At 37.3% G+C, this 288,358-nt stretch overlaps 2 protein-coding genes, 1 non-coding gene and 3 pseudogenes across 9 annotated transcripts; 2 read left to right on the forward strand and 4 right to left on the reverse strand.

Annotated features, from left to right (window-relative positions):
* Positions 1 to 27,994: 27,994 nt before the first annotated feature.
* OCRL (OCRL inositol polyphosphate-5-phosphatase) lies at positions 27,995 to 82,080 on the reverse strand. Of its 4 annotated transcripts, XM_077144857.1 has the most exons (25): positions 81,839 to 82,080; positions 81,503 to 81,582; positions 77,041 to 77,120; positions 74,196 to 74,234; positions 62,703 to 62,813; positions 62,202 to 62,291; positions 61,467 to 61,584; positions 61,221 to 61,382; positions 58,479 to 58,580; positions 57,818 to 57,932; positions 56,092 to 56,208; positions 55,800 to 55,987; positions 53,780 to 53,891; positions 52,356 to 52,465; positions 51,437 to 51,572; positions 46,613 to 46,723; positions 45,818 to 45,983; positions 45,328 to 45,563; positions 37,475 to 37,498; positions 33,419 to 33,535; positions 32,409 to 32,493; positions 31,624 to 31,751; positions 30,693 to 30,804; positions 30,323 to 30,481; positions 27,995 to 29,550 (listed from the first exon to the last, which is right to left on the reverse strand). In XM_077144857.1, the coding sequence occupies exons 1-24, from the start codon at positions 81,875 to 81,877 to the stop codon at positions 30,357 to 30,359; spliced, it is 2,703 nt and encodes a 900-aa protein (XP_077000972.1). In that variant the 5' UTR covers positions 81,878 to 82,080; the 3' UTR covers positions 27,995 to 29,550; positions 30,323 to 30,356. The 4 variants fall into 4 exon arrangements, with proteins under 4 accessions (XP_077000972.1, XP_077000975.1, XP_077000971.1 ...); XM_077144860.1 differs by having other exon boundaries at positions 27,995 to 30,481; positions 81,503 to 81,573; XM_077144856.1 differs by having other exon boundaries at positions 27,995 to 30,481.
* LOC143671501 (uncharacterized) lies at positions 68,491 to 69,363 on the forward strand (annotated as a pseudogene).
* Positions 82,081 to 105,245: 23,165 nt separating the features above from the next.
* LOC143671769 (large ribosomal subunit protein eL21 pseudogene) lies at positions 105,246 to 105,860 on the reverse strand (annotated as a pseudogene).
* Positions 105,861 to 111,645: 5,785 nt separating this feature from the next.
* On the forward strand, positions 111,646 to 218,396 carry SMARCA1 (SNF2 related chromatin remodeling ATPase 1). 4 transcript variants are annotated; one of them, XM_077144853.1, is made up of 24 exons: positions 111,646 to 112,013; positions 118,188 to 118,274; positions 120,318 to 120,484; positions 120,818 to 120,918; positions 121,023 to 121,123; positions 132,217 to 132,396; positions 136,497 to 136,652; positions 137,771 to 137,902; positions 139,041 to 139,109; positions 142,195 to 142,304; positions 143,584 to 143,810; positions 144,891 to 145,012; positions 148,565 to 148,717; positions 151,695 to 151,827; positions 152,392 to 152,540; positions 171,032 to 171,151; positions 175,873 to 175,983; positions 176,244 to 176,357; positions 183,858 to 183,980; positions 187,651 to 187,783; positions 190,463 to 190,581; positions 190,694 to 190,906; positions 216,709 to 216,850; positions 217,920 to 218,396. In XM_077144853.1, exons 1-23 carry the CDS (start codon positions 111,840 to 111,842, stop codon positions 216,841 to 216,843), a joined length of 3,129 nt encoding a protein of 1,042 aa, XP_077000968.1. In that variant the 5' UTR covers positions 111,646 to 111,839; the 3' UTR covers positions 216,844 to 216,850; positions 217,920 to 218,396. The 4 variants fall into 4 exon arrangements, with proteins under 4 accessions (XP_077000968.1, XP_077000967.1, XP_077000970.1 ...); XM_077144852.1 differs by having other exon boundaries at positions 216,709 to 216,819; XM_077144855.1 differs by having other exon boundaries at positions 216,709 to 216,819; positions 217,851 to 217,964.
* TRNAG-UCC (transfer RNA glycine (anticodon UCC)) lies at positions 181,237 to 181,308 on the reverse strand. Its single transcript has one exon. It is a non-coding gene; the product is annotated as a tRNA-Gly (tRNA).
* Positions 218,397 to 259,426: 41,030 nt separating the features above from the next.
* Positions 259,427 to 262,740, reverse strand: LOC143671770 (phosphatase and actin regulator 4 pseudogene; annotated as a pseudogene).
* Between the last annotated feature and the right edge of the window lie 25,618 nt (positions 262,741 to 288,358).

Consider the following 288,358-nt stretch of genomic DNA (forward strand, 5'->3'; position numbering starts at 1 on the left):
GGCATGGTCTGTTCTAAGGCAAAATTATCCTCTGGCTTTGGACGTTTGAAAACTCATAACAAGTTATTTGCTGCCAACATACAAAGGAGGAACATTCATAGGATACATATACAGGTTTCAATAGGGAGGGAGGAACACAAGGGTCACTGGATCCATACAATTTTGAAAACCCGCAGGGCAAAGTCCGTTAGATTTCAAAGTTTGAGAATCACTTACCTTCAGGGTTTCTGAAAGTGGCAGTCCCACCCTTTCCAAAGGCTTACGCAGAGGCCTGCCTCTCTCCAAATACAACCTTGAGGGACTTTGGTGAGACCACCTTTTACTCGGTTCCACCCTCTCCAAGCATTGGGGCTGCGTCTGGGCTGTCTGCCATCTCCAGGGCACACACTCAACCCCTCCATATTGTGGCAGCCAGGCTCTCCCCAAACCCCAAGTAATGTGCTTCACCCTCTCCAGGGCCTGAGGCGCCATGACTCTCCCACTGCAACGAAGTGGAAGGCCCATGCCTCTGCCTGTGGGGCAAACTCACTCTCTTTATGGGCTTGGGCAGGTCTGCTCTCCTGGCCTGAAGCTTCTTGACTTCAGACCTTGGCCTCCACGGTTTTGCCTCTGAAGTTATTTTTCCTCCAATGTGTCCTTTCTCTGAACCCCCCAGTCCAGACTGGTAGTGGCTCTGTTTATACAGGTCCCACAGCACTCTCGTTGGCTTTCTATTCAGTAGCCTTGGATCATGCCCATCAAACATGAGGAGTTTCCACAAATCCTTCCTGGATAACTCCATGTCCAAGCCTGGTTTTCTCTGAAATGGCTGACTGGTTCCACATTTGGTTAAATCCTCACACAGGGCACTATTCTCTGCAGTCTCCCTTTCTGGAGGCCCAGAATTTTCCAAGACATCAGTTTCTGGTTTCTTTGTACTCAAGAGTTCAGTTTTCAGCTTTTCTCTCTCATGTCGCATTTCACTATAAGCTGTGAAGAGAAACCAGGCTGCACTTTCAATGTTTAATTTGGAGATCTCTTCTGGTAAATATCCAAGTTCATAGCTTTTAAAATCTGCCTTCCAGCTAAAGCCACTAGTCAATTTTGTCAGATTATCTGCCATTTTAAAACAAGGATCACCTTCCTTCCAGTGTGCAATAATGCATGCCTTATTTCTGTCTAAGCCTTTATCAGAAGTGTCCTTAGAGTCCACATTTCTACCAACAGTCTCTTCAAAGCATTATAAGCCTTCTCTATCAAGCTTCTCATAACTCTTTCAGAATTTTCCCTTTATCCATTTAAAAAGCTGTTCCAATATATTTGGTAATTGCAAACTGCAGCAGCAGCACCCCACTCTCTGGTACCAAAATCTGTTCTTGTTTGCTAGCTGCCAGAATGCAACATACATCCTTTCAAATGAGCACAAGGACTTAACAGCAAACCTGAAGGAACTTCAGAAAGAACAGCAAATGAACCCCAAAGCAAATAGGAGAAGAGAAATAACAAAGACTAAAGTAGAGGTAAATGAATGAGAGAACAAAAGAACAATAGAAAGAATCAATAAAATCAAAAGTTGGTTCTTTGAGAAAATCAATAAAATTGATGGGCCACTAGCAAGACTGACAAAGAAAAGGTGAGAGAGGATGCAAATAAACAAAATCAGAAACAAGAAGGGGTGTATTACCACAGACCTTGAAGAAATAAAAGAAATCATAAGAGGATACTATGAACAACTCTACACACACAAACTAGACAACTTGGATGAAATGGACAAATTCCTGGAGACACACAAACAAGCTACACTGACTCTGGAAGAAATAGAAGATCTCAACAAACCAATCACAAGTAAAGAGATTCAATCAGTCATTAAAAATCTTCCTACAAGTAAAACCCAGGCCAGATGCTTCACAGGGGAATTTAATCAAACATTCCAGAAAGAACTAACATCAATCCTGCTCAAACTTTTCCAAAAAATTGAGGAAAAAGGAACTCTAACTCATTTTATGAAGCTAATATCATTTTGATACCAAAACGGGTAAAGATGCTATAAGAAAGGAAAAGTACAGGCCAATGTCCCTAACGAACATAAATACAAAAAGTCTCAATAAAATATTAGTAAATCGAATCCATCAATACATTAAAAGAATTATACAGCATGACCAAGTGGGGTTTATACCAGAAATGCAAGGATGGTTCAACAGAAGAAAATCAATTAATGTAATACAGCACATTAACAAATCAGAAGGGAAAAATCACATGATCACATTAATTGATGCTGAAAAAGCATTCGACAAAATTCAGCATCTTTTTCTGATAAAAACACTCCAAAAGATAGGAATGAAAGGGAACTACTACCTCAATATGATAAAGGGAATATATGAAAAACCTAGCCAGCATTGTACTCAATGGAGAGAGACTGAAAGCTTTCCCCCTAAGATCAGGTACAAGAAAAGAATGCCCACTATCACCACTATTATTCAATATTGTGCTAGAAGTTCTAGCTAAAGCAATCAGGGAGGACAAAGAAATAAAAGGCATCTGAATTGGAAAGGAAGAAGTAAAACTCTCATTATTTGCAGGTACTATACTTGGAAGATCCTGAGAAATCTACAACAAAATTACTTGAGCTAATAAACAAATTTGGCAAGGTGACAGGATATAAAATTGTTGTGCAAAAATCAGTAACATTGCTCTATTACACGAGCAATGAGCTAGCTGAGGAGTCAGTTAAGGAAAAATTGCATCCAAAATAGCAACTAAAAGAATCAAATACCTAGGAATGAACTTAATTAGGGACATAAAGGACTTGTACACAGAAAACTACATAACATTGCTAAAAGAAATCAAAGGATATCTAAATAGGTGGAAAGATATTCCCTGCTCATGGATAGAAAGGCTAAATATAGTTAAGGTGTCAATTAAATTGATTTACAGGTCCAACATAGTACCAATCAAAATTCCAACAACCTACTCTGAAGATTTGGAAAAGCTAACTACCAGATTCATCTGGAAGGGAAAGAGACCCCGGATAGCTAAAAGCATTCTAAAAAAGAAGAATGAAGTTGGAGGATTAACACTCCTTGACTTTAAAAAACTATTATAAAGCCACAGTGGTCAAAACAGCATGGTACTGGCACAAAGACGGAAGCATTGACCGATGGAATTGAATCGTGAGTGCCAAAATAGACCACTAAATCTACAGTCAACTGATTTTTTACAAGGCCCCCAAGTCCCCTGAACTGGGACAAAATAGTCTTTTCAACAATTGGGCATAGAAGAACTGGGTATCAATAGCCAAGAGAATGAAAGAGGACCCCAATCTTACACCCAACACAAAAATTAACTCAAAGTGGATCAAACACCTAAATATAAGAACTAGCTCAATAAAGTTTCTAGAAGAAAATGTAGGGAAACATCGTCTAGACTTAGTAATAGAAGGTAGCTTTCTAAACTTTACATGCAAAGCACAAGCAAAAAAAGAAAGAATAGATAAATGGGGACTCCTCAAAAGCAATTGCTTCTCCACCTCAAAAGACTTTGTCAAAAAGGTGAAGAGGTAGCCAACTCAATGGGAGAAAATATTTGGAAATCACATATCAGACAAAGGCTTGATTTACTGTATATACAAAGAAATCATACAACTTAACAACAAAAGAACAAACATCCAATTATAAAATGGGCTAAAGAGATGAATAGGCATTTTTCTGAAGCACAAATACAGGTGGCTCAAAAAACACATGAAGAGATGCTCATTTTCACTGGCTAAAAGGGAAATGAAGATCAAGACTACAATGAGATACCACCTTACACCTATAAGAATGGCTGCTACTAAACAATCAGGAAACTATAAATGTTGGAGAGGATGTGGAGAAACTGGGATGCTTATGTACTGCTGGTGGGAATGTACAATGGTGCAGCCACTATGGAAGACTGGTGGTTCTTAAGAAACTAAATATTGAGCTTCCCCATGACCCAGCAATAGCACTAGTTGGTATATATCCAGAAGAGCTGAAAGCAATGACACAAATAGACATTTGCACACTGATGTTCATAGCAGCATTATTCACAATCGCCAAAAGATGAAAACAAACCAAATGCCCATCAACATTCGAGTGGATCAACAAAATGTGGTATATACATATGATGGAATATTATGCAGCAGTAAGCAAAATGACCTCCTGAAGCACATGACAAGATGGATGAGCCTTGAGGATATAATGCTGAGTGAAATCAGCCAGACACAAGAGGACAAATACTGTATAACTCCACTTTTATAACCAGCATAAAGGTACAATCAGAGACTTATAATATAGAATACAGGGGACTTAGAGATACACAGAAGCTAGAGATGGGTAAATCCTTAGCTAATGAGGTTGAACTCCAATGTAAGGGAATAGATAGGAGCAAAGGTAATTCTCTAATGGGTCTAACAGTAATAATACCATATTGAAGATGAATAAGGTTGAAAGGGGTTATATAGACCCAGTGTCCAACTGACTTACACTAGAAATATGAATGAGTTCTTGTAGGAATTACTTCAAAGATATGATTCTTGTATAAAGAGTGTTTAAGTCCAGGGTACGGGGGAAAACTGCTATTGCATGCTATGAGCTGTGCTCAAAAGGAAACCATCAACACTACCACAGCAACAACAGAGGTAAATAATGGGGGGAGGGAGAAGAGTTAAGAGAAGGTTTAGATCTCCTATATGGTGAGGGTGTTTATTGGTTTTCTATCTCTTGGGAAGAATAAAATTATCTAAAATTGAGAATATTGATGGACTTTGGGCTTTGGGTCCTCTACATGATGCCTGATGAATGCAGGTGGCTGAAGGATGCACTGACGGAGAAGTAGAATGGTGAGCGATGGTGTACACTTATGAACAAAGGTTGTGCTGCTACAAAAAGGAACAGTGTCGTGAGGCAAGCAATGATGCAAATGAATGTTTGGGATATTTGGTGAGACAAAATAAGCCAGAAACAAAAAAAAACAACAATGGTATGGTTGCCTTTAGAAAATGCTTATAAGAAAACAGGGCCTAGATTGTAAGCTTTTAGAACAGACATATTAAGTCTGGAGTGGTGATTATTATTTCTGGATTTTGAGAGGCTGTTATACATATATAACTTGATATTTAGAGATAAGAACGAAGCCAACATGTTGGGGTTAAAGTAAATCAGAATGTAGAGGTAAGGAAGACAGTGTCTATATTTTAGAACCACACATACTCTTTGAGACTAATGGAAGAAAGTTTTATTCAATCTGGAACTGAAATTTTTGTAGTGCATAATCTAATTCAACCTATCTGTATAGCTCATTTGAACAACTGAAACACAGAGAACACAGAAGGAGAAAGACATAATTTAATCCTGTATAGATTATCTTAATTTCTGGAAACATCCTAGAGTATATTAAGCAGATAATCAAAAAGTATTGGCAAAGTCCCCTGAGGAAGGGGAGAAAGACTATGGAACTATTAAACCTTACCACCAGGGAATCCTCTGATACTGTGTCAAACTTTAGGGAAACCCAAATCAATAGGCCATGCCCTCAATCGTGAGGCTTACTCTTGTGAAGTTTATGTAGGTAGCATAGGACCTTAGACTACCTATAGGCGTGCCTAAGAGTTACTTCTGGTGGACCCCTGTTGTTCCTCAGATGTGACCTCAGTCTCTCTAAACCCAACTCTGCATTGCCCTCCCCCCTAAGTGGGACATGACATCCAGGGTTGAAAGTCTCCCTGGTGATGTGGGAGATGACTCCCAGGGATGAGTCCAGACTTGGCACTATGGGATCAACAATTCCATCCTGACCAAATGGGAGAAAAGAAGTGTAATTAATAAAGTATCAGTGGCAGAGAGAGTTCAAATAGAGTTGAGAGCAACCTGGAGGTTGCTCTTATGCAAGCTTCAGGTAGACCTTGCTACCTATCTGTGGTAGTTAGATTCAGTTGTCAACTTGGTCAGGTGAAGGCACCTAGTTCTGTTGCTGTGGACATGAGCCAATGGTACGTGACCCTCATCTGTTGCTGATTTACATCTGCAGTTGGCTAGGAGGTGTGCCTGCTGCAATGAATGATGTTTGACTTAATTGGCTGGTGCTTAAATGAGAGACCGCAATGTAGCACAGCCCAAGCAGCTCAGCATTCCTCATCTGAGCACTCACAGCTCAGCCCAGGCCTTTGGAGATGCAGAAAGAAGTCACCTCAGGGAAAGTTGTTGGAACCCAGAGGCCTGGAGAGAAGGCCAGCAGAGACCATCCCGTGCCTTCCCACGTAACATAGAACCTCAGTGGAAAGTTAGCTGCCTTTCCTCTGAAGAACTAACAGAATAAATCCCCTTTTATTAAAAGCCAATCCGTCTCTGGTGTGTTGCATTCTGGCAGCTAGCAAACTAGAACACTATCATAACCTGCCAACCCCTGACCAGGACCATTCCAGCCAATCCTAAAGAACACCTAGGGCAACATATAAGATTCCACAAGAGTTCCAGGCACTAGAGTAACTTTTCAGAAACCTACAACCTCCACGTGGTTCCTGGTTCAGATAAGTCCTGAAACCTAGCGCAGCCTCTCTAGAACAGCAGATAGTTCCATCTCCCTACCCCATATTAATTACAGAACCTTCCAATATCAAAAATTTAGAATTGCCATAGCCCAAACAACCCCAATGAGAGATATGGAAAGATCAAATGTGATGATGGAATTATACATAGAAGATAGGCCTTAACAAATAAATATGAATACTGAATCATTAAATTAATATCTCTTTTAGTCTCCAGTATTTTGGAGCAGCTAGAAGTGAAAACCTAAAATTGTGAAATTGTAACCCATGTCAAAGTCTAAAAATATGTTCTACAACTAATTGTGGTGCTGTGCTCTGAAATTTGTAGCTTTTTGTATGTATGTCATTATTCACAAAAAAGAAGGAAAAAAAGTCGATTGTGATGATAAAAAAGTATTTAAGCCTGTTAGCCTCTTATATTCTGGAGCAGCTAGAAGGAAAAATATGAGAGGATTGTATGGTAGTCCATGACAAACTCTGGGATCTATCCTATAACCAGTTTTTGAAGAGTGCTTTGCACTTATCTGTACACTTGATTGTGTCCCACAGATTTCTTAGGCTCTGTTCTTTTTAATTCTTTTTTCTTTCTGTTCCTCAACCTGAATCATTTTAATTGTATTGTGTTTGAGACCACTGATTCTTTCTTTCACCATCTCTAATCTGCTCTTGAAACCCGCTAAGGAATTTTTCATTTCAGTTATCGTGTTCTTCAACTCCAGTATTTCTGTTTGGTTACTATTTGAGAATTTCACATTGATTTTTATATTGTTCATTCATTGTTTATCTCATTTCCTTTACTCTTCAAGCATATTGAGGATCATATTTTTTAAAGTCTCTGTCTGGTAAGTCCAAAGTCTCGTCTTCTTCATTGATGGTTTCTGGATTTTCGTTTTGTTCCTTTGAATAGGCCATCACTTCTTGTTTCTTTGTTTGCCTTGTAATCTTTTGTTGTACATTTTAATATTTTAACATGTTACCTCTGGGATTTAGTCCCCCAGAGTTAAGCTGTCTGTTCCTTAAGCTTGTGTCTAGATAGTTATATGACAGATTTTCTTGAATGCCAGGAGGTAGTCAAAACAACAAACCAAAGCAAAAAGCACCTTTCACTCTCTTTGCATGTTGCCTCTCCTTTGGTTGTTGGTCTCCTTCAGAGTTTAGCCCTCCTATCAGGAAGATCAGCCTGAGGCAAATACAAATTTAAGGGCCTGTCTGGGCCTGGGTGGAGCCACAGAGTCTGCTTCTTTCCCTGGGCTTGGGCTTGCTAGAGGCTTAGGAATTTCCCTGTTTAAGTTTAGAGGTGTTTGAGTGAACACCCTCTCTACTCCTTTTGAAATAGACTTTCACCATCTGGGTGCTTTCTTGAGTAACTTAATATCATTTGCCCCAGGCTGCATCAACTTGTTTCTTACACTCTCCCAGCTGTCTGCAAACTGCTTTTCTGCCCTCAGTACAAAATCTGGAAGGCAAGCCTGAAACAATTTCACTGGTTCAGTCTCTCAGACATCTACCTGATAGATTAGCAATATTATACATGCACCCCAGTATGCACACAGGGGCCACTCTGCCCCCTCGGGAACCAGGCCACACAATGGGGTTGCATATTGGCTCCACTCCCTGTTGTCGTGGGGTGGCAAAGGGGCCATCAGGGTGCCAGGAACATCTTCTATGGCTTCTGAAGTTGCATTTTATTAATTCAGCCCTTGCCTAGCAAATTCAGCCTTTAAACCAAAGGTCACTGTCTTTAAGATTTTTCTGCTGCCTTTGCTTGAGGGGGTTGGAACAATGGCTGCACTCAGAGCTAGACCCCAGCAATCTGGAGTAGCTTATCAAAGGCAGGGATCAGTGACTACCAGCTTTCTGGAGTTTGGAGGACTAGGTCTTTATGTCTCAGTTGGGAACCAGCAAGCTGTGCCAGGAGTCTGAGCTCCAGTCCCCATTGCTGTCTGCCTTGAAACTGGGGGAAGGAGGTTGGTAGTCACTGTAGGTGTTCTACCTACAGTGTTGCTAGCTGCCAGAATGCAACACACCAGAGACAGATTGCCTTTCAATAAAAGGTGATTTATTTAGTTAATACATAGTTCTTCAGAGGAAAGGCAGCTAATTTTCGACTGACATTCTTTCTTACATGGGAAGGCACAGGGCGATCTCTGCTGGCTTTCTCTCCAAGCCTCTAGGTTCCAATGTCTTTCCCCAGGGTGATTAATTGCTGCATCTCCAAAGGCCTGGGCTGAGCTGTGAGTGCAGAGATGAGGTATGTTGAGCTGCTTGGGCTGTGCTACATTGAGCTCTCTCATTTAAGCTTCCAGCCAATTAAATCAAACATCATTCATTGTAGCAGGCATGCCTCGTAGCTGACTGCAGATGTAATCAATAACAGATGAGGTTCAAATGCCATTGGTTCATGTCTACAGCAATAGAACTAGGCACCTTCACCTGGCCAAGTTGACATCTGAACCTAACTACCACAGTAGGGGAGGTAAAACTCACCAGTATTTATGACAATTTAGCAGCCTCGTTCTCCTGCTCCTCCATGGAGGCTGACAGTGTTCCACTAGACTCCAGAGTTTCAAAATATTTGATCCAGACAATTACTGCCAGTTCAATAGTCATTTTGGTGGAGGGCCTGATTCCTGGAGCCTCTTACTCTGCCATCTTCCCACAATTCTTTCTGGCCTCATCTTAACAAATCACATCTTCAAAGACCCTATTTCAAAATAGGGTCACACTTACAGAATTGAAGGTTAAGACATCAACATATCTTTCAGAAAGACACAATTCGATGCATAACAAGCAGTGTAAGAGGGATAGGGCAGAGAGAAGCAGTCCACAGTGACTTGAGGAGTGAAGGGGAGGTGAATAAGTGAGAACAGCAAGTGACTCTTTCAAGAAGTGTGGTTGTGGAGCGGGGGTGACAGATTGGTAGAGCAGAAAGTTTTCTGTCTCTCAGCCATCACTCCCTGGTTTCAGTTCAGATAGTCCTTGGGGTGAGTGAAGGAATTCAACCCATTTTCTGGAATCATTTAATTTGCCCCAAAGAGCCTCATTCCCTTTTTTTCCATTTCCTTCTATCGACTGACTGGGAGCCATTCAGTTTTTTCCCAGTTCACATCTGCGCTTCCCCTTCCTCCTCCAACCACCTCAATTCCCAGCTGGCCCCTTTCCAGAGAAAGGTTTGGTTTTCAGTGTTGAGATTACCTCCCCAACACTCGTGGAGGCTTTCTAAATAATTTGAAACATTGAGAGGATGTAATGAAGACAAAAAAGGAGTATGTTTTTCTAATTCTGCCTTATTTTAAGCAAAAGATAGGGCTGAACCTCCTGTGGTCTTTAGTTGACTAGTCCTAAAAAATGTATTTATTTACTTTTCATGCCATAAGTAATAGACTATAAGGAGAATAGTCTACCAAGTTTTTTTTTATTAATTAAAGAAAAAAAGAAATAAACACAACATTTAGAAATCATTCCATTCTACATATGCAATCAGTAATTCTTAACATCATCACATAGATGCATGATCATCATTTCTTAGTACATTTGCATCGATTTACGAAAAGAACTAGCAAAACAACAGAAAAAGATATAGAATGTTAACATAGAGAAAAAAATAAAAAAATAATAATAGTAAAAAAAAAGACAAACAAACCAACAGACAGACAAAAAAAAAACCTATAGCTCAGATGCAGCTTCATTCAGTGTTTTTTTTTTATTAACGTAAAAAAAAAGAAATTAACACAACATTTAGAAATCGTACTATTCTACATATGCACTCAGTAATTCTTAACATCATCACATAGATGCATGATCATCGTTTCTTAGTACATTTGCATCGGTTTAGAGGAACTAGCAACACAACAGAAAAAGATATAAAATGTTAATATAGAGAAAAGAAATAAAAGTAGTAATAATAGTTAAAAAACAAACAAACAAACAAACAAAAAAACCCTATAGCTCAGATGCAGCTTCATTCAGTGTTTTAACATGATTACTTTACAATTAGGTATTATTGTGCTGTCCATTTTTGAGTTTTTGTATCTAGTCCTGCTGCACAGTCTGTATCCCTTCAGGTCCAATTACCCATTATCTTACCCTGTTTCTAACTCCTGCTGGACTCTGTTACCAATGACATATTCCAAGTTTATTCTCGAATGTCGGTTCACATTAGTGGGACCATACAGTATTTGTCCTTTAGTTTTTGGCTAGACTCACTCAGAATAATGTTCTCTAGGTCCATCCATGTTATTACATGCTTCATAAGTTTATTCTGTCTTAAAGCTGCATAATATTCCATCGTATGTATATACCACAGTTTGTTTAGCCACTCGTCTGTTGATGGACATTTTGGCTGTTTCCACCTCTTTGCAGTTGTAAATAACGGTGGTATAAACTTTGGTGTGCAAATGTCCGTTTCTGTCTTTGCCCTTAAGTCCTTTGAGTAGATACCTAGCAATGGTATTGCTGGGTTGTATGGCAATTCTATATTCAGCTTTTTGAGGAACCGCCAAACTGCCTTCCACAGTGGTTGCACCCTTTGACATTCCCACCAACAGTGGATAAGTGTGCCTCTTTCTCCGCATCCTCTCCAGCACTTGTCATTTTCTGTTTTGTTGATAATGGCCATTCTGGTGGGTGTGAGATGATATCTCATTGTGGTTTTGATTTGCATTTCTCTAATGGCCAGGGACATTGAGCATCTCTTCATGTGCCTTTTGGCCATTTGTATTTCCTCTTCTGAGAGGTGTCTGTTCAAGTCTTTTTCCCATTTTGTAATTGGGTTGGCTGTCTTTTTGTTGTTGAGTTGGACAATCTCTTTATAAATTCTGGATACTAGACCTTTATCTGATATGTCATTTCCAAAATTGTCTCCCATTGTGTAGGCTGTCTTTCTACTTTCTTGATGAAGTTCTTTGATGCACAAAAGTGTTTAATTTTGAGGAGCTCCCATTTATTTATTTCCTTCTTCAGTGCTCATGCTTTAGGTTTAAGGTCCATAAAACCACCTCCAATTGTAAGTTTCATAAGATATCTCCCTACATTTTCCTCTAACTGTTTTATGGTCTTAGACCTAATGTTTAGATCTTTGATCCATTTTGAGTTAACTTTTGTGTAGGGTGTGAGATACGGGTCTTCTTTCATTCTTTTGCATGTGGATATCCAGTTCTCTAGGCACCATTTATTGAAGAGACTGTTCTGTCCCAGGTGAGTTGGCTTGACGGCCTTATCAAAGATCAAATGTCCATAGATGAGAGGGTCTATATCTGAGCACTCTATTCGATTCCATTGGTCGATATATCTTATCTTTATGCCAATACCATGCTGTTTTGACCACTGTGGCTTCATAATATGCCTTAAAGTCAGGCAGCGCGAGACCTCCAGCTTCGTTTTTTTTCCTCAAGATGTTTTTAGCAATTCTGGGCACCCTGCCCTTCCAGATAAATTTGCTTATTGGTTTTTCTATTTCTGAAAAATAAGTTGTTGGGATTTTGATTGGTATTGCATTGAATCTGTAAATCAATTTAGGTAGGATTGACATCTTAACTATATTTAGTCTTCCAATCCATGAACACGGTATGCCCTTCCATCTGTTTAGGTCTTCTGTGATTTCTTTTAGCAGTTTTTTGTAGTTTTCTTTATATAGGTTTTTTGTCTCTTTAGTTAAATTTATTCCTAGGTATTTTATTCTTTTAGTTGCAATTGTAAATGGGATTCGTTTCTTGATTTCCCCCTCAGCTTGTTCATTGCTAGTGTATAGAAATGCTACAGATTTTTGAATGTTGATCTTGTAACCTGCTACTTTGCTGTACTCATTTATTAGCTCTAGTAGTTTTGTTGTGGATTTTTCCGGGTTTTCGACGTATAGTATCATATCGTCTGCAAACAGTGATAGTTTTACTTCTTCCTTTCCAATTTTGATGCCTTGTATTTCTTTTTCTTGTCTAATTGCTCTGGTTAGAACCTCCAACACAATGTTGAATAATAGTGGTGATAATGGACATCCTTGTCTTGTTCCTGATCTTAGGGGGAAAGTTTTCAATTTTTCCCCATTGAGGATGATATTAGCTGTGGGTTTTTCATATATTCCCTCTATCATTTTAAGGAAGTTCCCTTGTATTCCTATCCTTTGAATTCCTATCCTTTGAAGTGTTTTCAACAGGAAAGGATGTTGAATCTTGTCAAATGCCTTCTCTGCATCAATTGAGATGATCATGTGATTTTTCTGCTTTGATTTGTTGATATGGTGTATTACATTAATTGATTTTCTTATGTTGAAATATCCTTGCATACCTGGGATGAATCCTACTTGGTCATGATGTATAATTCTTTTAATGTGTTGTTGGATACGATTTGCTAGAATTTTACTGAGGATTTTTGCATCTATATTCATTAGAGAGATTGGTCTGTAGTTTTCTTTTTTTGTAATATCTTTGCCTGGTTTTGGTATGAGGGTGATGTTGGCTTCATAGAATGAATTAGGTAGTTTTCCCTCCACTTCGATTTTTTTGAAGAGTTTGAGGAGAGTTGGTACTAATTCTTTCTGGAATGTTTGATAGAATTCACATGTGAAGCCGTCTGGTCCTGGACTTTTCTTTTTAGGAAGCTTTTGAATGACTGATTCAATTTCTTTACTTGTGATTGGTCTGTTGAGGTCATCTATTTCTTCTTGAGTCAAAGTTGGTTGTTCATGTCTTTCCAGGAACCCGTCCATTTCATCTAAATTGTTGTATTTATTAGCGTAAAGTTGTTCATAGTATCCTGTTATTACCTCCTTTATTTCTGTGAGGTCAGTAGTTATGTCTCCTCTTCCATTTCTGATCTTATTTATTTGCATCCTCTCTCTTCTTCTTTTTGTCAATCTTGCTAAGGGCCCATCAATCTTATTGATTTTCTCTATTGTTTTCATGTTTTCAATTTCATTTATTTCTGCTCTAATCTTTGTTATTTCTTTCCTTTTGCTTGCTTTGGGATTAGTTTGCTGTTCTTTCTCCAGTTCTTCCAAGTGGACAGTTAATTCCTGAATTTTTGCCTTTTCTTCTTTTCTGATATAGGCATTTAGGGCAATAAATTTCCCTCTTAGCACTGCCTTTGCTGCGTCCCATAAGTTTTGATATGTTGTGTTTTCGTTTTCATTCGCCTTCAGGTATTTACTAATTTCTCTAGCAATTTATTCTTTGACCCACTCGTTGTTTAAGAGTGTGTTGTTGAGCCTCCACGTATTTGTGAATTTTCTGGCACTCTGCCTATTATTGATTTCCAACTTCATTCCTTTATGATCCGAGAAAGTGTTGTGTATGATTTCAATCTTTTTAAATTTGTTAAGACTTGCTTTGTGACCCAGCATATGGTCTATCTTTGAGAATGATCCATGAGCACTTGAGAAAAAGGTGTATCCTGCTGTTGTGGGATGTAATGTCCTATAAATGTCTGTTAAGTCTAGCTCATTTATAGTAATATTCAGATTCTCTATTTCTTTATTGATCCTCTGTCTAGATGTTCTGTCCATTGATGAGAGTGGTGAATTGAAGTCTCCAACTATTATGGTATATGTGTCTATTTCCCTTTTCAGTGTTTGCAGTGTATTCCTCACGTATTTAGGGGCATTCCGGTTCGGTGCATAAATATTTATGATTGTTATGTCTTCTTGTTTAATTGTTCCTTTTATTAGTAGATAGTGTCCTTCTTTGTCTCTTTTAACTGTTTTACATTTCAAGTCTAATTTGTTGGATATTAGTATAGCCACTCCTGCTCTTTTCTGGTTGTTATTTGCATGAATTATCTTTTCCCAACCTTTCACTTTCAACCTATGTTTATCTTTGGGTCTAAGATGTGTTTCCTGTAGACAGCATATAGAAGGATCCTGTTTTTTAATCCATTCTGCCAGTCTATGTCTTTTGATTGGGGAATTCAGTCCATTAACATTTAGAGTTATTACTGTTTGGGTAATATTTTCCTCTACCATTTTGTCTTTTGTATTATGTACATCATATCTGATTTTCCTTCTTTCTACACTCTTCTCCATACTTCTCTCTTCTGTCTTTTCGTATCTTACTCTAGTGCTCCCTTTAGTATTTCTTGCAGAGCTGGTCTCTTGGTCACAAATTCTCTCAGTGACTTTTTGTCTGAGAATGTTTTAATTTCTCCCTCATTTTTGAAGGACAATTTTGCTGGATATAGAAGTCTTGGTTGGCAGTTTTTCTCTTTTAGTAATTTAAATATATCATCCCACTGTCTTCTAGCTTCCATGGTTTCTGCTGAGAAATCTACACATAGTCTTATTTGGTTTCCCTTGTATGTGATGGATTGTTTTTCTCTTGCTGCTTTCAAGATCCTCTCTTTCTCTTTGACCTCTGACATTCTAACTAGTAAGTGTCTTGGAGAACGTCTACTTGGGTCTATTCTCTTTGGGGTGCGCTGCACTTCTTGGATCTGTAATTTTAGGTCTTTCATAAGAGTTGGGAAATTTTCAGTGATAATTTCTTCCATTAGTTTTTCTCCTCCTTTTCCCTTCTCTTCTCCTTCTGGGACACCCACAATATGTATATTTGTGTGCTTCATATTGTCCTTCAGTTCCATGATCCCCTGTTCAAATTTTTCCATTCTTTTCCTGATAGTTTCTGTTTCTTTTTGGAATTCAGATGTTCCATCCTCCAAATCACTAATTCTATCTTCTGTCTCTTTAAATCTATCATTGTAGGTATCCATTGTTTTTTCCAGCTTTTCTGCTTTGTCCTTCACTTCCATAAGTTCTGTGATTTGTTTTTTCAGATTTTCTATTTCTTCTTTATGTTCAGCCCATGTCTTCTTCATGTCCTCCCTCAATTTATCGATTTCGTTTTTGAAGAGTTTTTCCATTTCTGTTCGTATATTCAGCATTAGTTGTCTCAGCTCCTGTATCTCATTTGAACTATTGGTTTGTTCCTTTGACTGGGCCATATTTTCAATTTTCTGAGCGTGATCCGTTATCTTCTGCTGGCGTCTGGGCATTTAGTCAGATTTCCCTGGGTGTTGGACCCAACAGGTTGAAAGATTTTTCTGTGAAATCTCTGGGTTCTGTTTTTCTTATCCTGCCCAGTAGGTGGCGCTCGTGGCACACGTTTGTCTGCGGGTCCCACCAGTAAAAGGTGCTGTGGCTCCTTTAACTTTGGAAAACTCTTGCCGTGGGGAAGGTTCGCCAGCCGAAGCGGCTTGGAAGAGTGCCAATCCTAATCTCCCAGCCGGCCCAGGGATCCAAACGCGGGGAAGGGTCGCTGGCCGCCGCAGCCCAGGAGAGCGCCCGTCTGAATCTCCTAGCCGGCTTGGGGTGCCAAGCGTGGCGGGAGGGCACCAGCCGCCGCAGCCCGGGGGAGTGCACCGTTCCCAGCTGGACCAGGAAGCCACGTGTTTGGAAGGGACCCCAGTCACCGTTCTCCGCGGCCTGGGGATCTCCGATCCAATTCTCCCAGCTGGTCTGGGGGGCCGCGCGTGGGGGTGGTGCCAGCCGCCGCGGCTTGAGGGGACCACCCGTCCAATTCTCCCAGCCGGCCTGGGAGGGAGGGAGGGACTCCGGCCGCCTGCCGCCCCGGGGAAGCCCGCGCCCCTCGGCGATCTCACCAGAGCAGGTTCTCCCAGCCAGTCAGCCATTCCAGAATCTGAATGAAAGGTTTTTAACCCCTAGCACAGCACTAAGCATTCAGCAAATGTTTGTTGTATGAACAAATGATTCAACAAGGGGAACACCTTCTCTTTCTGGCGTTCTCATCTGAGGCAGTACAGCAAAGTGGGTGAGTGGGCAGGCTCTGGAGTCAGATGGTCTGGGTTTGAATCCAACTCTTTACTTACCAGCTGGGTGACCTAGGGTGAGCAACTGAACCTCTCTGCTTCATTTTTCTCACCCGCTGGGACAATGAATGTGCACCCGCGACGGGTCTGACGGGGGCCGCGGCACGAAGGGTTAGGTCGCCAATCTTTGTCCCCTCCATTGAAGGGACTGGGCCAGAGGCCACACGTGGCTCCACACTACAGATTTTTGAGTGTTGATCTTGTAACCTGCCACTTTGCTCTACTCATTTATTAGTTCTAGTAGTTTTGCTGTGGATTTTTCAGGGTTTTCAACATATAGTATCTTATCATCTGCAAACAGTGAGAGTTTTACTTCTTCCTTTCCAATCCTGATGCCTTGTATTTCTTTTTCTCTTCTAATTCCTCTGGCTAGAACTTCCAACACACTGTTGATTAACAGTGGTGATAGTGGACACCCTTGTCTTGTTCCTGATCTTAGAGGGAAAGTTTTCAGTCTTTCCCCATTGAGGATGATGTCAGCTGTGGGTTTTTCACATATTCCCTTTATCCTGTTGAGGAAGTTCCCTTGTATTGCTATCCTTTGAAGTGTTTTTAACAAGAAAGGATGGGATATTAAATTTTGTCAAATGCCTTCTCTGCATCAATCGAGATGATCATGTGATTTTTCTGCTTTGATTTGTTGATATGGTATATTGCATTAATTGATTTTCTTATCTTGAACCATCCTTGCACACCTGGGATGAATCCTACATTGGTCATGGTGTATAATTCTCTTAATGTGCTGCTAGATACGACTTGCAAGAATTTTGTTGAGGATTTTTGCATCTATATTCATTAGAGATATTGGTCTGTAGTTTTCTCTTCTTATAGTATCTTTGTCTGGCTTTGGTATGAGGGTGATGTTGGCTTCATAGAATGAATTAGGTAGCCTTCCCTCCCCTTCAATTTTTTGAAGAGCTTAAGCAGGATTGGTACTAATTCTTTCTGGAATGTTTGGTAGAATTCACATGTGAAGCCATCTGGTCCCAGACTTTTCTTTTTGGGGAACTTCCTAATGACTGATTCAGTTTCTTTACTTGTGATTTGTTTGTTGAGGTCCTCTATTTCTTCTTGAGTTAATGTTGGTTGTTCATGCCTTTCTAGGAAGTTGTCCATTTCATCTACATTGTCGAGTTTATTAGCATAAAGTTGTTCATAGCATCTTCTCATTACCTCCTTTATTTCTGCAGGGTCAGTGGTTATGTCTCTTCTTCCATTCGTGATTTTATTTATTTGCATCCTCTCTCTTCTTCTTTTTGTCAACCTCTCTAAGGGTTCGTCAATTTTATTGATTTTCTCATTCAACCAGCCTCTGACTTGGTTGATTTTCTCTATTGTTTTCATGCTCTCAATTTCATTTATTTCTGCTCTAATACATTTGTAATCAGCTGTGGATGCAGCTGATGTGATCACAATTTAATGCTATGAAATGTCCTCATTGCAACAGATAGGCCAGTACTTGCCCAACCAGACAAACAGGTACCAACACTTGGCCAAGTTGACACATGAAGCTGACCATGACAGTGTCCCCTCCTTTCCTTGAGAGCCCAGTCCTTTTCAAATATTATGTGCTATCCGATCCAAGACACCTCTGTTTTTTTCCCCCTCTTTTCTTTTCCTGTCAGCCCTGCCCCCTCTATGCCCAGGCAAAAACCAGCAATCTCAGCTTTTGCTTGAGGTTTAGCTGAGCTGGGGTCCTATTTTTAGTAGTTAGAATATGTTCATTAATTCCACAATTGGAGCTTGGCTGTGCTCAGCCCCTGCTGCTGGTAGTCTCTTTCCTATCCCCTCTGTGAAGCAGTCTATGTGGGAGGGGTGCTGGCCACCAGGGCTTGGGGAACTCATGGTTCTGGGTGTGCTCATGGCTGTTCCAGCTTGTCCAGACTGGGGTACACTGCATGTCTGGTCACTGACATGGCCCAAGCAGTTGTTCTGTACTTTACCTGGCTATGTACTAGCTGCTCTGGAGGATGAACTAAATCCCACACCTCACTAAGCCGCCATCTTGGCCCCTCCCTACCCCAGAGAAGACTTTTGTCTTAGTATAGGCCATGCCTGTAGCTGACTTTGATGAGATTTTGTACTGTTTCTCAGTTTACATTGCATTTGTATTGTTATTGAAATGCTTTAAGGCTTTCTGATAATGTTATGGAATAAATGCATTTTGCATTTGGAAAAATATGTCCTTTTGGGGTTCAAAGTGTGGAATGTGCTGGTTTGAATCTGTGGTGGAGCCCAGAAAAGGCATGTCCTTTAATCCTCATGCAATATTACTGGCTGGGAGCTTTTTTTTTTTTTTTATCTTGAGAATATTTTATTTCCACATTCATATTTTGAGAACAATTTTGCTTCCCTAGGTTATTCTGAAGGAATTGCAGTGCCTGAATTTTTCACAGGACAAATGAACAAGGAGCCTTGAGTACACATCTTTGGTTTTGACTTAGGAACAAAGGATGGATGTAGAGGCTCAGAAGCAGAAATTTTGGTGAACGTGAATATATGGGACCCAGCACTCACATTGTAAAAGGAAATGTTTCCCATGTTCACATCCAGGAAAATCCCCACGCGGGAGGATTTGGGTCTCATGCAGAGAACAGTTTTAGGAATAGTGCTGGCAGAGAAGCAGCTCTCACTTCTTAAACTCACAGACCAGAATCCAAGTTCTGAAGACAGTTGTGCCCTACCTTTTTGATTAACAGAGTTTTTGCAAATGCCTAGAGTCCGTTCTTTGTTTGCTCCCATGTCCACCTCCCAGTAATGGCAGCTGAAGTTGAACTGAGAGGAGCCCAAGACACACAAGGCATGGGTGGATCTCTCAGCAGGCTTTTGCTGTTTCTGTTTCCTATGCCCACTTTGAACACTCCTCAGGCCATCAGAAATGATGAGGAATTCATTAGCTGTATCAACATCCATGGTCACGTCCACTTGGAACTTCAGCATCCTTGGATTCATCTGAAGAATTCCCCTCATTTGGGCTCCAGATCCTTGACCTTAGAAATCAGCCTCCCAAGGTTCCAACTGGACTTGATCTCATTCTCCCAAGAGATCTCCAAGCACTCAAGGCACAGTATGGTACCCTCATGCGGGTTTCTTGGCAGCAAAGTGATGCATTGGAAATAGCACTTGTATCTACATTTTAAGACTTTGGGTTTCTCAAGATAGGACAGGCAGATAAAACATCTGTTCACCATTAGAAACTGTTCAGCTATGGCCACTGCCTTTCATGGATTCTCCTCTGAACTCAGAGGTTACATAGGTATGTCAGTTCTGGTGGCTGGGAGATTTTTTATTGTTTCCATGGAGATGTGACTCACCTGATTGTGGGTATTAACTTTAGATCGGAGGGAGATGTGACTCCACCCATTCCAGGTGGGCATTGACAGGACTCCTTCAAAAGAGGAAACATTTTGGAGAAAGTCCCTTTTAGAACCATGAGAGCCCATGTAGCCAGAGACCTTTGGAAAACTTCCCCAGGGTAGCTTCATGAAACAAGAAGCCAGGAGAGAAAGCTAGTGGATGCTGCCATGTTCATCATGTGCCTTTCCAGTTGAAAGGGAAACCCTGAACTTCATCAGCCTTACTTGAGTGAATGCAACCTCTTATTAGTGCCTTAGATTGGACATTTCTATAGACTTGCTTTAATTGGGACATTTTTGACCTTAGAACTGTAAAGTAGCAACTTATTAAATTCCCCTTTTAAAAGCCATTCCGTTTCTGGTATCTTGCATTCCAGCAGCTGGCAAACTAGTACACATGCTATGGGCTGTGTTCAACAGGAAAACAACAACAGTACCACAGTAATACCAGGGGTAAGTAATGGGGGGAGGGACAAGAGTTAAAAGGAAGTTTAGATTTTCTATTTGGTGAAGTTTAGATTTTCTATTTGGTTATCTTTGTCCTGGGAACAATGAAATTGTCTAAAATTGAGAGTGTTGTGGACTGTGGACTTTGGACATCATACATGATGCCTAATGGATGCAGGTGGCTGAACAATGCACTGACTGAGAAGTAGATTGGCAAATGATAATGTATGCATATGATTGAATAGTGTGCTGCTACAAGAAGGAATGAAGTTGTGAGTCATGCAACATTGTGAATGAACCTGTGGGACATTTGATGAGGCAAAATAAACCAGAAACATAAGAGCAAATATTTATGATCTCATTTAGAAAATATTTATAAGAAAACTGGGTCCTAGATTGTACAATCTTATAGCAGTCACATTTAGTTCAGTTCTGGATTTTGAGAGGCTATTTCATATCTGCATAACCTGGTATTTAGAGATAAGAATGGAAGCTGATTAGGTTGGGATTAAGGTAATTCAGATATTTTAGAACCCCTCTAATCTTTGAGACCAAAGGAAGAAAGATTTATTTTGTCCAGAACCTAAATTTTCTGTAGCACATAATCTAACTCAACTTGTTGGATAGATCACTTAAACAATCCAAACACAAGGGGCCCAGAAAAAGAATGAGACCCTTTAATCCTGTATAGCTCAATGTAATGCCTGGATACATCCAAGTGTATATTAAGCAGATAATAAAAAAAAAGCATTGGCAAAGTCCCTCGAGGGATGGGAGAAAAAATATAGAACTATTAAACTTTACCACCAGGGAACACCCTGATAGTGCATCAAACATTAGGGACACCCAAATCAATAGGCCAAGCCCTTGATCTTGAGGCTTGCTCTTGTGAAGCTTATGTATGTAATGGAGAAGCTTACCCTACCTATAGGTATGCCTAAGAGTTACTTCTGGAGAACCTCTTTTGTTGCTCAAATTTAGCCTCGCTCTCTCTCTAAGCACAATTCTGCAAGCAAAATCATTGCTCTTCCCCTTATGTGGAATATGACATCCAGAGGTGAGTCTTCCTGATGACATAGGAGATGACTCCCAGGGATGAGCCTGGCCCTGGCACCATAGGATCAACAATGCCATCCTGACCAAAAGGGGGAAAAGAAGTGTAACAAATACGGTATTGGTGGTTGAGAGAGTTCAAATAGAGCTGAGAGGCTACTTTGGAGGTCACTCTTATGCAAGCTTCAATTAGACACTGCTACTTATCCATAGCTTGCCAAACCCCAACCAAAACCATTCCTGCCAATCCTAATGAACACCTTGGGCATTATATAAGATTGTACAAATGTTCCATGCACTAGGGTAACTTTCTAGAAACCTACAACCTCCAGATTGGTCCCTAGACCAGATAAGTCCTGAAATGCAGAGGGACCAGCTTCTCCAGAACATCACCTAGCTTCATCCCCCTATCCCGTATTATCCACAGCCCCTTCCAACATGAAAAAGTTAGAATGAGCATAGCCCAAATACCCTTAAAGAGTGGGAGAAAGATGGTGATGGAGTTATATAGAGAAGGTAGGGTTTAACAAATGAGTTTAATTCTTAGTCATTATATTGATATTCCTTTTAATCCCCAGTGTCTGGGAGCCGCTAGTAGTGAAAACTAAAATTGTGGAATTATAACCCATACCAAACTCTGAAATCGGTTCTACAACTAATTGTTGTGATGTGCTTGAAATTTATTGCTTTTTTGTATATATGTTTGTGCTGGTTTGAAAGAAGTATGTACCCTAGAAAAGCCATGTTTTAATACTGATCCATCTTGTGGAGGCAGCCGTTTCTTTTACTCCCTATTCTGTATTGTAGTATTGTTATCTCCATGGAAACGTGACTCACCCAATTGTGGGTATTAACCTTTGATTAGAGGGAAATGTGACTCTACCCATTCCAGGTGGTTCTTGATTAGTTTACTGGAATATTTAAAAGATTGGAGAAAGCAGGAGAGCCACAAGAACCACAAGAGTTCATGCAGCCAGAGACCTTTGGAGATGAAGAAAGAATACGCCCCCAGGAAAGCTTCATGAAATAAGAAGCCAGGAGAGAAAGCTAGCAGATGTCGCCATGTTCACCATGTGCCTTTCTGCTAGCAGATGTCATCATATTTGCCATGTGCCTTTCCAGTTGAGAGAGAAACCCTGAACTTCATCATCCTTTCTTGAATGAAGGTAACCTCTTGCTGGTGCCTTAATTTGAACATTTTTATAGACTTGTTTTATTTGGGACATTTTCATGGCCTTAGAACTGCAAAGTTGCAATTTAATACATTCCTCCTTTTAAAAGTTTTATTTCTGGTATATCGCATTCTGGCAGCTAACAAACTAGAACAATGTTATATTTCACAAAAAAGAAAAAAACTTTGTGATGATAAAAGCAAACACATAAACAGGCCAGTCCCTCCTCTTCTCCCAGTGACCTTGGGGAGGGGGAGTAGTCTCTATAGGAGAGACAAAGGAGGAAGTAGGTGTTGGTATGAATCATGATCCCCACTATGGTGGCTTGCAGCTATGTATCCCAGAAAAACATGTTCTTAAACAATAGATTCCTGTGGGTATGAACCCATTTTAAACAGGACACTCTGATGAGGTTTTACTTCATGTAAGGTATGACACAAGTGAAGTAGGATGAGCCTTAATCCAATTGCCAAAGGCCTTGTAGGGAAGGCCACAGAGAGAAAGCCATAGGGAGCAGCAAGAAGATGAAAGCTGAGGGAATCCAGAAGAGATGGGAAGCTAGGAGAGGCTGCCATGTGCACTGCTATGTGACTAAAAAAGCCAAGGATCAGTATTAAAACATGGCTGGCAGCTAGCCACAGAATGCCTCATTTTTCTGGGAGAAAGCATCATCTTAATGGCACCTTGATTTTTGACTTCTAGCTACAAAATTGTGAGCAAACATTTCCATTGTTTTCCATTGTTTAAGACAATTGTTTAAGACAATGGAAAACTATGCATATTTCCTTTAGCAGTGAGGAAAATAAAACAGGTTTTGGTACTGAAAAGTGGACTATTGCAAATAAATAAAAATGTGGAAACAGCTTTGAAACTGAGTAATGGGTAAAAGCTGGAACACTTGCGAAGTGCTTGATAGAAAAGTTTAGTTTTGAAAAGACTGTGGTAGAAATATGGATGCTAAAGGCACTTCTGATGACATCTGTGCTGGTTTGAATCTTTTGTGGACCTCAGAAAAGCTAATATTGCTAGGTGGGAGCTTTTTTATTGTTTCCATGGAGATGTGACTCCACCAATTGTGGGTGATAAAATTTTTAAATCATTTATTTATTCATTTATTTGGGTGGTAACTTTTGATTAGATGGTTTCTATGGAGATGTGTCTACACCTATTTAAGGTGGGGTTGCTTACTGGAGCCCTTTAAGAGGGAACCATTTTGGAAAATGCTTCAGAGCCATAAGAGCCATGAGAACCCATGCAGCCAGAGACCTTTGGAGATGAAGAAGGAAAACGTCTGCAGGGGTGCTTCATGAAACAAGAAACTGGGAGAGAAAGCTAGCAGACATTGCCATGTTCACCATGTACCTTTACAGCTGAGAGAGAAACCCTGAAATTCACCAGCATTTCTTTTTATTTCTTTTATTTATTTTTTCAGGGGGTCTGAAGATCAGCGATAACAGACAACAGACACCTTTATTCTTAACCAGATCCTGCTTATATACTGCAGTCACCAGCCTTTCTGGAGTGAGGGTAACCTCTTCTTGGTGCCTTAATTTGGATATTTTCATAGTCTTGCCTTAATTTGGACATTTTCATAGCCTTAGAACTGTAAACTTCCAACTTAATAAATTTCCCTTTTCAAAAGCCACTCCATTTCTGGTATATTGCATTCTGGCAGCTTGCAAACGAGAACAAGGCCTTAGAAGGAAATGATGAATATGTTATTGGAAATTTTGGACGAAAGGTGATCCTTGTTTTAAAGTGGCAGAGGACTTTGCAAAACTGAGTTCTGATGTCAAATGGAAGGTGGAATTTGAGAACAGTGAACTTGAATATTTAGCTGAGGAGATCTGCAAGCTAAATGTGAAGGGTGCAGCCTGGTTTCCTCTTGCAGTTTATAGTGAAATGAGAGAGGAAAGAGATAAGCTGAGAACTGAACTCCTGGGCACAAAAGAAACCAGACATCGATGGTTTTGAAAGTTCTGAAACTATCCAGATAGTGTGCTCTGAGACTAGAGCTGAAGTGACTCTATTAAGGCCCAACTTGAGCTTTTGGAAAGCAAGTCCCTAGAGAATAGGGCTCCAAATGAGGGTTAAGGTAAACCTAGATCCAGTCAGCCATTTCAGTGAAAGTCAGGATTTGAAATGCAGTTATACAGGAAGAATCTGCAGAAGGTTCTATGGCCTGACCATTTGGACCCCTATGAACTGCACACAAAGCCAACAAGGTTTTTGTGAAATTTGTATGAGCAGAACCATTGCCAGCTTGGGCTGAAAGGGAAAGAGAAGGGACAGATTGAAGGAAGACTGACTTCAAGGGTAGAACCATGGAAGCCAAAGCCTGAACCAAAGAGGTCTTCTTGGGCCAAGAGAGTGGACCCACTCATGTGAAAGGGCGGGTTCACCCCTGCATTTAGAGGGGGCAGGTCAACTGCTGTGGTGCTTGGAGAGGCTGAGTTTTGTGCCCCATTGTTCAGGGAGTGTTGCCACCATAATGCTTAGAGATGGTGGGGACTGTGCCCTGGCATTCACTGAGAGCCTGGCCACCATTTGAGTGCTCAGAGAGGGTGGGGTTTGTGTCCCAGCATTCACTGAAAAGCCTGGTTGATACCCCAATGCTTGGAGAGGGTAGGGCCTATACCTCAGTGTTTGGAGAGAGCATGGCCTCTGTGCAAACACTTGGAAGTGGTGGTACTATCACTCCATCAGGCCTGGAGGACAATACATTGGACCATAGATGACTTTCAGAGCTGGAAATCTAATGGTATTCCTGCTGGGTTTTGGAATTGTTTGGAATTGGTGACACCTGTTTTCCTTCCAATTTCTCCTTTCTAGAATGGAAATGTTTATCCTATGCCTGTCCCTCCATTGTATATTTGAAGCAGATAAGTTGTTTTATAGGTTTCACAGATCCACAGACAGAGGGGAATCGCGTCTAGGACAGACCACTCCCATAATTGATTTTGATGAGACTTTTTACTTAGCATTGTTACTGAACTGACTTAAGGCTTTTGGGATGTTGTGATGGAATGAATGTATTTTGCATGTGGGATGAACATGTTTAGGGGGTTGAGAGGGCAAATTATGACATCTTAAGAGTTACATACCCTAGAATAACATGTTTCTAAACTTAACCCATTCCTGTGGGTGCAAACCCATCGTAAGTAGAAACTATTGAGGTAACTTCAGTTAGGGTATGGCCCAAAAAACTCAGGATGGGTTTCAATCCTGTTACTGAAAGCCTTATAAGACAGGCCAGAGAGAGAGAGAAAGCCAGAGGAAGCAACCAGAAGCTGAAAGTTGACAGAATCTGGAAGGGAAGAGAGAGGCCAGGAGAGGTCACCATATGCATTGCCATGTGACAGAGAAGCCAAGGACCAAGGATTGCTAGCAGCCCACCCCAGAATCCCACAGTCTTCTGGGAGAAAGCATTGCCATGATAAGACCTTTGATTTTGGACTTCAAGCCTGAAAACTGTGAGCCAATAAATTCCTGTCTTTAAGCCAAACCATTTTATGACATTTGTTTAAGCAGCTGAGAAACTTAAACAGTAGGATTGGTTGGGTAAAGATCAATTTCCGTGAGGAGTTAGAAAAGCACAAGTAGCAAATATCATAAATGGAGGGGTTTATATCCACGAGAAAGAGTAAAAAAAGAGAGAAACAAGGTACCCAGAAAAGAACAAAGCTTTAGGAATGAGCTAAAGGAGTTTAGCAGGGAGGAATAGGTGAGGGGCTTACCCACAGGTGGCAGGTGTGGTTCCTGAGGGTTCCAAAAGCCAGGTGTCACATGTTGGTGATGGTAGCTTGCCATTCATTAATTTATGCCTCACCCCCAGTCCCCAAAAGATTTAATATTCTTAATACAGAAGAATGGAAGGTGGTAGGGTGTATATCTGGTGATGTGGAAGAGGAGAGAAGTTGAGTAGGCTGAGCATTGGTTCCACTGTTACCTACTTGACAAGGTTATTAACATTAAATGAGATATAAAGTGGTACAGTCAGTATAATATAGTGAAAAGCTGGGAGGGGGTGGAAATGGGGAAGAGAATATTTATAAAACACTGACTAGCATACTTCATTTCTCATTTTATAATGCAGGGACTTGTGCGAAAGTCTGGATTTTATTGTAAATACACTGGAAAGTCACTAAAGGTTTTTAAATAGGGAAGTGAAGAGACTAATGTAGTTAAGGTATGCTTATGAGATAGGTATTTTGCCCATTTCATTTTATAGGAAAATAGAAGTTAGCTAGGCCAAGGTGACACACAGGGAGGAAGCAGCAAAACCTAGACTAAAAACTAGGTCTCTCTGAGATAAAGCAAATGTGGGAAAATGTTAATTAGTGAATTTAGGTTAGGAGCATAGGGTGTTCATTATATCCTTCTTTCAACTTTTGTGTATGCTTGACTAATTTCATAATAAAAATCTGAAGAAAATAACCAGGTCTAACTCCAAAGCTTAAGCTGTTTTTGTCCACCATGGTATATTGTGTCACTAACCTAAGTGACCTTAACTCAGTCAGTAATCTCCAGATCTATCTTTACATATTAAAATAAGGAGACTGGATTAGCTCATCACTAAGGTTCTCTCAACATTTTGTGATTCCAGTCACAATGTGTAGCTTTAGGCTACATCAAGAGCTAGATGTTCAGCTTGGCCTGTATTCAGAAAGGCCTTAATGGTTCTCCTATAATGGATGCCCAGCAACCAGGGACACAGTTTCCTTTCCAGCCTCTGGAAAGGAAGTCCACCGGGGCTGCTAAGCTACACTGCCTGCTGCAGTGTGAAAAGTTGGGTGTCACGTCTCCATCCATGCTGGGGGAGGGTACCACTTTCAAAAGGAAACACCTTCTTCTGCCAAGGCTTTGGGTGGGACTAGAAAAACTGTTCATGACAACACTGAATCAGCACACTCACCAGGGCCAAGTTCACAGTTGGAGGGAACTGGAAGAGGGCCCTAGTTGAGATGAAACCTCCAGCTGGGGCCTCTTCAATCACAAAGGAAACAGACTCAGAATCCACAGTTCATGGTGGAGAACGGCAGAACACAATGGCACCATGCTCAAATTAGGTGTTTCCTCTTGAAGAGCTAGAGCTCCCCCCCCCCCCCCCATAAAAAAGAAAGCAGTGAATTCATGGACCTCATCACTCCAAGAGGTAATAGAAATTCAAAATTGGTTTTCAAAAGTTGAAAAATGGATCATGTAAAAACAGGCTCCTGGGGGTGGGGGTGGGGTATGTCCAAATTACTGAGGCTGTTATCAACAAGAACAACTGGGTTATTCCAAAATGTGTATATTGGCACTTATCAGTTTCTGGGGCCAGAGGGATCAAGGCTCTGACCCAATGTGGCATTTATGTACATTAAGAATAAACATATTTTCCTCTAACTGGGTCAGTTTTTGCCTGAATCCTTAGGAGTAAAATAAGGATACTTAGCTATCCTCTGAAAATATATTACTTCTGTATTAGTGTCTGAAAATTCATGGCTGTTTCTCAACTCTAAGGGCAAATGCACTGAGAAGTCTCAGAAATTCTTACAATGGACTGGCAATTACAGTATAGGCAAGAAGAACCCAGTGACATAAGCCTCCCTCCTCAGTTCCTCCTCGTGAAGATCACACTTTAACTTTTCACGCAACATATATTTATTGAGAAAAAAATTTGCAATAAATTATAATAAAAAAGATGACATGAAATACAGAATCCCACTAGCAGCTTTGCTTAGTGACCATGACATTTTTGGGAATATAACAATTACAGAACAAGAATCAGAAAACAGTGAAAGGGAGACTAATGCAAGTTTACCAGATAGGTTTCAACCATCTCTTCCCTAAAATCAATAAAGGCAGAGTTCCTTCCCTACCAGTTGGATGTGAAATCCTACTTTAGAGGAACTACAAAATAGTACATTAGAGGTACTTAGGAATTAGAGGTTAGGGTCCTGGAATAGGCACAGTAGGGAAGTGGGTTTCTTATGTCTGGTCTACTTCTTGTCTCCCCTACCTAGAGATTGTCTAAAACCTCCAACCTTGTACACATCTCATGATCAGAGCTAGAAAAAAGGTTGAAGTGGCAAACCAACTTAGTGCTTTTACCTTACGAAGAAATACATAGGACGGCTGCAATGTGCTGCACATGGCCTCCACTAAGCAGATCTTTGATCACATAAAGATCTCAGGTTGGCAAGATACTAGAGAGCTTGCCCAGGAAAGGAATTTCCCTGTCTCTGTTACCACCGTGCTCCAGCCTCTATGATCTGCCTGTTCTGTGACCACTTCCTGATCTCATTTTTTCTTTAACTAGGTTAGATGTCCATCTTCCGTTTAATCAGATCGTCAGCTATTTGGCACCAGTACTTGGGCTCCTACTTTTATGACTCCCATTCAGGAAAGGGTTTAACCAGTATATCACAAGATCTGAAGCTTTCCTTCCCCAAAGAAGAGTTGGGGGAATCGGAGAACCATTCAATGGTGGTGTTTCCCACACTCCTCTCCTTAGATGCACTGAGAGTCCTGGAGTCAAGGCCCAAGATCATACACAGAGCCTGTACATCATGCTCCTTGGATTTAATGTTATCAGGCAAGAATGCATCAAGTCAGAGTGGTTTTAATGAAAGAAAACCAGAAGGAAGCCAATTATATCAGGCAGTTTTGCGCAGTCAGTGGCTAGTTGTGGAGTATTTGCCAACCAACATAGATTTATTAAAGAAAAAAAAAAGGCTGCCCCACAGAGCTTGAAAAAATGAAAAGCTCAGAGGGTTGTCTTGTGTGGGAGATTTGGTTGTGAGAGTTAAGGTGCTTGGTTGGTCCCATTGTCCAGTCTCTCTTACACAGCACTGATGACTGGGGGAGCCCAGGGGAAGGCTCTAAATCCTTTACTTGCAGGAGCTGGTTGTAGAGCCCAGAGTCAGCTCTACTGAGGGAGGATGCTACGTTTGCCGCTTGGTACTTCAGGAAACTGGAGGGGCTATCCCCAATACTCTTCCTGTGGAAAGGAGCTATATCCCTAGACAGGCCAGCTTGAGGTGCACAGACTCCTTTTTTCACTGTGGTGCAAGTATAGCTCTGGAGATGGATTTCTAAGTGGGGGATGGGTCCACAGACACCCAGGATCAGTCCTCACTTATAATCTGAAGAATAACAGCAAGGAGATGGCAGAAAACAGGACCTGTCAAATGTGAATACATGCACTCGTGAAATGTTCCAAATGCTTCCATTTTGATTGTGATTCTCTAACATAAATGGGAGGTTATCTCCTGTAGTCCCTAAAATTCTGCTACTAAATATGTTCTGAAACAAGAGAATATGGTTCCACCCAGTGCAGATCCATGACAAGGCCAATGGTACAGAGACACAGAGATGCCACTGTAGAAATACACAAATGCATGTAACAACCACATGTACACAGTTAACTTATTGTTTAAGACACCCAAAGAGTCACTAGCCCAACTCAGACTTTCTTCAAGGTGATACTAGTGGAGTGGAGTGCAAAGGGGTGATATGGGGAGGGGATAGATCAAGACTGCTTTAGATGAAAGACTGCAGACAGGTCTGAGCTATAGTGAGCAGCGCTTGTATGCCTAGAATGGGAATATTTCAGAACCTAGGCTTCAGGTGCTAGGGACAATTATGACAATTGAGTGGGAGGGCAACAAACACCTTCCTAGGTGGAGGAGTGTAAATACAGATCTCTTTGCCTTCTAAAGAGAAAACACAAAAACACCCAAATATGGCAACTTTGGCTTGGCAATATAAGTCTAGAAATACTTTGTGATGTAGGATATGGTAAAGGGGTAGAGGAGGGGTTAGGAAACTCTCTTCCTTTTTGCATTATAAATGGAACTTTCTCATGCCAATAGTCATGAAACTTTGCAATAGACCCTTTCTGTGGCTCGACTCTGCAAACCATTCTGAAATACTTTGAGCCTGAGATTGTCCACCTGTAGAAACTGGAGAGTTGTAAGAAGAAAATAATTAGTCTTCGTCACTCCCAAGCAGAAAACCCAGGAGGAACTGGATAGCACGCTGGCGGTCACTTGGCGTCTGTCTTGTCATAAGGTTGGGTGGAGGCCTGAGGAGAAGACTAGTGAAGAGAGTAGCTAGAGGGTGAGAGAAAGAAAAGGGAAAAACTCTTTGTCAGACATAACCTAAGCAAAACCTTAAGTCTGGGGGTTGGGGTTCCAGGGATAAGGACAGCGGGATCAATATGACTGTCATATGTCTGTATATTAAGTAAGGTACACACTGTATTATACACAAGTTGTTCTCAACAAACACCTCGAAACACTCATCATTATTAAGTACTCTTACCAATCATGTTGGCACTGACGTTGTTGTATTCAGAGAATTTTAAGAGTTCTCGAAGGAAAGCCATCAAGTAACGGAAAACATTTCTATGGCATCTTGGAAGCTGTGAAATTACCTGTTTTTTTTTAAGGGGGTGGGCAGTTGGGAAAACAGGTAGAAGAAGGGAGTAAGAGAAACTTAAGAACTGCCATAAAAGTAGTCCATAAACCAACCCTTACAGGATCCCATTCATCTGCCATAATCCTCCATTATTTACTCAGGACCAATATGGTATGTGTCAAAATTCTAACTTCAAGGTCAGAACAGTCATACCGTTTTGGCTCCCCTTTACTCAGTAAGTAGGTCATGCGTTTGTCATATATTTACACACACACCCTGCCTCACAAGCAGGTTGTGTGAATTTGCTCTTTTCCCAAACGGGTAGCCATGGCATCTGTCAAGCTGAATGATTTTCTCCACAATGCCATTTAGCATGGATGGGGAACATACTCCCAATATTCACTTAGTCTGATTCAGAGATGATCTCAGCTGTTGTGCATCAAATTCCTATCAGGATTAAAAACATATACCAACAAGCAAGAAAGAACAAAGGCTCCTTGGTCCCCCCACCCCATGCCCACCATATTCTGGTAGTGTAAGCTGGAATTCCATGCACAATTAGCTTCGCCAATCTTATTCTACGGTAGAGGTATTCACCCATCTATGTTTTCTATAAACAGAAATGAGCCACCTGAGAAAAGGAAGCAAATATAAAAGGAAATGACACAACCTAAAATTTAAGTGTCCCAGCTTGCAAGGTTGGTTTGAGTCTGCCAAGAATAGCCAATCCAGACCCATCCCACCACATAGCTGGCTGTCTATTCAGCTTTGTAAAATTCATCATTTCTGTCTGTGGGGAACCTGCCCCAAACACAGCCTCAGATCAATAACTCACCTGTCGACAGACGCGGGGATCATGGGCAGAGTCAAGGCATCGCTGATACAGCTCATAGCAGATGACTGGCTCTGGCAAGGCTTCCAGGCAAATGAGTAATGCTTCAGCCACAGAGTGATTACTGCCAGCTGAATCAACTGAAGTCAAGGGAAAGGGGCTCCAGTAAAAGGGCAACACAGAGACTTCCTTCCTCAAGCTCCCTCACAGACTTTTTCCCTCCTCTTATGCAGGGCAACACTGGTCCTAACTGGGATTTGATGTTTTATTGGCCCAGGTATCTTGCAGCGGAGTTATCATAGTTGATCAGAGACTCTTAGAAGATTTGGCCCAGATTCAGAGTCAGAGAAGAGAGTGTGCAGAATAGTAGATCACACTGGGCCAGCCCTAAAAACTAGTCACCAATGTTATGCATCCTTTTCCCTGTCCTAGTAACAGTACATGTGTTGGCAGGAGTGATCAATCACCTGAGGGAGAACAGTACCGGTGCTCTGGGTCCTATGTTCCAGGCCTATTAAAAGTCTTTGTCACCTAGGCTGGATTCCTTTCAGTAAGTCAGATACAGAGAGAGGTAAAAAAACTCCTGAAAGGAACTGAGAAACGATGATATAGTCAAGTACCTTATAATAAAAGACAACTATGAAGAAAGTAAATATGGAAATTTACTTTTTTCCATATGGAAATTTACTATTTCCATATTTTTCGTGTGGAAAATCAAATGTAGGTGGAAAGAACAGTTTGGCCAAAATATCCCATTCAGCTTCTTGAGCTTTTATAGGAAAGGATACGGATTGTCTCAGGAATGCTGGTATCCAGACAATCAATAATCTGCTGTAGCTCTTCTTGCATTCCAGGGGTTTGGAACAGGTCTTCCTACCAAAGAAGTCAGAATGAAGGGAACAAGGCAAGACAATCACCCCTAAGTTTCTGATGATCACTCAGGGATTGGAGGAGCAGGAGCTCTCTCAAGCAAAAGGGAAGGGTGGTATGCATATTAGTAATTAGGAATGGAGGTGTGAAAAGTAGCATTTTTTCCTGTAGAATCTCTATAATTTGTGTGAAATTTGATTTCAAACAAGAAAATTATCTCCAAAGGTTTTAGCCTATACCAGATATGGCAGAGGAATAGATCTTTAGACCAGGAAGCCAGATGTTTCAACTTTTATCCTCTTGAAAAAAAAAAAAAAAGAAGGCAGAGTCCTTCAATAGTATAACCACACTCAAATATTGATAGTACTGAATGCTGGGGTAAAAGTAACTGGCATGTTTATACTAAACCTTGCTTTCAAGTTATATTATTCTTCAATGGATAAGAAAATATCATCCCTCAATTTGGTTCCAAGAAATTTCTCTTTTTTTGGGGGGGGATGGGTTGGAAGGAGGGGGTGACTGGTACTTGAGCTAGGATTTAAAAGAAAAATTAGGACCAAGTTAAAGAAACAGGCTTGAAGTTTGCTTTGGACTTTAAAATCCATAATGCCTTCATGAAAGCGCAAGTAGGCATTAAAGACTCAGGGAAAAGAGTGTATGACCAGAAGGCACGTATTCTCAGTTCTAGCCTGGACTCCCCACTATACTTATGCTAAGATCTTAGGTAAACCTCTTAGCTTGCAGCCTTCAGCTTCAACATCTGTAAAGAGGGATACTACCTACCACCTGCCCACATGATGTGACAATGCTGTGGGGTGGAGGCAGCTTAGAAAAGCTGAAAGCACCATACTGACACTAGGTAGTATAATTTCACACAGTACTCACATATCTTCCAAAGCTGCCAGGCAAGCCTACTGCAGTCACTTACCTGGTGGCAGGCATATCTAAATAAGTGATCTACTAGAAGCCAGATCTCCTTGGGGACCTGAAGGGGTCTCTCACTGGTACCTTCATCCAAGGGAACCATCTGCAGAAGGGATTTCTCCTAATAGACAAAAAGAGATGAGATTCAAAGGGGTCTCAAAATAGTCTTCTGTGTATAATTTAATCACCTAGAAATTCTGCTTATGCAGGTATAATGTGATCTTCATTGCTTCATCTCTTGAGATTTTTCATTTTTTCTCACTGGGGACACCCCTGATCAGAAGATACTTGATACTGATTCCCATAGTTAAAGGATCTCCTTTCCTAAATGCTTCACTCAACGGTTAAACTTTCATTGGGTTTATTATGCGATGCCTTCTGGGTTAAAGATCCTTTCAAAAACCAGTTCTCATGAATAGTTTATTTGAACACCATAATTACATAGAACCTTGAATAGGGAGTGAGATCTTATTGGTTCGTACAGGTTAATATGATGCCCCAATATATCCCCAGAGTAATCTGGGCAGAAGATAAAAAAGGTATTTGCAACGTCCCCTTGAGAGACTGGGGAAAATGTAGAAATATTAAACCTCCCCACTTGGGGAAGACATGATACTCTCTCAAGCATTGGGGATTACCAATTTTATAAGTCAGGCCCTCAATCTTCAAGCTTTCCCTTTTGAACTTATTCCTGCAAAGGAGAAGCTAAGCCTACTTATAATTATGCCCAAGAGTCAACCCCAGAGAATCTCTTTTGTAGCGCAGATGTGGTCTCTCTAAGCCAACTCCACAGGTAAACTCACTGCCCTCCCCTCTATGTGGGACATGATTCACAGGGGTTTAAATCTGCCTGGTAACATGGGACCAGACTCCTGGGGATAAGCCTGGCCCTAGCATTGTGGGATTGAGAAAGGCTTTTTGACCAAAAGGGGGAAGAGAAATGAAATAAATTAAAGCTTCAGTGGTGGAGAGATTTCAAATAGTCAAGAGGTTATTCTGGAGGTTATTCTTATGCATTATAAAGATATCCCTTTTCAATTTTTGATATATTGGAGAAGCTAGAGGGAAATGCCTGAAACTGCTGAACTGTATTCCAGTAGCCTTGATTCTTGAAGATGAATGCATAACTATATAGTTTTTATGGTATGACCATGTGGTTGTGAAAACTTTGTGACTGATACTCTCTTTATTCGGTGTATGGACAGATGAGTATGAAAAGAAAGACAATAAGTAAGTAATAGGGGGATAAGGGGTATGGGATGTTTGGGGTATTCTTTTTTATTTTTATTCTTATTTTGATTGTTTTTGGAGTAATAAAAATGTTCAAACATCATTTGTGATGATGAATGTACAAGCATATGATGATATTGTGAATCACTGATTGTTTATTTTAGACGATTATACGGTATGTGAATATATCTCAATAAAACTGCATTGAAAAAAAGAAGAACCAGTGCTCTAGTGAGACAGTCACACTACCAGTGACTTGTGGAGTATTAATTTATACTTGTCAATGCAGTACTTTGAGAGACCAGTGTCTACACTTAGGCTTTTGCTTACTTTAATTTATTCTTTTTTCAGATCTTACCATGAGTACTACTATTTTCATTGTTGATTTAAATGAGGTTCTGTGATTCTCAGGAATTAACAACTTCTCCACATTAGACCCACATGAATACTTCAGGCTTGATAGAAGTTCTAAAGAACTAGTTCTAACTCATAAGCCTTAAGATCCAAAAATAGCAAATGGAATTTATCAAACCAAGAGCCAGAAATCCATAAAAAGTCTAGGGTCTGAGTCCAGAAGTTATTCTTTATATATATAGCTGTGCAAAGATGTCTAAGGGCTTCCACTCCTTTCACCTATCTTTTTATTTTCCATTAGATTCTCCTGAAAGAATGTAAGAGAAAAGGCCAGAAGTGACATAAATTGGATCAATAACTAAATGTGAGATTGAAAATGGCTGGAGAATAAACTTAATTATCGTATGTTTATGTAGTAAATAGGAATTATATAAAAACGACATCTGAAATAGGTTAAAAGGCATCTGGAGGTAGCCTTTAGTAAAATCCCAGTGAGAAAACTGTGACCAACATCCTACATCCTCCCTCGTCCACCACCTAGGGCTTAAGGTCACATATTATGTATGTTCATCTTCACCTATAATTATAATTTATAATTGTTACATAAATTCCATCTGCTACCCCCAGCCATGTAGCTTTAAGAGAAAGAAAATGAGCAGTTTACAACTTCCACAGAGACCATGTAGACTAAAGCATACCAGAGGTCTCTTAAACATTATGTTCTTTAATAAGCACTGATGACCTTTTAAAGCCTGCCGAGCCTTTCTGAGGAAAGGCAGCATGACAGCTGGTTATTATTTAAGATCTATTTTCTTTAAACTCATTTTGCTTCCTTTCTTTCTTTCCCTGGAATTTTATCATTTGATAGATTCATGCTCCCTATAGTTGCCAGAACATCTATCAATGGTCCATCTACTAACTTCTTTCAAGTTGCAAGTACTAAATCCAGACATTTACATGTCTGAGCCAAAATGCTGTCCACAATGCACTCTGCTAATTTTCTGGACCAGATACAACACACGGAGATTCTTTAGCATATGCCTCCAAACTTCTCACATAAATTATTCAGCAATGATTCATGTACTTTTTAAAAAAACTGACATCCAATTGGAGCTTTTCCTGTATTTAGTCATGAAGGTAACACAAAGTACTATCCAGGAAAGATGAAAAGACATAACATGGCCTGTTATTAACAGGGAAGTGCTAGAAAGTAGAGCTGTCTTGAACCTTAGTGGTTTAAAAAGGTTAATAATGTCAGTAGGTTATACACACCATTCACTATCCATTTTAAAACCCATGAGTGAAAACACAATATATCATACTTGTGTCTCTGAAGTCTAGAGAAAGATCATGCACAAGAGATAATACCTTCAAAAAATTCTAAAAAATTATCCTACTTTTCACTGTCTTCTCTCAACAAAACACATTCAGTACCTGACAAGCCCATGCTTTGTAAACTTATTGATAATAACTAAAGTAAAAAACAGTATGCCATCCACACCATCAAAATATATTAAACTCCACCAAATGGGGATGTCATGTTAGATACTATATGAAAGTACTTTAAGAATTGTTTATCAATTCTATGTGGAGCCAGGCAGCTCTCCAGGTCACGAATGGAAAGGCAGTGAGATGCTGCAGGAGCGCTTCACTAGGCATCCCAGAGACCTGGGTTCTAGTACCCTCCACCCCACACCCCTGTTGAGAGGAGCAGTATGACTTCAGCAAGTTTCTCAGTTTTCCTGGGCTTTAGCTGTCTTGTCTATTAGAATGGAGAAAATACCTTACCCTGTCTGAAGAACTGGCCCAGATGATTCCATCTTGTTCACCTCTGTGACTCTAACCTATGCTCTATTTCTGGACTGTATCTGTGTATTCTTTTGGTGATAATTCACTATTATCATGAACCCCAACCAACTCACTTTTTTTTTTTAACATGGGCAGGCACCAGGAATTGAACCCAGGTCTCCAGCACGGCAGTGTATTCTTTTGGTGATAATTCACTATTATCATGAACCCCAACCAACTCACTTTTTTTTTTTTAACATGGGCAGGCACCAGGAATTGAACCCAGGTCTCCAGCACGGCAGGCGAGAACTCTGCCACTGCACCACCAGTGCCTGCCCCAACTAACTCTTAATGCAACAGAAAATGGAGGTGAGCTAAGCAATACCTTCCTCTACCTCATAAGCTTTCAGATAAATCAAGACAGCTCTCTATTTCATAATTTGAAAATATAATTGTAGAATCCTGAGCCCTACTGTTTTTCTGTACTGAGTCTCAATGACTTGACCTGTGCACTATATATCTTTCTTGTACTTCAGACACACTCAAAGACAGCTGGCAGAACTTTGGGGGATTGTCACCAAGTCAGAGGTCTCTGACATGGGAAAGCCTAGGGACAAATTCCAGAGAATACAGTTAACTGTTAATCACATACAGGGAAACTGTCATAATCACCAGCAGATTTCATTACCTTTTCTAGGAAGCTGTCTTCTTCCTGAGAGCAGAGCAGGAAAAGAAAGTCATTCACAGATAGAAAATGATTAGAATCAGAAACAGATCAGTATTATTAGAACTCACTAGCTTATTTGACACATACACTTTAAAAAACTTTGAATTCTTCACATAATTCATTGTAGAAAATGGACACTTTCTCCACATGCAAAGTTGTCTAAAAGACATAGGACATTTTTTGTGCAGTTTATTGACAGAATTGCTCAAGAAACACACACACGTACAGTCCTGCACTTTGATGCCCTTTGGGAGCTGCCAGCTGACCCAGCCAAATGTCCAGATGCTTCCTCCTTTTAGTCTGCTGCTTGGAGGCAGGCCCTGCTGTGACACTGTGCTGCCTCTCACTTACGCTAAAGCCACTTCAGTGGAAGGACTTGCTTGTGGGCCCAACAGTGGTCACAGAGAAAGAGATGGCAAGCTTCTATTCCCCCCATTGACATTCCTCTCATCCTCAATAACCTGAGCAGTATCCTAGACTCCTTCCCATTTCCCCAAACCCACACCCCTCCTCAAAGGCCCCTAGAATTCCTAAATTTGGAGGTTCCTCTGAAATATAACTGAATTTCATTTCAGACCTTTATGGGCCAGAAGATCCATCATTATCCCTTATTGTGTTCTCCTATAGGTTATAAGAGAAAAAAGAAGGGGGGTGGGGGGGAGGTAACTTTTTAACTTCTCAGTCTTGTAAGAGCAATGATAACTATCACTACCACTGAGGGAGCATGTACCATGAACTGAACAAACAGTTCATACACAATGTCATTTAATCTGCACATACGTGCAAAGCAGAAATTATCCTCATTTTACAGAAGAAGAAACTGCGGTTCTCAGAGTTTAAATTATTTGTCCAAAGTCATACTTAATATTAGGTAGTAAGCAAGTGGCAGAATCAGGATGAGAACCCAGATTTGTCTGACTCCACAGCCATATACTCCTTTAGACAACACAAAAAAGACACTGGGATTGCTTCCTAGACAGAGAGGCAGGCAAAAGCTGTGGGAATGTATTCCATTCCATAATGGGCTAATCACAGTGAGAAACTCTAGTTACAAGGCAGCATTGTTAATGGAAAGAGTAGAAGCATTAGTATTAGACAGATCTAGGTGCAAATTTTGGTTCTGCTGCTTATTAATTTTGTATAGACCTTAGGTGAGTTACTAAATTTCATAGAGCCTCAGCTTCATCTCTAAAACAGGGATAATATTTACTTCATTGGAACAAAGCAGCCTAAAACCAAGAGGTGGTAGGGTTGTGGTGGTGTAGTCTGCGAGCAGAAGGCCTGGGTCTCAAAGCTCCTCAATCCTCCCAATCCTGCTAGAGGCCACTAATAACTAGAGTATAACTCTCATGTCTCATGCCTGATAGGGTAAAAGGAGAAATTCCAGAGATGCATGGGGTAGAGGGGGAAGGAAGCACGCATTCCCAAAAGTTGTAATGTTGAATCCATTTCCCCCAAACTACTGCTATAAATGGTGATTAGGTTTTTAGTATGACTAGATACATTATGAATTGAACAAGCTTTTGTGAGCTTACCTAGACTATTGCTGTCACATATAAGACCAGATAAATACAATCAATATATTAGTGCTTTACAGAATATAAAATATTTATAGTATTGTAATTATAAAGTGTTTTAGCATGAAAACTATTTGTGATCACTAAACATCTAATTTAACTCAATTCTGGAGCACAACTTTTTTTTTTATTTAGGACTACTTGTTATCAAATAGAGAAATCTGCCTGTCTGGCAGATTTCTCTATTTTTTTCCCATGAATGCATGACACATGATAAGTAAAACTAGGAAGTATTTTTGCATACTAACCAGTGAAACAAGGCTATCAAAGAAATTTTCTTTGAGCAGGAAAGGGTGATAAAGGGGTGGGCACAGAGATGAAGATACATAAAGGAAAAAGACATGATCCCTGACCCTGGCATACAACCAAGTTGGGGTGAGTTCCAGAATCTTTGGCCTGATATTGTTCTAATTCAGAATATGAGTTCTCAATAAATGCTCACAAATAAAAACAAAAAAAAGCAGAACAAGGGTTTCAAAGGAAGGAGAGATGGCTTTCAGCTGGGGTTGTCAGGGGACTTTTCACAATGAGATGGGACCTAACTAGCCCTCAAGATTCTCAGGAGGGGATAGCATAAGTGGAAGGGGCAGAAATAAGCAAAGGAGCAGAGAAGGCAAATCATAAAATGAGATTAGGGATTATCAATCATCTAGTTTGTGGGGAGCAGAAGGTATGTTGAGAAAATAATGGGAAATAAATCTAAAAAGGGATGTTGATGACAGACTATGGGGGACCTTGAATGAAAGCTTAAGGAATCTGGATTGTATTCAGCAGGCATTAGGGAACCACTGGCTACTTTTAAGCAAGGAAGTGATGAGCCCCAAAGCAGTATTATAGAAAAATCATTCTGGCAGCCCTGGATAGGAAGAACTGAAGGGTAACAAAACAGAGGCACAGGGAATTGTTCAAAGGCTATGAAGGGAGGTCAAGCATCAGAGAATACAAACCTAACTAATAATGGGAAAAGAATATATTTTCAGAAGTGAATGGATATAAAAGAAAATGCTGAAAGAAGACTCAGAAAGACTTTATTTAGACAGGTGGAGGGATAACAGGTTTGCATTGAGAGTCTACTTCTCTGGGAACAGGCATACAGCAAGTAAGTGCAAATTACATTTATTTCAATACTAGGATCAATTCTGAAACTAGAAACAGATTATGCGGTCCACTCATGAACAGCCTATTCCTAAGGAAGTCTGGGTAGTTCAACCGACCTGACCACTCCGTAAAACACTACATGTTGATCACGTTAAAAAAGTGAACTTAGTTCAGGATTTCCTCAGTTGGGCAACAATGACACACAACACAAGCAATGCAACTCATCCTTTACCCCATCACTGAGGGATTTTCTCAGTAGTAAATGCATACTTAAATAGCATAAAAGAATTACTAGGGGTAGAAGATTCAAATTTTAAAATAAAGAGCAGAAAACGGAACAGAAAACGAAGTTCTGAAAAAGATTAGTTCAATGTGGAATAAAGAGAGAAGAAACACTACCTATATACCTAAAGGATTAAGGAATGGCTGGTTAGATAAATATGAAAAAATAAACATTTAGTGAAGAGATCACTGGGGAAAATTAATCCTGAAATTGTTATTCTTGTTATTTCAAATGTTTGGTATTCATTCTCCTAATAGGCATGACCCCAAGTGAATATGCTTCCACCACCCATCCCCCAACCATTTTCATCTCTGTATTTACAACCCTTTGCCAGTACTGGCTATTTCAAGCCCGGCCTCCTTTCCATTACTTCATTCTACAAACATTCGACATGCTCCTTTAAACATGTCAATTTACAACCTCATATTAATCATCAAAACTTTTGGGTAGTTCTGGATGCCCTCTGGCCCAAGCATAAACTCATCTATCGGTTTCAAGGCTATCTGTTATTGCCCCCATCCTACCTAAATAGCTTTACACATTCCTATCCTTTATTTTCACTCTTTCCAATTTTTCATTCATGGTCTTTTCACTTTCATCCTTCTAACCTTTATTCAAAATGTCCTTTATGACTAATAGAGCCTATTCACCCAACATATTAATACATATTCCTTAAGCCCTTGGACTTGACTCAAAATACTTCTATGACTAAGCCCAAATCATTTTCATAGTCCACTTTATTCTTATGTACTGAATTTATCATTTCTAGTGATGTTAAATGTTACATGCATCCTATATTCATTAAAGCCAAACTAGGCTGATTTTGAGACTGATTTTTATAGAGAATGGCTGGTCAATCAATAAACTTCTATAGTGTATAAAGGCTCAAATAAACAGCACAGGAATCTATTGTTCATATAAATTATAATGTAACATTCAATTTATATGACTTTCCAAAATATTGACTTACCAAACATACTGGACATTAACCAATAAAGGAATATTTAGAATACCTCTAACCAAACACCTTATTAATCTTGATTTAGAATTTTGCTTTATTGTACAAGTATACCTTCATCATCACTAAACTATAGGAATCTGTATAAATTCCATAATATTTGACATCCAGTGTGTAATGAATAAATGTTGATTATATGCTACTTGATTAATAAAACAGAAAAATACATCTTAACCCTAGAAAAATATAAAGATAATCACAAACAGATTCTCATCTATTTGCCACTTGTGGTAATTTAGACAGTGGTAAAAGTCACTGTCATAAGGGCAGTTGTAACGTATGTCAGTTATTTCCTTCTGCATTTGGTGGGGGAGGATGTGGCAGAAGATTCTTTCTGAAACAGTACATAGAGATTTGATAGATGCACTGAACTCATTTCCAGCCTCACCAATATTTTAGAGTGAATAATACAATAGAGGCCAGGTACCATTAAATTAATTGCTTCATCTTATAAGATTTGAAATACCATCTTGGGGCTTAGAACAAACATGAACAAACATTAGACCTAAAAAAAGCATTTCAAAAGGTCAAAGTAAAAACAGGATTGGAAGGTATTAAGAGGAGGGTCAAAATAATCTAAAGTTTTTTGTTTATGGCCCCAAACTAAAATGAATTTCTTATCAATGAAATACAGGAATTTAATAACACTGAAATACAGCAGACTGAAGAGTTAGAACCATAAATCCTACAAAATAAAAGCTTGAAAAGATCATGCACAAAATTTTAAAAATGTTTTTGCATGAGGAAGAACAAAGGAATGTCATTACTGCAGGGTGCTGAAAATAGATGGTAATTAATATTTTAAAATTTCACCTTATGTGTGAGACTAAAGCAAAAAATGTTTATTTGGTACAAAATTTATATTTTGACTAGTGCAGTTTCCAATATAACTTATGTAGATAGCTTGACTGAACAACATAAGTACTTGGAATCTTGGGTAGGACATGAGAATTTTGTTGGTTTGTCCAGAGTGATGCCTCGATGAATCCCAGAGTGATTCGATCAGTGAGTGGAAAAGTATTTGCAAAGTCCCCTTCGGGGAATGGTGAGAATGGGGAGAAATTCAACTTCCCCAAGTTGAATTCTTGATATTCTCACAAGCAGTGTGGACAACCAAAGCTATAGGCTGAGCCCCCAATCTTGGGGTTTGTTCATATGAAACTTAACCCAACAAAGGATAGGTCGAGTCTACTTAAAATTTAGGCCTAAGAGTCACCCCCAAGAGAGCCTCTTTTGTTGATCAGATGTGGCCTCTCTCTCCAGCCAACACAACAATCAAACTCAGCACCCTCCCCCTGTCTACGTGGAACATGACTCCCAGGGGTGTGGACCTTCCTGGCAATGTGGGACAGAAATCCTAGAATGAGCTGAGATTCAGCATCAAGGGATTGAGAAAAACCCTAGAATGAGCTGAGACTCAGCATCAAGGGATTGAGAAAACCTTCTTGACCAAAAGGGGGAAGAGTGAAATGAGACACAGTGTCAATGGCTGAGAGATTCCAAACAGAGTCCAGAGGTTATACTGGAGGTTATTCTTATGCATTAAAGAGATAGCATCTTGTTATTCAAGATGTAATGGAGAGGCTGGAGGGAACTGCCTGAAAATGTAGAGCTGTGTTCCAGTAGCCATGTTTCCTGACGATGATTGTATGATATATCTTTCACAATGTGACTGTGTGATTGTGAAAACCTTGTGTCTGACACTCCTTTTATCTACCTTGTCAATAGATGAGTAGAACATATGGAATAAAAATAAATAATAGGGGGAACAAATGTTAAAATAAAAAAAAATCATGTACAATTAAATAAGAACTCAGCAATTTTGTAATTAAAAAATTATCAGGGTTCTAGTTTCACCTTAAATCACTTGTACACAAAAAGAAGGAAAAGGGTTTGCTACAGAGTTATTAATTCATGATTTTGGCTTCTTTATATTCATGGGTAAATATGATTGACAACACCTGTTTACTCTGACATTATTTTAACTAAAATAAAAACTTTTCATGCTAGTTGAGCCTTGTTCTAGAGGTAATATGGGAAAATTATGGTAAAGGGTGTTTTAATACCTCCCCCAACTTTAACAAGGAAATATGGGGGAAAGAAGGATGAAGAGTATAAAGGAATAAGTTTAAAAATACCAAGAGGAAACAATCAGATAAATTCAGAAAATGGAGGCCCTTTATTGCACAACCGAAGTAAACTCTTTCAAAAGGTAACATCATTAGAGAAAAAAGTACACAACTGTTGTATTCTAAAAGACTAACCTAACCAAATGTAATACAATATTTTCATTTAGAAGAAAAATTCTTAATAGGATGGACTTGTTACTAAATCAATTTATGTTACTGAAGATAATAGGAATTTCCTTCATAAGAACACTATGATATTACAGCTTGGCTAGGGATGGGGTGGGGAAATTATCCTCCTTTCCTATCTTAAGTGATACATATTAAATAAGTATCAAACTCCAATGTACATTATAATAATCCAGTATGCGATACAACGCAGATGTTTGGGCTCCACACCCTGAGATTCTGACTTAGGCATATAAATTGGATTTTTGTTTTTAAAAATATAAAATAAATTCTTGGGGAAATCTAAATATGGACTAGATACTATGAATTACTGTTTTCTTAGGTGTAATAATGGTGTTGTGCTTGTGTAGAAGTTTGTCCTTTTTCTTAAAGAGATGCAGGCTGAACCGTTCAGTGATGAAGTAACATGAAATTTCAACTTAATTTTAAATGGTACAGCAAAAAAAGATGTATGTATATGTAAGGCTTATGGGTATTCATTGTAGTAGTTTATCAATCTTTCTGTATTTTGAACATTTTCATGATAAAAAATCTGGAAAAAAAGCTAGAAATCGCGTTTGTGACAGAGGGAAGGGAGTAGGGAAAAAAACCAACTTCACTATGTAGAATGATCTGTATTCTAAAAATATGAAAGTCAAGAATATGATGGTATACTAATGTTAATGATAACATCAGGCAGAAACTCAATTTACTTTGGTAAAAAAAACCAAGATTATGCTTTTGTAACCCAAAGAGGTCTACACACAGATTTCACCAACATTTTCATTTAGAGGACAAGTTCTTAATAGGATGAACTTGTTACTAAATCAACTTGGCTGGGGTGTGGAGGTGAATCACCCCCCATTTCTTTCTTAAGTGAGTCACACTAAATAAGCATCAAACTTCAATGTACATTATAATCACCAGGGATGCTAATAAAATGAGATTCCGAGACCCATACCCTGAGATTCTGATTTCACTGCTAGAAGGTAGCAGGGAGACAGGAATAAGCATTTATAGTGATTCCGATACCGAAACTCCAAAGTCCACCTGTGGGTCTGTGCTTTAATAAGCAAAGAAGTTTTACTTTGATTAGACATAATGCAGTACAGTGAGAGCAATGGACTAGGAATCATAAGTGATAGTTTTGTCACTAAGTCATTTGTCTTTGGGCAAGGGAAAATGGTACCTCAATTTTCTCATATGTTTAGTGGGGATAATACACATATACATGCCAATATATACAAAAGTGACTTGAAAGTATGAAGACTTTAAAAATAAGCATTATATCTTTGAGCAGAGACTCTTTAACCTTATTCACTAAGCTTAAGATTATTATATTCCTGACAAAAACCAGCTAGAGACTGTCCTCCTTTTCTCCTAGGCTTAATCTAATCAAAGTAGTGCTAGCATAAACTGACACTTTTATTTATCAGTTGACAGTTCCAAAGAAAAGAGAAAGCAGAGATAATGAGAACATCACATAAAAATGTTGTGAAAATTATATCTAAAGGAGGCTTATTATGTCTTAGGATGTTTCTTACCAAGTCTATGAGTTTGGTAACAGGTACTTCCCGGATTGGTCTTTTCATTCGGCACAAAGCCTCTAAGGATGTACCAAAGCAACTCGGTAGGTAATTTCCACTGATAGTTAAAAAGTAATCTTTGCCTCGGTCCAGATGAAGGACAAGAATATCTTCAATTTTATCTTCTCCTGAGTTCAAGATGGTCACAGAGTCTTTGCTGACATACACATCAAGGGAAATGTCCACAGTCTCATCTGAAATATAAGAAATGATACAATGTAATAGAGAAACTTCCACTGGAAAAGCAAAAAGGCATGAGAACCACAAAAGAAGTGTTCTCTAAAAAATCATAAAGTAACTAAGGGGAAGATACTGGACACATAACAGAGGTATCACAATTATAATGAAGGTAAGAGACCTGTGGTTAGAAAACAGGAAGTTAAAAAAGGGAGGGGATGGGAGGAGATGGTACTTAGCAAGCAAAATACATGGTAAAGGGAAAACTCACTTGGCTCCAAGTAGCCCTCAAAAGGTTCAGCTCGAAGCCATGGCTTGCAGTACTGAGTATCATTAAGTTTAGGGATGAAAGAAAAATGGCAGGGAACCTGTCCATTGTTGCTGATCTGGAACTTCTCCTTTTGTAGTTGACGAAACTTCACATTCTCAAACACAAACTGGGGAATAACAGACAGACACAAACATGCATCACTAGTAGGGGAAGTCAGTCAGTTGGATTATTCCATATAGAGTATGAATAAAGGATAAGGTAATTATTAATCAGGTGTGCAATTGCCATATGCATTCACCAACTGGGTCAGCTTCACACCATCCACTTTCATATATTATTATATCCATATTGGCAGAGGAGTTATGTGGCTCTTGTTATTTTTCTAGGTCACAATCATTGTTCTTGTGATCTTAGGGTAACAGGCATGCACCCTGTGACCAAGTCCTGGTTCCTGAGATATGAATCAACCATCAACTTTGAAATATTAAATAAAAGTGGCTAATAGCAGAGGGCTTACTATGTGCCAGGCACTGTTCTAAGAGTTTTACATGTATTAACTCACGTAATCCTCACAACCATTCCTTTTTCCAGAAAAGAAAACTGCAGCTCTGAGAGGGTAAGACACTTGCCTGTGGTCACACATCTATTAAATGGCAGTTCTGGGATTTGAATGGAGCTTGACTGCAGTGCACCTGCTCTTAACCACTTTGCTGTGTGGCCTTCTCCAAGTAATATGGTTTCCTCTGTGCTAACCACAATGGGCAGTAGACAGGGAGGTCATGTATTTTTACTCACCTCCCTTCTGCTGAGTTCTAAGGAAGGAAGGAAGTCATTTTCCATTCTGTCCATGATGCGTACAATATCTTCAAAGACTTTTCGATATCTCCGTTCATCCACAACCTTCACCTGAAAGAAAACAAACCTTTTCAGTCTTACATTATTCTAGCTCATCTCCCTTTGAAATTATCCAACAATTTACAACTGGTCATTACAGCAATCACTTAAACTGTGGTGCGAACAACTCTCAAACACTTTGATATCTCAGTTCAAATACAACTTTTACCTGAAAAAAATAGATTCTCATTTTAGTCTTATGTATTTCCAACACATTTAATTTATGTGTTCTAACAATTTTTAAAAGGCCAAACAAAAATTAAACTAAGTATTAAAGAAGCATACACATAAGGAAAAAGTAGGTAAGGTTTAATGGCTAACTTCTTGGAAAAGTTAAACCTCTATGTCGAGAAGTTTGACAATAGTAAATATTAGAGAAGAATGTTTTCTTGTTTCATTAAGTTATTTGGTGGCAAACAAAATATGATCATGGTAAAAATGATTTCTTGCACTCTACAAAATGGCAGTGTCAAAACCTACCTGCTACTGTTTCTATCAATCATCACAATGTGGTCAAATAGCAGAAATAGGATGAAAGGATTGAACTATATTAGTTTCTAAGCCCAATGCCAAGAATCACATCAGCGCTCAGATTATATAATGGCAAAGGTATGCTAACAAATAGAACTTACAGTCATTTTATAAAACAACTGACACAAAATGTCCTAGACTACAGTAAAAACCAGGACAACAGACAAATAATCTTGACTAATAAATCAAAAAGTGTGCTACCACGCGGGTGGGCCACAGTGGCTCAGCAGGCAGAATTCTCGCCTGCCATGCCAGAGACCTGGGTTCGATTCCCGGTGCCTGCCCATGCAACAAACAAACAAACAAAAAGTGTGCTACCGGGAGGGCAACGGTGGCTCAGTGGCAGAGTTCTCGCCTGCCAGGCCAGAGACCCGGGTTTGTTTCCAGGTGCCTGCCCATGAAAAAAAAAAGTGTGCTACCTGACACAGCACTTTAAGCTTCTTGATATTAAAACTTTGTACAAATCAATGCCAAAAGTAACATAATTAACATAGCTTTTTAATTTACTGAGATACCAGTTTCTTTTTAGAATAGATAAGTCTATAAAAGTCCATGTTAAACAAAAAAAGAAAAAAGAAACAAAGATTGATATATCCAGGAGAGGTTCTAAATCAAATATGGAAAGTAAGAATATCAAATTCCTCAAAGCCAAATACCTCAAAGACTAGGGAAGATTTTACATGTTTAAATCATAACTCATAGAGAACTGAGGGTCAAGTAGCCACTTTGGTGTCACCAGGGGCCATTCCATAGTGTCAGGCTAAAATGAGACACAAAAAGATCAACTAACTTGCTCACTACCAGAGTTGATATTAATAGTAAAGGTGAGAGCTGCTTCTCTAGTACAATTGTGCAAGACCCTTTCCAACATATGAGTATGGCCTGTGCACCACTCACAACAGAATCATCTCTGGTATGTCTTAAAAATGCAGATTCCTGGGCCTATGAATCACAACTGCAGAGATGGGGTTTATGCATTTGCATGTTTTAAAACTCCCTAGACAATTCTTTTTTTTTTAAAATATTTTTATTGACAAGTCTTCACACACATACAGTCCATATATGGTGTACAATCAATGGCTCTCAGTATCATCACATAATTGTGTATTCATCACAGTGATTATTTTTTAGAACATTTGCATCCCTCCAGAAAAAGGAAAAAACTCATATATCCCATACCCCTTACCCCTTTTATTTTTATACAAACTTTTTTACTCATATGTCCATACCCTGGATAGAAGCACCAGACACAAGGTTTTCACAATCACAGTCACACTGCAAAAGTTACATCTTTATACAATCATCTTCAAGAATCAAGGCTACTGGAACACAGCTAAACAGTTTCAGGTACTTCCCTCCAGTCCCTAGGCAATTTTTCTGTCCACCAAAGTCTTAGAGCCAATAAAACAAACCACATTACTAAGTGCAGGGGTGGGGACTCTATCTCAGCTAGCTCAGAGCAAGTCATCTGAAATGAATTAGCCATTGAACACTTTGCCCCTTTGTTAACAGTCACTGATGCCAATGGTAGTGAAATGTTAAGTGGTTTTTAAAGCCTCTAATCATAGTATGCCCAAGAGTCCAAAATATGGGGTGTTGGTCAATAAAATCAAATCTTTTTTTCAATTGGTAGCACTTAATGGCACATCAAGGATAATGAGGGGGTGAAACACCATAGAATTTCACCAGCAGATACATCCATTTTAGATAAAGAAATCACCACAAAATTAGGAATTAAGAAAAAAGTACACAGATAAGGAAATCACAACAAAATTAGGGATTAAGAAAAAAGTACATTGCTCTCCAAGACACACTGCTGAATTAAAAAAAAGCAAGTTGCAGACCAATGCATAAAGTATGAGATGATATATGATATACACACCCATAACACAGAACAATAAGCAATACTGTACTGTCTATGGGTAAACAGAAAAGCATAAGCAAAAGTCGAAACTCAGCTGTCCAATACGATAGCCACTTAGCCATATATGGACATTTAAGTTTAAATTACTTCAAATAAATAAAGTGAGAAATTTGGTTCCTCAGTCACACTAGCCATACTTCATGCACTCAAAAGCACATGCAGCTGGTGGCTATTGTACTGGACAGCATAAATATAGAATATTTCCATCACCACAAAAAGCTCTATTGGGTAGCACTGGTCTAAAAAGATACACCCCAAACTCATAAGGGTAGTTGGCCTGGCTGGAGAGTGGGGCTTTAGGCAAAGGTGGGAATAGGGAACAGAACAGGGATTGAAGAACTTCAGTCTTACCTGTAAGTTTTAGTTTAAAAATAATTTTTATTTTAAAAAGAAAGCCCTTTTGGATTCTGGTGCAATTTAAAAATCATGACAATTTTAAAAGGTTGATAATGACATTTTTTCCCCAAATATTTATTAATGTCAAGCTCCTTTACATAGAGGTTTAACTTTTCCAGGAGTTAAAAAAAGGTAAACAAAAATTACAAAAAAAAAAAAAAATGCCCAGAAAATCTGAAAATATTTTACTGGAATCTTTGGATTAATAGGCATGGGCTATTAAAAATATTCCAAGGTTCTTAAAATAAATTTAAAAGCCAAGTGTAGCTGATAAAATCAAAGAAGTCAGTGTTTAGGGAAGATACCCTCTTAAAAATGGATTAAGAAAATCCAAGTAAAGAAAACAGAGCAGCCCACTGGTACAAACTAGAAGTTAGATGGGTAAAAAAAATACTGTCTTAAAGGTATAGTTAGTCAATAAGTTCTTTAGAACTACTGAAGCATTGTGGGATAGTGGAAAGAGCATAGGGTTGGGAGTTAGACTTAAGATATGAATTTCAGCTCTCCTTCTAGCTGAATGTGCTGAAAGAAGTTATTTAAACTTGTTCATTCTTCATTTGCTCATTTGTTAAATGGGAAATATTTAACTCAAAATTGCCGTGAGGAGTAAATGAGATTTGTATAAACTGCCTAGCACAGTCTCCGGCACAAAGCTACTAGTTACTATCTGAGAACACCTACTACTATTATTCATTATTGTTTATTTCAGAACCAAGTAAAAATAAAGTCGTGACTATCTTGATATTTAAAATCTATTCTTTGTGGGAGGGCCATGGTGGCTCAGCAGGCAGAGTTCTCGTTCGATTCCCAGTGCCTGCCCACATTAAAAAAAAAATCTATTGTAAGACTAAGAACTAATTTTATACTTAAAAGAAAAGCCCCAAAGTCATTGCTCTTAAAAACACAAGCAGGACAAGCCCTATGGGTGACACCTATCTCAGAAGCCAAACCTCGACACAGCCATAGAGGAAAGATGGCTACCCTACTGCACTCTTTGCCTGTCTAAATTCATTCATCCTCATAAGTAGGTACACTGTTATCCTCATTTTATAGAGGAGGAAACTGAGGCACAGACAGGTAACATAAATTGACCATAGCTACACAATCAGAGAGTGGTTGAGCTGAGATTCAAATCTGAGCAGTCCAGCTATAAAGACCATTCTATTAAGCACTATGCTATTCCAAATCTCACAGATTACATGACTGTAGGTCTGGAAAATCCAAAAGAAATAATGTAAATATACTAGCTATAATAAATTTAATCAGCAAGATTGCAGGATATAACTTGCATACCAGTAAAACACAGCTGGAAAATACAATGAGTAAAAAACTGTACTCACAGGAGAGACAAAAATTAAGTAACCAGCCACTAATCCAGCTCAGCATGCAAGAGAGCTAAAGAAAAATTTAAAACCTATGCTCCTGGACAGGAAGACCTAACTATAGTAGGGATGATACTATACCTCTTAAGGTAATAAACAGATTTAGTTGCATTCTGACCAGTCTGTGCCTTTGCACCTGCTGCCCCCTCCACACACATGGAACCTCTCTTATGCCTCTCCCTCCTTACTATTTGTCTGATGAAAAGCTTCTCAACCTCTAAAACACTTTAAGCACAATGACTTTAAAAGGCTAAGATTTACTACCCAACCATAAAGTAGCATAAGAAACACCTGGGTCATACAAAGGCCTGGAGCGTTAAGAGCTATGTGGGCAGCATTTAGGAGGGTTAAGGGCACTAATTTCTCATTGCCGCAAATGAGTATTTGGTTATGGAAACATCTGTGCTCACTGAATTACTGATGTGTTCTGAGTAAGTAATGCTCTAAGAACAGATTCTTAGCATACAAACAAATGAACAAACAAAAGCTTACCCCAATATGGAAGAGGGCACTAACAGGCTTGTGGTCACTGGTTTTCAGTTCCATGTGACTCCGGTAATGAAGCTGATTAACATTTGTTCCTCTCCAAAGAATTCGATCACACCAGGCTGGAACCCGGCATTTCCCACTGCATATAAAGAGAAGAATTATAAAGGGAACATAGACCATACCACACAAGAACGTAATACCCACTATACAGGTTCAGAACTGGTTAGTCCCTTCTGTTATATATGCTCCCAAAGAACCATGAACATTTCTTTCTCCAACAACCCTAATCATTATTGTCCCTACTATGCAGCTAGTTCTGTGAAGGGGCTGTGTCTGCTTGTTTGTCACTCAACTTCCAGCACATAGCACGGTACCTAGTGCAAAACAGGTGATCAGTGAATAGTTATCTAATGAATGAATAAATGGTTCTCCTAAGATTGAGGTTTTGTCTTTAGCAATGTCACCACAAGGGAAAGTTGAATAGCACCCTCTTAAAATACTCTCAGAAGGTCAGGATTATACTCTGACTATTCCATTCTCCTTTGAACTATCAAATGCAGTGACATTTCATTCAAGGCAGATAACTAATAAAGTTTAAAAAAACCCATCTCATGCTCTCAGACTGGGCCTAATCTCTGGAGATGAATAATAGTAAAGATTTCTCTTTTAAACTTGGACATCTATACACAAATGTAGCTTTTTCAACAGAGATGAACTAACATATAAATATGCCAATCTGAACATCTAACAATCCATAGAATAATGAGGGTAGGGGGAAAAAACCCTATTCATCCTTCTATTCACCCTATTCTATGTATCTGCTTATGGTTCAACCTAAAAAATTCCTAGCCTTTTACCAATGGAAGTGACAGAAATAAGGTCAGGCCTTAAGCTATCCCATAAGAAGGTTTTATTACTTTACCTGGAATCCCATCGGTCTGTTTTAGAGTCATACTTATAAGTGGGAATAAACTTGATATCCCCTTCTGTGAAGTCAGCAAAAGCTTTCTTCTGTGTACGCTGAATATTCAGCTAACAACAGAAAGAAGTATCACATAAACAGGGTAACACTATTTTAAAATAAGTGATGATGAGGCAGATCAGCCACCATTCCCGTCTCTAACTATCTAGTCTACAGCTTTTACAACTGAATGATTTTTTTACCTTGTAAATTAAATCTTAGCATTCTCACAGCATCTAAACTCAACCTCAGATAGGATGCTTATTATTAGCACATCACTAATTTTTATTGCTAATAGTGGTCAGGGATAGACTGGAAAAATGAAATCTGAATAATCTTAAATTTCCTGAAGACAGGAAGGAACCAGCTAGTATAATATTTTTTTAAAGCACACCAATGTTGAACATTTGTCTTGAAAGTTCTCCTCATTCAATTATTTTACCAGAGTTATGAAAGAATCAGAATTTATTCCAACTGTACCTCTTTTGGAGGCAGTAAGGAGGATGAATTTCAAAGAAATTAGCTAGCCAACCTCAATGTGAAGGTTGACAAGCCAAGAAAGGCTCACTACAAAACCCATTCTACTACAAAATACCTGAATTTTTACTATGTCTAAAGCTAAAAAGGCTCACAGAGGGATTCAAAGACATTCACATCAAGTCAAACATTGTCTTCACTCACTAAGAAATATTTACTTTTAGCAGCCCAGTATCCATATGCTGAAGTAAAAATTCAAGTCACAAGCCAGATTCTGAGACAAACTTATTACCTCAAATACATGGAGAATTAGGTTCCCAAATATCCAGTTCTATTTAAACATTACAGAATCAATACAATATTTTTCCCACAGATTTTAACATCTATATGCCAGCTAGCTCCAACTTCTCAGTTCCCATTAGATCACACAGCCTGTGCTATTTCTCCCAGACAAACATCTTTTCTGTGCTTTCTAATCCCCTGCACAGGCCTCCCTCTTTTACCTCCAAGCTATTGCTTAACCTGCCAAGTAATCATAGAACAGTATTCCCTCTTCCATGTGCCAAACCACACCAACATAGCTGAAGGCCCACTTCCTCCAGAAGTGTTCTCCAATTAACCCCACCCTTCTCTAATTCATTTATACAAATCTTTGAAATCTCTTCTTGATAAAGACTTATTGAATAACTACTGGAATTACCTTTTATCACTATTATCTCCCCTCCTCCCTTCCAATTACCTAATAAAAACATTACATACCTTGTATTCAACGCGTGTTGTATCACTAGTCACAACTTTTACAAGACAGTAAGATCTTTCTAACTATTCCTAGAGTAAGACACATTTTATAAACCTAACAATCTTATCTGCTCTTTAGGAAAGTACTTCTAAAACGGAAATTTACTCACTTGGTCGAATTTCAAGAGTCTTGGAAGGTCATTCTTATTAATAAGACTTTTCACCTCATTGGCATCAGGCATGCAGAGTCTATAGTTCAAATCTCCCAACCAAATGACAACACTGAAGATCAAGAAATAAATGAACAGAAGTAGCAATAATTAGCATAAAAATCAACCAGAGAAGAAAAATGGGTAGATTGTTGAAAAGGATTCATTTATCACTATCTGACAAAGGGTTTAAAATTGTAACTGATCCTTTCGGGGTAAGTATTAGCAAAACCTGAGAGAGATTACAGATTACAAACTAGGTGGGAAAATAGGCACTCCATACATGAAGAACAAAACGGGGGGAAATACAGTACATGTAAGGGATTCAGAACACAAGGCGTTAACTGACTGAGAAACATGAAGTTTATTTGCTGGACTAAGCTTCCAAATTTTGCCTGGCTGCTTGCCAGGTCTCTAGGGGAAGAGAATCTGAATGTTTTCTGCCTCTCAGAGCACTGAGGCTTTTTTTTATTTTTATTTTTTACATGGGCAGGCACTGGGAATCGAACCCGGGTCCTCGGGCATGGCAGGCAAGCACTCTTACCTGCTGAGCCACCGTGGCCCGCCCAGCACTGAGGTTTTGCAGACTCTCCATTAATGTCTGCATGGTCTCGATAAACTCTACCAGGCAGGGCCCACTAGGAAAAGTATCTCTGGGGTTCACCAATGTAGCCAACCCGTCTACCCCTGCCCAAGATCAGCAGTCCAAGTGTTCTAGGCAGGGAGGAGACTACATGCCACACCTGGCTCTCAATCACAGTTAAAAGGCTCCTAGATGTGCTGAGGGCCCCATAAAGGGAGACCCTGACAAAATTACCATGCTAAAGTGAATTCTCCTGTGAGCTATCCTCTGCTCAACTGCAACATAAAACTTATGGAAACCTGGGGAAATTTTTATGGAATTACAGGGCAACTTTATGACCACAAATTTCAAGGCCTTGACTTTGCCTTGTGAAAGAGAATTCCATATGATCCTAATTGTTGGCATAATATGGAAAGAATCCAATATCACTATCCCTAAATTATCTTCTGCTTTCCTATTAATGCCCATCTCAAACCACTTATTCCAAATTACCTTCTCAGAATTTCAATCACCAGTGTTAATTTCTTTATATCCAATCCATTCCTCAACTGATTATTGCTTTTAGTCTTATTAAGTTCCATTCTTTGCTGACCTCACTAGCATATTATCCTACTGACCCAGTGGTGTCTTTAAATCTCCCCTGCCCCTACTATTAATGATTCACAGCCATTAAAAATAAAAAAAGTAGATCTATATATACTGGGTTGGAAAGGGGTCCACTATAAAGAAGATAATATAGTCCTATATAACAAGCGTGTGTGGGTGTGTATGTGCACAGAGGGAAATCTAGAACAGCACTGTTCAAAAGCAATATAATGCAAGTCACAAAATTTTTAGTATTTTATTTAACCCAGTATATCCAAAATATTATCTCAACCTGTAAAATCATTATAAAAATAGAGATTATTTTACATTCTCCCCCCAAGTCTTTGAAATCCAGTGTGTAGTTATTCTTACAGCACATCTCAATTTGAACCAGCCACATCTCAAGTGCCGAACTGCCACATGTGGCTACTGGCTATTGTACTGGACAGCACAGATCCAGAAGGACACTCGCAGAACCATTAATGGTGGTTTACTGTTTAGAGAGGGACTGCTTGGGGAGGGTGAAGGAGAAATGAGGGAATTTTACTTTTATTACATTTATGATGAACATTTCTATTTTATAATTAAAAGAAAAACTGACTCCAACTGAAAACCCTCTCCAGCATTACTTTAGATGCCCCACTAATATAACAAACCTTCCTTGGATGTCAAAACTAATTTTTCTGCCTCGATGATTATGGCCCCAGTCCTTAAATGGTAACTCCTCACTCTTCACAGCTCTACAGCTTCTCACCACATTTAATCTCTTCTTATCCCCACTATTCAAGGATTAAAGGAGATTTATCCACTCACTCATGTTTCATGATGTTTAGTTGAGGGACGGTCTGATTCGGGACCACAAAACTCATTCGTGCACAGATGTCCTTATAATCTTGATTCCTTCTCTCAAAGTCCTCCACATGGGCAGCCAGATGGGAATTGACAATGCAAAATGTAGTGTTGTGAAATACAAATCTCACAGCCACACCACCTTTGTTTCCCTGTTACCAAGAGTAATCATTCACAGTTAGTACAAATATACAATTAGCAACTGAACTTCACATAGACATAAAGAACAGTCAACCTCATTTCCAGAGTAACTCACCATTTTCCCCATGATTCCAGTTCCAACTGTTTCTGTAGCAACATCACGGATATGTCGCCATTGGTCCTTTCTGACAAATATAAGGAGCATCATCCCAACAAGGCGGACTAGTTGAACCTATGAGTCCCCAGGAGTTATAAAAGGTTACTATTAATTCCACTTTTTGCCATGTATTTAACTAACTTCCTACAAATAATTTTCTACCAAGAAGACATAATAATGCCAAATCTGAATCCACATCCTCTAATTTCCCAGTGGATCCCATAAAAGGGGAAACAAAATTTCTCTGGGGAAGCTCTAATCTGCCTCTGACCAATAAGAGTTAAAAGTTTTCAGAGACAAGTACACTCAGCTCTAGATCCATTATTTTAATCATTTTTCAGCTTACCAGGAGTAGGCAGCATTAAATGTTTAAATAATAAAGATAAAGCCTCAATTCCAGCTTGTTCCCACCACTTTTCTTCCTAGTTTTTCATTTTCAATTTTCTGTCTAAGCAATTTAAATCTATAAAGTAGCAATCCTTTTTACTTTGATTATTTTTAATTTGTGAACTAAAGCTAGAAATATATCTGAAATATGTATTAATCAGGGACCTATATGGGAGGAATATCATTTTCGGGAGTCTTATTACCTACATAAACTCTTAGAAGATATAGACAAAAATTACTCAGACAGATTACTCCTTTTATAGGCTTTTAGCATGGAAGCCCCCTAATTAAAATAACTCTCCTGGTGCTAAACACCTCTAACACATGCCTTCTAAAGACTTACAAATTAGCCCACCTTGCTAAAGTCAACTCTTCTTTTCTTGACTTATAACCAATTTTAGAACTCATTTAAATTCCACACACTTCTATTCTTGCTTTGATTCCAAAGCATATCCTATGCCCCATATGCTTTGTACTGCTTATCTGCAAAGTATCCAGTTTCGATCATTTCAGTGAACAATCTCAATCTTAAACTTTTATTGCCCAAATCAGTTCCCTAATATACAATGCTTCTGAGTTAATTATTTTCACAAGAACAGTAAACTTCTTTTCTCTTAAAAGCTACTGTGATGGTTAGGTTCATGTGTCAACCTGGCCAGGTGATGGTGCCCAGTTGTCTGGACAAGCAAGAACTGGCCTAACCATTACTGCAAGGATATATCGTGGCTGGTTAATAAACCAGAAGACTGGTTTATTACATCATCAGTCAGTTGATTGCATCTGTGGCTGAGTACAACTACAATCAACTAACAGAGCGTCTTTCTCAATGAGAGAATCCAATCAGCCAGATTTAATCCAATCAGGTGAAGACTTTAAAGGGAAAAGAGAGAACTTTCAGTTTTCTTTAACCAGTCAGCCTCTCCTGGACAGTTCATCATCGACCTTCATCATAGTTGCCAGCTAGCGGCTTGACCTATGGAATTTGAACTTGTGCATTCTCACAGTTGCATGAGACACTTTTTAAAAATCTCATATTTACAGATTTCCTGCTGGTTCTGTTTCTCTAGAGAAGCCTGATTAATACAGTACCCAACACACACACAAAAAAAGATCAGAAAGCTTAGGGAATTTTTTTTTGTAGGAAGTGGGTATAAAGGATTAGTTTGCCCTAACCCAGCATTACACATGGGGTAGCATTCAATTAAACTGTTCTGTTGGAACAAGTTATAAATAACGGAATAACCGCTAGTAGTTCTAGTGAGTCATGTTCTAAAGAAGACAATTAAATGCAGCTTACTTTCTTATACGTGGCTTTGGAATGCAAACCTCTCTCCACGGCCATAGACCACTCCTGTTCCTTCATGGATTCAAAGTAGAAAAAGGCTTCTGTGCTTAAGTCCAGTTCTTGGAATCTGAGAAAATGAGGATTTGAGATCCATATATAATTCAGTTATCTCTGACTACTTCCTGTACCATATTCTCAAAAATTAAGACTAAAAAAATAAAAAAGAATGAGTGGTAGGGAAGACAAATTTTATAGGACTGCTCTGTTCACCCAAGTGATCAGTAAGGACAAGTAACTCTCTCTTCTAAAGACTCCCCACCAGTATATTCACTGACTAGGAAAAAAAAAAACAAGTAAAAACCTCCAGAAGGGATAACAGTACAGCTCTGTGCTTATGTCCTAGGAATAGTCACTGTTAGAACTGACTTCAGGTCTCAATTTTCATGAAGAATATAGCTATCTATGGATTTTGAGAGAAGGAGATGCTTTCTTAATATCATTTTAGCTATCTGTTCCTTTTTGATCTCACAAATTTGACCCACAAGTTAACTCTCACATATGGTCTACAGTAGGGTTTTACCAAATAGTTTTTTAAAAAAAGGAAGGCAGGCAAAAACGTCATGCAAACTAACACCAAACATACCCCCCCCCAAATTCTGTAAGTCTTCTTTACCCAATGCAGTAGATATCAGGAGGATTCAGATCACAGTTCAGCCATGGTTTTAATCCACTATCTGGAGACTGACCATTCACGTTCCAAGTTCCAACAAAAAATCTAATGCATAAGACCAAAACATAATTTGAAACAAAGTCCAAGTATCAAATAACATTAGTTTTCTCTTGCTGCTTCTATACAAGGGTATGTTCACAAGAAGCTAACATAATTTCTCAAAATGCTTTGCCACACATAAAAAATTCTTGCATCTTCAACACAAAGGCAGTAGGCTTATTTTCTCTAGATTTTACAATAAATGAACCTACTGAAAGGAAACATCTCTATAAATACAAAATTAATTGCTCTACCACCTTTCCTTTCTATTAATCTCTAACCAAATTCATATTTAAAGTGAGAGCTTGCATATGGGAGTTTTCATGCTGGCAGCTAGTGTAAAATGGATAACTATTCTTTATGGAGCTGTAGTAGAATCCAAAAACTCACTTTCCAAAGGATTAGAAGGATATCTGCGTAGGAAATTCCAATGAGGCAGATATAGTATGAAGGGGGCAAACAAAAGGTAAAACTCATGACTATCTTAATTGTTCAAACACAATTTATGTCCTCAGAAGCAATATAGAGAACATGAGGAACTAGAGGTTTTAGCATAGGGATATTGTTATGAGTGAATTGGAATAATTAAGCATAATGGGATAGTCAGAATCTTAGACTAGAGGGGCACATGCTATGAATAACAAAGAAAGGTGGCCTTGATTTGCACATCAGGGACACACGGTACACCATACCGCTTGTTTTAGTTCCCTAGCTGCTATATAAAAAATCTTATTGGCTCAAGATTTCAGGAGCTAGCAGGCTTACTTCCTCCTGGGGTATATTCTGAATGACCAGCAATCTTTGGGGTTCTGTTACTTTTCTGTCACATGACAATACAAATGGTAGTGTCTTCACCTTTCTCTACTGGGTTCTGTTGACTTGCAGCTTCTGGCTGCTCCCCATGGTTTATCTTGCCATTTCAGCAAGTTTCAGTGGGTTCAAACCATCGGAAAATAGAACTTCCCAAAGAGTCTTCATGGGTAACTGCATTTCCAATCTTGACTTCCACTGAAATGGCTGACTGAATCCATGCTCAGCCACACCCTCTTTAGCAGAGTTTAGTTAAATCCTCACAGGTAGCCCTGTCCTCTGGTGTGTCACTTTCCAAAGGGAGGTCCTTAATAGAGCTGCTTTTGGCCCTAGTCTCAGAGCACACCATTTGGATAGGTTGAGAATTTTCAGAATCATCAACTGCTGTTTCTTTGTGTGTGTGTGCTTAAGAGTTTAATTCTCAGCTTATCCCTTTCCTTGTATTTTACCATAAGCTGCCAAGGAGAAGCCAGGATGTCTCTTCTACCATTAGCGAGAAAATCTCTTCAGCTAAATATCCAAGCTTATTGCCTGTAAGTTCCAGTTTCAATCTGACACCTGAACACAATTTTAGCAACTTCTTTGCTATTTTATAACAAGGATCACCTTTCCCCCAGTTTCCTATAATAGTCATCATTTCCACCTTCAGTCTCATGGAAGTACCTTTAGCATCATTTTTTCTACCTACAGTCTCTTTGAAGCAGTCTAGACTTTTTCTATCAAGCATCTCACAATTCTTCCAGTCTCTGCCCATTACCCAATTCTAAAGCTGTTTCCACATTTTAATGTGTTTGTAATAGCAGCAATCCACTTTTTGGTACCAAGAACTGTTTTAGTTTTCTAGCTGCTATTACAAATACCATACAATAGGGTGGCTTAATGATAGGAATTTATTAGCTCACAGTTTCAGAGGCTAGCAGGCTTGCTTTCTCCCAGAGCTAGTATCTACTGGCTGGCCAGCAATCTTTGGGATTCTGTGGCTTTTCTGTCACTTGGCCATACAAATAGCTTCTCCTTTCCGTTCTGGAGTTCCACTGACTTCCAGCTTCTGGCTGCTCCCCATAGCATTTCTTCCATGAGCAACTACCTTTGTTTCTAAGGACTTCAGCCATATTGGACTAAGGACCACACTCATTCAGTTTGGTATACCTTGACTAACAGAACCTTATAAACTTTGAAGATGTTACATTAAAAATTAACAAATGGGTTCACATCCATTGGACCAGAAGTTGGAAAACTGAGTATTTCTTTTAAAGGGGGCATGATCCAATCACCAACACCACATTACAGTATACTACCCCCACACCCCAGACATGCACACACAGATACAAGGTCCAGGAAGGAGGACATCAACATTAAAAGGAGAAATGAAAAAAATAATAAAGAAAACAGCATCGGAAAGAGTGCAGCACAGACTTTTCAATCAAAAGAAGAGAGTAGGTGGAACTTTTAGTTAACTTATAAAAGTAAGCTAAGATCTAGTGGTGACGGTACACTTTAATTTTCCAATATTAGCTGGAGAAAAATTCAGCAGGTCAGACAGATAAACATGTTTGCTTATGGACTGAGCTATGGGACAATTCTCTAGCACAGTGAATTTGATTTGGTTCTCTAAGTGTAGACAGAAACAGTAGAAATGGCAGTTAGAAAACCCAAGGGCAACTGTTGTATCTCCGTTATTCTGGATACGATATTGACTAGACAGGGGCCTGAATCAGATGATCATTCCTTTTTATCATGCTTTGATTCTTAATTAAGCTAATAACTTACATATTAAAAGGCCATTTTCTATTATACTTACTGACTTCTTAGATTCAGGAAATAGAGGAGACTAACCTGAAACTCTGAATGTTGACATATTCTTTCTCCCGCTTTGCCAGGATATGTTTGATGAGACCCTCCCGCTGCCCACTCTGAGTATTTGGTACAAAGAGCTTCCTCATGGTGTTGGTCACTTTGGGTGGCTCCTTGTTAGTAGCTTCTTTTTCACGTGGAAGCCTGACAAATGAGGAATTCAAAAGTAAAACGGTATAAAATATAAAAGTCTCCTAATCAGAAATATATTTCTGACATAGAACTTACATTCTGTTCACAGAAGGGGGTGGGGGTGGGGGTTCTCGATGAGTCCCCACAGGCTGGTTTTGTGAATTTACTTTCTTGTCCAAATTCATAGATGAAAAATTATCCTCAAATCCAAGACCTGAAGGACAAAGAACCCAAAATCAATGGGGGGGGGGGGGAGGCTAACCCCCAAGATATCCAGGGTAGATGAGGCTGACCATTTGGTCAGTGGCATTACTAAACAGAAAGGAACCAGAAGAGTAGTAAGAACTTAGACTAGGGGAAGAAGCACATCTGTTCCTGAAGCACTGACAAACTAACTAGAACAATAGTAGGTTACATTAATCTGGAACTTGAATAAAATACCTAACATTTATTGAAGACTTAGTACAATGCTGGCTGATAGAAAAGGGTTATATTCTTATCTCGCTTCATGAGGTAGGTACTATAAAAAATCTCTCCATTTCATAAATGAGCAAATGGAAGCTCAGAGTTGTTAACTTCATGGAGGTCATATCATAAGTAAGTTAAAGATTTGGGATTCAAACCCAGGCAGTCTGGCTCTCGAGTCTGCACTTTTAATGACTCTACTAAGTTAGATCCTGAAGAGTTAACCTGCCACAGAAAGGTTTAGGAAAGAATATTAGTCAGTAGGCAAGGACTAGCTAATTTTGCAGAATGTATATGACGTTGACATTACTCCACCTCATCTCAGTTGTCCAGATAAAGACCAGGGAAAAAGAATCCTTTCAATACCTGAAAAAACAGAAGGTTTGTCCTTAGTGTCTAATTTCTGGTACCAGCTGGATGAGTCCTTTTGCTCTGGAACAAGAAGTTGTGACTGAGCTGGAAAGAGAAGGGCTGTGGTCAGAAACTGGGGAGCCCTTTAATAAGTAGAATTTATCATAACAAAAAAGCATTCCCCCAATACTCCTTAAATGAATGGGCCAGTACCACTCTTGAATATGTGAATGCAAAGAAAGAGCTTAGAAAAATAAGGACAGCTCTGGGGTCATTTGGGGAAAATAGAGGATTGCAGTCTGGGGTAAGCTGAAGAGTCTGGCAATTGGGGCAGGGTCTTTAAAGCTGTATAGACTTGTTCCCTAAAGTATCCCAGGGATCAACCCTGAAAAAAAATCAGTCATTAAGGCCAAAGGGGTGAGGTACTGTGCTAATGGATACTTCGCTCTGTATCAGCATGCCAGAATCTCACTCCCATTCAAATGGTAGAAAGAAAGTTGCTGAGTGTTGAGTTACCTTCCTGGGCAGCAAGGACTTCTGAGAGAAACTTCAAGCAGTGTTCCTCGTCAGGGATTTCAAAGCGGCGTTCTCTGGTCCAGTCCCCCTGAACCCGAATTTTACAGCCACCTAAAAAGAATTGATATCCATATACACATAGCTATGGAATACAATGTTTTATTGTGATCATATTCTCAACTCATCAGGTTAATAGGACAAACAGTGCCAATGAGTAACCTGATAAAGTGATATAACACATACTAAAATAATAATTTCCTCTGTTTTAACATCTGTCAGATGTCAAAGCAGGCATCTCTAAACTCTAGTCAAAGATAAGAAGACCCAGATTGGAATGATTTCTAATTGTTTTGTTAATTCTTTTTTTAATTAATAAAAAAATAAAAAATAAAAAATAAAAAAAATTAAAAAAAAAAAAAAGATAAGAAGACCCAACAATCCCTCTCCATCCCCTAGTTAGAAATTCCTACCATTACAAATCCAGATCATTTGTATTGAGTATCTGAAGCATGAAGAGAATAAAGGAATGAGGATGGTTTGTTTACAGCTACAGATTTTACCTGGGGGATTAAATTTACAAACTAATTTAAAAAAGAAAAAGAATAGTGGGTTTGTTTTGAATTATTCTAAAAACAAACACAGACCCCACATTATCTTAAATGAAAACTGTATGTCTCAAATAAACTTACGAAAGCAATTGATGACCTATGTTCAATAGTAGTTTGGTTCAAGTTTAGCCAACTGGAAAACACTATAATTACAAGCAAAGTTATATAGGATTTTAGTTCCTTATGTATATAATATACTCTCTTCCCCTTTCTGATACCCTATAGTTATTGCGTGTTTCAATTGTTTGGATATGGTGATCTAAGAAACCGATGTACTTGCTCATATTATTATGTAAACTGATTTATTACATATAGTGTTTTCTCATGCCCTACAAAACTATAAGCTCTTTGACAGCAAGAGGCAGGCTTCCATACACAGGTTACCCAAAGCAACACTTTTGATGGTCTAGGGTGACCAACTGTCCCAGTTTGCCTGGGATTGAAGGGTTTCCCAGGACACAGGACTTTCAGGGCAAAGACCAGGAAAGTCCCAGGCAAACTTGGATGGTTGCTCATTCTGTTGGTGACAATGATACAAGACTTCACAAACAGAAAGTATATAATAAATGCTTGTTGAACTGGACTCTTTCATACTTATAAACAACAAAGAGATGAAAAAATAAAATGAAAATCCCAGTTTCTTATGGTGGAAATCCATGTCTATTCCTTTGGCTCTTATTTATTTTTTTGTATTTCCTGATGTTTTTATATTCGAAGTTTGGGTTAAAAAAAAGAGAGAGAGATTAAAATTAGTAATCACAGAAGAAAAGATACAAAAAATGGAGAAAAAATGAATACAGAAGGCACACAAGAGGACCAGAGATAAGAAAATTGATGAGGTGTCACTGTAACAAGATAAAAAAGGAGAGGGAATGAATACAAACTGCCATTCAGTAGCAGCCTTGAAGATACAGGGAAAACCTCCTTCAGGGCATAACAAGTCCTTTCTTTCTCAGATAATTTATATTAAAAGGGATAAAACAAAGAAAAGTAGTTTCTATCTGATAGAAATGAAGAACAAGAACACATATTCTTCCTCTCCCATAATCCTTGAAAGATATGTTTTAGCAAATAAAAAATACACTGACCCATTTAATGGCCAGATTACAGAAACTGCTTGCAAAATAACTGCATGCTATCACACAATGTTTTGTGGAAAGAAGACAATGCACTCTTCTCCCTTCCAAATGCCTTAGGACTTCCACTCTTAGCAATCAGCAAATTCTCCTACAACCTCAACTTCTCCAAGCATTCATTCCCTACACCTGTCAGTGGTTCTTAACTAAGGATGCATTAGAATTACCAGAGGTGTTTTTTTTTGGGGGGGGGGGGGGTTGCATAGTCCAGGAATTGAACCCTGGTCTCCCGCATGAAAGGCAAGCATTCTACCACTGAATCACCTGTGCACCCCAGAGGTGCTTTTAGAAAATACTGACACTGGCCACTCTACCAACATGGTAGCGTAAAATTTTCCAAGGAGCTATTCCCCCATAGAATCTTTGAAAAATTAGCAAAATAACCCAGCCAAGTTCCTCAAAACTCCAGAAAACAATTAAAGGGTTTCAGTAACTGGGCAAGTGCCTAGCTAAGGAAAAAAAACCCTACAGCTTTAAAAATGGGAGAAGCTCAAGGTACTCTTGCCTGCCCCTCTCCCACCCCTGGCTTGGTGTGAAGCTAGGCTGCACTCCCACTGTGGGTCCCCGACCCTGTTCTGGAGGGAAGAGTAACATCTATGCACACACTTGGGTGCCAGTATGTTGATGCTAATATATAAGGTGGCAGCTTGAAAGACTGAACTAGGAAACACATCTTTGGCTCAGGTAGCAACCTGAAAGACTGAACTAGGAAACATCTCTGGCTTACTCTCTCAGAACTTGCCCTGAGGCAGAAGCAGCTTGTGGACATCTAAAGCAATGTAAGAAATGATTGGGTCAAAAGTACTGGGGAAGAGGATTACTGACAGATTCTTGTACACGGGAATACTAAAGGCCATGGGTAAGCAGAAGCCCAGGACAAGACTAAGACTCAAAAAAGACAGAGAATTCTGCACTTCCTTTGGCCTCATGTTGAGGCCAAAGATCTAGCTGAACTTCTTGATAGGAGGGCTGAACTGTGAAGGATAGCACCAGCCAATGCAGAATCAATTTGCAGAAAAAAAGGTGTTTTTTTGTGTTTGTTGGCCTGTCTGTTTTTGTTAGCTTCTGGCATGCAAGGACATCTCTGTTTTATCACTACCTGTATACTAGCTCAGGACTGAGTCCCAGAATTAATGTTAAAATATACATTGTACTCAGAGAACCTAAGGCTCCCTACAATTATGCCTTAGAGTTACTTCCAGAAAATCTCTTTTGTTGCTCAGATGTGGCCTCTCTCTCTCTCTAAGTCCAACTCTGCAAGGAAAATCCATTACCCTCCCCACCACGTGGGACATGACATGTGGGGTGAAAGTCACCCTGGCAATGTGGGATGTGACTCGTAGGGATAGTCTGACCTTGGAACCATGGGTTTACAATGCCTGCCTGACTAAAAGAGGGAAAGGAAATGTAACAAAATAAGGTATCAGTGGCTAACAAAGTTCAAATAGAGTCAAGAGGATATTCTGGAGGCTACTCTTAGGCAAGCTTTAGCTAGATATTGCTAATTACCACAGTTCGCCAAATCCCAACCAAAGCCATTCCTGTTAATCCTAAACAACACCTAGGGCTCTATCTGAGATCTTACAAAAGTTTCACATACTAAGATTACTTTCCAGAAATCTACAATCTCCAGATGGGTTCCTAGGCCATTAAGTTCTGAAGCTCAAAGGGGCCAGCGTTTCCAGGAACATCAACTAGTTCCATCCCCCATCCCCCCTTTCCAACATGAAAAAGTCTGAAAGGGTATAATTGAAATACCCCTAAAGATTGGGAGAGGGATCAAAGGAGAAGGAAGAGTTATAGAAGAGAAGATAGAATTTAACAAATGAGTACAACTGCTGAATCCGTAAATTGATATTTCTTTTAGTCTCCAGTGTCTTAGAGCAGCAAGAAGGAAAAACCTAAAATTGTGGAATAGTAACCCATAACAAACTCTGAAATCTGTTTCAAACTACTTCCTGCGATGTGCTTTGAGATTTATTGCTTTTTTTTGTATAAATGTTATATTTCATATTTAAAAATGTTAAAAGCATTTTTAAAAAATGTGTGCCGTACAAGATCATAAGATGAACAGAGAAACAGGAAATGATGACTCATCCAAAGGAAGAAGGTAACAATTAAGAAACCATCAACGAAGAAAGAATACCAAACTTTCGATATACTGGACAACAACTTTAAAATCATGATGTTCAATATATTCAAGCACATAAAGGAACACACAAAGAAACAACTGAAGAATATGAGGAAAATGATGACTGAACAATGCAGAAATCTCAAAAAAGAAACAGAAAGTATGGAAAAGAACCAAAGAGAATTGCTGCAGTTGATGACCAAAATAACTGAAATGAAAAATTCCCTAGAGGGTGTCAACAGCACACTGAAGCTAGAAGAAGAAAGAATTAGTGAACTAGAAGACAAGACACTTGAAAGGATTCAGGCTTAGAGCAGGAAGGAAAAAAGTGAACAGAACCTAAGTGACCTGTGGGACACTATCAAGCATACCAATATAAACATTATGGGAGTACCAGAGGGAGAAGAAAGAGAGAACGGGGCAGAAAGTATAGTTAAAGATATAATAGCAGAAAACTTCCAAATTTTAATGAAGGCCGTGGATTTTTACATGTAAGAATCCCAATGAACCCCAAACAGGATAAAATAAAAGAGAACTATGGCCAGACACATATTAATCAAACTGCCAATGCCAATGACAAAGAGTTCTGAAAGCTACAAGAGAAAACCAACAAGTATGTACAAGGAAAACTCAGTAACATTAAGCGTCAATTTCTCATGGAGGCAAAAAGGCAATGGGTCAAAATATTTAAAGTGCTGAAAGAAAACAACTGACAAGCAAGAATTTTATATCTGGCAAGACTGTCTTCAAAAACGAGGGAGAGAGTGGACATTTTGGTTTTTGTCTGGGGTGCGTCCTTGCCCTGGGTCCATTTGGTGTGAAATTAGGAGGAGTATCCTTAAAGTAGATTCCTACAAATGGATTTGCCCAAGAGTGCTCACTTCTGGTCTTTATGCCAAGGCTTCTTTAAGTCATTCCTAATTGTCCAAAGCTTATCCTTTCATGAATGCCTCAGGGAGGGCTCATGAGACCAGTAAGGCCTGAGTTCTTCTTCATGCCCTCTGTTCAAAAATAGTTGGTTTTAAGTTACTTCTTCAGAGAGACCTTCCCTGATCACTCCAACAGGTTATAAAGTGACCAAACCCTGGAAAGACAACCTGGATGGTGGAGAAAGAAGTGGAAAGAAAGTCTGTCCAGAAGAAGCCTAAGAAGATAGAGAGGCTTTGAGGAATGGGTTGCATCCATCTTCAGTAAAGAATAGACTGGGGGGAAAGGCAATGAAAATAAGAAAATTGGAAAAATATTTCCTCTGAACTCAGAACAGTTTTTTTAAAACAGCCCCTCTTTGAACTCACCCAGTAAGAGTTTGAAATGTGATTTAGACTTATATCATCATGAAGGAAGCTGCTTGGGGAAGAATCAACAGTTTGTTAATTCCTTCTGTCACAGCTTACTCCTGGTGACAATAATCCCCATAAAGTGCAAATCAGTGTGAAAATGTCCTGTGTTTAAAAATTTGAACCACACTGATAACAGAGCATTCATACTAGAGAGACACCATATGAATGTACTGAATTTGGGAAAACTTCTTTCATTCACATGTCATATTTCATTAAATGTACAAGTCATCCTGGAGAGAAATCCTGTGCTTCTAAGGAATATTGAAATGCCTTTAGCTAGATGACAAATCTCATTGAGCAGAAGAAAATTCATACTGGAGAGAAATCCGTGAATGTAACAGAACTTCATTGAACATTAGAAAATTTATACAGGAAAGAAACCTTTGAATATACTGAATATGATAAAGTTTTCTCTGGAATCTCATTTCTTACTCTATGTTTGAAAGGCAATACGGGGAAAAGCCATATAAACGTAAGAAATGTTGAAAAATCTTAAGCCAAAAGTAAATCCTCATTCATCAAAAAATTCATATTGGAGAGAAACCTTGTGAATGTGGGCAAGCTTCCATACAGATGTCAAACCTCAGTCAGCAGAGACTTTATAGTGTGGAAACCCCCTTTGCCTGTAAGGTATGAGGGAAAGTCTTCAACCACAAATCAAACCTCACTGAGCATGAACATTTTCATACTAGAGAGAAACCTTTTGAATATAATGAATGTGGAAAAGCCTTCAGCCAAAAGCAGTATGTTATTAAACATCAAAACACTCATACTGAGAGAAGCTTTTTGAATGCAACGGGTGTGGAAATCAGCCAGAAGGGAAACCTCCTTACCCATCAGAAGATTCACATTGGTGAGAAACCATTTGAGTATAAGGATTATGGAAAAGCTTTCATACAGAAGTCAAACCTCATTAGACACTAGAGAACTCACAAGAGAGAGAAATCCTTTGTATGTAAGGAGTGTGGGAAAACCTTCAGTGGCAAATCAAACCTTACTGAGCATGAGAAAATTCATATTGGAGAAAAACACTTTAAATGTAGTGAATGTGGCACAGCTTTTGGCCAGAAGAAGTACCTCATAAAACATCAAAACTTTCACACTGGAGAGAAACCTTATGAATGTAATGAATGTGGAAAAGCCTTCTCTCAATGAACATCACTGATCGTCTATGTGAGAATTCATTCAGGTGATAGACCTTATGAATGCAATGTATGTGGAAAAGCCTTCTCTCAAAGCTCATCTCTTACTGTGCATGTGAGAAGCCATACAGGTGAGAAACCCTATGGTTGTAACGAATGTGGGAAAGCCTTCTCTCAGTTTTCAACTCTTGCTCTACATTTGAGAATACACACAGGTAAGAAGCTTCATCAATGTAGTGAATGTGGGAAAGCTTTCAGCCAGAAGTCACACTACATTAGACACCAGAAAATTCATACTCATTAAAAACCATAAGAATACCTTGAAGATGTGAAGTTTTTTTTAATCAGGAATTTATATTTCATAGCACATCAGAAATCACTGTTCTAAAGCAGCACCATGGATGAGGGAAAGAAGAACTGAAAACTTATGGGATACCAGAAATTAAATATTGACAAGACAGACATTCATATGATATAAAGCCTGTGGCCAACAAAAAACCTACCACAAAGGTTATACTGAAACTTTTAGAAGCATTCCCAGTAAAATTGCGAAGAAACAGATGCCTACTGTCATCATTGCTTTCATAGATCTGGAGATCCTAACCAAGCTGTAGGTGTTGGAAAGCAAGAGACAATACTAGATATCATCTACAAATAATATAAAACTCCTGTGGTGTTGATGCAGCAGAAGTGAGCCCAGAAACAGACTCACACACTTATAAGAATTTGGAATATGATAGAAATGGCATCAAGAAGTGATGAAATAATGGGACTATTTAAAAAATAATTTGGAGGTATTTGTTGTGCAAGAAGGGATAAACCATATACAAAATGAAATGCAAAGGGGTTAAAACAGTAACATGAAAAAGCTATATTCTTAAGTCATCTTGAGAATAGGAGAGTATTTCTTAAAATAAAATTTTAAAATACCTAGCAATTCTCTGAGTATGTATACCAGGAAATACCAAGAGGATACCTGCTGTGGCATGATCTGTCATAGTCAAAAATTGATGACAACGTAAATGTCCACCAGGAACGAAATGGAAAATTCTTATGGTGGAATACTATGTCTGTAAAATGCAACATGCATTAACAGAGAAAGATCTCAAAAATCATGTTGAGAGGGAAGAATCAAGTTGTACAATGATGCATATATAGTACAATGAAATCTTTGTAAATTTGAATAAAGATTTCCCTCATAAATTTCAGTAGTATATATTGGCAATGGATGCATATTATATGTAAATATTTCTGAAAAGAATTGCAAGGATACATACCAAACTCTTGATAGTGATTGGCTGTGAAGAGTGGAGGAGAGAAAGGAATAAACGTGGGAGGTGGAGTGGGGATTGGTAAAAGGGGATTGCAGTTTTATATATAAATAACCATTTCTCTTAAAAAAGACTCCAAGTAAATATAACAAGATATTGGTTAGTTCTGGATTGTGGTATATGGAAATTTTCTCTTATTTTTTTGTACTTTTCTTTATTTTTTAAAATTTCTCAATAATAGGGATAGGGATGGGAACACTCTACCTTTAGAAACTATCATAATGTGTTCATTCCAATCAAATGCTAAATTTTTTATAGAAAATACGTCTAAAATGTTATCAATGGTGAGTGGATGGATTTGTTCTCTGTGTAATTTGGAATTATATATTTTATTAAGATTAAAATGACAGCACAAAAATGAGGGAGAGATTAAGACATTCCTAGATAAACAAAAGGAGAGGGAGTTCATCATCACTAGACACACCCTACAAGCAATATTAAAGGGAATGCTTCACATTGAAATGAAAGGACTCTAGAAAGTGGACTGAAGTAGTATACAATTATAAAGATATCCAGTAAAGGTAACAACATGGGTAATTAGAGATGCTTGTAATATTGTGTTGTATTTTTTGTACATAAATCCACTTCTTTCTTGTTCCCAGTTCTAAAATACAAATGATAAATCTACGGTTTTGGATATACAATGTATAAAGGTATAATTTTTTTAAAGTCCAAAGAAAGGTGGGGGGAAGGTGAAGTGGTAAAGGAACAGTGTTTGTGTGTGCTACCAAGTTTAAGTTAGTATCAAATCAAAAAGACTGCTATAGATTTATTATCTTAAATTTAAGCCCCTTGGTAACTTCCAAGAAAATATCTGAAAAATATAAACAGAAGGAAATGAGAAGGGACTAAAATGATACACTACAAAACCCCAAATAAATATGAAAGAAGGTATTGGTGGAAGAATTAAAGGACAACAAGGGTATAAGATTTATAAAACCCATATATAAAATGGCAGAAGAAAGTCCTGTATTTAAATGTTACTTTAAATGTAAATGAATTAAACTTTATGGTCAAAAGACAGAGATTGTCAGATGGATAAAAAAGCATAACCCAACTATATGCAGTTTACTAGCGATTCACCTTAATTTCAAAGTTACAAGTAGGTTGAAAGTCAAAGGATGGACAAGAACAGACTGCAAATAGTAACTGAAAGAGAGCTAGGGTAGCTATACTAATCAGATAAAATGGACAGTAAGTAAAAAACTGTTTCAAAGGACAAAGAGGATAACTTTATACTGATAAAGGACAAATTCAACAAGAAGAAATAACAATTACAAATATTTATGCACCCAACGGCAGAGCCCCCAAATATATGAAGCAAATATGAACAGATTTGAAAGAAATAGACGGTTCTACATCAATAGTAAGAGACTTTAATATACCAACTTCAATAATGGATAGAATACCTGGACAGAAGATCAATAAGGAAACAGACTTGAATAATTCTATAAACCAACTACACCTAACAGACATATATAGGACTTAATCAACAGCAGCCATATGAGGATTTGAATTATGTAAAATAAAAATAAAAGACTGGAAGGAAATACATCAAAATGTTAACCAAATTGGTGATCTATGGATTGAAGAAGCATCATTTTTATTTGATACTTAAAACATTTGAATTTTCTAAACTATATATAATCAAGATATATTACCTTTACCAGAACAAATTATTTGAAAAGCATTTAATACCAATATCCTGACAATGGAAAAATGGAAAAAAATCTATTTACAGTGAAATCAGGCCTGACAGATATATGCAGGGTCCCCCTGCTACAACACAGTGTGTGCTCTGAAGTTTTATGTATGAAGCCCAAGGATCAAAATAAAATCTAGTTTCAGTGCAGACTTTACTAAATGGGCAGAAAAAGGATTTTATTCAAGCAATCACTTAACTATTCTTCCCCTGTGACCCAGTATCTTGAACTCTGGACACGGCTAATTTCAATAACATAAGGTGAGGTTACAATAAAATTAATGCTGCAAATTAGATGCTTATAAGAGAAAAGGCAAAGTTTAGTTCAACTTCTCAGCTTTGGATCAAATATCTCTTGCCACCTCAAGAACAAGGCGTTTTGACCTTGACCGAAAGGGGGAAGAGAGAAATGAGACAAAATAAAGTTTCAGTGACGGAGAGATTTCAAACAGAGTTGAGAGGTTATCCTGGAGGTTATTCTTATCCATTATATAGATATCCCTTTTTAGTTTATGGTGTATTGGAGTGGCCGGAGAGAAGTACCTGAAACTGCTGAGCTGTGTTCCAGTAGCCTTGATTCTTGAAGACTGTATAAAGATATAATTTTTACAATGTGACTGTGTGATTGTGAAAACCTTGTGTCTGATGCTCCTTTTATCCAGGGTATGGACACATGAGTAAAAAAATTTGGATAAAAATAAATAAACAATAGGGGGGATAAGGGGCAAAATAAATTGGGTAGCTGGAAATACTAGTGGTTAATGAGAGGTAGGTAAGGGGTATGGTATGTATGAGTTTTTTGCCTTTATTTCTTTTTCTAGAGTGATTACAAGTGTTCTAAAAATGATTATGATGATTAATACACAACTATGCGATGATATTCTGAGCTACTATTGTATACTATGTGTGGACTGAATGTGTGTGAAGATTTGTCAATAAAAATATTAAAAAAAAAAGAATAAGGCATTTTGGCTGCATTGCTGATGAACAACCTCTGCTCTAGTTTTGCTTTCTTAGTGTTGTTTTTGCCTTCTCCTCTCAAAGGAGAATAAGACATAGGTATTAAGTTATTTTCTTTCTCAGATACCTGCAATAGAATCCAGAAGCTGGGTTTACTTAGTCTTTCAGAATCAGCCCTTAAGGTTTCTAAGATTCATGACAAAAGAAAAGAATAATAAACCAGAACCAGAAAAAGCCAACTTAAACCATTCAACTCAAACTGATGGTGTCAAGGGCAGGGACTGTGTCTAAACAAAGTTATGTATAATCCATAGCTCTTAAGTGCCAAGTCCCACGCATCCAACAACTCAACCACGTGTTAACTATAAGGCAATTGGTTTGATTTAGATTCATGTGGTTCAGAGACTCTCTTTTTTTCTATAGCAACTTCAGAGTAACCACAGTAGCAGTGGAGTGCCCATTTTCTCCTCCCCCTAACAATATTACGTGACAATCAAAAAACATCATGCACAGAAAGTGAATGAGGATTTTATTCAAACAGATAAAAACGAGAGAACAGAGACATGGAGAAGGAAGACCATGTTCCCTCTGATAAAGAATCAGATGCACTGAGGGGACGGAACTTTAAAAAAAAAAAGACCAAAAGCTATGCCTGGGACAAGTAATTTAAGGGACTCCGTAGCTTCCCAAAATATTATAACAAAAAAGGAAAACATCATGCGTTAACATACATACATAAAAATAGGGTGGAAAAAACTTAAAACGTAATAGCAGTATAAAAATAACCAAAAAAAAATCACAACCAATAATCTTCATGTGTTTTAAACATTTTACCCTACAATTATCAACTCCACAACAATGATTTTACCAAGAATAACAATACTGGTAGCTCTAAGAAGTTCAGAATGTATTTTCAATATGTACAAAAATTTTTGCCAGCCACTGCTTTTTTTCTTAAGCTTAGCCTAATTTTTTTTTTTAGCATTCCTCCCAATGCTGTTTCATATGGCTGCCTTAAGAAAATGGAAAATACAGGATAAAATGATAAAAATAAAAGATGTGCAAAAAGGTGCTTTAAATATAGCAGGTATTCAAGTAAATATTTGTTGAATGGAAACCAATTCCATTCAGAAAAATACTCACTGTTTGATGCTATATCAATCAAAAGAGTCTCTTCTGCCTCTGAGGGGGGGAAAAAAAAAAAGAATAGGATCAGGGAAGAAAAAACCATTCATTACAATCAAAAGAATTATATGCCTAACTAAATGAATGCTTCTCTTAGCCAATACTCCTAGATCTTAGAACACATTCAGAAAAAAATCCTTTGCTTTTTTGTCTAGTTTTTTTTTTATAATACATGGGCAGGTACCGGGAAATGAACCCAGATCTCTGGCATGGCAGGTGAGAACTCTGCCTGCTGAGCCACTGTGGCCCGCCCTGTTTAGTAGTTTTAAAAAAAAGATCTTAACAGCACTAGGCTTGAACAATTATGAGCCAATTCAACTAAAAGAAAAATGAATTAAGTAACCAAATAGCAAAGAAAATCAATGGAATGACAAACAGTAGGGAAAAAAACATGTTAATTCAAGTTTAATTCCTCTCAACTGTAACTTATTGACTTAATATAACCTAGTGTCATTAAGATACTTCTAACAGTAAACCAAGGAAATGACCTCAAAGGCCCCAAAGTGAATTACTTTCTTAACTCAGATTTATTCTCTGAAAATTTCCCAGTCATCTCATTATCTCTGTCCCTGCCCCACATAGGGGCAGAACATACCTGAAGTTCAGACTTCAATGAACAGTTATGGGCCCAAGGCCCACCACACCCAAAAGTATAAGACAGGCACAGTTCAGAACTCTGAACTCCAAGTTCAGAGGTCTCTTTCATCTCAATGGCTCTCCTGGGCTTCCTTCATTAGCTAAAATGTCTAGACCCAATCTACCTGTTCCTCTCTGACTTCTCTCGATTTGACATTAGCACCTTCCCGACCCTTCTGGCTAAACTCTGGACATTGGCTCCTTTGGATTAGCTTAGATCTACCCCGGCCTGATGGAGCGGTTTCAACCTTTCCTAGCTCACTCATTAGACTGTATATATTTATAATGTATATATCACTCATTGTTCAGGTACAATAAGAGAATTAGTAAGGAACTGAGTTGTCTAATATTAGACAGAAAATAGTCTCAATACTATTGCTATCATGATGAACAAAGGAAAGAGGGCCTCACTGTTGTTCATCAGTAACTTTTAGTTTCATAAAACATGAGCATTTATAGAATGTTTTCAAAACAGTCTAATCAAGTCAGGAAATTGAAAGGATGTGAAAACTCAAGGAGGTAAGTGCCTTTCATCATGGGAAAACACTGCGTGCCTGTGCACATATTTTCCCAGATGTCAAGAAGCACTGCAATCTAACAATCTGTTGTCTATTTCTTATTAAAAACAATATTAAGAGGAACAAGGAAAGAAAACCTAGTACAAAAAAGTACAGAGCTAATAGGACACTAGTCTGAAGTCATGCTCTTTGTCTTTTCTCCTTGTTAAAGGCCTGGGTAAGTAACAAAGGGTGTTTACAAATTGAAAAGTTAGGTGACCACAGCAACTTACTAAGACATGTAGGTGTCTTGCTTAAAATGCCTCACAAGGCTAAACAGCTATGATTTCATTTTTCTACACAATGTAGATACTATTCTTCTGCAGGTATTTTAAATTGTTAATACATGTTGCCTTCAAAAAAACATATTCTATGACTTAGTAATTCCAATTATAGGAATAAACCCTAAGGAAATAAGATATTTGCAGGAAGATTTATATACAGAGATGTTCATTATATAATTTATACTAGGGAAAAATAAGAAAAAACCCAAAGTCAAACACAGGGGAATAATTATAGTATGGGCTATTCAAAAAATGGAATAGCAGACAGCTGTTAACATTATGGAAAAGCACTCATAATATAATGGCATGTGAAACAGAAAGAAAAACTGAATACACAGTACGAGCCCCACCCACCGTGAGAGTTACATGTGGTAGCAAAAAGAAGAACGTTGTATTTTATCTCTGAACCATAGGAATTTGGTGACTTATTTTCTTTAGACTTTTCTGTACTTTATATATATATATATATGTATATACCCATATATATGTGTAATATATATGTATATATACACAAATAGTATGTGTTGTAATATATATATACACACAAATAGTATGTGTTTGTGTGTATATATATACACACACACATAACTTTTGTAATTAGAAAAAAAATTAAATGTAGTTTAAGAAAGAATCAATGACAGTCAAGATTCAATTACATTTTTTCTAAGGCTCTCCTCAAATTTCCCTAGAAGTTATATTCAATACAGAATACATAATGCATTTGTTCTCTAGTAATCAATTTCCTTTCTAGAGCAATTTGACATGACACCTTCTACACAAAGCTCCCAATGTTTGAGTTGCTGTTCCCAACCCCTAAATCTGAGAGTAGGACATCAAATATTTCCTCCCTGGAGTCAATTTTCTTATGATTCACCAATGTCAAGATTTGAACCCAGCACAGTGAATGTAAGGTTTACTGCCAAATGTTTTCATTTTAAATAGTGTGGGGAGAAAGTGCTGAATGTGTGTGAATACGGGCAACCTTGAGGCTTTACAACGAGCAGTGTGTCAGTTAAGCCCCCACATGTCATTTAAATCCACATAGAGGTCAGTCAGTACAAAAGACTATACACACAGATAACAGACTATATACCCTGGCCAGGGAAGCAGGTGAGACAATATATAGTTCAGTATAACTGTTAAGGCCTCTTCAGACAAAGCATTTATCTTCCTCTCATGGTAGGTTAGTGATGTTATCTTTTTATGCAAAGAGTAATACATTTCATTTCACTTGCAGTGATAAATTTTACACACGTATGGTTTTATACAATGCAATAATGACCAAGGAAAAACATTATAAACTAGCTAAGCAATTAAAGCTAGTACCTTGAACACATCTAAAGTGGCTATTTATAGGAATGATATCTTGAACATGCTGTTCCTTCTTATGCAACTGGATTATTAACCTAGGAAACAGAAGAATGCATCAATGAATAGCTACTGCAAAACCCAGACATTTAACAACAAAATACAATGCTGTCTTGTTATACGAATTTAGTCTGTATCTATTAGACTACTACATCTAGTTCCTTGGAGCTGAGTATTATGATAGCTAGATATTGCTCCAGGTCTAAGAGGATGTTAGTGGTGATCAATGCCCAAATACCCACTTGGTCTCATATGCTATAAAAAACATATACCAGTCTATGTTCCAGAAACTGCTTACAATCTTAAAAGCATGAATTAGAATTTACACCCTTAGAGTATGCACACTAGAGTAAAGAACTAATAGCTAGATGTGAACTCCATGAAGACAAAATTATCCCTGTCTTTTCATTATAGTATTTCAAGCACCTTGCACAATTCCTGGCACATACAATTCGCTCATGTTTGTTGAATGAATGCATTAGAAAATTTAAAAATTAGTTTTTTGATTATAATCCCATGATTTTGACCAAAGAATAGTTCTACCTCTTCAAACAAGCATACAGGTCTATGGAGAAGTAAGAGGAGGCCAGCCAGATCACCCAAAACCCCAGCGACCAAAGGTAGCCAGATTGTCTTCACATCCCTTGTGTTGTTGCTTTGGCTTCCAACTTCACGGTGGTATTCTTAAAATAAGCATTACTGAACTTAGTCCCCCAGCATGAAATGCAAGACTTTTAAAATTCTTATGCACTCCAGAAACATTAACTTTCATTTATTATTTTCAGTGGCCCAGAATGTCTCCGAGCTTCTCCAAAGTCATCAGGTGGTTCTTTTTGCAAGGAATGCTCCTCTCTTTTCTTCCTGAAGAATGTCTACCTATGCTTTAAGACCCAGCTTAAATATCACAGAGTGATATTTGAGAGTGATAATACTCTCTTATAGTTATTATAATCCACCCCCCCCCATTGATTCGAGCTCCTTGAAAGGACACAATCAGTTTTGTCTCTTGACTAGTAAGTGTTCAATTAAACATTTGCTGAATAAATGAACTAGCTTAATTAACATATAAAGGGATTCATTTCTAAGTATAACTATTCAGTTTCTGACAATAAAAATGTCATTGCTCTGAAAGGTTTGATTTCTATTTTGTGGTCTTTGGGGGTGCTTAAAGTTTTAGCTTTTTGGGTTTTTTGTTCAAATGTGTTAAGTTTGAAGGGGATAACCTGGGGAAAGAAATTGTTTAGATAGAACTAAGGGAAATAAAATAGTAATACTGTCTTTTTGCTCTGGTCCTCCTTGCTTAATTTGCAGGGGTTTATATTTTAAGGTTATTAGAGAACTACTGTGTAGGCCCCTTCCAACCTAGAAAGTTCATGATTCAAGCAGAGTTTATAAATCCAGTCAAAGCCTAAAAGACTTATAAAGGTTTAAGAGGTGAGGGCTTACTTTGAGGAAAGTTAATACAAACCAATATAATCTCAAAATAAATAATATATACTAGAGATGGTATTGAACATTAGCAGAGAAAACTTCAACTAGACTGCATTGTTAAAAACTACCAAAAAACAAAGATAATTGAATAAATACTGCATTTAATGAATATCTGTGTTAGTCAATAAATTGCAGCAAGACAGTAGAGCTAAGAGTAAAGCATTAAAATTCTACTGAACTGTAAACCTAAAATTGTGGAATTGTAACCCATACCAAACCCTGAAATCTGTTCTACAACTAATTGTCATACTGTGCTTTGAAACTTATTTCATTTTTTGTATAAATATTATTTTTCACAAAAAGAAAAAACAAGTTTATTGTGATGATAAAAAAATTATTTATTCCTTCCAGCCTCCTATATTCCAGAGCAGCTAGAAGGAAAAAGCTAAGAGGATGGTATTGTAGCCCATGACAAACTCTGGGATCTGTCCTTTAACTACTTGTTGAAGAGTGCTTGAAAACTATTGACTTTTTCTTTCTTTGTTTTGTATATATGTTATACTATACAATTTAAAAAGTAAAAAAAAATTCTACTGAAATGTAATAATTCGTTTCAGAACAAAAAAGATTTGTTAAAAAGGCATATGGCAAAACAATGGAATCAGAATTTGATAGATGTCAAACAGAAATCAGTATTTGACATATTGTCAATGCTGACTCAGCATTATTCCTAGGAAACACATATTTTGATTTAAGGTGAACTAACAGGTACTATCATAATCTATTATCCTTGAGAAAAAGAAATGAACCCTAGTGTTTTGATGTCTCATTTCCAAAATATTTAGTTTTAATTGTAACATTGGTCTGTCAAGCAAATTTCTCCTGTGGTTGATTGGAAAAGCTCCAGATGTAAAGATTAAGATAGGCTTCAAGTTCTAGGATAAAAAGGTCAAAGGTAAAAAAAGTTCTGGACACCAAAGACAGAGAAGGTACCCAAGAAACAAGAATTTAAGGATCATAGATGGCATTAGGGTATTAGGGGATTCTAAGAAATTATTTCAAAAAGCAGACCACATAATTCTGAGATAGGTTACTGAAATGGTAGCCTCCGTACACAGCTGGGAGACAGCATAGAGTAATTAAGAGCTGGAGTAGCTGAGCTATGTTGCATAGATTCAAATCTCAAGTATGCTACTTCCTAACTGTGACCAAGTGACAAACTTGTGCCTCAATTTCTACATTGATAAAAGGGGAACAATGATGATATTATTACTTTTTCATATTAACCCTCATATGAAAAGTGCTTTGAATAGTACCTGGCACATATTAAAACCATTAAATGTTAGTTATTATACTCGTAACTTGCACAGAATTCTAATACAAGAATTTGATTTCTCTATGGGGAGGATTCAAATAGAACAGCCACTGCTGCAAGTTTAAAAGTACTTCTAGTACAAGAGCCCAGACAGGATGAAGTGCTCATGTCAAGGCCAGTCATTCACTCCCTTATTAGCCAAGTAAGCTGCAAACCTACTAAACCAAGGAACCAGATCCTGGGCTGTGATCACCTCAACAAAGCAGTTATTTTAACTAATCCTCATAATCATATTTGGCATAAAAGGAAAATAAGAGATAAAAATTTCATTGGTTTGCCCAAGAGTCACATCTCAAAAATAGCAGAAATGAGATTTCAACCTAGGCTCTGCATTCCAAATCCATTCTCTCTGCCCTATCCTAGCCTTGGAAGTGTCAGTTTGTTTCAGTTTTCAATTCACTTGTCTATTGAATTTAGTTTTATTAAACCAGTCTTCCAGGGATTGAGGAAACCTGGGAAAAACAATATGAATTTCCGACATCAACAGAACTGACTAAGCAGGACCTAGGGAAGAACTACTTTTATAGAATCAGGTGATGCTAAATTAAAGTGGCACCAACAGTGCAAGAAGTGGGCAGCCTAGGCTAGTGGGAATTTCTTTTAGGTTTAGACAGCACAGACACAAATCCAGTCTAGAGTCTGAAAGCAGGAATTCAGAGATACTGTTTTTAGGCAGAATCCAATGATGGGAGATGGTAGGATTTAAGTGGTCAACAACTTTTAAACTCAGAAGAAATCAAGAAATGCAGTGGACGCCCAAGAGAGGAGGCTTGGGCACATGTGGATGGGATAAGATGGTCACTATGGGAAATTTTTGAGATGAGGCTTTAGTGGCAAGGGAGTGAGATTAGCAGCTATATAATGACAGCTTATGAAAACAATCTTTTGCTCAATCAGTCAGCAGTCTTACTGAGCTCCTATGTGCAAGGCAGAAATAGAGTGGAAGGTGATACACTGATAAAATGTCAAATGTTTATACTTTTTCACATTTCATCACCTTTTCTCTACCAATGTGTGAGGCCAATGTGTGAGGCAGTTACTGGCTTCCACTAAACCATTACTGAATTAATGACCCTGCCTTGGGGCAAGTTGCAGGTCTTTGAATTTTATGGAATAGGGGGGTGGGGAGACTGGAGGAACCAGTTGAATGGGGTTAAGAAAAGGCAAGCCTGTAAGTTTAACAATGAAGCCTTTCTACAGGGCTTTTACTTTTCCTAAAACACTTCTGCATTTATGATTCCCCCAGTTACAACTCCAAAGAATGGCTATAAGGTAAGGTAGTTAATATTTTTATTTAACCGGTGACAAAACTAAGGCCCAGAAAGCTTTATTAACTTGCCCAAGGTTACACAACACACGTCAATTGCAGGGGCAGGAACTAAGAACCCAGGCTTCCTCCCTGTTCACGGAGTCCTCCCACTGAGCGATATAGACGCAATCTACCACTTAACGCAGGGGGAGAGCCCCGCCGTTGGAGAGCACTCTCGCACTTCACACCTGGGTCTGAACCTGTTGCCCGCAAAACCCCAGAGGGAAGAGGGTGGATGGTCGTGGTTTGGGGTTGGGAGGTAAGGGGAGGCTCCTCTCTTCTGTGGGAATCAGGTGGTTACTTACTCATATTGTCCGTTCCTCTGGGCTAGGGTCAGAGCGCAGGGTTCCCGGAGGGGCCCTTTCATCTCCATACCCTCGATAGTATGCGGACGCTAGTCAAGGGTCTCTGGAATCACGGCCGGAGAGGGGTGGCGTGGTGCGGTGCCGAGGCAGCCTGTCGCCCCTCCGCCCGCCCTCCCTGGCCCCCAGGCATCGCCTCCCGCGCCAGCGCCCCCTCCCCCTGCTCTGCTCGGCGGTTTCTCCAACTAGCCGACACCCTCCCCGGTGTTCCACAGTTCCCCCCCGATCCCCATCCCCGGGCCGATACGGCTCCCCCTCCCCCTTATCTCAGGCGGATACGGCAAGGGGCTGGGCTCCGACCGGGAACGGCGGCTCCATTGGGGAGGCCTCCGGGATCAGCGGGACTGCAGACTGCGGGCGGATCCAACGACGCTGCCTCCCTTGCCCTCACACCCACCTGCCTGCGCTACGCTTACTTTGCAGAACGGCTCAGCGCCGCCAGCCTCGACCCGGGAGCCCAGAGCCCGGAGCCGGGAGCTGAGAGCTTGATCCGAGAGAGAGCGGCGCCTCGCGCCCCCGCCAGTTTCCCAGGCCGCCGCAGATTCCGCCCTCTGCGGCCAAGCTGTGGAACTGCAGTGACAGACACGACGGACTGGGGGCGTCTTTACCATGTCCAGCAAGGAATGCATCTTAAATACTACCTGTGACGCCAGCATTGTTCTGGGGACTTTGAACAAAATGCAGTCATAACTATCAGGGGGCTCAAAAGGTGTTGGGCTAATCGGACTCATATCAAATCTAGTCGAAAAATCCTTATTACTGTTATAATGCACTATGCGGGTTATCCTATCTCTCAGATGTTCTTCTACCCTTCCTCTTCTTTCCACCCCCTAAACCAGAAAATTCCTCAAAGCTCAGACTCTTGCTCCTCCTCTGTCCCCTCTCAAGGTGATCTCTAGGCAGGGAACGTCCAAATATATATCCCTGGCACAGACCTCATATTTAATATACCCCATTGTTAACAAAATACACAAAACCGTATAACAAATCAAACTCATCATTTCACACAGGGGTCTAGGCTTGAAACTTCAAAGCCATATGCTTTCCTCTCTCTCCTGCTTTCTCTGTATCCATTCAACTTTGTTAATATTTTGGGGGGAATTACTTTTAGATTCCTTGTTTTCTCTCCATTTGTTTTATTTTCAGCCTTTGTGATATCCTATCTGGGTTACTGCATTTCCCCCCAAATGAATCTCGTTGTCTTTAATCACTGTTTTAACTATTTTATTCTCTTTACAGTGATAAGAATATTTTTCCCAGAGCAGTGTTTTAATTACTTTTATTCATTTGCTCAAGAATCTCTAGTGGACGAGATACCAAGAGTGATTCTAAAACTATAGTAATTAAGACAGTATGGTTTGGAGATAGATGGATCAATGGAACAATATATAGAACAGACCCACACATATATGGAAAGTTGATATTCAGCAACTGTGCTCGTTTGAAAGGATTATGTACCCTAGAAAAGCCATGTTTTAATGCCGACCCATCATGTGGAGGCAGCTGTTTCTTTTAATCCCTATTCAGTACTGTAGGTTGGAAACTTGATTAGATCATCTCCACGGAGATGTGACTCATCCATTGTGAGTATTAAGCTTTGATTAGAGGGAGATGTGACTCCACCCATTCCAGGTGGGTCTTGATTAGTTTACTGGAATCCTTTAAAAGAGGAAACATTTTGGAAAAAGCTTCAGAACCAAGAGAACCATGAGAGCCCATGCAGCCAGAGACCTTCGGAGATGAAGAAGAAAAATGCCCCCTCGGGGAGCTTCATGAAACAAGAAGCCAGGAGAGAAAGCTAGCAGATGTCACCATGTTCACCATGTGCTTTTCCAGTTGAGAGAGAAACCCTGAACGTCATTGGACTTCTTGAACCAAGGTATCTTTCCCTGGATGCCTTAGATTGGACATTTCTATATCCATGCTTTAATTTGGACATTTTCATGGCTTTAGAACTGTAAACTTGCAACTAAATAAATCCCCCCCCCCCTTGTTTTTGAATGCTGTATGGTGGGATCACATTTCATTTAAATTCCCCTTTTTAAAAGCTGTTCTGTTTCTCGTATATCACATTCCGGCAGCTAGCAAACTAGAACAGAATATATGACATTTTAAAACAGCAGGGAAAGACCAGATTATCCACTAAATGGTGCTGGGGCTATTGAGTATGCATATGGAAAATTATAAAATTTTCCTACCTCGCACCATATAGGAAAAACATTATTTTAGGTGGATTAAAGATATAAATGTGAAAAGCAAGATTTTACAACTTTCAGAAGAAAATAGGAGAATATCTGTACAACCTTGGAATAGGGAATGAGAGTGATTACTTAAGACACTGGAAAGTATAAAGAATTAAGTGCAATGATTGATAAGTGTGACCATGTTAAATTTCAAAATATATGGCTTCAAGTCAACTTAACCTAGTTAAAAGACAAGCCACAGACTGGGAGAAGATATTCCCAAGGCATGTGACCAAGAAAGGATGACTTCACGACTTCTGGCTATCATCACCTTTCTGACTTCCTCTCCTGCCACGTTCTCCAACTCACTCTGTTTAGTCACATGGATTCCTTGCTGACCTTAGGACTAATCAGGCCTTTGCACGTGCTGTGCATTCTGCCTGTTCCCTCACACCCTTCAGGTCTTTGCTCAAATGTCACTTTCTCAGTGAGACCTTCCCAGATCACTTTATTTAAAATTGTAATTTGATAATCCCCTTCCCACACATGCTCCCTATCCCTCTTCTCTGTTTATTTTCTCTCTGTAGGATTGACCAGTATCTGTTGTATCTTTATTTTATTTATCAATCTAAATTATTGTTTACTTTCCTCCATACAATGTAAGCTCCTTTAGGGCAGGTGTTTTTGTCTGTTTTGTTTATAGCTGTATTCTTTTTTTTTTTAATTTTTATTGTCAAACCTTAACAAACATACTAACATTCCTAATATAAAAACATTCCTGACATACATTCTATAAATGGTGTACAATCAATGGCTCACAATATCATAGTTGTGTATTCATCACCATCATAATTTTTTGAACATTTGCATCTCTCCAGCAAAAGAAAGAAGAAAAAGCTCATATATCTCATACCCCTTACCCCTCCCTCTCATTGACCACTAGTATTTCAGTCTACTCAATTTATTTTAACCTTTGTTTGCCCTATTGTTTGTTTATTTTTTATCCATACTTTTTACTCATCTGTCCATACCCTAGATAAAAGGAGCATCAGACACATGGTTTTCACAAATCACACATCCACATTGTAAAAGCTATATCATTATACAATCATCTTTAAGAAACATGGCTACTGGAACACAGCTCTACAATTTCAGGTACTCCCCTATAGCCATTCCAATACACCATAAACTAAAAAGGGGATATCTATATAGTGCATAAGAATAACCTCCAGATTAACCTCTCGGCTCTGTTTGAAATCTCTCAGCCACTGACGCTTTATTTTGTCTCATTTCTCTTTCCCCTCTTTTGGTTGAGAAGGTTGTCTCAGTCTCTTGATGCCAAGTCCCAGCTATCCCAGGATTCCTGTCCCATATTGCCAGGGAAGTTTACACCCCTGGGAGTCACGTCCCACGTAGAGGGGGAGGGCAGTGAGTTCACTTCCCATGTCGGTTTAGAGAAAGGCCACACCTGAGCAACAAACGAGGCTCTCTGAGGGTGACTCTTAGGCCTAATTTTAAGTAGGTTTAGCCTGTCCTTTGCAGGCATAAGTTTCATAGGGGCAAACCCCAAGATCGAGGGCTCAGCCTATTGATTTGGTTGTCCCCACTATTTGCAAGAATATCAGGAATTCTCCAAATGGGGAAGTTGAATACTTCCTCCTTTCTTCCCATTCCCCCAAGGGGACTTTGCAAATACTTCTTTATTCACTGTTCAAATCACTCTGGGATTTATCGGGGCATCACATATAGCTGTATTCTTAGTACTTAGAACTGTTCCTGAGATAAAGGAGATGCACAAAAAATACTGATTAAATGTATGAATGTATAGAGAACTAAAAATCAGTAAGAAAAAAGCCAGATAGAAAAGTTGACAAAATATATGAATCAGCTATTCACAGTCAAGGAAACCCAACTGGCCAATAAAGATATGAAAGAATGCTCAGTTTTATTACTATTCAGGAAAATGCAAATGTAAACCATGAGATACCATGACTGCTAAAAGGAGGATAAATTGGTAGAACTGCTTTGAAGTGCAATCTGACAACGTCTAATAAAATTGAATATGTAATACCCTTCAAACCAGAAACTTCATTTCTATGTATAAACCCTGACAAAACTCTAACCTTTAAGCACAAGGAGACATGTAAAAGAACATTCATTGCAGCATTATTTGTAATCTCAAAAAAAACTTGGAAGCACCTTAAATGTTCATTGGTAAGTGAATGGATGAATAAATCATTGTATTCATGAAGTTAATACTATCTTGAAATGAAAAAGAATTAATTAGTGCTAAATGTATGACATGTTTAAATCTCAAAAATATAATGCTTAGCAAAAAGAGCAAATTGCAATACATATATATAGTATGCCAGTTATATAAAGCTTGAAAATATCTGTTGTTTATGGCTATCTAGATCTGTAGTGATAGTATATAAAACATCATCACCAAATTTTTTTTTGTTTTTTAATTTTTTTACATGGGCAGGCACCAGGAATAGAACCCGAGTCCTCAGGCATGGCAGGCAAGCACTCTTACCTGCTGAGCCACTGTGGCCTGCCCATCACCACCAAATTTAAGGAAGGAAGATGATTGCGATTGGTGAGGGGTACACTGAGAATACAGACTGTATCTGTAATATGTATTTTCTTAAACACAACCTGAAAGTTAGTGTTGTAAGATTTGATATAACTGGGTGGTGGGTACCTACATTGATTATGTTACTCTATGTATTTTCCTGCATTTGGAATCGTTTGCAATATTTGAAAATGAAAAATAAAGAAAAATGTGTAGGGGAGGTTAGCGGTGTCAAATGCTAAAAGTAGGAGAAAGAAAATGAAGATTGAAAGACTTTCTTTGAATGTGTCAAGGATGTGTCATTACAGACCACTAGATGTATGGTTTCAGTAAGTGGTGAGGGTAGAAATGAGATTACAGGAAATTCAAGAGGGACCATATCATGAGGAAATAGAGACGAGAGACCACATATTGAAGGGGTTTGAAAATAAAGAGGAGTGAAATACAATTTTAGTTAAATTAGTTGGAAGGGTCAAACAGAGGTTACTATGGAGGCTCTTTAAAGCAAAGTGGCAGGGGTGGGCCACAATGGCTCAGCAGGCAGAGTTCTTGCCTGCCACGCTGGAGACCCAGGTTTGATTCCCGCTGTCTGCTCATGCAAAATACTACTAAGAATAATGATAACAAAGCAAAGCGGCAGGAGCCAGTGAAGAGAGGACATATAAGATTCTAGAAGAGAGTGGCAAAAAGATTGGAAGCATGGAAGAATTCTCTTCCTCTGAGTCTACAGTAGCCCCAAGAATGTAGAACAGTGCCTAGCATATACATAGCTAAGTACTCAATAAATATTTCTTAAGTAAAGAATAAGAACTTGTGTAGATATTGATATATGTTGAGGTGAGGGCACTAAAGAATATGGTCTCTCATAAGGAAAATGATGATTTTTCTAAAACAAATAAAAGAATAAGTGGATGCTGCAATATTAACAACAACAATAACAATCCTGGTAGTTAACATTGAACACTCATCACGTGACATTCATTCAACTGAGGGTTTTACATACATACTTTCATTTAATTCTCATTAAAGCCCTGTGAGAGAACAATATTATTATCTCCATTTTTAAGGATAGAAAACTGAGACTCAGCACGATTTAGCAACTTGCCCATTAAGTTAATGGGCAGACTCAGGATTCAAACTTAGGTTTGTCTGACTCCAAAGCACAGCTTTGAGCCAACACATTATGCTGTTCATTCAATATAAACAGTAATAAAAATAAGTGTGTATTTTAGACTCTTCTGTGCCCAGCGTTATACTAACTGCTTTACCTGAATCATCGCATTTAATCTGATGAAATTGAAGGAGAGAATAGGGGGTTTGGGGACTTGAATAAGGCATAGAGGAGGGAAGAGTCACTGTTGAGAGAGTGATAGAGAATCCAGAAGAATTAATAAAGGTTTTTGGAGAGCAGCTGAGAGAGACCTATTGGAGGCAGATTCCATGAATTCCCATGGTGGGTCAAATCAGCACGGGTCTGTAACTTTCTCTGGCAATGCTTGGCTGATGAGAAGCAGGAGTAGAGAAAATAGTTCAACTAGGTTCATTAAGCTTGTGAGTTAATATAGCAGGCACAGCAGAAGGTCATGGGGTTAGGGAATCTAAAGTGGTGTTCAGGGTGAAAATCAATATATACACAAAAATCTGAAAATACATGCAATAATTAGTAACATTTGTTTCTAAGTAGTCAGATTAATGGTGATTCTTTATTTCTTTTTTTATATGTGTATTTTCTACACAAGAATTTCCTAATTGGGTAACAAAAATAAAGATATTTATACTGTAAAATGGAAAGACCAAATTGCAATCGTATTACCAGGTCTTCAAAATAAATGAAAATTTCTTCTACTTTACTCATTCCTGAAGTCTCAACTAAAGCATCAATTCCTCTGAGAAACCCTTGTTGACTTTTTTTTTGGATCTAATTTATTTAAAAATTTTTTTTATTGTATAGTATAACATATATACAAAGCAAAGAAATAAAAAAGCAATAGTTTTCAAAGCACTCTTCAAAAAGTGGTTACAGGATAGATCCCAGAGTTTGTCATGGGCTACCATACAATCCTCTCATATTTTTCCTTCTAGCTGCTCCAGAGTATAAGAGGCAAGAGGGCTTAAATACTTTTTTATCATCACAGTTGACTTTTTTTTCCTTCTTTTTTGTGAACGATAACACATACAAAAAAGTTACAAATTTCAAAGCACAGCACAACAATTAGTTGTAGAACAGATTTCAGACTTTGACATCAGTTACAATTTCACAATTTTAGGTTTTTACTTCTAGTTGCTCTAAAATACTGGAGACTAAAAGAGATATAAATTTAATGATTCAGCATTCATATTCATTTTTAAGTCCTATCTTCTATGTATAATTCCACCATCACCTTTGTTCTTTCCATATCTCTCATTGGGGTTGTTTGGGCTATGGCAATTCTAAATTTTTGCTATTGGAAGGGTCTGTCCCTAATATGGGGTAGGGAGATGGAACTATCTGATGTTCTAGAGAGGCTGGGCTAGGTTTCAGGACTTATCTGACAAGGACACATCTGGAGGTTGTAGGCTTCTGGAAAGTTACTCTAGTGCCTGGAACCGTTGCGGAACTTATATATTTTCCTAGGTGTTCTTTAGGATTGGCTGGAATGGTCCTGGTTGGGGGTGGGCAGGTTATGATTTGTAGTAACGTCTACCTGAAGCTTGTGTAAGAGCAACCTCCAGAGTAGCCACTCGACTCTATTTGAACTCTCTCTGCCACTGATACTTTATTAATTACACTTCTTTTCCTCCTTTTGGTAAGGATAGAATTGTTGATCCCACGGTGCCATGTCTGGATTCATCCCTGGGAGTCCTCTCCCATGTCACCAGGGAGACTTTCACCCCTGGATGTCATGTCCCACGTAGAGGGGAGGGAAATGATTTCATGTGCACAGTTGGGCTTAGAGAGACTGAGGCCACATCTGAGCAACAACAGAGGTCCTCCAGAAGTAACTCTTAGGCATGCCTATAGGTAGTATAAGCTTCTATGCTACCTACATCATCTTCACAAGAGTAAGCCTCATGATTGACGGCATGTTTGCCTCTCTTTTATCCAGTAAGTCAAAACTTTAGTCAATTCTATACTGAATTCCTTAATGCATACCTCTGATCATTCTCATGTGTCATCAAATATGTGATGCCTAATCGAATAAAAATCATACAACCCAATGCTTACATTTACTTACAAGAGGCAACCAATACAAAGAGTTAAATGGCCACTGAACAAAAATCAAATAAATGAATCTCTAGCTTCAAGGAAACCCAAGTCCTACCACCACCACTACATACATAACACACACACACACACATAATTAAACGGGCAGTCTGTGCATGTCTTTTATCCATTATGCAACTATAACCAAGCTCCTAGAACTTTTGGTTTTTGAGAATATGAAAAATAAAAATAAAAAGCTGATATCTTAAAGAATGGCTATAAAATAGTAAAAGAAAATAGCAAACTCAAAACTAGTAATGATTTAATTAAATGGCTACAAACATAATATTACACCAAGTTTATTAATTGTTAAATTTGCTATTTATAAAAAAATCCATTATATTTGAAAACCATTTTTAGATTCTTGGAAATTCTTGGGATGATTATGGAGAAATCACAGCTATTATACATTAAATTAGTTATGCACAGACAATTTCAAAAGCAAAATGACCAAAATACCTTTCAAAACTTTATAGCAAAAATGTAAATATTTAATGCAGGATGTGGATGTACTTTAATATGTTTACTATGATGCCAGCTGAAGTCTCCATGAGCTAGAGTACTTAAGGCTTGCAAAGGCCTTAAAATTAAAACCGTCCTGCCTCATATAGATGAGGCTGGGAAGGAAGATTTCACGCAGGTGAGTCAGCAACCAGAGGCTAGAAGGCAGGCCCAGCAGAAGCATAAATGATTCATTGATTTTTAAATCACCACTAGTTGAAAAGCCTTGCTTTTCATATATAAAAATCCAATACTGATACTGCTTTCCATACAGGGCAGCATAAAGAAGAGCTCATTTTTTTATTTAGGCATTTCTATTTATAGTTTTCATTCCTTATAAATTTGAGGTGAGAAAGGCTCATTATCTGTGGCTACAGGCTATCTAATTACACTGCTGGTGAGATGGTGAGAAGCACAGCAGGCAGGGGAAGGTGGCCTCCTTTAGCACACCCGGCCTTCCAGACTTCCTTCTCCCCTATTAAAGCTCACCTTCCCTTTGCTAATTTATTCCTACCCTGGGTAGTTTCTTGATTCCCTTCACCCTCCACTGCCTTCACGATCCTAGGCTAGGCTTTCCTTTGTGTTTAGTGAACCCCATAGCCAGGTGTGGCATTGCCCTGGCCTACTCTTCTCCCTCCCTCAGAAACGGAAGATACTGCACTGAAAGAATATGTAGGTAGTGTGGCATTTAAGGCCCCAAGGATCTGTCCTGATCTGAACAGATCTTTCCAGAGATACCTCTCAAGACTACTCCACATAAACTTTATGCCCCGCCCAGCATTTCTTTCAGGAATTCAACATGTGAGTAGTTACAGGCAATCAGATGGGTGTGCTCATGACTCAGGTACTTGGTTGAACATCTGTGAACATAGCTAGTTTGCCATATTGGTCTAGACTGTTGTAGAGTGTTAAAGTAGAAACAATTGGTCATCACTAATACATCAACTGGAACAAAGGTACCACATTAATGCAGTGTCAACAATAAGAGGTATATGGGAACATCGTAGGCTTTACATGACTTTTCTGTAATTAAATTCTTTAATTAATAATTAAAAAACCATGATGCTAAGTGAAAGAAACTAGACACAAAGTGCTACATATTGTATGGTTCCATTTATATAAATATACCTAGAGAGACAGAAATAGATTAGTGGTTATGTAGGGCTGGGGAAGGATAGAGGGATTGAGAGGGGATTGCTGAGGGGTATGGGGTTTTTCTTTTTGGATTAATGAAAATGTTCTAAAATTGACTGTGGTGACAGATGCACCATTCTGTGAATATACCAAAAGCCAATGATTGGACTGTATGGCACGTGCATATATCTCAATAAAACTACTTTTAAAACCCCAAATCAAACAAAAAAAATAATTGGTCATATACTGTTTAACATATAGTCACAGAAAAAGGAAGCAAAGAGATGCTAATATTCAATTACAAGGCATAAAATGATAAAAATTCTATATTCTTATATTGCATGTAAAGATTTTTCTAGTACTTCAAAAACCCTCAAAAAGAAAATACAGTTATGGCTAAACTCAATTTGGTTTTTCACTTATTGGGAATAAAAATTATCCACGTGTGCAAAGTAAAACCATTTCTTCTAATGTCATCATTTAAAGACAAAACACATAAATTGTTAAAAGTAAACAAGCTGAGGGCGGGCAATGGTGGCTCAGAGGCACAGTTCTTGCCTGCCATGCCCGAGCCCCCGGGTTCAATTTCCGAAGCCTGCCCATACCAAAAAAAAAAAAAAAAAAAAAAAAAAGAAAAGTAAACAAGTTGGTATTTTCTAAAGCACAAAATTCAAGAACTCCAAGAATCAGGTCTTCAATGTAGTGTGTGTCTATCTGTGAATGATGTAATTCCCAGCAATATTTTATCTACACTGTGATGGATAAGATGGAATGTTTTATGATGATTATCTGAGCTCCCCTTTATGCTGAATCCTGTGATCCTCCCCAATGCAGATAGTGAGACGTGAGGTTGATACCAGCAACAACATAGGTGTCATTAAGGAATCGTAGAAGACATTCTTGGTTTTTAGGTTGGGTATTTTAAGCCTCAATTCAAAATGTAAGACATGGATTTGGGAAGAATACCTACTGAGCATGACTGTGTTATGTTCCTCACCCCTCCCTCCACTCCTAGTAGATCAGAGCCTCAGAACTGAGAAAAGGATGGCGAGTAGGAAAGGAAGAAAATTTAGAAACTGGGGTCTGTGGTCATGATGAGAGCAAGCAGTGTTGGGTGGCAGTTGGGACTATGAGATGCTTGATGGGGAGTTGGTTACCTTAATGGATGGCAGCCGGGATGAATGATAGAATGACTGTAACATCTCAGGGAAGGCCTAGGCAGAATATATTAAGAGCACAAGAAGTAGGTGCTTCCTCCCCACCACTACTATTTTAGTCTTGCATAAACCATGGGGTTTAACATCAACATGAAGGAAAGTCATGAAGGAGGGAGGGGTGAGTCCTAAATCTGATTGAATTTAAACATGAAATGACTAAAGAAAATAAATCATTGAATTAACTGAGTTTACACGGATGAGTTTAGATTGTATTCTGATCTCAGGAAGAGTTGTGTTTCAACAAAGAAATTAAGTTCAGATATAGGAAGCATAAGTTCCAGAACCTTGTCTGTCTTGCTTATAGATATACACCTAGCCCTAGCAAATAGCTGTTCAATAAATACCTGTGGAATGTTTGTCTTGGAAAAAAAATGAGTGATTTGAAATTTTCCTAAGGGTGTTAAGCATCAAAACAAGTTAGGAAATGCTGCCCTAATCAATTAGACAATTTAAGTTCTTGATCACACGCTACTATTTTTTACTTCCATCTCATTGTTAATGCTATGTCTTCCCCCAACCCAACCTCCTCTGCAACCGTACCTGCTGGAATCTTTTCTATTCTTCAATGCTCACCTCAAATGTTCTTTCTTCTTTGAAACTTTCCTCTTGCCAGCTCTTAGCTGGAAAAGAATGCTCCCTCTTCTGAACAACAGTGCCTCTGTGTACCTCTTATAGAACTTCTTGGAACATCTCAAGGTCTGTTTTGTATCAAATTGTTTCAGAATGAATAATCACATGATGAGCTCTCATTATTCTTTTTTTATTTTTATTATTTTTTTTTATTATTATTTTTTTTATATGGGCAGGCACCGGGAATCGAACCCGGGTCCTCTGGCATGGCAGGTGAGCATTCTTGCCTGCTGAGCCACCGTGGCCCACCCTCTCATTATTCTTATCTCCACTTGCCCACCATCTCCTCAGCACTTTATAGTTATAATTTAAGAAACAAATATTTCTAAAACATTTATTTATATATTCTTATGGTATGTCTATTTTTCCTTTTTAAAATATGCATACAATATATATGCACAGTTTAACAAATAAGTATAAAGCAAATGCCCATGTACTTTGGAAGATACTCTCCAACCAGGTGCCCCTCTCCGATCACCCCTTTTTCCCCTACCCAGAATTAAACCAGGGCTGGTATTGAATGAGCAAACACTGGTGAGGCCTAAAGGCTCTTTTCTGTTTGGATTGGTCAAAGTTTAACTGGCTGTTAAAATTTTTTGAAGACCATCCCTAGATTTAACCACCATCTTGACTTCTGTGATAATCATTTCCTTGCTTTTCTTTATAGTTTTATCACCTATGAATGCAGCCATAAACATATAGCTTATATTTGCTCAGTTTTGAATTTTATCTGAATGGTATCATACATTGTCACTATTTTATACCTTGCTTATTTCATTCAATATTATGCCATGCATGCTGCTGCATATAGTTGTTATTCATTTTCATTGTTGTATAGTATTCCATTGTATGAATGGATCATAAATCATTCTCCTGCTGACAGAATTTAGGTAATTTCTAGAATTTGCTTATTTCAAACAAAAGATGCCATGAACATTCCCATACACGCCTCTTGGTGTTCATGTGAATGATTTTCTATAGGGTATATTTATCCTAGTGGAATTGCTGAGTCAAAGGTGTTGCATGTCGGGTTCTCCACAAGCAGAAGCTCAGAACTGAGTATTGGGTGCAAGATGTTTATTAGGGATCAACATCCTTGGAAGAAAAGAGGAGGAAGTAGGATTTGGCAGAAGGAAAAGGTGAACTGCAATACAAGTCTGACAAAGCTTGAGCTAAGCTGGCATGAAGCTTTGGAACGAGTAGTGCCCATCGCTGTGTTCTGTATCAAGTTGAAATAATCGTTTACCCCATCCCCCTACCTTGATCAATCACCCTAGGAAGGCCTAACCTCTGGTAAATCAGTTCTCTGCAGCTAAGGCAGATTGAAAAGGAGCTGACAATTGGAGGCTGTCTGCTGATTGTATTCCTGCAGTACGTGGGCAGATTGTCCTTCCTTGAAAGGAAACTGGTTGGCACATCTCTATAACTGTTACAACAGGGCACATATGTGTTCAGCTCTAGTAAAAATAATGTCAAGCTGGTTTCCAAAGTGGTTATATTATTTACACTGTCACCTGCATTGTATGTGAGTTCCCACTGCTCCCCATCCTCACTAACTCTTGGTATTTTCAGTCTTTTAAAATGTTTAGCTATTCCAGTGGATGTGTAGTAGTATCTTATTGTGGTTTTAATTTGCATTTACCTAATGACTATTAAGGCTAAACACCTTTTTGAATGCCTATTGCTTTATGTCCTTTCCCCCCTCTCCGTTTGTTTTTTATTTGTCTTCTTAGATAATGAGTCTGTTTCAGGCAGAGGTAGGCAAACATATCTCCTCCTCCCATCCACTTTTTTATGACACTCCAGCTAAGAATGGGTTTCTTCATTTTTAAATTGTTGGAAAAAAATCCAAGGAAGAATATTTTATTATATGAAATTTAAATTTCAATGTTCATAATAAAGTTTTATTGAAACCCAGCCATGCTCATATGTTTATCCATTGTCTGTTTATCCATAGTCTGTTCATGCTACAACAGCAAAATTGCATAGTTGTGACAGGGACCTTCAGCTCACAAACCCTCAAATAATTGGTATCTGGCTGTTCTAGTTTGCAAGCTGCCGAAATGCGATATACTAGAAATGGAACAGCTTTGAAAAGGGGGAATTTATTAAGTTGCAAGTTTACATGTTCTAAGGCCATGAAAATGTCCAAATTAAAGCAAGGCTATAGAAATGTCCAATCTTAGGCATCCAAGGAAAGGTACCTTGATTCAAGAAGGCCAATGATGCTCAGGGTTTCTCTCTCAACTGGAAAGGTACATGGCGAACATGGTGATGTCTGCTAGCTTTCTCTCCAAGCTTCTTGTTTCATGAAGCTCTCCCAGGGGCATTTTCCTTCTTCTCCAAAGGTCTCTGGCTGAGTGGGCTCTGTAGTTTTTTTCCAAAATGTTTCCCTTTTAAAGGGCTCAGGTAAGCAACCCCATCCTGAATGGGTGGAGAGACATCTCCATGGAAACAATCAAAAAGCTCCCACCCAGCAATATTGAATGAGGATTAAAGGACATGGCTTTTCTGGGCCAAAAAACATATTCAAACTGGCACACTGGCCCTTTACAAAGAAAGCTTGCTGCCCCCTGTTCGAAGGCACTGCTTCTCAAAAAGTGGCTTTTGCAAATGAAACCATTGTCCTCCCTCCTACATGGGACCTGACATCCAGGGATGAAAGTCTCCCTGGTAGTGTGAGAGATGACTCCTAGTGATAAGCCTGGCCCTGGCACTGTGGGATCAACAATGCCATCCTGACCGAAAGAGGGAAAAGAAGTGTAACAAATAAGGTATCAGTGACTGAAAGAGTTCAAATAGAGTCAAGAGGCTACTCTGGAGGTCACTCTTACTCAAGCTTCACTTAGACATAGCTACCTATCATAACTTGCTAAAGCCCAACCAAAACCATTCCAGCCAATCCTAAAGAACATCTAGGGGTTTATCTGAGATTCTATAAAGGTTCCGTGCATTATGATTATTTTCCAGAAATCTACGACCTCCAGATGGGTCCCTAGATCAGATAAGTCCTGAAATGCAGAAGGGCCAGCCACTCTAGAACATCAACTAGTTCCATCCCCCATCCCAAATCATTGACAGTCCCTTCCAACATTAAATAGTTAAAATAGGCATAGCCCAAATACCCATAAAGAGTGGGAGAAAGATCAAAGGTGGATGGTGGAGTTATACAGAGAAGGTAGGGTTTAACAAATGACTATGAATGCTGAATCATTATATCGATATTTCTTTTGGTCTCCAGTATCTTGGAGCAGCTAGAAGTAAAAGCTTAAAATTGTGGAATTTGTAACCCATGCTAAACTCTGAATCTACAACTAATTGTTGCAATGTACTTTGAAATTTATTGCTTTTTTATATATATGTTATTTTTCACAAAAAAGAGAAGTATAATAGAGAAGATAGGACTTAACAAATGAGTATAACTGCTGAGTCATTGTATTGATATTTCTTTTGGTCTCCAGTGTCTTGGAGCAGCCAGGAGAAAAAAAAAAGAAAAATCGTGGAAGTGTAACCTATGCCAAATTTAAAAATCTGATCTATAATTACTTGTTGAAATGTACTTGGAAATTTATTGCTTGTTTGTATATATGTTATATTTCACAATAAAAAATAAAAAAAACCGTGGCCTTTGGATGGCAGCATCAGTAGGACCTAGTTAGAAATGCAAATTCTGAGGTCGGCCCCAAACCTACCAACTAGAAACTTGGGCAGGTTTTAACATGCCTCCGGGGGATGCTGATGTACTACTTAAAGTTTGAGAACCACTGATCTAGATCCTGGGCGAGGACCTAATCCGTTTTCTTTGTGATTCCTCGTGGTCCATGGCAGACTGATCTCTACATAGTGGATAAGCTGTAAAAGAGCCTTGAAAAGTATTATTAAATATATTATTTTGCATGTGAAATCTGACAAAAAAAGGACACTTAGAGCAAAACTGCAGGAGGGTAATATGGAATCTGAAGGGTACACATGGAGGATGTAGGATACAATGTGGTTGGGGAGCCATCCCCTGGACTCCCTTCCCTTCTTACCTCCTTTCATTTAGCTTTTTAACACAGATAAAACAGAGCCTGGTCCCTGTCTTCAAGGAGGTCACAGTGTAAGTAGGGGAGGGTCCTGACCCTCTTCTCCCTCATTCACTGCCGTTCTTCGGAACTTTACATTTGGGGAAGTGCGACTGTGCGCAATTGAGGACCTTAATTAATATTAATGAACAACACAGAAAAATTGACTTAGCAAACAACAGTTCTGCCTTATTTCTACTTTAGCTTTGGGCCAACTTCAAGACTTACTTTCTCATATCCTAACTTCTTGTCTCAGTCTAAAGCTCGAAGAATCACTTTGTTCTTTTCTTTGTTTTTTTTATTAATTAAAAAAAATAAACTAACACAACATTTAGAAATCATTCCATTCTACATATGCAATCAGTAATTCTTAATATCATCACATAGATGTATGATCATCATTTCTTAGTACATATGCATCGATTTAGAAAAAGAAATAGCAAGACAACAGAAAAAGAAATAAAATGATAATATAGAGAAAAAATAAAAATGAAAAATACAAAAATATATAAGAAAAAAAACTACAGCTCAGATGCAGCTTCAGTGTTTTAACATAATTACATTACAATTAGGTAGTATTGTGCTGTCCATTTTTTTTTTTTTTAGAAATCATACCATTCTACATATGCAATCAGTAATTCTTAACATCATCACATAGATGCATGATCATCGTTTCTTAGTACATTTGCATTGGTTTAGAAGAACTAGCAATACAACCGAAAAAGATATAGAATGTTAATATAGAGAAAAAAAATAAAAGTAATAATAGTAAGAACAAAACAAAACAAAACAAAACAAAAACCTATAGCTCGGATGCAGCTTCATTCAGTGTTTTAACATGATTACTTTACAATTAGGTATTATTGTGCTGTCCATTTTTGAGTTTTTGTATCTAGTCCTATTGCACAGTCTGTATTCCATCAGCTCCAATTACCCATTATCTTACCCTGTTTCTAACTCCTGCTGAACTCTGTTACCAATGACATATTCCAAGTTTATTCTTGAGTGTCGATTCACATCATTGGGACCATACAGTATTTGTCTTTTAGTTTTTGGCTAGACTCACTCAGCATAATGCTCTCTAGGTCCATCCATGTTATTACATGCTTCATAAGTTTATCCTGCCTTAAAGCTGCATAATATTCCATCGTATGTATATACCACAGTTTGTTTAGCCACTCGTCTGTTGATGGACATTTTGGCTGTTTCCATCTCTTTGCAATTGTAAATAACGCTGCTATAAACATTGGTGTGCAAATGTCCGTTTGAGTTTTTGCCCTTAATTCCTTTGAGTAGATTCCCAGCAATGGTATTGCTGGGTCGTATGGCAATTCTATATTCAGCTTTTTGAGGAACCGCCAAACTGCCTTCCACAGTGGTTGCACCATTTGACATTCCCACCAACAGTGGATAAGTGTGCCTCTTTCACCGCATCCTCTCCAGCACTTGTCATTTTCTGTTTTCTTGATAATGGCCATTCTGGTGGGTGTGAGATGATATCTCATTGTGGTTTTCATTTGCATTTCTCTAATGGCCAGGGACATTGAGCATCTCTTCATGTGCCTTTTGGCCATTTGTATTTCCTCCTCTGAGAGGTGTCTATTCAAGTCTTTTTCCCATTTTGTAATTGGGTTGGCTGTCTTTTTGTTGTTGAGTTGAACAATCTCATTATAAATTCTGGATACTAGACCTTTATCTGATATGTCGTTTCCAAATATTGTCTCCCATTGTGTAGGCTGCCTTTCTACTTTCTTGATGAAGTTCTTTGATGCACAAAAGTGTTTAATTTTGAGGAGTTCCCATTTATTTATTTCCTTCTTGCTTTAGGTTTAAGGTCCATAAAACTGCCTCCAATTGTAAGATTCATAAGATATCTCCCTACATTTTCCTCTAACTGTTTTATGGTCTTAGACCTAATGTTTAGATCTTTGATCCATTATGAGTTAACTTTTGTGTAGGGTGTGAGATATGGGTATTCTTTCATTCTTTTGCATATGGATATCCAGTTCTCTAGGCACCATTTATTGAAGAGACTGCTCTGTCCCAGGTGAGCTGGCTTCACTGCCTTATCAAAGATCAAATGTCCATAGATGAGAGGGTCTATATCTGAGCACTCTATTCGATTCCATTGGTCGATATATCTATCTTTATGCCAATACCATGCTGTTTTGACCACTGTGGCTTCATAATATGCCTTAAAGTCAGGCAGTGCAAGACCTCCAGCTTCGTTTTTTTTTCCTCAAGATGTTTTTAGCAATTCTGGGCACCCTGCCCTTCCAGATAAATTTGCTTATTGGTTTTTCTATTTCTGAAAAATAAGTTGTTGGGATTTTGATTGGTATTGCATTGAATCTGTAAATCAATTTAGGTAGGATTGACATCTTAACTATATTTAGTCTTCCAATCCATGAACACGGTATGCCCTTCCATCTGTTTAGGTCTTCTGTGATTTCTTTTAGCAGTTTTTTGTAGTTTTCTTTATATAGGTTTTTTCTCTTTAGTTAAATTTATTCCTAGGTATTTTATTCTTTTAGTTGCAATTGTAAATGGGATTCGTTTCTTGATTTCCCCCTCAGCTTGTTCATTGCTAGTGTATAGAAATGCTACAGATTTTTGAATGTTGATCTTGTAACCTGCTACTTTGCTGTACTCATTTATTAGCTCTAGTAGTTTTGTTGTGGATTTTTCCGGGTTTTCGACGTATAGTATCATATCGTCTGCAAACAGTGATAGTTTTACTTCTTCCTTTCCAATTTTGATGCCTTGTATTTCTTTTTCTTGTCTAATTGCTCTGGCTAGAACCTCCAACACAATGTTGAGTAATAGTGGTGATAGTGGACATCCTTGTCTTGTTCCTGATCTTAGGGGGAAAGTTTTCAATTTTTCCCCATTGAGGATGATATTAGCTGTGGGTTTTTCATATATTCCCTCTATCATTTTAAGGAAGTTCCCTTGTATTCCTATCCTTTGAAGTGTTTTCAACAGGAAAGGATGTTGAATCTTATCAAATGCCTTCTCTGCATCAATTGAGATGATCATGTGATTTTTCTGCTTTGATTTGTTGATATGGTGTATTACATTAATTGATTTTCTTATGTTGAACCATCCTTGCATAGCTGGGATGAATCCTACTTGGTCATGATGTATAATTCTTTTAATGTGTTGTTAGATACGATTTGCTAGAATTTTATTGAGGATTTTTGCATCTATATTCATTAGAGAGATTGGCCTGTAGTTTTCTTTTTTTGTAATATCTTTGCCTGTTTTTGGTATGAGGGTGATGCTGGCTTCATAGAATGAATTAGGTAGTTTTCCCTCCGCTTCGATTTTTTTGAAGAGTTTGAGGAGAGTTGGTACTAATTCTTTCTGGAATGTTTGATAGAATTCAGATGTGAAGCCGTCTGGTCCTGGACTTTTCTTTTTAGGAAGCTTTTGAATGACTGATTCAATTTCTTTACTTGTGATTGGTTTGTTGAGGTCATCTATGTCTTCTTGAGTCAAAGTTGGTTGTTCATGTCTTTCCAGGAACCCGTCCATTTCCTCTCAATTGTTGTATTTATTAGCGTAAAGTTGTTCATAGTATCCTGTTATTACCTCCTTTATTTCTGTGAGGTCAGTGGTTATGTCTCCTCTTCCATTTCTGATCTTATTTATTTGCATCCTCTCTCTTCTTCTTCTTGTCAATCTTGCTAAGGGCCCATCAATCTTGTTGATTTTCTCATAGAACCAACTTCTGGCCTTATTGATTTTCTCTATTGTTTTCATGTTTTCAATTTCATTTATTTCTGCTCTAATCTTTGTTATTTCTTTCCTTTTGCTTGCTTTGGGATTAGTTTGCTGTTCTTTCTCCAGTTCTTCCAAGTGGACAGTTAATTCCTGCATTTTTGCCTTTTCTTCTTTTCTGATATAGGCATTTAGGGCAATAAATTTCCCTCTTAGCACTGCCTTTGCTGCGTCCCATAAGTTTTGATATGTTGTGTTTTCATTTTCATTCGCCTCGAGGTATTTGCTAATTTCTCTAGCAATTTCTTCTTTGACCCACTCGTTGTTTAGGAGTGTGTTGTTGAGCCTCCACGTGTTTGTGAATTTTCTGGCACTCCGCCTATTATTGATTTCCAACTTCATTCCTTTATGATCCGAGAAAGTGTTGTGTATGATTTCAATCTTTTTAAATTTGTTAAGACTTGCTTTGTGACCCAGCATATGGTCTATCTTTGAGAATGATCCATGAGCACTTGAGAAAAAGGTGTATCCTGCTGTTGTGGGATGTAATGTCCTATAAAGGTCTGTTAAGTCTAGCTCATTTATAGTAATATTCAGATTCTCTATTTCTTTATTGATCCTCTGTCTAGATGTTCCGTCCACTGATGAGAGTGGTGAATTGAAGTCTCCAACTATTATGGTATATGAGTCTATTTCCCTTTTCAGTGTTTGCAGTGTATTCCTCACGTATTTTGGGGCATTCTGGTTCGGTGCGTAAATATTTATGATTGTTATGTCTTCTTGTTTAATTGTTCCCTTTATTAGTATATAGTGTCCTTCTTTGTCTCTTTTAACTGTTTTACATTTGAAGTCTAATTTGTTGGATATTAGTATAGCCACTCCTGCTCTTTTCTGGTTGTTATTTGTATGAAATATCTTTTCCCAACCTTTCACTTTCAACCTATGTTTATCTTTGGGTCTAAGATGTGTTTCCTGTAGACAGCATATAGAAGGATCCTGTTTTTTAATCCATTCTGCCAATCTATGTCTTTTGATTGGGGAATTCAGTCCATTGACATTTAGTGTTATTACTGTTTGGATAATATTTTCCTCTAACATTTTGCCTTTTGTATTATATATATCATATCTGATTTTCCTTCTTTCTACACTCTTCTCCATACCTCTCTCTTCTGTCTTTTTGTATCTGACGCTAGTGCTCCCTTTAGTATTTCTTGCAGAGCTGGTCTCTTGGTCACAAATTCTCTCAGTGACTTTTTGTCTGAGAATGTTTTAATTTCTCCCTCATTTTTGAAGGACAATTTTGCTGGATATAGAAGTCTTGGGTGGCAGTTTTTCTCTTTTAGTAATTTAAATATATCATCCCACTGCCTTCTAGCTTCCATGGTTTCTGCTGAGAAATCTACACATAGTCTTATTAGGTTTCCCTTGTATGTGATGGATTGTTTTTCTCTTGCTGCTTTCAAGATCCTCTCTTTCTCTTTGACCTCTGACATTCTAACTAGTAAGTGTCTTGGAGAACGCCTATTTGGGTCTAATCTCTTTGGGGTGCGCTACACTTCTTGGATCTGTAATTTCAGGTCTTTCATAAGAGTTGGGAAATTTGCAGTGATAATTTCTTCTATTAGTTTTTCTCCTCCTTTTCCCTCCTCTTCTTCTTCTGGGACACCCACAACACGTATATTTGTGCGCTTCATATTGTCCTTGAGTTCCCTGATACCCTGTTCAAATTTTCCCATTCTTTTCCCGATAGTTTCTGTTTGTTTTTGGAATTCAGATGGTCCATCCTCCAAATCACTAATTCTATCTTCTGTCTCTTTGAATCTATCATTGTAGGTATCCATTGTTTTTTCCATCTTTTCTACTTTGTCCTTCACTTCCATAAGTTCTGTGATTTGTTTTTTCAGTTTTTCTATTTCTTCTTTATGTTCAGCCCATGTCTTCTTCATGTCCTCCCTCAATTTATCGATTTCGTTTTTGAAGAGGTTTTCCATTTCTGTTCGTATAGTCAGCATTAGTTGTCTCAGCTCTTGTATCTCATTTGAACTATTGGTTTGTTCCTTTGATTGGGCCATATTCTCAATCTTCTGAGCGTGGACCGTTATCTTCTGCTGCTGGCGTCTGGGCATTTAGTCAGATTTCCCTGGGTGTTGGACCCAACAAGGTCGTAAGATTTTTCTGTGAAATCTCTGGGTTCTGTTTTTCTTATCCTGCCCAGTAGGTGGTGCTCGTGGCACACGTTTGTCTCAAGTGTTTGGAATGGATCCCCCCCGTCACCGATCTCCGCGGCCTGGGGATTTCCAATCCAATTCTCTCCGTTTGTTCAGGGGCGGCGCGTGGTGGGGGCGTCAGCTGCCGCGGCTTGAGGGAACCCTGTGGCTGGTCGCCGGCCGCCGCGGCCTGGGGAATTCCTCACCAGACCAGGAAGCCGCCCGCAGGGGGGGGTTCACTGCGGCTTGGATAGCCCTCTGATCCGAGACTCGTAGCCGCGGACTCGAAGCCGAGACTCGTAGCCGCGGACTCGAAGCCGAGACTCGAAGCCGCCCGCAAAAGAGGGGTGCTGGCCGCCTCGGCTTGGGAAACTTGCCTCTCCAAGACTCTCAGCCGGCCCGGGAAGGAGGGAGGGAGTAGCTCTGACGGCCGCAGCTGCCGCTGCTCGGGAAATCGCGTGCCGCTCGGGGATCTCACCACAGCCGAGTCTCGCAGTCAGACTAGCCAGTCCAGACTGGGGTACGCTGTGTGTCCATTCCCTGCCGTAGCCCCGGGAGCTGTTCTGCACTGTTTCAGTTCACCTAGTAGTTGCTTTGGAGGAGGAGGAACTAAGACGCACGTACCTTACTAAGCCGCCATCTTGGCCCCTCCCCCACCCTATACTTTTTAATTCAATCTTCATAACACACCTTTAAGTTAGGTATTATTATATCCATTTACAGGTGCAAATCTGAAGCTTAGGTTCAATAATTTGCTAGAATTTGAACTCCAAGTTTTTTGCCACCCTAAAGCCTAAGCTGGTAATTACTGTGCTACTCATCCTCTAATATTATTCAACATGGATAGTATGTGCCTTCGCAAACCCAATTTGGATTATTTAACTTCTGTTTCATGTTTTAGGGCATATATTAGTGGGGAGAATTTCAGGGTTGGGGTTTTTTTTAAAAAAAATGCTATATCTTTTTCCTGAGCTAGGTTTTGTGGAATAATTTCTAAAAACAGAAAAATTCTTTTGCATACAACTTAAAAAGATAACATCTAAAACAGTTCCTCAGAAGTGGCTTATTGTACAACAGTATAATAATTTATATTGCTTCTGTTACATTACACATTAAATAACTGCATTGTCTCTTCAGTACAAAATTGGCCTGTTTCTTCTTTTGACTTACCCTGTTTACCAGCTCATACTCTGTTAGGGATTATTTCAACTTGTCCAGTTTTGAGTAATATTTTTTGATTCATTATTCTAGTTTTTTAGGTGCCAGAATGAGATATATCAGAAATGGAACAGCTTTTAAAAAGGGAAATTTATTAAGCTGCAAGTTTACAGTTCTAAAGCCATGAATATGTCCAAATGAAAGCAAGGACACAGAAATGTCCAATCTAAACCATCTAGGAAAAGATGCCTTGGTTCAAGGAGGCCAGTGAAATTCAGGGTTTCTCTCTTGACTGGAAAGGCACATGGCAAACATGGCAACATTTGTTAGCTTTCTCTTTAGACTTCTTGTTTCATGAAGCTCCCCCTGGGGGCATTTTCCTTCTTCATCTCCAGATGGCTCCAGCTGTCTGGGCTCTTGAGGCTCTCCTGCATCTCATGCCTCTGAAGCTTTTTCAAAAAAGTTTCCTTTTTTAAAGGATTCCAGCAAACTAATCAAGACCCACCTGGAATGGGTGGAGTCATATCTCCATCTAATCAAAGGTTAATACCCACAATTGGGTGAGTCACATCTCTATGGAGGTAATCTAATCAAATTTCCAACCTACAGTGCTGAATAGGGATTAAAAAAAGGGCTGCCTCCCCCAAATGGATCAGGATTAAAACATGGCTTTTCTAGGGTACATAATCCTTTCAAACTGGCACATTTATCATCCTTTAAAAGTTATTTATTTATTATATAAGTAATATACCTGCAGTGAGAAAAAGTAGTACTAATAGAGAAGCAAAAATATGAAAAAAATCACCTATAATGCTACCAGCTTGCTGTAACTATTGTTTCTCTTTGGAGTATCCAGCCCTTTTCCTTTATGGAAGTATATTTATGTGAATAGTTTCTTTTCTCTTTTTTTTTTGGCAAAAATGAGATTATCCTATTTTGTTCCCTGCCTTTTAAAATTCAATAATAAATTCCATGTCAATGGACATACATTTACATAACCATTCCTTTTTTTTTTTTTTACAATCCACAAGTATTTTATTTTTAACCCTCTTAAACCATGAATTCATAGGGAATAGGCTCCAGAATCTCAGGCTCCTTTCTATTGGTTCTCACAAAGGGTGCTTCTCTGGGTGGAGCAGACTGGCGCTTCAGTTGAACCCAGGTACCTTTCTCTTTGTCTTCCTTTTTTTTCTGATCATTTTCCTTTATGTACTTCAGGAAGCTATCTCAGCTCTTCGAGTGCTTAATATGCTCAATACGCACATTAATTCTCTTGGCAAGAATCTTACCTTTTACTTGTTTGTTTACAACATATGAACAGCCAGCTGGGTAACATTATAGACCTTTCCAGTTTTGCCATGCTAACACTTGTGGGGCATTCCTTTTTGAACAGTACCCATTACCTTGATGTCTACAATATCACTTTTCTTATAGATTCACATGTATGTGGCCAGAGGAACAACTCCATATTTTCTGAAAGGCTTAGAAAACATATTGCAGGTGCCTCTCCTCTTTCCCTTGGTGTTTGTCATTTTGGAGAATTACTGCAAGATAGTGGTTTTGGCCAAAAGGCCATAATCATTCTTAATGGCTGCATAGTATGAGTATACTATGTGATATTCTGCTAATCCACTATTAGCACATTCAAATTATTTTCTTTAGGTTTTCCCCCTTCCTGCACTCTAACTGTCCAGAGTCCTATTACTGTTCTGAGAATTTGCTTTGTGTACATGCAAGAATTCCAAATTATTCTACAACTTCCAACTCCCAAAAACTTCTACGTAGAGCTAAAAAAAATTTATCTGGATCTGTACATACTACCAGAACCTTAAGAGTGAGAGTATCTCTCGTGGGATCAACAATGCTGTTCTGACCAAAAGAAGGAAAAGAAATGTAACAAATGAAGTATCAGTGGCTGAGAGAGTTCAAGGAAAGTCGAGAGGCTACTCTGGAGGTCATTCTTACACAAACTTCAGTTAGACATTGCTACCTATCATAGTTTGCCAAACTCCAACCAAAAGCATTCCTGCCAACCCTGTAGAACACTTAGGGCTTTATCTAAGATTCTGTAAAGGTTCCATGCAGTATGATTATTTTCTAGAAACCTACAACCTCTAGATGGGGCCCTAGGTCAGATAAGTCCTGAAACCCAGAGGGGCCAGCCTCTCCAGAACATCAACTAGTTCCATCCCCCATCTCATATTATCGACAGCCCCTTCCAACATGAAAAAGTTAGAATGGGCATAGCCCAAATACCCCTAAAGAGTCGGAGAAAGTTCAGTTGTGATGGTGGCGTTATACAGAGAACGTAGGGTTTAACAAATGAGTATGACTGCTGAATCAGCATATTGATATTTCTTTTAGTCTCCAGTGTCTTAGAGTAGCTAGAAGTAAAAACTTAAAACTGTGGAATTGTAATTGTAATTTATACCAAACTTTGAAATCTGTTCTACAAGTAATTGTAGAGGTATGCTTTGAAATTTATTGGTTTTTGCATATATGTTATTTTTCACAATTAAAATAAAAAAAGAGTGAGAGTGTCTTTTCATAAACCTGGTGGGAAAAAATGAAGACAGATGGCAGAAAAATTTTCAGTCATTTTCTCAATATGAATTCTGCAGTTAAGGAGGAAGCCCTGTGAAGAACCAAGAACTTATTAAAGGTAAAGTGGAAAGATGAGGTATGCAGCTGGACAGTCTGAAATTTGAATTTGGTTTCAGTTACTCACTAGCTGTGGAACCTTAGACGTGTCATTTAGCCACTCCAAGCCTTAGTTTTCTCTTGTGTAAAATGGGGACAATAATATATATTTCATGGAATTATCATGAAGATTAACAAAATCATATGTAGAGACCCTAACACAGTGTCCTACACAATAGTGGGTGCTCAGAAAACAGTAGACGTGTTCTAGCCATTACCTTTTCCTTAGCATATAGAGCACCAAGGAAATTCCACATTTTTAGAATTCCACTATCATAAGTGTCTTCTATTTTGTGGGTGAGAAAGCTTACTGATAGGAACAGAACAGTTACTATCATTGTAAGCAAGATACTGTGACCACAATACTTTGAACAAGCCACTGAAGAACACTGATCAGTGGGATCACAATGTAGTTTTATGTAATACTGTGGTTTGGATGATAAATTTCAGATACAAGATAAGAGCAGGAACACTAAACCCTTGACCTTTCTTTTATGAACTTTATAAAAATATTCAATACCACCAGTGGATATATCCTCTGGTAGATATTAAACAAGTTTGGCTCCGTGAAAATGACAGTTTAACAATCTCTACAATGTTCCCAAATTGTCAAAATGGATATATTGTCCACTAGACCATGATTAATTTTGAGGTTCCAAAATATGGCCTCAAGGCTCTTTATAAAAGTTTGCTTTGTTGTGGTGATTATTATTTCTGGATTTTGAGAGGCTGTTGTATATATATAATCTGATATTTAGAGAAAAGAACAAAGCCGAACAGGTTGGGGTTAAAGTAATTCAGAACATAGGGGTAAGGAAGACCGTCTATATTTTAGAACCACACATACTCTTTGAGATCAGTGGAAGAAAGGTTTATTAGATCTGGAACTGAAATTTTCTGTAGTGCATAATCTAATTCAACCTATCTGTACAGCTCATATGAGCAACTGAAACACAGGGAGCCCAGAATAAGAGGTCCTTTCATCCTGTATAGATTATTATAATGTCTGGAAACATCCTAGAGTGTATTAATCAGATAATCAAAAAGTATTGGCAGAGTCCTCTGAGGGAGGGAGAAAAAGACTACGGAATTATTAAATCTTACAATCAGGGAATCCCCTGATACTGTGTCAAACTTTAGGGACACCCAAATCAATAGGCCATGCCCTCGATTTTGAGGCTTACTCTTGTGAAGCTTATGTAGGTAGTGGAGAAGCTTAGATGACCTATAGGCATGCCTAAGAGTTACTTCTGGAGGACCCCTATTGTTGCTCAGATGTGGCCTCAGTCTCTCTAAGCCCAACACTGCACGTGAAATCATTTCCCTCCCCTCTACGTGGGACCTGGCATCCAGGGATGAAAGTCTCCCTGGTGACATGGGAGAGGACTCCCAGGGATGAATCCAGACCTGGCACTGTGGGATCAACAATTCTATCCTTACCAAAAGGGGGAAAAGAAGTGTAATTAATAAAGTATCAGTGGCAGAGAGAGTTCAAATAGAGTCGAGAGGTAACTTGCCACTGAAATCTAGCCCAGCCTCTCCAGAACATCAGATAGTTCCATCTTCCTACCCCATATGAGTGACAGACCCTTCCAATAGCAAAATTGCCATAGCCCAAACAACCCCAATGAGAGGTATGGAAAGATCAAAGGTGATGGTGGAATTATACATAGAAGATAGGACTTAACAAATGAATATGAATGCTGAATCATTAAATTGATATCTCTTTTAGTCTCTAGTATTTTAGAGCAGCTAGAAGTAAAAACCTAAAATTGTGAAATTGTAACCCATGTCAAAGTCTGAAATCTGTTCTACAACTAATTGTTGTACTGCTTTGAAATTTATAGCTTTTTTGTATATATGTTATTGTTCACAAAAAAAGAAGAAAAAAAAGTTGATTGCGATGATAAAAAAGTATTTAAGCCTGTAGCCTCCTATATTCTGGAGCAGCTAGAAGGAAAAATATGAGAGGATTGTATAGTAGCCCATGACAAACTCTGGGATCTATCCTGTAACCACTTTTTGAAGAGTGCTTTAAAAACTATTGCTTTTTTATTTCTTTGCTTTGTATATATGTTATACTATGCATTAAAAAAAGTTTTAAAAAAAGGAAAAGTTTGCTTTGTTCAACCTCAACGGAGTAGAGCAAAGACCATTTTCATCGAAGAGACATAATTGGGTAAAGTAGTAACAGATAGAGCAAGGTGTTGAGTAGGATCAGAAACAAGTTGCCTCTTGTTGAACAAAGTCTGCAGATCATGAATTTTAGGCAGATTTGCAAATAAGGATAGCACATGCTCTGTAAATAATAGCTGTTGCCACAAGCCAAAGGGCAGTATTTACATGAGTCCTGTGGCAAGGACTATTGACTAAGCATCGACCTTTACAGCCAAATTCGTATACTTGGAAACACTTTCAGCGGTGTCATCTTGAAAAGGAAGAATCACATTATACATAAGTGGAAAATCTCCAAGACAGAAATATGTTCTGGTACCCAAATAAACTTCCAAATTCTTCTTTTGAACTTGGAACACATGTTCCCATAGAAAAGTATTATGAGGAGATGTAAGTTTCTCAGATTTCCTCACAAAAGATCATTTAACCCATGATGTCACGGAAGTACTGTATATTTGCAATGAGAAATAAGTGGAACAAAGTACCCTTGCAAGCAGGAACACATCAATACTTCAGCAAATGTTTCTTGAGTCTTTCTCCTTTGAAGCCCCAGGCAATGGAAGTAGAATTCTATCCTCCCCAGGGCTACAGTTTGGTGAAAAAGAAATCGTCCCCTGCTGTCGTGTGGAAGGGTCCTTCTTAAATGAGATGGATGAATGTATCACAGCATCTGTTTCAGCGCTTCTTGAACTTTTTCAGCAAACAACCCTTATTGACTGAGGAGATAGAATTGGTAAAGGGAAAAGGGTAGGATGCCTAACTGGAAGTCTCAAGCTTTTCTTTGGAGACACTTCCAACTCTGCAGACCACTCCTTAATATAGCTGCACATCGTAATAGAAAGAATCATGCTCTAATCATCAGTCAAGCAACTTAATTCCGTTTCATTTTTAATAAAGTTCATAGTGCAGAAATATGAGCCATTTTTATACTGAGGGTCCCTATACCCATTGGATAGTCCACGTGTGCACTCACTGCTGAAACACGTGGTGGTGGGGTCATCTAAAGTGAATGAGAGGAACGTAATGAAAGCAAAATTAGAGCAAAGTTAGCACCCCAGCCTCCCCTTTTCTCTTAATGGCACACCCCTTCAGTCACCAGTATCTTGCTCTTTGATTTTTTTTCTCTGTTCAAAACCAGTTCCTGAACAGTATCTCACACTCATGAACACTAAGGTGTAAATGAAAAATAATAGCTAAGCAGTCACAGGTGTTGTTTTTTTTTTTGTAATAGAAAGGGTGCCTTTATAAGAGCCGATTAAGTCCGAGTGGCTAACAACATTGCTCTTGGGTTCAGCTGAGTTCTTAAACTCTGTAAATCACTAGCAGGGTGATCTAGGGCAAGTCACTTAAATCTCTGAAACTGAAGAAGGGCGAAGTCATAGGTTTTTGCATATTAGGGATGCACAATTGTAAAGCAAAAAAGGAATTTAGGGTATTACCCCTAGGGAAAAAGGGATACATTTGGGGGGCAGTTGTGTGATTTCTTGCTGTTTGCAGCAATCACACATCATTTCAGACTGGTAATTTAGGGAAGTATGTTGAGGGAGTTTAATCATGGTTTTTTTTCACTTTGGAAAGTATTTGCTTCATTGTGGAAGTTGTGGATTTTGTAGTGATTGATTGGCATACTGTTTACTATATGTTTTATTATCTTTTGTCCTTAATGTCTGAAATTTGAAAGCTAGGATGTAAGTTTTCCCATTACAGATCAAAATAAATGGCAAGGAGATATAGTAATAATAATATTTAAAGCTATGTTCATGTAGTGTTGCACCTTTTACAAAATGCTTTCATATCTATGATCATATATATTATTGTTGAATTCCTACTAAATAATTACGGTGGTGCACATAGAACACGCAACCCTTCCAAAAGAATTACAGTAATTCAATCCAAATACAAGTTTTAGGTACTTATCATGTGCTATCCCAGATTCTGTGGGACTTTGCTCTTGGCCCCTAGGAGTTTTAAAATTCAGTGGTGAAGGCAAAAAAAAGGGCTTCTGCACCCTGGCCGTCCGAGGATACCAGAGTTTAAAATAAAACATACATACACACACACCCGCCCCCGACAGACGTCGCCTTGTAAGTGAATATTTGTAGCTGCAATCAAAAGATTCAAGGAATGGTTCTTTTGCAGAATTTAGGAAGGTGGGAATTGCACCACTCATCTCCGTTTAGGGACTAGGGAAAAGTCAGCCTCCAGAGGGGCTCTGAGTTTTGCAACTGGTGAGAAAACCTTTCACAGTACAGTTATAAGCAGAGGAAAAGTTCTTGGTAGCAGGGAGGGAGAACGCCTGGAGGTACAAAGAGCAGATTTGAGGGAAAGAGGATTCCTTTTGCATACATGTGCGAGGGGAGTTCAGCTGTCTGTTGGGGGCGTTTGGGAAAGAAGATTTTTAGGGGGTGGTGGGCTCTCGGTTCCCGCCTCCAACCCTGTCAGCGCAGCACACCACGCTCAGGCAACAGTTGGTTGAGCGGGGCCTGCCCGGGCTCTGGGTGGGGAGGGGGAGTCTCGCGATCGTTGAGGGGGGTGTGTGTGGAGGAAGGGGGGAGGGTGACGGGGGGGGGTAGGGCATGACGTATGGTGGGTGGACGGAAGTGGGGCAGGGTTGAGGGTTATTTAAAGAAGGGGGGTCGAGCAAAGGGGTTGGAAGCCGAGTGATTTGCCCAGTCCTGCTTCGTCTAGCGCTTTCCAGAGCAGCCACTGCCGCCGCCCAGGAGCCCTCGTCCCCTTCGCCGCCCCCCTCCCCGTCCCTGCTCCAGCGCCATGGAGCCGGACACCGCTGCTGTAGCAGCCACCGTGGCAACCGCTGATGCGACCGCCACAGTCGTGGGCAATGAGGACGAGCAGCCGAGGCCATCCACTTCTAAGGACGAGGGAGCGGTCGCCGCGGCCACCGAAGCCACCGCGTCCACTGAGAAGGGCGTGAAGAAGAAGGAGGTAAATAGGAAGGGGTGTGTGTTTGGTGAACAAATCCTGTGCCTGCCGCCTCCAAGGGGCCCAAATCCTGACCTTTCGGTGCCGACAGGTACCCGTGGAGCTCTCCCGGCCGGGGCCCGCGGGCCGGGTGGGCGCCGCGGCGGAACAGACTAGCGTTCGCTCCCTTCCCCCTTCCCTTCTCGCCGCTGGAGGGCGGGGGCGGGGTGCAGCGCCCGGTGGAGGGGCGCCCGTTATCCCGGGGCTTGGGGACTTGGGAGCCCCTGGACAGCCCCCAGACCCCTTCACATTCCCGCAACTGGGGTAACAGAGTGGGGGGGGATGGGGCTGTGCAGAAAAAAGCCTCCGCCTCCGCCTCGCCCTCTCAACTCGCTCGCTCCTTCTCCCCCCACCTTCCCGTCGGCCTCTGCCTGGGAAATCTCGGCCCTTCAATCCCACACTCGTGCAAAAAAAAAAAGGGGGGGGGGTGGTTTGCTGGGTCTTAATTTTTATTTGAATTTGAAGGTGTTGGTGGTTGGGGGAGGGGCGGAGGATAATAGGGAAGAAATGTATTTCTCGGATTGGCAATGTCGGCCCTTTGGATGGCAGAAAAAGAAAAAGAAAAAAAATCATCCCTTGTTCGTTCGGTCCCCGACGGCTGAGGCAGGGGTGTCACCCCAAGAAAACGAGTTCTCCGCGTTGTACTCTCCAAGCCAACCCCCAAACGGAGGAACCGTGGACGCTGGTTTAGGAAAATTTCCAATGTCTGCACCCCCACCCCCTCCTGCTCCGCCCCCAACGGTATAGTGTTTCACTCCAGGGCCACCCAAATGGTCTCCCAGTCGGGCCCCAAGTCTTCCAGGCCTCCGCCTCTCTCTCCTAGTGGGCGATGCTGGCTCGTGGACACACGCAGGACCCCCCCTCACCCCCTTTTTTTAACCAGGCGTCGCCAGGATGAGCTGCTGCTAACATAACTGGAGACCGCTCTGGCGCCTATTTAAAGCCAGATTCAGAAAACATGTATTATCTCTGTAATGTATATTCATATGAAATGCGTTGAAAATTGAGATTAAAAGAAAAAACATAGGATGGGGGCATATGGATTTTTGATGTATAAGTAGATTGTAGAATGGATCGTTTACGGGTGGATTTGTTTTCTATTTATGAGTTTGTTTTCCATTTATGAGTATATTGCAATAAAAATGGTAGGTAATTAAAATTATGCCTTAGAGATCGCAAGTGGCTTTGTCTGAATCATTAAATGCTATACAACCAAATGAAAAGCTTTTGAGGGAAATTAACACCTTTAGCCTTGAATTAGAAGAGTAATTTTAAATTCGGCGGTTGCTGAAGTGATATTTTTTACTGTTACAGGGTTGAGTAAACAGAAAAACAGTCGTGGTGCTAAGTGAACAACGTAGAAAACGTGCGTTTTTAGATTTGTGCGGTACTTCTATCAATAAGACAATGTTGATGATTGAAGCTGGGCCAGATACCACACATCAGTATAGATCAAATGTTGGGAAATTCAGAAATGCCTTTATTCTAAAGATGTCTTTTATTCATTCCCCAAACTGAACAAATGTCAAGTGCTAAGCTGTCTTTTCTGTGGTAGTAGAGGTTGTCGAATCTTCAGGTTGTATGCACATTTTCGAATTGTGAAAAGACTGGGAATCAATAAAAAAACTACTATATATATAATAAGCACTGAGATAATACAGATATTCATGAACTCTTGCAGCCTTCATCAGAAATTACCCTGATGGTACTTCATTTATCTACTCAGCATAGAGGAATGAGGTGTTGGAAGTTTACTATTTTAGGCCCAATATCTTTTTATTTTTAACTTTCTCCTTGAAAATCTAAATATATTGTATATTTCCTTGACTCCTTAAGTAGTGTACTAAAAGTACAGATTAACCTTTCCCTCATGACCATAAGTTGTTGCATTCGGACAATGATAAAAAGTTAACTGAGGACTAGGAGGTTTTTCCCCCTAAATTAACTAACCACCTCCCACACCGTTCTAGTATGGTATTGATTTTTAAATCGTTTTTCTGTCCCCTCCTTCAATTGTCAGGTTGTTGCTTTTGAAACACCTCACCTACTTTTATCAGAAATAATTTGTTAATATATGATAAGGGACATAGATGAAGCAAAACCATAAAATCATTTGAAACAGCAGAGAAATACATGAATTCAAAAGATGAAGCAGGAGAGGGAAATAATCAACACCTGAACCTGAACACTGAGGATTAGGGGATGCTATTATAGTGGAACACAGATTTCAGTACTGAGCTTTTGCCATTCCTTTTTCCCATTGACAAAGTGTGCCTTCTAGTAATCTCACCCACATAATTTGCTGTTGCTTTTATTCTCTGTGGTATGGGAAGCCAGATTATCAAATTTGCTAGAATTTTATGTCAAATAGGCTCTGAATGAGAGCACTTTTATTGTGAATAAAGTAGGTGAAATTTAGTAAATTGACTTGTGACATTTTGGTATTTAAAGGTAATTTCTTTACCTTCTGGTTCTGGAATTTACTGGGTTTAAGTGATGGTTGGATAACCTAACATTTAGACGTTGGAGACGGTATTTTTGGTAATGAAAACATCAACAAAAAGGTCATGATGGCCTTTAAGACAAGGCATTTTAATGACCTTGTTCTGCTCATTCTCATGGTATCTAGGATATCAGATGATAAGATCCATAAGGAATTCATTAGAATATCTTAGTCACTTTTCATCTTTTTTTTGTATGAGAAATGGAGTTTTGAAAAACACATCTGTACATTTACAAGTGAAAAGGTTTAGAAAGTATTTAAAAATTTGTTGTGGAAGATAGTGCCAATGAAATAATTACCCACATCCTTTAATAACACTTTAAAATTAGGAATTTTAATTAGCATATAATTAAATTTTATGGTATTCTAGTGCAAGGTAAGCAAAAAAGTAAGGAGTAAAATGTTTTCCTGACATTAAAGCTTTAATTTTGTATAAATGAAATTTACTTCCCACATTGTTGTATAATTGTATATATAAGGGGAAGTAATTTTTGCTTTTTTGACATTTGAAACCTCGATTTCATATAGCTTTTCAAGGAATGATAAGGGTGTGGGTTTTGTTACCTAACTTTTCTTAATTTATTGCTTTGAAAATAAAATACAGTTTATTGTACATGGGGTAGTTTGAAAGTGTGGGTATGGAGGGAATCTTTAGCAGTCTTGTATCCTATTCACCCAGGATTACATTTAAAGCATCCCAGATAGATGATAAATACATATTAGTTGCTATAAATCAAGGTGATTGCTATTTGGTTTAGAGTAACTGAACAATATCTCATCAGTGCCCCAAAGTAAGACCCTGGCCAGGTTCAAATTCTATAATCTTAGTTTGGATTTCCTCAAAATAAACATTTTAATACACGTTGAAAGGTAGCTATTCATTACCTTTTGGAACTATATTTTTCTTAAGTTTAAAGTCACATCCTGGGGGTGTACTAGTAGTCCAGTGGTAGAATTCTCGCTCTCCATGTGGGAGAGACTAGGTTTGATTCCCAGCCCATGTACTCCAGAATACAACAAAAACAACAACAACAAAAAAACATTCAACAAATGGTGCTGCCATAATGGAATATTCACATGGAAAAGAATGAAATATGACCCCCACCGCATAGCATATAAAAAAAAAGTCACATTCTGTTGCTGATTTTTGAAGGAAGTTTTCAGGAACAAGTTAAAAGCCATAATAAAATTAAGATATTTTCTTTACCTTTTGCCAGTCAAAGCACATTTGTGTTTTGTCTTGTGCAAAATCTGTGTTAAAACTGAAATACTATTGGCTTTGATCATCATGGGCAGATTTGTGTGTTTTTATTATTTTATTTCTTGATTTCTTACAGGGAAGGAGGTATATTCTATATGCCTACATATATTTACAAATATAAGCTTGTTTTTGCAAGGAGTATGGTACATGAGATAGCCCCCAGATAATTTCAATATTTTTGAGTAACTGAGTGATAGATTTTGCTAAATTATAACCTTTTAAATATCAAAGGTTTATTAACTGTAAATACAATTATGTTAGAACACTGAATGAAGTTGAATGTGAGAATTATAGAGGGAGGAGGGCTGAGGGCACAAATGAAATCATAAAGAAAGATAGATAATCAAGACTGAGATGGTATAATCTAGGAATGCCTAGAGTGTATAATGATAGTAACTAAATGTACAAATTTAAACATGTTTTTGCATGAAGAAGAACAAAGGAATGTCATTACTGCAGGGTGTTGAAAATAGATGGTAATTAATGTTTTAAAATTTTAACTTATATGTGAGACTAAAGCAAAAAAATGTTTATTTGGTACAAAATTTATATTTTGACTAGTGCAGTTCCTAATATAACTTACGTGGACAGCTTAATTGAACACCATAAGTACATGGAACCTTGAGTAAGGCATAAGATTTTGTAGTTTTGTCCAGAGTAATGCCCCAATAAATCCCAGAGTGATATGAACAGTGAGTAAAAAAGTATTTGCAAAGTCCCCTTGGGGAAATGGTGAGAAAGGGGGAAAATTCAGACTTCCCCAAGTGGAGAATTCTTGATATTCTCACAAGCAGTGGAGACAACCAAAGCAATAGGGTGAGCCCACAATCTTGGGGTTTGTTCATATGAAACTTACCCCCACAAAGGATAGGTCAAGCCTACTTAAAATTAGGCCTAAGAGTCGCCCCCAACAGAACCTCTTTTGTTGCTCAGATATGGCCTCTCTCTCCAGGCAACACAACAAACAAACTCACTGCCCTCCCCCTGTCTATGTGGGACATGACTCCCAGGGGTGTGGACCTTCCTGACAACGTGGGACAGAAATCCTAGAATGAGATGGGACTCAGCATCAAGGAATTGAGAAAACCTTTTCGACCAAAAGGGGGAAGAGCGGAATGAGACAAAATAAAGTATCAGTGGTTGAGAGATTCCAAACAGAGTCGAGGGGTTATCCTGTAGGTTATTCTTAGGCATTAAATAGGTATCACCTTGTTAGTCAAGATGTAATGGAGAGGCTGGAGGGGACTGCCTGAAAATGTAGAGCTGTGTACCAGTAGCCATGTTTCTTGAAGATGATTGTATAATGATACAGCTTTCGTAATGTGACTGTGTGATTGTGAAAACCTTGTGTCTGATGCTCCTTTTATCTACCTTATCAACAGATGAGTAAAACATATGGAATTAAAATAAATAATAGGGGGAACAAATGTTAAAATAAATTTAGTAGATTGAAATGCTAGTGATCAATGAAAGGGAGGGGTAAGGGTAAGGGGTATGGTATGTATGAATTTTTTTCTGTTGCCTTTTTATTTCTTTTTCTGAATTAATACAAATGTTCTAAGAAATGATCATGATGAATATGCAACTATGTGATGATATTGTGAATTACTGATTATATATGTAGAACTGGGTGATCATATGTTAAGAATGTTTGTCTGTTATATTTTTAAAAAAAATTTTTAAAATTAAAAGAAATCAAAGTTTATAGTTAATACCCCTTATAAAATGCCTCTTTAAATATTAATGTAATATAGTTTAAAGCAGTTATTTTTCCATTTTGGAGAAAGTAAGCATAAGGCAAATGTTTGAAGCTGTACTGTTTCATTATTGTAAATATATATGATCACATTGTGTTAAATAAAATAAGTCTATTCTGATTAAAATATAAAAACAATAAAAATAATGCTTTTTTAGGAACAGAAGCCACACTCTTTTCTTTTGAGAATATGGCTTTTTTTCGTCATATTTAAGAAATGTTTCTGACAATTAATATTTACTTTTCTTGAATTCTTTGGTTTCTTGTTGATATTAGCAGTTTCTAGATTTTTAAATCTCCTATTTAATGGTTAAATGCTTTCTTACACTTTAAATTAAAAATAGTGAAAAGGCTCACTATTCAACCTTTTCAAAATTTTAATTAATTGCTATTATTTCTCTGATTATTATGACTTCTTTCAATTTTATTTTTAATTGGACCCCAGGTGTACAGAACTAGATTAATCATAAGAGCTGTTTAATATCATGCTCTTATCATTGGTCCATGCATTTATTTCTTTAGTTCCTTAATTACTTTTTGTTTTCAACAAATGAGAACATTGACCAAGTTTTAGACCTTGCTTTGCAATTTCATCATTTATTTTCTTTGAAATTCTAGAAAAGCATTTCTTCATTTCAACTGAAACTTGCTGCTAAAGCTTCTAAATCTGAAAAGGAAATGGACCCAGAATATGAAGAAAAAATGGTAAATATACTTTTGGGTAGTATAATGAATATCATAGTTAATTCTTGTAGAGAAGATGTGAAAGATTAAGAAATACATGTATATATACAAGGTAATAGAGAATCATAGATTTCAGAATTGGAAAGTAATGTAATATATAATCTATCAAAATAGATTTTTGTTGAATAAATGAATCTCCTTCATTTTCAGATGAGGAAATAAAGGATGAGAGAAGCTATATGGAATAGTTGGTATTAGAAGTCCACATATTCTTGCTTTTAGCTCAGTGTTTTTTACCCCATAATAAGGTGCTTTATGCTAGAGATAATTTATCCAACAAATGAAAATATCTGTGGCAGTATCAATCTGCCTTTGTGACTTGTTCTCTCTCTCCTTGCTTTAAATATGTGAATACTACACATGATGAGACATGTAATATGGTAGTAAATTTTCTTGAGAAGGATATTTTCCCTACGCATGAAAATATCACCTATTTGAGCAATATAATCTTAGTTATGCCCACATACTATACATTTAATTATTTAAATTTTAACCACTAAAATCCATTTTTAGCCTTAATTTTGACTCATCTTTATGCCTTGGGTTCTTTCAAAACCATTTGTCTTGGTTAAATCATAAGAGAAGTTACAGGTAGTTGGAGATGATACTTTCTTCCCTGAGGTTGTTTTTGCAGTAATATGATAAAAAAAAGTAGAGATGAAGTACATTTTTGGTTGTCTATAACTATTTTACAAAACTGCATGCTATAATGTTAAAGCTACATGTAGAATGTAGATAGTTAATGTTTTAACAACTTGAAAACAACATTCCAGTGAGGATAGCATAAAATGGAAAGTTTTTGGCTTCCTTCCAGCTACTGGTCTGAATATATTTATCTTACTCTTAGATTTATGTTAATGAACTCTTCTGTAATCTGATATTATTAATTATGCATTCTTCATTAGCAATCAAATATTCTCTACCCTTTGGTTAAAAAGTGACTGGAACTGGGGTGGTGCAGTGGTGGCTCAGTGGCAGAATTCTCACCTGCCATGCTGGAGACCCGGGTTTGATTCCCAGTGCCTGCCCATGCCCCGCCCCCCCAAAAGAAAAGTGACTGGAATTGAAAAATCATCTTCATTTTTCCCTTTATCTAGAATGATGTGTGTTTTTTGATCTTCTAAGATTTTTTTTAATGCAAACGTTTTGTTGCATTTATATGGTATGGACTATATGATATTTTAGAATTTATTGAGAAATTATGGTGTAAACGTTTTTAATAGTTTAAATAGTTACAATAACTATTTCATTATTAACTATATATATGCACACAGGTGTGCATGTGTGTTTGTATATGTGTGTATTTCCCCCAAATTATTCTCACTCTGGAGAGAAACTATATACTATTAGCATAAAATACAGTTTTCTAAATCATTGCAATTGCAGGGAGAAATGTTTTATTACATTATTGTGTAAGGACGTTGAAAATATTTTGAGAAAAGATGATATTATATTCTAAGATTTCAATTATTTCCAGATTTAGCTTGAAAATTCTTGAGTTCAGTTTATGATTGATATATATATATATGTATATCATAGTTAATAATTTACATTTCTAATTTTAAGATACATTATTCTGATGCTTAATTGGGTTACTATTTAGGAGAAGAAAGCAATTACAGTTTGGAAAGAGGATTTAGTTTTTGACCGTGACTCTTTAGGAAGAGTACTTCTTATTGAGGAATTTACTAATTCTGTCAGATCATTGGATTTATTTTTAATCTATTTGAAAATGCTAGTTTGAAATTCTGCTACTTACTAGCTGTGGGAACTTGGGCAAGTTACTTAGCATCCCCATGCCTCAGTTTTATCATCTGTAAAATGGAGGATGATACTAGTACCTACCTTGTAGGTTTAAGAGAATTTAGATGTTAGTATATTTAAAGTGCTCAGAACAGTGGATTGTACAAAATAAGCACAATATAAGTGTGGTGTATTAAGTAAATAAACTTTAAGCAAATAACGGAGGAAAATTTTTACTTTTTCTTTTGTTTCATAAATTAGAAAGCAGACCGAGCTAAGAGATTTGAGTTTCTGCTGAAGCAGACAGAACTCTTTGCACATTTCATTCAGCCTGCAGCCCAGAAATCTCCAACATCTCCTCTGAACATGAAACTGGGACGTCCTCGAATAAAGAAAGATGAAAAGCAGACCTTAATTTGTGCTGGAGAGTATGTTGACATCTCTCTCCTTTCCTCCCTTTTTCCTATCCCTTTCTCACTGTCCCCCACCCCCACCCCGTATATACTCCTTCTCCCTTCACTTATTCCATATAACTTTATGTTTAAAAAGCAGCATCATTGTCAGTATAAATATATTTTGGAGGTAAATATATATATTTTTTCATTAGAAGTCAACTGGTAAAAACATAGGCTGGTTCTACTCAATTCTAAGCAAGAACCTAGACAGCTTAGTTTTTCCCCTAGAAGGTAATAGCAATGTATACTGACTTAATTAACGCCTTAATGTCTGGGTTGAATATGAAGATTTTTTTTTCATTTCAGCTACCGCCATAGGCGCACAGAACAAGAGGAAGATGAAGAGCTGCTGTCAGAAAGTCGGAAAACATCTAATGTGTGTATTAGATTTGAAGTGTCACCGTCATGTAAGTACTTCATGACATTTGTGATTTTTTTTTTCAATTTTGTTTTAAAATTTTACTTGATTGTATTAACAGTGGTATGAGACTTCCTTGATTTTTTTTTCCAGATGTGAAAGGAGGACCACTGAGAGATTATCAGATTCGAGGACTTAACTGGTTGATCTCATTGTATGAAAATGGAGTTAATGGTATTTTAGCTGATGAAATGGTAAGGAGTTGGAAGCTAAAAACACGTTATGGGTTATCTGTAATTTTTAATGTAAATTTGAACTACCTGAGCTTGCCTCCTACCCTACTGCCTAGAGGATAGTTGCTTCATTTAGTCATTAAGATGTGAAAAGTCTTTGTAATGTCTAGAGTTGTTTCTTTAAGTAACCTCTAGAACATATAGTTCCACAGGTCACAGAATTCTCATTGAGGTTTCCTTAAATGGTACAAGAAAACTCCCTTTACTTGTACTTTGTGCTTTGTTTTTGTTTGTACTTTGACTTCGAGAAGCTCAGAGCCAAATTGAATGCCAAAATGGAGCATCTTTGTAACCTTTACTGGTCTGCCCATTGTGTCTTTTCCCCTTCTTTACCTTCTAGCCTTATTTTCCTTAGTCCCTCTTTATTTCTGTTTTACCATTAATTCATGTCCATGGTTTCTTTGTAGGCCACCTGAAATCGTTTTGGGAGAGGTGGGGGGAGTGCTATATAACCCAAAAATGAATGAATGAATGTAAGTACCTGGATTTGCGAGTCATCAGAAAGTGAATAAGTGAAATAAGGACCCAGAATTCCAGAATAGGTGGAATTCACCCAGTGAATAGGTGGAATAAGGGGGGTGGAATCCCCCCACCCTGCAGATACTCACATCCACCAATTTTAACTTTTTGCAACATCTGCCATATGATTCTATATATTCATCTATCTACCTCAATCTGACCATCTATTTGGTGATTTATCAGTCCATTTTCTAAACACTTGAGTGTAGGTTGAATACATTATGGTCCTTGAACACTTAATACTGCCATGTACATTTCCTAAGGATAAGGATATTCACTTATGTAACCACCCTAAGTGCAGTTATCAAGTTCAAGAAATTTAACATTGATATAAAAGTCTATATTCTAATTTTTCATATGTTCCAATAATGTCCCTTTGAACCTTTTTTCCCTCCTTGCTAGATCCCATTCAGGATCATGCATTGCATGTAATTGTTACTGTCTCTTTAGTTTTTATTTTAATTGTGGGAACAAATAGACAACTTAAAATTACCCATCTCAGCCATCACCAAGCATACCATTCAATGGGATTAATCACATTCACAATATTGTGGTATCCTCATACCACCTTCGATTATGGAAATCGTATACTCATTATGCATTAACTCCCCATTCCCTGCAGCCTGTACTCTACTTTTTGTCTCTGAGCCTGCATATTCTCCAGTATTTTCTCTGTACCATGGGACTTACATTTAACATCCTAAATCTATAACAATCTCTACTTTGATAACAACTTAACTTCTATAGTTCATACAAACTATGTTTTGATACCTTTCTGTACCCCCAGCTTTATGTAGTTCTTGTCACAAATTACATGTATATGTATTATAATTCCAAAACCACTGATTTATCATATTTTATGCATTTGCCTTTTAGGTCCTGTAGGGAGTAAAAAATTGAGGTTACAAACCAAAAATATAATAGTACTGACATTTATATTTACCCATAATATTACCCTCGTTGGAGATCTTTATTTCTTTATGCTTTGGTCTATTATGTATTATCCTTTCCTTTCAACCTGCTCTCTTTAGCATCACTTGTAGGGTTGGTCTAGTGATAATGAACCCTCTCAGCTTTTGTTTATCTGAGAATGTCTTAATCTCTCAGTTTGGTTGGATATAGAACTCTAGAGTGGCAGTTTTTTGCTTTTATCATTTTAAATATGTCATCCTATTGCCTTCTTGCCTTCGTGGTTTCCAATGAGAAGTTAGCACTTAATCTTACTGAAGCTCCCTTATATGTGACATGTTGCTTTTTTCTTGCAGTTTTCGAAAATCCCTCTTTATTTTTGATATTTGACAGTCTACTTGGCATGGTATGGTTGTATTTGGATTTATCCCATTTGGAGTTTGTTGAGTGTCTTGGATGTACATATTCATGACTTTTGTTAAATTTTGGAACTTTTCACAGATAGGTCCCTGGACCAGATAAGTCTTGAAATGCAGAGGGGACAGCCTTTCCAGAACATCAGCTAATTCTATTCCCCACTCCATATTATTGACAGCTCTTTCCAATGTGAAAAGTTAGAATGGGCATAGCCCAAATACCCCTAAAGAGTGGGATAAGGATCAAAGGTGATGGTGGAGTTATACAGAGAATATAGGGTTTAACAAATGACTATGAATGCTGAGTCATTATATTGATATTTCTTTTAGTCTCCAGTATCTTAGAGCAGCTAGAAGTAAAGACCTAGAATTGTGGAATTGTAACCCATACCAAACTCTGAAATCTGTTCTGCAACTAATTGTTGTGATGTACTTTGAAGTTTATTGCTTTTATGTGTATATGTTATTTTTCACAAAAAAGGAAAAAAAAGAGAAGGAGGAATATAACAGAGAATGTAGGATTTAACAAATAAGTATGACTGCTGAATCATTATATTGATATTTATTTTGGTCTCCAGTGTCTTGGAGCAGCTAGAAGAAGAAACGAAAAATCATGAAACTTTAACCTATACCAAACTTTAAAGTCTGTTCTATAATGACTTGTTAAAATTTACTTGGAAATTTATTGCTTTTTTGTATATATATTTCACAATAAAACGATAATAGGGAGTACTTAAAGCAATGGGTAGCATGTATTTGGAGCTCCATAAATGTCAGTTGATCGTTATTAAAAAAAATTTGGTAAGTTTTCAACCATTGTTTTCTTTAATATTCTCTGTGTCCATATCTTTCTTTTTTTCTCCTTCTGAGACTTGCACAATGCATATATTGGTACACTTGATGGTGTCTCACAGGTTTCTTGGGCTGTTTTCTTCATTCTTCTTTCTGTGCTTCAGATTGAATGATTTCACGTCTTTGAGTTGACTGATTGTTTCTTCTGCAGGTTCACTGATTCTTTTTTTTTTCTGCCAACTCCAGTCTCTTGTTAGAACCCTCTAAGGAATTTTAAATTTCTGTTACACTTTTGGTCTTCAGCTGTGTTTGGTTCCTTTTCATAATTTCCATCTCTCTGTTGATATCCTCTTTGTGTTCATCTGTTGTTTTCCTGACTTCCTTTAGTTTTTTGTCCATGTTTTCCTTTAGCTCTTTTGAGTATATTTAGGACCATTTTCAAAAGTCTTGGGTGTGTCCCAGGTCTGGTCATCCTTATTGTTGGATTCTGATGCTTTAATCTTCTCCTTTGCCTGGGCCACAACTTTCTGTTTCTTTGTATGTTTTGTAACCTTCTGTTGAAATCTAGACATTTTGTTATTCTAATGTATTTATTGCTGAAATTTAGACTCTGAGGTGTCTTACTTAAGCTTGTTACTAGCTAACCTTATCACAGAGCTTTTAGTAAATGCCAGGAGCTAACAAAAAAAAAAAAAAGAAAAAAAAGGAGAAAAAGAAAACAATTTCCCAAGTCTTTGCAGATTGACTTGTGCAAGTACTTTCCTTCAGATATTGTCCATACAATGCGTTATGTGAGATTAGCTGCAAGCCAAAGCATAGGGATCCTTACTGCACATGCTTCTAGTCTGGGGCATGCACATGCGGCCCTCAGAATTCCCCCCATTTACAAGGGTACAGATATCCCTTCATCCCTAGGAAACATTTTCCTCACAGTTGTGGGTATTGCACTATATGTCCTGTAGCTAGGATTGGGGGAATGGCCAGCCAGGGAACCATTAGATCCTTTCACTTTCTTTTTCTTTTTTCTTTTTTTTTTTTCACATGGGCAGGCACCAGGAATTGAACCTGGGTCTCCAGCATGGCAGGAATTCTGCCACTGAGCTACCATCGCACCACCCTAGATCTTACCACTTTTAAGTTGCCTTTTTCTTTTTTCTTCTTTTTTTTTAAAAATAAAGAAATTGTAGGTTTAAAAAAAGATCATGCAGAAAATACAGAGTTCCCGTATACCTGCCACCCTTTTTTAACATTTTTGCTTTAGTGTAGTACCTTTATTATACTTGGTGAGAGAATATTGTTATGATTACATTATTAGTTATAATCCATAGTTTTCACTATTTGTATTGTACGGGGCTATGGTTGCTTTTTGTTTCTTGTTTTTAATTTTTGTTCTATCAACATATATGCCACCTAAAATTTCTCCTTTAACCACATTCAGATATATAATCCAGAGGTGTTAATTTACATGCACAATGTTATGCATCATCCATTACCAAAACTTTTCCATTAACTCAAACAGAAACTCTGCACCAATTAAGAATTAACCCTATCCCCACTCTGGCTCCTAGTAAACTGTGTTCTATTTTCTGACTCTATGAATTTGCTTATTTTAATTATTTCGTGTTAGTGAAATCATACAGTATTTGTCCTTTTCTGTCTGGTTTATTTCACTTAACATGATGTCTACAGGGTTCACAGTATTATTTGCTTGTATCAAAACTTCATTCCCTTTCATAGTTGAAAAACATTCCATTGTATGTATATACTACATTTTGTTATCCATCCGTGGGTTGATGGACACTTGGATTGCTTCCATCTTTTGGCAATTATGAATAATGCTACTAAGAACATCGGTGTGAAAATATCTGTTCAAGTCTCTCTTTTCAATTTTGGGTATATACCTAGAAGTGGAATTCCTGGGTCATATTAAGTCTATACTTAGTTTGGCAGTTTCATGGAAAATTATCATCCATAGTGCCTGCACCACGTTTTTTTTTTTTTTTTTGGTGTTCAAAAACATGAATTAAACAGTTTTTTTTACTAGATAAGTTGTGGGTTTACAGAACAATCATGCATAAAATACAGGATTCTCATTGCCACCCCACCACCAACCCTTGCTTTGGTGTGGAAAATTTGTTACAGTTGATGATAATATTTTTGTGTAATTCTTGTGTTTTTTTGTGATTTTTAACAGTAGTTATATTTGTTACAATTGATGAAAGATTATAAAAGTAGTACTATAGCTATTGTCCATAGCTTACATAGGGTATTTTTCCCTATATTCCCAACCTTCTATCATTATTTTTTCATGCATGTCTTTATTACTCATCTGGATAAAGGGAATGTCTGTCACAAGGTTTTAAAATCACATGTTCACACGATAAAAGCTATATAGTTATATATTCATTTTCGAAGATCAGGGCTACTGGATTACAGTTCAGCTATATCAGATATTCCCTTCTGGCTATTCCAAATACACTAGAATCTAAAAAGAAACATCCATATAATGAGTCAGTAGTTATAATCATTTACTAAATCCTAATTTCTCAGTTACACCTCCTTCCTCTCATTTGATTGTTCTCTCAATATTCAGGGATATCTGAGCAATGGCCATTTTAATTTCTTCATGCTGGAAAGGGATGTTGACCTTATGGTATAGAGGAATGAACCTGGTTGATGTTCTTGGAGAGACTGGTACCTCTGGGTTTCGGGGCTTATCTGGCATGGGATCAATCTGGAGACCTTAAGTTTCTGAAAAAATGAACTTACTAGGTAAGTCTATAAAAGACTCTGTAGAGTCTTAGAGCCCAGGGTGTTCTTTAGTGTTCTCAGGAATAGTGTTGCTTGGGGCTTGGCATACTTTGTCTATTTGCAATATTTGGCTGAAGGTTGCATAAAAGTAACTTCCAGAATGACTTCTTGACTCTGTTTGAAATCTCCAGTCCCTCAAGGGACTTTGCAAATACTTTTTCATTTTCTGCCCAAGATGCTCTGGAATTTATCAGCATAGTACAATGACCTGTAAGAATAACAAGATCTCTTTTCCTATTCTAGGTTCCATGTAATTATGTTGTTTAAGTAAACTGACTAACCAGTTAAATTAGATAGTGTGCTACAGAAAATTCAAGTTTTGGACAAAATAAACATCTCTTCCATTGGTCTCATATGGAAGTTGAAGTTTTAAAATACAGACAATATCATCCTTTACCCTGTATTCCAATTTACCTTATTCCTAACCAGTTCAGCTTCATTCATATCTCTAATTGAAGTCTGATCTCTTTTTCAGCTTCTTTAACTATTGCTATAAGGAGCAATGCTGGTTTTCAGAGATGCAGAACTAACTCTCAGTCTCAGGTGTCACAGGTACTGAAAGTTCCAGAGAATTACCAGGTTATACACAAAGATCATAGCATCTTAGAATTTAGAAATAACAGTTAAAACTCAGGAATAAATGTGACTGCTGTAAGAGCTTGCAATCTAGGAAACTTTACATTGAGCCTTATATGTTATGTACTCCCTAATCATCAATTGCCCAATCCCTGCCCACTTCTATCTCCTGATAACCTATGCTTTTGAATTTAATTCTCAGAGTTTGTTTATTATAGTTAGTTTATATTAGTGAGACCATACAATATTTGCCCATTTGTTTCTGGTTTATTTTGCTCAGAATATTGTCCTCAAGGTTCATTTACCTCACTGCATTCCTCACGACCTCGTTCCTTTATGTGTGGCTGTACCATTTTACTTTCCCACCAGTAATGATGAGTGCTCCTAATTCTCTACATTTTCTCCAATACTTTTTTTTTTTAATAGTAGCCTTTTTAGGGGTGTGAAATAGTATCTCATTGTGGTTTTGATTTGCATTTCTCTAATGGCTAATGATGTTGAGCATCTTTTCATGTGTCTTTTGGCCATTTGTATATCTTTTTTGAAGAAGTGTCTATTTATTCAAGTCTTTTGCTCATTTTTTAATTGGGTAGTTTGTCTTTTTGTTGTTGTGTTGTAGGATTTCTTTATAAATTATGTTTATTAATCCCTTGTCAGAAATATAGTTTCCAAATATTTTCTCCAATTCTCTAGGTTATCTTTTTATTTTCATGAAGAAATCTTTGCCCAAAAGTTTTTAGTGTTGATGTAGTCCCTTTAATCTATGTTTTTCTTTCGTTGATTGTGCTTTGGGTGTAAAGTCTAAAGTCACTGCCTAAGGTAAGATCCTGAATAGGCTTCCCTATATTTTCGTCTAGGAGTTTTATGCTCCTGATTCTTTTATATAGGTCTCTGATCCATTTTGAGTTAATTTTTGTATGTGGTGCTAGGTAGGAATCCACCTTCATTCTTTTACTTATGGACATCTAGTTTTCCCAGCACTGCTTGCTGAAGAGATTGTTCTTTCCCCATTAAGTGGAATTATCAGTATTGTCAAAAAATCAATTGGCCATAGATGTGAGGGTTTATTTCTGAACTCTCAGTTCGATTCCATTGTTCTATAAGTCTGTCCTTGTGTTAATAACATGTTGCTTATACCACTGTAGCTTTGTAGTAAGTTTTTTTTTTTTTTTTAACATGGGCAGGCACCGGGAATCGAACCCGGGTCCTCTGGCATGGCAGGCGAGCATTTTTGCCTGCTGAGCCACCATGGCCCGCCCTGTAGTAAGTTTTAAAATTAGAAGAATGAGTCTGCCAACTTTGTTTTTTTTCTGAGATGGTTTTGGCTATTTGGGACCCCTTACTCTTCCATATAAATTTGATTATTGACTTTTACATTTCTGCAAAGAAGGTGTTGAAATTTTGTTTGGGGTTTGTGTTGGAACTGTAAACACATTGGGTGTAACTGACATGTTGACAATATTTAATGTTCCAATCCCTGAGCATGGAATGTTCTTCCCATTTATTTAGATCTTTGATTTCTTTCAGGAATATTTTGTAGTTTTCTGTGTGCTAAGTCCTTTATATCCTACTTAAATTTATTCCTAGACATCTTATTTTTTTAATTGCTATTATAATTGGAAATTTTAATTAATTTCTTAAGATTTTTTGTTACTAGTGTATAGAAATACTATTGATTTTTGGGTGTTGGTTTTGTTTCCTGCCATATTGCTGAATTCATTTATTAGCTCTAGTAGCATTGTTGTGGATCTTTTTTTTTTGGTATATATATATATATATATATATATATATATATATAGGCTTGTCATGTATAAATAGGAGAAGTTTTATCTCTTTCTTCCAAATTGGATGGTTTTTATTTCTTTTTCTTAACTAACTGCTCTGGATAGAACTTCCAATACAGTGTTGAATAAGTGGTGGCAGTGGGCATCCTTGTCTTGTTCCTGATCTTAGAGGCAGAGCTTTCAGTCTTTCACCATTGAGTATGATTTAGCTGTGGGTTTTTCATATATGTCTTTTATGATGTTGTGTAAGTTTCCTTTTATTCCTATATTTCAAAGTGCTCTTATCAAGTAGGGCTGCTGGATTTTGTAAAATGCCCTTTTCTACATCAATTGAGATGATCATGTGGTTTATTCCCTCCATTCTATTGTATATTCACATACCATATAATCATCCAAATTGTACAGTCAGTGGTTCACAGTATCATCATATAGCTGTGCATTTGTCATCACGATTGATATTTGAACATTTTCTTTACTCCCCAAAAAGATAAAAATAAGAATTTAAAAGTAAAAATCACACCAAAGACACCCCATACCCCTTTCCCCCCTATTTTTACTAATTTTTTGTCTTTTTTTCTTGCTCATCTGTCCATGTATTGGATAAAGGAAGTACAGACACAAGGTTTTCACAATCACACCTTAAAAGTGCTGTAGTTATTCAGTCATCTTCAAGAATCAAGGTTATTGGATTGCAGTTCAACAGATGGGGTATTTCCCTCTGGCTACTCCAATACACTAAAAATTGAAAAGGGTTATCTATATACTGCATAAGAATAACTCCAGAATGACCTCTCTATTTTAAATTTCTCTGCCACTGAAACTTAACTTCATTTCATTTCTCTTCCCCCTTTTGGTCAAGAAGTCTTTCTCAGTCCCACAATACCAGGGCCAGGCTCATCTCTGGGAGTCATGACCCACATTGCCAGGGACATTTACATCCCTGGGAGTCACATCCCATGTAGTGGGGAGGGCAGTGTGTTCACCTGTAGAATTGGCTTAGAGAGGCCACATCTGAGCAACAAAAGAGGTTCTCTGAGGGTGACTCTTAGGCATAATCATAAATATATTTAGGTTCTTCTTTGCAGGAATCAGTTTCTTGAGGGCAACCTCCAAGATTGAGGGCCTGGCCCATCAAGTTGGCAGTCGCCAATGATTGTGAGACTATCAGGTTTTCCCCAGGTGGGGAACTTGAATATTTCTATCTTTTTCCCCCAGTGCCTCAAGGGGATTTTACAAATACTTCTTAACTTTCTGCCCAGATTACTCTGGGATGCATCGGAGCATCACACCAACTTACCTTGTAACTGTTTTTGACTCTTTTGTCTGCTATTATCACAGCTACCCCAGCTCTCTTTTGGTCACTGTTTGCATGGTATATTTTTTTCAGCCTTTCACTTTCAGGCTACCTTTGTTTTTTAATTAAGGTGAGTCTTTTATTAGCAACATATAGTTGGGTCATGCTTTCTTATCTGTTCTGCCAATCTGTGCCTTTAGACTGAAGAGTTTAATCCATTTACATTTAAAGTAACTACTCATAATGCAGAACTTTTTCTGCCATTTTGCTGAATGTTCTTTATAAGTTCTTTTTTGCTCCTCAATTGTCCATTAATGCCTACTTTAATATTTAGTTGATTTTTTGTTTTGTACCATTTTGAATCTTCATTTCTTTTCTGTGTATATTTTTCATCTTTTTTTGTGGTAACTATGGGGCTAAAATTTAAGATCTTAATTCTGTAACAGTTACATTTGATGTGATACCATTATGTCACCTTTTTCTTGATATGGTGCTTGCCCTTTTACTGCAGTCTCGAGTGTTTTCTGGAGCCCTGAGAAGGATGTTTCTGCCAGTTCTTTCTGTTGTTCAAACCTGCTGTGGGTGGACAAAGGCCTGAAGCATCTCACTCTGCCATCTTGATTGGAGCAGTGGGGAGGAGCGTGTTAATTGGACAGTGGAAGTTCTAGGGTCATTTGTCCTAAGCTCCTTTTGGCTGTAGCTTGTCTGAAAATGAAGGATCTTTAAATTTATGCTGTTACCAGATATGTTTTAATTACTGAAAAAGAGAAGCAACTTTAAGCAATATAGAAAATTTGGAGAAAAATGAATAAATGAAAAGGAAATTATAATTTTGGTACTGAGGACCATATTTAACATTTTGACATATTTACTTTGTTGTTTCCTTTCTATGTATACATTTTTTACGTAGATGAAGTTATTGTGCATATAATTTGGCATTCTGTGACATTATTCTTCATATGATACATATTTCCCACATAATTAATAGGTTTTTGTAAAAATAATTTTCATTTGATTTACAGTCTTTAATCCGAGGGATGTACAATAATTTTATTTAACTCCTTCCTTATAGCTGGTCATTTGGATTGCTTAATGTGTTATTTAATTAATGCTTCATGTGTTGTTCAATTAATGATGAAAATTCTTATAATTTAGTTTTTCTGCACCTCTCAGATTATTTCCATAGAATTCCTAGAAGGAAAATGACTTGCTTTAGAATATTTCAAAACTTTGATGTATAGCATTCATATAATCCATTTCATTAAGTTAAATATCAGATAGGATAAACCCAATAATAATAGCTTTAAGTTTAGATTTATAAAAGCAAATACTTAATGTGCTTAGAGATAATGCCAGAGACTGTTTAGAAGACCAAGCTTCATAAGGCATAGTTCCCTTTCCCAAGGCTTCAGGGGTAGGATTATTGGTGTTCAATATATGTGTGTCCTTTGTGGCTCAACATTTCTGTTCTTTTATGGTTCCTTTTTTTTTTTTTTTTAAGAGTGTGAGATGTAAGTATAGGACTATAAACTCCTTGAGACACGTAGTTGGAATATTTAATGCCTGGGCTGTAATAAGTATTGGGAACAATGGGAAAGAAAGACTGATCTCTAAACAGGCTGGTAAAAGCTGTCTTTTTGAAATACATGAAGAAAATTCCTGATTTTGCTACTAGTAGATCAACTTATATAGCATATTGCTTGTTCCTTTTGAAATAAAAGTATTGTTTTTGAACGGCTTTCAGAGTGGAGTAGTTCCTGTTCTTGTGCTCATGGTAAGTTCTGAATGGTTCTTCAGTTACGAAAACAAAAGGTCCTTTGACTAGTCATTGGTAGAAATATAATTCCCTATGTGAGATAGTTTGCAATTATCTTTTGTAATGTTGTTACTAACAAAATGCTTTATCAAAGAGAAAACATTTACGGCTTTTTTTACTTTGTGATGATAATGCAGGGTCTTGGTAAGACTTTACAAACGATTGCTTTGCTTGGTTACCTGAAACACTATCGAAACATTCCTGGACCTCACATGGTTTTGGTTCCAAAGTCTACTTTAAACAACTGGATGAATGAATTTAAACGGTGGGTTCCATCTCTTCGTGTTATTTGCTTCGTGGGAGACAAGGATGCGAGAGTAAGTGAGAAACAAATTAAGAAAGGCACTCAAGAATAATATTATTTCTGAAGTTGTTTATATTACATACTACTTCTATAAAGAACTTTTAAGTTGACTACTACTAAATAATAACACTTAAGTTCTGCCGACTACGCAGGTCTCTGTTGTAAGTGCTTTCCGTATATTAATGAATTTAATTGTCCTAATACTCCTATAAATAGATGTATTACCTGTTAATAACACACAAGCTATTATTATGCTTCATCTGTACTTGCTTTTTTAAATTTGTTATTTATTAGAGGAGTTGTAGATTGACAGAAAAGTATGCAGAAAATACTGAGTTCCAATATACAACCCCCTACAGTTTTCCCTATTATTAGCACTTTACATTAGTGTGGTACTTTTGTTACAATGATAAAATAATATTATAATTGTACTATTAACTATGGTCCATAGTTCACGTTAGGGTTCAACATTTGTGTTTTTAAAAAAATGTTTTTTAAATTTTCTTCTATTGACATACATATAACCTAAAATTTCTCCTTTTTACCACATTCTAATATACAATTCAGTGGTGATGATTGCATTCACCATGTTGTGCTACCATCACCACCATTTGTTATCAAAACTTGTCCATCACCCCTAAACAGAAATTTTGTACCAATTAAACATTAACTCCCTGCTCCCTACCTCCACCCCGGCCCCTGTGAACCTGTATTTTAGTTTCTGACTCTATAAGTTTGCTTATTCTAATAATTTGATATCAGTGAGAACCTACAATATTTATCCTTTTATGTCCGGTCTTATTTTACTCAACATGCTATCTTTAAGATCCCTCCATGTTGTCTCATGTATCAGAACTTCACTCCTTTTTAAGCTGAGAAATATTCCATTGTATGTATATACCACATTTACTTTTTATTTTTTTTCTTGCATGGGCAGGCACTGGGAATTGAACCCAGGTCTCTGGCATGGCAGGTGAGAATTCTGCCACTGAGCCACGGTTGTACGGCCCAACCCACATTTACTTTTAATTACCTTATTAATCTAAGTATTTTTTTAAATTGCAACAATAGTATTTATTAAAAAGAACCCAAATAACCTAAGTATTTTTAAATTACACTTTTAAATCAAAATCTTTTTATGAAAATCTTATTTTATTGACAGTATATCTTATCAGTAACTATCATCTGTGCTATTTTGAAGTCTAATGTGTAAATTTACATGGCTTAACTATTTTAGTTTTAAATTTTTGACTTTTGAGTGGGTACACACACACACACACACACACATACACATACATACACATAAATGGAACCTCTTCTGTAAGTATGGAGAGCCTTGTGTTTTGTATTTATGCATAGTCAAAGCTTTCAGTTTTGGCCTTTGAATAGAAAAATACATGTCCATCTACATTCTGAGATAATATTAGAAGCTATCGATTTTTGTTTAAATTAGCTGTTTGTCAATCTAGTAGGCTAGTTTTTTGAGGACTGTTGAATTAATCTAAAAATAATAAATTATGCAAAATTACCAAAATGAATAATCAGCTCAGCAAGCATATTATTAAACTTTGTCTTTATTTTGCCTCCAGAGAACATAAAGATTTATTCTATTTTACATATTTAGGTAGGTTATCAAAAGATAGCCTCAAAAGAATGGTAGCATAATGAACCATATAATTATGTTCTCATCATTTTGCTTGAAGGAAAATTATTTTGTTTATTTAAATTCAACTTATAAATTATTTAAATATTGAAATACTGAGCTCATAAATTTAGATTTACAGGCTTCATTCTTCCCTATGCTTAGTATTTTTCAGTAGCAAATTAGTCACCTGGTACTCTTTCTGGTCTCTTCTATTATTTAAAGTAGTATCACTACTCATTAAACTTTTCATTTCTAAAATATTACTCTTTTGCTAAAATGATTTCTTGAAGATCCCGAGCAGTAGGGAAATATCTAGGCTTGTGTTTCCTAATGCTTCAGTAAAAATGCAAATCAATGGTTTTCAAATATATGGAATCCATGGGTTTCATGAAATTTCTCTGGGAATCTTAAACAAAACAAATGTCTTTAATTTTTGATTGATCTGTACCCCATGGGTTGGGATTATGTTAGATTAAAAAATGTCTTAAGTTTGAAAACTGTCTTCAAAGTCAGTGTCTTTAAAATTATGGGTTGCCACCCATTAATGAGTTGTCAGTTCAGCTTAGTCGGTGATATCAAGAATTTGTAAAAACAGTGAAATAGAATAAAATTGAAAATGGCAATGTATTTCACATGTAGTAAGGATAAGTATTGTTTTGAGACACTTTTAAGTTACTTCTTTTCTGTATATGCACCCTCAAATGTGTGTGTATACTGATTGCAATATAAAATGTATTTTTACTGTGGGCCATGATGAAAAGAATTTGAAAACTGGTGTTATAGATAGTACCATGTTGATTTAAGTACTTAATGTATTATATTTAAGCACTCAGATTGATACAAGTATGTGTAGAGAAAATCCAGATAATTAGTTATAGACATATTTGAACCAGGTAATAGATTTATGGATCTTTTTATTTTCCTGGCCATCCATAAGCATTTTATGAGGTTAATAATTTAGTAAATAAAAATTTGATGTAGGCTAGGATAAGTAGTTAATTGAGTTGGGAAATTATGAAAGGTACTCTTGGTCCTGTTTTATACTAAGTAGTCCTGGACTATATAGAGGTGTGATTTCCAAACATGATTTTATAACCTCTTTCCATCCCAGAGGTATCAAAGATAGTGAATATGGAAACAGGAGATTGGGCTTTAGTTCTGGTTTGCTACTGACTGTAATTGAAAGTCTTCAAGGGGCTTAATTTTGTCACTTATTAAGTGACAGTTTTGTACTGTGACCTTTAGTGTTCTGTCAAGATAGTTAACTCTGACTCTATCAAGTGGCAACAAAAATTTCAAAGCAGAATTAATTTAAAATAAAAATATGCATATGTTCTATGAAACTTGTGGGAGGAACCATCAAACTGAGTGTTTCACAAAATCAAGCAAGAATAAGTTGTTATCAGAACCGAATGGAGTTTGGCACTCTGGTTCTCTTCATTTTGTCTTCAATCCTTAGTATTTTAATTAGCATTTTAGTATGACCACTTCCCAGGGTACAGACAAAATGTCCATAGAGGCTTTTTTCCTGTCCTCTACTTTAGTCCAGGTGATCCTTATACATAGTGGGTACCTAGGGAATATCTGTTGGATGATTCCATAATGTGTTTGGCAGGTACCTATGAATTTATGAAATAAAAACTTGGCAGCAAACTTTAATTTTTTGCACACTGGAATTTCAGATTTATAGTACTAATAAGTCCCTTCTCAATATAGATTTTGCTGCTTTCCATGAACTTTTGTGGTTTTATATTAACATAATATCTGAATTCAGTTTATACAAGTTAAAATACTCTCAGATAATTTGACTAACACACTGGCCACTGCCTGTGACGATCTAAAAATAGTTTAAATAGTCTCACCGGTTTTAAATAGCTTCCTGTACTCGACAGAGCAAATCCCCTTTATAAAGCTACATTTGTACCCTCATAACAATGACAGGAACTTCACAAAAACATTAATGGACTTTCACGGCCCTTAACAAAGTATATGACGCATCTTTTGTGGGAAGAGAAGGAGCATGCAAGAAATCTCAGAAGGTTGGAATCACTCGTAAATGAATTCTTTTTATTTGTTGAAACTCTATTTGTTGCTAATGTTTGGATCTTAATAAGAGTATGTTACTTAGAATGCAGTTATTTTGCCCATATCCTTTTGGATTCCCTGTGGTATGAAGACAGAGCCTAGTGATTTAAGTGGTCTCCTGGTGATATGAATACTTTTCTACTTCATTCAGTATACTAGACTTGTAAGGGAAGCTTATGCTTCTCAAACTGTTGATGGATCTATTAGTATGGCATCCAGATAGTTGATCACAAAGGTATTTTTGGATCTCAGTTTTCCTATTTCTAAAGTGGATGAGATGAATGATCCCCAGGATCTCTTATGATTCTTAATATTCTTTTGACACTAATTCTGTGATCATGTTGTCAGCATATTCTAATATAAGAAACTTTGTTTTGCATTAGGCTGCTTTTATTCGTGATGAAATGATGCCAGGAGAGTGGGATGTGTGTGTTACTTCTTATGAGATGGTAATTAAAGAAAAATCTGTATTCAAAAAGTTTCATTGGCGATACCTAGTAATTGATGAAGCTCACAGAATAAAGAATGAAAAATCTAAGGTAAGCCAGTTCTCAGTATCTTTATGATAGTTTTCTTTTAACTATCAGGTCCATTCACTTTTTCTGTATTGAGAATAAAAAAGTGATGGAAGATTGTAATATTCATGGAATATGAATAAAAATCAATTTTTAAAATGATTTATAATATAAATTATTGAATACAAGACAAAAATTGAGCAGTTGTTAATGTGATTAAAATTAGGTGTTCACTTGTTACATCTCCTGTTGTAGCCTATCTCTATTATAAGACAGTATTTTAATATTGCCAAGAATATTTGGTGTACAAATATCATTTGCACTGATTTATTTTTACTGAGGAGCTACCTTATGTGTATTCATGTAGATTAGAAAAAAGAATTTCCTGGAATTATATGACTTGTGGAATTATAGTGTGGTGTTAACTTTGAAAAATATCAATATTTCTTGCCATTCAACTCCATCAACAGTAGGAAAAGCTTCAATTATTATGATGAACCTCTCTTTGGATCACTGGGCTACTTTGGGAGAAACAGGGACAGAACTGGAGCAAAACCACCAGGTGGATCATACTAATTTCAAATTGGAACTAATACCTGATAAGAGGACGCATGTTAGAGAATAATTGTTTATTTAAGAGCACTATAAAAATGTGTATCTGTATTGATAAGATTACTGTTATTTTATACTTTTTTGTGTCTTAATTTTTTGTGGTCTTGTTTAGAAAGTTAATATAAGGCATCAGGGAAAATTGACTCAATTCTAGTACTCTAAAATTGTGACCAGGCTAATTAGAACTTGGCTAGGCATGTAGAAACACGGTTGGTGGGGAGAAGGGGATATTATTATATAAAGTGACTAGCTTGGATTCCACAAAGAAGGTCTGGACTGTTAATACAGCTTTTTAAAGGGAGGATCTCAGATATGAATATGATCTACATTATTTTAAGTATAGAAAAACCTAGAATATTTTATTCAGTTGTGATTCACTGTAGTGTCACCTGAAATAGGATGCTTTTTTCCATGTAAATTAATTTTCAAGCTTTATTTTATTTGAAAAATATTTTGGTTGGATGAAGTAGAACTAAATGTTGGCCATCCTAATATTAAGACAGTGTTAATATAGCTATTATTTTTTCTAGCTTTCAGAAATTGTTCGTGAGTTCAAGTCAACTAACCGTTTGCTCCTTACTGGAACACCTTTGCAGAATAACCTGCATGAACTCTGGGCATTACTCAACTTTTTATTGCCTGATGTCTTTAATTCTGCAGATGTAAGTTTGTGAGATGGTTTAAGTATAATTTTCTTATGTTCACAGGCTTCTGTTTTGAAAATATAGAATGTAGATTGAAATTTACAGTTCCTTTCCATTTGTAATTGTTTATCTATATCCTTTGGCTTTTTCAACAGAGAGTTTTTAAGTACAAAATTTTAAAAAGGAGGTATTAGAGAAATATTTCTTTTCTTTGAGATTAGCCTGTCTGTTAAACTTTGCCCATATAACATTGCTGTCACAGCTTATGATGTCAAATAGGCTAAGTTCAGAATGTGATATTCAACATTTTCTTTTCATTAAATTGGGAGGATTTGAAACATATTACTGTATTCTTGTTTGGCAGGTGGGGTAAATGTCTTTAAAATTATCTTTGAATGTTAAAGAGCTCATAATACATGATTTGAAAAAATTATTTTGTAAATGTACAGTGTTTTATCATTAATGTAAGATTATGCTAGGGTAGCAAACTAAATTGAATGATTTAAAAAACTCTGAAGCTTGGGGTGCAAGGGTAGTTCAGTGGTAGAATTCTCGCCTGCCATGCAGGAGACCTGGATTTAATTCCTGGCCCATGCACTTCCCAAAACAAACAAACAAGCAAAAATTCAACAAATGGTGTGCAATAACAGGATACTCACATGGAAAAAGAATGAAATGTGACCCCATCATATAGCATACAAAAACTGCAGCTTGCTTTTTCTCATTATTCATATTCATTGATAATAAAAAGTACCAAGTTCAAGTATCCATTGGTATATATACCTTTGCTTGCTTTTGTTTCTTTTTATGTTAAATAAGATTAACATTGTCTTTGCATTATATCTTCAGTTTTATATTTGTACTCCTGTTTGTCTTAACTAGATATTATTATATTATGGCATGACCAAGCCTAATAAATACCTTTTAAGAAAAAATTGTTGATGGAATTCCTGTATAATGGGGTTCAAATTTTGTTAACTGCATCAGTATTTTATCTGTTTTCAGACGTATATAATACTGGCCATCACAGTTAATATATTTTTGAAAGTGCCTCTAAAGTGAATTATGTCTATATTATGTATAAAAATGTATAGAATATGGAGTTTTTTAAAAACAACTTCACTTATTGCAGAATTTCTATTCTCCCCCCCTACAGGACTTTGATTCTTGGTTTGACACTAAAAATTGTCTTGGTGATCAAAAACTTGTGGAGAGACTTCATGTAGTAAGTAACGGTGGACAAGAAAATTCAGTAATCAAATATATGTATTTGAGCCAGAAAATAAACTGCTCTCTAGAAGGCATTTGAATTTGTGGCTTTGCCTCTTGGTTCAATCTTAGTCCTTCCTTCTCCCAGTCTTTCTGACACTATCTTTGGTAAACATATTCCACTAATCTTCAGCCTCTATAGAACAGATTTTTTTTTCTTTTTACCTTGGCTCTTTCCCTGTGGATAATGTAATCCTCTTCAGTAGAGGCTCCGCATCCCATGGGTCCTTGAGATGGGGTCAGTATTCACCCAGTTCCCCAGTGCCACTTCTAATCTACTAATCCACTGCTTCTTCACCATCATCTTTAAATCTCTTTCTCTCTTTTTTTTTTTTTTTTTTTTAGGCCCAACGATCTTGCAGATCTAACCTCTGTTCTCTTCACTATCATCTACTCATCTCTGGGTCACTCCCTCGCATTCACTGAACACTGATACTTTATCTTGGATAAAATCTCTTATATCCTTCTAGCTCTTTTACTCACTCACATATTTTTTGTACCTTTATCTTACAGAACCCACCAGTCCTTGGACCTCTGATTTTTCTCCACATCTATCAGCTCATTTCTGTTGTTACTTTTCCATATCCAGTCTTGAGCCTATTTTTCTATCACTTGAATCTTTCCTTTGCCAATACTCCCAAACTTCCTTGCTCCTTTATCTGCCATACCTGTCTTGAAAACTCCTAAACTAGAATAACGTAGCTGTCTTTGTCTTCTGGGTTTGAATTCTGCTTCTACAACCTACCTTCTGTGCACATAGGCTACTCAACACTGACAAAGAAGATTATATACCTGTGCAGGTTGGAACCATCAGAAATTCGTATTCTCTAACATAAGCTGGGATTTTGATGATGTTGGTGATCCTTTAACATGAACATCCTTCAGTGAGGGATTCTTTCCCTTTTTCTTTTTCTATAATAGCAATTACAAACCTTCTCCAGTCTCCACAAGACTCCTATCCTAGATACTCCCTGCCCTCCTCCTATCTCAGCAGGTAACATCATTTCTTACTCAAAGAGAAAATAGACTTTATTAGAAAGGAATTCCTTTAGCTTTCTACTTCATCTTACAAGGATATCTACATCCATGTTATGTTTTATCTCAGAAGTGGTGTCTTTTCTCCTGTCAATGGCTAATTCTTCCATGTGAACATTGGATCTCATTTCTTCCTGTTTCCTTCTGGAAGTTTTCCCCATGATTTATCCTTTTTATTGCCTAAGTTTTTTATCTCTCCCTCCCTATTGGCTTGTTTCTCTCAACATATAAACATTCTCAAGTATCTCCCTTATTAAATATAAACACACACCCATACCTACTCACTCCTACGAAATAGTGGTCCATCAACATTATGTCCTTCTCTAGCTGTGGTTGTATTTCCTTCCCATGGCAGTTAAACATGTTGAAAGAGTAGTTTATCATCCCTATCTCACTACCTAATCTTCCAGTCACTCTTGAACCCATTGACCACTGGCATCTATCTATTCCATACAAGTGAAACTCACAAGGTCATCAATGACTTTCCAGTTGCTGAATTCAGGGTATACTTTACCGTCAATATTTTGACTTCTCTGTACTATTCAGCACTACTAACCACTCCTCCTATTTGAAATTCCTACTTAGTTTCTGTCATACCATTATCTCTTGTATTTTTTTCTTGTGTCTTTGGCTACTACTGCTAGTCCTCTTTATGGGCTTCTTTTTCTCTTTGTTTTTTCATACATGCTCTTCTGGGGATTCACCCTCATGCTTCCAGCTACCACCTGTATAATGATAACTCCAAAATTTGTATATCCATATCTCTTTCCTAAGTTCTAGACTTACACTATTACAAATATTGCTCTCTGAATATTTTTACCTAAATACCTCACAGGCAGTTTAAACTCTTATGACTATCTCTTAAACAAATTTAAGAGGCCCAACCAGAAACCAGAAGTCTTTTTTTTCTCTTTCCTTTACCTTATCTCCCATATATCTCTAATAATAATAGCTGCAGTTTATTGAATGCCTGCTGTGGTTAAGCTCATTTGCTACTATGCATGTACTACCACAAATTCTCCTCAGCAGCCTTGAAAATAGGTATCATTTGCATTTAAACATGTTTGGTGTATATGTATACCATATATTTCTTTAGGGGGTGGGGAATAAGTGAATGAGGAAATGAGCTTGAAAAAATTAAGGAACATGTCAATGTTCATGACAGCTAATTAGAATTGATTAACCAGGTTGATTGGTTTTAGAATCAGCTAAGTGTGAATTCTGTTACCTCTTACGAGCCAAGTGACTTTGGTGAAGTTACTAAAATGGGAATAATTGCATTTTCCTCACGGATCTATTTTAAGAATTAAATACTGTATGTAAAGTTCATGGTGTAGAGTCTGACACATTGTAGGGACCCCATAAATCATAGCATTATTGTTTTTTTGTGATAAGAGTCTGTTTTCCAGGCAAATAGTGATTATTTCTTTTTTTTTCTCTCTTCATCCAAATCTTCCTTAACATTGAACCATTTTCTCTTCATTCATATTTTTAACCATTTTAAAATGGCCTGAATTCTTATTTCATTTTTGGAGACTTTCTGATCTATGTTTTCTGACTTAAGATTTCTTCTAGGGTTTAAAAATATTTTTGTATTGTAATGGTTTTATTATTAATTTTTAGAAAATCTTTAGCACTCAGTAGTCAATAGTATCCTTGTTCTGTCTTTGTTTTTTTAATGTATTTTGTTCCATCAAATCATCGATGGAATCCATAATATGGATTCCCTATTCTGATTTTCTAATGGGCTGTTGTTACTTGGTTCTCCTTTACCAAGAAAGTTGGCAGCGACTTTCAAATTATGCAGTGAGAAGTAAATTTCACATTAGAGTGTTAATGAATATATAATTTATAATATTAAGTGTTTTATACACTCTTATAAAAATTGTCACTTTTTACGTTATTATTTTAAGTTTGGATTTAATAAAGTAGTTTCAAAATATAGAAAGCAAAAATACAACAGAACTACAAGGATAAATTGACACACTCATAATCATACTTTTTAGGTTTTAAAACCATTTTTGTTACGTCGTATAAAAAGTGATGTCGAGAAGAGCCTACCTCCTAAAAAGGAAACAAAGATTTATTTGGGATTGAGTAAGATGCAACGAGAATGGTGAGCTGTTTTGTTTCCATTAAATTCTGTGTGTAAGGACTTACCTAATTATAAATTAGCTTTGTAGTGGTTCATTTGTACTTGTAGTTCAGAAATTCTATTTTATATTTTAAATGAGATGTTAAGTAGTTCAAATAGTACAATGGAAAATTGATACGTATTTAATTTAACCTTTGGAGTATTGTAGATCTATGTTTGAATTCCGAGCTTTGCCTCTAATAGCTATTTTAGCTTGGGTAAAGTAAATGAGGATAGTGATATTTATATTATGAAGGTGATGTCAAGGTGAAAGGGGATAATGTTACAGGCACATATATTAGTTACTCTTGCTTTTTTCATCAGTGAAAATAGTAATAACTGTAATACTAGTCATATAGTTGAAAACATCACTGATTGCAAATATTACAAAAATAGAAGCTGGAATGGTTTGATAAAACACAAGCAAAGCAGGAAATTGACAAGGGGAGTCACAAGGAATCATATGTTGGACATGTTAGTAATGTAATAATGCTGCCTAAAAGGCAAAATGTTGCATATATAAATGAAATTAGATAGCATGTAAAATATGATTCCTCTACTATAGAAATGAGTGCAGAGTAGAGGTTAATATTCTTTGGACTCAACCATAAGATCAGATCTTTGGCTTTTTCCCTTGCTGTGGCCCTGAGTAAGTTACTTAACTTCTTTTAGCTGCCTGAATTTCCATCTGTAAAATGGGAATGATAATAGTACATTCCTTAGAGATGTTATGAAGAGTGAATGAGATGAGTCATATAAAGTATTTGACGCAATATCTGACACTTGCACTCAGTGTAATTTGGGTATTATTATAATGAAATATTTTTACTGTTCAGGTGTATATATTGGTCTATTTTTGTCTGGGTGAAGATCTAGAAAGGAGAATGAAAAATGCTTACAGGATCAGAAAAAAAGTGGCCTATGAAGACAGACATAAGAAATTATGATTGTTTTAGCTCACATAAGTAAAAGATGGATGCTAGCTATCATGATGCAAATACATGAATTAGTATATACAGAATAATTATCAGCCAATGGCATTTTCTAGTAATGGAAAAAGTGGGAGGAAACAGGCTTACAAGCAGTATACAAGTTAAAATATTCAGGTCTTTGCTAGTTTCTTGTTTATGCTGATTAGATTTAGTCTCAAATCAAATCTTTTTTTCTTCAAATGGAATCTAAGCTGATCACCAAAGGGACATTTCTTTATGGCATTAAATTAACCTAATAATTGGTGATTAATTATAGTTTTAAATTTTAGGTATACAAAAATCCTGATGAAAGATATTGATGTTTTAAATTCTGCTGGCAAGATGGACAAGATGAGACTCTTAAACATTCTGATGCAGCTTCGAAAGTGTTGTAATCATCCATATTTGTTTGATGGTGCTGAACCTGGTCCACCTTATACCACCGATGAGCATATTGTCAGCAATAGTGGTAAAATGATTGTTCTGGATAAACTTTTGGCCAAACTCAAAGAACAGGGTGAGTAATACATTTTTTTTTTTTGCATGGTCAGGCACTGGGAATCGAACCTGGGTCTCCGGCACAGCAGGCGAGAGTTCTGCCACTGAGCCACCATGGCACCACCTAGTAATACATTTTTAAATTAACGTTTCATATTAATGTCTTATATATGAATAAAATTTTTCATATCATTCATTATTCATTCATTCACTTGCTCTGCAAATGTTGTTGAGTTTTTAGTATTTGCCAGGAATTGTTTTATGGGCTGGGTGTACAAAAATGAATAAGACAATAGTCTTTGCCTTGGCAAAGCTCACACAATATAGTAGGAGGACAGATCTGTAAAAATAGTTGCAGTTCGTTGTGATAAGTGCTATGATAGAGGTATAAGCAAAATGTTGAGAAACTCGGAGTTGGGGAAGTCTTCACAGAGATCACATTTGAGGTGAGCACTGGAGAATGTGGAGGAGTAAATTATGTGAAAAGGAAGGGGAAGGATTTTCCATGGCAAAGAAACAAGTGTGAAAGAGGAAATGGGGGAGCTTATGATATTTGGGGTAGAGTGGCAATTGATGAACCTGGAAGATGGGATGGGGCCAGATTATGAAAGTCCTTGAAAACATGCTTTATGAAGTTTGGACTTTATTTTGAGGGCAGAGAGAGGGCCATTGAAGATTTGGGCATAGAGAGTGACACGATCATGATGTTAGGAAGAGAACTTTGGAAGCAGTGTGGGGGATCTATTGAGGATGAGAGACTAGAAACAGGAAACAAGTTGGAAGACTAATGTAGTGGTCCAGTGAACCGATCACTCATCCTCAGGATAGAGTAAAGGCAGACTTAAAATCATCTCAGTATGTGTCAAGGATTTTGAAGATCTTTAAAACATGTGTAATTAAAAAAAATGTGTAATTCAACAAATGAATAATTCTCTATATTATCCCGTGAAGAAGAGGTGTTGTGTGTGTGTGTTGGTGTGAGTGTAGTGTGTATGTGCTGTATATTTATATGGCATGTCATGTTTGAATTCTGTTTTTGTAACTTTCAAGTTAGTTTTACACAGATCTTATAACATACTTTTTTGGTGCAATGTTTTAGGTTCAAGAGTTCTTATTTTTAGCCAAATGACTCGTTTGTTAGACATTTTGGAGGATTATTGTATGTGGCGTGGTTATGATTATTGTCGCCTGGATGGACAAACCCCACATGAGGAAAGAGAGGTAAGGGAAAATAAAATAAAACAAGCCTTCAAAAATCAGTTCAGTTAAAGCAATATTGTTCATCATTAGGTATTTTTTAACTTTTGCCTTTTCTTTAGCTAGGTGCATTGAATTTCACTCTCTCTTAGATCTTCAATATGACTTTCATTCCACTGACTCTATACACATCACCTTTTCCAAGATCTTCAAAAACATCCTCACTTATCTAAATGGCGCTACACCATTACATCCTTATCTCCTTTAACCACCCTTACCTCTGGTCCTTTTTTTTTCTGGCCTTTTTGATAACTGTTTCTCATCTTACTCTCTGACTTTTGATTCTCTGCCATTTCTAATCTTGATTTGCCTTCTTATAGTAGACACTTGCCATTCCTGGAGTTTAACAGTAGAGATTTTGCCAGTTTATGAGCAACCTTAAAGAGACATGAAGCATAGTATTTCATAAAGGGAATAATCTCAGTCTTAAAGAGTTGTTTCAAAATTAAATGAGACAATATAGGTATATAGGTACTTATGAATTTGGATCTTGGAGCGCTAAAAGGTTGTTGTGCAGGAGTAGGTCACTTAGCTAGTGACTAAGTCTCCTTAGCATCCAGATTCTTTCTCAAATTTGGAGAGTCTAATGGGTCTTTAGATTATCCCTCATGAATGTTATGGGTTTAATGCATTTTAAAGCCTTTAAAACACTTTTTTTTGAAGGCTTTGCTATTTATCATCCATTTTCTGTGATCTTTCGGGGCTCTGTCTTTGGCTTCTGTCTTAAATCTATACTCATTCTGGGCAAAGATCATGATTTTATGGTATAGTGGAAAATGCACCAAACTCGGTTTCAGCATTCTGAATTTCAGCACCAACTCTACTACTTTGTAGCATATGCAAGCCATTTAATTCTCTGAGCCTCAGTGTTTTTAAGTGTAACATGAAGATAATATTAATACCCAGGTTTACTTTCTGACAATGTTGTGAGGATCAGTGGATAGAATAGGTATGAATACAGTTTTTAAATTATATAGTGCAATACATACTGCATGTCATGAAATTGTATTCAGAGCTTCATACCACTCATCTTTAGGGCTCCTTCTCAGGCTACAAGGACTCTCAGTTTGTGTCTCTCCACTTCCATAGCTGCAACAGGAACTCTGTCACTTGCAGACCTCCTTATTGAAGCATGGCTATAGCCTAGCATAATGACCACAGCAAACACATAGGTCCTTTTCATATTAAGGGTTTTAGGCTACCCACTGTAGGGAAACAGTTGCAATAACGTAATTCCAAGTTGGGGACTTATCACTCTCTCTGAGATGTAGTTTTTCCCTCTCTCTGAGATGTTAACGTGAGGCTTTGCTGGCCTTTTGCTAATTTATTCGTAAGAGTAGGTTTCTCCCAATCCACGTTAAACATAGGCAGTGCAGTACCATTCGAGGTAGCCCTTTTTCCTGGAAGGAAGCTGATATCAAGGCAGAATAGTAATGGTGCTTTCTGACTTCAAGTAGCCAGCTTGCATTTCTGAATCATGTAGACTTTAATTATTTATGCCCAAATTCTTCTGTTCTTTAAAAATGTCAGTTACTGTTCTCTCTTCATAGACTTTGAATTAAATGTATTGACTTTAATTAAAGCAATGTCAGAGGTGGTCATTTTTTTTTAATTGTAAGTGCCTGGCTTTCCCATTTCGCCTTGTCCACATAGTCATTTCATCTGTTTCCCCTCTTATAGAGGGGAAGACTATGTTTGAATTCTTACTCTTAATTGTTTGGCAGCTGTTAACAAACAGTTCTTTCTCAATAGCTCTCAGATCTGCCCTTTTTCCAATATTACAGCTAAATTCAGCTAGTTATATCACTGGTCATCATTTGGCTCAGTTCCTGTACCTTTATTTAATTGGCCTTTGCACTTTTGTAGGGAAATGAACTAACATTCATCTACTACCTACTATGAGCTAGGTAATTTAAGGGGCAATTGAATTCTCCCAGCATCCCAGTAAAATATTGGTATAATTTTCTCCACTTAAAACTGAGTCTCAGAGTGGTTAAATTCTTGCCCAGAATCACATATGTAATGAATGGTAGAGTTGTGATTCAAGCCCAGGTTGACATTTTGCTCTTTCCTCTACACCAAATTGCCTCTCACTACATCATGCTGCTTTCTATACTGCCCACTCTACATGCTATACTGACTATTGCAGTGAGAGTCACCTTCTCTGCCTGCAACTTTTGACCATGTCATTCCATTCATTCACAAAAATAACTTTACTGTTTTTTGTGATTATAAAAGTAATATATGATTGCTGAAGGAAATTCAGAAAATACAGAAAAGTACTTCCTTTCAACCCTTTTATATATATATATATGTAATTGATATCATACTACATATACAGCTTAGCCCCTTTGTACATTTTACTCTACGTAATGTTGTATTTTCCTCTCAGTAAGAAGTGATTGTAAAAATAATTTTAATATTAAATATTTCATCTTGTGGATACACTATAGATAATTTATCCCCTCATTGTTGATCATGTAGGTTGTTTCCAATTTTTCACTATTATAAATAATGCTACAGTGAAAGTCCTCATACATAAACCTTTGTGCACATTTCTGATTATTTCCTTAGGATAAATTCCTAGAAGTGGAATTACTGGGTCAAAGGGTATGAACATTTTTAAGGCTCTTGATGCATATTGCCAAATTGCTTTCCAGAAAGGGTGTACCAATTTTCACTCCCAGCAGCAATGTATGAGAGTGCCCGTCTCACTGCCCCCTCATCAACATTGAGTATTATCATTTTTTAAAAAATCTTCAAAAACGTATTATGTTGTTTTAATTTACGTTTATTTGATTACTAGTGAGGTTACACATTTTCTTGTGTTTTTAGCCATTTGTATTCTTCTGTGGTTTGTCTGTTCACTTTTTTTGCTTGTTTTTTTTTTATCAGGGTCTTGTTCTAATTAATTTGTATGAGATCTTTATATAGTAAGGATATTAACATCCTATTGTTTTGTAAGAGTCTTTACTAAATATCCCTGAATTGTCTTCCTAATTTTCCTCATTACTTATTTATCTCTCTGCCCCTTTCACCCTACCAAAATAAACCTACTTGCCCTCCCCTTTACCTTTTTGCTCTCATTCCTGTTTCTAAATTTCTTTCTCTCTTGATTGATCTTTGAAACTATATCTTCATAAACTAATGGGAATGAAGTTGAGATTTTTGACACTACACACCCAATTAAATCAATTAAACCATTTTCAATGTTATTGTTTTGAAATAATTTAAATGATTTGTTATTTACTTAATTAAATCTATCATTGTGATTGTTCTAAGCTTATCTCTATTAAAGCTTTTTAAAGATTAGGAACTTTGTATGATATACTTTCTACAACAGTTCACACAATACAGTATTTAGGTAAATGCTTATATATTTTGAAGATAAATGAATGTTTATAAAGTGGGGTTTTGTGTATGCATGTTAAAAATTTTCATTTGTTTCTTAAGGATCCTGGTAATATAATTTGATTTTCTCTTTTTCTTCTATTCCCTTTGTTAATTAAAAAAAAGGAAGCAATAGAAGCCTTTAATTCTCCTAATAGTAGCAAATTCATCTTTATGCTGAGTACCAGGGCTGGAGGTCTTGGAATTAACTTGGCAAGTGCTGATGTGGTTATACTATACGATTCTGACTGGAATCCGCAGGTTGATCTACAAGCTATGGTTAGTAATTTTTAAAGATGTCATAAATATATCTTAGCTCAGAATACTCTTGTTATTTATACTGCACAAAAATAAATTAAGATAAAAAGGTAAGGGCAATTTGGGGGACCTTTTGTTGAAATAGATGATCCTGGAAAACACAGTTGCTGTGCGAGTTGTAAAAATAAGCAAACAAACACAAGAAATGTTAACAAACAAGAAAACTACCCTAAATCTAACATTAAAGTTTTGGCACTCAGTTTTATTTTTATCATGAAGCAGAAATGTAAACTTTTCTTTTCCTGAAGATTGAAGAAGATACATGCATTTGTCTTAATGAAAAGAATTAAAAAGTTATTCCCTCACTATTATTTTGTTTGACAACCAAATATATTAAAATGGTTAGTACCCAAATTAGGAGAGGTAGGATTTTACCTTTTATAATAAGACAGTTGGGAAGAGAAGGTACAAGGTTAGAAAGGGGTATGTTTTGGGAAAACAGTTGCTATTTAAGGGCGCCAGCAGAAACTATTCTATCTGTACCCTCCCATTAAAAAAAATTTCCAGGAAGCTATTTTTCTTACGTTCACCATGACACAAAGGTATCCCTTTGACATTTTTTCTTCCTCATGCAAAAACATTTTTTAATTTGTACATAGTTGCTATCATTGTACACGCTAGGCATTCCTAGATTATACCATCTCAGTCTTTATCGTCTATCTTTCCTTCTGATTTCATTTGTGCCTCCAAACCTCCTCCCTCTATCATTCTCACATTCAGCTTCATTCAGTGTACTAACGTTATTGTATTATAGTTAGGTAGTATTGTGCTATCCATTTCTGAATTTTTACAATTGGTCCTGTTGCACAATCTGTATCCCTTCAGCTCCAATTACCCAATATTTACCCTATTTCCATCTCTTGATGGTCTCTGTTCTTGGCTGAAATTCTCCAAGTTCATTCACTAATGTTAGTTCATATCAGTGAGACCATACAGCATTTGTCCTTTTGTTTCTGACTAATCTCACTCAGCATAATGTCCTCAAGGTCCATCCATGCTGTTACATACTTCATAACCTTATTCTGTTTTACAGCTGCATAATATTCCATTGTATGTGTATACCACAACTTGTTTAGCCACTCATCTATTGATGGACATTTGGGCTATTTCCATCTATTGGCAGTTGTAAATAATGCTGCTGTAAACATTGGTGTGCAAATGTCCATTTGTGTCCTTGCCCTTTATGTCCTCTGACTAAATACCTAGCAACAGTATTGCCGGAACATATGGCAATTAGCTTCCTGAGGAACCACCAAACTGCCTTCCACAGTGGTTGTACTATTTGACATTCCCACCAACAGTGAATAAGTGTTCCTCTTTCTCCACATCCTCTCCAGCACTTGTCGTTTTCTGTTTTGTTGATAATGGCCATTCTGGTGGGTGTGAGATGATGTCTCATTGTGGTTTTGATTTGCATTTCCCTAATAGCCAGGGAAGTTGAGCATCTTTTCATGTGCCTTTTGGCCATTTGTATTTCCTCTTCTGAGAAGTGTCTGTTCATGTGGGTTGTTTGTCTTTTTGTTGTTGAGTTGAACAATCTCTTTGTATATTCTGAATACTAGACCTTTATCTGATATATCATTTCCAAATATTGTCTCCCATTGTGTAGGCTGTCTTTTTACTTTCTTGACAAAGTTCTTTGATGCACAAAAGTGTTTAATTTTGAGGAGTTCCCATTTCTTTCTTTCTTCAGTGCTCATGCTCTGGGTATAAGAGCTAGGAAACTGCCTCCTATTGTAAGATTTATAAGATATTTCTCTACATTTTCCCCTTTGACATTTTGATATCATTTCTTGAATTAGAACTATAACTTTTCCAACTGTGACTAATATTTTAAGATAAAGGCATATAATTTCAGAAGTAAAAAGAAAAATAGCTATATATTCAAAAGCCAAGAAATAATGGGGCAATTGACAGTCATTATGGAAGGAGTGAAAAGTCGTATTCCAGTGAGGCATAATTTAGAAATGCTTCTTTTCTTTTACAACTGAGAAATGAAAAAGATTGACCACTGGGACATGTTTACAGTTATCATGCATGATAATTATTACTTCAGCATGGTATTGAACTACCTGTTTTATATGACTAAATAGGAGTCAACCCCAGTAAGTTACAGTGTTGCTGAACTGGAAAACCTATTGATGATAATTCATTTCCTTAAAAGTATTACAGTACAGCTGATGTTCCAGGATTTACTGGCTTGAGTTTGAAATTTCAAATATATGTAAGGTGTTATATTTACTTTTTACATGCTGTGTTGAAGCTTTTTCACTGGTTTCTTCTATTTTTATATTTAGTACAAGGCCTGTTTTGAACCTTATTTCTTTGATTTGTTCTCTCTCCTTCTCTCCTCCCCTCACCTATTTGCTCTAGCAGCTTCCGTGTTTTAAAAACACTCCTCCTGGGTATTTTCTATTATTAGAAGTTGTACCAGTCACCTTTACCAACTGTAAGCTATAGAAACGATTCTAGACCACTATATGTTAAAGATATTAATAGTCCATTAACTTTAGGTCCCTTTACTACATCTCTGAATTGCCTCAAGATCTGCTTGATAATGAGATAAAGCAGACTTTTGCTGTCATAGTAACCCCTGCTAGCCACTTTGTCCCTCTCAAAAAACTCCTTGCTAGTTTGGGAGAAATTTGTCTTTAGTGGCTTAAAGTTATGTAGTAACTTAATCCAGGAGGTGCCTCCTGTCCTAATCTTAAAGGGGCTTTGCTATAAGGGAGTTTATCATTAAGGGTACTGTACAGTATTTGAGATGTCTTTGTTCCCAGGGATCACTAGGTATTCCTAATATTCATCACCCTCCTTTCTAAAGTGGCAGGTCTAGAGAGATAAAGAACTAATGTTAAGAGTTTTATAGCATATGATGGCTATACTATAAATGGTATCTAGAATATCAAATATCTTATATTAGGATTATTTCTACTAGGATCGAGCACATCGTATTGGTCAGAAGAAGCCAGTACATGTGTTCCGTCTCATCACTGACAACACTGTTGAAGAAAGGATTGTAGAAAGAGCTGAGATAAAACTGAGACTTGACTCAATTGTTATACAACAAGGTATCTACGTGTATAAACTTAATCAGATGGCTTTTACAAAAAGGCAGGCAGTTTTCTTCACAGGGGGTTATTGTTAATAAAGGTTGATCAAAAATTGCTAATTTAGTAAGAGAGAAAGGTCCATTTTGAAAAATATGCTAATTATTTAAAGTTTTCTAATTTAAACTCTTACATTCAGTATATGGAGCAAATATTTGAACATCACTAGCATATGTCAGTGGCATGTTTTTTGAAGTACCCGATGTTATTTAGCAGATAAAATAGCTAGTTAAAAAAAGTAAATGTGTATTAGATGGTGCCTTTCCATACATAGGAATTTGATCTGAAAAATATTCTGTCCTTCAGGGTTTTAACTGAATTTTACAGATGGAAATTAATATTGAACTAGAAATTATGGTAGAAGTGAAATTTGTGGGGCTGTTCATAAAAGAATAACTTTAAAGCTCACTAATTTTGTGTTCTATAAAGTTTTACTTAAACTGTAGTAGTGTCTGATTAGAACTACTGTGCTATGCTTTCTTTGTAATAACTGAATATGTGTATGATTTTTATTTTTATCATTAGGAAGACTCATTGACCAGCAGTCTAACAAACTGGCAAAAGAGGAAATGTTACAAATGATACGCCATGGAGCCACTCATGTTTTTGCTTCTAAAGAAAGCGAGCTAACAGATGAAGATATTACAGTTCTTCTGGAAAGAGGACAAAAGAAGGTTAGTGAAAATGACATTTTGCTTTGATGATGAAGTGCTTTAAAATCAACATACTTTAGATACTTATAATTATGGCAATGTATTGAGCTACAATTTCAAGTGACTCATCTTTTCTCTAAGAATTTGTGGATTTATTTTCAGGGGTGGTTTAGGCTTCTTGGCTTACTTTTTAGTGAGAAAGACTAAGAACCAGGAATTTAAAACTGAGTGACCTTATAATGTCATGCTTATTGAAAATATTGTTGGTATTCACTGTACTTAAAAGCCAAATAAATAATCATTGTGTTAATAACATGTATCAGGATTGAATTTTTATGACATTTTTGCACTGGATTAGAAATTGTCTATTATACATTGTGTTTGCTGAAAACTTTTGTGGATATTGCATGAAATATTAAAGTCTAAGCATAATAAGCAGTTCAGAATTTTGTGATTTTTTTTTGTTGAGTTCACCTATTTTTAAAAAAATTTATCTGGACAATTTCAGACATAGGCAAAAGTAGATAGAATAGCATAATGAACCCTGTGTACTCATTACCCAGTTCCAACAGCCATCAACCATTCCTGCTCCCTCATATCTCCGTTTCATTTCCCCGCTTGCTGGATTATTTGAAGCAAATCTCAGACACAGCATTTCTGCTGTAAATATTTCACTGTCTTTAAAATACAAAGATTCTTTTTAAAAAAACATAATCACTATAGCATTGTCATACATGAAAAAAACAATAATTCTTTAATAACAAATATCCAATTAATAGTTAAATCTCTTATTGTCTCATAGTTAACCACTTTTTTTTTTTACAGTTTACTTGTTTTATGAATCAGGATGCAAATAAGGTCCACAGATTGCAGTTGATTGATATATCTAGAAAGATTTTATCTAAATCTTTTTTATTCTGATGTTCCTACTCTAAATTATGTATTCTTTCCTTTATGATTTATTTAGTGAAAAAATGGAATTGTTTGTGTTTAGGGTTTCCCAGAATCTGAACTTTGATGATCCCATCCCCATGGTATATTATACTAAGTTCATTTATTCACTATATTTCCTGTAAATTGGTTGAATTTATTTCTCAGAAGATTTTTATTTCTGAGGCTGTATCCTAAAATGTGGGCAATCTTGTGTTAGAATGTTTCCTATCGGTATGCAAAATGCATTGTTTTAATCCAGATTTGCATTTATTTTAGCATTGGATATTTATCCCATTAAAAATTAGGCATCATCTGGGAAGATGGCAGAACAGAATGGAGTGTGAAACAAGACAGGGGATGGGGAGAAAATGAAAGGGATTGCAGTCCCAGGGGTGGTAGGTGTCAAGGCTGGGACTCTCACGTGGTGGGCAGCCATTATGCTACTGAACTATTCCTGTACCCCAGCCTAGCTTCTAATAGACCCTTAAGTTGAATTGTATCTCCTACATGAGATCTGGATCTAGATTGGACCGAGAATAACTGGCAGAGTGCAAAGGGAAACATTCAGCAATAACCAAGTAAATACAAAATTTTAGAAGAGTGAAGGAAACAAACGTACAAAATAACCATGTCAAGATAATTAAATGCCCTGAACACAACAGAAAATCACAAAGCACATGAAGAGTCAAGCTGAAATGGCCCAGCCAAATAACCAAATCAAAATTCCAGGAGGGACACAAATTATGAAACAACTACTCAAGGATATTTACAAAGAAATAAAGGATATCAGGAAGACACTAGAAGAGCATAAAGAAGAATTTAGGAGGTTAAATAGAAAAATGGCAGATCTCACAGAAATGAAAGGTACAGTAGACCAGATAAAAAATATACTGAAGACATATGATAGCAGATTCGAAGACACAGAAAGAAGAAAAAGTGTGCTAGAAGATAGAACAATTGCACTAGAGTGCACAAAAGATCAAATGGCAAGAAGGATTGAAAAATGCAACTGGATTTTAAGGAAATGATAGATAACAAGAGGCACTCAAATATAAGAATCATTGGTGTCCCAGAAGAAGAGAAGAGTAAAAGGTTGGGAAAGTTAGTTGAAGATATAATTGGGGAAAACTTCCCAACTCTTACAAAAGACATGAACATGCAAGTAAAAGAGGCCCAGCAAATTCCAAATACAATAACCCTGAACAGGCCTACTCCAAGACATGTACTGATCAGATTGTAAGATGTTGAAGATGAACAGAAAGTCCTGAAAGCAGCATGAGAAAAGTAAACTACTACATCCAACGGAAAACACACAAGACTGACTTTAGACTACTCAACAGGAACCATGGAAGCAAGAAGACAGTTGTATAATATATTTAAGATCCTGAACGAGAAAGGCTTTCAACCAAAAATTCTTTATCCAGCTGTTATCCTTCAGAATTGAGAGAGAGATTAAAATCTTCAAAGACAAAGAAAGATTGAGAGAACTAGTCAACAAGAGACCAGCCCTACAAGAAATAGTAAAGGGAACCCTGTCAGCTGTTAAGAAAAGGAGAGGGAGGCCTGGAAGAAGGCACAGAATTGAAGAATATGAATAATGGCAATTTAAAGGAAAAAAGAGAAGGAAAATAATATATAGATCTGATAAATAAAAACTAAAATACAAGATAGTAGAGTCAAGAACCCCTTTTACAGTAATTACTTTGAATGTTAATGGATTAAACTCATCAATTAAAAGATACAGACTGACAGAAGGAATAAAAAATATAACCCATCTATGTACTGTTTACAAGAGACACATCTTAGACTCAAGGATACAGATTGAAAGTGAAAGGATGGAAAAAGATGTTCCATTAAAGCTATGAGCAAAATAAAGCAGGGGTAGCTGTAGTAATATCAGACAAAATAGACTTTAAATGTGAAGACATCATAAGAGACAAAACACTACATATTAATAAAAGGGACAATTCACCAAGAAGAAATAACAGTCATAAATGTGTATGCTCCCAATCAAGGAGCTCCAAAGTACATGACACACATATTGGGAACACTGAAGGGAGCTTTAGACATACCAACAGTGATAGTGGGGGGTTCAATACACCATTCCCCACTATAGATAGAACAATCACGCAGAAGGTCAACAAGAAAATAGAGAACCTAAGTAACGGGATAAATTAATTATATCTAATAGACATATATAGATCATTATACCCCAAAACACCCCAAAACACCAGGATAAACATTCTTCTCTAGCACACATGGAATGTTCTCCAGGGTAGATCATATGCTGGGACACAAACTGAATCTTTATGAATTTAATAAGATTGAAATTATCCAGAGCACTTTACTGATCACAACAGAATAAAGAGGGAAATTAATAATCACCAGAGATTCAAAGCTTTCACAAATATATGGAGATTAAACGACACACTCTTCAATAATCAATGGCTCAGGGAAGAAATTGCTTAGAGAAATTGGTAAATATCTGGAGACAAATGATAATGAAAATACAACATATCAAAACTTACATAATGAGGTACTTCTGGGCCAAGATGGCGGCTTAGCAATGTGCGCCTTTTAGTTCGTCCTCCAGAACAACTAGTAAATAACCAGAAACAGTAGAGAACAGCTCCTCGTGCCACGTCAGTGACCAGACACACAGCATACCCCAGTCTGGACCAGCTGCGAGCCCCCCCCAGAAACGCGAGTTCCCCAAGCCATGGCAGATGGTACCCCTCCCCCACAGGCTGCTTCCCAGAGGGGAAAGGAAAGAGAATTTAACAGCAGCGGGGGCTGAGCCCAACCAAATGCCAATTGTGGCATTAATTAACAAATTCTGACTACTAAAAATTGGCCCCCAGCTCAGGTGAACCTGGTCAAAGTAGAGGTCGCTCATTTTTGCCCCGGTGCCAAGGGGGCAGGGCTGATGGAAAAAGGAAAAAAAGAGAAGGAAACAGAGGTTTTTGTGGCTGTGTTTCTGCAAAGGCTTGACTGCCTTTGGATACAGTGGCAGGGCTCCTCAGGCTGCAACTGCCTCAGGCATAGGTAGAAACAAACTCATTTTGAGGGCTTGTCTGGAACCTGTGCCTTCCCCAGGGGAGGGGTGAAGCCCAACTCAGGTGGAATCCCTCTCTCAAGGAATTCAGACACCAGGGCTTGGAAATTTGAAGCCATTAAAACCAGCCTACAACCTCTCCTCTGTCTCTATCACGCCCCCAACCAAAGTTAAAGATACTGCATCGTCTTATGCTGGTGGGACCTGCAGGCAGACAAGCACCACATACTGGGCAGGATAAGAAAAACAGAGCCCAGAGACTTCACAGGAAAGTCTGTCAACCTGCTGGGTCTCACCCTTGGGGAAAACCGATGCAGATGAATCTTTGCTCCTCGTAGGAGACCAGTTTGGTCTGGAAAAATCCAGCTGGGGTGTATAATACCTATGTAGACCCTCCTCAGGGTGGGTGGGAAAGGCACCATACAAGCAGGGCAAGAAACAAGAAAACAAGAACTGAAAAATTCTCCTATGTTAAACAAAACCTAAGCTAGAGGTCCAGAAAAAGCTGAACTGAATGTCAAAGAACAGAGAGAGAACAAATTCATCCAGCAAGAAAACCCTAGGTAAAAGAAGTGAAAGCAATCTCCAGAATAAACTAATTAAGGTAATTAAATGCCTAGATGCCAGCAAAAAATAACAAATCACACTAGGAAAATTGAAGATATGGCCCAGTCAAAGGAACAAACCCACAATTCAAATGAGATACAGGAGCTGAAACATTTAATTCAGAATATACGAACAGACATGGAAAACCTCATCAAAAACCATTGAATTGAGGGAGGATATAAAGAAGGCAAGGAATGAACAAAAAGAAGAAATCGAAAGTCTGAAAAAACAAATCACAGAACTTTATGGGAATGAAAGGCAAGGTAGAAGAGATTAAAAAAACAATGGAAACCTACAATTGTAGATTTTGAGAGACAGAACATAGGATTTCTGAACTGGAGGATGGAACATCTGAAATCTGGCAAGAAAAAAAATATAGGGAAAAAAATGGAAAAATATAAGCAGGGATTCTGAGAATTGAAGGACAATATGAAGCGCGTGAATATACGTGTTGTATATATTTGTGAGAAGAAGGAGAAGAGAAGGGAAAAGGAGGAGAAAAACTAATGGAGGAAATTATCACTGAAAATTTCCCAACTCTTATGAAGGACTTAAAATTTCAGATCCAAGAAGTGCAGCGTACTCCAAAGACAATAGATCCAAATAGATGAACTCCAAGACATTTACTAATCAGAATGTCAGAGGTCAAAGAGAAGGAGAGAATCTTGAAAGCAGCAAGAGAAAAGCAATCCATCACATACAAGGGAAGCCCAATAAGACTATGTGTAGATTTCTCAACAGAAACCATGGAGGCAAGAAGACAGTGGGATGATATATTTAAATCATTAAAAAAGAAAAACGGGCCACGATGGCTCAGCAGGCAAGGATGCTTGCCTGCCATGCCAGAGGACCCGGGTTCAATTCCCGGTGCCTGCCCATGTAAAAAAAAAAATTAAAACAAACAAAAAAAATAAACAAACAAGCAAAAAAACTCAATTGCTTTGGGCGGGCCACAGTGGCTCAGCAGGCAAGACTGCTTGCCTGCCATGCCAGAGGACATGGGTTCGATTCCCGGTGCCTGCCCATGTTAAAAAAACAAACAAACAAACAAACAAAAAAAACTGCCAACCAAGAATTCTATATCCAGCAAAACTGTCCTTCGAAAATGAGGGAGAAATTAAAACATTTTCAGACAAAAAAATCACTGAGAGAATTTGTGACCAAGAGACCAGCTCTGCAAGAAATACTAAAGGGAACACTAGAGACAGATATGAAGGCAGAAGAGAGAGGTGTGGAGAAGAGTGTAGAAAGGAAGACCATGAGTAAAGGTAAAAAGAAGGAAAATTTGAAGGACATATAAAAGCCAAAAGGCAAAAAGCCAGGCAGTAATAACACTGATGTTGATGGATTAAGCTTCCTAATGGGGGGACATGGACTGCCAGAATGGATTAGGAAATGAGACCCATCTATAGGCTCTCTCTGCTCAAAGGACATGAGGGCAAGGACACAAACGGACATTTGCACACCAGTGTTTATAGCAGCCTTATTTACAATTACCAAGAGATGGAAACAGCCAAAATGTCCATCAACAGACGGGTGGCTAAACCAACTGTGGTATATACATACGATGGAATATTATGCAGCTGTAAGACAGAATACAGTTATGAAGTATGTAACAACATGGATGGACCCTAAGGACATTATGCTGAGTGAGGTTAGCCAGAAACAAAAGGACAAATACTGTATGGTCTCACTGATATGAACTGACATTAGTGAATAAACTTGGAGAATTTCGTTGGTAACAGAGACCATCAGGAGATAGAAATAGGGTAAGATATTGGGTAATTGGAGCTGAAGGGATACAGATTGTGCAATAGGACTGAATGTAAGAACTCATAAATGGACAGCACAATGCTACCTAACTGTAATACAAATATGTTAAAACACTGAATGAAGCTGCATGTGAGAATGATAGAGGGAGGAGGTCTGGGGGCACAAATGAAATCAGAAAGAAAGATAGATGACAAAGATTGAGATGGTATAATCTAGGATTTTCTAGAGTATATAATGATAGTGACTAAATGTCTAAATTTAAAAAATGTTTTTGTATGAGGAAGAACAAAGGAATGTCATTACTGCGGGGTGCTGAAAATAGATGGTAATTAATATTTTAAAATTTCAACTTATATGTGAGACTAAAGCAAAAAATGTTTATTTGGTACAAAATTTATATTTTAACTAGTGCATTTCCTAATATAACTTACGTAGATAGATTGGTTGAACAACATGAGTACATGGAACCTTGGGTAGGACATGAGATTTTGTTGGTTTGTCCAGAGTGATGCCCCGATGAATCCCAGAGTGATTTGATCAGTGAGCAGAAAAGTATTTGCAAAGTGCCCTTTGGGGAATGGTGCGCACGGGGAGAATTCCCCAAGTTGATTCTTGATATCCTCACAAGTAGTGTGGACAACCAGATCTATAGGCTGAGCCCCCAGTCTTGAGGTTTTTTCATATGAAACTTGACCCCACAAAGGATAGGTCAAGCCTACTTAAAATTAGGCCTAAGTGTCACCCCCAAGAGAACCTCTTTTGTTGCTCAGATGTGGCCTCTCTCTCCAGCCAACACAACAAGCAAACTCATCACCCTTTCCCTGTCTGCGTGGGAAATGACTCCCAGGGGTGTGGACCTTCCTGGCAATGTGGGACAGAAATCCGAGAATGAACTCAGACTCAGCCTCAAGAGATTGAGAAAAACCCTAGAATGAGCTGAGACCCAGCATCAAGGGATTGAGAAAATCCTCTCAACCAAAAGGGGAAAGAGTGAAATGAGACAAAGTGTCAATGGCTGAGAGATTCCAAACAGAGTCCAGAGGTTATCCTGGAGGTTATTCTTATGCATTAAGTAGATATCATCTTGTTATCTAAGAGGAAATGGAGAGGCTGGAGGGAACTTCCTGAAAATGTAGAGCTGTGTTCTAGTAGCTTTCACAGTGTGACTGTGTGATTGTGAAAACCTTGTTTTATGCTCCTTTTATCTACCTTGTCAACAAATGAGTCGAACTTTTGGAATAAAAACAAATAATGGGGGAAGAAATATTAAAATGAATTTAGTTTGAAATGCTAGTGATCAATGAAAGGGAGGAGTAAGGGGTATGGTGTGTATGTTTTTGTTTTTCTGTTTTCATTTTATTTTTTTCTGTTGTCTTTTTGTTTCTTTTTCTGAATTGATGCAAATGTTCTAAGAAATGATCAGTAGGATGAATCTGCAGCTATGTGATGATATTGTGAATTACTGATTATATATGTAGAATGGAATGATCACATATTGGGAATGTTTGTGTTTCTTTCTGTAATTTTTTTAAATTAATAAAAAAATTAAAAAAAAAACTTACATAATGTGGCAGAGGCAGTGCTGAGAGGGAAATTTATTGCCCTAAATATCTGTATTAAAAAAAGAACAAGCCACACTTCCCAGCTCTGAGAAAGAGCTGACCTGCGTTGCCAGGTCACATCTGTCCCCAATCCAAGAAGGCACAATGCTGACCTGCTCCCATAGCTCCATGCATGTGCACAAAGGTTCCTGTGTCTTAGACCAGTGCACACCAGGGTTATGCACTCCAGACCAGTGCACCTACACAGCTACATCCTCCCTGGCTGCTGGGCACCCATGTTCACACACATCAGCATAACATCCCCCAACCTGTGCCTATACCTGCCCTGAAAGAAATCACTGCACTGAGTGCCCAGCCTGTGCCCTGCTCCCTGCTGTACAACCATTCTGAACACATAAGGCCTTAGACTACTGAAATAAATCAACTCCCAAAGTAAATCAATCACGATATTTACATGCCACGAAGATAGCAGAAGATTACTAAGCACATCACGATGCAGACAGATATAGCCCTGCCTAATGACCAAATTAAAACACCAGTGGAGACACAGATGCTGGAAAAACTAATCAAAGATGTGCATATAACTCTACTTAAATAAAATAAGTGGGATATAAGTGGGATAGCAAATGACATAAAGGAAATCAAGAAGACAGTAGAAGAGCATAAAAAGGAATTTGAAAGAATAAGTAGAAAAATAGCGGATGTCACAAAGATTAAGGACTATTGACCAAATTAAAAAAAAATACTAGAGGCACACAACACCAGATTTGAAGAGATAGAAGAAAGAATAAGTGATATAGAGGATAGGATAATTGACTTCGAAGACTCAAAACTGCAGATGGGAAAAAAGATGGAAAAAATTGAATGAGAACCCAGGGAAATGATAGACAAAACAAGGCATGCAAATATAAGAATCATTTGTGTCCCAGAAGGAGAAGAGAGGAGTAAAGGACTAGGAAGAGTAGTTGAGGATATAATGGGGGAAAACTTTCCAACCCTCGTAAAGGACATAAATATGCAAGTCAAAGAAGCCCAAAGACTCCAAACAGAATAAATCAAAATAGGCCCTCCACAAGGCACATACTAATCAGTTTGTCAAATGTTGAAAAGAAGCAGAAAATCCTGAAAGCGGCAAGAGAAAAACAATCTACTACATAGAATGGAAATCAAATAAGACAGAGTTCAGACTACTCAACTAGTGCCCTGGAGGTGAGGAAGCAGTGGTATGATATATTCACGATCCTGAAAGAGAAAGACTTCCAGTGAAGAATTCTATGTCCAGCCAAATTGTCCTTCAAAATTGAGGGAGAGATTAAAGCTTTCACAGGCAAAGAAGTCCTGAAAGAATTTGTCAACAAGAGACCGGCCCTACAAGAGATACTAAAAGGAGTTCTGCCAGTTGAAAAAAAAAGACAGGAGATGGAGGTCTGGAGGAACGCACAGAATTGAAGAGCATCACTAAGGGTAATTTAAAGAATACAAAGAGAAAGAGGGAAAAGAATATATAGCTCTGACAAAATAAAAAAGATAAGATGGTGGAATCAAGAAATGCTTTTTCAGTAATAACTTTGAATGTTAATGGACTAAATTTACCAATTAAAAGATACCGATTGGCAGACTGGATTAAGAAACATAATCCAGCTATACACTGCTTACAAGAGACTCATTTTAGACACAAGGATACAAATATTTTGAAAGTGAAAGGATGGAAAAATATTTTCCATGCAAGTATAACCAAAACAAAGTAAGAGTAGCTGCACTAATATCAGACAAAATAGACTTTAAATATCAAAACATCATAAGAAACAGAGAAGGACACTATATACTAATTAAAGGATCAATTCACCAAAAAGATATAACAATCATATATGTTTATGCCCCCAGTCAAGGAGCTCCACAGTACATGAGATAAGACATTGGCAAAATTGAAGAGAGCAATAGATGTTTCAACAATAATAGTAGGAGACTTCAATACAGCACTCTCCTCTATAGAGAGCACAACCAGAGAAAAGATCAGTAAGGAAACAGAGAAGTTAAATAACTTGATAAATGAATTAGACCTAACAGACATATATAGGTCATTGTACTAAGGCACAAGGTTATATACATTCTTCTCTAGTGCTCATGGAACGTTTTCAAGGATACATCATATGCTGGGGCACAAAACAGGTCTTTATAAATAAAAAAGTTTTGAAATGATACACAGCACTTTCTCTGATCACAATGAGTTGAAGCTGGATTTTAATAACCACCAAAGAGCAAGAGCATTCAGAAATATATGGAGATTAAATAACACACTCTAATCAGTGGGTCAAAGAAGAAATTGCTAGAGAAATCAGTAGCTATCTGGAAAAGAATGAAAATGAGAATATAGCTTATCAGAAGTTATGGGATGTGGCAAAGGCTGCGCTGAGAGGGAAATTTACTGCCCTAAATGCCTATATTAGAAAACAAGAAAAAGCAAAAATCGAGGACTTATCAGCAAACCTGGAGGAACTTGAGAAAGTGCAGCAGACTAACCCCAAAGCAAATAGGAGAAGAGAAATAACAAAGATTAACATGGAGATAAATGGAGGGGAGAACGCAAGAACAATAGGAAGAATCAATAAAATGAAAACTTGGTTCTTTGAGAAAATCAATAAGATTGATGAGCCACTACCAAGACTGACAAGGAAAAAAAGAGGATGTAAATAAACAAAATCAGAAATGAGGAGTGGTGCATTACCATAGACACTGAAGAAATAAAGGAAATCATAAGAGGATACTATGAACAACTATACACCAACAAACTAGACAACTTAGATGAAATGGACAAATTCCTAGAGACACCCAAACAAGCTACACTGACTCAGGAAGAAATAGATCTAAACAAACCAATCACAAGTAAAGACATTGAATCAGTCATCAAAAATCTTCCTACAAGAAAAGCCCAGGGCCAGATGGCTTCACAGGGGAATTTTAGCAAACATTCCAAAAAGAACTAACACCAATCCTTCTCAAACTTTTCCAGAAAATTGAGGAAAAAGGAACTCTACTTAACTCATTTTATGAAGCTAATATCATTTTAATACCTAAACTGGGTAAAGATGTTATAAGAAAGGAAAATTACAGGCCAATCACCCTAATGAACATAGATGCAAAAATTCCCAATAACATTCCCAATAATATTAGCAAATCAATCCAACAGCACATTAAAAGAAATATACACCATGACCAAGTGGGATTTACATCAGGAATATAAGGATAGTTCAACACAAGAAAATCAATTAATGTAATACAGCACATTGAGAAATCGAAAGGGAAAAGTCACATAATTATCTCAATTGATGCTGAAAAAGCATTAGACAAAATTCAGCATCCTTTTCTGATAAAAACACTCCAAAAGATAGGAATGAAAGGTAACTACCTCAATATGATAAAGGGAATATATGAAAAATCGATAGCCAGCATCGTACTCAATGGAGAGGGACTGAAAGCCTTCCCCCTAAGATCACGTACAAGACAAAGATGCCCACTGTCACCACTGTTCAACATCGTGCTAGAAGTTCTTGCTAGAGCAGGCAGGCAGGGCAAAGTAATAAAAAGAATCCACATTGGGAAGGAAGAAGCAAAATTCTCATTATTTGCAGATGATATGATACTACACTTGGAAGGTCCTGAGAAATGTACAGCAAAGTTACTTGAACTAATAAACAAATTCAGCAAGGTGGCGGGATATAAAATTAATGTGCAAAAATCAGAAACATTTTCATATGCCAGCAATGACCTAGCTGAGAAGTCAGTCAAGGAAGAAATTCCATTCAAAATGGTAACTAAGAGAATCAAATATTTACAAATGAACTTAACTAAGGATATGAAGGACTTGTACACAGAAAACTACTTAACAGTGCTAAAAGAAATCAAAAGAGATCTAAATAGGTATAAAGACATTCCCTGCTCATGTATAGGAAGGCTAAATATAGTTAAGATGTCAATTCTTGACAAATTGATCTACACATTCCACATAGTACCAATCAAAATTCGAACAACCTCCTTTGAAGATTTGGAAAAGCTAACTGCCAAATTCATCTGGAAGGGAAAGAGACCCCAGATATCCAAAAGCATCCTAAAAAAGAAGAACGAAGTGGGAGGATTAACACTCCCTGACTTTAAAAACTATCATAAAGCCACAGTGGTCAAAACAGCATGGTACTGGCGTGAAGATAGAAGCATTGACCAATGGAATTGAATTGAGAGTGCGGAAGTAGACCACCAAATCTATGGTCAACTGATGTTTGACAAGATCCCCAAATCCTCTGAACTGGGACAAAATAGTCTTTTCAATAATTGGGCATGGAAGAACTGGATATCAATGGCCAAGAGAATGAAAGAGGACTTCTGTCCTACACCCTATACAAAAATTAACTCAAAAGTGGATCAAACACCTAAATATAAGAACTAGCACCATAAAACTTAAAAGAAAGCTAAAAGAAAATGTAGGGAAACATCTTCAAGACTTAGTAATAGGAGGTAGTTTCCTAAACTTTACATCCAAAGCCAAGCAACAAAAGAAAAAATAAATAAATGGAAACTCCTCAAAATCAAATGCTTCTGTACCTCAAAAGGCTTTGTCAAAAAAGGTGAAGAGGCAGCCAACTCAATGAGAGAAATAATTTGGAAATCATATATCGGACAAAGGTTTGATTTCCTGTATTTATAAAGAAATTTTACAACTCAGCAACAAAAGAACAAACAACCCAGTTATGAAATGGGCTAAATATATGAATAGGCATTTTTTCTGAAGAGTAAATATAGATGGCTCAAAAGGACATGAAGAGTTGCTCATTTTCCTTGAGTATAAGGGAAATGCAGATCAACGCTACAGTGAGATACCACCTCACACCTTTAAGAATGGCTGCTATTAAACAAACAGAAAACTAAGTATTGGAGAGGATGTGAAGAAACTAGGACACTTATGCACTGCTGGTGGGAATGTATAATGGTGCAGCCACTACAGAAGACTAGCAGTTCCTTAGGAAAATAAATATTGAGTTGCCTTATGACCCAGCAATAGTACTACTTAGTATATACCCAGAAGAGCTGAAAGCAATGACATAAACAGACATTTGCACACTGATGTTCATAGCAGCATTATTCACAATCACCAAAAGATGGAAAGAAACCAAATGCCCATCAACAGATGAGTGGATCAACAAAATGTGATATATACGTACAATGAAATATGTGCATCAACGAAATGTGATATATACATACAATGAAATATTATGCAGCAGTAAGCAAAATTACATCCTGAAGCACATGACTAGATGGATGAGCCTTGAAGACGTAACGCTGAGCGAGATTAGCCAGACACAAAAGGATAGATACTGTATGATTACACTTTTATCACTGGCATAAAGGTATAATCAGAGGCTTATAATACAAAATATAGGGGACTTAGAGATACATAGAAACTAGAGATGGGTAAACCATTAACTAATGAGGTTGAACTCCAATATTAGGGAATAGGTAGGAGCAAAGGTGATTCTGTAGTGGGTCTAGAAGTAAATTACCATATTGAAGAGGAATAAGATTGAAAGGGGTTGTATAGACTTATGTGTCCCCCTGATTCACACTAGGAATATGAATTAGTTCTCATAAGAATTGCCTACCATAACCTGCCAACCCCCAACCAGAACCCTTCCAGCCAATCCCAAAGAACACCTAGGGCAATATGTAAGATTTCACAAGGGTACCATGCACTAGAGTAACTTTCCAGAAATCTACAGCCTCCAGATGTGTCCCTGGTTGAGATAAGTCCTGAAACCTAGTCCAGCCTGTCCAAAACATCAGATAGCTCCTTTTCTGTACCCCATATTAGTGACAGACCCTTCCAGTATCAAAAATTTAGAATTGCCATAACTCAAACAACCCTAAAGAGAGGTATGGAAAGGTCAGAGGTGATGGTGGAGTTATACATAGAAGATAGGATTTAACAAATGAATATTAATCCTGAATCATTAAATTGATATCTCTTTTAATCTCCAGTATCTTAGAGCAGCTAGAAGTAAAAACCTAAAATTGTGAAATTATAACCCATTTCCAAGTCTGAAGTGTGTTCCACAACTAATTGTCATGCTGTGCTTTGAAATTTATAGCTTTTTTGGTATATATGTTAGTTCTCACAAAAAAAGAAGGAAGAACAGTCGATTGTGATGATAAAAAAAATATTTAAACCCTCTAGCCTTCTATATTCTGGAGCAGCTGGAAGTGAAAATTTGAGAGGATCATGTGGTAGCCCATGACAAACTCTGGGATCTGTCCTGTAACTCCTTGTTGAAGAGTGCTTTGAAAACTATTGCTTTTTTATTTCTTTGCTTTGCATATGTACTATACAATTTAAAAAGTTGTAAAAAAAAAAAACAAATGCAAAAACAAGAACGAGCAAAACTTGAGGATTTAACTGTTCACCTGGAGAATTTATTGAAAGGTCAGCAAACTAGCCCCAAAGCAAATAAAAGAAGAGAAATAATAAAGACCAAAGTGCAAATAATAGAAGAGAAATAATAAAGACCATAGTGCCTATAAAAGGATAGAAATAATAAAGACTACAACAGAAATAAACAACCTGTAGAACAATAAAACAGTAGAAACAATAGAAAGAATAAGCAAAACTAAAAGTTGGTTTGTTGAGAAAATGAACAAAATTGAAACCCCCCCTAGATAGAATAATGAAGAAGAGAGAGGACACAAATGAAAGAAAATGAGAAACGAGAAGGGTGTTCTTACCACAGATCATGAAGAAATTTTAAAAAAGAGAATATTATGAACAATTATATCCCAACAAACTAGTCAACTTAGATGAAATGAAAAAATTCCTAGAAACACACGACTTACCTATACAGACTTGAGAAGAAATAGAAGATCTCAACAAACCAATTACAAGTAGAGGTTCAGTCAGTCATCAGAAATCTTCCCACAAAATAAAATAAGAAAAGCCCAGGATTAGATGGCTTCACAGGAGAATTTTTTGGAAGATTTCAAAAAGAACTAGGATCAATCCTGCTTAAATTCTTCCAAAACTTTGAGGAAAAAGGAAGTCTACCTAATTCATTTTATGATACTAACATCACTCTAATACCAAAGTTGGATAAAGAAGATACAAGAAAAGAAAACCATAGACCAATCTCCTTAATGAACAGAGATGTGAACATTCTTAACAAAATACTAGCAAATTGTATCCAATGCCACATTAAAAGAATTATACATCATGACCGAGTGGGATTCATACTAGGAATGCGAGGGTGATTCAATATAAGAAAACCAATGTAATACAGCACATTAAGAAATCAAAAGGGAAAAATCACATGATCATATCAATTGATGCTGAAAAAACATTCAACAAAATCCAGCATCCTTTCCTGTTAAAAACACTTCAAAAGTTAGGAATCAAAGGAAACTTTTTCCTAAAGGGCATATATAAAAATCCCATAACCAGCATCATACTTAATGGTGAGAAATTAAAAGCATTCCCCTTAAGATTGGGAATGTGATAAGGATGCCCATTGTCAACACTGTTATTCATTATTGTATTAGAAGTACTAGCTGTAATGATTCACTGGAGAATTTTGTCCTCCAAAAGGACAAATGGCATCTGTATAGGAAAAGGAGGAGTAAAACTTTCATTATTTGCAGATGACATGATCCTATACTTAGAAAAACTTGAAAAATCTACAGCAAAGCTACTTGAGCTAATAAACAAATTCAGCAAAGTAGTAGGATACAAGATAATGTACAAAAATCAGTAATGTTTCTGTATACACACAATGACCTATCTGAGGTAATAATTACGAAAAAAATTCCTTTCAAAATAGTGACTGGAAGACTCAGGTATTTAGGAATAAGCATAAATAACCAGGGATATCAAGGACTTATACACAGAAAATTACAAAAAATTGCTAAAAGAAAAAAAGAACTTAAACAGATGGAAAGATATTCCGTGCTCATGGATAGGAAGGTTGAATGTTGTTAAGATGTCAATTCTACCCAAACTGATCTACAGATGCAATTCAATACCAATCAAAATCCGAACAACCTACTTTGAAGACTTGGAAAAGCTAGTTATAAAATTTATGTGAAAGGGAAAGTGACCCCAAATAGCTAAAGATATCCTTAAAAAGAAGACCAAAGTGGGAGGACTATATCACTTCCTGACTTTAAAGCTTACTATAAATCTACAGTGGTCAACACAGCATGGTACTGGCACAGAGATAGATGGACTGACCAGTGGAATAGAATCGAGAGTATAGAAATTGACCACCAAATTTATAGACATTTGAGCTTCGATAAGGCCCCCACATCCACTGAACTGGGACAGAATAGCCTTTTCAGTAAATGGGCATGGGAGAACTGGATTTCAATAGCCACAAGAATGAAAGCAGACCCCTACCTTACACTCTATAAAAATTAATTCAAAATGGATTAAAGACTTAAGAGCCAATACCATAAAACGTCTAAAAGAAAATGTAAGGAAACATCTTCAAGATCCAGTAATAGTAGGTAACTTCTTAAACTTTACACCTAAAGCACAAGCTGTGAAAGAAAAAATAGACAAATGGGAACTCTTTAAGAGCAGGAGCTTCTGTGCCTCAAAGGACTTTGTTAAAAAGGTGAAGAGGCAGCCACATTAATAGGAGAAAATATTTGGAAACCACATATGGGATAAAACCTTGATATCCTGTGTGCATAAAGAAAGTATACAGCTCAGCAAGAAAAGAACAAACAACCCAATTATAAAATGGGCAGAGGAAATGAATAGGCACTTTTCTGAATAGCAAGTACAGATGGCTAAAAAGCATACAAAGAGCTGCTCCTCTTCATTGGCTATAACGGAGATGTAAATTTACATGACAATGAGATATCACCTCACACCCATAAGAATGGCTACTATTAAACAAGCAGGAAACTATGAATGTTGGAGAGGATATGGAGAAATTGAAACACTTATTCACTGCTGGTGGGAATGTATAATGGTTCAGCCGCTGTGCAGGTCAGTTTGGCGATTCCTCAGAAAACTAAATATTGAGTTGCCCTATGACCTGATAATACCACTAAGTATATACGCAGAAGAGTTGAGGACAGTGACATGAATAGACATTTGCACACTGATGTGTGATGTTCATAGTGACACTATTCACAATTGCCAAGAGATGGAAACAATCCAGGTGTCCATCAACAGATGCGTGAATAAAAAAAATGTGGTATATATATATATACGATGGAATATTATGCAGCATTTAGACAAAATGATGTCCCGGAACATGTGACAACGTGGATGAACCTTGAGGACATATTGCTGAGTGAAATAATTCAGGCACAAAAGGACAGATACTGTATGATTCCATTATCATATCTGTGTAAAGCCTCCAGTGTTCTGGAGTAGCTAGAAGGATAGACCTCAGATGAGGAGATGATAGTCCATGACAAACTCTGGAACCTATTCTGTAGCTGCTTATTGAAGTGCGCTTTGAAAATTATTGCTTTTTTCTTTGTATTTATATGTTATATTTTACAACAAAAAATGATAAAAAAGAAAACTATAGGCAGCCATAGTAATAATAGGTAAAATAATTTCCTGAAGTTAAAAATTTGAAAATGTTTCTAGGTCACTACTATAGCAAAGTTGATATTTGTAATAATTTTCTACTTGATATTTTGAGAACCCACACAGTTTTGATAGTTAATCTATTAGTATTTAAGATAGTGTTTAATATTTAGAATCTAAGAAACTCTGCTATTTGTAGCTATAGATTTTTTTCTTGTTTTAATTTTAAATTGGTTTATGAAACATCCGGTACAAACAGGGTTTACAATGGTTACTTAGATATTTTATTTAAATATGCCTATGGATGAGGTAACTAAGATATCCATTTTAGGTGGTTAAGATTTTCATATGTTAATTGTAAAAGTTTTATATCTTCATATTTTCCTGAAATCAGATAAATGTTCAGTAGCGTGGGTTTCTATAGCAATGTAGATATTTAACTTTGTACTTGATATTTTGAGAACATTCACAGTTTTATAGCTGGTCAAATGGTATCTAAGTTAGTGTTTAATATTTAGAATTTAAGAACTTTACTATCTGAATTATAGATTTTTTCCTTGTGCCTTAATTCTAGATTGATTTATGAACTTACTGCGCAAGCACAGGTTTTAAAAGTGATTATTTGGATCCTTTATTTAAATATGCCTATGGTTAAGCTGACTAAGAGTTCTATTTTTGGTGGTTCTAAGTGTATTGTTTGTTTTCTTAAATAAAAATATTACAAAAAATAAGGCAGTAGAAATTATAGCTACATTTTCAATGATAAAAGATTTATAGAAATTCTAAGTAAGATTTCTTGGGAAGAAGCATTTACATATTTAAAATGCTTGGGGCAAGTTAAATTTACATTCAAGTTTGATGTTAACTTTGTATTCTTACCTTGTAAATCAACAGACTGGCTATTTCATGTCAAAACCTGACTTTTAAAAAGGTAGAGAATTGCTAGATTTTTACAAGTAATTCTAAGATAGTTTTCTAATTTCAATGCATTCCACTTTAGACTGCAGAAATGAATGAGCGCTTGCAGAAAATGGGGGAGTCTTCGCTAAGAAATTTTAGAATGGACGCTGAACAAAGTTTGTATAAGTTTGAAGGAGAAGATTATAGAGAAAAACAGAAGGTAACTTTATCCTCAACCATTAGACCCTCAAATTAGCATTTTTCCTCATAACAATTATAATATAACTTTGGTACTTAGCTATTACAGTACTCTTCTATAGAGTGAAATTTGCTATAGGTCAAAAGATCTTACGCCAAGGCCTGTCTTTAATATGTGTTTTGCTGGTTTATTATTATTGTTATTATTTCTATCACCATCATCATCATCTTCGTTTTTGCTGCCACTGCTACTACTCTTTGATATTGAGAAGCAGTATAGGATTGTGTTTGCCTTCCTGGACTCTGGAGCTGAAATCCCAGCTCTGTCACAAGGTGACCTTGGGTACTTAGTTTTCTCACCTATCAAATGGAGATTGTTATAGTTATGTCTTAGAGGTGTTCTGATGATTAAATTAGTTAATACCCATAAAATAATTAGACCAATGCCTGATACTTAGTATTAACTATATTAGTAATAGTGTTATTTTTAGTGTATAGGTACTTAAATTTCAGAAGGACTTTGTTACAGGTGGTCTCAAGTATAAAAGAGTGCCTCATCATATACTCCACAGACAACTAAGGTCCATGAAGAGATGGGGTTTTACTTACTTTATTTAAACTGAAATTAAGGTTATAATTTTAAATTATTTTGAAATGACTTAAGACAGAGAAGTTGCATATATAGAGCATTCACATAGCTCCTTTACTCTGCTTTCCTTAATGTTAATGACTGATATAATCATGGTACAGTGATCAAATTCAGGAAATTAATATTGGAATAGTACTACCAAGTAAGCTACAGAACTTATTCAAATTTTGCTAGTTTTCCTCTTAATATCTTTTTCTGTCCAGAAGATCCAATCCAGTATCCCACATTGCATGTTGTTCTGTCCCCTCAATCTCCTCTAGTCTGTGACAGTTCCTTAAACTTTTCTTGTCTTTTGTGACTTTTGAAGATAAATGGTCAGTTAATTTGTAGTTTGTCTCTCAGTCTGGGTTTGCTTGATGTTTTCTTATGGTTTCATAGAAATTATGGTTTTTTGGCAAGAAGACCACAGAAAGGGAGCTGTGTTTTTCTCAATGTATCGCATCAGAGGATATGATACTAATATGTCTTATTACTGGTGATGTTTACCAGTAAACTGCATTTCTTCAGTGCGAAGTGACCATTTTTTCCTTTGTAATTGATAAATATCTTGGGGGGAGATACTTAATATATTCCTCACACTTTCATCCATTGATTTTATCATCTGTTGGTGGAGCTTGCCTCTAATGGTTGTCATTGTGATGTTTGCATAATGCTGTTTGTATTTACCTCATTCCTGCTACTTCTATTAATTAAAACTTTTCTGTAAGAAGGTGCTGTTCCTTCTTCCCAAATGAATTGTTTACTTATTTATTTATATCAAGTTGGACTCTTGGATATTTGTTTTATTTTTTGTTATAAATAGATATACATATATATAATTATATATCTGAATAATATATATATTATTGGTATAATATATAATAATATATAATTATATCTTTATTTTGTTTAAATTATTCCATAAAGCTGTTATTTTTTGGAACTGGCCCAAATGAATTTTGTTAAAAATTAGAAGAAAAATAAAAACTCATTCTGAAATATTGATTTTACTGAAAAATGAGAGGGGAGCCATTTTAGTTTCCATTGTGATTAGTATGCTGATGATGCTTTGTTGATGTCATTGAATCTGATAGTTTTTAGTTACTTAACTTATATCTGGTTGGTCTATCTGTAACCTTAAATCAGGCTGTTTATGTTTTATCTTGATGAGATGGAGATGATGGTCTGCATGCACAGGGTGGAAATTACCTTCCTAATAAGTTTTTTAGGTCTCATTATGTGATATAAATTTTATTAATTTTACAATTATTCCTAGGGGCTTATTGGTACTAGGAGTCTTTTATACAGTGGAAAAATATTAAACAATGAAGAAACTAAATATCAGTGGGGCTGATTATCTACATTCTTAGAGGAAAATTAGACTTTGTTAAATACTTGGTTATTTTTAATGTAACAGGTTTTCCTGTGTAAAGTGCTTTTAATTCTAGAAACACAATGATGCACAGATGTAGAGGAATTTTAATAATGATTACAGTGACTTGTATTTTATACTTAAATGTTTGACAGTATTCATTCTTTACAAAATCAGAATTATTTGAGTATTTTGAGCTGAGATTGTATTTTAATCTTTCTCTTAATCTTTTGTAGTTAGGTTCTCAAAATGGGGTGAGACTATCATTTGAAGATGATTGAAAATTTGAAAGAATATTGTTTATATGTTAATCAGCAATGTGACTATACAATGAGATAGATTTTCATGTACGATTTATTGAACCAGTAGCATTGCTTTACAACCATATATCTGGTAAATTAAATCATAATGGCTGACATTGATCCTGAATAAATTAAATTAAATATTTGTATTAATGTACTCTTGTCAAAAACGAACTAATTTGGTATGATTTATTCTGTTTTCAAAAGTTCAGAAATTGGCCTTTAATATTTATTTAAAATTTGAATAACTAGACCTTCAAACAAGTATTTGTTAAAGGGCCAAATACCTTACTTTTTGAAAGTTGGTTCCAGCTATTATTCATGTTCACTATATATTTACCACTAAATATTTATCACTAGATAAAATATTGGTTATTTATAAAATAACTTTTCCATTAGTATAATCTCACATTAATCCATCTGAAAGAAAAAGCAAAAATCGTTTCACTGTTGTATTTCTCATTTTTCTTAAATATCCCATTATAGTATCCATATCTCATAGACTCTTAGAGTTAGAAGAGAACGTAAAGGTCATTTACTCTAACTTTTCTTACAATTAAAAATCCCACCTATGGCATTTAGCTGTTATCTAGTCTCTGTTTAAATACTATCATGTTGGGGCGCTTATTCCTCTCTTGATGGGTGGTTCATTTCACTGTTATCTAATCTCTGATTCTCAGAAAACTTCAGATTTAATTTATAAGCTCTTTGAGGGGAAGGAATATTTTATTCTTCTTTGTATTCCTGACACTGGCTTGCATGTACTACAGTAAATATTTAGTAAATATTTGTTAAGTTATATTATTAGCAATTTACTTTTCTGTAACTTCCCACATTGGTTTTAATCAACAAAGAACTGTGTTCTTTTCTATTTGATAATGTGAGTACCACCATTATGTCTCTCTTTAGTCTTCTTTAGATATGTGAGAGTCTGTATTGGTCATAGTTTATCATCCACTTTTTTTTTTTGTATGCTGTATGGTGGGGATCACATTTCATTCTTTTTTTCCATGTGAGTATCCCGTTATTGCAGCACCATTTGTTGAATTTTTGTTTGTTTGTTTTTTCTTTCTTTTGTTTGCTTGTTTGTTTTTGGTGCATTGGTTGGGAATCGAACCCAGATCTCCTGCATGGCAGGCGAGAATTCTACCACTGAACTACCCTTGCACCCCCTTATCATCTACTCTTAAAATATGATGCCAAAATTGCAATTCAGCCCTTAGATAAGATCAAATAGATTGGGCAATTAATGGTGGAATGCCCTGGAATCTCTGTAATATAGATAGTTAAATGGTTGAAATGACCATTTAATAATTCTATGGAATTATTTTTTCTAATTCATCTGGTCAGCCAGCCTACAGATACTTATTATGAACTCATTTTATGTAAAAGTGCTAGGCTAGGCAATGTGAAATCAAGAAAAAACATATGTCTAGAAAACTATTCCTACAGACTCCATAACTTTGTATTGTCAGTTTTGTGTCTGTTGACTGTTAAATTGTATTTTCTGGCTGACATGGGCATAAAGGTTTGTAGTATTACCAAATCATTGGTCATATTGCCCTGGATGTTTGATAAATTCTTATATTTAAGTCTTAGCAGTTTACCTAATGCTTCCACCATATGATCCTAGTTAATCCTCAAGATTGGTAGTATTATTCCCATTTTACAGATGGAGAAAATAGTTTCCCCAAAGTTATATAGCAGGATTCAAATCCAAGTCTTCTGATTCCACGGACTTTTCCCACTGTGATACTGCTGCCTTACCAAAGGTCTCATTTAAAAATTTCTCTTGATTAAAAAAAAAATTCTCTTGATTTGTAGATATGCTTAGTATGTGCCTATCATGTTGCTATTCTTCATTTACCCGCCCTTTTACCTATTTTTTTGTATGCTATGGGGTGGGGGTCACATTTCATTCTTTTCCCATGTGAATATGCCATTATTACAGCATCATTTGCTGCATTTTTTTTTTTCTTGGAGTGCTTGGGCTGGGAATCAAATCCGGGTTTCCTGCATGGCAGGTGAGAATTCTGCCACTAAACGACGCATGTACCACCCCCTTTCACCTTTTTCTGATGGACGTATTTACTGCAGTCGCCAGAATCAATGTTATTCTTCATTCTCTATTAGCTAATATTTATCCATTGAATTTGATGATAAAATACTGGCCAGATTGTACAAGTTCTTCTTAATTACTAAGGAAGAAGAACTAATTTTTTAAACCTATTTTGAAAAAGAAAAAGTAAACGATCTTTCCACCAAAAGTTGATATGCAATAAGGTTATGAAACTTTGGAGGCATAAATTGTGATTTATAAAGCCAATTTGTATTGTCTCTAATGACTTTGGTTTTTTTATGTTTCTGTAACCTTGATGTGCTTTAATTTTATAAAGCTGTTCGGAATAATCAAACCCCTTGTTCTTGTTTGTTGTGTATAGCTTGGTATGGTGGAGTGGATTGAACCTCCTAAACGAGAACGCAAAGCAAACTACGCAGTGGATGCCTACTTTAGGGAGGCTTTACGTGTCAGTGAGCCAAAGGCTCCAAAGGTAAAACAGTACAAAACCAGTTTTAATGTCCTACAGTAGAATTCTGTTGTAACATGGTCAGTGGTTCAGATTTACTTATATTATTGCCAAATCATGGTTCCTAAAATGTTTAACAATACAGAAAAATACTTTAGATGGCACAGCTGTGCAGATGGATTTCATTGTATTTATTTTTCCACATATAAAAGAAATAGTCAGTATAGATACATGCACTATGTGTACTGAAAACAAGTATGTGTAATGTGTTTTTTCCCCAACAGGCTCCACGACCTCCAAAACAGCCAAATGTTCAAGATTTTCAATTTTTCCCACCACGTTTGTTTGAACTCCTAGAAAAGGAAATTCTTTATTATCGCAAGTCAGTAGGCTATAAGGTAAGTTTAAAATTTTTTAATGAATATAATATAATCTCTTAAACTAATACAACCTAATAAGCTAGACTAGAAGCTGTTGCATTTTAATGTGAGAGAGTGTGAGAGTAAATAAAAATAGTGGTATTTTTAAAACCAAGGAGGAGGTTTAACTTAGAAACAAAGCACCTATCTACTGAATCACCAATGTGATGATCTAAAATAGATTAATAGAGAATTATACACTATTTCAAAGTAGGAATAAAGTGTATTTTGATTTAATAATATTAATGCTTTAATGATTAAATAATATGTAGAAAGAAAAATAGGTGTGTTTTATTAGAAGTTAATTTATAATATAGGATAGTAAATTTTAAATAATAATCCTTAATATTGCCAAGAAATAGTATTTTTGTGTTTATGCTCACAAGTTGATGAAAGCCCTGTTGGTAGTAGATTGGGACCATTTAGATATTAAAGATAATTACAAACAGGCAAGTTATAGGTTCAAACTTCAAAATAAAAATAGTAAAATTAATAATATTTAATAAGATTTCATGAGGTAAGCAAGTATTATTAAAAACATGATAACAAATTATATACTTTTGAAATGATCTCTTGAAAATTCAAAATTCTCATTTGTATAAAAGGTAGACAGGAACCCATTTTTGAAAATGTGAATGAAGTTTAATGTGTCACATTAAATTTATCACATTGAGAGATTAAGTATAATAGATTATTTCTATATGTTGAAATTTACTTCCTGGTGAATGGAGAGGGACAATCAAAGGTAAATTAATAGTATAAGCAAAATGATAAAAATATTAACACTGTTGTAATTTAGAAAGTTTTCTGGTTCATGAATTGGAAGCTATGGTTTTTTTGGGGGGTACATGGTCCAGCAATTGAACCCGGATCTCCCACATGAACGGCGAACATTCTACCACGGAACCACCTGTGCACGTGGAAGCTATGTTTTTTAAAAAAATATTTTGTGAAGCTTTATCACAATTGGAATTATGACTGATTATTTTAATTAGTAGCTGTAATGTGCCTGGAACAGCTCCATGTGCATGAGATATTTAATTAGCTCACTTATATTTTGAAACTAAAGTATTTGTACATTTTGTCCAGAATGGGAGCATTGCTATTTGAAACAGCAAAAAAAAGCCTTGCTTGCTACTTATTGTATCAAAGTTAAAAATATATATAAATAAGAGCAAGAAACTTAAGGTGAATATAAAGTGATTAGTTATAATCTAGTTAGGGAAATGTGATTAAGTTTGAATGTATTTAAACCAACAGAACTGGATAAAATCCTTAGGAATTTGTAGGAGAGTAAAGTAATCATGGTTGAACATTCAGACCAGGCATAAAACCATTTTCAAAGAAAGTGAAAAGAGTGTTATGCCACAAGAAACAGGCAAGTTATAGGTTCAAACTGCAAAATAGAAATAGTAAAATTAATAATAGTTAATAAGATTTCATGAGGTAAGCAAGTATTATGCTCTCATTAATATTTGTAATAATTTTAGATTTAGAACATTATTTTTTGTTACTTTTGATTGTTATTAGTGAGACTTGAAAGGAGAATTAATTGGAATGTTAGGCTTGAGATACTCATAAACCAAATATTTGTGTAGAGTATCTTATAATTTATAAAATGCTCTCACACATACTTCATTTGATTCCTAACAGCTTTGTGAGATAAGTATTATCTCCATTAATAGGTAAGGAAATTGAAGTTCAGAGATGTTAAATGACTTGTTCAAGGTCACATGGGTGACAGTGTTGCCATAGGAGCTGATTTTGAACCCAGGTTCTCGGTGTTCAAATGCAATACTCTTTCCACTCAGACATGCTTGGCTATTTCCACATGTGATATAACCCTACCTATTTCTGCAGTCTTAAATAAGGACTGTGTTTACAGTGGTGGTACATGTCATTTGGGAGGTGAGCCAAATGTTTGTCGAGTAGCAGCAATAAAATAAAAATCCCTGATGATATAACTATTTTTGCTTCCTATTTGGAGATACTGAAACTTTGTCCCCTGTGATAATTGCAGTGCCCATCACATCCTGGCCACAGCTCTGGTTTTAATGTAAACAGGGTCTTTCATTACAGGCAGGTTTTGGTTAGGGGTGAGGTCTTATGATGACTAGCTGTTTGATGGCTAACTGGAAGGAGATGGAAGAATGAGGAAACCTCAGGAGAGGGAGGAATGAAGATGCAGTTGTAAAGGGTGATAGGAAGAAGACATAAGGAGAGAGGAAAGGAATGAATGGGGAGAGGGAAAAAAGGCCTAGGATTTATGTTATTGCACTTTAACTGTTTTTTTTTTTCTCCTCATCTCTGAGAAACAAGGGATGGGAGAGGGAGAATGAGAGCAAGGAGGATATTTGTTTATTTAATACATGTTTATTGTGCCAGGTCCTGTGCCAAGCACTGGGGATATAGCGGCGAATAATACAGACAAAATCCCTCACTTCACGGAACATACATTCTGTTGGAGGAGAGAACCATTAAACAGACACCACAGTGTAATTATGTTGTTGTGTGGTTAATGCTTGCAAAGGGTGCTAAGAGGGAGTATAACATAAGTGTCCAAAGAGAAAGATCTAAGAAGTGTTCCCTAAGGAAGTATTGTTTCAGCTGAGATCAGAGAGATGAGCTTAGCCAGGTGAAGTGTGGGCGAGAAGAGCCCAGCAGGCGAAACAACATGTGCACGGGTCTTGAAGTAGGAAGGAGGATGGCCCTTTTAGGGAACTGAAAGGAGGCCGATGTTGCTAGAGAACAGGGAACTGAGGGGAGAGTGACTTAAGATGAGGTTGGTTGAATGGGTAAAGTGAGATTGTGTGGAGCCTTCATGCTTTATAGTTCAGATTAATGAAGTTGAACTTTCTCTTTAGAGGAAAGGAAAAGGAAATCATTGAGATATTTTTGAGGCAGAAGGGTGAGTGGGTGGTGAAATGATAATGGTAGCAGATACGTGTTTAGTCATTACTTGTGTCACTTGGTGTTTTAGTTTCCTAGCAGCTAAAACAAATACCATATAATAGGTTGGCTTAAAGAAGGGGAATTTATTGGCTCCATGGTCTTTGAGGCTAGCAGGCTTGCTTCTCCCTGGGTCAGTATGTTCTGGCTGGCCGGAAATCTTTGGGGTTCCTAGGCTTTTCTGTTACATGGTGATATGCATGGTGGCATCTTCTTTTTCTTTTGTGTTCTATTGATTTCTAGCTTCTGGCTGCTCCCTGTGGCTTCTCTTTTGTGTTCAATTTCTTTTGCTTATAAAGACTTCAGCCATATTAGATTAAGTCCCACCCATGTTAATAACATCTTCAAAGGTCCTACTTACAAATGAGCTTGTCCCTTGGGACCAGGGGGTTGGGACCTGAGGATGCCTTTTGTGGGGGATATGATTCAATTCGCAACACTTACTGTTCTATGTTTTATACAAATATTAATTCACTATTCTTATAACAGTCATGGGACTACATCCCTATTTTCCAGATGAGGAAACAGACACAGAGAGGTTGAGTAATTTGCCCTGAATAATTTGCTCAAGGCTGTACTACTAAGACGTGGTAGAATATAATCAGTTTCACATTTTTGAAAGGTCGTTCTGGCTTTTATGCAGAAATGGAGAGAGTTTATTCAGGAAACAAGCCAGGAGGCTATTGAAGTAATCAAAGTAAGGGGAGATGGCAGTGGTGGAAGGAGAACTGATCCCCTACCACTTTACTCCTACCCTTGTCCTCTCTTCAGCCCCCATTCTGAATGCTCTGTATCATTCCTTATGCATATTTAGCTGAGGATTTACAACACACATAAGAATACATTCTGGATGTTGGTTCTTTCTGAGCCTTGTTTCTTCCATTCCTTTCCAGGAACTACGGACCTGAGCTAAGGTGGGTTATTTAATTGAGTGGGTTTCATGTTTGAGTCCATAGTATAGACAGAGCAGCATGGCATGCTAATCATATACAAAATCTTCCTTTCAAGGGTAATGTGATACATACCTGTGAGATGGATCTTCTTGAGGTATATCTAGTGTTTCAGTTTGCTAAAGCTTCCAGAATGCAGTACACCAGAAATGGATTGGCTTTTATAAAAGGGATTTATTAAGGTGCAAGTTACAATTCTAAGGCCATAAAAATGTCCAAATTAAGGCACCAACAAGAGGATACCTTCTGGGAGGAAATACAGCATTGGGGATCCTCTGTCACCTGGGAAGGCATATGGCAACATCTGCTGGCCTTCCTGGGTTGGTTTCAGAATGGCTCTTTCAGCTCCTCTGGGTTCTTCTGGCTTCCCCTGGGGCGTCCTTCTGTATCTTCAAACATCCCTGTCTAGGCATCTGCTCTCTGTATTGGCTCTGAGCTTTCTTTCTCTGTGTGAGCTCTTTTAAAGATTCCAGTAAACTAATTAAGACCCACCTTGAATGGGAAGGGTCCCATCTCCATCTGATCAGAAGCTCCCGCCCACAATTGGGTGTGTTGCATTTCCATGGAAACAACCTAATCAAAAGGTCCCACCCAAACAATAATTCTGCCCCCACAAGATTGGATTAGGATTAGAAGAACATGGCTTTTCTGGGGTACATAACAGTTTCAGTGCAGCACATCTAAAGCTATCAAAGCTTAGATGATGGGAAGAATTGGCACATCATCACATACTGCTCTCCACACCCTGTGTTTAGGGCGAAGCAAATACTTCCCTCCATCTCTGAGGGATTTTTCCCCCCTTTACCTCCAGAATCCTCACCAAAACTTCAGAGTGGATGGAGCAGTATTTATTCTCAGATCAACAAAACTGCTATAGTTGGAGTTATCTGGTATTCTGTACACACAGCTTCTCAAAAAGGGACTCCTTTCCCCCTTTCTGGTTAAATGATTTTTTTGGGTGCATAGTCCAGGAATCGAACCTGGGTCTCCCGCATGGAAGGCGGACATTCTAACCACTGAACTACCTGTGCACCCTTCTGGTTAAATGATTTTTAGTCAACGGGGTTAGATGGGGACACTCTGGGTTCACAGTAACATTTTGTTCATTTTGACTCCCCATAAGTCATTCTGTAATGGTTTGGCTTTATTATATATTGCTAGGGATTATAATATGAGCACTTGAGAAATCTAGGTTCAGTACTATTGGTCTATAATTTGTCTACTTAATTCTTAAATAGCGCTTTGAAACCCTCCAGAAAGTTTAATGCTGATGAGAAACTCATATGGTAAAAATTCATGAGTACCTCTTTAAATGGAAAATATTGAGGAGATTAGAATTTTTTTTGTAGGAAGAGATAGAGGAATTTAGGAAATTTAATCATTTATAATTCTAAATATATGGCAGTTACATATTAGAATAATTTCTAGAATTAAAATAGTAAACATAACATTTTAAAGTTTTTCTGGATTAAAAATATGACCAGTGGATATGGAAGAAATAGGCTGTGATAGGTCCTAAAATTTAACAGTATGATACAATATTCTGGTTTTGATTTTATCAGGAGTTTAAGGGGGAGATTTCTGGGATAGAGAATATCTACATAGGAATAAACTTTTTAATAATTTATTTTTTATTGATATATATTTACATACCATGTAATCATTCAAAGTACAATAAGTGGTTCACAATAGCATCATATAGCTGCGCATTTATCATCACAATCAACTCTTTTTCTTTATTATGACAAATAACATATATGAAAAAGCAAATTAGGTCTTTATAAAATATTTCATTTTGTTAAGGAAATACCGTTTGTTGGACCTAAAACTTTGAAGGTATTTGATAGAGAAATATCTTAAGATCAAAGAGGTTTTTCTCACCTTAAATTGAAATTTGAATCCAAAATATTTTCACATACCAGAAATTTAAGGGACCTACAAATCTTGTAAAGCTGTATCTGTATTTTTTTCTAAATATTTTATTATAAAAAATTTTCAAACAAATATGTTGAAATAATGTTGAACCTGTGTAACTACCGCCTATATTCTACAGTTTACTTTTTACTGCATTTGCTTTATTACCTATTTGTCCATCTCTCCAGCCTTCTATCCATTCATTAATCCATCTTATTTTATTTTTGCATTTCAGAGTTGCAGACATAGGTACATTTTACCCCTAAACACCCTCCCCTCCTTTTCTTCTCCTCAAAGGATTTGGGTAGAAGAAGGCTTTATTAGAAGTAACTTTAGAGTCCACATTTTGACCTACAAATCTTGTCAAAGCATTCTAGGCCTTTTCTATCAAGCACCTCACAACTCTTCCAGAATCTTCCCCTTATCTGCGTAAAAAACCCTTCCAAAATTTTTGATATTTGCAAATTGCAGTATCCCATTTCTCTGGTACCAAAGACTGTTTTAGCTTGTTAAAGCTGCTGGGATGCAATGCACGTATAGATTCAAACTCTGTGAATTATTTATAATAATTAGAAAAAAGGTACTCTAATTAAAATTTATTATAATTCCATTGTATTAACCCAAGGCCATCTGACACATCTAGAGAATGCAGAATTTATGATAGGTTTGCATTCCAAATAGTGGAAAACTTACTATCAACCATTTTATTTTCATGTTTAATGGGATGCTGTAAAATATATTACACATGTATGTATATGCCTTCTTAAATGAATGTACTGTATTCTAGCTGTAGATGCACATAGAGAATTTGGACTAAGGGGCTTAGTTTTTCACTCCATTCAATGAATGCTGCCCAGTGCTGCTGAACTCTACTGGTTGTATATGTAATCTGTAATACTGAGACCCTTGGGGCTATAGTGTTAAGATACAGATGATTGCTTGCTTCCTTGGAAAGCCCAGCTTCTGTCTTCAGTCTTTTGAACCCAAGTCCTCTTCTTGGTTGTCAGTGTATTTGAAGTTCTTTACCCAAAATACCATATTGGTCACTACTGCAGTCTTTTACCCTTGACTGCTGCTTTTCCCATCCCATCATAGGTGTTTGTGTGCTCAGCTACTCAATTTTTTTTTTCTGGTTTGCCTTCTTCATTATTCTGTCACTTCTTTGAAACTTGCAAGTTTTTGTGGGAAGGTGCTGTCTCTTTACATAAAACACTCTTTTCTTTTTGCATGGTGAACTGGTCAGAGCATTGGATTTAATCTTTGGGTGCATTGCCACATCTCTATACTAGTCTGTATGTTGTTGGGTGGGTAACAGGCTCTTTTTCTTACTGCCAAACCTTTTGTTTGTTTATTTTAGACTTCATTTAGTCCTATGTGATAACAGTATTATAGGTACATACTTTGTTCCACAGTATTATCAAATCAGACTATAGTGTGGCATTTACTAATGGGGTTTAACTCTAAAATACCATGTGGCACATTTAAGAAAGGTTTTTATTTTGGAAATATCACAGTAGCAGAAATGTGGAGAAGGGAGGACAATGTGTCATTCTGGTATGACTTTATATTGTTTATGCTTGAAAGAAGTGTAAAGATCTGTGTGTGTTCATATACCCTTAATAATTTTTCACAGCAGTTTATTCATAACTTATTTATTGATTTATAGGTCCCAAGGAATCCTGATATCCCAAATCCAGTTTTGGTTCAAAGAGAAGAGCAAAAAAAAATTGATGGAGCTGAACCTCTTACACATGAAGAGACTGAAGAAAAGGAAAAACTTCTCACACAAGTAAAATATTTTAAGTGGCTGACATACTTCTAGTCAGCCAATAGAAAAGAGAAATTGTAGATAATACTTAATTTTAATTGTAAAGCCTGTTATCCTGATTTGACATGCCAACAAACTCAGGGCTAATTTCTTTTAACTTTTTTTTATTGTATAATATAACATTATATACAAAGCAAAGAAAGGAAAAAAAAAGCAATAATTTTCAAAGCACTCTTCAACAAGTAGTTATAGGACAAGTCCCAGAGTTTGTCATGGCTATGATACCATCATCTCAGAGTTTTCCTTCTAGCTACTCTAGAACATTGGAGGCTAGAAGGAATAAGTATTTTTTTTAACATCATAATCAACTTTTTTTCTTTTTGTGAAAAATAACATATACAAAAACACAATATATTTCAAAGCACATTGCAACAATTAGTTAAGCCCTACCTTCTCTATATAACTCCACTATCACCTTTGATCTTTCTGTCCCACTCTTTAGGGGTATTTGGGCTATGCCCATTCTAACTTTTTTATGTTGGATGGGGCTGTCAATAATATGGGGTAGGTAGATGGAACCAGCTGATGTTCTGGAGAGGCTGGCCCCTCTAGGTTTCAGGACTTATCTGGTCCAGGGACCCATCTGGAGGTTGTAGGTTTCTGGAAAGTTACCCTAGTGCATGGAACCTTTGTAGAATTCTATATGTTGCCCTCGGTGTTCTTTAGGATTGGTTGGAATGGTTCAGGGCTTGGCAAGTTATAATAGGTAGCAATATCTAAGTGAAGCTTGCGTAAGAGTGACCTCCAGAGTAGCCTCTTGACTCTATTTGAACTCTTTCAGCCACTGATACCTTATTTGTTACACTTCTTTTTTCCCTCTTTTGGTCAGGGTGGCATTGTTGATCCCACGGTGCCAGGGCCAGACTCATCCCTGGGAGTTATCTCCTATGCCACCAGGGAGACTTTCACCCCTGGATGACATGTCCCACGTAGGGGGCAAAGCAATGATTTCACTTGCAGAGTTGGGCTTAGAGAGAGGCCACCTCTGAGCAACAAAAGAGATCCTCTGAAAGTAACTCTTAGGTATTCCTATAGGTAAGCTAAGCTTCTCTGCTACGTACATAAGCTTCACAAGAGCAAGCTTCAAGATTAAGGGCTTGTCCTATTGGTTTGGGTGTCTGTAAAGTTTGACACAGTATCAGGAGTTTCCCTGGTGGTAAAGTTTAATGGTTCCATATTTCTTCTCCCATCCCTCAAGGGACTTTGCCAATACTTTTTGATTATCTGCTTAATATATTCTAGAATGTATCCAGGCATTATGTTAAACTATATAGGATTAAACACCCTCATTCTTATTCTGGGCTCCCTGTGTTTCAGTTGTTTAAATGAGCTACCCAGACAGGTTGAGGTAGATTATGTACTACAGATAATTTAGTTTCTGGATAAAGTAAACCTTTCTTCCCTTGGTCTCAAAGAGTAGGTGAGGTTCTAAGATATAGACAATGTCTTCCTTAACCTTGGGTTCTCAATTACTCAATCCTGACCTGATCGGCTTCATTTTTATCTCTAAATACCAAGTTATACATATATAAAAGAGCCTTACAAAATCCAGAAATAATAATTACCACTCCAGACTAATTATGACTGCTGTAAGAGCTTACAATCTAGGCCTCTGTTTTTTATAAGTATTTTCTAAAGGAGACCATGCAATAAGTACTCTCTTGTTTCTGGCTTGTTTTGCCTCACCATATGTCTCATGGGTTCATTCACAATGTTGCATGCCTCACAACTTCATTCCTTTTTGTAGCAGTACAATATTTAATCATGTTTATATGTCATGATTCGCCAATTTACTTATCAGTGCATCCTTCAGTCACCTGCATTCATTAGGCATCATGTATAATGCTCAAAGTCCACTGTCCATCATCACAATTTTAGAAATATCCCTATTTTTAATCCCTTTTATATATAGAATAAGCTCTTTTGGAAATGCTAGGAAATATGTATTCGCAAAACATATATGCATCAATTAATAAAAAATGTTCTTTTGCTAATTATAATAATGTCAATTAATCCACATTTGAATCCTGGTAGCTGATAATTACTGATATGTTCTTGAAAATTTAAATTGCTTTTGTCAATTGATGTGAATTTTCCCTTGAAATTATACTCTAATCTTTTATTTATAGAATAATTTCATAAGTCTCAAAATATCTTTTATCTTCTCTTGGAAAGAATTTTAATACAACTATGAGAGATTTCTGAAACTTAAAGGTGGTCATTGTATAATGCTTTAATGAATTTTATGAGTATCTACACTTCCAAAATAGGCTATAGAAGATACACAAGTTTTAGTGTAAAATGCCCTTCCAAAATAATAAACAAAGGTGCGTATTATATGTATGATACCTTAGTGCAGAAAGTTGCTAGGAAATTCCTAATTGCTAGCTGGGTATGTTTGATGTTAAGTATTGAAAGATAGTTTTTGCATTTTATTTGTTGTATAGTTCTTTCCTTTGTTATAACATGTAATTTTATTAAATGAATTTTTAAAGATTACATTCATAAATTTTTGAGCAAAATGCCTCGAAGTCATAAAGTCTAGTTTGAAGATACAATTGCGGTTGGCTGAATATTAAGACTTAACTGCAGAATAAAATAAAACTTTTAAATATTAATGCTTTTTTTTCAAAATTTATTTCCTAAACCCAAACACAAAGTTATGGTCTTAAAATGCTACTTGACTTGCAGTATATTGTGAATGGGCAGAATATTGTGAATGTATGTATATTATGAATATATAATCTTAACCATGAAATTGCTTTATTTGATAATTAGGAAGTATAATCTATTTTTTTTGCTCTTTCTAGTAGTTGAATTCATTTTAAATCATTTTCTCTTCCATCCTAAATAATTAATCTTTTAACGAATTATGACAATACAAAGGTACCAAATGTGGGGTCATCTGAAATCTTAAGATCACAGGTAGAATTTGGGCATGAAGGTTGGACAAATTTTTGTACTTGTGGTTTCATAGACATGCTATTAATACCAAAGACACTTAAAGCACTGATTGCTTAAACTGTTCTGTCAGTTGAGCAAAGAAGTTGAATGTGCTCAGCAACATTCTGTTTATAGAAATTCTATTTATGAATACAATTTTGTACAGAAATTATTTATTCACAGTAATTTGAAATGATATAAAGAGCTACAAAATTTTTCCATGTTGCATTCTCTATTGAGTATGCTTCAGTACTTTTTGATTTAATGCATCCCTGTCCCACTTCTGTTAATTTACATTGGAAGTAGATCTGTGAAAAAAAATTCATTAAAGTACTAGAATATCAGGACCCCAGCTTTTATATTAGCATTTTTATTTTATTGCATTTATATTTTAATGTAGTTTGTATCTATAAAATATGGAATTAAAAACTATACAGTATATTCAAACTATAAATCAGTTTTTAGTGCTTGGAGAGGAGTACATTCTCTTCATGATAGAAAAGCAGTTATATCTATACTACTCACTTAACTTTTGATTCCAACGTAAAAAAACCTGGAATTTTTATAAGGAGGGGTATTGTAAGTCTTTTAAACTGTTTGTAATGCATTATGTGTAGACATAAGAGGAAGAATAAATGGATTTATTAATTTAACCACTATTGATGATGCTTAATCTTTGTCTTAACAGGGTTTCACAAACTGGACTAAGCGTGATTTTAACCAGTTTATTAAAGCTAATGAGAAGTATGGAAGAGATGACATTGATAATATAGCTAGAGAGGTGGAGGGCAAATCCCCTGAGGAGGTCATGGAGTATTCAGGTTTGTATGTAACTTGAAATGTGGTGTTTTATTTTAACTTTATTCATTTATTTTGTGTCAATTTAATAATACTTTTGTTTAGAGAACTTTTATACTTCTATGAATAAAATTTAGGTGAAAGTATAAAATATAATTGTATTTCTCTAAAAACATTGTAAGATTTATCATCAACTGATCTCTAGTAGTTAGCTAATTAGAACCAAGTAATGTGGCATTATCTGACAAAACAAGGCTGGCTATTGGAAGAGCAATGAAAAAATTAGTTTCCTACTTTCCCCATCTCTGGAAGCTGGTCTCTTCTGATTCAGTCCTCAGATATAGATTCTTTTGAGGTCACCCTTGAAGTAAACAATTCCTGTCAGTCCCTTTTAGATCCTCCAGAGAGGTCATGCGGGTTTAATTAAGCTGGGGTGTAAATTAGAACAAATCTGGAAAGATTGCTTGAATAAACCTGTTGATTGTCCTGGAATCATCTCCCTCTCTTACTCAGCAGTGAGCAATTCAGTGGTGTTTAGTGCATTCACAATAGTGAACTTAATCTAGTTCCAAACATTTTCTTCACTTCAAAAGGAAATCCTGTACCCATTAAGCTTTTATTTTGTGTAATAAAACATCAAGTTTATGAATTTCCTTTTTCTTGATACCAGCATAACAATACTACTTTTTTTTTTAATTAGAGAAGGTCTACAGAAAAATCATGCATAAAGTGCAGAGTGTCCATTTTACCACCAACACTATTACTCTTAAGGTTAATCACATAAGTTTAGGGCATTTGAAGGCTTAGGGAAAAAGGTGGAGGAAAAAGAAACTATTAGCTGCATGAGTTGAGTAAAAGGAGTATACAACAATATGTGTGGAAAGATTTTCTGAAGTGGAATTTTGTTTAAAAAGATAAGAAGGGGAATAGGATGAGTGTGCATAAAATTCAAAGAAAAAAGGTGATTCCAAGAAATATTGTTTTGGTTCTCTAAAGCTGCTGGAATGCAATATACCAGAAATGGATTGGCTTTTACAAAGGGGATTTATTAGGTTATAGATTTACAGTTCTGAGGCCATGAAAAGGTCTTAAGTAAGGCATCAACAAGATGATACCTGGACTCTGAAGAAAGACTGCCTACATGTGGAACACTTTTGTCAGCTGGGAAGTCACGTGGCTGGCGTCTGCTGGTCTTTGCTCCGAGTTCTTTGCTTTTAGCTTCTGATTGCAGTTGTTTTATCTCTTGTGTCCTGTGGGTCTTCTCTTAGTATCTCCAGGCACTTCTTTCTCTAAATGACTGTGGGTTCTCTCTTAGCTTATCTGGGTAAAACGTGGGATTTCATCTCTTAGTTTAGTATCTCCCAGGGCATTTTTCTGTCTCTGAGTGTCTGACCTTTCCTCCAAAATGCCTCCTTCTTAAGGGACTCCAGTAAGTGGATTAAGACTCACCTTGAATGGGTAGGGTTGTATTTTCATGGAAATAACCTAATCAATAGATCCCACCCAACAATAGGTATGCCCACCCATGATTGGATTAAAAGAACATGGCTTTTCTGGGGTACATAACAGCTTCAAATCAGCATAGATATCATGTCAGATGTTCCCTCAAATTGGTGACCAGGCTAAGAGACATGACTAGCTCATGATAACTTAATTGCTGTCTGCCAGGTTGGGGAGCATGTCAGAGTTGGTAGAGGACATTGGAATGGGCTTATATAATTGATTACAGTAAGAGAAGAAACATGTACAGTTGGTTCTTTGTAACTATATAGCACGTTATATTTGCAGGCATTTAAATATATGTTGAATGAATGAGCGAAAGAATAAATGAACACAGATACTTTCAAAAATCAGGGAGTACTAAAAAACCTCTCTTGATAGGCTCTAAAAATGAAAAAATTTGAGATTATAAAATGTTTCATTAGAAGGCCTTCCATTGAAATTATAGTGTGACATTTTAATGCAACCAGATTATTTGGCTCATCTAAAAAATCTAGTTAACTTGGTAATTTGAATACTCTTCTGCATGTATCTAATTCAAACCCTGAGTTATATATATATATATATATATTTTACAGAGAAAGCTATTTCAAGTAAGTTTATAAGCAAAGTACAGGTTATTGGAAATGATTGTAAGATTAGTGAGCAGTTCCAAAAGCAAAGTAACAGTTTCAGTAGAAATTGCTGCTTCAAAGAAAATTTTGAACATAGATAATGGTTTCCTTTTTGCTTTTGCTTGCTAAGAAGCTGTGTTCTATTAAGTTTATATGCGACCCTCTATCCTGCTTCACTTTATGTTTGGTCCATTCTGAATCATGTTTAGGCACAGTAAAAGCATAGCTTAAATCCATGTATCTACCATGTATGGACTGTATGTATGTGAAGATTTATCAATAAAATATTTTTAAAAATCCATATATCTTTTGAAACCCTAGTCATTTGGGATGGATAATTAAAGATTCTTTAAGATTTAATTAAAGGAAAAAATTGCAAACTTAAAACTCTTGTTGAGATCTTATTTTTAAATGAAGCGTTAGTAGTATTTAATAATCTAACACACACATATATGCAAACATGAATCTGAATATTATTTTTTAAAAGTGTATGTTCACTATATTCTTTCCTGTTAATTCTTTATTCTACAGTTCCTTGGATTCATTTGCCTAAGATAATAATATTTTAAAGTAATAACTGTGTTTCAGCTGTATTTTGGGAACGTTGCAATGAACTACAGGACATTGAGAAAATTATGGCTCAAATTGAACGTGGAGAAGCAAGAATTCAACGAAGGATCAGTATCAAGAAAGCCCTGGATGCCAAAGTACTATATTTCATAATTATCAAATTATTATCAGATTATTTTAATTTTTATGGTGAATAGCTTTGACTTATTGCCCATTCAGTTAAAGGCGCTATTTTGTTTAAATACACAGATTGCAAGATACAAGGCCCCATTTCATCAGTTGCGTATTCAGTATGGAGCCAGCAAAGGAAAGAATTATACTGAGGAAGAAGATAGATTCTTGATTTGTATGTTACACAAAATGGGCTTTGATAGAGAAAACGTGTATGAGGAATTAAGGCAGTGTGTACGGAATGCTCCCCAGTTTAGATTTGACTGGTTTATCAAGTCTAGAACTGCCATGGTATGTATTCATTTCTTACTGATTTATTTATTTCCTCCAACTTTTTATTTTTTAAAAGTTGAAACCTAAAGAAAAATTGAAAGAACAATACAGCAAATACTATATATCCTTCACCTGGAGTCTCCAATTATTAACATTTTTCCGTATTTGCTCTCTCTCTTTATATAAGTATGCTCACACATACTTATACATATACATATACATACAGACACATACACATAGCATCTTTCTCTATATTATAAGTTATATATTCAGAAATACATATCTGTATTCATGTTCATAAACCTGTATATATCTGTTTCTGAACCATTTGAAAGTTGCAGACCTCATGAGAGTTCACCTTTAATTACTTCAGCATCATCTCCTAAGAATAAAGACATTCTCCTACATAATCACAATACCATTATCATGCCCCAAAATGTTAACATTGATTCAATAATGTCATCTAGTATATAGTCCATATACAAACTTTTCTATATTCCACAAAATTGTCTTTTATAGCTGCTGCTTTTGAATTGATGAGCCAATCAAGGTTTACACATTGCATTAGTTATTGTATCTCTTTAGTCTCTTATTTAATCCATGACTTTTTGTTTTTCATGATAATAACGATTTTTTTTTGAAGTTGCCAGGTTAGTTGTCTTGTCAGATATCCCATATTGTGGACTTATCTCATTGTTTGCTCATTGTTAGATTATGTAAAGCAAGAATGCCATGTAAATGATGATGTGTACTTCTTATTGCATCACATCAGGGGCACATTATATCAGGTTGTGACATTTGATGATGCTAAGTTTGATCACTTGGTTAAAATGGTGACCACCGGAGCTCTCCAAATTAAAGGTACATTTTCCCCTTTGTAAATTAGACAGGTGATAATTGAGACAGTGTGACTAACTTAAGCATTTATTTTCATAAGAAGCAAATTGTTGCCTAAGTTGAGTCCTTAAAAGAATGAGACAGAATAATTAAGTAGAGACATATTTTAGTTTTGTGCATTTTATGATATTTTATAATATGAACTGGTTCCTATTAAATTCTACTGCTACATAGCAGTGTTTTTAATGATATTGAAATAAATGCAGCACTTTTTAAATGTTGACAGGGCCAGTCTTTTGTCAGCCAAGGTAATTGAGACAAAAAAATAGATTTGTATCGCCTAAAAATTAAAAGTAGTAGAAAACTAGCAAAACAGTGGTGTTGTGGGTAGTCGTAAATAGGACACATTTTTCTTAAATAGTTGCTATCTATCATAAATGTATTCTTGGTCAAAAATTCATAAGGATTTGAAAGAATGCATAATATTTTGTTTGACTCATTTTATGTTTCATCTCAAGTTGAATTAAAAAAATTAAGTGTATCGAAGACGCTTAATTTTGGCGGATGCGTCAGAAGATCAGAGATTTGTTTAAATTTTAACTCAGATTTAGAGTGTTTATGGGTTATATCATTAGAATGTACCCATCTTGTTTGTGTATTAAATAATGCTGGGAGAGCTGGCGAATTCTTTGGATCAAGCCAGGATCAAGTAGGAACTAGAGCAATTGGAATAATGGATCAGTTGAGTCCAGCAACATGACATTTACTAGGGATAAATGTGAAGTGCTATACTTGGTCAAAAGAATATGAAGATATGTATATGTCAGGAAGATAGAGTAGGAAGAATTAAGAAAAGAGTAAAAAAGAAAATGAAGTTACTCTGCAGCATGAAGGACTGAGGATAGATATAGGGAAGAGTTGTTTGATAGGGATCTTTGTATCATTGAAAAATGTTATTGAATAACAATGTAGAATAGCTTTTCTATTGGCCTTTGAAAATGAGATTCTCTTTTGACTGTTTGAGGGCCTTGGTAATGAGTTTGTAGGCCTTTTAAGGTGCCTTCTAGCTCAGTGCATCTTGGACATTGTTTAACAGAGAACTCTCAAGAGCCATGCATCTAAAATTTATAGCTATTTGGTGTCTTATGCATGTAATGATGTAATTTAGAGCAGTATCAACAGCTTGTAAAAGACAAATGCCTCCTTGAATATCCTGGTGAATCATGTTTTAGATCATACATGCCCTTTTATGTGATGGAACATTGATTACATTTTGAGTTTTATTTCAGTTATATTTTGCTAATTTTTAAAAGGTTGAGTGTTTAATGTTATTTCCATTTGCTGGAATTATTATACTAAAGGAATAAGATGAGACAGATTCAGAAGTACAAGAAAAATTCCATACGGATTTGTAATATCTGTATGACTGGAGAAGTATCATAACCTTATTTCATTTTCTCAAGAAAAAATCCAATATATTATTAACAGCCACTAGGTGTCTCTGAACTCCCTTGTAAAGAATCTGTTTTACCTGCATCTTCTTTCTGCAGAACATGTACTACTGAATTCATTCTTTACCAAGAGATTTAAATCTCTAATCTGTGTTTTCCAAAGAGCAGATATTAGCTATATATATGATTGTAAATTGAAACTTTAAGTCTGTTGAAAATGAAGGCACTGGGTGGGCCACAGTGGCTCAGCAGGCAGAGTTCTCACCTGCCATGCTGGAGACCAAGTTTGATTTCCGGTGCCTCCCCATGCAAAAAAAAAAAAAAAGAAGGTACTTCATCCTTAATTACCTCTGGAAAGTGGAATTTATTACTTTTAAAGAATCTTTAAAATACATAATAATTTGTTTCACATTTAACTTTTAATTTTAATTGAAAGCATTTTTATTTGGTACTTGTTCTATTGTATTAACTTCTGATTTCTTTCCTAGTTAATGGATAATTTTTTTGCATATATTTCTGTATTTAGAATATAAGTAATATATTTAAAATAAGCATTTTTGGTCAACTTTTTTAAATATTAGAATTTCATGATAATTATTGAACAGTAGCGAATTAAAGAAATTCATTTTTAATGTTCCTAGTTGATATCTCTCTCCCCCTCATTTAAAATAATTGTTCCTGTAGTATGAATTGTATTCACAATCTAAGAAGAAACTTTCCCTTTTAAAGAAGTAGTTATGGTTTCTGAACAAAAAACAATTGCTTCAAAACAAAACAAAAAACTAATTTGCTTCATCGAAAAATCCCACATTAGAAATACAGTGGATATGATTTTTTGTAGCAAAATCTTTTTATTTGAAACCTTAGCTTTCCTCTAATTGCTAAGTATATGATAGTCTTAGTTCTATACAAAAAGTTTTCTGATATAAAACTCTTTACATACATTCCCAAGTGGTAGACTTTAAAGACTGTCTAACATGTCCTGCAAACCTGTTGTAGTCCCTGGGAGAAATTGATCCAGGGAAGAGGGAGAGAATAAAAATTTGACTTATGTTTAAAAAGTAACAGCATGGAGGACAGGTTATTCCAGGACAAATAGTACCGATAGGAATTAATTATGTCAATCTGAAATATGATTATGATCATGATTATACCTTAGAAAAAACTTTCTGTTTCTCTTCCTCTCATTGATGAGTATAGTAGTAGATATTTGATGGTCGCCTCCAAAGCATCCATTATCCCCCATCTCCTACCACCTTAGGGGAATTCAGGCTCTCCTATTCTTAGCCAGGAGGTTTTGGTGGAGGGTCAACCCCACCTGTGTATCCAGGGGAGAGCTATGCTTGGTTTAGTCTAATCAGTTTATCCTAGTCTCCCTGTCCACAAGAGAAGAAGAGCATGAAACTAATCAGGCAAATTAGAATGTGAATTCTGGAAGAGATTTTCTTTTTCCCTGTATGGTGTGGTAAGAGGGTGTGAAGCCTGAAACCCTTGCAGCCATTTTGCTACTAGGAGGAATAGCTCATATCCTGTGAAGCTGAAGCTGAATAGCTCTTTGTTCTTCAGTTTTCTCATCTTTACATTGGAGATGAAAATAGTACTCCTAGCTGTGTTGTGAAATTGAAGTCATTAACTTGGGTAAGATGATAGAATAATAATCACCAAATAAATGATCATTTTTATTAGTAGATGTAGTATATCTCTTCTGCTTAAACAAAAAAAAAATCTTTTTTTTCTTGGGCCCAATTTACTAATTGTTTTGTACCTGTGCTGACTAATTTATTTTATGTAATACATTAATTTTTCTCTATTGGCTGTAGATACAAGTGATCTCTGCAAAGGTTTTCATTGTTTTTTTTTTTTTTTTGCATGGCCAGGCACTGGGAATCGAACCCAGGTCTCCATCATGGCAGGGGTAAATTCTGCCGTTGAGCCATGATCACACTGCCCTTCATTGATTTTTAGACTTTCCACAGAATTGGTTTTGCCAGCAAATTGTCCAGGTTACTATATATTTATAAAAATGAAACTTTAGCTACTGATCACCAAAATAAATTGATTCTTTGCAGTGGATACAATTCGTTTCATTAAAATCTTAATGATGATTAAACTTAAGTCTTGGCTTACTAAAGAAGCTGTCTCATAAAAGCATAATTGTGCTGCAAGAGACTTTATTTTCTTTACCAGAGACATCAATCAATAGTGTGCAATACCTCTTAGAAAAACAAAAACCTTAATGGTTATATTTTATTCAGAGATCTCAGTGTACTAAATTCATAGCTTCTGACTCAACCAGCAGTCTTAAAGTGCCTAAAGGCGTGAACCTCCACTTCTAACTATGCCTCTCTTTGAAAAAAGCTAAAGGTTGAAGAGTTCTTTGAGGTTCTGCTCCGTTTAAAAATGCTGTCTATACAAAAGAGAAAATTAGTTTCAGTTCCATTTCTCTGTGCTAAAAAGATTGTGATTTCTTTCCCTGAGGACTTGTATGGTCTTTAAATAATCAATCTCTATTGAACTGCATAAACAGGTAGGAAAGATATGATCAACTGTTAGATTTTAATGTTTAGAACATATGAATGGCCCTACTATTTCCCCTCTAAGCAATAGCTCATAATGGGGTCTTGGTCTTAGGATATTAAAAAGCTCTCAGAATTAAAAGGACCTTTACCAGATGTCTATAAGAGGAAATGATACTACTCTGCATTACAAAGTGCCTTTTATATAACATTTGTTTCTACCAAATTTGCTTGTTAATTTTCTTATGAGCATCATAAGGATATGTTGCTTCTTCATGCACTTGAAAGACTAAAATGTCCCTTTTCAGCCTTAATTTTGAAAAGTTCCTATAATACAGCTAGGTACAGAAGGCATAGTGCTTTACTTTACCTTGAGAATAGGGTCAGAGAAATGGCTTCATAGAAGAGGTCCTTCTTAGAACCAAGTCTTAAAAGACTAGGAATTGGTCATAGAGCTACATTGTAGATTGTGGAAACAGCAAATGCATTGGTATAAACAAGCACAACATATTCAGAAATTGCAAGTAGTTTAGTATGGTAAAGTGTGAGTAGGAAGTACTCGAAAATGAGGCTGGAAAGATAGCTTGTGGCCAAATTATGAAGGGCCTTATACGCTGTATTAAAGAACTTGATCATTAGTCTATAGGAAATGGAAAGTGATTGAAAGATTTTAACAGTGGAGTGACATCATCAGATTTACATTTTAGAAATACTGTTCTGGTGGAAGTGGTTAAGTGTCTACTGCAATTATAAACTAGGCTGACAATGCCCAAATATATATCTCTATGTTTTAACTCTGTTCCTCATTTTCTTTTCATCCCTTGGCTAATTTGTGTGACCATCTGCCCCCGAGTCATTTTTACTGTTGTTTTCTTAACCTTCAAGTGCAATTGTTATATCTAGTATAAATATCACTTGGTCATGGTGTATAATTCTTTTAATGTGTGATTGGATTAATTTGCTAGTATTTTGTTGAGAATTTTTGTATCTATATTCATCAGGGAGACTGGCCTTTAGTTTCTTATAGTGTCTTTGCCAGGTTTTGGTATTAGAATGATGTTAGCTTCATAAAATGACTTAGGTAGCTTTCCTTTTCCCTCAGTTTTTTGGAAGAGTTTGGGCAGGATTGGTGTAAGTTCTTTTTGGAATGTTGAACAAAATTCCCTTGTGAAGCCATATGATGGCCCTGGGCATTTCTTTGTAGGAAGATTTTTGATGACTGATTGTGCTGGTTTGAAAGGATATGTGTCCCCTAGAAAAGCCATATTTTAATCTAAGTCCTATTTCATAAAAGTAGAATCATCCCTATTCAATACTGTATGTTTGAATCTGTAATTAGATCATCTCCCTGGAGATGTAACCAAATCAAGAGTGGTTGTTAAGAGGGATTAGGCGACGACATGTCTCTGCCCATTTGGGTGGGTCTTGATAAGTTTCTGGAGTCCTATAAAGAGGAAACATTTTGGAGAATGAAGGAGATTCAGAGAGAGAAGAGCAGAATGACATAGCCATGAGAAGCAGAGTCCACTAGCCAGCGACCTTTGGAGATGAAGGAACATACCTCCTGGGGAGCTTCATGAAACAGGAAGCCAGGAGAAGAAACTAGCAGATGATGCCGTGCTCGCCATGTGCCCTTCCAGATGAGAGGAACCCTGACCTTGTTCACCATGTGCCTTTCCAGATGAGAGAGAAACCCTAACTGTGTTCACCATGTGCCTTCTCACTTGAGAAAGAAACCCTGAACTTCATCAGCCTTCTTGAACCAAGGTATCTTTCCCTGGATGCCTTAGATTGGACGTAACTATAGACTTGTTTTAATTGGGACATTTTTTCAGCCTTAGAACTGTAAACTATCAACTTATTAAATTTCTCCAGTTGGTGTAGCTTGTTTTTGTGTTTCTAGGAATTTTCCCACTTCATCTAAGTTGTCTAGTTTGTTGGTGTATAGTTGTCCATAGTATCCTCTTATGATTTTTTTATTTCTTCAGGGTCCATGGTAAAGACCCCCCTCTAATTTCTGATTTTGTTTATTTGTATCCTGTCTCTTTTTTTCTTTGTGAGCCTAGCTAGGGTCCGTCGATTTTATTGATTTTTCTCAAAGAACTAACTTTTGGTTTTATTGATTTTTTTCTACTTTTTTTTTGTTATTGTTCTCCAATTCATTTAATTCTGCTTTAATCTTTTGTATTTCTCTTCTGTTTGTTTTGGGATTAGTTTGCTTTTCTTTCTCTAGGTGCTCCAGGTGAGTGGTTAATTCTTCGATTTTTGCTCTTATTTTTTAATATAGGCATTTAGGGCAATAGATTTCCCTCTCACCACTGCCTCTATTGCATCCCCTAAGTTGTGATGTGTCATATTCTCATTTTCATTCATCTCCAGATAGTTACTGATTGCTATATCTGTTTCCTCTTTGATCCACTGGTTAAGAGTGTGTTAATCTCCATATCTTTGTGAAAGTTCTGGTTCTTTTGTGGTTACTGATTTCCAGCTTCATTCTGTTGTGATCAGAGAAAGTGCTTTGAATAATTTATAAAGACCTGTTTTGTGCCCAGCATATGATCTATCCTGGAGAATGTTCCATGAGTATGAAATAGTTCTCTATTTCTCTGCTGATCTTTCTGTCTAGTTGTTGTATCTATAGAGGAGAGTGGTGTATTGAAGTCTCCCACTATTATTGATGAGACGTGTATTGCTCCCTTCAATTTTGCCAGTGTGTTCTAGTTTGCTAGCTGCCGGAATGCAATATACCAGAAACAGAATGGCTTTTAAAAAGGGGAATTTAATGAGTTGCTAGTTTACAGTTCTAAGGCCAAAAATGTCCCAAATAAAACAAGTCTATAGAATTGTCCAATCAAAGGCATCCATCCAGGAAAAGATACCTTGGTTCAAGAAGGCTGATAAAGTTCAGGGCTTCTCTCTCAAGTGAGAAGGCACATGGCGAACACAGTCAGGGCTTCTCTCTCAGCTGGAAGGGCACATGGCGAACACAGCATCATCTGCTAGCTTTCTCTCCTGGCTTCCGGTTTCATGAAGCTTCCCAGGAGGCATTTTCCTTCTTCATCTCCAAAGGTAGCTGGCTCACGGACTCTGTTTTGTGGTGCAGCAGCATTCTCTGCTCTCTCCGAATCTCTTTCATTCTCCAAAATGTTTCCTCTTTTATAGGACTCCAGAAATTTATCAAGAGCCACCCAAATAGGTGGAGACATGTTGTCACCTAATCCAGTTTAACAACCACTCTTGATTAAATCACATCTCCAGGGAGATGATCTGATTACAGTTTCAAACATACAGTATTGAATAGGGATTGTCCTGCCTTTATGAAATGGGATTTAGATTAAAACATGACTTTTCTAGGGAACATACATCCTTTCAAACCAGCATACAGTGTTTGCCTCATGTACTTTGGAGCTCCTTGGTTTGGACCATAAACACTTATGATTGCTATTTCTTCTTGATGAATTGTGCAATTCGTTATACCTAAAGTAACCAGTACAGTGCCTGACACAAAGTAGGCATACAGTGAATAGTGAGCATGGAACTTTTGTACTTCAGTTTGCTTATATTCCATAGACTCTTACAATTGGATCACATTTGGATAGACTGTCAAGAAATGTACCAGCGGGTTTTAGTTCACTTCATTTCTTTTCTTATTTTTCAATTTGTCTTTTTCTAATGATAAATTTCATTTGACTGTCATCCCTGCAGCTTTTATTTATTCATTAAGTTTGAATAACTAGTTGTAAACTTCATGTGTTTTATTATGCAAGCTGTTGTGTCTGATTTAAGACCCTGAACTGTTTTAACAGTCTGAAATACCATAAATGCACAAACAGGAGTCAGTTTTAGGTATTTATACTTACATGTTATTTGTGAAGAGGTGATGTAATATTTTATAAATAACAATGTTTAGGCAGCAGCAGTTAAGTAAAAGCATCATAATACTTGATACTTGTTTGAGAAACATGTGGTTACCTATATTTGAATATTAACACCTACTTAACTACCAGTATGCTTGGGTCCTGTGATTCTGGTATAGAATGGCATTACTTTTTATTAGTATAATAGAAGTTCCAGATTGACTAGAGACCTAGGAAATATACCAAAGAATGTACAGTTCTGAAGATATGGATTAAAAAGATATATTTCTAGAGGTAAAGTATAGAATGTGTATTAAAGAGCAAAGGAAGAAAAAAAACCCACCCATTTTGTTTTGCTAAGAATTGTATAAGAAAATTCTGGCTTTGTAGAATTTTACCTCCAAATTCAGATTCACAGAGGTGGAGTGCGATTTTTTTGCCCTTGTTTATTCACCTGCTTTTGACTTTCAGTCATAACTGGCTCTGACCTCCTGTCATTCAGGCTTAGGTAGGCTTATTGACTAGGATTGTCATAGACAATGTCATGTGGAGCCATTTTAATCTCTTTCAATAAGTCACTTCAAGTCTACTGATGTTTTCTGTGCCCTTTAAATTGATGCTTTGAAGCTGAATATTGGGGCAATGATATTTGATCTTAGTGCCCAGCGTGATTGATATTCACCACACTTTAAGGTGCAGCACCCCTCACTGTAAACATTGTAGAATTTATTGAAGGTAGAGATACATGTCTATGGTGGTTTGGAGCTATATACCCCAGAAAAATATGTTCTTAAATTTAACACATTGCTGTGGATGTGAACCTGTTGTAAGTAGGACCTTTTGATGAGATTACTTAGTTAAGGGACAGTCCAACACTGATGGATCTTAATCCTATTACTGGAGTCCTTTATAAGCAGAATGGAATTCAGACAGATAGAAAGCCATGGGAAGCAAGAAGGTGAAGGTTAATGGAACTTGGAAGAGAAAGGAGAGGCCAGGAGAGGCTACTATGTGAATTGCCATGTGATAAAGGAGCCCAGGACCAAGGGTCACTGGCAACCAGCCCCAGAATGCCAGTCTTTGGTAAGAAAGCATTGCCTTGATGTGGATTTTTTCCTAACCTCAAAACCATGAGCTAATAAATTCCCACTGTTTATGCTAACCCATTGCATGGTATTTGCTTGAGCAGCCAAGGAAACTGAAATGGATCTTGGTACCAGGAAAGTAGGTTGCTTCTACTGCAAATACCAAAAATTTCAAATTTTTGGTATTTGGCTATGGAATTGGGTAATGGGTAGAGGCTAGAAGAATTATGAGGTCCTTATAAGTAAAGGCCTAGACTGCTTTGAAGAAACTGTTGGTAGAAATATAAATGCTAATTGTATACCTCTGGTGAGCCTTAGAAAGAAATGACGAATGTGTTATTGGAGACTGGAAGAAAGGCAACCCTTGTTTTCAAGTGGCAGACAACTTGCTGAAATTGAGTTTTAATGTTGGATGGAAGGCAGAATTTGAAAGTGATGAATTGGTATATTTAGCTGAAGACATTCCCAAGCTAAGTGTGGAAGGTGTAGCCTGGTTTCTCCTTGCAGCTTATAGTGAAATGCAAATGGAAACTGATAAACTAAGAACTGAACTGCTGGGCACAAAAGAATCCAGAAATTGATAATTTGGAAAATTCTGAGCCTATCCAGGTAGTATGCTCTCACCTGAGTGTCTGCAAAGGAGTCCCTGGAGAATAGGGCTCCATGAGAGGGGTTTAACTGAACATGAAACTAGTCAGGCATTTCAGTTGATGTCAGGATTGGAAATGTAGTTATGCAGGAAGGATCTGTGGAAAGTCTTTCTATCTGATGGTTTGGATCCCTGTGAACTGCACTCAAAGCCAACAAGTTTTTGAGAAATTTATATGAGCAGATCTACCACTGGCCTGGACTAAAAGGGGCAGAGAAGGGACAGATTCAAAGGCAGACTCATTGAAGTCGAGGTCTGCACTAAAGACTTCTCCAAGACATTGGGTCCACCACCTGTGTGTGTGGAAAGGGCAGTCCACCCCTGTGCTTAGAGGGAACACACTTTGTGCCACATTCTTCAGGGAGAGTGCTGCCACTCCAGTACTTGGAGATGGTGGAGCCTGTGCCCAAGCATTCACTGAGAGCCTGCCCACCACCCCAATGCTCACAGAGGGAGAATCCTTTACCCCAGTGTTCAGGGAGAGCATGGCCACTGCACAAGTACTTGGAAAGGGTGGGGCTGCTGCTCCATCAGGCCTATATGACAAAAGATCGATATGTTGATTGAAATATAATGGAGTTTGTCTTGCTAGGTTTCTGAATTGTTCAGGACATTTGGCCCCTGTTTTCCTTCAATTTCTGCCTTCTGTAAGGGGAATCTCTACCTTATGTCTGTCCCTCCAGTTTATTTTGGAAGCAGATAACTTGTTCTCCAGGTTTCATAGGTTCTCTCCCGGGGAATTGTGCCTTTGGATAGTCCACACCTATAACCAGTTTTTTTTTTTTTTAACTTTTTTTTATTGTATAGTATAACATATATACCAAGCAAAAAATAAAAAATCATAGTTTTCAAAGCACTCTTCAATAAGTAGTTACAGGGCAGATCCCAGAGTTTGTCATGGGCTACCATACGATCCTCTCAGATTTTTCCTTCTGGCTGCTCCAGAATATAGGAGTCTAGAGGGCTTAAATATTTTTTTATCATTACAGTTGACTTTTTTTTTCCTTTTTTTGTGAAACATATAATCAAAAAAGCAATAAATTTCCAAGTGCAACACCACCAGTAGTTGTAGAACATAATTCAGAGTTTGACATGGGTTACAATAACACAATTTTAGATTTTTACTTCTAGTTGCTCTAAAATACTGGAGACTAAAAGATATCAATTTAATGATTCAGGATTCGAATTCATTTGTTAAATCCTATCTTCTCTGTGTAACTCCACCATCACCTTTGATCTTTCCATCCCTCTCTTTAGGGGTATTTGGGCTATGGCGAGTCTAAGTTTTTCATATTGGAAGGGGCTGTCAATAATATGGGGTAGGGAGGTGGAACTGTCTAATGTTCTGGAGAGGCTGGGCTAGGTTTCAGGGCTCATCTGGACCAGGGACCCATCTGGAGGTTGTAGTTTTTTGCAAAGTTACTCTTGTGCATGGAACCCTTGTGGAATCTTATATATTGCCATAGGTATTCTTTTGGATTGTCTGGAATGGTCCTGATTGGGGTTTGGCAGGATATGATAGGTAGCAAGATCTAACTGAAGCTTGCATAAGAGCAACCTCCAGAGTAGCCTCTCGACTCTATTTGAACTTTCTTTGCCACTGAAACAAAGCGCAATTATTAATTACACTTCTTTTCTCCCTTTTGTTCAGGATATAATTGTTGATCCCACGGTGCCAGGTGTGGATTCATCCCTGGGAGTCCTCTCCTACGTCACCAGGGAGACTTTCACCCTGGATGTCATGTCCCACGTAGTGGGGAGGGCAATGATTTCACTTGTAGAGTTGGGCTTAGAGTGAGGCCACATCTGAGCAGTATAACTGATTTTGAAGAGACTTTGTACTAAGCAATGTTTCTGAAATTATTTCAGGCTTTTGAGATACTGTGGTGGAATAAATGTATTTTTCACATAGAAAGAACATGTGTTTTGGGGGTCCAGAGTGTAAACTATGGTGGCCTGCAGCTATGTACCCCAGAAAAACATTTTCTTAAACTTAATCCATTCCTATTGTTGTGAATCCATTGTAAGTAGGATCTGTTGATGAAGTTACTTCAGATAAGGCCCAACCCAAACAGGATGGGTCTTTTTAAAAAAATATTTTTATTGAGAAAATCTTCACACACATACTGTCCATGCATGGTTTATACTCAGTGGCTCATAATATCATCACATAGGTGTATATTCATCACCATTATTATTTTTAGAACATTTGCATCACTCCAGAAAAAGAAATGAAAAGAAAAAAGAAAAAAACTCATACATCCCATACCCCTTAAACCCTCCCTCTCATTAACTACTAGTATTTCAATCTTCCCTACTTATTTTACCCCTTATCCACAAATTATTTATTTATCTTTTAATCCAAATTTTTTACTCATCTGTCCATACCCTAGATTAAAAGGAATATCAGACACAAGGTTTTTACAGTCACACAGTCACATTTTAAAAGCTATATCATTATACAGTCATCTTCAAGAATCAAGGCTACTGGAACACAGGCCAGCAGTTTCAGATACTTCCAGCCAGCCAGTCCAATATATCTAAAAGTCATATCTATATAATCATAAGAATAACCTCTAGGATAACCACTCAACACTGAAATCTCTCAGCCACTGAAACTTTATTTTGTCTCATTTCTCTCTTCCCCCTTTTGGTCAGGGAGGTTTTCTTAATCCCTTGATGCCAGGGACGTTTATCCCGGGAGTCCTGTCCCATGTTGCCAGGGAGATTTACACCCCTGGGAGCCATGCCCCATGTAGGGGGGAGGGCAGTGAATTCACCTGATGAATTGGCTTAGAGACAGAGAGACCACATCTGAACAACAAGAGATTCTCTGGGGGTGACTCTTAGGCCTTAGGTGATCGAGGGCTCAGTCTATTAAATTGGTTATCCCCAGTGCTTGCAAGAATATCAGAAATTCCCCAAATGGGGAAGTTGAATTTTTCCTCCTTTTCCCCCACTCCACCAAGGGGACTTTGCAAGTACTTTTTTTTTTTTCCATTCTACATGTACAATCAGTAATTCTTAATAACATCACATAGTTGCATATTCATCATTTCTTAGTACATTTGCATCGATTTAGAAAAAGAAATAAAAAGACAACAGAATAAGAATTAAAACATTAATAGAAAGAAAAAAAAAAAAACAACCTATACCTCACATGCAGCTTCATTCAGTGTTTTAACATAATTGCATTACAATTGGGTAGTATTGTGCTGTCCATTTCTGAGTTTTTATATCCAGTCCCGTTGTACAGTCTGTATCCCTTCAGCTCCAATTACCCCTTCTCTCTTTTTTTTTTTTAATTAACGGAAAAAAAGAAATTAACCCAACATTTAGAGATCATACCATTCTACATATGCAATCAGTAATTCTTAACATCATCACATAGATGCATGATCATCATTTCTTAGTACATTTGCATCGGTTTAGAAAAACTAGCAACATAACCGAAAAAGATATAGAATGTTAATATAGAGACAAAAATAAAAGTAATAATAGTAAAGTCAAAACAAAACAAAACAAAACAAAAACCTATAGCTCAGATGCAGCTTCATTCAGTGTTTTAACAAGATTACTTTACAATTAGGTATTATTGTGTTGTCCATTTTTGAGTTTTTGTATCTAGTCCTGTTGCACAGTCTGTATCCCTTCAACTCCAATTGCCCATTATCTTACCCTGTTTCTACCTCCTGCTGGACTCTGTTACCAATGACATATTCCAAATTTATTCTCGAATGTCTGTTCACATCAGTGGGACCATACAGTATTTGTCCTTTAGTTTTTGGCTAGACTCACTCAGCATAATGTTCTCTAGGTCCATCCATGTTATTACATGCTTCATAAGTTTATCCTGTCTTAAAGCTGCATAGTATTCCATCGTATGTATATACCACAGTTTGTTTAGCCACTCTTCTGTTGATGGAGATTTCGGCTGTTTCCATCTCTTTGCAATTGTAAATAACGCTGCTATAAACATTGGTGTGCAAATGTCTGTTTGTGTCTTTGCCCTTAAGTCCTTTGAATATATTCCCAGCAATGGTATTGCTGGGTCGTATGGCAATTCTATATTCAGCTTTTTGAGGAACCGCCAAACTGCCTTCCACAGTGGTTGCACCATTTGACATTCCCACCAACAGTGGATAAGTGTGCCTCTTTCTCCACATCCTCTCCAGCACTTGTCATTTTCTGTTTTGTTGATAATGGCCATTCTGGTGGGTGTGAGATGATATCTCATTGTGGTTTTGATTTGCATTTCTCTAATGGCCAGGGACCTTGAGCATCTCTTCATGTGCCTTTTGGCCATTTGTATTTCCTCTTCTGAGAGGTGTCTGTTCAAGTCTTTTTCCCATTTTGTAATTGGGTTGACTGTCTTTTTGTTGTTGAGATGAACAATCTCTTTATAAATTCTGGATACTAGACCTTTATCTGATATATCATTTCCAAATATTGTCTCCCATTGTGTAGGCTGTCTTTCTACTTTCTTGATGAAGTTCTTTGATGCACAAAAGTGTTTAATTTTGAGGAGCTCCCATTTATTTATTTCCTTCTTCAGTGTTCTTGCTTTAGGTTTAAGGTCCATAAAACCGCCTCCAATTGTAAGTTTCATAAGATATCTCCCTACATTTTCCTCTAACTGTTTTATGGTCTTAGACCTAATGTTTAGATCTTTGATCCATTTTGAGTTAACTTTTGTATAGGGTGTGAGAGATGGGTCTTCTTTCATTCTTTTGCATATGGATATCCAGTTCTCTAGGCACCATTTATTGAAGAGACTGTTCTGTCCCAGGTGAGTTGGCTTGACTGCCTTATCAAAGGTCAAATGTCCATAGATGAGAGGGTCTATATCTGAGCACTCTATTCGATTCCATTGGTCGATATATCTATCTTTATGCCAATACCATGCTGTTTTGACCACTGTGGCTTCATAATATGCCTTAAAGTCAGGCAGCGCAAGACCTCCAGCTTCGTTTTTTTTCCTCAAGATGTTTTTAGCAATTCGGGGCACCCTGCCCTTCCAGATAAATTTGCTTATTGGTTTTTCTATTTCTGAAAAATAAGTTGTTGGGATTTTGATTGGTATTGCATTGAATCTGTAAATCAATTTAGGTAGGATTGACATCTTAACTATATTTAGTCTTCCAATCCATGAACACGGTATGCCCTTCCATCTATTTAGGTCTTCTGTGATTTCTTTTAACAGTTTTTTGTAGTTTTCTTTATATAGGTTTTTTGTCTCTTTAGTTAAATTTATTCCTAGGTATTTTATTCTTTTAGTTGCAATTGTAAATGGGATTCGTTTCTTGATTTCCCCCTCAGCTTGTTCATTACTAGTGTATAGAAATGCTACAGATTTTTGAATGTTGATCTTGTAACCTGCTACTTTGCTGTACTCATTTATTAGCTCTAGTAGTTTTGTTGTGGATTTTTCCGGGTTTTCGACGTATAGTATCATATCGTCTGCAAACAGTGATAGTTTTACTTCTTCCTTTCCAATTTTGATGCCTTGTATTTCTTTTTCTTGTCTAATTGCTTTGGCTAGAACCTCCAACACAATGTTGAATAATAGTGGTGATAGTGGACATCCTTGTCTTGTTCCTGATCTTAGGGGGAAAGTTTTCAATTTTTCCCCATTGAGGATGATATTAGCTGTGGGTTTTTCATATATTCCCTCTATCATTTTAAGGAAGTTCCCTTGTATTCCTATCTTTTGAATTGTTTTCAACAGGAAAGGATGTTGAATCTTGTCAAATGCCTTCTCTGCATCAATTGAGATGATCATGTGATTTTTCTGCTTTGATTTGTTGATATGGTGTATTACATTAATTGATTTTCTTATGTTGAACCATCCTTGCATACCTGGGATGAATCCTACTTGGTCATGATGTATAATTCTTTTAATGTGTTGTTGGATACGATTTGCTAGAATTTTATTGAGAATTTTTGCATCTATATTCATTAGAGAGATTGGTCTGTAGTTTTCTTTTTTTGTAATATCTTTGCCTGGTTTTGGTATGAGGGTGATGTTGGCTTCATAGAATGAATTAGGTAGTTTTCCCTCCACTTCGATTTTTTTGAAGAGTTTGAGGAGAATTGGTACTAATTCTTTCTGGAACGTTTGGTAGAATTCACATGTGAAGCCATCTGGTCCTGGACTTTTCTTTTTAGGAAGCTTTTGAATGACTAATTCAATTTCTTTACTTGTGATTGGTTTGTTGAGGTCATCTATGTCTTCTTGAGTCAAAGTTGGTTGTTCATGTCTTTCCAGGAACCCGTCCATTTCATCTAAATTGTTGTATTTGTTAGTGTAAAGTTGTTCATAGTATCCTGTTATTACCTCCTTTATTTCTGTGAGGTCAGTGGTTATGTCTCCTCTTCCATTTCTGATCTTATTTATTTGTGTCCTCTCTCTTCTTCTTTTTGTCAGTCTTGCCAAAGTCCCATCAATCTTATTGATTTTCTCATAGAACCAACTTCTGCTCTTATTGATTTTCTCTATTGTTTTCATGTTTTCAATTTCATTTATTTCTGCTCTGATCTTTGTTATTTCTTTCCTTTTGCTTGCTTTGGGATTAGTTTGCTGTTCTTTCTCCAGTTCTTCCAAGTGAACAGTTAATTCCTGCATTTTTGCCTTTTCTTCTTTTCTGATATAGGCATTTAGGGCAATAAATTTCCCTCTTAGCACTGCCTTTGCTGCATCCCATAAGTTTTGATATTTTGTGTTTTCATTTTCATTTGCCTCGAGGTATTTACTAATTTCTCTTGCAATTTCTTCTTTGACCCACTCGTTGTTTAAGAGTGTGTTGTTGAGCCTCCATGTATTTGTGAATTTTCTGGCATTCCGCCTATTATTGATTTCCAACTTCATTCCTTTATGATCCGAGAAAGTGTTGTGTATGATTTCAATCTTTTTAAATTTGTTAAGACTTGCTTTGTGACCCAGCATATGGTCTATCTTTGAGAATGATCCATGAGCACTTGAGAAAAAAGGTGTATCCTGCTGTTGTGGGATGTAATGTCCTATAAAGGTCTGTTAAGTCTAGCTCATTTATAGTAATATTCAGATTCTCTATTTCTTTATTGATCCTCTGTCTAGATGTTCTGTCCATTGATGAGAGTGGGGAATTGAAGTCTCCAACTATTATGGTATTTGTGTCTATTTCCTTTTTCAGTGTTTGCAGTGTATTCCTCACGTATTTTGGGTTCGGTGCGTAAATATTTATGATTGTTATGTCTTCTTGTTTAATTGTTCCTTTTATTAGTATATAGTGTCCTTCTTTGTCTCTTTTAACTGTTTTACATTTGAAGTCTAACTTGTTGGATATTAGTATAGCCACTCCTGCTATTTTCTGGTTGTTATTTGCATGAAATATCTTTTCCCAACCTTTCACTTTCAACCTATGTTTATCTTTGGGTCTAAGATGTGTTTCCTGTAGACAGCATATAGAAGGATCCTGTTTTTTAATCCATTCTGCCATTCTATGTCTTTTGGTTGGGGAATTCAGTCCATTAACATTTAGTGTTATTACTGTTTGGATAATATTTTCCTCTACCATTTTGTCTTTTGTATTATATATATCATGTCTGACTTTCCTTCTTTCTACACTCTTCTCCATACCTCTCTCTTCTGTCTTTTTGTATCTGACTCTAGTGCTCCCTTTAGTATTTCTTGCAGAGCTGGTCTCTTGGTCACAAATTCTCTCAGTGACTTTTTGTTTGAGAATGTTTTAATTTCTCCCTCATTTTTGAAGGACAATTTTGCTGGATATAGGAGTCTTGATCGGCAGTTTTTCTATTTTAGTAATTTAAATATATCATCCCACTGTCTTCTAGCCTCCATGGTTTCTGCTGAGAAATCTACACATAGTCTTATTGGGTTTCCCTTGTATGCGATAGATTGTTTTTCTCTTGCTGCTTTCAAGATCCTCTCTTTCTCTTTGACCTCTGACATTCTAACTAGTAAGTGTCTTGGAGAATGCCTATTTGGGTCTAATCTCTTTGGGGTGCGCTGCACTTCTTGGATCTGTAATTTTAGGTCTTTCATAAGAGTTGGGAAATTTTCAGTGAAAATTTCTTCCATTAGTTTTTCTCCTCCTTTTCCCTTCTCTTCTCCTTCTGGGACACCCACAACACGTATATTTGTGCGCTTCATATTGTCCTTGAGTTCCCTGATACCCTGTTCAAATTTTTCCATTCTCTTCCCGATAGTTTCTGTTTGTTTTTGGAATTCAGATGTTCCATCCTCCAAATCACTAATTCTATCTTCTGTCTCTTTGAATCTATCATTGTAGGTATCCATTGTTTTTTCTATCTTTTCTACTTTGTCCTTCACGTCCATAAGTTCTGTGATTTGTTTTTTCAGTTTTTCTATTTCTTCTTTATGTTCAGCCCATGTCTTCTTCATGTCCTCCCTCAATTTATCGATTTCGTTTTTGAAGAGGTTTTCCATTTCTGTTCGTATATTCAGCATTAGTTGTCTCAGCTCCTGTATCTCATTTGAACTATTGGTTTGTTCCTTTGACTGGGCCATATTTTCAATTATTTGAGCGTGATCCGTTATCTTCTGTTGGCGTCTGCGCATTTAGACAGATTTCCCTGGGTATTGGATCCAAAAGTTTGGAAGATTTTTCTGTGAAATCTCTGGGTTCTGTTTTTCTTATCCTGCCCAGTAGGTGGCGCTCGTGGCACACGTTTGTCTGCGGGTCCCACCAGTAAAAGGTGCTGTGGGACCTTTAACTTTGGAAAACTCTCGCCGTCTGGGAGGTTCGCTAGCCAAAGCGGCTTGGAAGGGTTCGAGCCGGCCTGGGGTCCGAATGCGGGGAGGGTTGCTGGCCGCCGCAGCCCGGGAAAGCGCCCGTCTGAATTTCCTAGTCGCCCGGGCGACAAGCGTGGCGGGAGGGCGCCAGCGGCAGCGGCCCGCCCGGGAGAGTCCACGTTCCCGGGGAGTCACGGGTTTGGAAGGGGCCTCCCCCACCCGTCACCATTCTCCGCGGCCTGGGGAATTCCGATCCAATTCTCTCAGTTGGTCCGGAGGGCCGCGTGTGGTGTGGGCGCCAGCCACCGCGGTTTCAGGAGACCACCTCTCCAATTCTCCCAGCCGGCCCGGGGAGGGGATGGGAGTGACTCTGGCCGCTTGCCGCCCCGCCCGGTGAAGCCCGCGCCCCTCGGCGATCTCACCCGAGCGGCTTCTCTCAGCCAGCCAGCCGTTCCAGGATGGGGTACGCTGTCTTTTTTATCTCTGTCGTGGCTTTGGGAGCTGTTCTGTATCGTTTCTACTCCCCTAGTAGCTGTCCTGGAGAAGAAACTAAGATCCGCGCGTCTTACTAAGCCGCCATCTTCTCCGGAAGTCTGCAAGTACTTTTTAATTCACTGCCCGTATTACTCTGGGATATATCAGGGCATCACACTAACCTGGACAAAATAACAAGATCTCATGCCCTATTTAAGATTCTATGTACTTACGGTATTCAACTAAACTGACCGTACACGTTAAAGTAGGTATTGTGCTACCAAAAATATAAATTTTGTACCAAATAAACATCTCTCCCATTGGTCTCACATAGAAGTTGAATTTTTAAAATATGGACCTTATCATCCTTTACCCTGTATTCTGATTTACCTTAATTCTATCCAGATCAACTTCCTTCATATCTCTAGTTGAAGTTTGATCCCTTTTCAAATATTTAAACGGTTCCTGTATGGGGTACTGTTGACTTTCATAGCATCAGTGCTATAGCTCTGAGTCTCAGGTGTCACATAAGTACCTGAAGTTTCTGGGAATGACCAGGTTATATACAAACAGCTCAGTAGAAACAGGATGGGTGTTAATTTTATTAATAGAGTTCTTTATAAACAAAATGAAATTCAGACAGATAGAAAGTCATGGGAAGCAAAAAGCTGGTCAGCAGAGCCCGGAAGAGAAAAAGAATGCAATGCAGGCTACCATGTGTATTGCCATATGACATAGAAGCTTAGGACCAAGGATCAGTGGCAGTTCAGCCCCGGAATGTCAGTTTTTGAGAAGAAAACATCACCTTGATTTGAATCTTTCCTAGCCTCAAAACTGTGAACTAATAAATCCCATTATTTAAGCAAACCTTGATTGCATGATATTTGCTTGAGCAGTCAAGGAAACTAAGACAACATCCTTGAATTCAAAAGTTGAAACTTGGATGACTTTGCATTGAATAGATTCATAAACCATTAGAAAGCTATGAAAAATTCAAGGCAGAAGGACAATTTGTTTAAGGTAAATCCAAAAGTCTATAGTTTAAAATGGGGGCTGGCAAACTGTAGCCTGTGTCCCGTTTTTCTACAGCCTGTGAGCCGAGAATAATTTTTACATTTTAAATAGTTGAAAAAAACCCCTAAGTATAATATTTTGTGACATGAAAATTAGACGAAATTCAAATTTTAGTGTCTGTGAGTAAGGTTTTAATGGAACACAGATGCACTCATTCGTTTGCATATTGCCTGTGGCTACTTTTGTGCTGGCATTGTAGAGCTGAATCATTGTGACAGAGACTGTGCCCGCAAAGCTGAAAATATTTATGATCAGATCTTTTACAAAAATAGTTGTCAACCCATGGTTTAAAAATATGCATAAGAAAAAGGGAAGAAAGGCTATGACAGAACCTAGTGTTGATATAAGTATTACGCTGCCCTTTAAGAAAAGTGATAAATGAAAAATAGGTTAAAAAAAAAGGCAGAGAATATAGCCTGAAAGAACAAAAAAAATTCTCCATGTGTGTTTGGGGGTATGGTGGTAGTTGTGATGAAGGCACCAGTGCTGCCTTGAAATATTTGAAATGCTATTGTACAGAAGAAGAAACCAGCTTTTTCTCTATGACTCCAAAGGGGAGATCTAGAAGCAATTCTCGGAAACCACAGGTAGAAAATTATAGCTCTGCATAAGGAACATTTGTAACTGAGTTGTCTACATTTGGAACAGACAGCTTGGGAAGGGGATTAGGGAATACCCCATTATTGGAAGAATTCAGGCAGTCTGGACAACTATTTAGCAGAAGGGATTCAAGCATCAACTTGAATAATTTTTTTAAGTTCCTTTCTACTCCTTAGAGTCTATAATTTTATGAACTTCCACTGGTGAGAATCTGTTACAAGGGAAGATTTCCAAGTGCAAAATATGCCTCTGATTACATCACTCCTCTTGCTTGAAAACTGTTGATGAGATCCTTTTGTTATCTGAATTAAAATTTCTTAGTTCTTTGTTTTTAATTTCTAGGTTGTTTGTACTTTGATCCAAATTTAGCCTTGTCCATCACTATTCCTCTGTGCACCATTTCCCAAAGTGGTTTCTGTAAAACATTGTTCCAGGATATGCAAATACATGATATGCAGAAATAGGGTTCTGTTTTCAGATTTGGAAAATGCTGTCACTAAATCTTGTTCATGACACTTGAAATCTACAATGCTAAAAGCTCTGAGAAGTTCTGCTATGTAGAAATTTGTTTAACCTTTTTAAAATCCAGTATTTCCCATACGTTTGAACACAGAATACCCTTTTTTCTTTCGCACAGGTTATTAACACTACAGAACCGTTTTCCCTCTGTCATTTTCCTATTCACTTCTATCGTCTTTATTGCTTTGCATCTCCTTCCTTTCTATCATGTGCTGTTTTTCTCCCCCCAAGTTCATTCCTAAATCCAGTGTGGAGAATGGTAAGAGAGAAAATTAGAATATAGAATTATGGAAACATTTTTTAGAGTCTCCACAAAACATTCCCTGCAACCCCAGGGAAATTGGAAAATAAAGAGGTACAAGAATCTATGGGGGATGTGTAAAAGAAAAAATTATAAAATGAAAGTTCTTTTTGACATAAAATTTCTCATAGTCATTTCATAGTCACTTAGTTATTCAAAAAGGGAATCCCCTGTTTTATGGGTGATCTGGTCTTTTACCTTGCAATTTCTGGCTTTTGCTAGTGTTCTGCTTATGATACAATATCTTGCCTATTCCTTGGTGCCCTCCTCAGAGAGTTAGGTTATTTTTCTGTCTGGCGTACTAAGTGATAAGTTAAAAAGAATGAAGGCAAGCACTTATTTTACAGTTTATTTATAATCATTTTGAACTGTTCTACTTTCCTGCATATGAGACTTTCTAAAAAGTCTTAGTTTTTTTTTCTCCTGATTCACACATATGAACCATGAATGTGTCTAAAGATATCTGTAATCATGGGCAACTATTATTATTTATTGAGACTAATAATAGCTAGAGGGGTAGCTTAATGATTGAAGAATCAGCTTTACATAAAGTCTTTCTAGTCTCCCTAGAAACCAAGGATCAAATATGATCAGGTCAACAGCCCTTTGTATAATAGATAAATTGAATAACATGCTGTTTAATTTGTATGTATGTTATTGAATGAAGCTATGAAGAGTATTTGGTCTGCTTATTAAAGATATCACCATTGTTTTGGCATGGAAAATTCTATTGTTATTTTTCCTGAGTTATTTAACCTCAGGCGCACTGAGGATGCACAAGGAACCTGAATGCACCAGTGTATTTTAAGGTCATTTTAAATAGGTAAACAGTGCTTTGTTTAGGAGTAATTTTTTTCTGCCTAGACTGTCTTTAGTTTTCTGCTTCTTTCTGGGTTTGATTTGGAGAGTAGAAAATGCTTGGACAGTTGATAATATTTCTGCATTTAACATTTATTGTTTTATGCCATTTTTTCTGGCTTTAATTTGGAAAGATAAAATTTTATTAAAAAAAAAATTTGCCATTTCTTAAAAAACACATTGCAGATTGCCCAAGACATATATACTAACTGTAGAAAATTTGCAAAATTCAGACTAATATAAAGAAGAAAATCAAAGTTAACAGAGGTCCTTCTTCTAGTTTGCTAGCTGCCAGAATGCAATATACTGGAAATGGAATGGCTTTTAAAAAGGGGAATTTAATAAGTTGCTAGTTTACTGTTCTAAGGCAGAGAAAATGTCCCAATTAAAGCAAGTCTATAGAAAGTCCAATCAAAGGCACCCAGGGAAAGATACCTTGGTTCAAGAAGGCTGATGAAGTTCAGGGTTTCTCTTTCAAGTGAGAAGGCACATGGTGAAAACAATCACGGTTTCTCTCTCGGCTGGAAGGACACATGGCCAACAAGGCGTCATCTGCTAGCTTTCTCTCTTGGCTTCTTGTTTCATGAAGCTCCCTGGGAGGTGTTTTCCTTCTTCATCTCCAAAGTGCTTGCTAGCAGACTCTCTGCTTCGTGGTTCTGCAGCATTCTCTGTTCTCTCTGAATCTCTTTCATTCTCCAGAATGTTTCCTCTTTTACAGGACTCCAGAAACTTATCAAGACCCACCCAAATGGGTGGAGACATGTCATCACCTAATCCAGTTTAACAAGCACTCTTGATTAAATCACATCTCCAGGGAGATGATCTGATTACAGTTTCAAACATACAGTATTGAATGGGGATTATTCTGCCTTTATGAAATGAGATTTAGATTAAAACATGGCTTTTCTAGGAGACATATATCCTTTCAAACCAGCACAGTCCTATTCTTAGAGATAGCTACTATTAACCCCTAGTAACATTTTAGTCAGCATTCTTTCAGTTATTTCTGTGTACACATAAGTATACAATAAGACATATCTGTGCATCCCTTCTCCAAATTACCAGAATTTTAATTAGTTCCTAGTATTTCCGTGTGTTCTAAATATTCTTTTGTAAATCCTTGGGTACATTCCTTAGTATTTCTGTATAGTTATATTTCTGTATAGTTAATTTTCTGTGAGTGGAATTGTTGGGTCAAAGGGTACGAACGTTTTAAAAATGCTTCACTGAACTTCCAAATTGCTTTCTAGGAAGATACTGACATTCCATCATCAGTGAATGAGAATCCCATTTCCCCATCTTTTTGTCAACACTGGGCACACACATATATACATACATGCATGTGTCATTGCTGAGATTTTAAAGATGACATTGCTTTCCTTTGCATTTGTTTGATCATTTAGTTTTGAGTGAAACTTTTTAAATGTTCGGACATTTTAAATTTTTGTGGTTTTTCTGTTTCAGTACTTTAACCTTTGTTGTTGGGGCTCTTAGTGGCCAGTAAACCTACATTTTCATTTGAATTTTTAGGTATTTTGTATTTTGTCAGACTTTTTGCTTACATGGAAAAGGAATCATGTATTAATTTTTAAAATTTACCCCATGATATTAAACTATTCTTTACCTTTTAAAATACAGTATCTTGTGCAAGGTTAATAATATATGAGTTTATATATTAATGAATCGTGTTTAATGCTCACCATATGTTCATAAAAACTCTTTATAGTTTGGATGCATTGATTTGTTGCAGTGAAATGTAGGCAATAGCAAGGTTAATGCAAAATCTTTTCAGATTTTGTTTATACTGAATTAATAGTACAGAAATGTTTCTTGAAATGTTCTCCTTAGATCTCTGGTCCTATAATTTGCCCTGTAAGAGAGTTGTGTTGGTTAAACAGCTTTGGAAACTGATGTATCCTCTATCTTCCACTCAGAGATTTATAGTGCTTATTAGGAATTTAAAAGCTCTGAGAAATCCTATAGTAAAAAAAGTCTGTTTAGCTGTTATAAACCTTGTACTTCCAGAACTTATTTTGACCATAGGAAACACCCCTTATTTTATTATTTTTTGTTTACGTAACTTTGGTTCACTTTTTATTTTGCAATATTTGTTGAGTCACAGGAAGTTGCAAAGAAATGTACAGGAAGGGCCCATACACCTTTCACCAGTTTTCCCCAGTGGTGACGTCTTACGTAACTATGGTACAATGTCACAACTGGGAAATTGACATTAGTACAATCCATAGAGCTTATTCAGGTTTTGTCAGTTATGCATGCATCCATTTGTGTGCCTGTGTGTATGGGTGTGTAGTCCAGTGCAATTTTATCACATGTAAATTTGCATAATCACCAACACCATAAGTGTCCCTTGTGCTGTCCCTTTATACTGACAATTCTTTCCTTCCACTGTCCTTTTCCTAACCTCTGGCAACCACTGATCTGGTCTTTGTTTTTTATAGTTTTGCCATTTCAAGGATGTTATATGAATGATCATATAGTATGTAATCTTTTGAGATTGCTTTTTTTCACTCAACTTAATTTCATTGAGGTTCATCCAGGTTGTTGTCTGTATCGGTAGTTCATTCCTTTTTATTACCAAGTCGTAGCTCCTGTTTTGGATGTGCTGCAGTTTCTGTAATTATTCCCGCATTGAATGATATTTACCCCTTCCCTTTATCCCTTATTTTTGGTGGTATCTATGAATACCCTGTATGATTACTGTTCTGAAAATACCAGTTTTGGAAATTGTGTACCCCAGAAATGATACAGTTATGGAATTGTTGCTTTTTAAAAAAGAATATCACTGGGCTACAGAAGTTAAAGTCTTTTTACTATTTGTTTTAGGAATTCCAGAGACGCTGTAATACTCTGATTTCATTGATTGAGAAGGAAAATATGGAAATTGAGGAAAGAGAGAGAGCAGAAAAGAAGAAACGGGCAACTAAAACGCCAATGGTAAAATTTTCAGCATTTTCCTAACTTTTAGGTAGATCCCATTTTTTTTTACATAATTAAAATGCATAATTTATGTTAAAGCCATAGTGAGACATAATTTTAAAAACTGGTTTTATAAAATACTAATTTGCTTTTGACAGATAAAGAATTATGTCACAACCATTTATTTCCTGTTTATTTGTAGAACATATGGTTAGAAGCTCCTTAGTGACAGAGCTCAGTATTTAAAAATTCCTGGTGCATTTAAGCAAAAGTGCAGTGCAAGTAAAATCCTTTGAATTGAAACTAGAGATATTGTAGGGAGGGGTGAGGAGAGGGGTGGAAGTGGGAAAGGGTGGGGCTGTGGTTGATACCAGGAGTTCTGATTTGCTCAAGTAAATTTTTTGAACTTTGTGGAACCAAGAGTGCAAGTGGGAACTTTGAGTAAACAGTAAAGCTTTATTTGGTAATAAGTTAATCTGTTTAATAATAAGTTAAATTGATTTTAATCTAGTCAGGATGCCTTGTATAGCTACAATTTAAAATACTCTTTAATCATATTATTTGAGTGTGGTTAAATAAACTACCATATTTCATCAAGTTTAAGATGCCTTCCATTGTAAGGTGCAGCGTTATTTTATGTACTACTAAGAAAAAAATGCTGCCAGGTAACTATAACTTGTCATCAATTGTAAGATGCATTCTCATTTCAGAGATGTTAAAGAGTGAAAGAAATGTGCATCATAGAATTTATGAAATATGGTATGTTAAATCTGTCATAAGTTTTTAAGAAATAATATACTCGTAAATGAAATTTTGTTCAGAAAACTTTAAGTATTAAGTAATTATTTAAGATAGAGTTCATTTTTGTGTAAGTAGACACACGATAGCTGGTTTTTAGGGTATTTTATGTCTTTTCTTAAAAAAAATCTTTGAAGGTTATTTTACATTGAGTTATATAGTTTGTTGGGTTATATAGAACATTAACTGTGAGTGTAACATTTAAGTGAATATTCATGTTAAAATTATTTTTTGATGCATTTACATCCTAGATTTAACATTGTTGGGCCATTTAAAAATGTGCATATTGGAGCAGAACATTAAATCTGTTTCCATTTTAGTCACAGAAAAGAAAAGCAGAGTCAGCTACTGAGAGCTCTGGAAAGAAGGATGTCAAGAAGGTGAAATCCTAAAGCCTAGAAATAAAGTTTTAAATGGGAAACTGCTATTTTCTTGTTCCCATCTTCAAATTTAATTGCCAGTTCCAGTGTATTCATGGTACTCTTAAGAAAAATTTCTTTGGTTTTGATTTCTTGCATATTTTATATATTTTACAATGCTTTCTACCTGAAATGTGTAGCTTTATATTTTCTGCATTCTAGTATTTTTGTGTACTGTATTTTGTGCATTTCATGTCTTCATCAAAATCCTCTCAGTCCTTGTTCTTCTGAAGCTTGTGCTGAGGTTTTAGCTTTTCTATGTTTTATATGCCGCTGCTTTGAAAGAGAACCTAGATTCTATAGCTGTATTATTGTTGTTTCATACTTTAAATTTATATGGCTGTGGAAAAATGAATTAAAATGATTTGAGGAGAAAGACTTTTTACTTCTTTGTTGCTTTCTTTCCTATTGAGTATGGGCTTGTATGTGTTACTGCATACTGTGATTAGCATAATAACTGTTTCTTTGAGGTCATCTAAACATTTTTTTCCTAAAGGAATAAAGGGTGAAAAAAGGAAAATATTAAAAGAAACCTAATATTTGATACTGTGTTTGCTGTCAGTATGCATTACATTTAAATTATTCTCTAAATATCCAAGTGGGAAAATATAATAAAGAAATGTCTATAAGAAATTTAATTATTTCCTGTTTTTTGTGCAGTAGAAAATAGTTGTGTTCACTGAATTGCATTGCTCACTACTGTGTATTTGGTAGACCGTTAAAGCTGTGCTTGCTGACTTGTGCATCATCTTCTGTCCCATATAACCAGTTCATAGGAGTCTGGGGACTGCATGTAGATTTATTTGCAACAAATTTAACAGTATGAAATTAGTGCTATACATGGAGAAGAAGGGAGCTGTATTTGTTAGAAATACAATTATGCTCTGGTCCCAATCTCAGAGTATCACAGGTTTTACACACCAAAAGTTTGTTTCTCTCTCTCACACTGTATATCCCATGCAAGTTAATGGGATGTGAGGATGGGAGGGCATGTGCTATATACAGTTACTCAAAGGTCGAGGCTGCCTAAGGCTTCACCATTTTATAACTGCACCATGTGGGCCATGTGTGACAAGCTTTCCAGCTGCAAATGCAGGGAGGGGGGAAGAGGCCAGAGAATCTCAAGTAGGCTTTTCACTGCCTCAGTCCAGAAGTGATACAGGTTACATCCACTTAAATTTCATTGTCCAAAACTAGTCATGTGGTCCTAGAGACCCTGGCAAATGGAGTGGAACAAATGGTATATTTTACATTACTGCCTTTGCCGCAGGGGCCATCAGAGGAAACAAGCTGCATCTGTCACACAAAACTGTTAGTGTGGGATTAATCAGAGTCATGTTGAAAGGGAACAAGGAAAAATCGTCAGAATCTAGTGTGAAATACACAGCACGTAAGCAGAACTGTGAATGCAGGATAGTGATGTCAGTTGTCACAACAAGGTTTGGAACACAGCAGTTGCCCCCTCCCCCTACCGAGGTCTTTTTCATTTCCTATCAGATTCTTTTGTATACCACTGGCAAACCTTGCGTTATCTGCGAATCCAAAGTCGTCAATTCCACATCTTCATTCTTCTGGTAGGGATTCTGCCACATCAGAATAGATCTTCTTTAGAATGACAACCCACTGTCTGCTGGGCTCTTCCAAGTCTTCCTTCATTGTCCGGATTTTATATTTCTTAATGATATGATTCCTTTGACTGTTTCTAGCATTAGGACTCAGACTTTTATACCCTGGTGAGGTTGGTGTAAAATTGAGGTGCTATTAAGAGAAGGGGTTTGGATGATATTAGATCAGAGAACCCAGAGACTCAAGGTCAAACTTGGCTTAGCTGCCCTTTCTGTAAGGTCCACAAAAGAGGTGAAGGTAAGCAAATATTTCACTAGCTGGGGTTTTGGCTCCAAATCCCAATATAGTTCTCTTAAGCCCACAATCCAATCTTGGAATTTTTCCACCCCAAAGACTTAAAAAGACACTGTCACTTGGGCTGGAGAAAATGATACCTGAAAGTGTTTTACTGGTACTCCTAAGTCCCATGCACTAGAAAACAGCCCATTAAGGGCACTGGACTCTGATCAATCAGTTCAGTATTTCTGTTTTTAAAGAGGAGTGAAGATAGAGGACAAGGACAGGTACAGTTAGGGTTTTTTAACTCCCTTTATAGAAATCTAACATTCTCTACTTTTTGTTCTCTCTCTACTAAACCAAAGGGATTAGTAGTTAAGCCATATGGGACTGTCTACTCTAAGGAAGAAAATCTGAAGGTAAGTTCTTCTAGCCCTTTAATGGGGCTGTTTCCCTAAGCCATATAATAGCACCTGTGAGCCTTTCTTAGACTAAAGAGATGTGAATTTCAGACCCCCAAGACCTTTAATGTATGCTTCTGATATCTTCCTCAGAAACCTGTGAAATTGTTTTAATCAGAATATTAATTTAAAGACCACACTATATATTGTGTGTAAAATTCATCCACTATTCTGTTTCTTATCTTAAATTATGTGCAGCTACATTGTTGAATCCAGTTTACCAAGGAGGACCATACAATGAACATCATATGATAACATAGTCTAATAATATATTCTTGGGGATAGAAAATGCCCCAAGTCTACATTTGAAACTCCTCCTATTGCCAAATTTTCACAGAGAAATTAAAGTCCCATAGAAAATTTTAAAAGTCCCAACAAAGTAATTGTATTTCAAGATGTGATGGGATGCTAGTCCCCATGACCACACTGTCATGTCAAGGAAGCGAAAGCAGTTAGCCAGCATACCATATCAGCTGCTTGGAGGCCAGAGGAAGCAAGAGACTGCCAAATCCGTGACTGAAATCTTAGAAAAACACAGTGACCTCACCCACTTAATCCATATATTGGAATCTGATCCAAACTAATTCCTTGTTTGGAGAACATGCAAGGAAGGAAATGATTAGCCCTACAGGGACACTGAGTGTGTTATTTCCCCTCGAGGCCCCTATGATCTATAGAAGACAAGGGGTTAATAAGTTCCTTAACAATCCTAGGGTTTCCCCCAAGTCCCTCATAAAGCATGTATCCTGATCCACTGGATACTGGGGGCCCTAATTTACTTAGAACCAGACTAAAGGTGATCTCAGTCATCACATTTTCATCGTAGCCATTTGTATCTCACTCTCTGTTGCAGAGTTTTTTCTTTCTCCCTGGCTCTCTGGCTCTTGAGTGTTATGCTGTATGGAAAATTGAATATTTGTCAGATCATGCATTCTTTCATGAAATATGTCCCCAAATTTAGTACATAGTCTGAGACCTCCCATTTAACAGAAGAGTTACTGAACCCTTAGCTGCAGGGTGTTTATTTGAGAAAGCATCTACTCAACTGATGAAACTATCCACTGTTACCAGAATAAAATGCTGTTCTTTCAATTACTGGCAAAGGTCCCCACTGTGGTTTATTGATCCCCTTTGTATGGTGCAATAGCCAAAGCCAATAGCTCACATTCCTGGTCCAATTTCAAACCCCATGATTATGCTGTTGTCTATTTCTCTCCAGATATTCTAATCTTTCCAAGGCCTGAAATCTTCAAGTTGCTATTAAATTTCAAATTTTATCCTATGCTTTAGACTGTCTAAGCAACCCCTCTTCCCAATAGATTAGTAGTAGAATTTTCCTGTAGTTCAAATACACTTGTAGCTGACGCTGTCATGTCCATCCCTCAGCCGTAATGATTTCACATGTCGTTCTGATGATCTCAAGCTGTCAGCATCTCTTTGAATTTTTTTTCGGAGGCCTTGGAAGGCTTCTCTACTCCTTGGAAGGCCTTGGAAGGCCTTGGAAGAACTAGGGGGTTAACATCTCTGGGAATAGCTCTCAGCCAAAAAGTGATGAGTGTTGGTGTATAAATACCCCAAGCTATCTTACCCTTTGAGCAAGATCACTCTATGTGATAGGTATGGTTCCCCAGAGTTTACATGTGGTATTAAGCTCCAGGCACCCACAGAAGTAGCTGGCTTGAAACACACTCTGTTGACTGCCTTCCTTTCCCTGTATCAATTCACTTCCCTATGGGTATTTGTTGGGATAAATTCTTAAACTACTTGCATTAAGATCTTTGTCTCAAGAGTCTGATTCTGAGGGAACCCAAATTAAGATGCTTACCTTGTATGCAAAGCTTTTCTTAGTCCTCAGGTATTTCAAAAAAGGTCAGGTGTGGTTAAGGAGAGGTGACTAGAGAGTAGATCATCAATTTGTTCCTTTAAGATTATTCCTTTGTGTGACAATTAGTGGGTGGTATGACTGGATCAGGATATTCTACACTGGTACAAAGTACTGGGTTCTGATTTTTCTCCATTAACTGAGATTTTCTCATACCAATATTAGCTGTATTATTGGAAATTATTACTAGGCAGAGGCTAAAAGATCCTCAAATGTTTGGTAGGGTCTGGACTACTGCCCATTTTTATCTTTTTAAAAATTAAAAAAATTTTTTTAGAGAAGTTGTAGGTTTAGAGAAAAATCATGCAGAAATTACAGAGTTCTCATATTTGCCTTCCCTCCATTAATAACACTTTGTATTAATTGTGCTATCTTTGTTACAATTGATGAAAGAATATTATATAATTGTACTATTGACTGTAGTCCATAGTGTTGTACAGTACAATTTTTTAAAAAAATTTATGCTAGTAACAATCTGAAATTTATCCTTTTAACTCTATTCAAATAAATATCTCAGTGGTGATATTTACAGTCACAATGTTGTGCTACCATCATCACCATCCATTACTGAAACATGTCCATCACCCCAAACTGATACTTCTGACTTTGAATTTCCTTATTCTAATTTTTTTAGTATCAGTGAGATACACGTTTGTCCATTTGTGTGTAGCTTATTTCACTCAACATGGTCTTCAAGGTTCATCTGTGTTTTCACATGTATCAGAATTTCATCCTTTTTACAGCTGAATATTCCATTGTATGCATATTCCATACCTTGTGTATCCATTCATTTGTTGATGGACACTTGGGTTGCTTCCATCTTTGGGCAATTGTGATTAATGCTGCCATGAAAGTTGATGTGTAAATATCTGTTCAAGTCCTTGCTCTCAATTCCTTTGGGTATATACATAAAAGGGGGATTGCTGGGTCGTGTGGTAATTCTATACCTCACTTTCTGAGGAAACCCCAAGTTGTCATCCACAGTAGCTGCACCATTTTACATTCACACCAGCAATGAGTGAGTGTTCCTATTTCTGCAGCTCCTCTCCAGCATTTGTAATTTTCTGTTTATTGAGTAGTAGCAATACTAGTAGGTGTGGGGTGACAACTCATTTTGGTTTTGATTTGCATTTCCCTAATGGCTAATGATTTTGAACACCTTTGCATGTGCTTTATTATTATTATTATTATTAGTTATAGAACAGATTTCAGAGTTTGGTATGGATTACAATTCCAGAATTTTAGGTTTTTCCTTCTATCTGTTCCAAGACACTGAAGACTAAAAGAAATATCAATGTAATGATTCAGCAGTTATACTCATTTGTTAAGTCCTATGTTTTTTGCTATAACTCTACTTTCTCCTTTGATCTTTCACCCAATCTTTAGGGATATTTAGGCTATGCCCAGTCTAATTTTATCACATTCGACAGGGCTGTCGATAATATGGGATACGGGGATGGAACTTATATAAAGTCGATAAAGGGGATAAGGGGATTGGCCCCTCTGGGTTTCAGAACTTATGTGGCCTAGGAACCCATCTGGAGGTTGTAGATTTCTGGAAAGTAATCATAGTGCATGGAACCTTTGTAGAATCTCAGATAAAGCACTAAGTATTCTTTAGGGTTGGCGAGAATGATTTTGGTTGGGGTTTGGCAAACCGTGGTAATTAGCAATATCTAACTGAAGCTTGCATAAGAGTAACCTCCAGGGTAACCTCTTGACTCTATTTAAACTCTCTCAGTCACTGAACTTTATTTGTTACAATTCTTTACCCCCTTTTGGTCAGGAGGGCATTGTCGATCCCACTGTGCCAGGGCCAGGCTCATCCCTGTGAGTCATATATCCCATGTAGCTAGGGAGACATTCACCCCTGGACGTCATTTTCACGTGCTTTTGAGCTACTTGTGTATCTTCTTTGGGGAAATGTCTGTTCATTCAAGTCTTTTCCCCATTTTTTAAGTTTGTTGTTTGTCTTTTTGTTAAGTTAAAAATTTTAAAAATATACTGGATATTAACCCCCTACTTATATGTGAGTTCAAAATATTTTCTCCCATTCTGTAGGTTGTCTTTTTACTTTTATGGTGAAGTCCTTTGATGCCCAAAAGTTTTAATTTTTATGAAGTCCATTCATCTGTTTTTTCTTTTGTTGCTCATACTTTTGGTGTAAAATCTAATTGGTGTAAAATCTAAAAACCATTGCCTAACAGAAGCACTTGAAGATGCTTCCCTATATTTTCTTTTGGGAGTTTTACACTTGGTTCTTATATTTAGGTCTTTAATCCATTTTGATTTGATTTTTGTATACAGAGTGACATAAGGCCACACCTTCATTCTTTTGCATATGGATATCTGGTTTTCCCAGTACCATTTGAGAGGACAAAAGTCGTTTGGCAATAAATGTGAGGGTTCATTTCTGAACTCTCAATTGGATTGCATGGGTCCATATGTCTGTCCTTGTGCAAGACCATGCATGTAACTTTTTAATAAATCTTAAGATTTATTAAGATTTTTGACAGTGGCTTTGTAATAAGTCTTAAGATTGGGAAGAGTGAGTCCTACAACTTCATTCTTTCTCAAGATGGCTTTGGCTATTCAGAGCCCTTTATACTTCATATAAATTTGATGACTGACTTTTCCATTGCTGCAAAGAAGGCTGTTAGAATTTTGATTGGGATTTTGTTGAATTTGTAAATCTCTTTGGGTAAGATTGGCATCATAACGATATTTAGTCTTCTGATCTATGAGCACAGAGTGTCCTTCCATTTGTTTAAGTTTCCTTTGATTTATTTTAGCAGTGTATTGTAGATTACTGTATACAAGTCAATTTATATCCTTAGTTAAATTTATTCCTAGATATTTCATTCTTTTAATTGCAATTGAAATGGATTTTTAAAATTTCCTTTTCAGATTGTACAGTACTAGTCTATAGAAACACTACTGAGTTTTGAGTTTTGCATGTTGATCTTGTACTCTGCCACTTTTATGAATTTGATTTGATTATTACTTCTAGCTTTAGTTATATTTTATTTCCCCCAGGATTTTCTATGTATAGAATCATATCATCTGCAAATTGAGAAAGTTTTACTTTCACCTTACTAATTTGGATGGCTTTTATTTCTTTTTCTTTCCTAATATTTCTGGCTAGAACTTCCAGTACAAAGATGAAAAACATTGGGGGTCAGTGGGCATCTTTGTGGCATTCATAATCTTAGAGGGAAAGCATTTTAGTCTTTCACAATTGAGTATAATTTAGATGTGGATTTTTTTTCATATATGCCCTTAATCATGGTAAGGAAGTTTCTTTAATTCTTAGTTTTCTAAGTATTTTTTATCAGGAAAAGGTGTTGGATTTTGGCAAATGATTTTTTCTGCATCAATTGAGATGATCATGCAGAGTATTTCTTCTGTTAATGTGTTGTAATATGTTAATTGCTTTTCTTATGTTTAACCACCCTTGTATAGCTGGGATAAATCCTACTGGATAATGGTATATGATACTTTCGGTCCTGATGGATTTGGTTTGATAGTATTTTGTTAAGGATTTTTGTGTCTGCATTTGTAAGGTATATTGCTCTATAATTTTTTTCTTGTGGTATCTTTACCTAGCTTTGGTTTTAAGGTGATATTGGCATCATAGAGTCAATTTGTGAGTATTCTGTCCTCTTCAATGCTTTGGAAGAGTTTGAGCAGGATTGATGTTTTATTTTATTAGAATGTTTGGTATAATTCACCTGTGAATCCACCTGACCCTGTGCTTTACTTTCTTGGGATGTTTTTGATGGCTGATTCAATCTCTTTACTAGTTATTGGTCTGCTGAGATCTTCTATTTCTTCGTGAGTCAGTGTAGGTAGTTTTTGTGTTTCTAGATATTTGTGCATTTCATCTAGATTATCCATACGTTGGCATACTTTTGTTCATAGTATCCTCTTATAATCATTTTTATTTAAGTGGCATTCATAGAAATGTCCCCCCTTACATTTCTGATTTTAGTTATCTGCATCTTATTTTTTTTGTCAATATAGCTAAAGTTTTCTCAGTCTTTTAAAATAACTTTTGGTTTTGTTGATTCACTCTATTATTTTATGTTCTATAATTTATTCTGCTCTAATTGTGTTATTTCCTTCATTTTGTTCACTGTGGGTATAGTTTGCTCTTCTTTTTTAAATCCTCCAGTTGTGAGGTTTGATCTATGATTTGAAATCTTTATTTTTTTATTGTAATAATTTAGGACTATGAATTTCCCTCCTACCATTGCTTCTACTGAATACCAAAGTTTTACTATGTTTTGTTTTCATTTTAATTTGTCTCAAGCTTTCCATATTCCCTTTAATTTCTTCTTTGGCCCATTGGTTGTTTAAGAGTGCATTGTTTAACTTCCACATATTTGTGAAGTTTCCAGTTCTCTCTGTTACTGAATTTTGGCTTCATTTCATTGTGCTTGGAGAAGGTACACTGTATGATCCCAATATTTTTGAATTTACTGAGACTTTTTGTGACTGAACATATGGTCTATCTTGGAGAATGAACTATGTGCATTAGAGAATAATATATACTCTGCTACTTTTGGGTGAAGTGCTTTATATATGTCTGTTAGATCTAGCTGGTTTAGAGTATCAGTCATGGCTTCTATTTCCTTATTGATCTTCTGTCTAGATGTTCTAGTCATTATTCTAAGTGGTGAAGTGAAATCTTCTACTATTAATGCAGAACTGTCTATTTCTCCCATCAAATCTGTCAATATTTGCTTCATATACTCTGGGGCATTGCTATTAGGTACATATAATTTATAGTTGTTACGATTTCTTGTTAAATTGACCTGTTTATTAATATATGGTGACCATTTTTGTCCCTTCTTTCCATTTTTTTTCACTTCATGCATTTCTTTGATAGTCTTTATTTTAAATCTGCAGTATAACATCTTACATAGGGAAAAAGTGTCTTCCTAAAAGGTATCTATTAATGAAACCAGCTCTAATATGACTGACCTTTCAAGGTCTTGTTTTGCATTAAACAAATTAATTTTAGCAGGTATAAAGTACTTACAAAAAAGAGAAAACTGGGTACATTCTAGAAATTCAATACAGGGCTTCCCAACCAGGAGTCTGCTGGAACAGTGTTGGTGAAGAGTCTTATAGTCAGGTTTAAATGGAAAGAAAACGAGAAACCAGATAAAGCAATCCAACCAAATGAACTTCACTTTGTGCTCCTCTCTACTTTTATGAAAGTCTCTCCCAAAGGTCAGGAAGCCCTGGTTTGATAATCACTTTAGTCTTTACAAAACATACATTTATGTGCTTCAAGTTCACAGATATAAAGGCAACCTTTGTTACTCTTCCCTCTCCTAATCCCTTGAGGTTCTTATAGGCTCCAGAAAGCTTTCCAAGACTGCTGCTCAGTTATTTATATGAATCCAGGTAGACGTCTATACCAAAGCAGCTCTTCTTGGGAGAAGTTAAAAAAAGACACAGAAACATAACGATGCCAATTGTGTACTTACTCAACTTGATACCTGATCACATGGCCCTACATCTTTAAAAGCAGAACCAGGGACAAATGGGCTATCAAGAGGTAAAATCCAAACACTGTACACTTAAAACATATGCAAATTAATTAGAAGGTGCACTAAATACAGAGTTAAGGCTGGGTAGCTGGTTCAACCTTACCTCGCAGATTGGAATAATCTGCAAGATAAGGAACTGACAGAGGAACCTTGAAATAACTAGGCACAGTGATATGATGGGAGTTAACTTTTACTGCATGTCTTTAAGATATCTGTTTGTCACTCAACCCAAGTGACTATAAAGTAGCTTGTGGGTCTTAGGTAAACAAATCCTAATCAAAACCAAATATCTCACTGTAATTTTATTTGAAGGAATAGGATGGTATACCTATTTCCTTCTAAATTGAATCAAAACATCTATGTAGTCATGGAAAGAATAATAAAACTGATATAAGCTGTTCTGTTATTATCACTTCAGAGTTGTAAAACCCTGGTAACAGTTCTTTTCTATGCTGTAGACATTTAGATCCCAAACAAGTTTAAAGCAAGTGAAATTAATTACTTATTGGGAATATTTGATAATATTTTAGAAATATTCCTGTTTAAAAAAATATTCTTAATTTCAGAATGCTAAATTTTTTAAACTTTTTTTAATTGTATAATATAACATGAACAAAACAAAGAAGGAAAAAAGCAATAATTTTCAAAGCACACTTCAACAAGTAGTTGCAGAACTGCTCCCAGGGTTTGTGGTGGGCTACCATTTCATCATCTCATATTTTTCCTTCTAGCTGCTCCAAAACACTGGAGGCTAGAAGGAATATTAATATAGTAATTCAGAAGCCATACTTGTTAGTTAAGTCCCATTTTCTGTGGAATACTGCTTCCTTTTCTTTAGTCCTTCTCCCCCCAATCTATAGAGATCTTTGGGGAATGCCAGTTCTGACTTTTTCATGTTGAGAAGGTATATCCACACTGCAGGACAGGGGGATGTAATTAATTGATAAACTGGAGAGGCTGGCTGCTCTATGTTTCAGGATTTATCTGACCTGGAACCCTCTGGAAATTATATGTTCCAGGAAGGCAAACCTAGTGCATGAAACCTTTATAGAATCTCAGTTTGAGCCTAGGTATTCTTAAGAGACAACAGGAATGATGTTGATTAGGGTTTAACAAACCATGGCAATTAGCACTATCTAACTGAAGCTTCCATGCGAGTATCCTCCAGAACAGCCTCTTAACTCCATTTGATCTCTCTTGGCCACTGATGCCTTATTTTATTACACTTCTTTCCCCCCTTTTGGTCAGGAAGGTATTGTTGATTCCAAGGTGCCAGGCCCATGTAGGGGTGAGAGCAATGATTTTCATTGCAGAGTTGGGCTTAGAGAGAGAAAGGTCACATCTGAGCAACGGAGAGGCTTCCTGGAAGCAACTCTTAGGCCTCAATATGAGTAGTCTTAGCTTCTCCTCTACAGATATCAGTTTCATAAGAATAAATCTCAAAATTCAGGAGTTGGCCTATATTTTCTTGGGAGTCTCCAGTGGTTGGGAGAGTACCTGGGGTTTCCCAGATGGGACAGTTTAATAGTTTCATGTATATATTTCCCTTCAGATCCTTTTGGGACTCGGCCAATACTTCTTTTTTTAAAATTAATTTATTTTTTATTTATGATACATAACCACATACAAACACAAACATTCTTATCATGTGATCATTCCGTTCTTGTTATATAATCAATAACTCACACTATCATCACATAGTTGTATATTCATCATCATGATCATTTCTTAGAACATCTGCATCAATTCAGAAAAAGCAATAAAAAGACAGAAAAAAATTCATACACACCATACCCCTTATCCCTCCTCTTCACCAATCACCAGCATTTCAATCTAAATTTATTTTAACATTTGTTCCCCTTATTATTTATTTATTTTAATCCATATGTTTTACTTGTCCGTTGATAAGGTAGACAAAAGGAGCATCAGACACAAGGCTCTCACAACCACACAGTCACACTGTGACAACCATATCATCATACAATCATCTTCAAGAAACATGGCCACCGGAGCACAGCTCCACATTTTAAGGCAGTTCTCTCCACCCTCTCCATTACATTTTGACTGACAAGGTGATATCTACTTAATGCTTAAGAATAACCTCCAGGATAACCTTTCGACTCTGTTTGGAATCTCTCAGCCACTGACACTTCATTTTGTCTTATTTTACTCTTCCCCCTTCTGGTCAAGAAGATTTTCTCAGTCCCTTTATGCTGAGTTCCACCTCATTCTAGGATTTCTGTCCCATGTTGCCAGGAAGATCCACACCCCTGGAGTCATGTCCCACGTAGAGAGAGGAAGGCAGTGAGTTTGCTTGCTATGTCGGCCAAGAGAGAGAGGCCACATCTGAGCAACAGAAGATGTTCTCTTGAAGGTGACTCTTAGGCCTAATTTTAAGTAGGCTTAGCCTATCCTTTGTGGGATTAAGTTTCATATGAACAAATGCCAAGATTGGAGGCTTGACTTATTACTTTGTCAGCCTTAATTATCAACTTACCATAGTCTGAGATGTATCCCAGAATTATGCCAACCCATAGAGAATTCAAGGCCTTATTCCCGTTCTGAACTCTAGGAATTTGGGCTGTCTAAAAGAGCTATCCAGAGAGGCTGATTTAGACTGTGTTACAAAAAATGTAGGTTCTAGACATAATAAGTGTCTCTGCCTTTGATTTCATACAGCACCTGAAGGTCTGGAGTACATAAACTGTATCATCTTTTACCCCACATTTAATTTACCTTAGAGCAAGCCAAATTGGCTTCTGTTAAATTCTAATTGAGGCCTGATTTCTTTCTCAGTTACTTCAACTTTTATTATATATAGCTGTGCTAACTTTCAGGGCTGCAGTACTCCATTTCTGGGACTCAAGTGTCACATAGCTAATCAAAGTTCAGGGAAATACCAGCTGATACACATATAGCTCAGTGTCTCAGAATCCAGAAACATATCCATAATTTCAGACCAAACGTGGCTGCTAAAAGGGCCCACAATCCAGACTTCCATTTGTTTATAAGTATTTTCTGAGAGAGACATTAGCATATTTGCTCTTTTGTTTCTGCCCCATTCTGCATTGCTTATTATCCCCAAGGTTTATTCAGTTCGTTGTGTGCCCCTCAACCTCTCTCTTTTTTGTATCTGTACCAAATTCTATCATATAAATATATCACCGTTCACCATTGTACTTCTCAGTCATCATGTCCTTTGGCATTCTCCATCTGTTGGGCATTGTTCTAGTTTGCTAGCTGCCGGGATGCAATATACCAGAAACAGAATGGCTTTTAAAAAAGGGAATTTAATTAGTTGCTAGTTCACAGTTCTAAGGCCAAGAAAATGTCCCAATTAAAGCAAGTCTATAGAAATGTCCAATCAAAGGTATCCATCCAGGGAAAGATACCTTAGTTCAAGAAGGCCAATGAAGTTCAGGCTTTCTCTCTCAAGTGAGAAGGCACATGGTGTACACAGTCAGGGCTTCTCTCTCGGCTGGAAGGGCACATGGCAAGCACGGTGTCATCTGCTAGCTTTCTCTCCTGGCTTCCTGTTTCATGAAGCTCCCCGGGAGGTGTTTTCCTTCTTCATCTCCAAAGGTCACTGGCGTGTGGGCTCTCTGCTTCTCGTGGCTATGTTGTTCTTCTCTGTTCTCTCTGAATCTCCCATTCACTAAAATGTTTCCTCTTTTATAGGACTCTAGAAACTTATCAAGACCCACCCAAGTGGGTGGAGACATGTCATCACCGTATCCAGTTTAACAACCATTCTTGATTAAATCATGTCCCCAGGGAGATGATCTGAGTTTCAAACATACAGTATTGAATAGGGATTATTCCGCCTTTATGAAATGGGGTTTAGATTAAAACATGGCTTTTGTAGGGGACATACATCCTTTCAAGCCAGCACAGCATCATAGATAATGGCCAAAATAAACCAACCATGTCTTATAGTATCTTTGTTTGGTTGTATAATCAGCAGCACTCTCAATTTTAGACAATTTTCATTGGTCCATAATGACAGAGAGCTGACAAACATAACGTCACCAACTATTGAATCAAAACTACCCCTTATCACTTGTCCTCACTCACTAGTTAGTTGCCCCTGGTAGTGCTGTGGTACTGTTGATATCTTCCTGTTAACTATTAGCCATAGCATGCATTTTTAGTTTTCTCCCTTTATCCCACTACCATTGACTCCTTGTCCACTATTGAACCATTGAAATAGTTCATGTGAGAACTTACTTATAATCATTAATTTAATCATTGGGGTACATGACACTATACAACCCCTTTCAATCACATTCACCTTTGATATGGCAGTGTTACTTATAAACCCATTAAATAATTATCATCACCTCTATTCATTCCCTTGCATTTAGATTCGACCTCTGGGTAGCCTTTCCTCCATCTCTAGGTTTTGTATACTTCTAGGTCTGCTATATTCTACAGTGTGACCTCTGAGATTACCTTTGCCAGTGTCATTATAATGAAATCATACAGTATCTGTCCTTTTGTGACTCACTTATTTCACTCAGCATTATATCCTAAAGGTTCATCCACATTGTCATGTTCTGGGACATCATTTTGTCTTAGTGCTGCATAATACATTGTATGTATATACCACATTTTTTTATCCACTCGTCTGTTGATGGGCACCTGGATTGTTTCCATCTCTTGGCAATTGTTAGTAGTGCTGCTATGAATATCGGCATGCAAGTGCCTGTTTGTGTCACTGCCCTCAACCCTCAACTCTTCTAGGTATATATCGAGTATTGGTATTGCTGGGTCATAGGGCAACTTGATATTTAGTTTCCTAAGGAATCACCAAACTGTCTTCCATGGTGCCTGCACCATTATACATTCCCACCCACAGTGAATAAGTGTTCCAATTTTTCCACATCCTCTTCAACATTTGTAGTTGTCTGTTTAATAGCAGCCATTCTTATAGGTGTGAGGTGGTATTTTCTTAATTTGTATTTCCCTTATAGCTAATGAAAAAGAGCATCTCTTCATGTGTTTTTTTAGCCATTTGTATTTGGTCTTCAGAAAAGTGTCTATTCATATCCTCTGCCCGTTTTTTTTCTGCTAAGAAAGTTGTCTAAATTTTATTTGATATCACATTAAACCTATAAATTGCTTTAGTAGTATTAACATATTTACAACATTTAGTCTTCCAATCCATGAACACAGAATATCCTTTCACTGGTTTAGGTCTTTAATTTGTGTTACCAATATTTTCTAGTTTCTATATATAAGACCTTTTTATCAGACTAAGATTTATTCCTGGATTTTTGACACTTTTAGTTGCTATTATGAATGGAATTCTCTAATTTTATTCCTTGTTCCAATCATTCATTGCTTTTGTATAGAAACACTACAAATTTTGGTTTGTTGGTCTTGTACCCCACCACTTTACTGAATTATTAGGTCAAAGAGCTTTGTTGTGGATTTTTCAGGATTTTCTATAGATACGATCATGTCCTTTTCAAAAAGGGAAAGTTTCACTTTTTTTCTGTTTGGATGCCTTTTATTTTTTATGGTATAATTGCTCTGGCACGAACTTCAGGTATGATGTTGAAGAACAATGGTGACAGTGAGCATCCTTGAAATATTCTTGATTTTAGAGGGAAAGCTTTCAGTGTTTCACCATTTCACAAATGCCTTGTCATGTTGAGGCTTGCTTGTATTTTGCTTAGGATTTTTGAATCTATATTCATAAGATATATTGGTCTGTAGTTATCTTTGCTTATGGTGTCTATCTGACTTTGATGTTTGGGTTAGCTTGCTGCTGTAGAATGATGTATCGAGTGTTTCCTCCTCTTCAATTTTTTTGAACAGTTTTGCAGAATTGGAGCTAAGTCCTCTTGGAATATTTAGTAGTCCTCCCCCTTGAGACCATATGGCCCTGGGCTTTTCTTTATGGGGGAACTTTTTTACTACTGACTCAATCTCCTAACAAGTAATAGTGCGTTTATATTTTCTATTTCTACTTGAGTCACTCTAGGTAGTTTGTGTGTTTCTAATAATTTGTCCATTTCATCTAGGTTATCTAATTTATTGGTTTATAGGTGTTCATAGTATTCTCTTTTACTTCAATTTATTTTAGTGGGGTCACTAGTAGTGTCACCCTTTTAGTTTCTGAACTTATTTGTGTTCTCTTTTTTTCTTTGTCAGTCCAGCTAAAGGTTTGTCAGTTTCATCGATCCTTTCTAAAAGCCACTTTTGGCTTGGTTGATTCACTCTTTGTTTTGTTTGTGTTTCATTTGTCTTTGTTCTAATCTTTGTTATTCCTTCCCTTCTGCTCTCATTGGGCTTAGTTTGCTCTTCTTTTCATAGTTCTTTCAGTTTTGAGGTTAGGTGTCTGATTTGAACTCTTTATTTTGTTCTCTTGTATGAATTTAGAGCCATATATTTCCCTCTCAGGTCTGCATTTGCTGCATCCAGTAAGGTTTGATATGCTGTACTCTCATTTTCATTCACTTGAGATATATCCTAATTTTGCTTCTGATTTTACCTTTAACCCATTTGTTGTTTAAGAATTTGTTGTTTAATTTCCACATATTTTTCTACCCCCATTACTGATTTCTATCTTCATGCCATTATGGTTGGAGAATATACAGTGTATGATTTCCATATTTTAAAATTTATTAATATTTGTTTTGTGACACAACATTTGGTCTGTACTGGAGAATGACCCATGTACACTTGAGAAGAATGTATATTCTGTTTTTGTGTCTCTGCCCATTTTATGTTTGTTCCTTTGTTTTTGATCTTTATAATTTCTTTATGTACACAGGATATCAAGCTTTTATCCAATATATGGTTTCCAAATATTTTCTCCCATTAAGTTGGCTGCCTTTTCAAAAGACTTTTTGGAAAAGGCTTTTTGACCAAGACTTTTGAGGCACAGAAGCTCTTGATCCTAGGAGTTCCTATTTGTCTATATTTTCTTTTGCTGCTTGTGTTTTAGGTGTCAAGTTTAGAAAAATAGAAGCTACCTCCTATTACTAGATCTTGAAGATGTTTCCCTGAATTTTTTGCTGGAAGTTTTATGCTACTAGCTCTTACATTTAGGTCTTTAATCCATTTTGAATTAATTTTTGTATAGGGTGTAAGGTAAGGGTCCTTTTTCATTCTTTTGGGTATTAATATCCAATTCTTCCAAGCCCATTTATTGAAAAAGACTGTTCTTTCCAAGTTCGGTGGATGTGGGAGCCGCATTGAAGATCAAATGTCCATAAACTTCGTGGTCTATCTCTGCATGCTCAATTCTATTCCATTGGACAATATTTCTATCTTTGTGCCAGTTACCATGCTGTTTTGACCACTGTGGCTTTATAGTAAGCTCTAAAGCCAGGAAGTGATAGTCTTCCCACTTTGCTCTTCTTTTCTAGGATATCTTTAGATATTTGGGGTCTTTTTCTCTTCCATATAATTTTTTTTTCCTGGGAAGTGCACTGGGAATCAAACCTGGGTCTCCCGCATGGCAGGCAAGAATTCTACCATTGAAATACCCTTGTGCCCCTCTGCCATATAAACTTGATAACCATCTTTTCCAAGTGTTCAAAGTAGATTGTTGAGATTTTGATTGGTATTGCATTTAATCTGTAGATCAGTTTGGGTAAAATTGACATAATAATAGCATTCAGCCTTCCTATCCATGACCATGGAATGTCTTTTCATCTACTTAGGTCATTTTTTTTAAAGCAATTTTTGTAATTTTCTGTGTATAAATCTTTGATATCCCTGGTTAGGGTTATTCCTAGATACTTGATTCTTCTTCTGGTCACTATTTTGAATGGGTGTTTTTCCTTAATTGTCACCTCAGGTAGGTCATTGCTTGTGTGTAGAAACATTACTGATTTTTGTATGTTAGTCTTGTATCTTGCCACTTTGTTGAATTTGTTTAATTAGCTCAAGTGGCTTTCCCATTGATTTCTCAGGGTTTTCTAAGTATAGGATCATGTCACCTGCAAATAATGAAAATTTTTCTTCTTCCTTTCCTATCTGTATGCCTTTTATTTCTTTCTCCTGTCTAATCACTCCAGCTAGGGTTTCTAATACAATGTTGAATAATAGTGGTGGCAGTGGACATCCTTGTCTCACAGAATGCTAAAATTTTTAAAGGGCAGGCACTGAGCCCCCAGCTGTTTCTTGTTGCCTATAAAAGTAGTGATGTAAAAATAAAGTGAAATACCAGTTCCGTGGACCTTGTGCTTTAACTTTTCAAATGAAGCACATTATGTTGATTTGCATTATAAAGTGCTTTTTTCAAAAGCACACATTTTATTATTTAACTCCATGAATTATAACACTGTTATTGAATGTTTAAACATACTGAAGAATTATACTATACTTAAGAAAAAAATTGACACTTTATCAACTGCCTTATCAATCTCTTGCATTACTAAGGGACCTTCTATCAGTTTTTAACTTAATGTCTATTTTATCTGAGATTAACATAGCCACCCAAGATCTCTTTTGGTTACTATTCATGTAGTATATTTTTTCCATTTTTTATTTTCCACCTACTTGTGTCATTGAATTTAAGGTGAATCTCTTGTAAATAGCATAAGATTGGGTCATGATTTTTTTTATCCATTTTGCCAATCTCTGCCTTTTGACTGGACAGTTTAATCAATTTATATTAATAATACCTACTGATAATACAGGACTTTCTTCTGCCAATCTGCTATTTGGTCACTGCAAGAGATACCTTCTTTTTCCCTCAATTCTTCCTTTAATGTCCATCTTCATATTTATTTGATTTTTGGTATTATACAATTTTGAGTCCCTTTTACATTTCCATATTTTTTTGTGATTACCAAGGGGATTTAATTTACCATCCTAAATCTATAATAATGATCTTTGATTTGATACCAACTTAACTTCAATAGCATACACATCCATCCCCCACCTTTGTGTTGAATATTTTACAAATCATGTCTTTGTATATTGTATGTCCAAAACCATACACTTATCATTCCTTTTTATGCATTTTGCGTTTTAGAACCTGTGAGAAGTAAAAAGTGGTGTTATATGCCATATAACTGGCAGTTAAAATCACCGGTATTGTTACCTTTACTGGAGGTCTTTCTTTATGCCAATTCAATCCACTCTTTAGTGTCCTTTGCATTCAGTCTCCTGGTGGACTCCCTCACTTTTTGTTTATCTAGAATGTCTTAATCTCTCCCCCATATTTAAAAATATTATTCTAGTAACATATGTACAACCTAAGGTTTCCCCTTTTACCTTCATTTCAATATATTCATTGCTGTTAATTACATTGACAATGTTGTGCTACCATCACCACCATCTATTGCCAAAACATTTCTACCAGCCAAACAGAAATTCTACAATTTATGCATTGACTCCCCATTCCCTAACCCCACTCATCCCCTGGCAACCTATGTACTAGTTTCTGATATTATAAATTTGCTTCTAATGATTTCATATGGGTGAAATCATATAATATTTGCCCTTTTGCGTCTGGTTTATTTCACTCAACATGATGTCTTCAGGGTTCATCCGTGTTGTTACATATATCAGAAATTCATTCCTTTTCATGGCTGAATAATATTACATTGTGTGTATATATCATATTTTGTTCATCCATTCATTTGTTGATGGACACTTGGATTACTTCCATCTTTTGGCAATTGTGAATAATGCCACTGTGAAAGTTGCTGTGAAAATATCTATTCAAGTCCCTGTTTTCAATTATTTGGGGTATATACTTAGTAATGGGGTTAGTAATAGTCAAATGATAATAGTATACTTCATTTCAGAGAAACTGCCAAAATGACTTCCATTGTGACTGCACCATTTTACATTCCTACCAACAATACATGAGTGTTCCTATTTTTCCATATCCTCTCCAAAACTTGTTATTTTTCATGTTTTGAATAGTGTCCATTCTAGATGGTGTGAAATGATATTTTATTGTGGTTTGAATTTGCAGTTCCCTAATAGCTAATGATATTAAGTCTCTTTTCATGTGCTTTTTGGTCATTTGTATATCTCCTTTGGAGAAATATCTGTTCATATCTTTCTACCATTTTTTAATTGGGTTGTTTGTATTTTTTGTTGAGTTGTAGGATTTCTTTTTATAGTCTGGATATTAAACCCTATTGGATATGTGGTTTCAAAATATTTTCACCCACTATGTAGGTTGTCTTTTTTTTTTTTTTTTTTTTCGCATGGGCAGGCACTGGGAATCAAACCTGGGTCTCCAGCATGGTAGGCGAGAATTCTGCCACTGAGCCACTGTCGCATCACCCTGTGTAGGTTGTCTTTTTACTTTCATGATAAAGTCCTTTGATGTCAAAAGTTTTAATTTTGATGAGGTTGCATTATCTACATTTTTTTAGCTGCCTGTGCGTTGGGTATAAAGTTTAAGAAGCCATTATCTAACAGATAGTCTCAAAGATGCTTACCTATGTTTTCTTCTAAGAGTTTTATAGTTATATTTCTTAAGTTTAGGTCCAAGATGTGTTTTGAGTTGATTTTTCAGGTAGGGGTCTATTTCAATTTTCTAGACTTCTCAAGTAAATACCATGAAATGGGTCAGGTTAAACAGTGGGAATTTATTTGCTTACAGTTTGAGACTGGGAAGTAGTCTAAATCGAGGTATCATCAAGTTGATGCTTTCTCCCCAAAGACTGTGATGTCCTGCAGCTGGCTGCTGGCAATTCTTGATCCTTAACTTGTCACATGGTAATGCACATGGTGGCCTCTCCTGGCCTCTCTGTTCTCTTCCAGATTTCTTTGATTTCAGCTTCTTATTTACCATGGCTTTCTCTCCATCTGTCTAAATTTCACTGTGCTTACAAAGGATTGCAGTAATAGTATTAAAACCCACCCTGGTAGAGGTAGGCCATTACTTCTTAACTGAAGTAATCTCATCAAAAGGTCTTACTTACAATGGGTTCATATCCACAGGAATGGATTAAATTTAAAAGCGTGTTTTTCTCAAGTATATACAGCTTCAAACTACCACAGGTTCCACTGTCATTCTTTTGCAGGTGGGCATCCAGTTTTCCCCACACCATTTGTTGAAAGACTTCTTTGTAAATTGAGTGGACTTGGAACCTTGTCAAAAATCATTTGGTTTTAGGATGCATGGGTGGTTCAGAGGTAGAATGCTTGCCTTCCATGTGGGAGACCTGGGTTCGATTCCTGGACCATGCACCCCCCCCCAAAAGAAATCAGTTGGTTATAAATGTAAAGTTTAATTTCTGAATCTCAGTTGGATTCCATTGGTCTATATGTCTGTCCTTGTTTGAGTAGCATGCTCTTTTGATTACTGTGGCTTTGTAATAAGTTTTAAGATTCAGAAGTTTGAATCCTCCAACTTCATTCTTCCTTTTCAAGATGGCTTTGACTATTCAGAGCTTTGTAAACTTCCATATCAATTTGTGATTGGCTTTTCCTTCTGCAAAGAAGGCTGTTGGAAGTTTGATTGGGCTTGTTTTGAATCTGTAAATTGCTTTGGGTAGAACTGGCATCTTAACAACAATTAGCCTTCCAATTCATGAATACAGAATGTCCTTCCATTTATTTTGGTCTTCCTTGATTTCTTTTAGCAGTGCTTTTTAGTTTTCTGTGTACAGGTCTTTGCGTCCTTGCTTAGATGTATTTCTAGATATTTGGTTCTTTTAGTTGCTATTGCAAATGGAATTTTTTCTTGATTTCTTTCTCAGATGTTTCATTACTATTTGTTTTAGTTTCCTGGCTGCTAATTAAATATCATGCAATGGATTGGCTTAAACAATGGGAATTTGTTGGATCATGGCTTTTTGCTTCATGATTTCTGATGAGAAAGCAGCACTCAATCTTATTGTAATTCCCTTGCACCTAAAATTTTGCTTTTCTCTTGCAAATTACAGAACTCTCTCCTTGTCCTTTATATTCGTTAGGCCAGGAGAAGTCCATAATCAAGGTGTCATCAAGACAATACTTTCACCATGAGGACTGTAGCAATCTGAGCTGGCTATTGGTGATCCTTGATCTCTGGCATTTCTGTCACATGGTAATGCACATAGTGGCCTCTCCTGGCTTCTTTCTTCTCTTTCAGGTTCCATTGACTTCCAGCTTCTGGTTGGCCCCTAACTTTCCCTCTGTATGTCTGAATTTCTTTCTGCTTATATAGAGCTCTATTAATATGATTACAGCCCATCCTGATTTAGTTGGGTCACACCTTAGCTGAGCTTGGTACATCAAATGTCCTATTTATAACGTATTCTCATCCAAATGAATGGATTAGTTTTAAGAACATGTTTCTCTAGGGTACATAGCTCTAAGCTGCCATAGTTTGCTTTTGGACCACAAAAGAGATGTTCTTCCCACATGCCAAATATATTCATTCCATCACAACATCCTAAAAGCCTTAAATAATTTCAGTAACTATGAGAAGTACAAAGCCTTATCAAAATCAGTTATGGGTGTGGTTTGTACTGGGTTATAATTTCCCTCTGCATGTGAATTTGTGAAATCCAAATAGCTAGAGAACAAGCTATTTGCTTCCAAGATACAATTGAGGGATTAATGTAGGATAGACATTCCAATTCAAGAAGGGAGAAATTTGAAGGGAAACAGGGGTCATGGTTCTCAAACAATTCTGAAACCCAACAGGGTAAATTCCATTAGATATCAAGGACTGAGAGCCATCTATGGATCAATATTTTGTCCTCTGCCCCTCAAGCAATGGCAGCCTCACACCTTCCAAGCACTTGTGCAGTGGCCATGCTCTCCCCAAGAACTAGTGTGAAGGCGCCACCCTCTCCAAGCACTGGGATATAAGCCAGGCTTTCCATGAATGCTAGGACACTGGCCTCACACTCTGGAAGCATCATGATGGTGGCCAGTCTCTACAAATACTGGGATACAGGGCCTTCCCTCTCTGAATATAAGGGTGATGGCCAGGCTGTCTGCAAACACCAGGGCAGAGGCCCCACCATCTCTAAGCATTGGTGGGGCAGCACTCTTCCTGAACAATGGGGAGCATGGACCTCTTTCTCTAAGTAATGGGGCAGATGCCCTACCCAATTAAAACTGAAGAGTGAACCTGACCTTTCTGCATGTATGGGTGGGCCCTTTCTCCATCTTGGCCTGAAGAGATTTCTTTGGTCCATACCTCTATGTCCATAGGTTCTACCCTTGAAGTCAGTCTTCCCTGAATTCATCCCTTGTCTGTCCTTTTCTGTCCAGGCTCTCGGTGGTTCTGTTCACAGAAATTTCACAAAAACTTTGTCAGCTTTGTGTTCAGTTTGCAGGGGTCCAAATCATCAGACAATAGAAACTTCCAGAGATCCTTCCTGCATAACTGCATTTCCAACCCTGACTTCCATTGAAATGCTGACTGGTTCCGTGATCAGTTAAACCCTCTCATGGAGCCCTATTCTCAGGGTCTCACTTTCTGGAATCTCAAAGAGGTCCCTAATAGAGCTGCTTCTGGCCCTAGTCTTAGAGCACATCATCTGCATAGGCTCAGAATTTTCCAAATCATCAATTTCTGCCTTCTTTGTGCTTGGAAATTCAGTTCTCAGATTATCCCTTTAGTTTCTCATTTTACTCTAAGCTGCAAAGAGAAATCAGGCTGCACCTTCCACACATAAGTTGGACATCTCCTCAGCTAAATATCCAAGTTCATCCCTTTCAAGTTTTCTTCCTTCCATCCAACATCAGAACTCAATTTCACCAAGTTCTCTTCCACTTTAAAACAAGGATGGACTTTACTGCAGTTTCCAATAACACATTTACCATTTCCTTCTAAGGCCTCATCATCAGTATCATTAGTGTCCTTATTTCTACAAACATACTGTTGAAAGCCATTGGCTTTTTCTATCAAGCACCTCATGATTCGTCCAGCCTCTCTCCATTGTCCAATTCCAAAGATGTTTATACACTTTAGGTATTTGAAATAGCAGTACCCTATTCCAGGTACCAAATATTGTTTTAGTTTCCTGGCTGTTAAATCAAATATGACTCAGTGTGTTGGCTTAAACTATGGAATTTACTGACTTACAGTTTTGAGGAAAAAAGCCCAAAACCAAGGTGTCATCAAGACAATGCTTTCTACCAGGATATTATGACATTCTGGGGCTGCCTGCTAGTGATCTTTGTTCCGTGGCTTTTCTGTCACATGGCAGTGCACATGGTAGCCTCCCCTTGGCTCTCCCTTCTCTTCCAGGTTCCATTGGCTTCCAGCTTCTGGTTGCTCCACCTGGCTTTCTTCTCTGTATGTCTGAGTATCATTCTGCTTATAAAAGACTTCAATAATAGCATTAAAGACCCATCCTGATTCAGTTAGGCCACACTTTAACTGAATTAACCTCATCAAAAGGTCCTATTTACAATGAGCCCATATCCACATGAATGGATTAAGTTTGAGAGTATGTTTTTCTGGGGCACATAGCTCCAAGCTACTACCCTGGAGTATAGAAACAGTACTGATTTTTGCATGTTGATCTTGTACACCACCACTTTGCTGAATTCCTTTATTAGTTCTGGTTGTTTTGTGGTGGATTTTTCAGGATTTTCAGTATATAGAATCATGTCATCTGTAAATAGGGAATATTTTACTTTTTCCTGTACAATTTGGATGCCTTTTATTTTTCTTGCCTAATTGCTATAGCTAGATTTTTCAGTACAATGTTGAATAGTGGTGCTAACAGTGAGCATCCTAGTCTTGTTTCTAATCTTAGAGAGAGCTGTCGCTCTTTCACCATTGAGTATGATGTTACTTGTAGATTTTTCATATACCTTTATCATGCTGAGGAAATTTCCTTCTAGGAATAGAAGGTTTTCTTTAAAAGTGTTTTTATCAAGAAGGGCTGCTGGGTTGTCAGTTCCCTTTCTGCATTAATTGAGGAGATCATGTGGTTTTGTTCATTTGTTCAGTAATTTCATAAAATGATTTTCCTATGTTGAACTACCCTTGCATAACTTGGATACATCCCACTTGATCATGGTGTATAATTCTTTTAATATGCTGTTGGATTCAGTTTGCTAGTATTTTGTTGAGGATTTTTACATCTATGTACATAAGAAACATTGGCTTATAATTTTTTTTCTCATGTCATATCTTTATCAGGCTTTGGTATGAGGGTGATGTTGGCCTCATAGTATGAGTTAGAATGTGTTGCCTCCTCTTCAATTATTTTGAACGAATATGATCAAGATTGGTGTTAATTCTTCTTGTAATATTTGGTAAAATTCACCTGATAAGCCATCTGGTCCTTGGTGGTATTTGTTGTGAGCTTATTGATAACTGGTTCAGTCTCTTTACTAGTTATTGGTTTGTTGAGATATTCTATTTCTTCTTAAATGAGTGTAGGTAGTTTGTATTTCTAGGAATTTGTCCATTTCATCTAGGTAACTAATTGCTGATATACTGTTCATAGTTTCCTCTTATAGCACTTTTTATTTCTGTGGGGTCAGTAGTAATGTCCCCCTTTTCATTTCTGATTGTATTTGTGTTCTCTCTCTTTTTTCTTTGTCGGTGTTGCTAAAGGTTTGTCAATTTTATTGATTTTTTCAAAGAAACAGCTTTTGGTTTTGTTGATCTCTATTATTTTCCCCTCTATTTCATTTATTTCTGCTCTACTCTTTTATTTTCTGTCTTCTGTTCACTTTAGGTTTAGTTTGCTCTGCTTTTTCTAGATCCTATGGTTGTGAGGGTTTTTCTCTGATTGGAGAGCTTTCTTCCCTTTAATGTAGGTATGTAGAGATTTAAATTTCTCTCTAAGCACTGTCTTCACTGCATACCATAGGCTTTGTATGTTGTATTTTCATTTTAATTCATTTCAAGATAGTTTGTAATTTCCCTATTGATTTCCTTTTTAACCCATTGGTTGTTATAAAGTATGTTGTTTAATTTCTACATATCTGTGAATTTTCCATTTCTTCCTCTATTTTTGATTTATAGCTTCATTCCATTGTGGTCAGAGAAGATATATTGTAGGATTTCAATATTTTTGAATTTAGTGAGACTTATTTTTTGACCTATGATGTGGTCTATCCTTGAGAATGATCCATGTGAAGTGGAGAAGAATGCGTATTCTGCTGCTGTTGATGAAGTGTTCATTATGTCTGTTAGGTCTAGTTGTTTTATAGTGACATTGAAATATTCTGTTTCCTTATCGAACTTCTGTCTAGCTGTTCTATCTGTTATTAAAAGTGGTGTAATGAAGTCTCCTACTATTAATTAGAACTGTGTGTTTCTCTCATCAAATCTGTCAATATTTGCTTCATATATTTTGAGGCTCTGCCATTAGATGTATATATATTTATAATTGTCATGTATTCTTGTTGAATTGATGCCTTTTTCATTCCAAAGGGACCTTCTTTGTCATCTTTTAACAGTTTTTTACTTTAAATGTATTTTATCTGATATTAGTATAGGAACTCCTGCTTTATTTTGGTTATAGTTGCATAGTATCTTTTCCATCCTTTCACATTTAACCTACTAGTTTTCTTTTTATTTACATTTTATGTATGCATATTTAATCAACAGATTTCCAAATATGAAATCAACAATCAGAAAAGAAAATTCTGGAGAACTGAAAAAACAAAATTGTCTCATAGAGTATTCCTACTAATGTTTTTAAATTTAAGATGAGTTTCTTGTAAACAGCACATAATTGGGTGATGCTTTATTTTTCGTCCATTCTGCCAATCCCTGCCTTTTGACTGTGTATTTAATCCATTTATATTTAAAGTCATTACTGCCAATGTGGGGCTTTCTTCTGTCATTTTGCTGTTATATCTTTGTTAGCCTTATACATTTTTGACCCTTAATTCTTCCATTAATGCCTACTTCCATATATACATGATTTTTTGCATTGTATCATTTTCAGTCCCTTCTCATTATTTTCTGAATATATTTTTTGTATATATTTTCTGTGGTTACCATGGAGTTAAAATTTACTATCCCAAATCTATAGCCATCATATTTGATTAATACTAATTTAACTTCAATAGCATCTACATACACTGTTCATCTCTCCCCCTCTATCCCTCTATCTTTTTTCTACCTTTTCTTTAATTGTTACAAATTATATCTGTGTCCATTGTTTGTCCCATACCCTAGATTTATTATTAACTTTCATGCACTTTAGCACCTGAAAGATGTAAGAAGTGGAGTTATATACAAAAAATACAAAACAATAATTCTGGCATTTAGAATTCCACATATAGTTACTTTTACTGGAGATCTTCATTTCTTTATGCCACTTTGATCAGTTGTCTAGTGCCCTTTCATTTCAACTTGGATGACTCCTTGTAGTATTGCTTGTTGAGCATTTCCAGTGCTAGTAAACTCCACTAGCTAAACAAAATCTGGGAATATCTTAATCTCTCCCTCATTTTTGAAATAAAGTCTTGTCATTTACAAAATTCTTGGTTGATACTTGTTATCTTTCAGCACTTTTGATATTTTGTACTACTGTATTTTTTTCTAGTTTTAAAAAATTCTAAAAATACCTTAATAATACTGATAGGAAGACTGATATACAATGCAATTATTTATTTTACCAGGAAATTCTGTACATCAGGGAAGCATCTTGAAGTACAATGCATTGGGCTTTTATTCTTTACATTATGATTATGAATTGGTAATTATAGGAAAGGGAACAAAAAATCTATTGAAAAACAAAACAAAACCTGAAAAAAGTTGACTTCCAAGTATCTTATTTCAAAAGAACATGAATAAGGAAGTTCTAGGAAGATGGGGGTAGGATACATAGAGTTCACCCTACTCCAAGGAACAGCCAGAGAAGGGATGGGAAGGTGAGTGAGGTGGTGATTCCAGGGTGTAAGTGACCTGGGAGGGTCTTCTGCACAACATAGGGAGGCCCTGGTTGCAAAAGCTAAAGAACTGACATGCAGAGAAACAGAGACAGTCCAGCTGGTGCAAACAGCCTAAAGCACCCCTTTCCAAATGGAAGCCCAGAGTCCCTAGGAGTGCATAAACAGGGAGACAGGGACTAGGAAGCCAAGCAGCATTCCTTGAAGGCACTACCCTTACCAGCATAACCCCACAACACGTGACTCACCCCACACCCCACACATCTTATCCCCATCACCTGCCCTCTCTCCCTGTGCTTCAGACACCCCATCCCACCACACCCTCTCCCATGCATACTCACCCAACACCCCCACCCCAAGCACACGCATGCCTGCCCTAGCCCAACCCACCTCTCCTGTGCAAGCATAGTCTCACCCTGCCCCTCCTGAAACCCAATGACCCCACCCTGCCACCTGCAGGCAGTTGCTAGTGCATAAAGGCTGTGGGCACTTACCTTCATAGCCAGGCTACACCTATCCCCAACTCATACAGTTATGCAATGCCCTCCCACCCCCCATGAGCTCTGCACACATGTACATCAGTTTACAACCCTACCAGATCTAGGCACACGCATGGACCTCAGTCACACTCCCCAGCTCTGGAAAAGCTCCAACTTGCATAGCCAAGCCACACCTGTCCTAGCCCATGCAAGCAAAACCCTGGCCCATTGCCCCTGAGCTCAGTGCACACACACACAAAGGCCCTGCCCCCAGCCCAGTGCACACTATGGCATCTCCCCCAGACTCAAAAACACCCATACAGCTACATCCTCCCTGCAACCTTGCATTCATGCACTGACTTCTTGACCTCAACACATAACTACAGTTGGGCCCTGTCACATGTCCTGCATCCTGCTCCACATCTATCCCACAAATACAAAGCTTTAGACTACTGAAGGAAATCAACTTCCAAAATAAACCAATCAAGGCATTTACATGCTGTGAAGACAACAGATCACTAAGCAAATCATGATGCAAACAGATATAGCCCAGCCAAATGACCAAAGTAAAACACCAGAGGAGACACAGACCTTGGAACAACTAATCAAAGATGCTCATATAACTCTACTAAATAAAATAAATGGAATGGCAAATGACATAAAGGAGATCAAGAAGACACTGGAAGAGCAAAAAGAGGAATTTGAAAGAATAAATAGAAACATAGCTTATATCACAGAGATTAAAGAGACTTTAGGCCAAATAAAAAAATATATTCGAGGCACACAACAGCAGATTTGAAGAAGCGGAAGAAAGAATAAGCGAACTAGAGGACAGGACAACTGATTTAGAACATTGGAATCAGCAAGTGGCAAAAAAGATGGACAAATTTGAATTGGATCTCAGGGAAATGATGGACAAAACAAAGCACACAAATACAAGAATAATTGTTGTCGTAGAAGATGAGAAGAGTAAAGGGCTAAGAACAGTAGTTGATGATATAATGAGAGAAAAGTTCCCAACCCTTATAAAGCACATAAATATACAAACCATAGAAGCCCAGTGAACTCCAAATTGAATAAATCCAAATAGGTCTTCCTCAAGACACATACTAATCAGTCTGTCAAATGTTGAAGTAAAGCAGAAAATCCTGAAAGCAGCAAGAGAAAAACAATCTACTACATGCAAGGGAAGCCACGTAAGACTGAGTTCAGACTACTCAACTAGCACTATGAAGTCAAAAAGCAGTGGTATGATATATTTAAGATGTAGCAAGAGAAAGACTTTCAGCCAAGAATTTGGTACCCAGCCAAGTTGTCCTTCAAAACTGAGGGAAAGATTAAAATTTTCACAGACAGACAAATCCTGAAAGAATGTCAACAAGAGATGAGCCCTACAAGAAATACTAAAGGGAATTCTGCCAGTTGAAAAAAAAACAAAAAACAGGAGGGGAAGGTCTGGAGGCGGGCACAGAATTGAAGAGTACCAGTAAGGGTAACTTAAAGGGTAAAAAGAGAAAGAGGGAAAAGAATATATAGATCTGATGAATAAAATCCAAAAGATAAGATGAAGGATTCAAGAAACGCCTTTTCAGTAATAACTTGAATGTTAAAGAACTAAACTTACCAGTTAAAAGTTACAGATTGGCAGAATGGATTAAAAAAATATAATCCAGCTATATGCTGCTTACAAGAGACTCATCTTAGACACAAGGGTACAAATAGATTGAAAGTGAAAGAATGGAAAAAGATGTTCCATGCAAGGTGTAACCAAAAGAAAAGGAGTGTCTATAATAAGATTGGACAAGATAGACCTTAAATGTCAAGATATCATGAGAGACAAAGAAGGACACTATATATTAATAAAGGGACAATTCACCAAGAGGAAATAAGAACCATGAATGTTTATGCTCCCAATCAAGGAGTGCCAAAGTACATGAAATGGACATTGGCAAAACTGAAGGGAGCAATAGATGTTTCAACAATAATTATAGGAGACTTCAATAAACCTCTTCTCTATAGACAGAACAGCTAGACAGAGGATCAACAAGAAAATAGAGAAGTTAAACAACTTGATGTATGAATTAGACCTAATAGATATATATAGGTCAATACACCACAAAACACCAGGATATACATTCTTTCCTAGTGCTCATGGAACACAGGATAGACTATATGCTGGGGGACAAAACAGGCCTTTATAAATTTAAGAACACTGAAATTATTCAAAGCACTTTCTCTGAGCACAATGGAATGAAGCTGGATATCAATAACCACCAATGAATAGGAATTTTCACAAATATATGGAGATTAAATAACACACTCTTAAACAACCAGTGGGTCAAAGAAGAATTTGCTAGATAAATCTGCAGCTATCTGGAGTCAAGTGAAAATGAGAATAAAACATATCAGAACTTATGGGATGCAGCAAAGACTGTGCTGAGAGGGAAATTTATTTCCCTAAATGCCTACATCAAAAAACAAGAAAGAGCAAAAATCAAGGACTTAATTGCTTACTGGGAGGAACTTGAGAAAGAACAGCAAACTAACCCCAAAGCAAATGCAAGAAGAGAAATAACAAAGATTAAAGCAGAGTTAGATGAATGGGAGAACAAAAGAACAATAGAAAGAAACAATAAAACCAAAAATTGATTCTTCAAAAAAATCAATAAAATTGATGGGCCACTACCAAGACTGACCAAAAAAAAAAAAAAAAAGAGAGAGAGGATGCAAATAAACAAAATCAGAAATGAGAAGGGGGTCATTACCACAGACCCTGAAGAAATAAAAGAAATCATAAGAGAATATTATGAACAACTATGCACCAACAAACCAGACGACTTAGATGAAATGGACAAATTCCTAGAAATACACAATCAAGCTGCACTGACTGAGCAAGAAATAGAATATCTCAACAAACCAAACCCAAGTAAAGAGATTCAACCAGTCATCAAAAATCTTCCTACAAATTAAAGCCCAGGGTCAGATGGCTTCACAGAAGAATTTTATCAAACATTCCAAAAAGAACTAACACCAATCCTGATCAAACTTTTCCAAAAAACTGAGAAATAAGGAACACTACCTAACTCATTTTATGAAGCTAACATCATTTTAATACCAAAACCGGATAAAGATGCTGTGCTGGTTTGAAAGGATTTATGTACCCTAGAAAAGTTATGTTTTAATCCTAATCCCATTTTGTAAAGACAGCCATTTCTTCTAATCCCTATTCAGTACTATATGTTGGAAACAATTAGATAATCTCCAAGGAGATGTGACTCCATCAAGTGTGGGTATTAAACTTGATTAGATAGAGATGTGTCTCCACCCATTCTACATGGGTCTTGATTAATTTACTGGAATCCTATAAAAGAAGTACTTTGGAGAAAGTTTCAGAACACCACAGAACCACAAAGCAGAGAGTCCACCAGCCAGCAACTTTGGAGATGAAGAAGGAAAATGTCTCCTGGGGAGCTTCATGAAGCAAGAGGCCTGGAGAGAAAGCCAGCAGATGCTGCCGTGTTTGCCATGTGCCTTTCCAGATGAGAGAGAAACTCTGACCATGTTTGCCATGGCCCTTTCCACTTGAGAGAGAAACTTTGAACTTCATTGGCCTTCTTGAATCAAGGTATCTTCCCCTGGATGCCTTAGATTGGACATTTCTATAGACTTGCTTTAATTGGGACATTTTCATGGCCTTAGAACTGTTAAATTTCCATTTTCAAAAGACATTCTGTTTCTGGTATATTACAGTCCAGCAACTAGCAAACTAGAACAGATGTTATAAGAAAGGAAACCTACAGGCCAATCTCCCTAATGAACATAGATGCAAAAATTCTCAACAAAATACTAGCAAATCATATCCAACAACACATTAAAAGAATTGTACACATGACCAAGTGGGGTTTATACTAGGAAAGCAAGAATGGTTCAATGCAAGAAAATCAATTAATGTAATATAGCACATTACATTAACAAATCAAAAGGAAAAAAATCACATGATCATCTCAATTGATGCTGAAAAAGCATTCGACAAAATCCAGCATCTTTTTCTGATAAGAAACACTTCAAAAGATAGGAATCAAATTTAACTTCCTCAATATGGTAAACAGCATATATGAAAACTGATAGCCAACATTGTACTTAATGGAGAGAGACTGAAAGCTTTCCTCCTAAGATCAGGAATGAGACAAGGATGCCCTCTGTCACCACTATTATTCAACATTGTACTAAAAGTTCTAGGGAGAGCAATTAGGCAGGACAAATAAATAAAAGGCATCCAAGTTGGAAAAAAAGGAAGAAAACTTTCATTATTTGCAGATGACATGATACTATACTTGGAAAATCCTGAGAAATCTACATCAAAATTACTTGAACTCATAAACAAATTCAGAAAGATGGGGGAATATAAAATTAATGTGCAAAAATCAGTAATGTTTCTATACACAAGCAATGACCTAACTGGGGAGCCAATTAAAGAAAAAATTCCACTCAAAGTAACAACTAAAAGAATCAAGTACCTAAGAATGAACTTAACTAGGGATGTAAAGTACTTGTACACAGAAAACTACATAACATTGCTAAAAGAAATCAAAGAAGATCTAAATAGGTGGAAAGACATTCCCTGCTCATGGATAGGAAGGTTAAATATAGCCAAGATATCAATTCTACACAAATTAATCTACATATTCAATGCAATACCAATCAAAATTCCAACAGCCTACTTGGAAGACTTGGAAAAGCTACTTACCAAATTCGTCTGGAAGGGAAAGAGACCCCAAATAGGTAAAAACATCCTTAAGAAGAATGAAGTGGGAGGATTAACACTTCCTGCTTTAAAAACTTATAAAGCTACAATGGACAAAACAGCATGGTAGTGGCACAAAGATACAAGTATTGACCAATGGAATTGAATTGAGACGGCAGAAATGGACCACCAAATCTATGGTCAACTGATTTTTTAAATTGTATAATGTAGCATATACACAAAGCAAAGAAAGAAAAAAGCAATAGTTTTCAAAGCACTCTCCAACAAGAAGTTGCAGGACAGATCCCAGAGTTTGTTATGGGCTGCAATACCATCCTCTTAGATTTTTCCTTCTAGCTGCTCCAGAATATAGGAGGCTAGAAGGAATAAATATTTTTTTTATCATCACAATCGATGATAAAATTGTTTTTCTTTGTTGTGAAAAATAACATATATATAAAAATTATAAATGCTATATATAAAACAATAAATTTCAAAGCACAGCACAACAATTAGTTGTAGAACAGATTTCAGAGTTTCGTATGGGTTACAATTCCACAATTTTAGGTTTTTACATCTAGATACTCTAAGATATTAGAGATCAAGATAAATATCAATTTAATGATTCAGCAATTATATTCGTTTGATAAACCCTACCTTCTCTGCATAACTCCACCATCACCTTTACTCTTTTTACCCCATCTTTAGGGGTATTTGGGCTATGGCCATTCTATCTTTTTCAGGTTGGAAGGGGCTGTCAATAATATGGGGTAGGGAGATGGAACTAACTGATGTTCTGGAGAGGCTGGGCCCTCTAGGTTTCCAGACTTACCTGGCGCAGGGACCCATCTGGAGGTTGTAGGTTTCTGGAAAGTTACCCTAGTGCATGGAACCTTTGTAGAATCTTATATATTGCCCTAGGTGTTCCTTATGATTGGCTGGAATGGTTTTGGTTGTGGTTTGGCAAGTTATGATAGGTAGCAATGTCTAAATGAAGTTTGCATTAGAGTGACCTCTAGAGCAGCCTCTCAACTCCATTTGAACTCTCTCTCCCACTGATACTTTCTCAGTTACACTTCTTTTCACTCTTTTGGTCAGGATGGAATGGTGGATCCCATGGTGCTAGAGCTAGACTCATCCCTGGGAGTCATCTTCCACACCACCAAGGAGACTTTCACCCCTGGATGTCATGTCCCATGTAGCGGGGAGGGCAATGATTTCATTTACAGAGTTGGGCTTAGAGTGAATGAGGCCACATCTTAGCAACAAAATAGGTCCTCCAGAAGTACCTCTCATGCATACCTATAAGAAGGCTAAGCTTTTCCAGTACCTACATAAGTTTCACAAGAGTAAGCCTGGCGATCAAGTGCTTGGCCTCTTGATTTGGGTGTCCCTAATGTTTGACACAGTATCAGGGGATTCCCTGATGGTAAAGTTTAATAGTTCCATTTTTTTTCCTCCCATCCCTCAACTTACTTTGCCAATACTTTTTGATTATCTTCTTAATATATTCTAGGATGTATCTAGGCATTACATTAAGCTATACGGCATTAAAGGCCCTCATTCTTATTCTGGGTCCCTGTGTTTTAATTGTTCAAATGAGCTATCTAGATATGTTGTTAGATTATGCACTACAGAAATTTAGGTTCTGGACAAAATAAACCTTTCTTCCATTGGTCTCAAAGAGTGAATGTGGTTCTAGCTAGTACCAAAAAGCTTCTAGAAGAAAATATAAGGAAATATCTTCAATACTCAGTTCTAGGAGGTAGCTTCCTAAACTTTATACCCAAATCACAAGCAACAAAAGAAAAATTAGACAAATGGGAACTCCTCAAAATCAGATGCTTTTGTCCCTCAAAAAGGTGAAGAGGCTTCCAACTCAATCAGAGAAAATATTTGGAAGTTGCACATTGGACAAAGGTTTGATATGATGTATCATAAAGAAATCATACAACTCAACAACAAAAGAACAAACAAACTGTTCTAGTGACCTCTGCAATATACCAGAAATAGAATGGCTTTTAAAAACGGGAATTTAATAAATTGCTAGTTTACAGTTCTAAGGCTGAGATACTGTCCCAATTAAAACAAGTCTATAGAAATGTCCAATCTAAGGCATCCAGGGAAAGATGCCTTGGTTCAAGAAGCCCAATGATGTTCAGGGTTTCTCTCGTGGCTTGAAGGGCACATGGTGACGTCTGGTAGCTCCCCAGGGGGCATTGTCCTTTTTCGTCTCCAAAAAGTCACAGGCTGGTTTACTCTCCGCTTTATGGTTCTGTGGCATTCTGTCATACTTCTCTGGTCTCTCTGAATCTCCAAAGGTCGCTGGCTGGTGGACTCTGTGGTTCTCTTGGCCTCATGGCTCTGCTCTGCTCTGCTGTGGCATTCTCATCATTCTCAAAAGGAACTCTGTCCTTCATGGTTCTGCAGCATTCCAAAGCTTTCTCCAAAATGCTTCTTTTATAGGATTCCAGTAAACTAATTAAGACCCAATTGGAAGAGGTGGAGACACGTCTCCCCCAATCAAGTTTAATGCCCACATTTGATTGAGCCACATCTCCATGGAGATAAGCTAATTAAAATTTCCACATACAGTACTGAATAGGGATTAGAAGAAACTACTCCTCCCAGAAGGTTGATTAGGATTAAAACATGGCTTTTCTAGAGTGCATAAATCCTTTCAAACTGGCACACAACCCAATTATAAAATGGGCTTAAGATATAAATAGGCATTTTTTTCTGAAGAGCAAATACAGATGGTTCAAAAGCACATGATTAGATGCTGATTTTCCTTAGCTATAAGGACAATGCAGATCAAAACTACAATGAGATACCACCTCACCCCTATAAGAATGGCTGCTGTTAAACTAACAGGAGACTACAAATGTTGGAGAGGATGTGGAGTACTTGGGACACATGCACTGCTGTGGGAATGTATAATGGTACAGCCACTATGGAAGACGTTTGGCACTTCCTTAGTAAACTAAATACTAAGTTGCCTTATGACCTGCCAATACCACTACTCGGTATATACCTAGAAGCACTGAAAGCACTGACACAGACATTTGCACATCAGTGTTCAAAGCAGTATTATTCACAATCACCAAAAGAAGGAAACAATTCAAGTGCCCATCAACAGACATGTGGATTAACAAAATGGGGCATATACATATGTTGGAATATTATGCAGCAGTAAGACACAATGACATCCTGAACCACATGACAAGATGAATGATCCTTGAGGACCTGATGCTGAGTGAAATAAGCCAGACCAAAAAAGATAGATACTGTGTGACTCCACTTTTACGACCATGGTAAAGAAAAAATTTTAGGCTTATAATATAGAAAATAAGGGACTTAGAGATACATAGAAGGTAGAGATGGATGAATGGTTAGCTAATGAGGTTGTACTCAAATGTAAAGGAATAGATAGAAGTAACAGCTGTTCTCTAATGGGTCTGTAAGTAATATTATCATATTGAAGGTGAACATGATTGAAAGGGGTTGTATAGATCTATGTGTCCCACTGACTAACACTACAAATATAAATAAGTTCTTGCATGAACTACTTCAAAGATAGGATTCTTGTACAAAGAGCATAAAAGTTCAGGTTATGGGGGGGTGTTATTGCATGCTATGGGCTGTTTAATAGGAAAACATCAGCAGTACCACAGCAATGGCAGGGGTTAATAATGAGGGGAGGGATGAGAGGTAAGGGAGGTTTAGATTTCCTATTTGGTGATGGTGTGTTTATTTGTTATCTTTCCCTTGGGAACAATGAAATTATCTAAAATTGAGAGTCTTGATGGGCTGTGGACTTTGGACATTATACATCGTGCCTAATGAACGCAGGTGGTTGAAGGATGCACTGACTGAAATGTAAACTGGAAAAAAATGGTGTATACATATGGTTGAATACCACGCTACTACATAAAGGAATGGAATTTAGAGGAATGCAACATTGTGAATGAACCTGTGGGACATTTGTTGATGGAAAATAAACCAAAAATGAAAAAACAATTATTGCATGGTCTCCTTTAGAAAGTGCTTATAAGAAAACAGGGGCCTAGATTGTAAGCTCTTACAGCAGACACGTTTAGTCTGGAGTGGTAATTATTATTTCTGGATTTTGAGAGGCTCTTTCCTATATCTATAACCTGGTATTTAGTGATAAGAATGAAGCCGGTCAGGTTGGGATTAAGATAATTCAGAATACAAGGATAAGGAAGGCATTGTCTATATTTTAGAACCTCATCTCTTTGAGACCAGGAAGAAAGTTTTATTTTGTCCAGAAACTAAATTTTCTGTAGCACATAATCTAACTCAACCTGTCTGGATAGCTCATTTAAACAATTAAAACACAGGGAGCCCAGAATAAGAATGAGGCCCTTTAATCCTCTGTAGCTTAATGTAATGACTGGATACATCCTAGAATATATTAAGTAGATAATAAAAAAGTATTGGCAAAGTCCTTTGATGGATGGGAGAAAAATATGGAATTACTAAACTTTACCACTGAGGAAGCCCCTGATACTGTCTCAGAAATTAGGGACTCCCAAATCAATAGCCCAAGTCCTTAATCTTGAGGCTTGCTCTTGTGAAGCTTATGTATGTAGCAGGGAAGCTTAGCCTACTTATAAGTATGCATAAGTTACTTTTGGTGGGCCTCTTTTGCTGCTCAGATGTGGCCTCTCTCTCTAAGCCCAACTCTGTAAGTGAAATCATTGCCCTCCCCACTATGTGGGACATGACATCCAGGGATGAATGTCTCTGTGGTGGTGTGGGAGAGAACCCCCAGGGATGAGTCTGGCCCTGTCACCATGGGATCAACAATGCCATCCTGACCAAAAGTGGAAAAAGAAGTATAACTGAGAAAGTATCAGTGGGAGAGAGAGTTCAAATGGAGTCGAGAGGCTACCCTGTTGTTCACTCTTATGCAAGCTTCAGTTAGACATTGCTACCTATCATAACTTGCCAAACCCCAGCCAAAATCATTCCAGGTAATCCTAAAGAACACCTAGGGCTATATATAAGATTCTACAAAGGTTCCATGCCTAGAACTTTCCAGAAACCTACAACCTCCAGATGGGTCCCCGTGCCAGGTAAGTCCTGAAACCAAGAGTGCTCAATCTCTCCAGAATATCAGCTAGTTCCATCCACCTACCTTTTTTATTGCCAACCTTTCCAACATGAAATAGCTAGAAGGGGCATAGCCCAAATACCCAAAAAAGTGGGAGAAAGATCAAAGGTGATAGTGGAATTATATAGAAAATATAGGGTTTAACAAACGAATATGATTTCTGTATCATTCATTGTATTGATATTTCTTTTAGTCTCCAATATCTTAGAGCAGCTACAAGTAGAAACGTAAAATTATGGCATTGTAACCCATACAAAAGTCTGAAATCTGTCCTAAAACTAATGTGGTGATGTACTTTGAAATTTATTGCTTTTTTGTATATATGTTATTTTTCACAAAAAAGAAAAAAGTAGTCAATTGTGATGATGACAAAATATTTATTCCTTCTAGCCTCCAATGTTCTGGAGCAGCCTGAAGGAAAAATCTTAGATGATGGTATGGTAGTCCATGCAAACCCTGGGATCTGTCCTGTAATTACTTGTTGGAGAGTGCTTTGAAAACTACTGCTTTTTCTTTCTTTGCTTTGTATATATGTTATATTATACAATAAAAAAAAAACCATCAAGGTTCGGCATCTCAAAAAAAAAAAAAAACATGAATGAGATGAAAAGTGAACTAGATTCCTTGGTGGCACAATGAAGGCAGACAAGTAGCTCAGAAAATCTAATCCTGTTTAAATCTTCACACATTAAAGGAAAGAAAGTCAGTGAAATGCATTGAACATATCTCAAACCACAGAGAATTATGCAGGCATAAGCCAGTTGTTTCCAAACCAACAAAAGAGAATGGCCAGAAGAAGTCATTAGCAATTAGCATGTGGCAACTTTTCATACAGCCCTCTAACAGACTTTAGTGAAATGTTAACTTGCGTTGGTCATCTCAAATGTTAATGAGCTCCAAGGAGATGTGGACCCAATAAATCTCCACAGCCAGGAGACATTTGATGGTAACAAATCCACATACCCCCTTTTCCCCTTGAACAGAGAAGACACTGACTTTTTTTGGTGGGGATGGGTAGTACATGAGCTAGGAAAGACATGCTTTTTAAGGTCACTTCAGCTTTTTGTTCTGACCTGATAATCTGATTATTCCATAAATTTTAATGCTGACAAGAAAGGAAAAGAAGAGAAAAACCTAGTGAAAAATTACAAGGAGAACAAGTGTCAGGGACTGAAGAATAAATCAGAAGAAATCTATAAAAAATAAATCAGAAGAAATTTTATAGCACATCTATAAAAATGTGCTAGTTTGAAACTATTACGTACCCCAGTTAAGTCATTTTCTTTCAATTCTAATCCAATCTTGTGGGTCCAGACCCGTTGTTTAGACTGGATTGTTTCTGTGGAGATTGATCCACTTAATTTTGGATGTGACCTTTTGACTAGATGAAGATATGACTCCACCCATTCAAGGTGGGTGTTGATTATTGGAGTCCTTTAAAAGGGGAAACATTTTGGAAAAAGCTCAGAAGAGACATAAAAACAGATGTTTGGAAATGCAGACGCCCCAGGAGTTGCCAGGAGCTGAGCCAACAAAAACTAGACAGGAACCAGAGCTGACAGAGACAGACATTTGGAGATGCTTAGAGTGCCAACAGATAGAGCAGATGCCTAGACACAGGCATTTAGAGATGCAGAGCCTTGCAGATGTCACCAGGTGCCTTTACATGAGATTCTAAGCAAGGCAGAACCCAGAGTTTTTCCCCAGAGGAATTAAGTGAAGGCCCACAGATACTTAGAGAGGAAATTACTGGAATAAGAAGCTGGAAGCAATGGACCAGAAATGAGGACCAGCAGATGCCAGCCACATGCCTTCCCATGTGACAGACATTGGCCTCTCTGGAGTCAAGGTATCTTTCTGAGGATACCTTAGTTTGGACATTTTTATGGCCTTAGAACCACAAACTTGTAACTTAATAAATCCCTTTTTTAAAAGCTGTTCTATTTCTGGTATATTGCATTTTAGCAGCATTTAGCAAACTAAAACAAGCATCCATATTAAAGTGAAGAAAAAAAGGATACATTCATCAATTAAATAGAAACAATTTTTTTCCTCCACTTAGTGTGGATCAGAAATAGAGGGAAATAGTGAGGTTTTATGGTTTTCAATAAAAACCAAGGAAAGCAACTGAATATTCTATTTTAGGAAATATTATTAATAATATATTACAAATACAAAAATGGTGGGTGCTGAGCCAATACCCAGACATCAACTACATGGGCAACAGCTTGGAAGAAGAGGAATGAATGAGGTGGAAACTGCCAGAGAGTCAGCAGGAGGATCTGTGTTGGAGTTAGAGAAAGACAGGAGGAGAGGGCAAATAGCAATGAGAAGAAGAGAGGAGCCATGGATCATGATTGTATCATCTTGTTGTTTCTCAAAAGACCTTTTGCTATCTATCACCTCACATCCCTTATGACTCTACTGTGATTCTGGCTGAAGGTATGAGGGCTGATGACACACGAGAGTTCCCAAAGAATTGCTACAACTCTGCTTTACAGAGGAAAATACATCTATTGGTCAGCATCATTTGGTACAAGTAAAAGTATAACAGCCTATGAAATTTAAATTTAAGTCATGACTTAGTTTTCTACCAAGTTGGCATTAACATGAAGATTTGTTTTGTTTTTGTATATAGAAAATGTACACATTTTATCATGTTACCAACTTAGAATCTGGTTAGAGGTAATTCTTTTTTTTTTTTTTTTATATGAGCAGGCATCGGGAATCCAACCCGAGTCTCCAGCACAGCAGGCGAGAGCTCTGTCACTGAGCCACCGTTGCCCACCCTAGAGCTAATTCTTTAACAGACAGAAAACACATACCTTCCCATCACTTCTTCAAAACCATTTTTTTGTGTGTGTAAAAAAATCAGCGTGACCTGTGCCAAAAAAGAGCAACATATCAGATCCTGAGTATCTTTTCTTATATTGCTGTGTTATAATAAAAGTGCATGATTTTCAACTGATATTCTAGTATGGTGTGAATGTTTCTCTTGGAGGAAGGGGGTCCATTTGCCAGAAAACTGGAGGCCTCCAGAAGAGGTTTTGCCCACCACCAACTGGAAATGCTGGTTGGAACTTAGCCCCTACACAGGAGGGTCTCACAACTAGAACAGGTAGGTAAGCTCAATGGGGCAAACTGTCCTTCAGTACAGATAGTCATCTTGGGTCAAGGGTGTAGTGCAGCCAATAAAACTAGGAAACTGTAAGTTGCCCAGAACTTTGGAGGCTGGTGAGGAAAGATCCTTCAACTATGCTGCAATTTTAAAAAGTTCAAAAGCACTGACAAAGCGTTCAGCTGTGCCCCAGGGGCAGCACATGACAATTCATTCCAGTGAAGTGCTACATTCACAGAAATGCTATTCATCCCAGAACTCTACCCTAGAAGGTGCAGTTATAGTTTGGCTGGGAAAAACTGAAGTACTATATTTTGCTTTATAGGATGAAACAGCAAAGTAGCCCTGTTTGGGGGGAGTTGTTTAGGTCCTCTCTTAAACTACAGCATCATGGATGGTAGTAGCATATAAAATGTTTGCTCTCTTCATGAACCTCTATCTCTCAGGTTTTAAATTCATTTAATTTTTTTCTTATGGCAGCCTTGTCAGCAGGGGTCAGTTTGGTCTAGGGTTTGTTGGCTCACTGGTCATAATCTTGAGCATCTGTTACCTCAACATGTTCACTGAACCTCAGAATCAGCTACAGTGGGCCTTTGACTGAGGTTTCTCATGAGCCAATGTTTAATCTCTCATTTTTCTGCCTGATGTTCAGCTTCATTTTTAGGCTGCAGTCTATTTTATTGTTCCAGTTCTTCTGGTGTTGGTCTTTGACTAAGTCGCTGGATCAGTGTATTTCCAATCTGGTGCTGTATTTCATTCCACTTCTCCTCACTTTTTCGGGACCAAGAATTCAGATTCAGTTCTGGATCACTGGGTCTGTGGTTCAGCTTCATTGCCAACATGTCTTTACTCTTCACTTTGTTGGCCAGAACATTTTTTTTGGCTTTCATCTTCATCCTCTTCATCTCGGTACCGAATAGGACCCTCTGAATCAGAGTCACGCTCCTCATCTGCTTCCTCCTGCTAAACTGTGGAAGTTTAGTGATAACTGAGGTGGATGCCAAGGCTTCACTGAATGCACATGGGCAGATTTGTTCCTCTTCATCTTCATCATCTGGAACTTTCAGTATTTCAATAGTGATGGGAAGTGCCCTAGTTTGACTCAGGGTACTGCTGTCCTCAGAAAAGTTGTCACTGTTCTCAAAAAGCAGTAAATGAGCTCTATGAGAGCCCTCCAAGGGAGGAGTCATGGGCAGTGGGCTGCTCAGGCCTGTTGGATTCAAATATGCAGTGAGAGTGGGGGCAACATAGAGGGTACATGGGGGTCCCCAAAGTTCTGCCCCAATATCCTCTGGGTACTTCCTTTACCTGGTCTTCCTGCTAAGGGACCTCCTAGGGTAGGCCTAAGGAAAGAGGAAACACAATTTCTGGCACAACTTGAAAAGTCTTAGTGGGGATTGGAGGGAATTGTGGGGGCTCTGGAGGTATATGAATAATCAGTAGGGACGATGAAGTGGGAGATGGGATTGTCAGCAGAGGTATAGAGCCCACAAAGCATGTACTCTTCTCTCTTTGATCACTTGGTGCTTTTGAGGTGGCAGCAGTAGGCAGACTCCGAGGTGGATATCAAGGTTGATGGACTGCTTCTCTTAGATGATAAACATGGGGATGGTTTTGATAACAATATACCAGTTTATTGCTTGTGACAGTTCAGCAATGACAGAGTTGCTTTTTCTGTAAGTTGAATTGGTGGGGGAGGGATAGGAGACTGCTTGGCAAGGAATGTATGGGTTAGGCTTGGGGTAGCAGTAGTTGTTAGCACTGGCAGAAGCAGCAGGCAGAGTTCTGGGTGCTAGGGAATGGCTGATAGAGGAACTAACAGCCTTTCCTAGGTTCATGGCAGTTGTGATGTCAGCAGGTGCTGTAGTGGTGGAGAGGACAGAGGTGAAGGAGATGAACCTTGCAGTCCTACTAGAGGAAATGGCATCCTTTGCTTGCTCTTTGTCTGCATCATGAGAAGAGGACAAGGGTCTTTTGGAGGGAAATAAAAGCTGTGTGGCTGCATTCTCAGAAAAATACTCTGTTTCAAAATTAGGCTGACTTCCAGTTGAGCCTAGTCCCTTTTTTCTTCCTCTTCTGGAGCAGGTTTCCTAAGATGTGCTATTCTTTTTGGCTTTTCTTCCACATGGACTGCACTAGAAGATCTGGCAACCCAAATATGAGTGGTATGGCCATTCTTCAACATGGAATGGCTCACCTTCCCTCGACTCCCACCACCTTCTGAGGTTTCTTTGAATTTACCACTATTTTTATTTTCTCTGCCACTTTCAGCATTTGAAGATCTTGCCAAAGCCTGAAAACTTCTTCTTTTTGGTGAGAGGAGTCATGTCATTTGCTGTGGTGGTTTGAAAGGATTATGCACCCTAGAAAAGCCATGTTTTAATCCTGATTCCATCTCATGGAGGCAGCCTTCTTTTAATCCCTGTTTAATAATGTAGGATGGATTCTTGATTAGATTATCTCCACAGAGATGTGACACACCCACCTTTGGGTATTAAACTCTGATTAGACGGAGATGTGACTCCATCCATTCCAGGTGGGTCTTGATTAGTTTACTGGAATCCTTTAAAAGAGCAAGCATTTTGGAAAGGGCTTGAGATTCCAAGAGAGTAGAGCCACAGCAGAGCAACAAGAACCATGAGAGCCCATGTAGCCAGAGATCTTTGGAGATGAAGGAAAATGTCCCTGGGGGAGCTTCATGAAACAAGAAGCCTAGACAGAAAGTGAGCAGACATCACCATGTTTGTCATGTGACTTTCCAGTTAAGAGAGAAGCCCTGAAATTCATCAGTCTTTCTTGAGTGAAGGTAACATGTTGTTGGTGCCTTAATTTGGACATTTTTATAGACTTACTTTAATTGGAGTATTTTCATGGTGTTAGGATGTGAACTAGCAACTTAATAAATTCCCCTTTTTAAAAGTCATTCTGTTATGGTATATTGCATTCTGGCAGCTAGCAAACTAGAACACCTGCTTCCACACTGTCCATAACCATGACTGGGTCTGCAGTGGGCTGCCCTGCTTCGTCAAATGGATCTTCTATGCCACAGTTAACCAGTTTAGGGAGGTGGTGTATAGTTTCTGCCTCCTTAGCACTGCCTCCTCAGCCTCCACAGGAACTTCACCCAGAAATCCTGGCTCACTGGCTGTCAAGTTGCAGCCAGAGCCTTCAGCTCCTAGAAGTGGGGGGCACCATTGCCTTTTTTACTCCATGCTTTCTGATGGGAAATCAACACATAATCTTACTGGGATTCTCTTCTACTTAACTCATTCATTTTCTCTTGAAGCATTCAGAGCTCTCTGCTTTTTCTTGACATTTGACAGTTTGGTTACTATGTGTCTGGGTGTGGTTGTCTTTGAGTTTATCCTGTTCTGGTTTCATTAGGTGTATTAGCCAGGGTTCTCTAGAAAAACAGAACCAACAGAGATATCTGTAAATATGACATTTATAAAAGTGTCTCATGCAACCATGGGGATGTAAGAGTCCAAAATCTGTAGGGCAGGCCACAAGCTGGCAGCTCCAATGTAGGTCCCCAATGAACTCCCAGAAGGGGCTTACTCACTGAAGCAGAAAAGAGAGAGTCTCTTCTGAATTCTCCTTAAAAGCCTTCAGGTGATTAGATTAAGTATCCCTCATACCAGAAGACACTCCCTTTAGCCAACTGCAGATGTAACCAGCCGTGGATGCAACCTTTGTGCTCATGATTTAAGTCTGTTAAATGTCCTTACAGCAACAGATAGGCCACCTTGACCAGACAATTGGCCACCATCACCTGACCAAATTGACACATGAACCTAACTATCACAGTGGGCTTCTTGAATGTATCTATTAATGTCTTTCATTAAATTTGGGGAGTTTTCTGTGTTTATATCTTTGAATATTCCATCTGCTTCTTTTTATCTTTCTGGAACTCCCATAATGCATATATTGGTAAGCTTGATGGTGTTCCACATGTCTGTTAGGCTCTGTGCACTTTTTTTTTTTTTTTTACTTTTTGCTCTTCAGCCCGCATCATTTCGATTGTCTTGTCTTCAACATCAATGATTCTTTCTTCTGGCATCTGCATCTACTGTTGAACCCTCTAGGGGATTTTTCATTTCAGTTATTGTGTTCTTCAACTCCAGTATTTTTTCTTGCTTCCTATCAGGACTCTCAAAGAGATTCCTGTATTGTTCCTTCATTGTTTTACTCATATTCTTTATCTGTTTCTCTATGTTTTCCTTTATCCCCCTGAGCATATTGAGGATATTAAAAAAAGAAATCTGTCCTGTAAGTCCAAAGTCTGGTCCTCTTTATTGATGGTTTCTGGATTTTTATCTTTTTCCTTAGTATGTGCCACCATTTCCAGTTCCTTTGTTTGTCTTATAAATCTTTTGCTGCACACTGTACATTTCAATATTTTAACGTGTTAACTCTGGGATTTATTCCCTTATCTCTCTGTTTATTAAGTTTCTATGCATGTAGTGATAATGAGAGAGATTTTCTTGAATGCCAGGACCTAATCAAAACAACACATCAAAGCAAAAAGCATCTTTCACTGTCTTTGCAAATTGGCTCTGCTTTTGTTGGTCCTCTCCTTCAGAGTTTAACCCTTCTATGAAGAAGATCAGCCTGAGGCAGATGTGAAAGGCAGGATCCTCTCTGTCTTATTTGAACCTGTGTGGAGCCTTGGAGCCTGCTTTTCCTTTGCTTGTGCTTGCTACTGGCCTTACTCCATCAACAGTTCTCAGGATTCAAGTGACTGTCTCCTCAACTCCCTTTGAAATATAATTTCACCTCCTCTTGGGTGCCCTCTTTTATGACTTTGTGTTAATCCTTTGCCTCAAGCTACTTCAGCTGAATTGTTTCTCACACTGGGCCTGCTCTCTGCAAGCTGCTTCTCTTCCCTCAGGACAAACTGTGGACAAATTCAGAGGTTTAGTCCCTCAGACTTCCACATGATAGATTAGCAGTGACACACATGTACCCTTAGTATGCACACAGGGGCCACTCTGCTCCCTCTGGAACAGCATCAGGGACCCACAATGGGAACATAAGTTGGCTGTACCACACATTGTAGAGGGGGTGGGGAGAAGCCAGCAATGGTGCCAGGAGTTTCTTCTTTGGCTTCTGAAACTGCATTTTCTTAATTCAGCACTTACCCAGTGAATGTAATCCATAACCTGTTTTCTGTAGTTCTGAGGGAGGTTACTGTCTTTAAAATTCCTCTGCTGCCTTTGCCCAAGGGGTGTTGGAACAATGGCTGACCACAGAGCTGACTTCCAACATCTGAAGTAGCTGATCAGAAACTGTGGTGGCAATCAGACCAACACCCCCAGTGTTCGGAGGACTAGGCCGTGCACAAGCAAGCTGCACTGGGAGCTTGAGCTTCAGTACCCACTGCTGCCCACCACAATGCTGGGAATGGGGGGAATTGGGATTGTAGCCACTACAGGGAGTATGAACTCACTGGCATTTACTGCATTTCAACAGCATCTTCCTCTCGAGTTTCAAAATAGTTGATCTTCAGCATCTTCATCCAAATCTTCAAAATAGCAGATCCAGGGAGTTGCTGCCAGTTCAATAGTTGTTTTGGTGGAGATACTGAATCCTAGAGCTTCCTTCTTTGTCATCTTCCCACAGTCCTCCTCTCCCTTAATTTTCTTATTTTTTTTTAAAAATTGTGAAATGTAACATATATACATAAAAGCAATATATTTCCAAGTATATTTTAACAAATAGTTATAGAATAAATTTAAAGTTTAGTATGGGTTACAGTTCCATGATTTTTCACTTTTTCTTCTAGCTGCTCAAAGACACTGGAAACCAACAGATATATCAATATAATGATCAGCAGTCATATTCATTTATCAAATCCTATCTTCTCTGTTATACTCCTCCCTCTCTTTAAATAACATGCATACATAAAAGCAACAAATTTCAAAGCACGTTGCAACAATGAGTTGTTTCAGAGTTTGGTACGGGTTACAATTCCAGAATTTTAGGTTTTTATTTCTAGCTGCTCTAAGGTACTGGAGGCTAAAAGCTGTATCAGCGCAATGATGCAGCACTCATACTCATTTGTTAAATCTGACCTTCTTTGTATAACTTCACCATCACCTTTGATCTTTCTCCCACTCTTTAAGGGTATGTGGGCTATGCTCATTCTAACATTTTCATGTTGGAAAGGGCTATTGATAATATGGGATGGGGGATGGAACCTATTGATATTCTGGAAAGGCTGGCCCCTCTGCATTTCAGGACTTATCTGGTCCAGGGACCCATCTGGAGGTTGTAGGTTTCTGAAAAGTTACCCTAGTGCATGGAAACTTTGTAGACTCTTACATAATGCCTTAGGTGTTCTTTAGGATTGGCAGGAATGGTTTTGGTTGGGGTTTGGCAAATTATGATAGGTAGCAATGTTTAACTGAAGCCATAAGAGTGCACTCCATGTAGCCTCTCAACTCTGTTTGAACTCTCTCAGCCACTGAAACTTATTTATTACAATTCTTTTCTCCCTTTTGGTCAGGATGGAATTGTTGATCCCACATTGCCAGGGCCAGACTCATCCCTGGGAGTCATCTTCCCTGTTGCCAGGGAGACTTTCACACTTGGATGTCATGTCCCACTTGGTGGGAAGGCAATGCCTTTATACAGAGTTGGGCTTAGAGAGAGAGAGGCCACATCTGACCAACAAAAGAGGTTCTCCAGGAGTAACTCTTAGGCATACCTAAAGATAGGTTAAGCTTCTCCACTATATACATAAGCTTCACAAGAGCAAGCCTCAAGATCAAGGGCTTGGCCTATTGATTTGTGTGCCCCTAATGTTTGATACAGTATCAGGGGTTTCCCTAGTGGTAAAGTTTAAAAGTTCCATATTTTTTATCCCATCACTGCCTACTGCTTTTAAAGCTGCATTTTTTGATTGGCACTCACAATTATGACAACCCTTTAACTGTTTTCTAGAGTTTTGAAGAAGATGGTTCTGCCAGATTTTTCTAGTTGTCAAAGAGTCTTTGGGAGAATGGCTTGTAACATCTTCCACCATTGTCTTGGTCTCTATTGCCTCGTTAATTGTCCTCTATACTAATTGGTTATCCTACTGTATTATGGCATATAAACTTTACAGAACCCTGGTGATACTAGGCATTTTTCATCTCTTAGCCTAGTGACCTGATCATTTGTCCTTTTCTTAATATGTTGCTCTCCTACTTTGGAAACTCATATCTAGGCAACTGTAGTCACATCCAAGCTATATTATCGTATTGAATTTCAACCCTGTCTTCCTTATTGCCCCTAATAAATGTTTGGATAAAACATGATCTTCCTGTAATGTAGACATTAGACTTCATCCATATTTTGGACTACCTTATTATGTGGTCTATTTCTGAAGGTATCCATACATATATGAGAGGTTGATAGTGAGTAATACTAATGTCCAACTGTCTCTCCTCCATCATGAATTCAGCTTTGAACTAACATTGCCTTCAGAGACTACAGCCTATTTGTTATATCCAAGAAAGCCAAAATCTTTGCATAAGGTCCTATCTTTGCTAAAATATGTTGTATGTGACCTTCATCATCAATTGGGATGGATACCTTATTTAGAACTCTACCCCTCCATAATCAATTTTAAGTCTCCAAACACCATTTAATCTTTGTACTAGCCATATCAGAATGTTGTAGGTTGCAGAAATATGATAATTTACCTCTTTTTTTTTTTTTTTACTAAGATTACTGTTTTAGTCCTAGGCTGCTCAAAGCAAATACCATGAAATAGTTCAGCTTGAACAAAGGGAGTTTACTTGCTTATGGTTAGAGTCTCGGAAAATGTCCAAACCAAGGCATCATCAAGGTGATGTTTTCTCTCTGAAGACTGTGGCATTCTGGGGCTGATCTCCACATTTTTGGCTCCTCTGTCACATAGCAAGGCACGTGGTAGTGACTGCTAATATTTCCTTTCTCTTCCAGGTTTCAGTAATTTCTGCTTCTTGCTTCTGTGGCTTTCTCTCTCTCTGTCTGCATTTCATTCTGTTATAAAGGACTCCAGGAATAGGATTAAGACCAATCATGGCCACATCCTAACAGAAGTCGCCTCATTGAAAGGTCCTACTTATAAGAAGTTCACACCTGCAAGAATGGATTAACTTTAAGAACATGTTTTTCAGGGCTACATACAGCTTCAAACCAGCATGAGTACCATGGTATTTTATCTATTATTATCTAGTGTGTGTTAGCTATATTGTTTATAGTTGGGTAATAGGTGCCCTCCCATTACCTCTATGAGGGCTAATTGCAATTAGTCTGGGGTCTGGATATATTTTTGTTGATATATCCCTCTTTCCCCTTTCATATATGTCTATATTAGTCTCTAAGATCTTGGGTTTTCTTCTTTTCCTCATTCTTTCCTAGTTTACCTTCTATCACTTCTAAAGTTAAAACAATTTCCTGGGCAAGGGTTTTTAATTCATTCTATATACTATAAAATCTTTGTATATGCTAACCAAGGGCTTTTTACTATTTCTAGGTCAACTTTATTCCCAAAGTCAAGGCATTCTGGGTACAGGCATTAGTTAATGACTTTTTTACTTTTTCACATGTAACTTTATAACATTTTCTTCTCTATCTCAGTCCAAGTACAAGCTTCTTTCCTCATGTAGTAAAGACCCCCATTCCTTTTTAGTAGTGAACTATACCTCCCTTTAGTAGTGAATCCATGCTGTGCTCTCTGAAATCCAAAATCATGATTAGATGCTTGGTCAATGTTTACCAAAGATTCTTGTTCAGGAAAGCAATTGCAAGGAACATATTGTCTCTCGATTAGATCTTGCGAATCACTTGGGGTTATGCTTTTACTTCTTTATCTGTCTGTCTTCTATCCACAACTTCCAGACAAGGTTTATATAATGTCCAAATCAGAATCAAGTTGAGAATAAATGTTGAGGAAAGAACTCAGAAAACTTTAGAGAGGGCACATGACATCCTAGAATTTTATCACTCCATTATTCCCTTTATATCCTTGGATGCAGTTAAAAGAAGATTAAGAGGAGCAGAATCTGGGCCTGCTATCTAGTCAGCTATGTGAGTATTTGGATCCAATAATCCAATTAGGTCACAAATGTCACATACTAGAATTTTGTTTGATTTGGGGTGACCTAGCTTATGTGGAATCTTGCTACTCCTGTCGTTTGAAGGCATGTATAAGGCTGTCCTAGCTCCCAAAATGAATACATGCACTAATACCAGTGCCTACCTGCTACATGTGAGAGATTCTATACTAGGTTTACAGCAGCAGTTCTTCTAGTTTGAGGGCTGAGCCTCAATCCTTTTTTGTGGGTCTTTACTCCCCAAATGACACTTCCTGGGGTATATATTTGCTGTTCTCTGAACCATGTCAGTGTTAGAGGTGGAGGTGAGATTCAGGTATCATTAAGGGATGGAATTATGGTGGCAATAGGCCAGGGAACTCAGGTACACTCATCTTTCCTTCCTGTGTGTTCCACAAGGGATGTATGTGCATAAAGAATGGCAAAGGGAATGAAGCAGCATTTTATTATTGACTGGGACATTGGTCCCAAACCCCAGGTCAGCATCTACTGAGATGGACTCGACTAAAAGGAGGCTTAGGTTAGGCATAGTCTGGGACTCAGGACCAAAGCAAAATTAATGGATTTACATTTCCTTCAAGACTAAATAAACTGTCAGATTTTGCCATTCCAATGAGAAAAAGTCTCACAGAGAAGCTCCTAAATCCAGAATGAGGCTTTCTATCCATATGGTATTGTTTATATTCACAAGGCTCCACCCATTAGAAAATGTGGTTCAACGAGTTCCCCAGAATCTGACACATTAGTTCAATACTCCTTATATACCTGGGTAGGATGAGGGCGGAGTTTTAACTCTCTTTCTCTGAAGTCCAATATTTGTACTTAGACTGTTTAGATGCTCATCTTTTGTAGCCAGGTCAGTTTCTTATGGGCTATGGTTGACTATATGTTAGTATGTGGCTGGAACATTGTCTAACACACAAGGTATCACAATATACCAGACAGAATGCAAACTTGAGAGCCTGTCATGACAATTATTACCTATGTGAGATTTCCTATTATGTACTTTCTTTGTGATTATTCTATTTAGAATTGTCGACTTCAGGCTTTGAAAACAATTAAAGTTGGTTTGGCTCTGTATCAGTTAGCTTTGGCTGCCTTACAAGCCGCTTTAAAACTTAGTTTCAAAGAGCCATTTATTTAGTTCACAAGTCTGTGGGTTGGCCATTGGATTGGGCTCAGATGGGTGGTTCTTTTGGTTTTGGCTCAACTCACTCATGTGTCTATGGTCAATTACTGTTCAACTAGATGACTCTAGTTGGGTTGGCTGGCTGTTGGCTTGGGCAATGAGGGTAACCAGGCCACATGTTTCTTATTATCTAGCAGGTTAGCTTGGGCTTGTTCATTTGTCAGTTTGGCAGTGTTCCAAAGAAGAGATGTTGCTCACAACGTTTCTTAAATCCTAGGCTTGGATTTCACACATCTTCCATTAGATTTCCCTGGTCAAATCAAGTCATGAGGCTAGCCCAATTTAAATGGGTAAGGAAATTGACTTCACTTCTTGATGGGAGATACTGCAAAGTGACATTGCAAAAGGCCTGGATACGGGATGACAGGGTGAGGAGGGAGGAATCGACTACAGGCTCTTTTTGTTGAGGTGTCTTGGCTTACAGTTAGAGTATGAATAACTGTCCTCTGAATGTATACTAAATTATAACTATAAATCCCCATACATGCAGCTTGGTAGACAGTCCAGAGTCTATCAATTAGAGCCTTCTTTCCTGATATATTCATGAGGGGCAAAAAAATATTTTGTACCTGCCCTTTTGACTGTACCATTTTGAACTAGTAGGTGTTTTGATCCAGCAGTTTTGGCTCTCCCATATATTTTGACTATAAGAACTTTTGGGATTCCCGTTTCTGAGTTCAAACATGTATATCCAATTATGAAAACTGAGACAGAAGCTGCTTAGTTGCCTCCCAATATAAATCTTTCATTTCTTGCTTAGTAATAAGAATGTTTATTTTCAGTTATACACATTGTCACCTGGCTAAAAGACTACATTCCCCAGATACCATTGTAGCTAGGTATAGCCATGTACTAAGTTACATGTTAGTGTTATGTTAGTTATATTAACATGTTAGTTAATGTTAGTTTTGACATTACAACTTCTGGAAGTATCCTTAAAAGGAGACGTTTTCTTCACCCTTTCCTTTTTCCTGGATTCAGCAATGCAGGTTGGAATGTGGACTTGATATTTGGAGTTCAAGCAAAAATCTTGAATTATGTGTGTGCATAACAAGGGTTGTAGAACAGCTGAATAGAAGGAGCCTGGGTCTCTTACCAGCCCTGGACTATTCTACCTCCATATTTCTTAAGATAGAAACAGTTTTCTATGTGTTTAAGCCACTGCTAATTTTGTGGTCATTAGTATATGTGATTGTATCTTGGTACACCAATATTGATGAATTTTTATTGGAACAAATCCCACTAAGCCAACTAAAGTCTTTGATAAATTTTCTAAACTATACAGATAAAGCATTTTTGCACTGGGATTGATTAGTTTTTATTTTACATTTACAGTAAGAAATTGACTTATCAATAAATTATTTTTCATATTAAAATTTTCTTTGGCATTATCAATTTTTATTTGAGGACATTATTTTATCAAGGGGGTTAAATTTCATAATCTCTCAAATTTTACACACTTTTCAAGAGAGTGTGATTTTTCTGTAAAATCAGTCAATAATAAATTTTATCTTTTCAGTTTCACCACTTGTCATTTTTTTCTGTGGTGGTGATTTCCACTAAGTCTAAATTTTCTCAGGTCAGTTTTTATAATTTTAATGTGGTTTTTCAGATTTTTTTCTAATAAATATTGCCATGTGCAATTTTAGATATTGACCATTTAATTTTGTGTTGGTTAGTTCCAGCATTTATATTTGTTCTAGTTTGCTAGCTGCCAGAATGCAATATACCAGAAATGGAATGGCTTTTAAAAAGGGAAATTTAATGAGTTGCTAGTTTACAGTTCTAAGGCTGAGAAAATGCCCCAATTAAAACAACTTTATAGAAATGTGCAATTTAAAGCATCCAGGGAAAGATACCTTGGTTCAAGAAGGCCAACGAAGTTCATGTTTCTCTCTCAGCTGGAAGGGCACATGCCGAACATGGCAGCATCTACTGGCTTTCTCGCAGCTCTACAAAAAAAAGAACTCTCTCCAAAACGTTTTCTCTTTTAAAGGATTCCAGCAAGCAACTCCACCTTCAATGGGTGGAGACACACCTCCATGGAAATCATCTAATCAAAAGTTATCACCCACAATTGGGTGGGTCACATCTCCATGGGAACAATCAAAATGCTCCCACCCAGCAATATTGAATGGGGATTAAAGGACATGGCTTTTCTGGGGTCCACCACAAATTCAGACTGGCACAATATTTATCATTTTTGGAAAGTTAACATTGATTTCTTGGTGATCCCACAAGGAAATTGTGGGTAATTCTCCTCAGGTGTTCCAGAATTGCCCCATTCTTCAAGATGAGTCTATAGACTGCACATTGTCAGGGTCAGGTTCATTTGTCAACTTGGCCAAGTGGTGGTACCTGTTTATCTGGGCAAGTACTGGCCTGTCTGTTGCAATGAGGACATTTCATAGAATTAAATCATGAGCATGTCAGCTGCATCCACAGCTGATTCCATTTGTAATCAGCCAAGGGGAGTGTCTTCTGCAATGAGTGATGCTTAATCTAATCACTGTAGGCCTTTTAAGGAAGATTCAGAAGAGACAGGCTCTCTTCCTGCTTCAGCTGGTGAGCCTCTCCTGTGGAGTTTATCCAGACCCTCCATTGGAATTGTCGGCTTCATAGCCTGCCCTGTGGATTTTGGACTCTGCATTCCCACGGTCACATGTGACACTTTTATAAATTTTATATTTGTGAGTGTTCCCTGTTGATTCTGTTTCTCTAGAGAACCCTAACTAATACACACATCCAATCATTCTGAATAGTCTTTCTCCATGTGATTTGTTCCTGGCAGTCTCGTAGTGCAAATTTCCCTGAGTCAGAGTTGCAATTACCATTAATTTAAATGGGAAAAAAATGTCAATCAAACCAGAGTCCCCAAATTGGCACCTATTTTTATTAAAACATCTCCAAATTCTCCTAAAATGGACTCAACTGGTTCAATAGTAAACATTTCTTTTTGTAACACAACCTCACTAGTCAATTTTCCCTAATATAATTCTGGCTGTTTACCTGCTCTTCTTAAACTTTGTAACTATCTTATATTCAGCACTATGATAACATAAAACTATGTTATTCCTCCAAAAATAGATATGATACTGAAAGTTTATGTCCTTTAATGAAAAAACACAAACATACAAGCAAACATAATAATAAATAATTTAATTAAGATAATGGCTTTTAGGGCCATGGCCAATGCCCTTCAGCAAAAACACCAGGAATTTACATGTAATTGAACAAATTGAGTTTATTACTTGCTGCATGTGTTAGAAAGAAACTATAATGGGATTTATAATTTGGTTGGAATGTTTAGGGGTGTGTCTAAGGAAGCAGGAGTTCATTCTAGATTGGATGCTGTTAGAAAGATGGGCAATTTCATTACTGGGCATCTCAATAAATTTTATCTATAGAGATAGGGCAAGCTAGCATGAGTATAAAGCTGTTATTGGTAAAGAAGTAGCGGTCACTCTTTTTAGATAAGAACAGGGGCTGTTTGCTAGTTTGTGGGGAACACAGTGACCTTGGTTTTGTGTGTGCTTAAGACAAAATTATGAAGTGATCACATTCTCATGGTTTCAGAGTTACCTTATCTGAACTTGGTATTGTGTGAGATTGTTTTTGTCCAATAGAAGAATAGCAGAGCCTAGCTGTGAGTGCTAGGCTACATTTCAGATTTCAGGGGCTGCTCTTGTTTTTGTTTTTCTTTCTCAGGAATTTTGCTCCAGGTTAACATTGCTATCAACTGGTAAATAAGGAATACTTTGAGAAGAGAACTTAATGCAACTTGTGCCAATCCTATAACTGTGAAGATTGGCACATGGTGGCTTTCATATCCTGGGCTCAGCTGCTTTTAAGGTGTGCAAAAGCTAAATCCCTATTTATACATTCAAAGAAGTTCCTTGTAAGTTGAAGTAGGAGCATTAAGTTAAACACTTAGTAAAGTTGAATCTTTATAACCCTAATGGTCCATACTCTGGGTGGAGGGAAGAGGAAAGCATAGAACAAAAATGTTTTTGGGGTAAAAATGGCATGGTTGAAATAGGCAGTGAGTTAGAATTGTCCTGTTTCGTCTGGGAATTCACTGAGGTCCAAGGGTCAGTCCTGTTATGCCAATATTGGCACTGGAGAGAACTCATCCATCCCTCTTCAGACTGAAGACCTCCTCCTTTGCTACACTAAGCTGTTTTCTTTGGAAATGGATTTCAGGCTGCTTTTGCTGCCACCAAAGTCAGCAAGCCCTGCTGGTGCTGGACTATGTATTGTCACCTGTTATGATTGAGTTGATGTCTGGAGTGGAATACCCCAACTCCCATCACTGCCCTGACCCTTATGAGATCACCGTCAAGCAAAGGTGCTCCAGCCATTCTAGTCTGGAATTCAAACATTTGAGCTCTTTAGAAACATTAAATAACTTTTTGCAGGAGACCAGAACGCTGGGATGGGATAGGCTGCTTGGTTTGCCACCTTTCAGATACAGACCTTCTGCTCCTTTTTCATTACATGATTTGGGGCAAGGGCTTCCCTACCAGTACCATCTCTTTCTACTCTCATAGCTTTTATCTGATAGGCTTTGTTGCACTTTCTGTCACTGGGCCTTGTCCAATTCACCCTGACAAATGTCCTTAACTTCATGTATTTGTTTGACATTTATTTATTTTATTTATTCATTCATTTGCAAATTCATTCATTCTTCATTTAATTGGACCTCAGGTTAAACCTCTTGGTGGGGTTGTGTCCATGACCTTTTCTGACAGAAGTCCCTAGGGCTCCTTCTGCACATTTGTTCATGTTCTCCTTTGCATCCACAGGAATTGTCTTTCTCTGACTGTCTTCATCAGTCTGTATTTCTCTCTGTTTCTTTCATTGTCTCTGTGTTTTTTTTTAATCTTGTTGCTCCCTCTCACTTGCTATAACACTCAAACTAATTAAAATGTCTCCATCTTTAGGGACTCTAATAAATAATTCAAACTACCTAAGGTAAGAAAACATGGCTATTGTGAAGACACTACCCGGCAGGAATCCTGGCAGTTAGATTTTTGTCTTTCTCCAGGGCCACATAATATCTCTTTCATTGTCTCTGCCATTGTCCTTCTCTCTTTAGCATCTCTGCCTCTCTCTGTGTTTATAGCTTTAATGTTTGACCTATTTATTTTATTTCTAGGAACCCCATGCTGTGCAGTATATTCTACTTTCGCTGTTACTTTACCTTGCCATGATCCTTCATAGATTCTTCTCTTCCTCATTTTTAGGAAGCTTTAGCTCTCATTTCTAACTGCTGAAATCTTCAATTTTTGAGTGGGAGAATGAAATGGGTCTAGATAATTTTCCTCATTAGGTCACATTGTAGGTAAGTTGCTTGATTTGGTCAGGGATATACCCTGTAGCTAGAGGGTGATATCACATTATATAAAACGGAGGCTGCAGGCAGCCAGTAATTGACATTTCCTCATACTCTGTTTATAACCTTTCTCATAAATGCAGTTCCAAGGATGCCTTTATTTAAATCAATCTGTTTTAGTTTGTTAATGCTGCTGGAAATGCATTATACCAGAAATAGGTTGTTTTTATAAACGGAATTTTTTTTTGGCTCAACTTTTTTTTTATTAAATTTTTTTTTTAAATACCAAAAAACACCAAACAAATGCAAGCATTTGTAACTTTTGATCATTCCGTTCTACATATATAATCAGTAATTCACAATATCATCACATAGTTGCATATTCATCATCATGATCATTTCTTGGAACATTTGCATCTATACAGAAAAAGAAATAAAAAGAAAACAGAAAAAAATTCATACATACCATTACCCCCCACCCCTCCCCCTCACCAATCACCAGCATTTCACTCTAAATTTATTTTAAGATTTGTTCCCCCAATTACTCATCTTCATTCCATATGTTTTACTTATCTGTTGATAAGGTAGATAAAAGGAGCATCAGACACAAAGTTTTCACAATCACATAGTCACATTGTGAAAGCTATATCATTATACAATCATCTTCAAGAAACATGGCTACTGGAGCACAGCTCCACATTTTCAGGCAGTTCCCTCCAGCCTCTCCACTACATCTTGACTAACAAGGTGATATCTATTTAATGCATAAGAATAATGTCCAGGATAAACTCTCGACTCTGGAATCTCTCATTCATTGACACTTAATTTGTATCTTTTCACTCTTCCCCCTTTTGGTCAAGAAGGTTTTCTCAATCCCTTGATGCTGAGTCTCAGCTCATTCTAGGATTTCTGTCCCACGTTACCAGGAAGGTCCACACCCCTGGGAGTCATGTCCCATGTAGACAGGGGGAGGGTGGTGAGTTTGCTTGTTCTGTTGGCTGGAGAGAGAGGCCACATCTGAGCAACAAAAGAGGTTCTCTTGGGGGTGACTCTTAGGCCTAATTTTAAGTAGGCTTGACCTATCCTTTGTGGGGTTAAGTTTCATATGAACAAACTCCAAGACTGGGGGCTCAGCCTATAGCTTTGGTTGTCCACACTGCTTGTGAGACTATCAGGAATTCAACTTAGGGAGGTTGAATTTCCCCCATTCTCACCATTCCCTGAAGGGGACTTTGCAAATACTTTTCCACTCACTGATCAAATCACTCTGGGATTCATCGGGACATCACTCTGGACAAACCAACAAAATCTCATGTTCTACCCAAGATTCCATGTACTTATGTTGTTCAACCTATGATCTACATAAGTTATACTAGGAGATGCACTAGTGAAAATATAAATTTTGTACCAAATAAACATTTTTTGCTTTAGTCTCACACATAAGTTGAAATTTTAAAATATTAATTACCATCTATTTTCAGCACCCTGCAGTAATGACATTCCTTTGTTCTTCCTCATGCAAAAACATTTTTTTAATTTGTACATTTAGTCACTATCATTATACACTGTAGGCATTCCTAGATTATACCATCTCAATCTTTATCGTTTATCTTTCTTTGTGGTTTCATTTATGCCCCCAGCCCTCCTCCCTCTATCATTCTCACATTCAGCTTCATTCAGAGTTTTAACATAATTGTGTTACAGTTAGGTAGTATTGTGCTGTCCATATCTGAGTTTTTATATTCAGTCCTGTTGCACAATCTGTATCCCTTCAGCTCCAATTACCCAATATCTTACCCTATTTCTATCTCCTGATGGTCTCTGTTACCAATGAAATATTCCAAGTTTATTCACTAATGTCAGTTTATATCAGTGAGACCATACAGTATTTGTTCTTTTGATTTTGGCTAATCACACTCAGCATAATGTCCTTAAGGCCCATCCATGTTGTTACATACTTCATAAATTTATTCTGTCTTATAGCTGCATAATATTCCATGATATGTATATGCCACAGTTTGTTTAGTCACCCATCTGTGGATGGACATTTTGGCTGTTTCCATCTCTTGGTAATTGTAAATAATGCTGCTGCAAACATTGGTGTACAAATGTCCGTTTGTGTCCTTGCCCTCATGTACTTTGAGTAGAGACAGCATATAGATGGGTCCTGTTTTTTGATCCATTCTGCCAGTCTATGTCTTTTGACTGGGGAATTTAATCCATTAATATTTAGTGTTATTATTGTACTGGTTGTAATTTCTTCTACCATTTTGCCTTTTGGATTTTTTATGTCATGTCTAATTTTTCTTCTTTTTACCTTACTGATAGTCTTCCTTTCTACACTCATCTCCACACCTCTCTCTTCTGTCTTTTTGTATCTGCCTCTAGTGCTCCCTGTAATATTTCTTGCAGAGCTGGTGTCTTGGTCACAAATTCTCTCAGTGATTTTTTGTCTGAAAATATTTTAATTTCCCCATCATTTTTGAAGGACAATTTTGCAGGATATAGAATTCTTGGTTGGCAGTTTTTCTCTTTTAGTAATTTAAATATATCATCCTACTTTCTGCTTACTTCCATGGCTTCTGCTGAGAAATCTACACATAGTCTTATTGGCCTTCCCTTGTATGTGATGGATTGCTTTACTCTTGCTGCTTTCAAGATTCTCTCTTTCTCTTTGACCTCTGACATTCTGATTAGTAAGTGTCTTGGAGTACATCTATTTGGATCTATTCTCTTTGGGGTACGCTGCACTTCTTGGATCTGTAATTTTAAGTCTTTCATAAGAGTTGGGAAATTTTCTGTGATAATTTCCTCCTCCTTTTCCCTTCTCTTCTCCTTCTGGGACACCCACAACATGTATATTCATGCACTACATATTGTTATTCATTTCCCTGAGTCCCTACTCATATTTTTCCTTTTTTTGCCATATTTTCTTTTTCTTGCTGGATTTCAGATGTTCCATCCTCCAGTTTACTAGTCCTACCTTCTGCCTCTTGAAATCTACCATTGTAGTTTTCCATTGTTTTTTTCAACTCTTCTACCGTGCCTTTCATTCCCAGAAGTTCTGTGATTTGTTTTTTCAGACTTTTGATTTCTTCTTTTTGTTCATTTCTTGCCTTCTTTATATCCTTCCTCAATTCATTGATTTGATTTTTGATGAGGTTTTCCATGTCTATTCATATATTCTGAATTAATTGTTTCAACTCCTGTACCTCATTTGAATTGTTGATTTGTTCCTTTGACTGGACCATAGCTTCAATTTTCCCAGTCTGATTTGTTATTTTTTGCTGGCGTCTAGGCATTTAATTACCTTAATTAGTTTGCTCTGGAGATTGTTTTCACTTCTTTTATCTAGAGTTTTCTTGCTGGATGAATTTGTTGTGTGCCTGTTCTTTGACATTCAGTTCAGCTTATTCTGGACCACTAGCTTAGGTTTTGTTTAACAGAGGAGAATTTTTCAGTTCTTGTTTTCTTCTTTCTTGCCCTACCTGTATAGTGCCTCCCCCCCCACCCCCGCACCCTTGGGAGGGTCTATTTAGGTATTATAGACCCAAGCCGGATTTTCCAAGACCAAACTGGTCTCCTGTCAGGAAAAAAGCGTCACCTTCCTCAATTTTCCCTGAGGGTAAGACCCAGCAGTTTGAAAGATTTTCCTGTGAAGTCTCTGGGCTCTGTTTTTCTTATCCTGCCCAGTATGTGGTGCTTGTCTGCCTGCAGGTCCCACCAGCATAAGATGATGTGGTACCTTTAACTTTGGCAGACTCTTCTTGCTGGGGGCATGGTGGAGACAGAGGAGAGGTTGTAGGCTGGTTTTAATGGCTTCAAATTACCAAGCCCTGAGGTCTGATTTCCTTGAGGGAGGGATTCCATGTGAGTTGGGCCTCACTCCTTCCCTGGGGAAGGTTTCAAACAAGCTAGTTTCTGCCTATGTCTGGGGCAATTGCAGCCTGAGAAGTCCTGCCGCTGAATCCAGAGGCAGTCAAGCCTTTGTAGAAACAGAGCCACAAAAACCTCTGTTTCTTTTATTTTTGTTTTTCCATCAGCCCTGCCCCCTTGGCACTGGGGCAAAACCCAGCAACCTCCATTTTGACCAGGTTCACCTGAGCTGGGCACCTATTTTTTAGTAGTCAGAATTTGTGAATTAATTCCACACTTGAAGCTTAGTTGTCCTCTACCCCTGCTGCTGGTAAATTCCCTTTCCTTTCCCCTCTGGGAAGTAACCTCTGGAGGAGGGGCACTGGCTGCTGCAGCTTGGGGAACTCATGGTTCTGGGGGAGTGGGGGGTGCTCCCAGCTGGTCCAGCTTGTGCAGACTGGGGTACGTTGTGTGTCAGGTCACTGACATGGCCCCAGGAGTTGTTCTGTACTGTTTCTGATTATTTAATAGCTGCTCTGGATGATGAACTAAATCCCACACCTTGCTAAGCTGTCATCTTGGCCATCTCCTCTACAAAGGGAATTTATTAAGTTACAAGTTTACAGTTCCAATGCCATAAAAACGTCCCAACTAAGGCATCCAGAGAAAGGTTCCTTGGCTCAAGAAAGGTCCCATGATGTTTGGGGTTTCTCTGTCAGCTAGGAAGGCACAAGGTGACTTCAGCTTACTTTCTCTCCTGGCTTCTCTTTTCAAATGGCTTTCCCAGGAGAATTTTCTTTCTGCATCTCCAAAGGTCTCTGTCTTCTTAAGCTCTGAAGCTTTTTCCAAAATGGTTCCCTGTTAAAGGAATCCAATAAATGACAGACCTTGAATGGGTGGAGACATATCTTCATAGAAATCACCTAATCAAAAGGTCCCACCCACAATTGTGTGGGTAACATTTCCATGGAAACAACTTAAAAAGTTCCCACCCAACAATATTGAATCAGGATTAAAGAACATTGCTTTTCTGGGGTACACAACAGTTTCAAACCGGCATACAATCCATCAACCACAAACACAACTTTTTCATACTTCCATGCAGGAGACAACCCAAGTTTTATCTTGAAGTCGTGTGAAAGAATCACGTTGAAAGCTGCCTGTCACCCTGAGTATTTGTTACCTTCAGGGGGCATCCTTATTCTCAATTCCTGGGCCTGCCTACAGATGCTGGTAGAAAACATAAATTGCACCCTGCAGCTGCATGGGAATGGTGAATTATATACTGTAATTGGTAGGCATAAATGTATTACAAAGAAGTGAGTCCCTTGGCCATCAAATCTGACCATCTGTAGAACCTGCCTTTGGGAGGCTTACCCTCTGAGATGCTCTAAAGACAGCAGCAATCCACTTCCAGGTAATGCTGGCTCACTGGGAAAAGCTAGCTTGAAGGGTTGTGACTCTGTAGTTCAGTGGTACTCAAACTTGAGCTTTCATTGGTGTCGCTTGGATGGCTTGTTTAAACATAAAATGCTGAACCCCCACACCCAGAGTTTCTAGTTCAGTAGTAATTTGCATTTCTAACAATTTCCAGGTGATGCTGATGCTGCTGGTCTAGGGATCACACTTTGAAAACCTTTGTTGTAGGGTGCCAACTTGAATTAGGCCTTTAGTGGGTGAGTATAAACAGGGTTTTGTTGTTGAATTCTTGGTAATTTGAATCTAGGAGAATTTCTCTAAGCCATTTGTCAGTTGCGTTCTTGGGAAACCCTAGGTTTGAAAGCCCAAAACAGAGGTCATCTTGTGTTCTGTCCCTCCTGGCATCTGGGTTACCACATTTCCTCACTTGCTGATTGTGATTCCACACTTAATTTTGTGATTAACTGCTGCCACCTGAGCCCCCTGAGTGCCCCACAACACCAGCAGACCAGATGCTTTCCTGGGTCTCCCAAGATTTTCTTGCTACCCAGAAATGAAAGGGTTAATTTGCGGACTAGTAGTGGCCTCCGGGCACTTGTTCCAGAGATCTGGCTGGCTCTGTTCTTATGGGCTGATGCCTGTACCGTACTGATTGTTAAATATTTTGGATGTCATCCCCAGGATTAGGATGGCAAGAGGATTAAAAAAACACAATATTATGAAAGGAATATATACAGTATTTTCTAGGTGTCATAATAAATAATGTATTTCATAGTTAGATTGTTTTGCTCCATAATTATTTTAACATGTTTTCTTATAAATTTTCCATTTTTTTCATTGTGAAAAATAACATATATACAAAAAAGGAACATATTTCAAAGCATGCCACAACAATTAGTTGTAGAACAGATTCCAGACTTTGGTATGGGCTACAGTTCTACAATTTTAGGTTTCTCCTTCTAGCTGCTCCAAGATACTGGAGACTAAAAAGAGATATCAATGTAATGATTCAGCAGTCATACTTACTTGTTAAATCTTATCTTCTCATACCTTCTCCTTCTCCTTTGATCCTCCTCCAAATTTTTAGGGATACTTGGGTTATGCCCATTCTAACTTTGTCATGTTGGAAAGGAGTGTCAATAATATGGAATAGGGGAATGGAACTAGTTGATGTTCTTGGAGAGGTTGGCCCGTCTGGGTTTCAGGACTTATCTGGTCAAGGAACCCATCTGGAGGTTGTAGGTTTCTGACAAGTAATTTTTTTTAAACTTTTTTTATTAATTAAAAAAAAATTACCAAACAAAACATTTAAATATCATTCCATTCTACATATACAATCAGTAATTCTTAATATCATCACATAGTTGCATATTCATCATTTCTTAGTACATTTGCATCGATTTAGAAAAAGAAATAAAAAGACAGCAGAAAAAGAAATAAAATGATAATAGAGAGAAAAAAAAAACTATACGTACCATACCCCTTACCCCTCATTTTCATTTACCACTATTGCAAACTGAATTTATTTTAACATTTGTTTCCCCTGTTATTTATTTTTATTCCATATGTTCTACTCTCCTGTTGATATAGTAGCTAAAAGGAGCATCGGACATAAGGTTTTCACATTCACAGAGTCTCATTGTGAAAGCTATATCATTGTTCAATCATCATCAAGAATCATGGCTACTGGAACACAGCACTACATTTTCAGGCAATTCCCTCCAGCCTCTCCACTACATCTTGAACAACAAGGTGATATCTACTTAATGCGTAAGAATAACCTCCAAGGTAACCTCTCGACTCTGTTTGGAATCTCTCAGCCATTGACACTTTGTCTCATTTTACTCTTCCCCCTTTTGGTCAAGAAGGTTCTCTCAATCCCTTGATGTTAATTCACAGCTCATTCTAGGGTTTTTCTCAGTCCTTTAATGCTGAGTCTCAGCTCATTCCAGGATCTTTGTCCCACATTGCCAGGAAGGTCCACACCCCTGGGAGTCATGTCCCATGCAGAGAGGGGGGTGGTGGTGGTGAGACTGCTCATCATATTGGCTGGAGAGAGAGGTCACATCTGAGCAACAAAAGAGGCTCTCTTGGGGGTGACTCTTAGGCCTAAATTTTAAGTAGACTTGACCTATCCTTTGTGGGGTTAAGTTCATGTGAACAAACCCCAAGACTGGGGGCTCAGCCTATAGCTTTGGTTGTCCACACTGCTTGTGAGAATATCAAGAATTCAACTTGGGGAAGTTGAATTTCTCCCCACTCTCACCATTCCCCGAAGGGGGCTTGTAAATACTTTTCCAGTCTGATAAGTAATCTTAATGTGTGAAACTTTTGTAGAAACTCAGATAGAGCCCTCAATGTTCTTTAGGGTTAACAAGAATGTTGTTGAATGGGGTTCAGCAAACTGTCCTAATTAGCAATATCTAGTTGAAGCTTGTGTAGGAGTAGCCTCCAGAATAGCCTCTCAACTCTGTTTGAACTCTCTCAGCCACTGATACCTTATTTGTTACAATAGTTTTCCACCTTTTGTTCAGGAAGACCTTGTTGATCCCATGGTTCCAGAGCCTGGCTCATCTCTTGGAGTCATAACTTATGTAGCTAGGAGATTTTCACCCCTGTATGTCATGTCTGGGAGGGGGTGTAATGATTTTACTTGTAGGGTTGGGCTTAGAGAGAGGGAGGCCACATCTGAGCAACAAAAGTGGTCCTCTGGAAGTAACTCTTAGGCATAAATATAGGTAGGCTTAGCTTCTCCCTATAAACAAGCTTCACAAGAGTAAGCCTCAAGATCAAGGGCTTGGCCAATCTGACTTGGGAGTCTCTGATGTTTGAGGCAGTATCAGGGGTTTCCCCAATGATAAAATTTAATATTTCCATATATTTTCTCCCATTCCTCAAGGGACTTTGCCAATACTTTTAAATTATCTGCTCAACATACCTGGGATGTATCTGGGCATTACATTAAGCTACACAGAATTACAAGTCCTCATTCCCATTCTGGGCTCCATGTGTTTGGATCGTTTAAATGATCTATCCAGACAGGCTGAGTTAGATTATGTGCTGCAGAAAATTTAGGTTTTGCACAAAATAAACCTCCCTTCCTTTAGTCTTATAGAATAGGTGAAGTTTTAAAATACAGTCAATGTCTCCTTACCCCTGTATTCTGATTTAGCTTAGTGCCAACCTGATCAGCTTCATTCTTATCTCTAATTGAAGCCTGATCTCTTTTTCAAGTTCTTTAACAGTTGTTGTGTGTGGCCATGCTGACTTTCAGACCTGCAGAACTCCTACTTTGAGTCTTAGGTATTACACAGGTACTCAAAGTTTCATGGAAATATCAAGTTATACATATATAGCACAGCCTGTCAAAATCTAGAAATAACAATTATAGCGCTGAACTAAATGTGACTGCTATAAGAGCTTACAATCTAGGCCCTAATTTTCTTATAAGTATTTTCTAAATGAAATGATACAATATTTCCTCATTTGTTTCTGGTTTATTTCATATCAGATAATGTCCTCCAGGCTTATTCACATCGTTGCATGCCTCATGGCTTTGTCCTTTTCTGTATCAGCACAGTATTCAATGATATATATACACCAGAGTTTGCCATTCTACTTCTCAGTTGGTGTATCCTTTAGCCACCTCCATCCATTGGGCCTCATGTATAATGTCCAAAATCAACAGTCTATGTCTTGCAGTATACTCACTTAGTGGTATAGTCATCAACACTCTCAATTTTAGAGAATTTTCATTGCTCCTAAGAGAAAAAAACCCAATAAACACATGCAATCACCGAATAGAAAATCCAAACCTCCCCCTAACTCCGGTCCTCCCCCCTCCCAATTATTTACCCTGGTATTGCTATGGTACTGTTGCTGTCTTCCTGTTAAACATAGGCCATTGCATGCAATAGTAGTCTTACACCTATACCCAGATATTATAAACTCTTTGCACAAGATTCATACTTTTGAAATAGTTCATGCAAGAACTTGTCTATATTTGTAGTGTTAATTTGTGGGATATGTGGCTTTATACAACACTTTTCAATCATGTTCACTTTCAATATGGCAATATTACTTATGAACCACTAATGAACTGCCTTCACTTCTATCCATTCCCTTATATTTAAGTTCAACCACATTACCTAACCATTCATGCATCTCTGGCTTCTATGTATCTCTAGGACCCTCATATTCTATTTTATAAGCCTCTGAGTTTACTTTTACCAAGGTCGTAAAAGTGAAATCTTATAGTACCTATCCTTTTGTGTCTGTCTGATCTCAGTCAGCATTATATCCTCAATGTTCATTCACTTTGTCATATGCTTCAGGGTGTTATTTCTTCTTAAACTGCATAATATTCCATCATATGTATATGCCACATTTTGTTTATCCACTCATCTGTTGATGGGCACTTGGATTGTTTTCATGTTTTGGCAATTGTGAATAATGCTGCTATGAACATCTCTGTGCAAATGTCTGTTTGTGTCACTGCTTCCAGCTCTTCTGAGTATATACCAAGTAGTGGTATTCCGGGCCATAGGACAACTCAATATTTAGTTTACTAAGGAACTGCCAAACTGTCTTCCAGAGTGGCTATACAATTATACATTCCCCCCAGCAGTGCGTGAGTATCCCAATTTCTCCACATCCTCCCCATTATTTGTAGTTTCCTGTTTGTTTAATAGGAGCCATTCTTATAGGTGTAAGGTGGTATCTCATAGTCTTGATCTGCATTCCCCTCATAGCTAATGAAAATGAGCATCTCTTCATGTATTTTTGAGCCCTCTGTCTTTGCCCTTTGGAGAAATGTCTGTTTATATCTTTAGCCCATTTTATAATTGGGTTGTTCTTTTGGTGTTGAGTTGTATGATTTCTTTAGGTATACAGGATATCACACCTTTATCCAATACATGATTTCCAAATATTTTCTCCCATTGAGTTGGCTCCCTCTTCACCTTTTGACAGTTTTTTGGGGCACAATAGCATTTGATATTGAGGGGTTCTCATTTATCTATTTTTTCTTTTCTTGCTTGTGCATTAGGTGTAAAGTATAGGAAGCTACACCCTATTACTAGGCCTTGAATAAGTTTTTCTACATTTTCTTCTAGGAATTTTATGGTCCTGGTTCTTATATTTAGGCCTTTGATCTGCTTTGAGTTAATTTTTGCATAGGCTGTAAGGTAAGGGTCCTCTTTCATTCTCTTGGCTATTGATATCCAGTTTTCCCATTCCCATTTATGGAAAAGATTATTCTGTCCCAGTTCAGTGGATTTGAGGGCCTCATTGAAGATCAGTTGACCATAGATTTAGTGGTCCATTTCCACACTCTTGATTCAATTCCATTAGTCAATATTTCTATCTCTGCACCAGTACCATGCTGTTTTAATCACTGTGGCTTTAAAATCAGTGTTAGTCCTCTTACTTAGTTCTTCTTTTTTTGAGGATATTTTTAGCTATTTGATGTCTCTTTCCCTTCCAAATGAATTTGATAACTAGTTTTTCCAAGTCTTCAAAGTATGTTGTTGGAATTGTTATTGGTACTGTGTTGAATCTATAGATCAATTTGGGTAGAATTGGCATCTTAACTATATTTAACCTTCTTATCCATGATCAGGGAATGTCTTTCCACCTATTAAGATCTTTGATTTCTTTTAGCAATGTTATGTAGTTTTCTGTGTACAGGTTGTTACATCCTTAGTTAAGTTGATTCCTAAATACTTGATTCTTTTAGTTGCTGTTTTGAATGGATTTTTTTCCTCAATTGTCTTTTCAGTTAAGTCCTTGCTTGTGAACAGAAATATTACTGAATTTTGGACATTAATCATATCCTGCCACTTTGCTGAATTTGTTTATTAGCTTAAGAAGCTTTATCATAGACTTCTCAGGATTTGCCAAGTATAATATCATGTCATTTGCAAATAATGAATGCTTTACTTCCTTTCCTGTTTGGATGCCTTTTATTTATTTTTCCTGTCTGATAGTTCTAGCTGTAACTAGTACAAAGTTGAATAATAGTGGTGACAGAGGGCAGCCTTGTGTCGTTCCCAACCTTTAGGTGAAGGCTTTCAGTTTCTCACCATTGAATATGATGCTGGCTATGGGTTTTTCATATATGCCCTTTAGCATATTGAGGAAATTTACTTTGATTCCTAACTTTTGAAGTGTTTTTATCAGAAAAGGATCCTGAATTTTGTTGAACGTCTTTTCAGTGTCAATTGAAATGATAAGGTAATTTCTCCCTTTTGATTTGTTAATGTGTTGTATTACATTGATTGTTTTCTTGTTTTGAACCACCCTTGCATTCCTGGTATAAACTTCACTTGAACATAGTGTATCATTCTTTTAATGTTTCATTGGATTCAATTTGCTATTCAATTTGTTCAGAATTTTTGCATCTGTATTCATTTGGGAGATTGGCCTGCAGTTTTCCTTTCTTATACCATCTTTACCTGGTTTTGGTACTAGAATGAAGTTAGCTTCATAAAATGAATTAGGCAGTACTCCTTTTCCTCTAGTTCCCTTATTCTTTCTTCTCTCTCTTCAAATCTGCTGTTATGTCTGTAGTATATATATATTTTGGTCTATAGTATTTTTCATCTCTGTGATATCTGCTGTTTTTCTATTTATTCTTTCAGATTCTTCTTTATGCACTTCTGGTTTCTTCTTGATCTCCTTTATGTCATTAGCTAAGCCATTGAATTTATTTAGTAGAGTTTTATGAACATCTCTGATTAGTTGTCCCAAATTCTGTGTCTCTTCAAGTATTTTAATTTGAACATTAGGTTGGGTTATAGCTGTCTGCATCTTCATATGTTTCATATGTTGCCTATGAGGGATTTAATTATCATATAGGGTTATTTGGAAATTCACTTCTCTCAGTAGTCTAAAGTTTTGTTTATGTGGGACAGGCAAGAGGCAAGAAATGGGGCATGGGGTGGGGTGCAGTGGTGTAGTATTGGAGTATGGTGAAGGGCTAGGCATGGGGCACGACACTGGTGCCCAGGACCATGGGGTACTGGGTACAAGGTTGTAGGGGGCAGCGTGGGCGCGGTGAGTGTGAGGAGATGGGGCATATGTGTGCATGTGTGAAGGTGGGGATGGGGTGGGGGTGGGGCTCAGGTGTGTGTGACATGGTGGGGGTCATGGGTATGAGGGTGGGCTGGTGCATGTGAGTGTGGCATATTCAAGGAGTGTGACTTGGCTTACTTCTTAGTCCCAACCTCCCTGTTCATGCACACCTGAGGGCTCTGGGACTCCATTTGAGCAGACCTCAAACTGTAGGGGCAGGGCATGGTGTGGGAGTCACAAAGGCAGGGCATGGTGGGAGGTGGATTGGAGGGGCTGTGTAGGTACATAGGGTATGGGGGCATGGTGTGTGCTGGGGTGGGATGCTGGGAGCAGGAGGGCATGGTGTTAGTGCATGGGGGAGGGTGAGTGGGCAGAGCACAGGTGTGCACATGGAGTGCGGGGGTCATGGCAATTGGGGCACAGGTTTCTGAGCATGTAAAATAGAGTGCATTGAGGCAAGGTGCATGCATACATGGGTGTCAAAGGATGTGGGGCCTGGGGTGGGGACAGTAGGTCACGGGCATGGGATTAGGTAGGACATGGGAGCATATGTGCATAGGGATGGGACAGGGTGCAAGGGCAGGTGTAAGGAGTGGGTGGGGCAAGGTGTGGGTGCATAGTTATAGGGTGGCAGGATGGGGGTGTTTGTGTGCAGGACAGGGGGTGTGGCTTGGGCAGGGGTGTGCATGTTTGCAGGGCAGGGAGACAGGGCACGTGTGTGCCCGTGTGCACATGGGGGTGTGGTAGGGGTTGGGTGCAGGTGCTTGTGGCATGGTGGTGGTTGCAGGTGTGAGGATGACCCAGAAGTGGAGCCACAGTGTTCTGCCTTCCAGCAGTGTTCCTCCTGCCAGGCAGAGCCCTGACTGTCTTCTTTTCAGTGTGAAATGAACCCATTTTTTTTGAACCTTCACAATTTATTTCAGTAAAGAGAGAAGATATTGTGTCTTTACAAAAGTGATTTTAGATCCTGATCAACTTTAAAAAATGTTTGCAACCTAAATAAGGGGAGAGAAAGATGGTTGATACTTCTCTTTCCACCATGATGTTAAAAGCGAAGGGAAATTTTTATAACCTATATTTATTCAACATCCAGTCAACAGGCACTGAGGTATGTTGCAGGTAAAACAACCCTTGATGAACTCACCATCTAGGAGGACCATTTCATGGTCAGGTTCAGTGTCAACTTGGCCAGGTGGTTGTACCTGTTTTTCTGGTTGGGCAAGTGCTTGCCGGGTTGTATTATGAGGACATTTCATGGACTTAAATAATGATTTCATTGGCTGCGTCCACAGCTGATTGCATTTGTAATCAGCTAAGTGGAGTGTCTTCTGCAATGAGTGATGCTTAATCTAGTCATTTGAA

This window comes from Tamandua tetradactyla, chromosome X (genome assembly GCF_023851605.1).
Source record: "Tamandua tetradactyla isolate mTamTet1 chromosome X, mTamTet1.pri, whole genome shotgun sequence".
Taxonomy (NCBI): Eukaryota; Metazoa; Chordata; class Mammalia; order Pilosa; family Myrmecophagidae; genus Tamandua; species Tamandua tetradactyla.

Bases quoted from the DNA above. Each gene is read 5' to 3' on its own strand.
- OCRL (XM_077144857.1), bottom strand. From the start codon at position 81,877: ATGGAGCCGCCGTTCCCGGTCGGAGCCCAGCCCCTTGCC. The intron at 56,209-57,817 runs GTAAGCTGCATT...GGGGACTCATAG, and splicing joins CCAAAGCCACGTATAAGAAA to GTTCAACTAGTCCGCCTTGT. The intron at 37,499-45,327 runs GTAAGAAACATC...CTCTGCTCTCAG, and splicing joins TTACCAAACTCATAGACTTG to GAAGAAGACAGCTTCCTAGA.
- SMARCA1 (XM_077144852.1), top strand. From the start codon at position 111,840: ATGGAGCCGGACACCGCTGCTGTAGCAGCCACCGTGGCAACCGCTGAT. The intron at 118,275-120,317 runs GTAAATATACTT...TTCATAAATTAG, and splicing joins CAGAATATGAAGAAAAAATG to AAAGCAGACCGAGCTAAGAG. The intron at 216,820-217,919 runs GTAAAATTTTCA...TTTCCATTTTAG, and splicing joins GGGCAACTAAAACGCCAATG to TCACAGAAAAGAAAAGCAGA.